General features: G+C 36.3%; 2 protein-coding genes across 7 annotated transcripts in view; both read right to left on the reverse strand.

Moving 5' to 3' along the window:
• The window catches only part of GRIA2 (glutamate ionotropic receptor AMPA type subunit 2), a 161,207-nt gene extending 72,462 nt beyond the window's left edge, over window positions 1-88,745 (reverse strand). For 4 of the 5 annotated variants that reach the window (XR_015250163.1, XM_025921728.2, XM_025921726.2 and 1 more), the window contains exons 1-3: window positions 88,196-88,745; window positions 87,532-87,672; window positions 5,266-5,505 (exon numbers count right to left, since the gene is read on the reverse strand). Coding sequence is in view for 4 of the 5 variants with exons in the window: in XM_025921728.2 (XP_025777513.1) it covers window positions 5,266-5,505; window positions 87,532-87,672; window positions 88,196-88,283 (469 nt within the window). In the remaining variant the exon portion in view is untranslated. The remainder of the gene's footprint in view (window positions 1-5,265; window positions 5,506-87,531; window positions 87,673-88,195) is intronic. The other variant, XM_025921729.2, reaches the window with a different exon arrangement.
• Window positions 88,746-133,462: 44,717 nt separating this feature from the next.
• GLRB (glycine receptor beta) lies at window positions 133,463-229,803 on the reverse strand. Of its 2 annotated transcripts, XM_086704003.1 has the most exons (10): window positions 229,569-229,803; window positions 227,824-227,973; window positions 192,541-192,647; window positions 190,751-190,818; window positions 170,300-170,529; window positions 170,110-170,192; window positions 168,125-168,265; window positions 162,251-162,403; window positions 148,024-148,322; window positions 133,463-135,144 (listed from the first exon to the last, which is right to left on the reverse strand). In XM_086704003.1, the coding sequence occupies exons 2-10, from the start codon at window positions 227,943-227,945 to the stop codon at window positions 134,848-134,850; spliced, it is 1,500 nt and encodes a 499-aa protein (XP_086560129.1). In that variant the 5' UTR covers window positions 227,946-227,973; window positions 229,569-229,803; the 3' UTR covers window positions 133,463-134,847. The 2 variants fall into 2 exon arrangements, with proteins under 2 accessions (XP_086560129.1, XP_086560130.1); XM_086704004.1 differs by lacking the exons at window positions 227,824-227,973; window positions 229,569-229,803 and adding an exon at window positions 194,185-194,284.
• Window positions 229,804-288,358: the final 58,555 nt, after the last annotated feature.

A 288,358-nucleotide genomic window follows, 5' to 3' on the forward strand; every position in this document is an offset into this window, starting at 1 on the left:
AATAGGAGAAGATATCTGCAGATGACATATCTGATAAAAGGTTAGTACCCAAAATATATAAATAACTTATGAAACTCAACACTCAAAATACAAATAATCCAATTATTTGTAACATGAACACCTAAAATACAAATAATCCAATTATTTGTAGCTTGAACAGACAGTTCTCCAAAGAACACATACAGATGGCCAACAAATACATGAAAAGATTCTCACCATCACTCATCACCAGGGAAATGCAAATCAAAACTACAATAAGATATTACCTCACACCTGTCAGAATGGCTAAAATCAACAACACAAGAAACAACGTACATTGGCAACGATGTGGAGAAAAAGGAACCCTCGTGCACTGTTGATGGGAATATAAACTGGTGTAGCCACAGTGGAAAACAGAATGGAGGTTCCTCAAAAATAAAAAAAATAAATAAAAAAATAGAACTACCTTATGATCCAGCAATGGCCATACTGGGTATTTACCCGAATGATACAAAAACACTAATTCAAAGGGATACATGCACCCCTACATTTATAGCCGCATCGTTTATAATAGCCAAGATATGGAAGCAGCCTGAATGTCCGTTGATTGGTGAATGAGTAAAAAAGATGTGATATGTATACACAAAGAATGAAATCTTGCCATTTGCAGCAACGTGGATGGATCTGGAGATTATAATGCTAAGCAAAACAAGTCAGAGAAAGAAAAATACCATATGATTTCACTCACATGTGGAATTTAAGAAAACAACACAAACAAGCTTGAGGGAAAAATGTGTGTGATAGAGAGAGAGATAGCGAGCGCGTGCGAAAGAAACACATTCCTAACTACAGAGAACAAACTGATGGTTAGCAGAGGGGAGGTGAGTGGGGAGATGGGTTAGAGGATGGGGATTAAGGAGGGTACTTGCTATGAGGAGCACCAGGTGTTGTATGGAAGTATTGATTCGCTACACTGTACACCTGAAACTAATATAACACTGTATGCTAACAACCTGGAATTCAAATTAGACTTTAAAAACTTAAGAGAAAAAAACCCTTTATAATCCAGGAAGTAGAGAGACTGCCACATCAAGGACAGACCAAATTATCTGAAATTGGAGCATGTAGAGCTATATTGAGAGATGAAACCATGGAATCTATTTTTAAAGCATGCATAGTACGGATAAAGGGAACAAAGGTGCATTCTCATATCACATAACACTAAAGAATAAGGCATTTCCTTGAAGTATATGAGAAATGGGTTAAGGATCGAAGGAAAGGAACCCAGTCGCACGATGACTGCATGAATGAACTTTTTTAAGATGTAATATGATGGCAAAGCTATGAAAATTAAGACAGTCTAAGAAAAAAAATCAGCAAAATCCCATTTCATTGATCCAAGTAAAACACTGTAAAGGTCGAGTTTTTGCCAGTATTTTGAGTCTTACACATTAATCTCTGAAAATAGTTTCAGATCCAGTGTAATACTCTTCTATTAAAATGGGAGCAGCTATTTGATAACACCTCAAACATATGTCCATACAGCCATTCTGTCCTTAATATTGTATTAAGGACAGTGATATTGTAACCAATATTCTTTTCTCCATGGATGAACTTAAACTCCTATCAAGTTATGTATAGGAATATGTAAATGGTATTACCTCATCACTTCACTTTCATAACTTGATATTATGAATTTCATAACTTGGTATTATTACCTCATCACTTCATTTTCATTGAGTATTTCCAAAGTAAGTACTAATAAAGTCACTCAAAATGTCTTGGGTTCCTTTCACAAGTATATAAACTCAGCCATCTTCACCTGATCATTTCCCAAAGCCTCAGTATCTCTCTTCAAATACTAGAGTTTCTCTTTTTCTATCCGTGGCAGCCGTTGTCTAACATGAGTTTTCTCAAAAGTTCGGTTTCACCTAGAGGGAGTCACAGTGAGGGTGAAATATGGCCCTGAAGTAAAAATGCCACCTTCAACCTTGTCAAACAGTGAAGAGAATTCGTCTTCTGATCCTTCAATTTAGCAGATGAGAATCAGTTTCTAATATCATCTCAAACTTACAATACACAGATGCTTGGGGCGCCTGGGTGCCTCAGTTGGTTCAGCACCCAACTTCAGCTCAGGTCATGATCTCACACTGCGTGAGCTTGAGCCCCACATTGGGCTCTCTGCTGTGAGCACAGGGCCCGCTTCAGATCCTCTGTCCCGCTCTCTCTCTGCCCATTCCCTACTGGCACTCTCTCTCTCTAAAGTAAGTAAGTAAGTAAGCAAGCAAGTAAGTAAATGATTAATTAATTAATTAAAAAAATACACAGATGCTTGACTCATTCACTTATTCATTCTATTTATTGATTGTCAGCTCTGTTCCAGTATTATCTCAAGCCCCGTGTGTACAGTTACAAGCTATACACCCAGTGGAATGGTTACTGCCTGGACCTTGCCTTCCTGGGGTTTACACCCAGAGCCAAATAAATGACAATGCTTGGCCTGTGTGACTAAAACAGTCCCTGGAACATAGTAGGGGCTCAGTAGCAGTTTTTGAGTGAAAGAATGAATACTACTACTAATTATAAATTGTGACATGTATTATGTAGGAAAAGAAGAGACTTCTTGGAGAGAGAATAACTAGGAGATCATGCTATAGAAATGCTACCTCTATAGACTAAGACATCAAGGAGGAGAAAGAACTAGAGCTGTGTGCAGAGATTTGAGGCGAGAGAGTGTGGTTTGGTGCATGTGGAGACAGTGAAAGAAGGTTAGTTAGACAGATTTAACTTGGTGAGTGAGCAGGATAAATTGCCAGGAATCAGACCTTAATTAAAGCCATGTTTAATGTTAAAGTCAACTGTGTCTTCATTTTAATGAGAAGCATTTTAAGCAAAGGAGTGATGAGGTCAGAAAAGCATTGGAAAGCATTTACATGTTCCAGCTACTTTGTGGAAAATGGATTAAAGAGAAACAGGTGTGGAAATGGGGAGGCTGAGAAAATGAACCCATGCTGGTGGCCTGGCCTGGAGTGAAGACAATGAAAAAGAGTGTCCAGAGAGAGAATATATTTGGGTGGCAGAAATTACAGCAACAGGATGCAAGGGTGAAAGAGGTATTCAGAATACTCCCGGATGGCAGGCTAGTTTTATTAACATAACAGAGTGCTTAAGGAGTTGGCAGAGAGCAACAGGGAAGACCATGAATAAGGTCAGTTTTGTAAGACCTTTTATCACATCAATAAGAAGTATGCTTCCGAATCATCCAGCACATTGCAATCCATATTTTCTCTAAATGGTTGTTTTAGTTTTTCATTCCTCAGAGGAATAGCAAAGCTCTCCCTTCTCAAAGCAGGGGGGAAAAGTAGTTGACATAGCAACTCTTTTCAGCTTGTAGAGTGCTGACAGGCTTTTCCACTGAGCGTTCTCATTCCCTGGACCTGGAGGAGGGGCAGAGAATCAGACACCTAGCTTGAGCACTCTAGATGGGACTGCTGCCCCAAATGACTACAAACTGATCAATGGAGAATTGACTGACGGCTGGCTCTCTTCTTGTCTGCCCTTGTGGGTTAACAAGGTGCCCTATCTTGGTCGAAACAGGCTTCTGGTTTTCATTTGAACCTTTCAATATTCCAGGAAGCAAGCTGCCAAAGGAAGCACAGTTTGGTACTTAGGTGCTCTTAAAATTAAAATAGTGGTTCTTAACCTTTTGGGGTTTGGTTATGGATACTGCCTTTAGAAAAATGCATATGCAAACATGGGCACAAAATGTTCATACAGCTTTAGTAAGTACACAGACCCACAGAAGCCAAATCATGGACCCAGGAATAGTTAACATCTGAGATTCCAAAGAAAATGAAAACACTAATTTGAAAAGATATATGCACCCCTGTGTTTCCCGCAGCATTATTTACCATAGCCACGATATAGAAGCAGTGCAAGTCTTTACTAATAGATGACCGGATAAATAAGATGTGCTATGTATACAATGGAATATCACTCAGTCATAAAAAAGAAAAGGATGAGATCTTGCCATCTCTTACAACATGGATGGATCTAGAGGGTAGTATGCTAAGTGAGATAGTCAGAAAGAGAAAGACAAATACCACATGATCCCACTCGGATGTGGAATCGAAAAAACAAAGCAAATGAATAAACAAACAGGATCAGAATCCCTCAAAAAGGAGAACCAGACCTACAAATACAGAGGACAAACTATCAAATACAGAGAACAGAGGATACAGAACAGAAACGGATAGCTGTCAGAGGAGAGGGGGTAGGCAGCTGGGCAAAATGGTGAAGGGGAGTGAGAGACAGAGGCTTCCAGGTCTGGGATGAATGAGTCATGGGGATAAAATGCATAAAGCATAAAGAACGTGTTCAGTGGTATTGTAATAGTGTTGTGTGGTGATGGATGGTAGCTATGCTTGTGGTGACCGTAGCCTAATGTACAGAGATGGTGAATCCCTGTTGTACACCTGAAACTTATGTAACATTGTGCGCCAGCTACACTCAAATAAATAAATAAATTTTTGATAAAGAACATCTGGGATTCTATGACGTACAAGTCAAGCAGGTCTCTTAATACAAAGCTTTGCAACAAGAGATTTGGGAAACACAAAGGAAATAACTCCCCCTGAAAATCCAACTTCAGTATGATAAGCTAAGAGTCTATCCAGCTGGTGTGCTAATAAATAATATCTCATCGTAAACCTAGAATTATGGAAAATTGTGGGTCTGGTGTCGGAAGACTTATGTCAAACTGCACACCAGTTGTTCAAGTGGATCCTGAGCAGTCCTTCAACTTCTCAGAGATTCTGGGGTATCATTTGAAAGCGCCATTAACAACAATCACACCTGCCTGATAAAACTTTTGCATGTGAAAACATTTAATCGCTATTAATTTCCTTAGAAGTTCTTATTTACATATTTATTCACGTGTCACTTACACCCATTTTCAAGGCAGACAATTCACTGACTGGTGATTGTAGTCACCATAGGGTCTCGGCTGCTGATGACAGAAAGTGCTATTAAATGACAACTGAACATCTGCACATCGGGTCGACAGAGTCTATATCTTTAAATTGTACGTTCACAACTTTTTTTTTTTTAACTCTGTTAACTATGTTTCCCGAGTTTCAAATTGCATTATTCATTTACACAGCAAAATTAAATCAAGTGACCCTTGGACTTTAATACATTTGTGTAGCTCCATAACATCACACGTAAATGCCAAGTGTAGGCATTGAATTTGACCCACTGCAAAGACATGGGGATATTGTCACTCACCTCTGTCACTGTCATAGAGATATGCAAACTTGTCCCACTGATAGTATTCAATCAAGCTAAGAAGCGCTCCTTTGAGGTCAGGTCTCATCTGGATGACAAATGGATGTGTACCATCTGTTGGGAAGCTGGGAGTGATGAAGGAGACATGGAGCGTTCCACAAAATGATGTGATGGTATTTACAGACTTCTTATCATAAAATCCGAAAATAGCATAGACTCCTCTTGAAAACTGGGAGCAGACTGAATAGGAAAAAGAGAAAAGATATATCATTGAAATTGGCATACAATCCCACAGATTTGCTTAACACTTAAATGCCCTCTCGGGGTGCCTGGGTGGCTCAGTCGGTTAAGCGTCTGACTTGAGCTCAGGTCATGATCTCCCGGTCGGTGAGTTTGAGCCTCGAGTTGGGCTCTGTTGCTGACCGGAGCCTGGAGCCTGCTTTGGATTCTGTGTCACTCTCTCTCTGCCCCTCCCCTCCTGCTCACTCTCACTCTCTCTCTCTCTTCTCTCATTCTCTCCAAAATAAACATTAAAAAACATAATGCCCTTTATACGAAATATAAAATAATCAAACTGAAAAAATATAGAGTGTATATCAATGATCCAACCAATGTATGGACACTCATTTACTTAGCACTCTCTCTGAGGAATTCAAAGAATTATATGGCATTAAAAAGTAATTTTTGCTGCAAGGAAATATATACATTATTCTTGAACAAATCTTGTAAGTGGCAACTATTTTAGGACAGCCCTATTGAAAAAAAGGATAAGCAACAATCATTATGTATAAAAAGAACAAAGTGCAATTACCTGACATGTATACACATTCATAACATCTCATTGCCTCTAATATCTGATTGTTTAAAAGGATTTATTGTGTTAATGACGCTTTCACACTAGAAGGTCAGAGGGCACATGAAGAGTTCTAAGGCTGAATGAAAGTTCTTTAGGAGAAAACAGATGCAAGACTCACATCATACACAAAGAGACAGGTCTCACCAAAAAGAGACCTCTCACTTAGGCTCTCTCAAGTCAAGTAGCAGTTAAGTGGAGTTCTGAACTCCTAATTTTAATCTTTCTCAGGGACTTAACTTACCTGTATGTTCTACTCCATACAAAACAAACAATATCACCAAAATATTTTGACTTAGGACCATGATTCTTAAAAAAAAAAAATAATGATATTTTAATTGAAAGTCCACATTGTTCCACAGTCCTTTACCTTCTAATGGATATTTTTATTTTGGTAAATGACATATGACAATGCCTTCTCCTACCCCCTCCCCCACAGTTGGACTATCACTAATTATCGTTTATCCTAATACCTATATATACTCAGATGTGGACCACTTATTTGTCTCTCCATTCCAATCATCCTAGTTCACTAATGGCCCCTACTTACACTGTACTTGCCTTGTGCCTGGCATGATCTACGGTACTTTAACTCATGTATTTCTCATTAGAACTCTTGAGGCAGGAGCTATTATTATTCCCAAATAAGAATTTTGATTGAAAAGTTGAAACACAGGAAGATTATATTATTTTCCCAAAGTCACACAGCTAGTAAGTGGAAGATGCTGTATTAAAACGTAGGCAGTCTGGAGCCGAAGTCCATGCTTTTAACTAATGGGTAATACTGCTTTTCTCACTTGGATTACTGGAAAACCTCCCCATCTTTCTTCCTTCCTCCAATATTTCCTTTCCATTCAATTCTCCACAATAGGGCCAGAATGATTTTTTGAAACACAAATTTGAAACTATCTCTAAGAGAAGTAAGGGTTACTTTGTCCAAGACTGATTCCTCTGAAATTCCCTATAGAAACCACCCATGCCACAATGTTTAAAGCCACCAATTCAGGTCAACCACATGACTTTAAATGATTGCATAGCTGATACTGTTTTAATCTCAAGGATCAGTTCAATCCAAGGAATGGAAATAAACTATCCAGTAACATAATCTAACAACCCAGAGCATAATACCAACCATCTTCTCAAATTAATTAATCCCATTTAAGGGATAAGACCAATACAATCGCATTTAATTTTATTCCCTTTCAGAAATAAAATATCTGTAGAAAAAATAGATGTGTTTTCATGAATAACAGCATTGCTAAAATACATACAGATTTTAATAACCAATTCCAGACAATCAGTACATAATAGGCAATAATTTTTAGCAACTATATATGATATGAAAGGAAAGGAAAGCAAGACAGGCTATTTCTTTGAGTGACTTCTATTTATCAAATATACACATTTTCCTTTACATATTTACTAATTTTCAACCCACTCCTGTCTTTCTGACATAAAGTTTCTTGGATTTCTAGGTTATATCTGTATTATATATCAATCAACATCTCCTTCTTTATTACCAATCTTCTGGAGAATAGTTTAATATATCTCAGAAAACAACTGAATATATTTCTTTACATTTCACACTTTAACATAAAATAGAGTGAGACTTCTGCCCTTTATTTATGTTCATAATTTGGCCTCATCTGAGTACAGAAGTTGAAAACAACCTTTAATGTGTTTGACTAGGCTCATTCTTCACATACGTGAAAAAAACCTTTCATTGTTAAGACCTTCTAGGCAAATCCTGTGGTGATTTCTTATTTTATACATAGATATATGTGTACTGACATGTACATCTTAAATCTTAAGTTTGTTCAGAAGTTGATGATTCCATATGACATATAAAGAGGGGAAACTGCTATAAAATTCTCTCTGGATCCATTTTATTTCATTTCCTGTGAAGTGTTGGCATGTCATCTAAATACTATAGGAACATCGGGTGATATGATTTATTAATGAGACTTCTTCTTCTCATCTTAAGTGAAATAGCTTCTGTGATGGGAATAGCAGCCACAGCATCAGCAGAATGCTTGATAAAGGATGCCCCCGTTTGACTGAATAGACAATCTTAATAAGGAGCCATACCTTTCATTTTCCATTTGTTTTAGACTCTGAAGTGAGTTGTCAAGGGGCCTCCTGGTTATAGTGGCCATCTGGAAACACTTGGCTTCGGCCCAATAACAGGCAAAAGCTGTACAACACTTCTCAAGAAATTACAATTCACCTGATTCAAAAGGCACTTTTTTTTCAGGCAAATCAGCTAATTCTCCAATGAGCATAATTTTGTAACATTGGCCTTTCTTTCTTGACTATCCTTGGTCCTTCCAAACCCTCCTCCTTTGTCCTTTACTTCTTCGTGCTACATATTCAATTGTCTTATTTGTAGATATCTTCTTGTTTTTCTAAATATTTCTCTTTTAATGTCTCTTTGCTACACATACAACAGTCATTTGGTCAACATTGCTCATTTCCCTCTCAGTCACTGCCCCCGTTCCCAAGCATGATAAAGATATCACTGAGATTTACAACAGGAATCAATCAGAATGCTGACTTGAGCTGAGGTATTTTGTGTATCATCTCAAGATTAAAACAAACAAACAAACAAAGCAACAACAACAACAACAAAAAAACCTTAGTGTCACGCTTCTAACATCCCAAGCCCAAAGTACTTAAGAGTACTTTTGCATTCTACTGATGCTTTTTCCAACATAACACAGATAGATAATACATGACCCTACCAACACGATACACAAAAACATTACGTGCACGGCCTCAAAATTACTCCTCACTTGATCAGAATAAAATTATTCATTATGATCTCAACTTTATTTCCCAGCAATCGGTCCAAACTTTAAAGCTATCTCCCCAACTTATATCCATTTTCGAAGACAGAGGGTTTACTATTGCTGAGAATATCCAAATAATATGTCACAAGCCATAGAAATAATTCCAAAGATAGCTTTCTAAAATTAGTTAGACAATAACAGCACACTCCATATATTCCTTCTTTCCCTATGTCATCTCTGGAGGCAGAGGAAGGAACAGAAAAGCTCAGTTTCACCTCTAGCTCCATGGACCATACCACTGCCTTCTGAGACACTGTTAAAAATTTCTGCATGATTATGCTGATTAACATTAGAATTGCATCCATGTCTTAAGACTCAAAACTGATTGCAGAGTAGTGGGTAAAGATGCCCGTACTGAGCTCTGCTTGAATGAAATATTTAATATGAACTTTGAGAAACTCAGCAAAGGGAAGTCCTTTTAAAAGACACTTTAGGTCAAACAGCAGAACTGATCATCTCCTGGGTAAAAGTAACTTGCTGATTATTCCACTTTTTATTACAAGCCCAGATGATATGAGCCAATAACAATGCTGATGGTGCAACCACCTCCCCTCTTTCCCTCTTGGGTCATTCCGCTCCTTGGTGCTGCTAATGTAGCGTACTTGGTACAGTCTGGAGAAACTCGCATGGTTATTTAGTGGAAATGGAGAAAAAGAACAAGGCATGTTTTATTTTTGTTTTACATTTTTTATACTAAATTGCCATTAGCTTCAATGAAACGACATAGGCTGCTTTATAAGCCGTAATGGTAACAGCCCCTTTACAACCTGTGCGAAGTCTGGTAAAAGCTACGTCACCAAGCAGTCCTGACTTCAAAACATGGAGGTCACTGAAAATATCTCTTCTTTCATCACTGAACTTCTGACATTAACCCCTTACAAGCTTTGACCCTGACTTTACTATTGAAATTTCCTTATCATTTGTCGATAATGATCTCCTAGTCATCAAATCAAATCATCTTTTTCTCAGATCAAGCCTTCCTAGCTTCTCTAAATTTATTAATAAAAACCTTGCATCTTGAAATTCTCTCTCTTTCTCTCGCTTTCTTGTTATTAGGCTTGTTCTCCTCCAATCTCTTCTCCACATTGCTGCCAGTGTAAAATCATACCATCTTGGTACTTTTCCTCTCCCTCTAATTACCTTTCACTGTCATACCATTTTTTTTCACATCCTAAATTAAAAAGGCATTCTCCAAGGACTTGTCTTCCAATTGTTTGTCCTTCTCTTTTTACATCTTGTCTCTCAGTGGTCTCACTCCTTTTAACAAGGTCAAATTCAACTTGTTATGTATGCTTCCCACAACTTCACTGGCAAGTCTTCTGTCTCCCTTTATCTATTTATTTACTGAACAAATACACACTGTAAACATTTGATGTGATGAGCATGGGGTTGGGTTTAGAAAATGCTACAGCACACAAGATAGATACAGTCTACCTTCGCTGGAATTGATAGCTTAGCTCCCATCCCTCACCCTCCAGTAACACCCACTGGAAAATGCCTAATTCTCTATCATTCAACTATATAAACAAGCAGGAAAAAACCCCAAAAATTGTATCCTAAAAATCATGTGTTTGTGTTGATTTTTTCCTTTCTGCTCATGGCACCGTAAGTCTTGTAATCATCGATGTTCTATATTTCAGAATAATTAATTCATTATTCGTCTTTGTCCTGTTCATGACATTTCTAGTCATCTCCATTTTATTCTACATCATCCATTCCACATTCACCATGTATTTTTGAGAACCGACTATACACTGTTCTAGGAATTGGGGAAACGACATTAAGTGTGACAGGTCAGGTCCCTACTTACAGGAAGCTTGTATTGTATACTTCATTTGTGTTTCTTACACCTTCACCTTCATTTTCCTTCTTCCTGGTTCTGCCAAGCTGAACTGTCCCCACCTCCTCTCTCCCTCCTTCAGTTCATACTCTTGTCATCTTAGTCTTCCTAAAACACATCACAGAAGAGACATTCTCCAATTGTTTTTCTTCGTCCTTTACAGTCTATGTCTTTGTGATCTCACCCCTTTTAATAAGGTCAAATTCAACTTCTTGTACGTGTCTCCCAAATCTGAACCATCATCAAAGTTGTCTCCCTTTATCTGCTTATTTACTGAGAAAATATGAAGAAAATATTTTATTGTATCTTACTAAGCAGCAAATATACTGATTACTCTGTGTATATATGTATATATATACATATATTCACACACAGTATTTAGTGTATATATATATATATATATATATATATATAATAAATATACTGCATATGATTCCTTTTTAAAATTTTTTTTTTCAACGTTTATTTATTTTGGGGACAGAGAGAGACTGAGCATGAACGGGGGAGGGGCAGAGAGAGAGGGAGACACAGAATCGGAAACAGGCTCCAGGCTCTGAGCCATCAGCCCAGAGCCCGACGCGGGGCTCGAACTCACGGAGCGCGAGATCGTGACCTGGCTGAAGTCGGACGCTTAACCGACTGCGCCACCCAGGCGCCCCTTTAAATCATGTATTTTTAAGATTATTTCATATTTATTTCCTTGCCAGTATAATTTTTAATTAAAATGTTTAATTCTTGGGGCACCTGGGTGGGCCAGCCAGTTAAGTGTCTGACCTTGGCTACGATCATGATCTCGCGGTTTGTGAGTTTGAGCCCTGCATCAGGCTCTGTGCTGACAGCTCAGAGCCTGGAGCCTGCTTTGGATTCTGTGTCTCCCTCTCTCTCTGCCCCTCTCCCGCTCACACTCTGTCTCTCTCTCTCTCTTTCAAAAATAAATAAACATTAAAAACCATTTTTTAAAAAAGTGTCTCTTGACCTCGCTACTTAATATATTCCATGCTCTAATCGATGTTGATATTTAACGATTCACTAATCATGTGCCAGGATTTTACTTGCATTCTTCTTTAGCATAAAATTCACCAATTCCATAAGGCAAGTGTTCATGTATTAAAATAAAGCCCATCTTTTCATAATGTGAAGATCACTCTGGAATTCTTTTCCTTAATCCCCAGCATACAAATGGTTACCAACACCGCCCCTTTGACTTCTCAAAGCTGTACTCTTCAGTCGCCCCTGGCATTGACTTAATATGGCCCTCAACCATATATTGACTGGATTGCCGAAATAACTTCCCAAGTAGCCCCCTTTATAATAAATCTCTCTCTTTTTTTAATGTTTATTTTTGAGAAAGAGAGAGAGACAGCATGCGAGCAGGGGAGGGACAGAGAGAGAGCAAGACACAGAATACAAAGCAGGCTCCAGGCTCTGAGCTGTCAGCATAGAGCCAGACGCCGGGCTCGAACTCACAACCGTGAGATCGTGACCTGAGTCGAAGTCAGACACTTAACCAACTGAGCCTGAACCACCCAGGCGCCCCATAATAAATCTCTTTCTTATCATGGCAGACATAACCCTCCTGTGTAAAATCCATCATTGTCTCCCCATTGCTTAGACAATAACTGACATAACATTGCTCAGGTGTTACCTGTTCTGAGTGGAACATGCCCCTCCTACATGTGATTCTAAAGCAATCTGCATTTCTGCATGTTAGCCTGAGTTATAATTGTCTGTCTCTGCCCATGAACGCTGGGCTAACTGAAGGCAGAGAATGCAGTGCTGTTTATCTCACATACTTGGCACACAGCGGGGACTTGAAAAATGTCATGTAATAAAATACCAATTCTTCCATGAAGGGTGTCCTGCTTACCATCAACTGAATATGGTTTTCCTTGATAATGACCCTCATCAACACTCTGCCTTTACCTCCCTCGTGGGAGGTACAGTATGAGGTCCAGTATGTTTGAGTGAGTGTGTGTTTGTGCATGTTATTTGTCTGTGGGGGTGGGGTGGGGTTTTGTGACCTCCTTGAGAGCAGGGTTCAGTGTGAGAACAAAATAAGAATACCTGAATTGGAGTCAAGTTTCAACTTCCCCTGGTCATCTGGTAGAGGGATCACAGAACCTGAGCCGGTTTACTAGCCTTTTCAATGAGGATATTAATTTATTCTGCCTCACTTAGAGGAATGGTTTAAAGTTTAAATGAGATACTATGGAGAGAAGTGCCAGGGAAAACAGAAGTGTTTAAATAAATTGCTAATGACAAAAAACCCAACCATAGGGGTTTTTGTATTCTTTACAACACTCAATTCAGGAATTTTCACAAGCATATCATTAAATATTTGTCAAACAAAGATGGGATCTGAGCCAACTGGATAACAAAAATATAAAAGAGCTTTCTCTGATGGAATCTCACTTCTGTTGGTCCTGGGGTAGTCATGTCAGGAGAGTATTTTCATACTTTACTATCATATTGCAAAATAAGTAGTATTCATTTAAAATTACCTGTGAAATTTAGGCTCTCGGTTCTCATAATAGGGAAACAAACAACAAAAAAACAAAACAGCATGATCATTACTATGAGAAGACGATCCTTGGAGTATCTGTGAAATTTTATTATTCTAAGCTTCAAAATATATTTGATATATGGAGAAGTTGCACCGAGAGAGAAAGTTCCTAACCTTAAAAAATAAATAGCACAGATGCTTCTGGAAAGCTAAATGAAAGAAGTGAACTTCTTTGTCTTGGACATATGTCCAGTAATACATTGTGCACTTGACAATATCCTCAGGTATTCTCACAATCTCAAATGTCTTACTTATATAATCTGATGGACCTGTTCAAGCCTGGGAACTTACCATAAACAGCAAGTATTCCTTCAAAAAATGTAATTCTTGTACCATAATGGCACACATAACATTTGCTTTCCATGTAAAAATGTGGGGAAATATTAAAAATGAAACTACTTCCTTTCTTCTTTCCTCTCTTTTTGGAAAATTCAAGTAAATACAATAGACTGTTTTCAACATGAAATGGACTAAAACTATCTACTTTCCATTAATGGGATTATTTTAAAGCTCACATTATCTATGGGAGAACCTTCTTTTACTGTCACTTGACAAGAGGGATCTCCCACGCGGGAGCTGGAAGTTAGCACCTCTTACCAAACTCTCATCTCTTCAAAAGCCTACCTCTCTCTCCGTCCACTCCTGCTCCTTAGAGGCCAGCACGGTTCCTACCAAAGACACCCAGTATATAGCTATTGCATGAAACACTAAATGATTCAAAGAGAATGTGAAGAATAATACACAGACACCACAATGACATTTTCTATAAATTGCCTCACTGATGATTTTTCCGTTAGCCCTGCCACAAATCTTTGCTATGATAAATTGCTTCTCCTTTGCATATATTTTGAGCCCATTTTTCATATAAATATTAAATGTGATGCAGCATCATCACCCAGGAGTAGAAGACTATGAAGTTGTAATAATATATTTTTTCTTTCCCCTCTCACAAACATTTATTTTTCCTGACCTTCGTGTTATGTTTGCTGAGTGAGGTGAAATGTCGTAAGTTTATTGCTGTAGCCCATATTATATGCAGCTTTAAAAAAATCTATAACATTTATTCTGGCTTCATTCATCATCGGGGATAGCAAGCAATAGTAGAACTGGCAGTAATAGGCAATAACTCTTATGTGAATTTTAATGATGGGTTCTGGACACATAAACGAAAGAGAATTACCTCTGTTTATGTAAGATGCTATTTCACAAAAGATAGTCCCATTCTTCTTCCTCGGACATGTATTTCCTCCTCATAAATACACAGAGCTCTACTCTCTGCTCTATGTAAATTCTGGGCACCGCATGCCCTGATACAATTTGAATATTGTGGATAAAGAGCGCCAGGACGAATTTCTGGAGGCCTGGCATCGAATCCCAGCTGTGACACCAGCCAGCTGTGTGCTTCTGGCAAATTGCAGCTTTCAAATGTCTCAGTGCCCTCAGAGGTCCCATCGAGCTCAAACCTGGGCCTGTACGGCCAAACATCAAAGAGAGAAATTATACAAAATATCAGGCAGTACCTACTTATTATTCATCGCAAACTTAACTCCTGCAAAAATTGAGTGTGAGATAGGATAACTTTTTGTGGATTAAATTCTAGCATTCACTGCAAGTTTATCAGTCTTTCTCTCTTTTACTCTTTCTTCTTTTCATATTTCTTGTACTTTCCGTTTATCCCGTTTGTTCCTTCAATTTTTTGCTTTTCTATTTCATGTCTATCTCGGTTCCACAGCCACTCTTGATCTTGATGTCTAAAGAAATATCAAGTCTCTTAGTGTCTGATTGTAATTAGAAACTACAAAATGGAAGGACTACATTTTTCCAAATAGAGATTTGATGATATTTCAGTACAAATAAACATTTTAGCTTTTGTGATAAAAGTCTTTTAAAAAAATTGAAAACTTTTCAAATAAGTAGAAGGTTTCAACTTAAAAGAATCTTCCTTGAGGTGACGTGCAAAAAAGGAAAAGAGAACTTTATTGCCTTTACCTGTCTGGATGCTCTCAAATTAGATCTGATAACTTTCTTGCTTTTGGATGGTTCAAAGGGTTTCTGAAGCTTTCACAAGACTTTCTTGCTCACCCGTTTTTTGGCAAGTGAGAGGGTTATATGCCTCACTTATATGCCTCAGCGTTTATACGTTAACTCATAAAGGTTTATTAAACGAAGAAAAAGGTTTTGAATATCATATAACAAGCAATTATGTAAATGTACTAAGAAATGCTCTGGGCCATTAGCCTACATTCCTAAATTGCTAAGTAATTGGAGGCCTTAACTTTAGCACAGTGGACTCACTCACACTTGATGCACTGGTCCTGATAAAATGATGACCGAAAGTTTGTTAAGGGAACATGGCGCTTTGCTCTAACATTGTCCAAAGGTCTGCTTCATTGTTAGACTCACGTCAAAAAGAGGAGCAAGAAGAGAACTAATGGTGTGAAGAGTTTCCTCGAGAAAAGATTAGTAAGGTACTTATGTTTGGGCCCTTACATGTCTTAGTAACATAAATAAAATGTTTATTACTCAAAAATAATAGGAATAGACTCTTACACAAATTTAAATGAGTATATTCAATAAAAAGCTATCATTCCCCTTCACTCCTACTTTTCTCAAAAGCAACCCCTATTAACAACCCCTTGGCATGTATACTTCCACACCTTTAGTTCTGGTTAGAGTTGATTTTGTCTGTTTCTGATTTTGTTATGTTTTTAATTAACGAGAGCACAGAACAATTGTCCTGTGACTGGCTTTGACATTTGACAAAGAAATTACCATGTTGATAGAGGCTTAGCTCATTCTTTGAAACTACTCCCTAGCATTCTCTGGTTTGGACATATCACCATTTCATCAATATTACCTAACTAAGATATGTAGACTGTCATTTACAATCTAAATATAGTATTTTTAGCACTGCTAGGAATTTACCCAAGGGATACAGGAGTACTGATGCATAGGGGCACTTGTACCCCAATATTTATAGCAGCACTCTCAACAATAGCCAAATTGTGGAAAAAGCCTAAATGTCCATCAACTGATGAATGGATAAAGAAATTGTGGTTTATATACACAATGGAGTACTACGTGGCAATGAGAAAGAATGAAATATGGCCCTTTGTAGCAACGTGGATGGAACTGGAGAGTGTTATGCTAAGTGAAATAAGCCATACAGAGAAAGACAGATACCATATGGTTTCACTCTTATGTGGATCCTGAGAAACTTAACAGAAACCCATGGGGGAGGGGAAGGAAAAAAACAAAAGAGGTTAGAGTGGAAGAGAGCCAAAGCAAAAGAGACTCTTAAAAACTGAGAACAAACTGAGGGTTGATGGGGGGTGGGAGGGAGGGGAGGGTGGGTGATGGGTATTGAGGAGGGCACCTTTTGGGATGAGCACTGGGTGTTGTATGGAAACCAATTTGACAATAAACTCCATATATTGAAAATAAATAAATAAATAAATAAATAAATAAATAAATAAATCTAGTATTTTTGCTATTATAAATAAGGCTGCAGCAAACATGTCTGTAGGTTCACCCTTGTGCACCTGTGCTAATATTTTTTCAGGACAGATTATTAAAAGTGGAATTACTAATAGTCTTTTTCCCTTAGCTAGAACAAATAATACTAAAATATATATGGAACTATAAAAGACTCTGAATAGCTAAAGCAATTTTGAGAAAGAATAACAAAGCTGGAGGTAACACAATGCCAGATTTCAAGATACACTACAAAGCTGTAGCAATCAAAAAGTATGGTACTAACACAAAAAATAGACACATAGATCAATGGGATAGAATAGAGAGCCCAGAAATAAACCAACATTTGTATGGCCAATTAATCTATGACAAAAGAGGGAAGAATATACAAAGAAAAAAAGGCAGTCTCTTCAAAAAATGGTGCTGAGAAAATTGGTCAGCTACATAAAAAAGAATGAAAATGGACCACTTTCTTACACGATACACAAAAATAAACTCAATGGATTAAAGACCTAAATGTGAGACAAGAAACCATAAATCTCCTAAAAGAAAACACAGGCAGTAATTTCCCTGACATCAAACTCAGCAACATTCTTCTAGATATGTCTCCTCAGGTGAGCAAAACAAAGACAAAAATAAACTTTCGGGACTACACCAGAATAAAGAGTTTTGCACAGTGAAGAAAACCATCAACAGAACAATAATGGCAACCTACTGAGTTGGAACAGATATTTTTGCATATGATATATCCAAGGAGGGGTTAATATCCAAAATATAAAAGGAATTTATATGGCTCCATGCCAAAAAAGCAAATAATCCAATTAAAAATGTACAGAGGGCCTGAATAGGCATTTTTCCAAAGAAGACTTACAGAAATGCAAATCAAAGCCACAATAAGATATCCCCTTACACCTGTCAGAATGGCTAGAAACAAAAAGACAAGAAATAAGTGCTGGCAAGGATGTGAAGAAAATAGAATTCTTGTGCACTGTGGGTGGGAATTGAAATTGGTGCAGCCACTGGGGAAAACAGTATGGAGGTTCCTCAAAAAACTAAAAATAGAAATACCAAATGATCCAGTTATTCCACTGCTGGGTATTTACCCAAAGAAAATGAAAACCCTAATTCAGAAAGGTATATGCAGCCCTATGTTTATTATAACATTATTTATATCATCTATATACACTATTTACAACCATTATTTATTTCCATTATTTATAGCCAAGATATGAAAAAAATCCAAGCGTCCTTTGATAGATGAATGGATAAAGAAGATGTGGTGTATACCCACACACACACATATGTACATAATAATTTATATGTATACACACACACACACACATACACACAAAATGGAGTATTATTCCTTCATAAAAAAATGGTAAGAGGGGGGCGCCTGGGTGGCGCAGTCGGTTAAGCGTCCGACTTCAGCCAGGTCACGATCTCGCGGTCCGTGAGTTCGAGCCCTGCGTCAGGCTCTGGGCTGATGGCTCAGAGCCTGGAGCCTGTTTCCGATTCTGTGTCTTCCTCTCTCTCTGCCCCTCCCCCGTTCATGCTCTGTCTCTCTCTGTCCCCAAAATAAATAAATGTTGAAAAAAAAATTAAAAAAAAAATGGTAAGAGGCACCTGGGTGGCTCAGTTGGTTAATCATCTGATTCTTGATCTTGGCTCAGGTCATGATCTCACAGTCGTGAAATTGGGATTCTCTCTCCCTTTCTCTGCCTCTTTTGCTCTCTCTCTCAAAAATAAATGAATAAACTTTTTGTAAAAAAATTGATGGGATCTTGCCATTTGTGACAACATGCATGGGCCTAGAGGGTAATATACTAAATGAAACAAGTTAGAGAAAAATACCATGTGATTTCACCTACATGCAGACTATAAAAAACAACATGAATAAGCAAATAACAAAAAGCAGAATCAGTCTTATAAATACAGAGAACAAACCAAAGTGGAGAGGGTTAAGGGTTAGGCAAAAGGAGTGAAGGAGAGAGATACTGGCTTCCATCTATGGAAAAAATAAGTCACGGGGACATACGGCACAGCGTAGGGAATTTAGCCAATGGTATTCTATCAGTATTGTATGGTGACTGATGGTAGCTACACTTGTAATGAGCAGAGCAAAACATATAGACTCATCAAATGACTATGTTGTACACCTGAAACTAATGGATTATATGGGTCAACTATTCTTCAATAAAAAAGAAAAAGAAAAAGAAAGTGGGATTGTTTGATTGAATGTTATGCTGGGTAAAATGTGATCAATGCCATCAAATCACGCAAATACAGTGTACTGATTCACATTTCTGTCAACAAAACAAGATAAATTCTAATTTTTTGGTGTTCTTCACCAGCAGCCAATATTTTTTACCCCTTTAGTTTTTTTTTTTTCTAATCTAACATGTGATAATAGCATTTTACTGTTGTTTTAAAAATGACAACTTGGATTTTGTTTAACCTAATTAAACATATGGGACCTAATATACACATTTTACAAATTAAAAAACTTGAAAACAAGGTAAGTAATTTTCTAAGATTAACACCTGTAGAAAATGATACATTGGGGGTTAAATCCAAGCAGCTGGACTCTGATCTTGCCCTTCTAACTACTGTACTACACATTTTCTGGTAAATAAGAAAATGTGGATTTCCATCATTAGTGAGAAAGTGCATTTATTTTTATATAGTCCTCTTTTAATGATCTACTCCTTTATTTTGCATATTTTTTTACTATCAGATTACCACTTAAATTTTGATATGTTTAATTGTCTATATATGTAAAGTCTTATTTTTTTTCTTCCTTTCCCTTTTGTCTTTCACTTTGTATATAATGATATTTGTAACCAAATTCTCAGTGTTTTCCTTGATGATTCCTGGATTTTGTGTCTTGTGTAATAAGGACTTGCCATCCTAAATTTTTCAAAATTTTTAATGTGTGATTTCAAAATTATTTCAGTCATAACTAATTCTTCGAATATTAATATTTGGATTTTATCTAAGGCAGAAATCTAACTTTGTTTCCACATGGACGTTCAATTTTCCAACTCCTTTAATTGAACTTTATTGATTTCCCCTCAATTTTAAAATGGTACCTTTATCATACCCAAGTTCTCTTTTTGCTTAGGTCTATTTCTCAAAAGGGAAACGAGTGTTTTAATTACTCCTTTAAAAATAACTATTTTCAGGGGCGCCTCGGTGGCTCGTTCAGTTACGCGACTGACTTCAGCTCAGGTCATGGTCTCGCGGTTTCTGAGTTCAAGCCCCGCCATCAGGCTCTGTGCTGACAGCCCAGAGCCTGGAACCTGCTTCAGATTCTGTGTCTCCCTCTGTCTCTGCCCCTCCCCTGCTCATGCTGTCTCTCAAAAGTAAATGAATGTTAAAAAAAACTTTTTTTAAATAATAAAATAAAATTACTATTTTAAATAGTTTTCAGTGTAATTTTGCAAAGCTTTCCTACCTATTGATTTACATTTTCTTCTTCCAAATTTCGGTTAGAATTGGATTGAAATACACATTAATTGGCAGAGATTAACATTTACAACCCCATAGCCAATCTCTATCGACTCAGAACTCTTTTATGATTTTCGGTAAAACTTTATACTTTTATTCATATCTTGCACACTTCTTATTAGGTTTATCCCTAGATACCTTGTAGCTTTATTACTGTTGTTTTCAGAAAATTTTTCTTTATAATTCTATTTTCGGTACTGCTAGTAGATAGGAAAGCTATTGGCTTTAAAATGATACTTTTATACCTAGTGATATTATTGAATGCTTTTATCAGTTCAATGAGCTTTTGGGTTGATTCTCTGAGATTTTTCTATGCAGAAAAGTTATTATTTTTTAAGAATTTTACTCAACTCACCTTTGGACCAACCTACTTTGAAATATCATTTCTCCTTATTTTTTTATTTGTTACACTTTTTAAGTTAATAATAAATTAAAAAGTATACACCATTATCTGGTTTCCATGCAATGAAAATAGAGTGAGAATCTGAATAATCATTTGATACCTTTGATCGATGTATATAATTAAACTGTTTTATAGACTTCATAATTCTTTCTTGCCATTAATATACTGGCTTTTAAAAAGCCCACATATTGTATGAATAATTGCCTCAACTTTCCATTTCACTGTGCAGTCCATAGAAAATGAAAAAGATAGGAGAAAACATAATACAAGTCATATAACATCAATATTTAGTCACTGTCAATATGGTTCTAAAATTATTCATAACCTACTCCCAGCATACCATAGATGCAATAAGGCAAAAGAAAGATTAATTAGCTAAGCAATAGTTCTCCATTAGTAAGAGTCAGAAGATAAAGAAAAACTATTCAGAGCCATGAAAGCAAGGGGACAACAAACAAATAGCTGAAAAGAGGCATTCAGGAAAGACAACACAAAAACTCAGTGTAAATGAGTATTGCAATAACTAATTTCTATGAAAAACAAAGCTGGAAAAAAGAAATGAGTAGATGACAGCTAATTGCAAAGAAAAATATTAATATTGTATATATTTTATGCTTACATCATACGTTATTTCAGCTGCACATGATTCCTGAAAATAGGCACATATGAATTCAGTTAAAGCCATCATTTCAAAGATACCTAAATGAATAGATGTCTTGTTCTGGAGAACACATGCGATTTTGTACATAAATCACAAAGTAAATTGAAGATTTGGCAATTTTAAGGTGGCTAAATGAAATACAAATGGAGAAAACATAAAGCAGAAACAAAAATCTATCCTGGAGTCTGAACTACTCCAGTTGGTGGCCTGCCTTTTTCAGAGTCACTAGATTGTTGCCAGGTCCCTAATAGATTATGTTGTGAAAACAAAAAAACATGGGAGGAACCAGAATTTCTAAAATAATTTCTTAAAGAATCAAAGAATATCTGATTTTTTTTAACATTAAGAACAATGCTATAGGTCATACTTCAGTAAGGATAACAATGAACTTTTTATCAATAGGAACAGTGTAAGTAAGTAAGTAATGCAAAGTAAATCTTAGCACCAGTCAGGAAAACTAAGGCATACCTTCTGAACAAATATGTGCACCAAATGGCTGGCCTACTCCTATGAAATAGTTCCTTCCAGGGTAAAAAAATAGAAAGCAGGGATGTAACCAGCCAAGGATGTAGTTTTATGAACACTAATCATGCAGTGTCCAAAAATATTAAAGAAGGGAGAAACCTATATACATGTGTGTGTGAGCATAACTTTCTTTTATGCAACACATTTCATGCTCTCAAAGAATTTTAAGCAGTACTGGACCAAATGCAATCATAATCTAATTTGATAAGACTTTGCCAAATTATTTGTGAAGTTATACAGTATTTTTTCATAAGATAAAATTTCCCTTGGAGTAAATTGGTATATTATGTTGTATATTACTGTTGTACCATTGTATAACCAGAATCCATGCTTTAATGGAATAAAATAAACAAAGAAAAGATGAAGCCTTGAAAATAAGTAAAGTGAGTCTGATCTCTACATGGCCATTGTTCTTTGAAGTAAGAACTAACGTTTAGATAAGATATTATGTCCCAGAAACTCTTCTTAGGGCTCACATATATCAAGTCATTTAATCCTCCCAACAAACTGGCATTCGGAAAGCTTAACTTTCCCAAGTTCACACAGCTAGTGGGAGTAGAGCTAGAATTTAAACCCAGATAGTCTGAAACTAACTAGAAATGTCTCACAAGAAAAGGGGGGAAACATACTATAATAGATGAGAAAATGAATTCCAGAGTGGTGATATCTTAAGTCAAATAGGTATTAAGGAAAATAATCTCTCCAGCTGTTTATTTAAAGTTATTTTCTAATATATATTCTTAAGGTATGGACCTCTACTGTGGGGTGTGTGTGTGTGTGTGTGTGTGTGTGTGTGCACTTAAATGCTACCCTATGGCATGCATCCAAAATAGGTTAAATAATGCAGCTAGAAATTTTATTTATAGATTTTTATAATTTGTAGGTTCTATCTTTACTGTGATTTTTTCTACTAACAAGTCACAAGAAAATAACTCTAGGGTAACAAACTAAATGAAGATAAGTATTTATATATGAATTTAGTTACATAAGCAGGGTTTCTTAAAAATCTTGAATTTCCTTAATAGATATATTATTTTCTTTTCTGTATTTCTACATCCAGAACAAAATTAAATGGAGCATGGCAAGAATCGCCTGAGGTAATCACCATAACCACATCAAATAATTAAGCAAAGTCTTATGAATTTGATCTCTCTAAACAATTGCCACAAGTGGTTTAATTTTTATAAATATAACATACCCCCTGGGGGCACTGACACACTTATATACAACTCCTTTGCTTTCTGTAATGCTCAGGTACTAAAACCTAAGGCATTTTTTAAAATATATGTAAGTCCTTGTTTGTTTATGTCCACATTACTCTGGAAAAGTTTTTAAGAAACATATAATTTATTTTTTTTTAATTTTTTAACGTTTATTTATTTTTGGGACAGAGAGAGACAGAGCATGAATGGGGGAGGGGCAGAGAGAGAGGGAGACGCAGAATCGGAAGCAGGCTCCAGGCTCTGAGCCATCAGCCCAGAGCCCGACGCGGGGCTCGAACTCACAGACCGCGAGATTGTGACCTGAGTTGAAGTCGGACGCTTAACCAACTGAGCCACCCAGGCACCCCAAGAAACATATAATTTAAACATGGAAACAATCTGAGTGCTCATTGATTGGTGAATGGATAAGAAGATGTGATATATTGAGATATATATATATATAGATATAGATATATATAGATATATATATAGAGAGAGAGATATATATAGATATATAGATATATAGATATATAGATATAGATATATCCACCCAATGGAATATTATTCAGCCATAAAAAAAAGAAAGACATCTTTCCATTTGCAATGACAAGAATGGAGATAGATACTGTAATGCTAAGTGAAGGAAGTCAGTCAGAGGAAGACAAGTACCATATCATTTCACTCACATGTGGAACTTAAGAAACAAAACCGAGGAAAGGGAAAAAAAAGAGAAGCAAATCAAGAAACAAACTCTTTTTTTTTTTTTTTTCGGAGTAGGCTCCACACCCAGTGTAGAAGCCAACATGGGGCTTGAACTCAAGATACAGGGATCAAGACATGAGCTGAGACCAAGAGTCAGATGTTTAACTGACTAAGCCACCCAGGTGCCCCAAGAAACAGACTCTTAACTACAGGGAACAAACTTCTGGTTATCAGAGAGGAGGTGGTGAGAGAATGGGGGAAATAGGTGGTGGGGATTAGGGAGGGCACTCCTGATGAGCACAGGGTGATGTATGGAAATGTTAAATCACTATATTGTACACCTGAAACTAATATTACACTGTATGTTAACTAACTGGAATTAAAATAAAAACTTAAAATAAATCAAGGATAAACAAACAAACAAAGAAACAAACTGTATCTTTTTAAAAAGCCCACATTCAGGGAGAGCATTTTTCTTCTTTTAGAAGGTTCATAACCAGACTGATCTGAATCTGAATAAAATCTCTGCTGCCTTCTCAGCATTGGTCAGAGCAGAGTTCCAATTTACTTTTTGCCACCTTACACCTGGGTTAGCCATGAAGCTGCAGAAAAGGTAAAGGTCAATAATAATAAATATTTAAATGGGAGTGTATGACTTTGCAATACTTCATCCTTGAACGAGCAAGGCTCAATTTTACTTGTGCTTCCGTTCTATATTCTAGTTTTCATGGCAACATAGCCCCAATATCTAATCAAAATTAAAAGACATATTTACTCAAAACTCCCAAAAAAGTCATATAGGGCAAAGAAATGTAAGTCTTCATGAGGGAATACTAAATGTAGAAGCCTTTTAAACTATATATTTTTTAAATTTTTTTTAACGTTTATTTATTTTTGAGACAGAGACAGAGCATGAATGGGGGAGGGGCAGAGAGAGAGGGAGACACAGAATCGGAAGCAGGCTCCAGGCTCCGAGCCATCAGCCCAGAGCCCGACGCGGGGCTCGAACTCACGGACCGTGAGATCGTGACCTGAGCTGAAGTTGGACGCTCAACCGACTGAGCCACCCAGGCGCCCCAAATAGAAGCCTTTTTTGATACATCAAAATGTTCCTAATCTCCTCTGTACCATTATTGGTAGAAATAAGCATGTGTTTGAAAACAGACTAGATGGAGAATATCTGCCTTATTTCTAATACTAAGTTAAATTATCTATTAAATGGAGAAAAAAATTAGCCCAAATTCCCTGAATTTTTAAAGAGATCTTATGATATATGTAAGATATAAAAAGATAGTTTTTTTTCCATTCAGGAAACATGTATTATAGTAAAAATACTACTGAATTGGAGCCAGACCACATAACATCCATTATAGTTTTGATAATTCACTTAACGTTTTTAAGGACTTGGTGGCCCTGGCTGTAAAATGCTGGGGCACACTGACACAGAGAGGCCCCAGTGGAAATCAGAGAGGTACTTGTCTGAGATCTTAAAAAAATAAATTAAAGCAAACAGAAGGTTAAAAAGAAAAATTAAGTACTAAATACAGTGTCTGATAAATGGCAAGTACCTAAAAATTGTAAAGTAGTTTTAATTTGGCTGTTGTTTTGTCATTATTGTTGTTTTGTTGCTGAGACCCAGTTGATTTCAACTATTCCTTTCAATTTAGATTCAATAATGGGAGATTCCATGCCACACTTGAGAACATGCAAGTCTATGAGTATAGGACTTAATGACTCTACTTACATTAGAATAAGAAATAACTGGGGCGCCTGGGTGGCGCAGTCGGTTAAGCGTCCGACTTCAGCCAGGTCACGATCTCGCGCTCCGTGAGTTCGAGCCCCGCGTCAGGCTCTGGGCTGATGGCTCAGAGCCTGGAGCCTGTTTCCGATTCTGTGTCTCCCTCTCTCTCTGCCCCTCCCCCGTTCATGCTCTGTCTCTCTCTGTCCCAAAAATAAATAAACGTTGAAAAAAAAAAAAAAAGAATAAGAAATAACTGAAAATTGGGGGCAGCTGCAAATGTTTTGTTTCTTAATATTCCTAAACAAGGATCCCAAAAATGTCTTCTACTATATTAAAACTTTTTTTTCAGTATTTTTATAGCATGCTGTGTTGGTTTTCATTTTCAGCAATCTGAGTAGCTCAATAGTCAAAGAAACCTCTTCTTTTCCCCCTAACGTAATGTTATATATGCAGAGCTAAGTCCACAAGAAAGAAAACTCACAAAAATAATAGGGAGAAGCCGGTGGGACATTGAGCCCTGACTGTCCCTCAGGGTTTCTTAAAACTTTCCATTTAATGGCTCATGAGTGGAATCTAAGACTTTGGAGAGGCACCTGGGTGGGTCAGTCGGTTAAGAGTCCGACTCTTGATTTTGGCTCAATCTCATGGTTCCTGAGGTCCAGCCAGGGCATTGGGTTCTGCACCGACAGCACAGAACCTGTTTGGGATTTTCTCTCTGTCTCTTCCTCTGCCCCTTGCCCTGCTCACTCATGCTCACTCTCTCTCTCTCTCCCTCTCCCTCTCCCTCTCTCTCAAAATAAATAAACATTAAAAAAATAGACTTTGGAAACTCCTCAGGGTGAGAACTTGGTATAAAGTAGTGAAAGAATCGTTGGTTGGCAAAGGGATGGAACAGGGAAACTTCTTTTACCTGGCTTTACTCTCAGGAGAAAAACAAAGTAGGCCTGAGAATTCACAACCACAGGCTACACAACCCAACATTTTTGCAGTTTCAATTTACAGTTGGGAAAACACATCCCTGGATATTAAATTAAAGTGATTCTGGATTGAGCTCCAATCTAAGCAGAAGCAAATAAACACATATTCTCCCTAAAAAAAATGTAACCTCAACCCAGGACCCTTGGAATTCCAACAATATTTGAGTACCATTTGTGGTACTCAAATATGAGCTCAAAATGAAGCAAGCAAGCAAGAAAGAAAGAAAGAAAGAAAGAAAGAAAGAAAGAAAGAAGGAAGGGCAAGGGCAAGGGCAAGGGCAAGGGCAAGGGCAAGGGCAAGGGGAAGGGAAGGCTCAGAGCCTGGGGTCTGCTTCAGATTCTGTCTTCCTCTCTCTCTGCCCCTCCCCTGCCCACACTCTGTCTCTCTCTCTCTCAAAATAAATAAACATTTAAAAAATTTTAAAAAAATAATTAACTATATAAAAGCAAATAAAAGAGGATATTTAAATATGAACAAAAAGACATTACGAGACAGTCATATTTGAAAGAAAAATAATTTCCATCATAGTAAATATGACTATTAAAAATTTAAATACAGTGTAAGAATTAAGCATCATATTAGATCAACCTGAAAGTGAATTAGTAAATGAGAAGTTCTACCAAGGGTCACCCACAATCATCAAAACAAGCAAAGAGATAACATTAAACTGACTGGAGTTGCATCAGGAGAGAATAGAGAGGATTGGACAAAGACAATATAAAGAGGTGGGAAAATTTCTTTTAAAATTTATGAAAATACATATTTAAACCTATTTGATAAATTGACTTCCACAAAAATTACTGATGCTGCAGTATAAAAAAAAAAAAAAAGAACTGAATGAGAGGAAGCAAGCAGAAAAGAAAGATTTGCAATAAAGGGACATAAATTATAATGGTAGCAGATGGCTCAACAGCAACAGGGAAACCCAGAAGACAGTAGAATAATACTTTCAAATAAGGACAGAAAATAAATTTCAAACTAGAATCCTATTCGTTCGTTTGCTAACATAAAAATCCTGTTAAGCTATCAAACACAAACCCCAAAAGAATAAAAATAATTGCACCTAAGAGTAAAATCTAATAAAAGATGTGTGTAAAACTTACGGACTTGATTGAAAGGTAATAAAGAAGGCTTATATAAAGGTTTACCATTTTCACGTATAAGAGGACTCAATATCATAAAGATGTCAAGTCTTCTTCAAAACAATCTATAATAAAAGCTAACTGTTATTAAGCACGCACTATGCAAATGATATTGTTCTGACTTATGTAGCACTCCAGCCTCCCCCCAAAAAAGTAAGGTGCACAATTTTTCACCATTTTGATAGCTAATGCTGAGGAAATCAAAGTGGTTAAATAAACTGATCAAAATTGAAGAAGAATGAGATCCAATAAAAGTTTTGACAGAGATTTCCACGAAATTTGGCAAACTAACTAGAAATTTTATGTTGAAGAGCAATAGGTGAAGAAAAGCAGACATTTTTAGTTATTATTGGACCAATGGGTGAGTACAGCGAGCTTAGAAACAAGCCCATACTTATATATGGAAAATTACTGGAATAGAAGTGACATAGCAGCTAAAGGGAGAAAGAATAGGTTCTTCAGCCAGAAGCTTCTGAGACAGTTGATTAACCATGGGGAAAACATGAAGTTCCATCTCTACTGCACACACACAGAAAAAACTTTATGTGGGCTAAAGAAAGAAATATAAAAATTAAAGCTTTTTAAGAACTGATGACATTATAGGGCCATATCTTTATAGACTGAATGTAGGAAAAAAAATTCTTAAACAAGACATAAGATTCAAAATGAAAAGAAAAAAATATATTAATAAATTCAACAATTTTAAGAGTTTTTATAAAAATGTACATGAAAAATACCACAAAGAAAATAAAAAGGCAAACCATAATACTGGCCAAGGTATTTGCCACCAGTAAAAGTGAAAATTAATTAAAATCCTGTTTATATAGGGGTGTCTGGGTGGCTCAGTTGGTTAAGTGTCCAGCTTCGGCTCAGGTCATGATCTCATGGTTCACAAGTTTGAGCCCCACATCAGGCTCTGTGCTAAGAGCTCAGAGCCTGGAGCCTGCTTTGGATTCTGGTCTCCCTCTCTCTCTTGCTCTCACGCTGTCTCTCTTGCTCTCAAAAATAAATAAAACATTAAAAAAAATTAAACCATAAAAAATGAAATAAAATCCTGTTTATATAAAGAACTGTAAATCACTAAGAAAAAGAAGAGTAATCCATTATAAAATTAAGAATGACATGAACAGATACTTCATTTAAAAAGGGACACAAAAGGCTTACACAAAAATTTAAAAATTATCAGCCACACTGAAAATCAGGTAATACTCATCAAGACCAACTGAGTTAACTTGACATATCTACAAACTGGCAAAAGTGACAAGTCTGATGATACCAAGTATTGATAAAAGATAAAAACCAGAACTCACATAACGGGCGTAGGCATGCGAAGTGATACAGATGTTTTAAACAACTGAGTGAGATCAATTGTTAAAGAAGCATACACCAGTAATAATCTCTCTCTTAGGCATTTTCTCTGGAACAGGCACACCACACCAGGGACATGTAAAATATTTATGACCACTTTGTTTTTATTACCAAAACAATGAAAATTTCCTTCCAAACACCATCACATAATATAGACAATGGAATAGTACATAGCAGTCAAAAGGGCATTTTCATTTTTTTATTTCATTATTTTCATCTGGAACTACAAGTATAAATCTCAAAACATACTACTGAGTAAGAGTAAACCAAGTTACAGAAGATTGATAATTGTCTTACATAAAGTTGAAGCAAACCATGCTCTTTTTATTTTTTTTTTAAATTTTTTTTCAACGTTTATTTATTTTTGGGATAGAAAGAGACAGAGCATGAACGGGGGAGGGGCAGAGAGAGAGGGAGACACAGAATCGGAAACAGGCTCCAGGCTCTGAGCCATCAGCCCAGAGCCCGACGCGGGGCTCGAACTCACGGACCGCGAAATCGTAACCTGGCTGAAATCGGACGCTTAACCGACTGCGCCACCCAGGCGCCCCGAACCATGCTCTTTTTAAAAAATAAAGGTACAAGAGGTAAAATTTAATGAGATTTCTAGAAATGAGAAATATCAATTTGAGATACCTACAGTGAGGGCATACAACCATGGAGGAGACTCAGGCATTTCAACCTTATTAGTAATGCTTTATTTCTTTAGCTGGGTGCGGTGAATAAGGATATTTGCTATCATATGCTGTATAACTTTTCATACATCTGATATATTTAGTAAAACGACGTAAATGAATAGCGGATGCTTTGGAGATCAGGACATATTAAAAAACTTGGTTACAGCCACCAAGGATCAGATGAGGGACAGAAAACACAGCATATCAATGTAAACCCACTAAAGTCTAAGCAGGAGAGTTTAATGTCACTTGCAGAGTCCTAATTAGTGTTTTTTGTTGTTGTTCTCAACAAAGTAACAACAGGCTATGATGAGAAATAAATGCTGACTGGTTAATTAAATGCACTAGCAGGCCCAGTTTTCCTTCTCATGCAACATCAAACTCTCTCAAATTGTGCTTCAGAACAATCATAAATTACGTTGTCAAGTGACTTCTAGGCCACTCCACTTGCAAACAGTTCAACTGATAAATATCAAGGGGCTTTGTGTTAGAGAAATCTGAGGTCCACTGTTCTGCAGAAATCTCCATATTTTCTACTAATTATAAATTTGTTATATCAATGCCTCAATTTTAAAAACTCTCTAGCATCATAAAAGAATGAGTATGTATTATAAGAACTTAGGTTATTAATAATTAATTAATGACAACTCTAAACCTTCTGCTTTGGAAAAGGACTTCCTATGTCCTTGAATTCATATCTCCTTTCAGTATCTCTTTGACCTTACAATAGACTCTCAGGGCAATACAGGGGCTCCTGGGTGACTCAGTCGGTTAAGCATCTGACTTCGGCTCAGGTCATGATCTCACGGAGATCATGCATGGAGCTCTGTGCTGACAGCTCAGAGTCTCGAGCCTGCTTGGGATTCTGTGTCTCCCTCTCTCTCTGCCCCTCCCCCACTTGTGCTCACTCTCTCTTTCTCTCTCTCTTTCTCCCTCTGAAAAATAAATGAACATTAAAAAAATTTAGAATCTCAGGGTAATACAAATCTCATTATCTCTATGTCACAGGTAAAGATTTAGCTGATTTTCTATGAAAATACTGATACAAATGTTTTAATTTACTTCAAAAAGCACCCTAATTTCTAATAACTTTTAAAATAGTAGGTTGAGAGTGAATAATATGAGACCAAATCAGCTAAATCTAAATTAGCTAAATCTGTGAAAAGAAAGTCACAAAATTAGGAAATATTAGAAAACGGTAAATAGCATTAAAGACAGGAGGAACTTTTATTTCCATACACCATCAAACTGGCAAAGTTTGATGTAATAGAAATAGCTCCTGCATGTACAATGCCAGTGATTCAGATGGATTTTTACATCACTGAAATTGTTTTTGCTCATTAAGAGTTAATTTAATTGAATTTAATTGGCATTAATATAGTTCCCATATTATAAATAACTTAAAACTGAGATGATAGCATATTAATTATAATATCCTTTGGGTATTTATTACATTCACTATGAGCCTAACATTTCAGGCCTCAGATTATTCAGGGAGGAGATTTGCCTCTAATCCTGGAAAGACCCTTTTTCCCTCAGCCATGACTTTACACAGGGCTGCAAAGGCCAAACTTTATTTTGCTATTGTCACTATATTGTGCAGAAGCAAAATTAAAGCAAAACAGCATTCCTGGGGCGCCTGGGTGGCTCAGTTGGTTGAGCGTCCTACTCTGGCTGAGGTCATGATGTCACGGCTCGTGAGTTTGAGCCCCGCGTCAGGCTCTGTGCTGACAGCTCGGAGCCTGGAGCCTGCTTTGGATTCTGTGTCTCCCTCTCTCTGCCCCTAAACCACTTGCATTCTGTCTCTGTCTCTCTCAAAAATAAATAAATATTAAAAAAAAATTTTAAACAGCATTCCCTTCGAGTGGCTCTTACAACAATCTGGAGGAGACTCTGGGACCTTAGGAGAGTTTTTTATATGGAAAATAGGAAGTCTAGGTTGTAGATATTTCAATAGTTTAAATCCCCACTCTTCACAATGAAAAAAAAAAAAAAAGGCTAAATGGTGTTTGAAACACTGGTTTTTCTAAATTATGTCCCCAACATATATTTAAAGTTGGAAGAGGACACGTTCAGTGTATAAAGCAAACTATAAGTGAATAAAGTAGCTGACCCAGTTGATTTCACTACCTTTGTGTGAAATGGGTCCATTCTCTTTTTGAGTCTCAGTTCATACAGATTTTCTGGGCCCAGGTCAATGTAGAGACGGAACCTGAGTGTTGCTCTTCACAGGGATATGATGGGATGTTAATTGCGATATCTTGTTTGGGATTTTTGTAAATTTCCAATAACATATTTTGTGGAGGAAGTACCGCCTACTCCAGAAACAAAAGTACTGCCTGCTGAAATGGTGCAGGATAAAGGCACATCCTCCTCCTCATCCCGCCCCCTGAGCCAAAGGACAAGCCTCTGCTACCTAATTTCGTCTTTTCAATTTGTCTTTTTGTAATTAGCTTGGGCTGAAATGTACCAAGGCAGTTCAAAAGGAATTTTCTCTGAAAATAAACAGGCCGAGAAAGCTACTCATCTGCAAATACGTACCATGTCTTGTCGAAAAGACAAGAGAGACCCACATATCCAAAAGACAGAGCCAAGCACAACAGAAAGCAGTGAATTAAGGAAGCTCCTAGGAAGCAGGATGACCCAATAAAGAACATTTCATGTCCCTGACTCATTTGCCAGCTAGATATCAATAAATCTGTGGACCAGCAACTTCTCTGTGCCTTTTGTTTATGCAATTATTGAGTTATTGAGATTATCGTGTCCCTCTCAAAATTTGAAGTCAGGTGTGTATGTACAGGAGGAAGAGGGAGAAAATAGAAGTCATCTTTACAGTTCCCAGTTCTCTGGATAAAGAAAATCTCCACTGGGGCACCTGGGTGTCTCAGTTGGTTAAGTGTCCAACTTCAGCTCAGGTCATGATCTCACTGCTTGTGAGTTCGAGCCCCACGTCAGGCTCTGTGCTGACAGCTCAGAGCCTGGAGCCTGCTTCGGGTTCTGTGTCTCTCTCTTTCTCTCTTCCCTCCCCCAATCATGCTCTGTCTCTCTCTTCTCAAAAATAAATTTAAAAAAAAAGTCAAAAAATTAAAAAAAAAAAGAAAAAGAAAATCTCCACCTAAAGAGCTTGATCTACGTATGCATCTGATGTAGATGATGAGATCTTGGCCTTAGAGCTTGATGCCATGATTGGATAAGGCTGAGGGTTTTGTAAGGGGTGAGTGTGTTTTGCACATGAATCACTGGAGCCAGGGAGCAGACAGGAATACTGTTACACCAATGGATCCGAATAAATCACGCCTCCTGTTACTTGTGCTTGACTTGGGCATGGCATAGGACTTGATTTGATCAATAGGCCAGGAGCAATGGTAATGCATGTACTTGTATACTGAGGTTTGCCCTCTTAGAACACTGCCCCAAGACTCTGTGTGAAGAAGCGTGGCCTCATTGAAATAGTATGTTACGGAGTATTCCCAAAATTAGGTTCACGAAACTGTTGTGGGGTTGATGCTGAGGAGGAATGGAGAGATGGCATAAACACTGGAGCCAGAAGGAACGGTTTCGCTTGTTTGCACAGGACCTAGGTGGCCAAATCCCCAGGTTGTCTTGCTGTTTTTCAGGGTTCCTGTGGCTGATTTGTCAGTTTCCCTTTGATAATTACCAGGAAGAAATCCCAATGACCCCAGCCACTTGCAGCGGCTGCTGGGTCTGCTCTGTGGCCTCCTCATTAGTAGAGGGGATTCCTCCCGCCCCAGGATCTGACCTCAACCCCACTGTCACCTTTCCAAAGCTGATCACGTCCCACTCAGGAGGTGGGGCGGGAGTGAGGAGGAGCAGAGGTCTTCAGGCCAGAAAACTCTGTCAATACTCTGTTTGGTTCATGGCAAAAACTTTTGCCCTCTTTGTAAAGAATTTAAATAAAATGTTTCAAACACACACACACACACACACACACACACATACACACACACACACACACAAGACAGAGATCCAACTACCCCAGGCATCCCAACTGAGCTCACTAACAGAATGCATACTCCTAGGTGAAACCGGGCAAGACAAGTTGAGAAACTCCCAGTCCACCTATATAATCATGAAAACAAAACAGCTGTTGTTTTAAGACATTGATTTTTTAGGGGCATAGTGTATGTAGCAATATGTAATTGATACAAACACTTCTTCCTTATCACTACTATTTACCGTTGAAGATTTTTCAAGAAACTCAAAAATTTTCCTGAAGGTTGTTGCTTTGGGCACTACTTCCTATTTACTTTTTTTTTCTATTCTCATTCTAAGGGATTTCAGTAACCTCTCTTTTTCTCTGACTCTTCAAGTCATACGCTTTATAGTTCCTTGATATCTTATTAATAAAAACATTCATCTTTCAAATACTTTGCTATGTGTAAGCACAGTCATATCCTTAGCCAAACAACAATCCAAATATTGTATTTATGTGTTCAAGGATGTTGAAGATGAAAGGAAATCAGAGGTGTCTGGGGGCTCAGTCAGTTGAGCATCTGATCCTTAATTTCCACTCAGGTCATGATCCCAGGATTGTAGGAGCGAGCCCCACGTCCAGCTCTGTGCCAAGTGTGGAGCCTGCTTAAGATTCTCTCTCTCTCCTTCTGCCCCTCCTCCCCACTTGTTCTCTCTCTCTCAAAAAAAAAAAAAAAAAAAAATGAAAGAAGAGCATGGAGATCATTTCAAAAATAAACAACCTGTCAATGATATAAGTCATCAGATGACTCTGGAGATCTGGAGATCTCTTCTAATCCTAAGTACACTGGTAATTATGATGTAACATAAGAAAATATTTTAGGGAAAACACACTTGGATTTAAAATCCAGGTTTGAAAGGAAAAAAAAAAATTGTAACTATGTATGGCGATGGATGTTAACTAGACTTACTGGGGCAATCATTTTGCAATGTACACAAATATTGAATCATCATGCTATACATCTGAAATTAACATACTGTTATACGTCAATTATACCTCAGTTAAAAAAAAAAGATACCATTAAAAATTTAGGCACAAAAAAAAAAATTATGTGCTTTTTTTTAAGATGTAGAATTTACAGAAAAAGCTTTGAGTCTCACAATTTCTAAATAAATTTAAGTGTAATTAAGCTTTAAGCCAGCTTTGGAATTTATTAACAAAGTAAATTTTAATCATCTCAAATTTAAATAGTGAAAACTATATGCATTCAATAGCAAGATGTTAATACTATTATCCTATGAGTTCATATGATTACTTTAAATCATCTAATCTTATTTTAGAATGTAATTGAATAAAAAAAGAAATGTGCCTGAATGAATAAGAAAATTAACAAATCTGCCCTTTCTCCTTGCAAATAAGTTTATATATAAACATAAGAACAGTCATGTAAGAGTATATAGGTTGAGTTCAAATGTAAAACTCTGACTTGATGAAATGAGCATTTAATTTGATGCTTAAAAACCTCTCCTTTGATGTCTGAATTTATTATTTATCACTATTTGATTTTGATCATTTACCCTCCCTGTACCACTCTGATTTATTTTTTAAAGAGAGAGAGAGGAGAGCACACAAGTCGGGGAGGGGCAGAGGGAGAGAGAGAGAATCTTAAGCAGGTTCCACACTCAGTGCAAAGTCCAATGTGGGGCTCAATCTCACAACCTCGGGATCATGACCTGAGCTGAAATCAAGTTGGGTGCTCACCCGACTGAGCTACCCAGGCACCCCAATGATTTCTTATTTGTAAATGACATTAGCAATATCACAGTATTGCTGTGAAATCTAAGTACCAAAAATAACAAAGAGCTATTGAATATAAAACCTCACAGATGATTGACCTACTATGTTATGAAAGTTTAAATTTTCCTTAATCTATGTTTGTTTAATTTGCAGATAACAAAATTAGTGCCTCCAAACAGCATTCCTTCTAGTACCAAAAAGTGTTTTTTGTAATAACAGAACACAGGAGCCTACTAGTGTTAACCGGTTATAAATCGTCTATGTTCCTATATTCTAGTATGTTTAGGTCTCATTAAAATGAGTCAAATATCTCATTTTCTGAAGCAATAGAGGTTATTAGTGTTTGAAAATAAAAATACATCATGGAAATGAAAAGCTCATTTTTAGAGTGTATAATCCAAAAGAAAAATAAATTGCAACTACTGTAATGTACAACGTTCTTTCAACCCACTGAAAGAATTACCAGTTCTTCCAAATCCCCATGCACCCAACTACCTGTCTTCACTACAGACTAAATCCTATTCAGGTTCCAAGACGAATCTTAGTGTTTCAGTTCCCATCTGAACTTTCTTGACATCCGATCTGAGTCACAATGCCCCGGGCACTGCCACAGCACTTTGTGTTACCCTTGACTGTAAAGGTGTCACACAGTCTAATAATCAATTTACCTGCATGTTTTTCTGGCCAGATTATTATGATTTGGAGTCGAGGAGGATATAATTTACTTTTTTCCATCTCCAATTCCTAGCACAAGAAATGTCCTAGAACAGGTGGTCTGAAAAGGCTTAAGAATCTTGAATTATGGAATGGAAAATGAGGAAATAAATGCTATTTAAGTTATCTTATTTTTTTTTAACGTTTATTTATTTTTGAGACAGAGAGAGACAGAGCATGAACGGGGAGGGTCAGAGAGGGAGACACAGAATCCGAAGCAGGCTCCAGGCTCTGAGCCATCAGCCCAGAGCCCTACGCGGGGCTGGAACTCACGGACCACGAGATCACGAGATCGTAAGATCGCGACCTGAGCCGAAGTCGGACGCTTAACCGACTGAGCCAGCCAGGCGTCCCTATGTAAGTTAGCTTAATAATCAAGGAAAAAATGACCCAATCCGTGACACATTTTAAATCTTCAAAGATTTTTTAACACAGATTGAGCCCTTTGAGTTCCATGCCAAAGAGAAACCTGAAAGCACAGCTGTGGGGGCTACCGGGTCGTGTGTTCTCAGCATGAGCCAGTATCTTGAAGCTAATGGCACGCTGCCTTTTGGAGCACCAAAACTTCCAGGTGTCTCTAAGAGAGTCTTACACGGAACACGTGCCAAATTCCTGAAAATGCACAAGGCAAAAGAGGGATAGAAACACTTGAAACAGTTTACACTCAAATAAGTAAGAACATTTTGTCACAGTGACAAAAAGAATCTTGTGTGTGTGAAACCATCATCATCATCATCATCACCATCGTCATCATCATCGACAGGAGTTAGATCTAAGTCCCACGGCTCACCTAGAAAGTCCCCTCAGCCAGAAAAAGTCCTGACCTTCATTCAGGAAACCAAATATTACACACAAATTTAAAAGTTATACACATTAGGGGTGCCTGGGCGATTCAGTCAGTGAAACACTTGACTTTGGCTTAGGTGATGATCTCACGGTTCATGAGTTCGAGCCCCGTGTTGAGCTCTGTGCTGATAGCTTGGAGTCTGGAGCCTCCTTTGGATTCTGTGTCTCCCTCTCTCTATCTGTCCCTCCCCCGCTCATGCTTTGTCCATCTCTCTCAAAAATAAAGAAACAAAAAATAAAAAAAGTTATACACATTAAAAGAGCATTAGTTGAATTAATTATGGAAAGAGTTTAATCTTACAAGAAGAATTTTATCAAAATTTCAAATGGAGCTTCTTAAGAAGCTACCTTTAATGGGAGAAGTCAGATCTTAATATAAATAAGTTCTCAATTCTAAAAGATAGAAAATATGGATTAAATTATAAAGAATTGATGGGCCCATTTTTCAAGATCCTGTTACATGAATATAAACAAAAGCTCAAAAATATATCATGCATTATCCATCTCAATAGAAAAGGCACCTATTGCAAAAGAGTTGTAGATGCCCAAATAAATTTCTAAATAACTGCAATTTTTAAACATATTTAAATTTATATTTCAAAATGCTTCAGAAATCTATAAATGTATTTTAAAAAAATAGAATGTCAATTCTTGATCTGATATCTGAAGCATAATAAATACTGACATACCTGGACTTGTATAAGTCTACTGCCGAGAAAAAAACACACATACACACATTTGAAACTTCATACCAGGCCTCTGAAGAAAATATAATAGTGATGACATTGAGTAGTTCAGGCCAGTCTTGAGTCCAGGATTCTACTATCACTTTAGCTATTTAATGGACTATGAGATCTTGGCCAGGTTACTTAAACTTTTAGGTCACAAGTTTACTAATTTTTAAAAAGAAGTTGTTACAGATATTTTCATAGTTCTTTCATATTCTGTCAGATTAAATTATTGTGTTTTAGAACTGTCTTTGGAAGCAAGCATAGATGAGACTTGAATGAATGAATAGCCATTGTAACTTTAGTCTACCTTAGACCGTAGTTAGGACATACAGATACCTTTGTGCTTTATCCTTTTCTTTCTTCCAAGTGGGAAACCTAATTTTGGGCTGTCTCCCTCAATTCTAACAATGCTTCCACCTTCTGTACTATTTATTTGTCGTCCACTTTCCCATGTGGCATCAGATGGGATGAGATTATTGACTGAATAAGGAGTGAGGAGAGAATAGAGTCATCCTAATTAAACCATCAATACCCCTCACTATCATCACTAAACCACAGCCTACATTACATGTGTGTATATGTGTGTGTATTTACATACATACATGCATGTGTACATCTATAGTGGAAGGGGGATTACATAGAATCCTTCTATTCTTCTAATTCTCTCCAATCCATACTCATACCTACATTTTCTTAATTGAGAAAGAGAAAAGACCTACTTATGTGGCTGTTACATGATCCTTTTCTTCTTTTTTTTAAATTTTTTTTTAAAGTTTATTTATTTTTGACACAGACAGAGTGCAAGCATGAGCTGGGAAGGGGCAGAGAGAGAGAGGGAGACACAGAATCTGAAGCAGGCTCCAGGCTCTGAGCTGTCAGCACAGAGCCCGATGCGGGGCTGGAACCCACGAACCGCGAGATCATGACCCAGGCAGAAGTCGGGCGCTCAACTGACTGAGCCACTCAGGCACCCCTCTTCTTGGTTTTAAATTCTTTTCTTCTTTTCTAATTTTTTCCACAAATCATTATTAAGAAATGAAAACTTGTACTCTAGAAAAAATTATACCCTGAATTTAAAGCTGAATAATAATGCAAGTAGAGTCTAATTTAATGAATAACTAAATGCTAAATAGGATCTAGTGGGGTAACAAATTTGATTACTCACAAAACAAATTATAATTTTTTTAGAAAAGAAATGTTTTCCCGGAGTATTAGCACTGTCCCCTAGTAATATACATAGAAGTATTGAGTTCAGTTTAAAATTGCTTTGGATTTTACTTAAAATGCCATTTCTTTTTTTTTTATTTAAAAAAAAATTTTTTTTTCAACGTTTATTTATTTTTGGGACAGAGAGAGACAGAGCATGAACGGGGGAGGGGCAGAGAGAGAGGGAGACACAGAATCGGAAACAGGCTCCAGGCTCTGAGCCATCAGCCCAGAGCCCGACGCGGGGCTCGAACTCACGGAGCGCGAGATCGTGACCTGGCTGAAGTCGGACGCTTAACCGACTGCGCCACCCAGGCGCCCCAAAATGCCATTTCAACAAAACCAGTACTACAGTATCTTGGCATAACAACAACAAAGACATCAAGTTCTTTACTTATGTTAATGCATCTATTTTAATATTTCATAAAACTATTATAAGGTAGACCTTTTGCTTTCACTATGAGGTAACTGAGACATAGCTAGGTGAAGTAATCTGCCCAAAGACACACATTTAATAAGCCACAGACAAAAGATTATAGGCAGTGGGCCTGCTTATTTCAATAATATCTTGCACTGTTACATTTTAAGACGCGAAAACATATGAAATACCAATCCCATACCAGAAAGACCACAGTTCTCCTCAGGCCATATGTAATTTGTTATCTGAGAGTCATGTGGAAGAACAATTTTGTGAAATCGTGTGAAGCCATATGCCAAATGTTCACTATAACCTTGAACAATTCAAAAACTACTAAAGACCCATCTCGTTCATAAATCCCCTTTAATCTACTTGTATTTTCACACTGTCTCGCCTCTTGGTTAATATTTCATTAATTTAAAACAGACTGTTTAAAGTACTATTTCTTTTGATTTTCCCTAACCTCTTTCTTTGTGTTTCAAGGGTGTCCTCTAATTGTAATATTATGAAATTTGGTGAATAAGTTCATGTTTATTCTCTTCCAAGTTTTATAAACTTTGATCATTTCTCTTTTCAACACTTTGACTTCCCATACAAAGAGTTCTTTTAAATGCATTAGATAAAAAATTCAAGAGTTGAGACAGTTTCAATTTCAAAGTCCTAAAATTTCAAAGGAATCCAGAAACTTGTTATTCAGCCATGTCAAGAAGAATTTTAAAGAAAGTGTTTCTAAAGTTAAAAAGTTCTGATTTGGAGATGGTTCTCTACTCTCATAAATGGCACCGGAAAAAAAAAAAAAAAACCCAAGGACAAATGAACTGTGTCCATTTCTTAAATCAAAACTCTAAAGAAAGAAAGAAAAACAAAAACAAAAAACCCTGATGACTCATATAGTTTCTAAGTCAGAAGCATCTTCATATCTTAAAATTTTAGTATACGAAATTTAAAATGTTATTCACAGGGGCAGCTGGGTGGCTCAGTCACTTGAGCATCCAACTTTGGCTCAGGTCATGATCTCACAGTTCATGGGTTCGAGCCTCGCATGGGGCTCACTGCTGTCAGCACTGAGCCTGCTTCGGATCTTATGTCCACCCCCGCTTTCTCTGCCCCCTTCCCTGCTTGTGCTCTCTCTCTCTCAAAAATAAATAAAATCTTTAAATACATAAATAATAAATAAATAAATAAATAAATAAATAAATAAAATGCTATTCATGCTCATTAGAATGATATGAATTATGAGTAACAGCAGCAAATGATAGGTCTTTGATGACAAAATGCTTGGAATACCTCTTAGTGTATTAGCAATGTTATTTTTCACGGCATTTCCACACTTAAAATTTAAAAGGTTAAAAAAATACTTTTAGCATAAAACCAGCATCCTCTTTCCTCTAGATTTTCCATTTTTTCTTTATTTTTTTAATCTGGTTCCTTCTGTTCAAGTCTCTCAACTTAAAAAAATAAGGGGCACCTCGGTGGCTCAGTCAGTTAAGTTTCTGACTTCAGCTTGGGTAATGATTTCATGGTTCCTGGGTTTGAGCCCCGCGTCAGGCTCTGTGCTGACAGCTTACAGCCTGGTACCTGCTTCAGATTCTGTGTCTCCCTCTCTCTGCACCTAACCCACTTGCATTCTGTCTCTGTCTCTGTGTCTCTCTCTTTGAAAAATAAACATTAAAAAAATAAAAATATAAAAAGACAAAAACGAAAACAAAACCAACCTTACTCAACATCTCAACCTCCTCCACCCTCACTTCTCTCCTACAGCCAAACATCTTCAAATTCGTAGCCTACGCTCCAGGTGCCCACTTCCAATCCTTCATCAGCACACGGCCATGCGTCCACAAAACCCTACCAAACTCATTGCTAAGGTTTCCAACTGTCCTGTTTTTCCATCTCACAAACTTGTTGATCACCCCTTCCTCGTTAGTCTCCGCAACACTCCAGAGAGATCCTTATAATGTTTGAAACTGCTTTTACTTGTCATAACTTTTTTTTCCCACCTCCCTCTGAGCATTTTTTCCTACCTCCCTAAATGCTTCTTCAGTTACTTCTGACCTTTCACCTTCTCTCTGACCATTTAATGTTGCTGTTCCTTAGAATTCTGTCCTAAGCACACTTTTCCTTTCAAACCACAGTCTTTCTTTAGGTACCTTCATTCATATTCATACCTTCAATTATGCCCAGAGAGAAAACTGCAAAATCTCTATTTCCAACCTAACTCTTACTCCTGAATCCCAGATCATATATCCAACTGGCCTCTGGACGACTTCGGTTTCATGTTTCAAAGGACTGTAAGTACAAGAAATGATTCTAAAACTGAGCTCATCATTCCTCCTTCAGAACCTTCTTTTCCGCCATCATGAGCTAATTCAATAAATAACAATCTTAAGTTGCTCAAGACAGACAACATATCCTTACTTTCTTCTACCCCATCTTCTACCTAGGATCAATCACCATGTCTTGTCAAATTCGTCTTCTACATATCACCCAGATCTGGCTTCCCTTCATGCCTACTTACTTTCCTGCTCCAAATCATCATCATTGTTATCCTGGAATTTCACTTCATTCTTCATGTTGCATCCATGGTGATCTTATTCATTACTTAATTCTGAATTATGCTTAAATGTCCTTGCTTAAAATTTTCAAAGTCTCCCTTTTGCAGGTATTTAGATTCCCAAATCCTTATGATGCCTCATGTGACTTAATCATTGATTTCCTCATAAAACTCTCTCACTTAACTTTCTGTGTTCTAGTCAGTGATGGACCACAGTTGCCCACAACCTCTTGGTCACAGTCCCACAAAAGATATAAGTATATCATCCTTTTAAATATGAACATATTCTGTGGCTGCTTAACCAAAAGAATACAGCAGAAGTGATGTTGTATAAGTGAGTCCCTGACCTAGTTTTAAAGAAGGTTGGCAGCATCTATTTCCTCCCTCTTGAAACATTCATTCTTGGGACATTCCTTGGAATGTAGCCATCATGCAGTTAGAAGCCCGAGTCACATGGTGCTCCCAGCCAACAGCCAACATCAACTGCCGGTCATAAAAATGAGCCATCTTAGATTTTCTAGCCGCGTGAAACCCAGCTGAATTTATATGGGGACAGAATTGCTCAGCTGATACCAGTAAACTTACAAAATCCTCGGGGCGCCTAGGTGGCGCAGTCGGTTAAGCGTCCGACTTCAGCCAGGTCACGATCTCGCGGTCCGTGAGTTCGAGCCCTGTGTCGGGCTCTGGGCTGATGGCTCAGAGCCTGGAGCCTGTTTCCAACTCTGTGTCTCCCTCTCTCTCTGCCCCTCCCCCGTTCATGCTCTGTCTCTCTCTGTCCCAAAAATAAATAAACGTTGAAAAAAAAAAATTCAAAATCCTAAGATATAATGAAGTAATTGTTGTTCGAAGTCACCAAGTTTTGGGCTGGTTTATTATAGAATAGTAACGATGTCTGTATTTCATCTTACCTATATTCTAATTCATAGAGACAGAACCTATGGTTTTCTTATTTACCACCATATTTCCAACGCCTACCAGATTTTCTGATCTGCCAGTGGGTGCCCAATTAATATTTATTGACTGGTTTAACTAATAAATAAATGAAAAGATAAAATATTACTATCCTATTTCAATGAGGGCAATATGCCTAATGGTTAAAACTTATGAGTTAGGTCAGACTTTATGAATGCAGTCATGCCTCTCCACTTACTGCTGACCGACCAAGAGAATGTTGCATGAACTCTGTGTGCCTCAGTTTGATTATCTACCAAGTGGGGTAGTGTTGGTTCAAGAGTTAGATGAGAAAACACATAAGCAAAAGAGTGAATAGTATATTAGAAGTTCCAGGTAGATAGTTTTTATTATTAATTTATTGAAATGATAAACTGTGAAACAGGGAAACTGAATAGCTTTTCTAAGTTTCTTTACTACATGGCTGCAAAGCTAGGACTAGAAAGCTGTTTTCTTGACTGTCTTTTTTTCCTTCACACCTTCTTATTTTTTGTTTCTTTGTTTGTTTGTTCTTATTTTAAAATGTCTCCATCACCTGTGGTAGGCAGAATAATGATCCCTCAGAGATTCCCATTTCCTAATTCCTGCAGTCTATGAATACGTTAAGAGGAATTAAGGTTGCAGATGGATTTAAGGTTGCTTACTAATCATCTGATTTTGAGATGGGGAGATTTTCCTGAATTAATCAGGTGTTTCAATTTAATTAAAGGGGTTTTATAAGCGGATGGGAAATGCAGAAGAAGGAGAGCACCAGCAGGATACAATCTGAAAAATGCAAGAGCAATGCAAGAAAGACTTGACCTGCCATTGCTAGAGTTGAGATGGAAGGATATCTGCAGAGGAATACAGATGGCCTCCAGCAGATGCACAAGGCAAGGAAATAAATTTTCCCCGAGAGCCTTCAAAAAGGAATGCAACCTTGCTAACACCCTTGATTTTAGTTCATTGAGACAAAATTCAAATTCTGACCTCCAGTACTGTAAGATAATAAATTGGGAGAGTCTTAAACCATGAAGTTCACAGTAACTTGTTACAGTAGCACAGCAGTAATAGAAAACAAATACATGACTTGATCTTTTTTTTTTTTTTTTTTTTGAACTCATAGACATGCCTGCAATTCCAAAAACCAATATATGAGGGCTGCCTGGGTGGCTCAGTTGGTTGAGCATCGGAGTCTTGATTTCAGCTCAGGTCATAATCCCCGGGTCGTGGGATCAAGCCCTGCATCAAGCTCTGTGCTGAGTGTGGCGCCTGCTTAAGATTTTCCCTCTCTCTCTTTCTCTCTTGCTGTCTCTCTCTTTCTCTCTCCCTCTCCCCTTTTTGTGTTGTCTCTCTCTCTCTCAAATTAAATAATAATAATAATAAAAATACATGATCTATTTTTTGATGGGGTCCTTGGATTTATGGTATTGAACTCAGGTATTTCCATTAGCAGCCATTAAAATTCTATATTCCTTTGTTAATAAATTTCACCAATGAAAGAGATGATAATATTTCCTTTTCTTGTAACTAACAGTAAATATCAAAAAGGTGAAGAGAAGAAAATATTAGAAAAAATAATAAAGTTAAACTTAATAATTCAAGGATTTTTGAGTGGCAATTCCCACCAGAAGATCAGCATTTATGACCTTGACTTTGCTGGAGAAGGTAATTTCACCACCCTAATCTCTAGTGAGACAACAGAACTACTGAATTTATTGCAATTATAATAAATGCTCACTCAATCCATACCATGTAGATACGTTTTTTTTTTAAACACCTAAGTACCTCTTCCAAGGCAGCTAACCCAACACACTGACTATTAAATTGATTTAGGGCAACAAGATACAGAAGCTGTCAGACCTGTAAATGAAGCTTTAACCATATGTTGTGATGTGTTTATATGCTAATCTCCTCGGAAGTAGCAAAACCCTTGGATGCCACCTGGTTGGCCATATTTTCTGAATTAACTCCAATAAAATGGAATGAAATTATAATGCATGAGGTCTGCATTCTTTAAATAGGAACAAGAATGCGAATGGGTTATTTGGTGTATTAAGCTTTTAAACCACTTATATAAAATCCTTGAACCACTACAGAGACAACTCTCCAAATGGTGATATCCAAAAATTACAAATTATTTCAATTGAAACAGTCTAAATATTTATCATTTCTGTAAAGCAATATGAAACAGTCATCCTCACTGTAAAATATTAGTGTCTGCTTATTGCTTTGGGTATTCACCAGGGAATGAAAAGCAGAAAAGAAAATGCCTTGGAAGATACAAGCGTGTAACATCAACTACTTTGAACTGAAGCACTTAATATGGTATATTATCTGCTTCTCCATTCAAAGGAAATAAGTGTGTAAGATTGTGACCTAGTTTATGGGAATCTTGCTATTCTTAGTTTATCCTGACAAATGGCAACTGGAAAAGTCACATTTTAAGTAAGTATGTGGTAACTACTGTAGGCTAAATAAATAAGAGTTTACACTACCCATCTTGCATACATTAGTGTAATTTGGCTGCTGTTGGGAATTTGGTTTTGTATGTCTTTTTCTCATCCAACACAAATAACTTTGATCAGTGATGAATCATTTTGGAAATATAACATAAATGGAAAATTAAAATGGCAATATTTTCCTAAGAAGTTTTTATGATAGTTTCTGTATCTTTGTACCATGCCTTTCCTGAGACGTTAATGACAGAAGGCTAAAGAGGAAGACTGACCTAAACGAGAGTATATTGTGTCTCTGACAGTCAGGGAAAGACCAATATGTGCCAAGATATTTGTCTGGAGTCAAAACAAAAGGCAGTCAATTGAATGGTGATTAAAATAGATTCTAGTCTAGTGAAATAGGTCAAAATTAGGGGCAAAGTTTAGAAAAAGGCTAGACTATAGGTCAGAAACCACATGGGCACTCAGGGTTCATTCCTGACACCCTTGAAGTATCAGAAATGATTAACAAGAGAACTTTGTTGGAAGTCCACTGATTGGCTTAGCAAAAATAACGATCTTCTTGCTGATAGCTCTGTTAGGATTGGCCTAGAAACTGGTACAGGCTTGGATGTAAAGTCAGAGCCCATTCAGCAGCCAAAGTTACTATTATTTGAGAAGCATAGGGACACAAAAAACTATTAAGGGATGAAAAATAATAGCCCATGGCTTTACTGATTAAAACACAGGGATGTTTTCCCCAAACTTCCATATGAAGATTTAGATAATATGTTCACAAGATCTTATTTGTGAAGATCACAAATGAGTTCCGCCCCCTGCAATGGAAACTTTTGACTCCTACAAGTTTGATATTTATATTGGTCTCTAAGTTAGAACCAAATTATTGACATTTTCTTTGGTCACAAAAAAATTAAAAGTTAATAAAAGATCATTATTTAACATGGATAAATCATGCTGTATTTCCTAACAAGAGGTTTCAAATTACTTCAGCAAGACCTTTGAATGCGTATTCAATGAGGCAGAATGGTACAATGGAAAGAAAAAAATAATTTTTTGAAGTCCTGTAAAAACCCAGGTCTTCCAGAGACTGATGTGAAAACTGATTCAAATGCAAAATCAGGAACATGAGTGACACAGGTGGACAAAACATACAAGATAATACACTGCTTTTACAGAAAGGACACACACACATTCATAAAAATATTAAACACAAGAACAATGTAAAGGCATAAAGATTTTTTTCAATCAAGCTGGACTGGGAAAAATGAAGCAAAAGAAATGCTATGAAACTCTAGAAAACATAAACTTTTTAACAAGAAAAACCTCAATAACTCAACCAATCTAATTTCCACAAATTGTCTTTCAGCAAACTGGCTATGGTTGGCTTATCATTTGGTGAATTAGAATATTTCCCCACAATTTACCAGCTAAAGAATTTTAGTCAACTTACTTAACTTCTGAGTCCTATTGTTATTTTTTAAATCAATTTGTCTATTGATGGGGTGAAATGAAATAAGTAAAATAGCACCTAGAGCATATTAGGTGCCAAAATATTTACTTTTCAAATAGTATCTACAGAGCCATGCCAATAAATATTACAGAACTAAGCTATGAATAAAATTGAGTACATGCCCTCATTCTGAAAACTTAAAGATGAAAAGCAATATGTTAGATATTAAAGTACATAATGTGCAAAAGGAAATAAAGAAGAAAATAGATTGATTTAAAAATTACACAGTCTTCAACAGTATGGTATTGAGTTGGATCTGAACAATGAATAAGATTTTCAGCAATAGAGGTAGAACTAAAGGAAAGGCCATCTTAAGAAAAGTATTAAAAAAAAAAAAAAGCCACAAAGCAGGGTACCTGGGTGGCTCAGTCGGTTAAGTAGCCAACTCTTGATTTCAGCTCAGGTCATGAATTCACAGTTCATGGGTTTGAGCCCCACTTGGGGTTCTGTGCTGACAATACGGAATCTGCTTGGGATTGTCTCTCTCTCTCTCTCTCTCTCTCTCTCTCTCTCTCTCTCTCTTTCTCTCTGCCCCTCCCTGCTCATGTTCCTCTCTCTCAAAGTAAATAAATAAACTTAAAAAAAAAAAAAAAAAGAAAGCAAAGAAAAGCAATGGAGCTCAGGAGAGAAGAACTAGGAGGTGAGAGAGGAGGAGGAGGAAGAGAGAAGTGGAGAAAGAGAAGAGAAGAAGGGGAGAGGGACAAAGAAGATGAAGAAGAGCAGAAGACCACCATCAACAACAACTCATGAAGTATGAGAAAGACTCCTGGCTATCCCTTATCTGGTTTTCCCTTTATTCCACTGTATTAGCAATTTAACTATGCATGTATTTAACGAGTACCAAGCTCACATTTTCTAGCTTTCTATGCAACTAGTGTGATCAAGTTAGTAAGAGCTACTTAGTTCTGGCCAATGACATGTTGTGTGCAAATTCCAGAATGTGTTTCCAAAGCGGAGGGTGTGCTCCTCCTCACTTCTTCTTTCATGCTTCTGGAAATGGAGACATGATACTGTGTTTCCATTGATCACTCTGAAAGGAGCAAAATGCTTCAGGTAGCAGAAAGAGTGTTGGATTCCTAAATGACCACGTGGAATATATCGATCAGATCAGATCAGCTCTTCCATCTGTATCTGAGTTATTCTGTGACAGAGAATTAAGCATTTATATTGGTGAAGTCACAGTTTTACAGCGTCTCTTTTACACAAAGCCAAATCTATATGTAATTAATCGTATGAATTTAAAAATGGTAGGCAGGGGCGCCTGGGTGGCGCAGTCGGTTAAGCGTCCGACTTCAGCCAGGTCACGATCTCGCTGTCCGTGAGTTTGAGCCCCGCGTCGGGCTCTGGGCTGATGGCTCAGAGCCTGGAGCCTGTTTCAGATTCTGTGTCTCCCTCTCTCTCTGCCCCTCCCCCGTTCATGCTCTGTCTCTCTCTGTCCCAAAAATAAATAAACGTTGAAAAAAAAATTAAAAAAAAAAAAATGGTAGGCAGTCTGTCTGATATGACTGAAGCACAAGATGTCCAGGAGAAAGTTAGAATAGAAGAATGAGACCAAAAAGTGAAGACCCTGAAAAGTCTAGACTGATTATATCGTATTTTTTTTATGCAATGAAAGGCCACAGATCACTTCGGAAAGGACCAGAACATGGTCAATATGTACATTAGGAAAATAAAGTGTGCAGAGCAGATTATAAGGCAGAAAGACTCAGCACAAAGACAGTGGACTCTGTTGTAACAAATGTATGACATACGGCTGGGGCCAGACAGTAAGAATAGGAATGAGGAGTAATCTTTCAATTTGGAGACAGAAATGACAGAATTGTGCAAGTATTCAAAAATGTTAGTAAGAGAGGGGTGTTTGTGAGCAAGAAGGAGACATAGAAAAGCATAACTATAAATGAAGACAATCTTAATCAGGTTAAATCACATGAAAGAAAATACAGACTGAAGGGTATCATCTGGCAGTGGGTTATATTTTTAAATGTGTTAAGTTCTCATCAAATTTAAGTGACACCTGGAAATACAAGTGTGGAGCAACACAACTGTTAGAGCCATGTGTCTGTGTCAGGTACACTCACAAATAGAGATGGCAGTGGAAGAACCAGTAGAAACAAAACAGACAAAGACGATCATATAGAATTAAAATAAAGAGAACAGGAAACAGAATCATATCATGACATTCTTCTCGTAAATCATTTTAATGCTTTCTTCTTCCTCTAGCAGATAGGATGAATGGAACATACGGTTCATATCACCTTGGAACACCAAATGGCCTGTGAAATAATCTACCTACAGAATGATAGAGCCATTGGGCATCTGGACCAACACAATTCGTCCAAGTTAAGAAAAGTGACATGTAAAGGGACAGAGTTACTTATCCAGGAAAGCTTCACTAGAACGACAGAGTTCTCCATTCCCAGTGTGCTGGGCCATAAGTTGATGCTCAATAATTTGTAGACCCTAGTGAAAGTAATCTAAAGATGCTTTTCCCCTTCCCTTCATTTCGTTGTCTTCTAAAATTTCTTTGTTTCCTTCTGCTTCAGAACCACTGGGAACTTGATAACTTTTCAAGAATCAGTAATACTGAGGTTCAGTCAGCAAGATGCCGTAACAATTGGGTTCTCATACTCTTCAACTGCCCTGGATAAAATTATTTGCAGTAGAAAATTTAGTCTGCTCCCATAGTTATCCTTTTATTCAAATGCATTATCTTCATAGTTTTTCAGATTAAAAGACTAATGCCAAAAGAAAATTGTATTCTGGTCTCACGAGCAAAGCTGAGGCATTGAGATGAATGATACTTTTTGAAAAGAATCCTGTAGATTTTTACAAATTCATTGCCTTTCACATTGTTATTTCTTGTATTTCTGTCAAGGAGACAATTCAAACATCTACCATAAATAATATTTAGAGAAAGCAGTCAAGGGTTCATTGATCTTGGTAAGCAGTTAGACTTACATTTTTAAGACATATCCACTCTTTCAGGCTCCAAAGCACTAAAGATAAAATCTTCCTTCAGTGATGTGAAAGAGCAAAATAAATTCCGTGAACAAATAACAACCTCAGAGAGCGATTAAACATTGGAAAGAAGGAAACACCAGATATATTTGAAAGCAGCATGGCACAGTAAAAATACCATAGGGCCTGGGGTGAGGGAATGATGGATCCAATCTCAGTTCTTCTACAGCATGCGACATTAACCTTCCTGGGCCTCAGTCTCCTCATTCATAAAACAAAGGTCAAAGGTAACTAGATCCATGGCAGTGCCTCCACAAGGAAAAAAGAAGCTAACAGCTGATAGTAGATGCAAAAAAAAAAAAACAAAATTCTTTTAGTTGACTCACAACAAGCTTTTAAAGAATTGCTGATATGGTAATAAAGAATGCATAAAATGAAGGGGAAAACGTGTCTTTAAATGCTAATTACCTGCCTGGATAATAGTTTAGCTTTTATTCAATCATTTATTCATAAGGCAAAAATATTTAAAAATTCAGAGGGTAACAACATTAGCAGGGACATTATAGCAAACCCTTTTCTTTAATTCATCAAAAATAACAGAAAATGTTTCATAAGTGAATGGGAGAGTTGCTGACAATTTTTTCGGTTATTTCTAGAATCTATTCCAGGACCTCCAAGATCTGTCTCTGAACTAAATTCTAATTATTGTCCCAGACCCAGGTTAATTTCCTCCTCCTCAATGTCCATATTCCAGATTATCCCATATTTTCTTTCTCTGAAGCTGCATACAATGTATTATACACACACAGTATTTTTGTAGAAATAATCAATATTTTATACTCAATATATCATGACATTTCATTGCATAAAACACTATATACATTTCCATGGCTGTACAAAAATCTGTCAGATTGATTTGCTAGCATTTGTTTAATTCATGCATCTCTGAAACTGTAGCTCCTGTCGGCCTATAATTATTTGGTAATTCACATACTGCCTTGTATTATGCTCATAGTCTTTTTTTCTTTCCTTCACATTTTTTCATAAATTTTACAATAAGAATGCATTAGTAGCTACTATAATTAAACACATTGAATAAGGTTCTCCTACTGAAGTTCTAAGAACACAAACAGCTCACAAGATGGAAACAACTTAAATAACTGACTTGAGATAGAAATTCATTCTTTTTATTTATTTATTTTTTTTAATTTAAATTCTAGTTAGTTAACACACAGTGTCATCTTGGCTTCAGGAGTAGAACCCAGTGATTCATCTCTTACATATGACACCCAGTGCCAATTCTTTTTTTTTTTTTTAATTAATTTATTTTATTTTGAGAGAGAGAGAGCGCGCAAGGAAGGGGGACAGAGAGGGAGAGAGAGCGGATCCCAAGCAGGCTCCCCACTGTCAGCACGGAGCCCGACACGGGGCTGAACTCCACGAACCTTGAGATCAGGAACCAAAATCAAGAGTTGGATGCTTAACTGACTGACCCACCCAGGTGTCCCAGAAATTAATCCTTAAACTATGGTCACACCAGGCCTTTTTAGTTTTAAGGAGTAAAAGGTCTGTGAGCTCCTCCCACCTTTTAAGTAATTAATGTCTTAATAATTGAAGAGCTGCCCCTGCAAGCTGGTTGACACGTCCCCACTCTCCTGAATGACAATAATGAAAGAATTTACAACTGAAACTAGGGGAAATCACACTAGGAAAGTTCAACTTAATTAACATTGAACTTGAGATAAATCAAACAGTAAAATAAAGTGAAAATCTCTTATAACTACATCACTGATGTAAGGCAATTTTCAATAGTTTGGTGTGTATCTTCAAAGGACGTTTTATAAATGCATATAGACAAGTACTGTATGCACACACACACACACAATTTTTTATAAAAATAATCACAGTACTCTATATGTGACATATGATGAAATTTCTTCTCATTGTATATAAAAATACATATATTTTCATGACTTACAAAAATTTGTCAAATCGACTTATCATTTTGTAAACTAATTCATGACTGGTAACGATTTAACTTGTTTCCAAATTTTCACCATTGAAGACAATGAACATCCTTTACTTATATCTTTGAGCACAGATGTGAATATCCCAAGGATAAATTACTGGATGTGGAATTTCTAGGTTAGACACACACATTTGACCAAGTTAAAATCATTCCAACTAGGCATGACAGTTTTTGAAACACCCTCAACTCGGAATGGCTCCAATCTTTATAATATTGTCATTTTGACAAATTCCCCATATGTTGACTGAATATATGTATCTCTTCTCATTATTGTATTTCCTGATCTTTAACATTTCTTATATTGAGTTGTTTGCCTTTTACTTGCTGACTTGTAGGAGCTCTTTGCAGACATTATATGCTATGGATATGAACCATTTGTCAATTGCATGTATTAAAAACATTGTCCCAGTCTGTTTTTCTTTTAATTTTTCAAATGAGTAATACAAAGTTTTTTTTTTAAGTTTTATGTCATCAGATCTACTAATCTTTTTCTTGATGCCTCATGTTCTTTATATATATGCTAAAGACTACCTCCATCTCTAGACTTTGAAAAGACTTCCATGTGCAGTTAAACTACATATAGGAAGTAGGGAGCTTACGTTATCTTTTCCAAATAATTATCTAATTGTCCCAAAATCATTAATAGACTATTGTAACTTTTCCCCTCAATAACAAAAACTTTCTGATCAGTAGAGACTAATCACAGATATAGATACATAGATAGATAGATAGATAGATAGATAGATAGATAGATTTATTTGTTTCTGGACAGAAAAAAAAGTGCATAATTCCCCTCACTTTTAATCTAATCCCACAACTATCACTGTAAAAACAAAAGTGTATGTGCACACTTTTACCTTAAAATATTTCTGAAAAGACTACTGTTTAGATAAATAGATTTATTTTTACTTGTATTTGACAAATCTCTTACAAAATACATAAAAGGAATTTTTCTGTTTATCTTCCTTTTTTAAAAAAAAAGAGCCTAAATTTCCACCAACTGATGAATGGATAAAGAAATTGTGGTTTATATACACAATGGAATACTACATGGCAATGAGAAAGAATGAAATATGGCCTTTTGTAGCAACGTGGATGGAACTGGAGAGTGTTACGATAAGTGAAATAAGTCAATCAGAGAAAGACAGACACCATATGTTTTCACTCTTATGTGGATCCTGAGAAACTTAACAGAAGACCATGGTGGAGGGGAAGGAAAAAAAAAAAAAAAGAGGTTAGAGAGGGAGGGAGCCAAACCATAAGAGACTCTTAAAAACTGAGAACAAAATGAGGGTTGATGGGGGGTAGGAGGGAGGGTAGGGTGGGTGATGGGCATTGAGGAGGGCACCTGTTGGGATGAGCACTGGGTGTTGTATGGAAAGCAATTTGACAATAAATTTCATATTAAAATAATTTAATTTAATTTTCAAAAGTTTTTATTGATTTATTTTTGAAAGACAGAGAGGGATGGAGCAGAAAAAAAGGGAGGGAGAGAGAGAGAGAATCCCAAGCAGGTTCTGCACTGTCAGTGTAGAGCCTGATGTGGGGCTCAAACTCATAAACTATGAAATCATGACCTGAGCTGAAGTCTGAGGCTTAACCAATTGAGCCACCCAGGCACCTCTACTTTGTCTTTTTGTGGGTTTTTTTCATGATTAGCATAAGATAGACTTTATTTCCTGCTGAAAGTGAAGGAAAAAAAAACATGATAAACTGCATTGAGCTTCACTTAGCACTGGGTTAAAATTTCCAGTAAAATTCTCTGTTTGGATCAACTGTGTGGGATCTGAAAGAGGATCAGAAACTTCTGACAGTTTTGATTTCTGTCATGTTTTCGATTAAAGTTTTGAAGTCCCACCAGTAGAAAATCTCCACAGACTTGGACAGCACTTCTTGAATATTTTGGGATCCTCATTCTTTCATGCTCTTAGAATTTATCAAGGACCCCAAAAAGCCTCTGTTTATATGTGTAATACTTACTCTGATTTACTGTATTTTAAGTTAGGGGTGCCTAGGTGACTTAGTTGGTTAAGCACCTGACTCTTAATCTTGGCTCAGGTCATGATCTCAGGGTTCATGAGATAGAGCCCCCCCCCCCATGGGGCTCTGTGTTAACAGCATAAAGCCTACTTGGGATTCTCTCTCTCTCTCTCTCTCTCTCTCTCTCTCTGCCCCTTGCCCACTTGTGCTCTTTCTCTCTCTCAAAATAGATAATTTTTTAAGAAAATTTCATTAAGACTGAAATGTTGGTGTACCTGAGTGGCTTAGTCGGTTAAGCATCTGACTTCATCTCAGGTCACGATCTCATGGCCGGTGAGTTCGAGCCCCGCATCGGGCTCTGTCTTGACAGCTCAGAGCCTGGAGTCTACTTTGGATTCTGTGTCTCCCTCTCTCTCTGCCCGGCCCCTGCTTGTGTTCTGTCTCTCTCTCAAAAATAAATAAACATTAACCAAAAAAAGAATAATATAAAATTGAAATCTCTTAAGATATTCACTTATCAATTCATTTTAAAACAATAATATTAAGCCCATCCCATACTATCATTCATAATAACTTTTATGAAAAACCATATTGTACAGAAGAATGGGAAGCGTAGCACCACTTTCCATTTTTACAAATATCGTCAATGTTAAAAAAAGAGACAGAGAGCTGGATTCTTCTATTTCACTTTAATGGGCATATAATAACAAAATCTGTCCTCACATATCTATTAGTTTAAAAGTGGCTAGTATTTTGACAGTCTTTTGGGATAACTGTGGATCAGTTATCCACAGTTGGAATCACGCTAAAAGTCGGTAACTGGTAGTTTCTTTTTTTTATTGTTTTTTTAAATGTTTATTTATTTTTTGAGAGAGAGAGACACACACACATACACAGGGTTGAGTGGGGGAGAGACTCAGTGAGATAGAGACACAGAATTTGAAGCAGGCTCCAGGCTCTGAACTGTCGGCACAGAGCCCGACGTGGGGCTCAAACTCACAAACCGCGAGATCATGACCTGAGCCGAAGTCGGATGCTTAACTGACTGAGCCACCCAGGCGCCCCAGTAACTGGTAGTTTCTTAAAGGTTCGTTGTAATGTGGAATCTAAAACCATATAAATGAACTTTTGGTACTCTGTTCCATTAAAATCAACTGGTCTATACTGTGCTTTGGATCTTTTACCCACGCATAGTTCTGTAATATTATGCATTGGTCATTTGGAAAATACTGAATCAATAAGTTAAGCAAATCTTCCAAATGTTGATACATCTCATTATATAATACGAAAATGTTGCAATCTTTAATATTACCATTAATCTTACCTGAGAAGCCTTTATTGAGAAGGTGACAAACTCACAGTGACAGATAGGAGTTTTCCAAAATTCCGCTTCTTACATAAAAGCTCACATGTTGCAACTGGCATTCAAAACCGTCAGCTGTTTTCCCTTAAAATGACAGACTTACTTTGCTTTTCTCTAGAAACTGCTGCTGAAATTCCCAAATCTAAGTAACCCTAGTTTGTCAGTTGCTGTTGCAAGTAAAGAGGTGGCCCATGAAACAAGTTAAGCACATAACGAGGTGCTTCACATGTTCCTTTCACTTAATTTCACAGAATACAAAAAGAGGTCTACTTATGAACTGTGATTCGGCAGAATTAACAGTGTTTGCCGCTTTATGAGAGACATTCTTGAGCAAACCTTTGTGTGTGTGTGTGAGTGTGATAACGATGAATGCAATGGCTACTCAGTTCAGTGTGGCAACACTGCCTTAGTTCATGCTAATGGAGGTTCTTGCCCCATCAGGACAAAGCATACAAAGCAGAAAGACAGTATCTTGACATTATGATAAAAATACTTTAGCCTTCATGGACCCTCTTATAGGGTCTCAAGAATCCAAGATCCTCAGACAACACTTTGAGAATCAATAGACGAGTATACAAGACTTCTGCCCTAATTGTACAACTGATTGTGCCAATCTTAAGATGAATGAATATCGGGGCGCCTGGGTGGCGCAGTCGGTTAAGCGTCCGACTTCAGCCAGGTCACGATCTCGCAGTCCGTGAGTTCGAGCCCCGCGTCGGGCTCTGGGCTGATGGCTCGGAGCCTGGAGCCTGTTTCCGATTCTGTGTCTCCCTCTCTCTCTGCCCCTCCCCCGTTCATGCTCTGTCTCTCTCTGTCCCAAAAATAAATAAACGTTGAAAAAAAAAAATTAAAAAAAAAAAAAAAAAAGATGAATGAATATCAATTTTCCACTGAATTTTCATGTCTACAGTTACATGAAACAAAAAACAGTTTTAGAAAATGGGCATTTGGGGCTCCTGGGTGGCTCAGTGGGTTGAGCTCCGACTTTAGCTCAGGTCATGATCTCGCCGCCTGTGAGTTCGAGCCCCGCGTCGGGCTCTGTGCTGACGGCTCAGAGCCTGCTTCCGATTCTGTGTCTCCCTCTCTCTCTGCCCCTTCCCTGCTCACGCTCTATCTCTCTCTCTCTCTGTCAAAAGCAAATAAACAATAAAAAAATTTTTTTTAATAAAAAAAAAGAAAATGGGCATTTTATTGTGGTGGTTTCTGCCGTTAGCAGTATTATTGGAAGAGCTTTCAGTTCTACTTATTCTTCTTTATTAGAAAGATATGCATCTACGTTGGCTTTGCAGGCCACTCATAATATCGGTGTTAATAGTGGACATCAGCAGGCTGTCAGTACCAACAAAAATGAAGTAAAATAAAAAGAAAACAGTAATACAGGAATAAAACAACTCATAAGATAGAGTTTTTAACTAAACGGAATCCAATGAAAAGGCTAAGTGAATGAACGGACTGAAAGAAATTTTCTAAAAACACAAAACAAAACAAAAATACTAGCTAGGAATTGGTATTGTTTTTGTTCTGACCCTCCCAGGAGACTAAGACGACATTACTTTTCTTGTGATAAGCCACCCTGTCAGAAAATATTTTTTAAAGGCTTTATATATTTTTCAGACATTTTCCATGGTATGTCTCTTTTCTATGATTCTCCAGATCTCTTGGTACAATGACATGAGTTTAACTTTTTCTCCTAGTTGTTACTGCATTCCTTCATCTAAAATGACATTTCTAAGTATAAAACTGGAAGATATAGGAGGCTTTTTGACAGGTGCCATAATGCATCAATTCCTGGTAATTTGTAAAATTAAGTTCCTGTTTGTTTTTCTAAGATTATACTCCTTCACCCTAATCATCCCCTAAAAAAAAAGGTGAAATAGGGGATGGGACAGAAACCGAGACCAAAAGTAAGAAAAGTAAATATAGCTGCATAATGAGAAGCACTCTCTCTTACTTTCTGGTAACTGTGCTGATGTCCTAATATGTCCTCTGGGATCATGAAGTATGTGAGGGATGAGGAAGATTTTTACTTTGGAGACAAGTTAAAAAGATTGAGTTGTTTTTGTAAAAAGATGTGGAGAAAGCATTTTTATTATGTATCAGTTTTTAGATCTGTTTCCTTATTTATTTTTCCCCCCTGGGGAGCAAGAGGGCCTTCTTGATTTAATAGTGGATTATTTTTAAAAAAATGTTTAATGTTTATTTATTTTTGAGGGGGAAGAAGGACAATGAGAGAAGAAGAAAGAGAATCCAAAGCAGGCTCCATGTTTTCAGCACAGAGCCCGACATGGGGTTTAAACTCCCAAATTGTGAAATCATGACTTGAGCCCTAGTCAGATGCTCAACTGACTGAGCCACCCAGGTGCCTTGGGAATGGAGATGTTTATGTGATTTTTATATTTTTATACCCTTGCCTTCTATATAGATCTGCACCTTGCAAACATTAGAAGGGACTGGGCTCACTGAAATCTTCAAAACTAAATATGATCCTTTACAGAATGTGTAAGAAGGAAGGATCTCTAGATACTAATTTAATATATGCATTGCCCAGGTGAGAAAGAAAGACCCACCATTATAACCACATTTCTTCAGCTGTTGAAACTGACCCTGCTCCAGGTATCACCCCAGGGTGCAATAATTAACCTCCCTGTGTCCCAATGATAGAATATAGCAAAGCTTCGTATTCTCTTTGCTAAGTCCTTAGTATAAGGTATAGTAATTTGCCTTAAATTCAGATGTATACCAACTAAAGAAGATTCTTCAGCAAGTAAAGCATAAATAACATAGGGCTTCAAGCTTCTAATTCTACTTTTCATTGGAACAATATTTCCTTAACTGCGAAGCAGTTAAATTTGTGTGTTGAACTTAAAGCTTGGAGCTTTAAATATCTATTAACAAAAAGGGAGCCATTTTCCTTTGATTTGTGGGATGCAATGATTTTTGGCATTCCCATAACCACTAATTCCAATTTAAGGAGTGGCTGCTTAATGGTAGCTTGAAAAATATTTGCAGATCACAACGGTCAGTTCTTTGCAATATAAACAATCAATATTCAAACTTACTAGAGTAATAGCTCCGGCCCATGTGCATCACTCAACTGCAAGGCTCAGGAACCATAAATATTCTTCACGATAAAGACATTAATGCGGTGGTTCTCTTTCATGATTTCTACTTCCCCCAGATGAAGACAATATGAAAGAGGTTTGTATTAACAATTAATCAGTAAACATATGCTTGGAATCTACAACTGGCTCAGTTCTGTGCTGGTAATCCGGGATACACAATGCAAGTGTAAAGCACACACTATTCTTAAAGAAACTATAATCTAGTGAGAAACAAGACTCATCCCTAGTGAATAACAGCCATCATCCACTGAGTACCTTCTATATCCCAGCACTGTGTCAGGCACCTGACTGATTAAGAGGCAGAAGGTCCAGATACAAATCTTCGCTATCTGTGTAAATATCTGTGTTAACCTTAACTAAATCACCTTGTATTTGGGGGCTTGATTTCTCCATATTTTAAAATAACTAAATAAATGATACTAAATCTCTTCCAGCTCTGAGGAGTCTATAATTTCATGAAATAACTAAAAGAGATTTAAGTGCTGAGGACACTAGGACAGGGAAGACTAAAATATTCCAGAAAAGCTTCACAGTGCATGAGAATTTTGAGTTTTTGTTGAAGGATGTATCTAAGATCTTTTATATATATCATATATAATACAAAATAAAGAATATGATAAAAATATAAAATATTAATAATAAAAGAATAAAAGGATAATAAAATAATACATTTAATTGAGGTATAACTGACAACAATCATATATATCTAAGGGGTACCAAGCTCTTGAATAGTTGGAGGAGTTGAAGGCACTCCATTAGGAAGTGTGCAGGAGCTTTAAAATGTCCTTGGAGGTTCATAAATTGCCCCCCTAGATTGTAGACCTCCTGATAGCAGTTTCTTACTCATTAGCACAGTGTCTGGCACATAGCAGGTACTAAAAATATTTGTGGAAGAAAGGGAATATTGAACAGGGCAGAGAGTTTATTATCAAAAGAGTACATAATGTTAGGGGAGAACTTTCTAAACCAGGCAGGTTAAACCTGATAAACCAGTAACAAGTGATTTCCCAGTGAGAATGATAAAAGCAAAGATCAGGTACCTCCATCCACTCTGTAATCCAGAGTCAAAACTTAACAGCTTCCTCCAGATAAGAGGAGATGCTGTCTTCGCGATGACTGCTTCTGCTGGTGCTTGCTTTGCTAACTCTGCTCTCTGAAATCCAGCTCCTGCACACATATTCCCGTAAAATTTCCTTTTAATCAGAACTGTACTTGTGTCTCCATTCTGGTTAGATAGCTCTGATCTCAGCTTTCTCCCCAGACTCTCAAAGAACTGCGAGTGCCCTACTTCCCCCAAATAATCGTGCAGCTGAGAGTCAAGCGTGCACTCTGCTTCAGTTGAACTGCTTGCCTGCCTGGCCCAAGTTCCCTTTCTAGACTAATGTGACAAATCCTGCTGTGTGATTATGTATGTGCCCACACAGTTGAAAACAGCCATTCTTTGGACCTCATCTCACATTCTTCATTGATTTCCTTCTACATGCTAGGTACGTTTCTGAGCACCTTACTAATTTAAGAGTCACAGCTTATGACCATGACCTCTTTTCTTCTATTTCCACATTAATACAAAATACAAGGGTATTTCCTGGTTTCACCAATCACAGTGATCTCTACATTTTCTATATCCATGTACTACATACACTTACATAAGTATTCCATCTTCAAATCTTTAGTGTGCTTGTCTTTTTTTTTTTTCCTACTCTATTTATAACATGCCAGGATAAGGTGACTCTGGGTTTGTTTCATCCAAGGGCCTGGCACAGAGTCCCAGGAAATATACCTGGAAAGTACTTACTGATTATGGAAAGGCACAATTTTCAGCCATGTAACAGAAACTTGCTGACGAGACCCAAGTATTACAGACTTTCACCTTTATCTGGATGAGATAATATAAAAGGAATAGGCAAGAAACATCTTCCCATTGACTAGTGAAAGGAAATGAAGTAAAGCATAATTAATACAGTTGTAAATTATAATTGTAAAAAGAAGCAGCTTTTAATTTTTATCACTAGTTGTATAATATAAATATAGAAATCCAAAGTGAAAATAAACAGAAATGAAAAATTAAAATTGAAACAATGTATTTTTATGAGAGTATGATGACATGTTTCTGACTACTCAAAAAACAATGACTACTCAATATTTTTGAGAAAAATCAGTCCTATCTCAAAAGTGAAAAATCCCTACCAAACTACAGAGAGCATATCGACTATAGATAACATCATCCTAATTTCAATATTTGGTATTATGGAGGACATAACAAGATATGCAGCTCAAAGCCTTTTTAGAAGAGTATGTCCTGAACAGATTGCAAAGTGAATTTGTAAAAAGCAAACCAAACTCCATAAATCTGATTTCCATTATATAATTTATGTTTGAAGGAAGTACTATCACTACTAAAGTATGAAACTGAAATAAAAGTAGCATGATCACATCATCAGACATTTTCATTAAAACTGAAGTTGAACAAACATCGTATTTCATTATAAGTGTATTCACTTTAAATAATACATATAAAAATTAAATGTACTCAGGAAGAAAATTTGCATTTGTTGAACACTTTCTACATCTCTGGTATGTCATTAAATATTTTTACAGAGACAATATTATTGTGTCATATTTCATAAATAATGTAATTAAAGCCAAGAGAAGTTACTTAGTTTGTCTAATACTAGGTAGCTAACAAGTAGTAGAGTTAGGATTCTTAACCAAACACGAGAATAATACAGTAAAAAATAAAAAATAAAAAAGATCAGGAAGATCCTAACCTATATATTCAATGAGTATCTTCAATATGATGTAGTTATTTCGCGCGGCGCCTGGGTGGCTCAGTCGGTTAAGCGTCCGACTTCAGCTCAGGTCACGATCTCGCAGTCTGTGAGTGCAAGCCCCGCGTGCTCTGGGCTGATGGCTCAGAGCCTGGAGCCTGCTTCTGATTCTGTGTCTCCCTCTCTCTGCCCCTCCCCCATTCATGCTCTGTCTCTCTCTGTCCCAAAAATAAATAAACGTTAAAAAAAAAAAATATGATGTAGATATTTCAAAACTAAATGTAATAATAGAATGTATTCAATATTAAATGATATGTTATCTTGAATATATGCCTCCAATCCTCATCAAAATTACATAGAAATTAATACTATTACACCCTAGTGGGCCGCAATTCCTTTTTTTTTTTTTTTTATAAAACAAAATAGAAATGAGGTCATACGTGATGAGAAAAAATAAGCCAGAGAATGAACTCATGTGCTGTGAGAAGCCTGGGTTGAGTCCCTTACTTAGAAAATAAATGAATGGTTTATTTATTGCCTTTAAGTATATGGAGTCCTATCATGCTGAGAAAGCAGAGAATTTTTTTGCTTTTTTCTCAAGGCTTGAATGAAAGAAATGATATTTAAATTACAGTAGGACAAATTCAGTTAGACATAATGCAAAACTCCTTGACAAGAAGAGTTATTTTTTGATTAAATAGACTATCCAGAGAGATCCTGAAATCTTTCTCCCTAGAAAGCATCCCCCAAAGACTGACAATTTATTGCCTTTACTATTTAGTATGGCATCTATCCTGGGGTTCTGAGGTCCTGATATTTTATCATTACATTTCATTTCACTTATCATGTTTCTAGTAACAAAACAAAGACTCTTCATCTTTCAATTTTACCAAGTGATTGAGTTTTGACCGTTTCCCCCCAAGGAAACCCTGTTCTCAAGCCATTCAGAAAACATAAATATCGTAATGAGGCATATAAGAGAAGATTCAAGGGGACTGTTCTTAGGTTGGATTCTATTCCTTTGAATGGCATATAACTCCAAGTCTATTATCACCCAGATAAGGAGAAAAGAAAAGCAGAGCGATTTTTGTTTGTTTGTTTTGTTTTGTTTTGTTTTGTTTTTCACAAGGAAAGCAGAGTTCACTCCATAGACATATATTGGACCTGGCAGCATAAACAAACACTGAAGTATATGATACCACCTTAATTACCTAGAAATAAAAAACAGTAGTGCACCTTGGGGATTACAGTGAGGATCGCAGCTTCCATAGAAGGCCTAGTGGACCCAAAGCAATAACTTCACTGTTTGCCTGCTACCATTTTATTTTATTTTTTTTTTTTTTTAATTTTTTTTTTTCAACGTTTATTTATTTTTGGGACAGAGAGAGACAGAGCATGAACGGGGGAGGGGCAGAGAGAGAGGGAGACACAGAATCGGAAACAGGCTCCAGGCTCTGAGCCATCAGCCCAGAGCCCGACGCGGGGCTCGAACTCACGGACCGCGAGATCGTGACCTGGCTGAAGTCGGACGCTTAACCGACTGCGCCACCCAGGCGCCCCAACCTGCTACCATTTTAAAGCATATGAAAATACTCAATTTATACTTACGTAGATGACCGTTTTTGTCCGTTAGACAAAAGAACTGGGAAAAAAGAACCCAAATTTTTAGAAAATGGCAATCCTTCTGGTATTATGTGTTTTTTAAGTAGCTCTTTTCTTCAACCAAAGAATTTCATGTTTTGGCAAAGGTAATGAGGACAGATCAGCAGATGGGCAAATTAAATTTCACATTTCTCTCCACACTTGGTTTCAGAGGGGAGAGTATTCATGGAGCCAAGGACATGGCTTCAGGGAGAACCTCATTCATCCTCACAACTAGCAACTAACTCTGACTTAGCCTGTGGAGCTAAAGAGGGAAATGGTGACCCCTCCCTTGCCCCCAAGGCCAGGCCTTGCCCATTCATGATCTCCTGTCTCTCAATACGAAGAATTTTGGAAGCCAAATGTTCAGAAAATAATTTCAGCACCAAATAAGAGACAAACTTGGAAGATCCCGAATTATAATTTAACTGTAATATCAATAGCCTCATTTATATAGGGCAATTCACAACACAACAGACCATAAGTCCCTGTAAACATAGAAATTCTTTGTTGCCTAAGACATGTGTAGGAACTGTTCATACTGAACAGATGTCCCCCTCCAAGACAAAGGCAAATCCAAATCCAATCAAAAGCAAATAATTTTGTCTCCTACAATGATGCTGTGAGTATGGAAACAGTATTGGCTTCTTCTGATTGAATACTTTTGCTGACATTAACTCTGATAAAGGTAAATTGTTAATGGGTAAGATCTTTTTATTGTTTTATTGTTTTACATCCAGTCTGAGATGTATGTGAAAATTGAATATGCAAAAATTAACAAATATGCTGCTTCCCATGGCCTACATGTGCTTTGCCTCCGGTACTGATCTCTCAAGCTTCCTTTGCCCACTTTCTTCTGAACAGTCATCACACCAAGACTTTTCTCTTCCCTGCCCTTTGTACTTCCTGTTCCTTCCACCAAGGATGCTTGCCTACCCTTCTTCATCTGTCAGGCTGATTCTGGTCTGCCTGGCTGCAGCTCAGGTCTCACCTTTCCCAAGAGCGCACTTAACACATGCCTTCATCTAGTTCCTCCACCACATGTGCCTAATGAGTTATTTTAAAGCGTGCAGCCCAGTTTGTAATTGCCTCTTTTCTGTTTGTTGACCGGTTTATTATCACTGAACCCATTCTAATGTCAGTTCCATGAGCATGTACACCTTTCCGTCTTCCTTACCACAACCTCCTCAGGGCTTAGAAAAATCCTTTATAGGAGGCAGAATGGTACGGAGATTCTGTTAAACCCTTGTGAAGCCTATATTCATCCCAATGCACAGATACACACAACAGCCATCTGCTCTTCTCATTTTTCTGTCTTCTTTGCCTCTTGGACCCTCCTACTTGAGCCTTCCCAGTGCAAAGACTGGCAAACCACAAGTGGAAAAAATCTAGGACAATACAACACAAATATTATCGCTCAAACACCTCAAAGGAGCTTCATGCCCTTTGGTGTTTTAGACCTTTCTCATTTAGGGGACATTCATTAAAGAAAAAACAAAATGAAATTCTTTGTCCTTCAGCTGTGCCATCATGAACTTGAACTGGTGGAAATCACCATTTTCTTTTCCCTTCAATTTCCTCCACAGAGTTTAAAGTAGTGTCAGTTTCTTATCCTTTCAAATCCAAGGTGACTTATCAACATGGGTAATTATAAGCATTTCAAAGCAAGGTGGAATTCTTTAAATTCTATCAGACTACTCCTAAAAAAATAATAATAATAGAAAAGCTATGTGAATTGCAAAACTGGCTCAAATCAAATACAGTCAATTTTCACGATGCATGGATTTTGCATTTGCAAATTTAACCACTCGCTAAAATTTATTTTCAACCCCCAAATCAATCCTGGCAGCATTGCTGCAGAAAAGCACCAATGGGCAGGGCACTTGCTCAATACACATACTGGCCGGCTGGAGCCAACAGGGCAACATTCTGCCTTCTTGTTAGCTCTCAGACTATAAAAAGTACCTTGTTTACAGCTTATTTAGTACCAAGTTTTCTCCATTTTTATGTGTTCTGTTGGTGATTTTGCTGTTTGAAATGCCAAGCATAGGGGCGCCTGGGTGGCTTAGTCGGTTAAGCGTCTGGCTTCAGTTCAGGTCATGACTTAGCAGTTCGTGAGTTCAAGCCCCTCGTCACGCTCTGTGCTGGAGCCTGCTTTGGATTCTGTGTCTCCCTCTTTCTCCTTCCTTCCCCTGTGTGTGCTCTGTCTCTCTCTCAAAAGTAAATAAACATTAAAAAAAATTTTTTTAATGCCCAAGCATAATGCTGAACATGGTCCCAGGGCCGGTCCCAACTGTCAAATGTTCCTAAGCATAAGATCTGTAATGTGCCTTACTGAGAAATTGGATGTCTTAGATAAACTGTTCAGACATGTATTCAATGTCAGTGGATCAAAAATATGTATTAAATAAGGTATCTGAAACAGAAATACACATAAAAAGGTTATGTCTCAATCAGGTTGATGGAAACATTGTGACCGAAGAAACTAACTCTGTATTTCCTTAGGAGCAACGGTTCAGTATTCCCTAATTTGGGATTCACAGCAATTTCCTAGGACAGAACTACTGTGAATAATGAGAATCAACCACAGATACTTTTTAAGGAAGAGGTATTAAACTCTTCTGCTGAGTCACATGAGACTAGCAATCTCACTAGAACCTCTATCATCAGTAAGTGTACAAATCAATCTTCTTGATTTTCATCAAGAAAAAAAAAGAAGTTATTTAGTAAACTGTACTTTCAACCTACCAGTAATGTATGACTTCTTCGGTGTATTCTCATTTTCTGAAGCTAGAGATTACCTCCATTATCAACAAGGAAAAGTTGACCGCAAAAAATGAAATCCCTAAATCTCTAAGCTTTCTTCTTCTGTTAGATATATTTAATATTTTTTCTACTGAGTACTCATATCTGATCATTAGTGATGCATCTGTTAAAACACAGGTGAAGTTTTTTAAAATTTATTTTAATGTTTATTTATTTTTGAGAGAGACAGAGACAGAATGACAGTGGGTTAGGGGCAGAAAGAGAGGGAGACACAGAATCTGAAGCAGGCTCCAGGCTCTGAGCTGTCAGCACAGAGCCCAACACAGGGCTCAAACTCATGAACTGCAAGATCACAACCTGAGCCGAAGTCAGACGCTTAACCAACTGAACCACCCAGTTGCCCCCACAGGTGACGTTTTAACGTGACTGATTTTTAGAATTAAGAAGTGAGAAATGAAGCTTATCATGACCGTCGCATTCAAAATTGAAAAGCCACATACCTAAGATGAAATATCAAAAAGACAGAAAACATTCAACTATGTTGCCAACATAAAGAAAGACCCTTTGAAAAGAATGAGATGGCAAAGATAAAAAATACAAATATACAGGTTTTGTAGAACTGTTGCAAAGAGGAAAGAAAAACAACTTATAATTAACTACAAGAAAGGTAATGACCAAGATCAGTAATGTGAAATGGGCAAGCCAAATATCTATGATTTATGTCATTGCTCACGGTGTCCTGCTCATTCGCTTCCTTCATTTTAATGTGTAATCTTTGTATTGTTTCCAGCAGCACTCACAATTATGTGTCTCTTACCCAGGGATTCTCTATGGTTTCCAAAATGGCACAAAAGCTATATTTTAAATAATCATGCAGTGAGTAGAAAGGGAAAAAGTGAAGATCTGGTTTAGCATTATTTAAGTGCATATAATCATTCAAGACAACCTCGGACTTGGTTAGATGTTCTACATAGCAAAATGAATGCTCTGTAGTTTATTTTAATTGTATTATACTAGTAAAAATAATCTTTAAAGGTATCGTACGAATAAATTTGAAGGATGGCTTAATTTAAAATGCTTATTTTACATTAAATAAATTCTAAATGAGTAGGAAAAAAGTCACCTTAAAGAGCTATCTAGAGAGAAATAATTAAATGGAGGAGGGCAAATTATCTGAGTAATAGGGCTAAGTGTTCCTCAAATCTTAGGGAAGAATCTGTTTTCAAATAGAGAAACAGATGTGCTGGGGTGCCTGGGTGGCTGAGGTGGGTGGCTAGGTTGGTTAAGCATCTGACTCTTAATTTTCGGCTCAGGTCATGATCTCATGGTTTGTGGGATCCAGCCCTGAGTTAGTCTCTGCACTGACAGCAGGGAGCCTGCTTGGGATTCTTTCTCTCCCTCTTTCTGCCCCTCCCCTGATTCCACTCTCTCTCTCTCTCTCTCAAAATAAATAAATACACTTTAAAAAAAATAGAGTGCTGAGTAGAATGGAAAAAAAAAATTTCCATACAGGAATATCACTGCGAAGTTTAAGAGACTAAAGATAAAGAAGAGACTGAAAGTTTCCAGAAAGGAAATAATAAGTACACAAAAAAATAAGAATTAGACTTCTCAACAACATCTGATGACAGAAAATAAGTGTGTAATTCCTTCCAAGTTCTAAGGAAATATGATATTCATCCTAGAAATCAATATCCACCCAATACATATATATATACATACATGATAAACCGTTTTATTTTATTATTTATTATTATGTTTATAATATTTTTATTATTTATTATTATTCTCACAAAATTATTTTAAAGGAAATTATAAGTGATAAAGAGAAATAGATTTAATGCATATGAAGAAATAAGCCAAGAAACAGAAAGATAAGTGATCAACCACAAAAAAAGTGCCATCCTAGGAAATCAACTGTACAGGAGGATGAAGAGCAACCAACAAAGATTGCATAAGGAGGATGGAAGGAAGTTTTTGGAAAGACCAGAATCCATGAACTACACACTGGACAGCAAGAGCCTACAAATACACTAAAACCATATAACACAAAAGAAACATTAGGAATTTCAAATACCCAATAAAGAAAACAAGCTGTAAAGGGAAAGCACAAAAAGAGCATGGTACTTGGTTCTGCAGTAAAGAATGGTCATGTGGCTATATATAATTATTAAATAATGCTTATCACTTTTTAGCTTCTAGGATAAGCCTACATATAAAGTATATGGATATAGAGTCATCCAATTATACATACAGAGTACAATGTAAATTTTCTCAATCTTGACTCAAAAACATTATCAACTCATAAGGTAGGCAGTTGAAAGGCACCACCACCTGTAAGTGTTGAAATAACATCTGTGGATTCAAACATATTATTATAATTGGAACAGAAACAATAGAGAAATACACAATTAAGAATATAATTATAATAGTAATTGGAGTTAACCACTAGAAGAAAGACAAAACGGTAAAAGTGGTCATGTCTAGGGAGTGAGACTAGAGATAGGTAAGGAAGGCAGAAACATTGTTTTCATTCTGTCTTTCTATGTTTTCACAAGTTTAAAACATGTACAGATATAAGAGGGGAGGGAGGGGAATTTGAAAACCATCTTCGAAACAATACTTTAGAAAACGAATTGTATACAAATGTGAAAGTGTGAATAATGAAATAGGTTTCCATAGTAGACTTTAGTAATATTCATCAAGTAACAGTTTTCAGATTCCGGACACAAGAATGTTTAGTCTGCACTCCCTTAAGTTGTGTGTGGCCATCTGAATAATTTTTTTTTAATTTTTTTAAATTTTATTTATTTTTGAGAGAGAGAGAGGGAGAGCAGGGGAGGAACAGAGAGAGAGGGAGACGCAGAATTCGAAGCAGGCTCCAGGCTCCCAGCTGTCAGCACAGAGCCTGACACGGGGCTTGAACTCATGAACCGAGATCATGACCCGAGCGGAAGTCAGACGCTCAACCGACTGAGCCACCCCGGCGCCCCCCATCTGAATAATTCTAACCAATGACATGGAAGCTAACATAGCACAGCCCCCATCTGGGCCAAAGCATTTAGTTACTGGGATCTTCAACTCCCTGGCCCCATCTTCTCAAGCCATAGTTATCTTGGAAAAATAACTCCTACAAGTCAATGGGAAAAAATACCAAGATGGCGATGAAGGCTGGGCAAAAGATCTTAATAAACAATTTGTGAAAAAAGAACCATAAATGTGTAAGGAACATGAAAAACTTTTTTTAATAAAGAGGATTTTTCTTGCTATCTAATACATAAGGATTTTTTTTTTTTTAATGATAGCAATGATATTGTGAGACATTTCATTGATTGTTGATAGGATTATAAATTGGTATGGACTTTCCTTAGTGTATATCAGAAATGATTAAATGCTTCAAGGCTTTTGATGCTATAATTATGCTTCAGTCATCAGAAATGAGGAAAAATACATATGCAGAAGGATTTTCAACCGCAGCAATATTTTATAATGGATAAAAGAAGGATTCAAACAAAATCTGCAAAATTAGAAAATGATTAAGTAAATTATGGGGATGAATACTATGAAGCTATGAATTTAGGTTTACAAATGTCTCTACTGCCACCCAAGGACATCAAGTATAAAAGCACTGGAAAAAAAACACACATAACTATTAACAAGTGATCATTTCTTGGTTAAAAATAGTGATGATATTTTTTTCTTTTAGATTTCTTAATCTGTAACTTGTATAATTAGGAAAAGTTTTTGCATTAATTTTGGAGGTTTTTTTTTTATATGAATATAGTTGACACACAATGCTACATTAGCTTCAGGTGCTTGCTCAACATAGTCATTCAGTTTCTCTATACATTATGCTATGTTCACCACAAGTGTAGTTACCCTCCGTCACCATACAAAGCTATTACAATATCACTGACTGTATTCTCTATGCTGTGCTTTTATTTCCATGATTTACCCATTCCATTAACTGGAGCCCTGTATCTCCTACTCCCCTTCACCCATTTTGCCCATCCCTCCCACCCACCTCCCCTTGGCAACTACCACTTTGTTCTCCGTATTTACAGGTCTTATTCTGTTTTTGTTTATTCATTTGTTTTGTTTTATTTAGAGTTAGATAAGCATGTAAATAAACATGTCCTGAAGTAGATTCACTTCAGAGCTTTGAACTTAGAAATAAATAAAAATGAAGAGAAGCAAAGGTAAATATGATTGAGTGCTTTGAAATACAAATTCTCAAAGAAAACTAAAAGTAAATGGAAAGCTAATACAACCTTTGAGGTTTTAAATCAAAACAAAAATTATTATGACATATAATAGCCATTTGGACACAAGTGAAAGTATGGCAAAAGAAAAGCAGAAGTAACTCCTTCAAACACAACAGGGTCTGTGTTCCATGGAACCTTCTTGAAAAATTTCCCTCTTTAGTCTACCTTCATTCTGCTCCATTATGACTCCAGGACTATATTATGTACACCCTTTAGTGGTACATCACCCATTTTTAGTGAGTGGCATCAAATGGATTTTTCTTATCACTTTCCTCTGCCCTTAGGAGGGAGGGGAAGAAATGAGACTAAGCCAATATTTACAAAATATTTAATTTAAATTTTATTTTATTTTTTTTTAATATAATTTTTAACACTGTGGTTCTACTGATTTAAGGTGTTTTTTTTTTTCACCCAGGTATAATTTTTCTATTCACCAAAAGATATATTAAAACACAAACAAATCACTAGTGTCTTTCAGAAATTTAATGAAGTACATTTTATAAAATCTTTATCTTGAAAGTGACAATCTTCCCATTTTAATGACCATGGCAAGAAAATGTATTAGAAAATGCATGACAGGGCCACATGAAATTCAGAGTTCTACAAAAAGTGGTGATTAAAGATGTACAGCTTTCCCTGATATTTAGCCAAAAATATATGTGCACGTCATATACCATGAGACAAATTGAAAGTATTTATTGATGCAAGTAACAGTTTACTGTTTTATTTAGCATTCCAGTTTAATAATATTTATATCATAAATAGCTTGATATTTGGCTTTAGAAAGCCCATAAAACTAGTTCTTATGACAAACTGAGGATGAAACTATATATTAGTTAATAAAACCATGAGGATATGAGTTCCTTTACCTTTCTTCATTGCGTGTCGATTGCAGTCCTTGGTTTTAATATTCTATTTGTGAACACATATGGATTGTTACACTGAATTAACTTCAAAGTGATACTCAAAAGCCAAGTCATAGTCATAACGCATTACTTAAACCTTGATATAGGTAAAGAAATATGTAAAACTAGCAGTCCATTTAAGGGATATTAGAGCTGTGACACAAGCCAAAAAACATAACAAAATCCTTTATTTATCCCTTTGGGCTCAGTTAATGTTCAAAATCTGACATCCTCTTTTATTGATCTGAGACCCAGTGACACAAAAGCACAATTTATAAGAATAGCACTGTTCAGGAAATAAGTGCCTTGCATTACTTTACATTCCTTCGTCTGTAATAGAGTTTTAATCTTGTTTATTTCATTTTCTGGGTAAATTCCCTGTTCATTTTTAACTCCCTAAAGAACTATTTACTCAAGAAGAAAATCTGATAGCATTTCAAAACAAAGAAAAAAATGTATTTTTTTTAGTATATGTTGTGATAATTGGCTAACCTTATAAAGGAAAAACTAAAGCTAGATCATTACTTGAGCATTTATATCAAACAAATCCAGATGAATCAAAGATTTATTCTGAATCACGAAACCAAAATAGGAAGGATACTAATTTTAAAAATGAGCAGTTGTTTTTCTTTAAATAACTTTGAGTGGGAAAAGTCTTGCTGAGCAAGGCATAAAAATCCTGAACAATTTCTAAATTTGACTAAAATATAACAGTAGTGTATTCTTAAAAATCATGAACTGAAATCTTGATTCTGAAAAATCATACACAGGTTAAAAGAAAAACAAAAATAGCCACAAAATCAACAAAGTATATGGATACTTTAATATATATATATATATATATATATATATATATATATATATATCATAAGTAATATATATATATATGTCCATAAGTAATAGAGAACCATAAGTAATAAGTAATAAGTAATAAGTAAGTAATAGAGAACCATAACCCAATAGAAAACTGGGCACCAGGTTATGAATAGGTGCATAAGCACCCACACACACATAGATACACACATGCAGAAATGCAAATAATAATGTTAAGAAACTTTTAGAGTTAGTGAAAAGTTATTATTATAAATTTAAGCAATTAAACACCAGTGGCAAAGCTTTGAAAATTTTAATAACACAGGGGTAGGGAGGGAAAATAAGATAAAAACAGAGAGGGAGGAAAACCATAAAGAGACTCTTCAGTACAGAGAACAAATTGAGGGTTGCTGGATGGAGGGATGGGTTAAATGGGTGGTGGACATTAAGGAGGGCACTCTTCGGGATGAACGCTGGGTGTCACATGTAAGAGATGAATCACTGGGTCCTAGTCCTAAAGCCAAAACTACACTGTATGTTAACTAACTTGAAGAGAAATTAATTTAAAAAAAAATTAATATTGTACACTACTAATAAGATTGGGAAAAAACAGGCATACCATACACTCTAAGTAGGACTGTAAATTGTTATACCTTTTTTGGACATGTAGCATAATTTTAAATGCAAACACCTTTTGACTCAATTAATCCATTCACAGAAATCTATTCTGCAAATTCATTCGCACATGATATTAAAACAGATAGGAAAAAATAGAAAAAAATCACCAACAAAAGACAGAGCTAAATAACAAGGGAATATTATACAGTGACTACAAAGGAAAAGGAAAATGTGCAGATAAAAGAAGCACTTCAATTTTTGTTAAGTTGGAAACAATCAAGATACAGACAGCATAGTGCATATGTCACACTGGAATTTCTGGAAACCATGAAGGTGATAATCTAAAAGAAGTGGAATTGGGGAAGGGGAAAAAAGACTCCATATTTATTATATTCCCTTTTGTAGTGTTCATAAAATTACCATATGGATGGCTCAGTAGGCTGAAGGTCAGACAGCTCAGGTCATGATCTCAGGGTTCATGAGTTCGAGCCCCACATCAGGCTCGCTGCTGTCAGCACAGAGCTTACTTCAGATCTTCTGACTCCCTCTCTCTCTGCCCCTCCCCTGCTCAAGTTCCCTCTCTCAAAAATAAATAAATATTTTCTTTTAAATTAACAAATACAAGAGTTACTTTCATCAGAATTTTTAAACCTCAAAAATAAAGACCATAAGAATCTATATTCTAATTTTCTCCATGTTTTAAGTTCTAAGTCATTCACAGTACCAAAATGTTATTATTCACAAATATTTTAATTATTTGATATTTTTTTCTTTTCATTAAAAACATCTTTTTTTTTTTTTTTTTTGAGAGAGAGAGAGAGACAGTGAGCAGGGATGGGGGGCAAAGTAAGAGAGAGAGACAATCCCAAGCAGGCTCCATGCTCAGTGTGGAGCTCAACATCAGGCTTGATCCCAACACCCTGGGGTCATGACCAAAGCCAAAATCAAGAGTTGGATGCTCAGCCAACTGAGCTACCCAGGTGCCCCAATCCTACATCAGTTTTTTTAGACAATCACAATTTTCCACATGAAATTCTCAAACTACTACAATAATCAAAGTTTAGATTACATAAAATCTGTCTTAACATTACAAGAGAACTACCAATGTGTTAGTTCAAATTACAATAACATTTGTAACTACTTCATAAAACCTACTATTGTAAAAATTGTAACTTATTTCTTCATAATAAGCTAAAATAGTATTTACAACAATTATATAATATAGCCCACATCTAATTAATTTATAAAAAGACTACCCAGCAATTTCCATAGTCTATACCAGTTCAAACTGAACTTAAAAGCTTTTGGCAGAGAGGGGAAAAAAAAAGTCATGCAAAATAAAATAAAAATTATCATTTCCAAATATGATTCGAAAATGAAAACTATTTTTGACAGATCTTCAATTCACATTACAGTTACTATCAATGGTTCTTCATTGGACCACCCAGTTTTCAACAATATTCTAAATCCGATATAAGATAATTATTTTTCAGCTTCCATCAAGACAATTTTATGTTTTCCTCACAATTTCTGGAATTACCATTTCCAGCCTTAAGACACTTTGATTCAAATCTACTCCCAAGGCACAGAATAATATTTATAAATGACCTAGAAACCATTACTACACTACACACACTAACATAATAAGAAAATCACCTAGCTGACCTAGATAAACTACTACGTTTGCCATAAAAAAAGAAGATTTGGGACCCATGAATAATTTCCAATATAGAAACCTTATCTTTCTCTGTCATCTCAGAGATCATCAAGAAATTGGCATAGAACAGGGATCTACTAAAAGTTTGAGGAAAGAGGTAAAGAAAGAAGAAAATCCTGATATAAGTTTTGATGTATACTAACAAGGTAGACATAAGTATTTTGAAGATACACTCTTGACTTTTACCCCAATGCATTCTACCTCAGGTCCAAATCAAAAGTTATCAATGTAACTTTATCCTGTAAATACATGGATTTGCTTAAAAGAATACTTTTGACCCAAGTTCTTACTATACTACATGAAAGAGTTCACATGCTGCTAACTGCAATATGAGGCAGCACTGGATTAATGGAAGTCAACACAATATGAGGTAGTGAATAATTTATGAACTATGAAAAACTTTAGCTCATTCACAGATTTCCTTATTTTTACTTATTGTCAGTGGTTACATCTCCTTAGAAAGTGTCTCTCCATTCTCCAAAGTAAGTATGCTCTAGACAAGTAATTATTTGAGAGGTTTTCAAATCTCTGAGACCTTTACAACAGAATAGGAAAAGGCAAAAAGAGCCTCCCTTATTCATGCTGAGGAAGGAACTTTAAGGAAGATGACACGGGGCCAACCAACCAGCAGCAAGATGCAGACAACTGGTCCACAGGGAAGACGTCACAATGAACATGTCCTGTGTTTAATGTCACACATAGGAAACATCTACCATCATTGTTTACTTGCTCAAATATAGTGATAAAAGTGGTAACTGAATAGAATCAAATATTCACAATTAACAATGCTAACCAGAATATACATTTTTGTTAACTTATTCATAATTTTCAGTTCTTTCTGTTTATCTGTTGAATTCTGCAGAGAGGGTTTGTGGACCAAGAGCACACTAAATTCTTGTAAGACGTGTATATTCACCAGTTTCCTAAAGATGATAAGAAAATAAAACCCTAGCCTCTAATATTAGTTGGAGTGGTCATATTAAAGAAGCTTATTAATTTGAAAATTACCTAGAGAGCTACATTAGCCCTCCTTACCTGCTTTCCCCTCCACGCATCTAAAAGTATAGAGTCAAGTACATGTGACTAATGTACACTAACGGGGATAGAAATTACTAAAATTAGCAACATTAATCACTATATTATATTGGGCAACTCTTATCATTGAAATCTGACAATTATATTATGAGGTAGGTATTACAGTGACTGTCATTTTACAGAGGAAAACACAGGCTTAGAAAGCATAGCTGATACATACAGAGTCACGTAACTGATAAATGTTGGAACCGTAACTTCAAACCATGTCTGCTCATTTTAATAGACTGGTGGCATTGCCATCTAGGATGGGGGAGAAGCTCTGACCTAGGAAGTAGCAGGCTTCTCCAGGCAAGAGCTCCTCCACAAATCTGCAGTAGCTTAATTCACTCAAGTTTCTGTTTTCTCATCTGAAAATCAGTATAATAATTCCATTTAGCCTATAAACTTTACAGAGCTACCTACAGGAAAGGCCAAATGGATGTGAAAGTGTTTTGCAAAGATGAAAGCTATATATAAATGTAAAACTATCAAATATGTAAGCTCTCTGAAGGAAAGAATTTTATTCTCCTCCATTGCTCTGAGCATGCTGTTTAGTTCAAAGTAAAGAGCTAGGATACAGAAAGGAAGAGAAAATTCAGATCATTTGTGACAAACTAATCAAGGCGTTTATTTTCTCATTTAAACCCCCAATAATATTATCAGGCATGATGAGGAAACAGCCTCATGTAACAAAGAGGAAAAAAAAAACTTTGCATCATAAAGCTACTGAGCGTATTCAAACTCATTTTTGCTGAATGCAAACCCTGGTCTCTTGACTGCTTTTCACTTAAATAAATATAATTTAATTAAAGAAGTAAAATAAAACATTAGGAATCTATAATGTGTACAGTTCAAAAAGATATCAAACTACATCTTAATTATGAGCTTGAAGGATCTACCAGGAATAAGATGATTCAAAATTGTTGCCATCCTAAATGTTAGTGATATGTGACAAAGGGAAAGATGTAATACCACTCGAATTTCAGCACCTCAGTCTTTAAAAATCATTTTCATAATTTAGTGCACCAAGCAAAACTTTAAGAGGCTTTATGGCTTATTTTGCTGGTCTTTTCTTTGCCACCGAACAACATATGCCCTGCCCTGGTATACAAACAGTAGAAAAAGATTCCAACAAGAAACTAGAAATGCATTTTTCTTTATCCCATTCCCCCTCTTAAAGCAATGCATATCAAAACTACCTAAAGATCCTAACATAGGAAGTAATAATAAAAGTTTGCCAATTTTCACATACTTAGTGCCAAACACAGTACGCAGTGTTTTAGGTCTATTGTGTATCCTCAAAACGGTCCTCTAATGGATGATTCCCTTTCACAAAGGTGGAAACTGAAACTTACCTAGATTACACTTGTCTAATGCCACACACCTAACAAGCAGACTAGAATTTGATTCCAAGTTCAGACTCCTAACTGATGCTACTCTGTCTCTCATGATATCAAGGCTGTAAGAATCAAAGGTTTTTTGGGTTTTTTTGTTTGTTTGTTTTTATTTTCACAGGCAAAGCATTAAGATGACAATCCCTGACTCTCTGTGTTCTGAGTATAAAGATGAGGATTTATAGTCTTTCCCATCAAAGAACTAAACCTATATAGTTCCTTGATATTCCCTGTGCATTGTTGCCTTTGTTCCTAGAATTTCCTGTCCATATGTCAATTAGTAATAACACCATAAATTTGTAAAGACTAGAAAGCTGTTAAAATAAATAAAGCTATAAGTTGTGAAACTGCTCTGGACTTACAAAGCTCAACGTCTCCCTTTCATACAGAAACTAAGAACAAGATTGAAACTTTTCAATTCCTGACAAATACAAGACACAAATAAAGAAAATCATGACATAAGTTGAAATGTATCTTTTAAGAAAGACTAGCAAAGCACAGACCTTTCCTACCACTCCTAAAGATCGCTTCCAGAACTTTCTTTGCCAAAGGATTGCTCTGAGAGATGCTTTTCTCTCTCTCTCTCTCTCTCTCTCTCTCTCTCTCTCTCTCTCTCTCGTAAGTCCCTCTTCCCACTCTAGAGTTTTAGGAGCTATTTCTGTGGTAGCTGGATCATTGAAAACAGACAGCCCCATTAAATATCTATAACCCACAATAAATACCTTACATGAAGCCTTTGAAGAATAAGTTAAAAATGTCCCAGGGGCGCCTGGGTGGCGCAGTCGGTTAAGCGTCCGACTTCAGCCAGGTCACGATCTCGCGGTCCGTGAGTTCGAGCCCCGAGTCGGGCTCTGGGCTGATGGCTCAGAGCCTGGAGCCTGTTTCCAATTCTGTGTCTCCCTCTCTCTCTGCCCCTCCCCCGTTCATGCTCTGTCTCTCTCTGTCCCCAAAATAAATAAACGTTGAAAAAAAAAAATTAAAAAAAAAAAAAATTGTTCCAAATTACCATCACTAAAATACATATGACAATATTTTAAATATATTTTAAACCAAATATATATATTTAATATATATATATATTTTAAAATAAATATATTTAAAAAAAATTTTAACGTTTTATTTATTTTTGAGACAGAGAGAGACAGAGCATGAACGGGGCAGGGGCAGAGAGAGAGGGAGACACAGAATCAGAAGCAGGCTCCAGGCTCTGAGCCATCAGGCCAGAGCCCGACGCGGGGCCCGAACTCACGGACCGGGAGATCGTGTCCTGAGCTGAAGTCGGACGCCCAAACGACTGGGCCACCCAGGCGCTCCAAAATAAATATATTTTAAACCAAAATGATCATCCTACACCTTATAACCCTTATTCTTCAGATGGAAATTATTCATTGTGTTCTGCATTTCTGTGCCAAAATGTTCTTCAATAATTTTTAAATAATTAACTTCAATGACAAAAATTATATATGGCTTGAGAATTATCATTAACTTCATTGAATTTTCTTCTAAGACATGCTAATATATTTTTAAATATATCTGGGATTGTGACAATATTATTTAGATGTTAAAGAACTAGAATGTAGCATTACCAGATAACTTAAACTAAAAGACAAATTTTTTCTGTGTTCTACTGATAAGCACTGCTACCATTTATCAAGCAGTTTTCAGTTGCCACAATGTCTCAGCTACCACAAGCAGGAGGTAAAGTTCATCATGACTCAGTGCATGCCCTTCCTAAATTCAAAATCTAGTAATATGCTCCACATTACATATTCTTATCTATACTGTTTCCCAAAACTTTTCAGTCAGTATTTTATCTCAGAATTACCAAAGGCAAATCTCTTCACCAGCTCAGAAGGATACAAAGCCTGAAATTGGTGTTGGGCACAAAACGATGCATAACGCCTCCTTTCCTTCTTGACTCCCTCTGGAAGTCTGGAAATAGTTTCTATTTGTCAAAAGTAATATTATGATAAGAATTCACTGTTTTGTAGTAATTCAATGCCATTGTAGATGAAGATTGACAACGGATGTGCAATTCGGGGACTCCATGACAAAGAGAAGCTTAAAAAACAGAATCTCTAGATCCAAATTTCTACTGTCCCGCCTAGTACATCAAGTTACACTGCTTCTTGGAGTTTCTCCTGCTTTTCCATGGCCCTCTTCCCACACTTTGAGAAATCTGGCAATTTCGATCTGCAAAAAAGAAAAGTAAATACTTTCCCCTTGACTGAAGATGCTTATTTTAAAATAGGTATTTCAGGGGCGCCTGGGTGGCTCAGTCGGTTGAGTGTCCGACTTCGGCTCAGGTCACAATCTCGCGGTCCGTGAGTTCGAGCCCCGCGTCGGGCTCTGGGCTGATGGCTCAGAGCCTGGAGCCTGCTTCCGATTCTGTGTCTCCTTCTCTCTCTGCCCCTCCCCCGTTCATGCTCTGTCTCTCTCTGTCTCAAAAATAAATAAATGTTAAAAAAAAAAAATTTTAAATAGGTATTTCATTCTATCCTTTTAGCCTTGCATAAGAAATATATATATATACGTATATATATGTATATATATATACGTATATATATATACATATATATACGTATATATATATGTGTATGTATATATATACATATATATGTGTGTGTGTGTGTGTGTATATATATATGTATATATACATATATATACATATATATATATAAACTCAAATTGCTGACATCCTTAACTGCAATGGAATGACTACCGATGCTAGGGAATTGTATAATGAAAAGTAAATCTGAAAGAGAACAAGATTGTAATGTAAAGGCTTAATATCAGCTGCCAAGTCTTACAAGCTGAGGAAATCTTTTCCTTTTTTTTTTTTTTTTTTAATGTTCATTTACGTATTTTGAGAGAGAGAGAGCACAAACACTCTGGAAAGCATGCTAGCATGGGAGGGGCAGGAGGAGAGAGAGAGAGAGAGAGAGAGAGACAAAGAGAGAATCCCAAGCAGGCTCTGCACTGCCAGCATCGAGCCAGACATGGGGCTCGAGCTCAAGAACGGTGAGACCATGACCTGAGCTGAAACCAAATGTCAGACGCTTAACCGACTGAGCCATGCACACACCCTGAAAATCTTTTTTCTTTTTATCAAGTTATGTAACTTGAGTTTCAATTAATTTATGCTGAAGTTAGAAATGATTGACTAAGGCCATAATCTCTTATAAGGATGAGGAATCGGGTAACACTTCACTATATTTTAATAACAAGCAGAGGGTATAGTCGGATTAGAACAAATAGGTTTGGGAGATAACAGGGTTTCTCCTGTTTCCTTAACCATATTTCTATCATTTCCACCAGTATAATTGGGTATTTATAAAGATAAGACAAAATATATTTGCCTTGAAGGATTATCTTCTGAGGTTAACTGAAATTCAATCACAGTGTAAGTATCAGAGGACCATAAAACAAGTGAATACCACAATATTTATCGATTAAAATTAATTGTACATGAAAGGCTGATAAGTGCCATAGAAATACGATGGCATATTCAAAACATTTTGGATGTACTAAAATGTAGGCACTCAACTCAACCCAGTTTGTGCTCATATCTTAATTACTGAAATAGGAAAAAAAAAACAGAGGAATTAACAAACTCATAAATGAAATACATAAAACTATACAGTAAATTTTTTTCAAAGAATCTAAATAGTAAAACTATGAGGGGTGTATATGTGATTTATTTGAGAAACACGAAAAAATACAAAAATTAAAACAATCTAAGAAACTACCTCCTCATAAATTCCCTTCTTATAATTAACCCTGTTATCTCCCAACCTGTTTGTTCTAATCGCTTGAAGACACTTACAAATGTCAAGGTTCTCAATTTTAAAACTGTCTTTGACCTTAAGCTAAAAATCAGTAGTAAGTATTTTAAATGATTTTTTCAAAATGGTAATTAATGTACAAAAACTAAAAGTCTAGAATGACAAGTTGAGGGACTTTTGCTGAAGCAAATTACCAACAGAATGAAAACAGGACAAAGCTAAATTACTGGAAAATAAATCCTTAAGGTAAAAGGTTAATACAAAAAACAAACAAACACAAACAAAGGCATGCATATAAAAAATTGTACACATTTGTGCAAATATTAGAGCAACTAGTCCACAACAAGACACTGTGTCCATCAACTCCTCTTTCTCAGATATCCTCTAATTAAAAGAAAAAAAAAATTGCAATTTGGTACCTTTTTTTTTAAATTTGCACTAAAAGACTAACATAGAAAATTGTGGTATAAACTATTATGGGGGCAGGGGGAGACTAAGACAATTTTGTGGCCATGCAGGGATTATGTATAGTCACGCTTTGTGGAAAATCCAAAATTAAAATGGAAGCCGGGGACACCCATAAGTGTCAGTACCCTTGTAATGGAGTCTTGCATTCTGACCACCACCAACATGGCCTTGGCATCATCCTAACAGCATTTGTAAATCCTCTTTAAAGTGTGTATTCTACTTATCTTCAGCAAATCATTTTTTTTTAATTTTTTTTTTTTTTTTTTGAAGGAGAGAGACAGAGACACAGAGCAAGTGGAGATGGGGCAGAGAGGGAGACACAGAATCCGAAGCAGGCTCCAGGCTCTGAGCTGTCAGCACAGAGCCTGACGTGGGGCCTGCACAGGAGCCATGAGGTCATGACCTGAGCCAAAGTCAGCCGTTCAACCAACTGAGCCACCCAGGCGTCCCTTCAGCAAATCATTTAATATATAGCAATGTACCTTAAGGAATAAAGATGGTAACACTGAACATATGCAGCCTGTAGGTGGAAATGAAAAATATATTACACCTCTATCTAAATAGGATATGAAGCAGTCACCAAGTAAATTGTTTCTTTTGAAATCAAAATGAAGAGGAAAAGCAAAATTCTGACTTTAGAAAGTATAATTCTATAATAAGAAAATCTCCTATAATATTAAATGTGTTTAATAGATAAACAATCATTAAGTCGCTCAATGTACTAGGAACGGGGACAGGGTTTGTGAAGGATAGAAAGACAAAAAAGGCATGATCCTGCCTCCTTTAAGAAGGCCACATTCTCATTCCCCATGTTAATTTTTAAATGATTTCATTCTATAAATTAAAATTATCAAAAATGATAAAATAAATTGAACAGTACTGAAAATTAATAGGTGTCAAACTCCTAATCAACACCATTGTAAGAACCACATTCATCTCCTTTTTTTCCCCCCCAAATTAGTAAAATCTGCTTTGAAAAACATTTTGATGTATGAAATTTTTTAAATTGGGGGAGATTTTCAAATTTTAATGCTGAATTCAACAACTAATTATCTTATCGTACTGAAAAGACCTAGTCATATAAGAAGTTTGTCAATTAGTTATTCAAATCACTAGAGAAAAATCTCAGAAATTTTTACTGAAAATTACCATAATAAAAAAGCTAACATTTTAATCACATCTAAGGAACCTTCAGTAGGATCCAGTTGGAAAAGGAAAAGAAAAGGAAATATAATTTACCCAGTGGCCATTACCAATCCCAATAAAACATTTAAATCTAAGACAAGATTTTAACTCTGTAATGCATCCTTTGTTCACTTCAAACAAAAATCTCTATTTAAATTTAAATGTTATTTTCTGTAATGGCATTTGCTTTGCAAATTAAGTATTTCCACTGACTTTTTTTAAAAAGAGAGGAGAAAGAGGAAGAGAGGAAGAAGGAAAAAATATACTCTCTGAAAACTCTATACAACAAAACATGCTGGACTAATTAGGAAACAATTGCTCTTTTCAGCCTTCCTTAAAATGCGGGGGGCTCTAGGAAGTTGAAAAGTCTGTACAGTGCTATTGGAAGAGATTATGAGAGGATCCGAGGTCTAAGCATGAATCAGCATTTTATTGTCATAATGTCACAGTGCAATGACCTTATCACTTTAAAGGCTTGATGTGAAACGGACATGCTCCATACTTCTTGAGTCAGCAGGTTGAAGCCTGCAAGACCTCAAAAAGGAAAAAAGCACAGGAATAAGTTTTCTTTAACATCAAGCTTCTAACGTTTCATATAGTATTTTCATTTAAATATTTAACATCTCTAATCCCAAAATAGAATGTTTCAACTGATGCCATTCTTTCTCTGATTGTATAGTGTAGTATAGTGCAGTATAATGTATCATTTTCTTGAAATTCTCTTGTGATAAGTAAAGTATGTAAGTTTAACTACAAAAAAAAAAAAAAAACAACTAATGACAAATTAGTTATTCTTACATATAAAGACCTACGTCTTTCTTTGTAACCTTCAATTGATTATAACAATATTTACAACACCAGGTTGTAAGGTATTGTGTTCTGGTACATGTGTCCCAGTTTTCTTCACACCATGAATTCTAATCTTTGCTTAATAGCATCCAAGTTGATTCTAATTTTGCAAAATGTTTGCATATGTTGATAACTCCAGTTTTAGTAATTCCCTCAGTAAAAATGGCAAGACATGATAACCCAGCCCATCTATAACCACTTATAATCTATAACTATACATAAACACACACACACACACACACACATACATACATACATACATACAATCACATTCCAGCAAATTGTAATAAAGATTTAGCAAACATTAATTAATTTTATGAACACAGATACACAATTTTAATAATTCACAACTAAAATTCAATGATAAGAAATAAACCTCAAAAATGATATCTGCAGAATCAAGGTTTAAAAGCTGAAAAAAATACACGTTTACAATTCTCTCTCTTCTAAGAGCATTTACAGTCAATGTTGTCCATGGATGCCTTTAGTAATCATTTATTATTATTATTATTAGTCAATTTTACAAGGATATTTAAGATAATCTATGCAAACTCAAAGACAATTGTTTTTAAAGGGCATTGTGAATTATTTTTCAAACAGCATTTTAAGTGAAGTTTTTCAAAGTGGATGCATTTATAGATTTTTTTTTCAATTTCTCTAAATAAATCTGTTTACAATGTTTCAAAAGGTATTTAGTGTGCGCAACAGTTTTATAAAAGAACAATATTTTCTCCAACATCCCCATCTGCTGGCTTAGAGAAAAAGTAGATTTTTATCTGTTATTTCTTTACATATTTTTATAATTTATTTTATGGAATTGAAATATAAAATTATTGAATTATTTTAATATAGACTAATAGCAATTTGTCAAAGTCATCCATGAAAAGACATAGAAAGGAAAGATTTTGAAGAGGAAACTTAATCCTTAAAAGTTTTCATTCTAAAGCCCTATGGGATCAAATTCTCATGTTTATAGCTGCTTTAGAGTGTTTTAGTTTAAAGAAATTTTAGGAATGAGCACAGTATTAGGTTATTAAATTTTTGATAGTGTAAGAATATTTAGTATTTTCCTAATATTTGTTTTGTTAAACTATATAAAATAAGTGGTGTGTACACATATGCCCAAATCAGATTTATTATTTTACAAAAATTTTCAGTTACTGTAATACATTGCTTTTGTGTAAGGACTATTAGAATATCTTCATATCCTCACACTAAGGTTCTTAGACAAGACCACAGTGGCCTGTGCACACTAAAGGCATCAAGGTCTACAAGACTTTGAAAACAATTTAAAAGAGCATAGAAGAAAAATGTTAGAAGAAGAAATGAATTTCTATGAGAAAAATATTCATTTATTCCCTGACAACGAGAAGGAACTCAATATATATTGAAAAAAGGAAGGAAGGGATTGGAGAGGGAGGAAAGAAAGAAAGAGGTAAAGAAGGAAAGGAAAGAAAAGGAAGGAAAGGAAAGAAGGAAAGGAAAGGGAGGGAAGGAAGGGAGGAAGGGAGGGAAAAAGGGAGGAATTCTTGAGGTCCCTCACTAGTCTGAACTATTGAACACATCAGATGCTAGTCTTTTTTTTTTTTTTTCCAGTTTTATGGTTTGTATTTTCTGAGAGTAAAGGTTTAGGTTTTAACAGTTTTCAGGAAAAAAAAAAAAAACTCTCAGTACTATTTCTAGCTAAGAAGAAAGAGAAGGAGAAAAGAAAAGGGGGTGGGAGGAGGGGGAGAGACAGAGCAAAAGAAAGAATTGGAAATCTGTCTTTATTTCCTCGGGTACTGATGGCAACAAATGGGAATAAACAGGTACTTTCCTTATCTCACTGTGACTGTGAAAGAGGAAGATGTGGGAGTTCAGTACCCTGCACAGTCCTTTTACCCAGCTCACAAAATAATGACTTCATTTCATTTGCATAACTTTAACCCAGTTGGTGGATCTTGCTGGATCTTTAAATCAATGTCAACCTACACATTCCAAATAAGTACCTTCATCTCAGGAATAAAATTAAATGAGTAAATGAATTTCTTTTATGTTACGAAGTTATAAAACTCCACTTTCTTAATATAGAAATTTAACTCTGAGAATCTTACAATTTAAGTAGGTAAAACAAGAAGCTACTGTATGAACATTGATTGATGACACCTATTTTAATAATGGAGTTAAAAAGTAGAATTCCTTACATTTCTGGAGGAAATGAGAGAAAGTCATTTTGGTTTTAGCTATCAACATATTTGATGTTGCCTTCCACTTCATAGTGAAGGATCGTGGACTCCCCTGACAGAAAAGGCAAGCCAACAAAGGCTAAGCATTGGAGACAAACCTGGAGCAGGATTTATTTATTTATTTTTTTAAAATTTTTTTTTCAACGTTTTTTATTTATTTTTGGGACAGAGAGAGACAGAGCATGAACGGGGGAGGGGCAGAGAGAGAGGGAGACACAGAATCGGAAACAGGCTCCAGGCTCTGAGCCATCAGCCCAGAGCCTGACGCGGGGCTCGAACTCACGGACCGCGAGATCGTGACCTGGCTGAAGTCGGACGCTTAACCGACTGCGCCACCCAGGCGCCCCGTGTATGTGTGTGTTTTCAATGAAAATCATGTGCCATGGATGTATTCATTCTGTGGAAATTCATGGAGTTCTATATGTATTTAATACACATTTTCTGTCTGCATATCTTATTCCAGTACAATTTATATTAAAAATAAATCTATTCAAAAATATTGAGACTGAGGACCTAAACTAGTTATAACCTAAACCAAAAGTAACCTTTAATCTTTACAAAGACCCAACAGTCATTCAATATCTCTTAGAAGCAAGGAATATTCATTTTGTTCAGTGGACATATCTGTCATCTTCTTACTCTGGCCCTCTCACTATTTTCACCAATGAGTGAACTTCTCAAACACTGACCATTTTTCAAAGTGTACCTGTCAATTACTTTCACCCTGTATTAAAAATCTACATACTTCCAATAATCATAGTCCTTAGTTTCATTACTTTTCAAAGCATTTTCACACTAGTATACAATTACATACAGTTAGATACTTAGCACAGGCGCGTGTTAAACTCTTAATTCAGGAAAAGAAAAATAGAAACTTGATATCAAAACAAATAACCTCAATCTGGTAGGTCAATAGGTCAAATATAAAAACCTTCAACAATTAAACTACAACAGTTTCTTTGTATTTGTATATGTACTAAAATTGTTCCAAATATTCCTAATATTCTTCCACTGAGTTTTTTAAAGCTGCAAATCTACTTTAAGACTCTCTCTCTCTCTTCCTCACCCCTCACCCCCACGTTTAGTTTCTTTTCTCACTTGGTTCATATATATATATATTCATATATATATATTCATATATATATTCATATATATATATTCATATATATATTCATATATATATTCATATATATATATATGAATATATATATGGCACTGAAAACTTCTTAAATAGGCTGTTTATAAACAATTGGATTGTAGACACCTAACATAACCACAATAATGCCCCTGTTCTACCAGTAAAGGAAAACTGTTCCATTCCTTCATCCGCATGATGGTAGTTTCAAAATGAGTTGATGATGTTCCTGATATACCATAATCAAGCTAACCCATCGACTCTATGATTAATGATCAGTATGGGGAATTGAGATGGCAACCAGTTTGTCTAATGTGGGAACGCTGCAGTTGGGCTTTTTCTGGGGTAATTTTCCGCTAGCTCCTTTACACTGTCGCCAAAGTGGAAGGTGGGCCATCTGCAACCCACCCCTCCAAACTGTTAACTATGAAATAAAAACCGAGAACATTAAGGCAGGAAAGACTCTCCCAAGCCGGTTGGCAGGAAATGATGGCAGCTGCTGGGAAGGGGGCAGGAAGGTACAGTGGCGCCGGCTGCACTGCCCACGCCGTCGCAGGGGTGGGAGCGCCAGGACAGGAGCCCGCGAACCCTTCCACTGAACCTTTTAGAGACTTAATTGCTTGGGTTCTATCACTCTGTCCGAAGCCTTGGCAGAGCTTCATCGCGTGTCCCGGAGCCCCGCGCGGAGAGCTAGGGCTAATATGGATAATGCAAAGACTAAAATGGCTGATCAGCCACTTCTTCAGATTTCCAAACTCGGCCGGCTCCAACTGCTTTCAGGTCCTTCAGCTCTTGCTGCCTTTGCTGGAGCCCCGCTACCTAAGAACAAAGCGCACCCGGCCGGCGAGCTGACCGCGGCGCCCACGGCAGAATCGCCCCCTTCAACTTAGGCTCAAGCTGAACAGAGCAACGAGAGATTGACAGCGCTCCCCCTCCACCCCTACCCGACCCGGCCGGGCCCTGGGCCTGCGTCAGCCTCCGCTCCTCGCCGAGCCTCGCCGCGCCCCTCGGGTGGGCGTTACGTAACAACCCCGAACCCAACTCCAGAACCATTTTAATAACTTGTCCCGTCGAGGTGGGTAATATGGGGCTCCAGGGGTCCAGACGATGAATCCGTCCTGGGCCTGTGGATTTAAATCCAGGGCCAGGAGAGGAGCGCAGCTGCCGGGGCAGGCGTCGGGGCTCAGCAGTCCCCGTGGGATCTATCCAGCAGCCCGACAGCGCGCCCAGGGAAACAGCGTGTTCTCTGTGGTCAGGGTACCACCAGGCGCGCAAGGTGGGGGGAGGGGGGAGGCGGAGGGACAGGGAGGGCTTCTCTTGAAACACCCAAGACTAGAACCCCCCGAACCTAAGGGAGCTCCCTCCAGCTCCAATCACCACTCCACCTCCCTAGTGCGCACACTTTTCAATGCCTTTCGGTCCCTCTTCAGCCCCCCCCCCAACACACACACCGCCAGCGGGGGTCTCCCAGATTGCAGCCACTTTCTCCCTACGCCGTCACACGCACGCGCGTGTGCAGTCACTCACACCCACACACTGACACACTGAAACACACACGCCACATTCACACTCGCGGGCGCTCCGCGTGCGGCATCCAAAAGACATGAATATTCATTACTTACAAGCATTGGTGACTGCGAAGCTGTTTGCTACCTCCAAATTGTCGATGTGGGGAGTCAGTCTGAACTCCGAAGTAGAAAACTGAACCATCCCTACCCGAAATGCACTGTATTCCTGATCGGCGCCCCTGGGAAATAGCCCCCCTGCAAAGAACAAACACCAAGCAGAAGAACAGTGTCAGTGCCAGAGAAGGAAAGGAGGGGAGCCCGCTAGCGCCCAACAGCCCAGGAGTCTCTTATTCAGCTAATAGGCCGGATAAACACATCAACGGACTCGGGCAGCGGGGAGCTGATCGTCCAAATGGTAGTTAAAGGGTCAAGGCACAGATGAGAGTCTGAGGGCAAGGTAGGTGGCCAGAAACATTAGCCTTTCCTGATAATCACAAGGTTTGCATTCAGACCCTCTAGAGAATCTGAACAAACAGGAAAATGTTGTTTAAGGCAGAATTAATAAAATTTGGAGATCAGAAATGAGAACACCTTTTCCTCTTTTGCACCAAAGCCAATATACATGTTAAGAAAAATATGTATATTCTAGGCAGTTTAAATCTGGAATGCAGTCAAGGTATGACATAAGTCTACATGACATGAATTAATTTGTCCACTGTGAACAACGATTACCACCAAATTATGCACAATTCAAAAGCAGAGCACAAAGGGTACCTACCTATCTGTATGCTGTTAGAAGAGACACCAAAAATCAGTCCCCATAAAACAGGAGAAAGGAGGGCAGATATATGCATAATCTTTTGCATTTCCAAGAAAAGTAGAGCATCCACAAAATACCCCCCTTTTTTTTTCCTTTTCCTCCTCTTCCTTCTTTGGCGGTTTTCCTCAGCAAATTAGATCCTCTGCATTTTGAGACAGCAATTTAGCACCAAGCTGCTAAAAACGTGAAGTGGAGGCAGAAGGATTCCTATTTCCCAGGTCCTGCTGGTGGCTGCTGATGCCCTGCGCCCTGTCCCTGCTTCCGAAGTCCGGAGGACTGGCTGGATGCAGTTTTCAGCGGAGCTGCCGCTGTGGTTCCAGTGCCTTAGAATATTCAGCACCCTCCCATGCACTCACACACACTCACCCTCTCTCGCGCTCTCTTCTCCCTCTCCCCTCTGTCTCACACGCGCGCGCGCGCGCGCACACACACACACACAGACACACATACACACACACACACACACACACACACACACACACACGCAAGTCACAGAGGAGCAGGCAGCCCCGGGCGCGCGTGCGCGACTCGCGGCAGGCGGCTGGCGCGCGCGTCCCACCCCTCCCCCGCACCCCGCACCCCGCACCCCGCACTGCCCTGGCAGCGTCGCGTGCGCGGAGCTGAGAAAGCGCTGCTCAGAGCCGGGCCGCCACGATCCCTGGGCTAGACCTCGGGTCTCGCGAGCTGTCGCGCCCATCGAGCGCTTCCGCCTTTCAGCACCGAGGACAGCGCCCCGCTCCTAGCCTCGTGCTACCTTTGTGCCGCCGCTGCAGCTGCCGCTGAGATGCTCCAGCCTGGACCAAACGCAGCAAAGCTGATTTCCGGCTGCTGTGCAGAAGCCGAATTGCTAATTGTTGCCGGTGAAGCGTCCTCTCACCAGGCCCTGCTGTTTTGCATTTAAAGTCGTTTTTATTTTCATTTTCTGTAGCCTGTGAAAACTCACCTAGCAATATAGAAACGCTCTCGTACACCTTACCTGACCCAGCCAAAAAGCAAACAAGAAGACAGAACACCCGTCGAAGAAGTGTTCAAAAATTGGGAAGTTTTGCCAAATGTGAGATAGCCAGCACCCAGAGGAAAAGAAAAACAAAATTCTATCTTTAAAGGCTAAAGTCTCTTAAGAGGAAATCAAGGTTGAATTTTTGAGATACTTTGCATGGATATCTCATCTTTAGAGTGTATTCCACTTGGTCATCATGCCAACTTGCAGAGCCAAATGAGTGCAGGTCTTGCAGACTTCACTGCAGATTCCCTCCCATAGTAAAGACATGTAGACTTGGCTCTTTAGAAGAAGCCCTTTCTTTATTGAAAGCAAAAGACTCCGTTTCAAGGAATGGCTCATAGGAGAAAGAAATTAGAAGATGAAATAAATCTAAAAAGTCCACTGAGCTGCAGAATCTTCCCCAGGGACATGGTGAGAAACCAGATATTCCACAGTGTTATGGCCCTGAGTTTTGAGAAATCACTGCTCAAAGAAAGTAAGCTAAGCTTTCATCACTTCAAACCCACGGAGCTCAAGATCACTGAGAAAGAAAGATGCGGTTAGGGATTAAAAGTTTGTGAAAAGAGAGCTGATAGAGAGTATGGAAGACTAGACTTCCCCCTGTGGAATTTATGCACTTCACAAGTGCCAAGCAATTGCCTGGGAACCTGCTCTGGCAACTCCTTCTGCTGCCTCAGAAACTCTTAAGTTTTACAGCTTTTTTGTTTTAAACAAAGAAATAAAGGAGGGCTGAGTACAAGGGACTATTTCCAGGAAACAGGTGATTGGAACTCACAATACTAAAGGAATAACTTGGTGATATTTCAGAATGCCAGGAGAGTTGGTCTATCATGCTGCCTTCCTGTGCAATTGCCACATTAATATCATTCCTACAGCCTCCTTTGTTGACTGTTACCTTATCATTCCAGGCCTTGATTTCCCCATTTTAGAAATGAGAAAGATGGTCAAAGTGGCCTCTGCGGCTCTCAAATCCTATAATTCTGTGATACCAAGTTATGGTCTTTCCCTGCTTTTGATTTTAGATATTTATTCCTAAGCCAGGAAGCAAAATATCCATAATCTATTACTAAGCTAATTGTTGCCGGCTAGGCTTATTGCTAGGCTAAAAATACCTCCCTATTTGATCACCAAGAATTTATTTTAGTGTTAATAAACAATTCGCTGTATGTAAAATAGGCCCTGTGAATTAAAATGCATTTAGCTTTTTAAAAATTAAATAAGAATAAAAATAGTAAAACATATAAATAAAAATATATCCAAATTTACAATACAAAGACTAATTAAATTAGTCTTATCTATTCAATCCCTAGTTTTGAGGTAAGGCACAAAAAATGATTTGAAATTATTCCCTATTTGAAATATATGATATATATAAAAGATATATAAATGAATAAATAATATCTCAGAGCAAAATAAAAAATACCTTTCCAGGTATTTTCTTTTTTTTCCTCCATTCCATTTTTTCCTCAAGAAGAACTTCAATTTCATAAAAGTAATTTGGAATGAAAACAGAGAGGGAAAGGAGCTTAAATGTGGAGAAACTGTGATGTTTAAAGTATAGATCAATGTAAATTGTTTATTTCTCTCAAAAATGTTTCAAAAACTATTTTCATCCTAATCTGTTTCAAATTCATAGGCAAAGATGAACTCAAAATTACTGAATTACTGTAAAAGCGAATGATATAAAGAATTTGCTGAATCATAGATAATTTTCCCTAGTAAATAATGTAAGAATTTGGGTTAAATATTACAGTTTAATAACAAATTATAATTCATATATAATATAGAAATACAAAGTTAGTAGGCATTACTTATAATTCAGCTGCTATTCTATTAATGTGTCTTTCACAAAGCTGTTATGTATGTACATTTCACAACATAGCTGAATACATTTCCTGCAATGTTAGCATCATTGTATTAATATTATCATTCATGGAGCTTTTTCTAATTCACTATAATATTTATACAGCTTATATTCTTCAAGCATAGAATACTGTCAATATAAATGTAATAAATTTAAATTGACTGAAGTATATAGTTATAAAAATGCATGAGAAATATTAGAATTTATTTTGAATACTTAGAAACTTCTCCCTTCAAAAATATAACTCAAATTTATCAGTAATAAAATCATTTTTTAAATTTTCAAAACTGCGAGATCTATAGTTGAATACCATACTCAAAGAAACAGAATTTGCTATTTTCTGCCCTCTGCTGTTCAACTTTGGTAATTATCTAGAACATAAGTATTGTTTCTGAAACAAGGGTAAGTTGCATTAAAACATGGAAGAAATAAAAATGCTACCTACCCTATCATTTGTGTGTTTGCTCGGTTGGCTGTTATTGTTGTTCCTTTTGCATATGTTTGAATGTAATTTTAGAATTAAGGGTAGAAATGAGGTGTAAAATTTCAATTTCCATTTCACTTACTCTTTGTTTCAACATGGGAAACAATAGTTTTCCTTTTTAAATCTGCTTTAAAATGCTGAAGGATATTATATATACTACCCATTCTGCACAGTTTTAATTTGCATTCCATAATAAAAGGCTTTGCCTAAAAGAAAGGAAAGTCATTGTGTGTGGAGGAAGGGTGTGATAATTTTTGAATGACTGGTAGAGCAAATTTTAGCTGATTTCACTATCAAAAGTGGATTATAAATGTCAGTCCCATACTTCCTATTGGCAAAGTCTCACCAAAGTGGAGATCATCACCTTTCTTCCTATTGGTTCTCTGGAACTGTCAAAATCTAGGCCATCTGAAAGGCTTGGATGCAACTCAACAATAGAAAGGAAAGAAGGCCCATGCTAGTTTTATCAGAAGGTAGCAAAGTTTGCTTCCTGCATAAGGAACCCAGGTTCCAGACATGAGACATTACTGGCTACAACAAACCAAATAAAGAAATGGAAGAGAAAAGCATAAGGATTTTAATCACTCAGAACTATAAATAAAAGTTTCAGTTCGTGGAGTGCCTGGGTGGCTGAGTTGGATAAGCTTCCGACTCGATTTTTGCTCAGGTAATGATCTCACGATTCATGAGATGGAGCCCAAAGTCAACGCAGAGCCCGCTTGAGATTCTCACTCTCCGTCTCTCTCTTCCCCTACTCCATTCATGCACACTCTGTCTCTCTCTCTCAAAATAAATAAACTTAAAAAAAAAGAAGTTTCAGTTCTCTAATTAAGATAAAGAATAACATTAATATTAATAGTTATACCAGATTAAGACCACATTCTTTTCTTTTATGCACCAAATTATAAATCACTGATTCAATAAGATCAATTACACAATCCAAAACGTATAGTAAAGGTACACAAGTTAGGCTTTTGTACCTTTCAATTTTGATGAATTTAGAATGTCCAAAAATGAAAAGAAGTAGTTTTCATTTTGGGGTGTTTATGAGATTTGATTATATGGATTTTAATGAATTTTACCCTAATAGACAACAATCCTGTACCAAGAATATTTATTGGAAAACAGTATTTCAATTCATTCATTGATTCCACAAACTATAAGGAACTACTATGTTCCAAATAATGTGGTTGACACAGTGGATAAAAAGATGACCCAACAGAAACTTTTTTCAAGAAGTTCCCAGACTTCATTCAAGTAAGCCAATAATTAAGACCCTGTAAGAAGGGCAATCAAAGATGAAATAAGGAGGCATACGTTTAAGATAATATGGTGAGGCAAAGAAAAATCTATTATGCACATTTTTTTTTGGAGCTCAGAGAGAAGACCAGTCCCCAGTGGCTGATGCCCAAATTGAGTCCAGTAGAGGTTAGAGAGTCCAGTAGGTGAATGGTGGGGAAGTAGTGAGGAGAACACTTTTTTTTAAATTTTAATTTCAGCTTTATTGAGTTATAATTGACAAAATAGTAAGGTGTTTAAAGTATACAAATGTGATCACTTGATATATGTATACATAAATTAAAGGATTACCCCATCAGGTTAATATATCAATCACCTCACATATTTTTATTTATTTATTTTGTAATTTTTTATTTATTATTGAGAAACAGAAAGAGACAGCACATGAATATGGGAGGGGCAGAGAGAAGGGTAGACACAGAATCAGAAGCAGGCTCCAAGCTCTGAGCTGTCAGCACAGAGCCCGACATGGGGCTCAAACTCACAAACTGCAAGATCAGGACCTAAGCCAAAGTCCGACGCTTAACCCACTGAGCCACCCATTTTTATTCATTTTTTTTTGTTTATTTGTTTTGAGAACGTTTAAGTTGCACTCTCCTAGCACCTTTCAATTACACAGTACAGTGTTAACAACTATGATCCTCATCTTATACATTAAAACCTCAGACCTTATTTATTTTAAAATTGAAAATTGTATCCCTTTATCAACCTCCCTCTATTTCCCCTACCCTCCAGCCCTGGGCAACCACTTGTCTATTCTGTTTCTATGAGTTCACCTTTTTTTCTTTTTTTTCTTTTCTTTTTTTTAAGATTCCACATATAGGTGATACCACCCAGCATTTGTCTTTCTCTATCTGGCTTATTTCAATTAGCATAATACCTTCCATATCAAGATTTAATAATAGTATATTATATATGTATATATATATATATGAGATATATATATATATATATATATATATATATATATATATATATATCTCACATATACCACCTTTTTTGATCCATTCATGCAACGACACACACTTAGATTGTTTCTATACCTTGGCTAGTGTGAATAATGCTGCAATGAACATGGAAGCACTGATATCTCTTTGAGACAATGGTTGCCTTTCTTTTTAGATATGTACCCAAAGGTGGGGTTGCCAGATAATATGGTAGTTCTATTTTTAATTTCTTGAGGAACCTTCATACTGTTTTCCATAGTGGGCTATACTGGTTTACATTGCCACCAACAGTATGCAATGGTTCTTTTTCTCCACATCCTTGCCAGCATTTGTTGGCTCTTGTCTTTTTAATACTAGTCACAACAAAAGGTGAAAAGAGAAATCTCATCACGGTTTTGATTTGCATTTCCTTGATGATGAGTGATACTGAGCACTCACATACCAGTTGGCCTTTGTAAGTCTTCTTTAGAAAAAATATTTATTCAGGTCCTGTGCTCATTTTTTAATCCTATTTTTGGTTTTTGCTGTTGTGATGGGTGAGTTCCTTATATGCTTTAGGTATTAACCTCTTATCTAATCTATGATTTGCAAATACCTTCTCCCATTCCATAGGTTGCCTTTTCATTTTGTTGATGGTTCCCTTTGCTGTGCAGAAGCTTTTCAGTTTGATGTAGGCCTATTTATTTATTCTTGCATTTGATGTCAAATCCAAAAAAAAAAAAAAATCATCACCGAGACCAATGCCAAGGATCTTATGCTCTATTTTCTTCCAGGAGTTTTATGTTTTCAGGTCTTATGTTCACATCTTTAATCCATTTTGAGTTCATTTTTTGTGTGTGGTGTAATATTGAGATCTACTTTCATTCTTTTGCATGCAGCAATCTGGTTTTCCCAACACCATTTATTGCAGAAACTATTCGTTCCCCATTGTATGTTCTCAAGTACTTTGTCAAAAATTTATTAACCATGTATACGTGGTTTTATTTCTGGCTTCTCTATTCTGTTCTATGTGTCTTTTTTTAATGTCAACTTCATATCCTTTATGTTTATATGATTTTTATTCCTCATTTTGTCAATGCGGTGTATCACATTGATTGATTTGCAGGTGTTGAACCATCCTTGCATCCCTAGAATAAATCATACTTGATTATGATGTATGACTCTTTTAATGTACTTTTGAAGTTACTTTGCTAATATTTTGTTGAGAATGTTTGCATCTATGTTCGACAGGGATATTGGCCTGTTTCTTTCTTGTAGTGTCTTTGTCTGGCTTTGGTGTCAAGATAATTGTACCTTTGTAAAATGAGTTTGAAAGTGTTCTCTTATCTTCTGTTTTTTGGGGTTTTTTTTTTGTTTGTTTGTTTGTTTTGTTTTTGGAAGAATTTGAGGAAGCTTGGTATTAACTGTTCTTTAAATGCTTGGTAGAATTCATTAGAAAAATTCATCTGGTCTTAAACTTTTCATTGTTGGAAGGTTTTTCATTACTGATTCAATCTCTTTAGTGGTCATAGATCTGTCCATATTTTCTATTTCTTCATAATTCAATCTTAATGACCACTATTTTGAATTCCATATCGGGCAAATCCTTTGTTCCCCTTTCACTAACTTCTGTTTCTGGAGATTTATCTTGTCCTTTTATTTGGTAGGCATGTCTCTGTTTATTCTTTTTTTTTTTTTTCTGTCAGTGTTGGTTTCTGCATATTAAATCAAACAGCCACGTTTCTCAGCCTTGAGGGAGTGGTGGCCTTGTGTAGAATATGAACCTTGTCAATCATCTTGGCCCAAGCTTCTGGTCATTTCTCAAATCTTTGTGATTGTCCAAACCACCTTCTTCATTCCTAGTGGTTACAGTAGTTGGGAGTATGTCCAACCAATCATTGCCCCAAAGGGGAGGATCCGGTTTTGCACCCAGATGCAAGCTTATTGGAAGCTGGGCCCCCAGGCAACAGCTGGGAAAGTATGTAGTCAAGCCCCTCCCTGGGAGAAACTGGGTGATGGGCATTTTTACCCACTCTTTCTGTGTTAGACCCAGGCATATAGCCATGGGGGTAGGGAGAGTGCTTCTGCACACATTAAGAACTGCTGCTTCTTTCTTTGCTACAGTTCTGTGGGACTTATAAATTCAAGCCCTGTTGGTTCTCAAAGCCAAGTGATCCACGGTCCTTCCTCTCAGTCAGCAGTCACAAAAGCTTGGGACACCAGATATGTGTGCAAGCTCTTTCTAGGATGATACTGCTGACTTGGAGTGGTCTAGAGCAAGAAGGCAATGGAAGGGTCTGCTAGCTTCCCCAGTCTTCAGGGAGGATCTTAGCCAGACCCTAGACTTGTGCTAAATTAAAATGCTGACCTACAGAAAAAAGCTTTTAAAGTACCTGGATGGACTGATTTTATTTTTGCCTGCTCTTCCATGCAGAACTCTGAGGGGGATAGCTGCAGTCATTGCTCACAGGCCCTTATCACTCCTTATCAACGTTTCCTTTCTTTTTTCTTTTTTCTTTTTTTACTATAGTTTTGAGTCTCCCTGATTGAAGCCTAATTTGCTTTCACAATTAGATGTTTTGGAGGCCCCTCCCTCAAGTGGGAATCTTAACAGTCAGGGCAACTAAGTATGGGTTCTAAATCCTTCATTTTGCAGAGAGAAGTGAGGAGTTGGGAGTTTCCTCTAATCATATGACACTGTTTCCTCTAATCATATGGGGGGATGGGGTTTATGGCAAGAGTGTGTCTCAGCCTCTCTTGTCCTTTTTGATGGGGGTATTTTCCTCATTCACTAAAGGTTTAGGAGTTGCCCAGTTTCTGAACTTCTGTTAAAGATAATTGCTTCATGGGTAGCTGTATGTTCAGTATGTTCATGGATGAAGGGAGTTCAGAGACTTCCTTTTCACCATTTTGGTTGAATTCAAGAATACTTCATTTAAAAGCAATGACATCAGTAAAAGCATGTGCGTGGTCCAGGAATTCCAAGCAATGCAGTGTTTCTAGAGTGGGAAGTATAAGTCAAGAGGTACAGAAATAAGTTAGTTCATGGTAAGAAATAGGTAGTTTATCCTAGGAAATGGAAACCATTTTGAAAATTTTAAGTAGAAAGATGAGTCCTCGAGATGTTCATTTTAGATAAAACATTCTGGAGGCTGTGTGGAGAATGTATTTATGGGGAAACATATTGAATGTAAAGAGACCAAGTAGGAGGCTGTCTTCATGGTGGGGATGATGAGAATCTGGGTTAAAGGAATAGTAGTATGGATAGGAATAAAAGGTTAGTTTCATGAAATGTTTAGGATGGAAACTTAGTAGAAATTGTTAGTGAACTGGAATGTCATGTAGGTAGAGGATATGGAGAAATAAAGCCATCTCCTGTACTGGGCCAAGTGTCCAGGACATTACTGTCTCACCTAAGAATGAAGCATAGAGAACACTAGAAAGAAATATGTAGGCAGGTGGTGTGTTCACTTTTGGGCATATTGGGTTAAGGGGTCTGTGGGACACATCCACTCTGTTGTGTTAGCACTTGCCACTGATTCTGATACTCATGGAAGAGACGTCATCTGAAGTTTAACTTTGAGACGTTAACGTTATCAGCCTGTGGTGTTTTATATGATAGTTACTGTTTCTTGGAAAAGACATTTAAAACAAAAAATTCAAGGAAGACAAGACACATGCATACCTTTAAAATCCTGCTTTCACTTAACGCTGATAAATGTACAATCATTTTCCATCACTTGAAGTGAGACCAGGCCATTACCTTGACCATGGTTCTCCTACATAGTTTCTCATATTAGTCTCTTTTAAATGGCATAAGAATTTAAGAATATTTTTGAAGAAATCTGAATACTAAATCCTTTCATATTTTTATGATTTTTCTCATATTTTATGATAGTTTTATTCACTCTTAGCTAGAATAAAATTTTTTACCTACTTGAATTACTGTTTCCTTACAGAACATCCAATATGGTTTTCAACAATTCTCTTCCCACATGTCATGAATTTACAAAGTATCTTAACCAAATTGCCTAATCACAGTATCAAATTCAACTGTTATAAATTTTTTTATTTTTCAAAAATACACCTGACTCTCACTCAGTGGGTGACAGCAGAAATTAGAAGGGCAAGCTGCTAGCCAAAAGTATTCAGCAGGCCTCCACTTGTGCTTTTACATAATGTAAGAGGGGACAAAAGAGAGAAAAAAAGAAACAAATAGCATAAAACATAGCTACAACCACTTCTAAACCAGTAGTTGGTTATGAGACATAAATAGGTAATCACAGCCACTTTTTCCAAACACTCCTTCCAAATCCCTGGTACTTCAGTCAGCACTTCAGCAAGACAGAATTTTTTACTTGTTGTGTGTGATCCAAATCTTCATTCCTGCAGGGTCTGAATCCTCGATGTTCTTGTCTTTTTGGGGGGGAGGGGTACGGGGGTTCCTACAGTTTTCTTTTTTCTGATTACTGGACAAGAGAATACTAAGAGGAACTATAGTGAGTAGTGACCTCCTCATCTACTCCATTGCATAGCGCCTTTCCCCTCCAGTCCAGTATGTACCATTTCTATTTTGCAATAATGTGCTGCTGTGCACGTATAATTCTGTGATACAATGGTCAGATGATGTATTTTCTCCTGTATGGGGAGATCAAGTTGTAAAATCATGTGGTATCCTCTGGACAGAAGCTTAGTATGTACCAGGGCCTAGTGGCAAGTCAGAAGCTACTTGTAAGATGGAAAAGAAATGCCAGCAGAGGGGAGTAAGGTCTTACTTCAAATGTTAGGCATCTGTGCTGAGATTCCCTTACTGGAACTTGCCATATTCTCTGTATCAACATCTCTGTCCGCCCCAGACACTTCAAATACCACTGTGTCTACTGGGTCTTAAGACTTAAATGTCAACTTGCACTGCAGACTGAAACTGCCATTGTAGTTTATTTCTTTCAGTCCAATTGGCACCCTTATAGCTTAATACTAGTAAATGTGTCAGAGCAGTATGCCCAAATGTGGTACACGTTGCCTGCAAAATCCAGACAAGTCTACCAAGCCTTGTTTCTTTCTTCGTGGTGAGTGATAAAAACATGACTAGCCTCAGATTACTGGATGCTTGAAAACTTCTACCTTCTGAGGAGTTTATCTCCTGCACTCATATATATATATATATATATATATATATATATATATATATATTACTATGGCTCTACATGGCTTACTACTTCTTACTTATCAGGTCCAATTAACATCGTGTCATCAATAAATGCAGCAATGTCAACTTCTGCCACAGAGTCATACCCAGAGCAGTCCCTGTACCTCTCTTGAGGATATAATGGGATAAATATTATTGGGCATATATGTTATTATTGGCCTGGAGACAATGAAAGATGTTGGAGTGAGAGAGAATTGGTTTCATCCTGGGAATCAACTGTTCCATGCACACATGCTAACTTTTGTTTGCTTTTTTTTTCCCCCTCACATAGGAGATGGCTCCCTTGCAGAGTTAAAAGGTTTGCTTCTGCTTCTGTTTACACAGAAATTCTGAGGAATTCAAAATTTATAGGCTCCCAACCTCATGTGGAGTCTGTACAAATGTGTTTATTCAATGCACCAGAGTTCACTCCTTGCCTACCAGCACCATTATATTAGAGACAATATAGTCTCTTACACTGGACTGTAATATATACTTGCATATTTACCACTTAATATAGCATCTATATCTAATTGGGAGAGCACCTAATTGTTTATTAAGTTTCCTCAAGCCATAAATTCCCTGCTACTATAGGACACGAGGGACTCATTTAAAACTTCAAAGAGGCCTTTGGATTCTCTATGCATATTCCTAATTGCATACTCATAGGTTTTAATTTCTCGTGTCTCCTGTGTTTGTTATCAGGGGCCATAGAAAGAAGCCAGATGTCTCCAATATTTCAAGTCATTACTGTTGTCATAACAACAAAATGCCAAAGTTACCTGATTTCCCTCCAGCCCCACTTCATCCTGTGCTACCATCAATGAAAATATTCATAATCATGATGGCACTAGCTTCCATAAATCACCTAAGTTCCATTCCTCCTCCCTGTAAGGAGCACATCCCCTGTTCCTCAAATATGTGGGCAATCTAATACTCGAATCCCACTGTGAAGTTTATTTCCTAGGACCTTTTGTGACGTGAATTACTCTGTATCTGGGTCCCAGCAGAAAACAGATGACATATGCCAAAAGAATGGTCCAGAGATAGTCTACTTACAAAATGTGTGTGAGTAGAGGAAACCACAAAATTCACCACATTAATCCAGGGTAGTAGCATCAGGGCTACTGACATCCTTAGGCTAAAAGGAATGAAGGAGGAATCCCATACCTGAATCCAGAAGGAGAGAGTCAAAAGAAGAAGGCCATTTTGAATGATGCCATAACCTTTGGTTGAAGGACACAGATCAGCTGAGGTGACCTATTAGAAGGAAGACAGAGGAAGAAATATTCCAACCTCACTCTGCTTTCTTCTTCAAATCACCTGACCAGGCTCCCTGTTGGCTAAAGTCAACTGAAAGTCAGAGTGAGGGAAGCCACTGATGCAGCTCATACGGGTCAGCTGCCTGGAGCAGAAAGCAGGACAGAGAAAGAGAGAATAAAGTTTAAAAGGAAATGCAAATATGTGCAATACACATTAGCCATTCTTTCTTACGTTAAATTTTCTTTTTTTAACGTTTATTCATTTTTGAGAGACAGAGAAAGACAGAACGAGAACATAGGAGGGGCAGAGAGAGAGGGAGACACAGAATCCGAATCAGGCTCCATGCTCTGAGCTGTCAGCTCAGATCTCGATGTGGGGCTCGAACCCATGAACCATGAGATCATGACCTGAGCTGAAGTCGGACGCTTAGCCGACTGAGCCACCCAGGCGTCCTTTCTTTCTTAAACTTAATGAAGAATTCACATAAATGTTAGAATATGCAATGAACTGCTAGGCAGAAATACCAAAAATTGTGTTTCATAACAGCTACTGATGGGGAAGACATTGTCTTTCATTACCAATAGTTGGCAAGTTGATTGTGTGGGTGACTTTGCAAGACCACTTAGAGGAAAGACGGCATAATGTCTGACCTGAGTTCAGATATACTGATTATGCCTTTAGAGAGAAAAGAAGATAATGAAGAAGGTGATCTCACAAGAGTCTCTCTGAGACAGTATGGCACAATTAGTGCCATTTTGGATTACTATCACCCACTTCCCCTTTCCAAATCTGCTTGGATCATGATATGACTACATCAGAATGAAGATCCAAGGAAGTCTATGTACTGTGGCAGCTTGAGATTTTGTCATTATGGGAACATCTTACAGAGTACATAGATTTTCTCACAATAGTACCAGCATCAGTGTAGGGTTGAAAGGTACATCACAAAGTGGTTTCATAAGGATCAGATATCAATGAAGGATCAGACCTAAAGGACCTGGGAGGACTATGAACACACATGAGAGTAATCCATAGGTTCCCAGAAGACAGAGGAGGAATTTATTGGGGGCTAAGTTACTATACTCCATAGGAGAAGTCAAGAGCCAGTGAAATTTTGAACATTAGCATTACAAATTACCCATTTTCAGTACACAGCCTGAAGAGACCTGGAAAAACACAATTGTTTTATGCTTGTCTCAGCCTGTCAATAACCATTGTTGTGTTTAGACCAGCCTTTGTGATTCTCACTATGACTGCAAAAGACCCTTCAGCAATAACCAGCAGGAAATGGTTAAAAAATAAAGGTTCATTACTTACAAGACTTGGAAATCACATAACACAGCTGGGGTCACAAAGGGAGGTCAGGGGTAGAGGGAGAGAAAGAGAGAAAGCACACAGGACTTAGGGTTCTGCTTTTATTGGGATCCAGGATAGGGGCCTAGAGTTTCACAGACTCATTCTTTATTGGTGACTCTAACACATTAAGGCAGGAATTTAGCGCACTGAAAGAGAAAAAACAAGTTGCCCAAATGCTCAGTTACCAAAATCAGCCAAGATCTTCGAAACAAAGGAGCCGCAGTAGGGGGAGGTGGCCTGGTCCTTTACCTACCTGTGTGGCTGGCACTGTGTTTATTCAAGATAGGCTTCTTTGAAATGAGATGCCTCTGCAATGAAAGCTTAAGTCAGCCACTTGCATTAAAACACAAAGAAACAGAACCTGTCATGGCTTCCACTACACCAGTTTACACTGGTTCAGATCCATTTTCAGAGGATTGATTAGCTTTCCTATAAGACCAAACCAGACATTAGTCCCATCTTCTGAAATTACTTTCTATGATGTAACTTTATGGATAGGAATATAATCCTAGTTTAATACCTAGGAAGGCCATGAATTTGCTATTGTTTTCAACACAGACTAATAAGCGTAAAAAAAATTACCTTCTGGTAGCTTCTCTCTCTGGAATGTAGCAAACAAAATCCACGTGTCACGTTTTTTATAAGAGCAATTATCCTTAAGGGGTTTTAAAAAAAACAACTCAAATCAAATAATATTAAAGAAAAACCGTCTAAATTTGGAAATATTACATGGAGAATAATAAGTGGATGGAATATTTGGATAATATTGTGCAAATACCTATGATATTTGGTCAATTTAAATTCCTTATATACTTAAATTTTTAATTTTATTGCTCAATTATGTTTTCATCCATTCAACAAGTATTTATTGATCACCAATGCACTGAGTACTAGAGAAATCAAGATTAATATGGCAGATTTTGCCTTTAGGGAGCTCACATTCTAGTGAGAAATACAATTGTATTTAAGTGGTAAAGTGTTATATAAAGTTAATTATTTTCTAAGGAGAAGAGACATGATTCAAAAGATGTATAAAATGCATTTATCTTTCCAGAGTATTGTGGAAATGCAAAATTAGAAGGTCTTCAATTGCAAAGCCTCTACTAGTTTCTACTACAAAAAGTTGAGTCTCAGCTTGGTTAATATTTTATTTAATAGAGCACTGTAGTCCTTGGATATGCAAAAGGGAATCTACAGCTAAGAGGCTGAGAAAGATAAATTCTCCTCCTCCTCCTCCTCCTCCTCCTCTTCCTCCTCCTCCTCCTCATCCTCCTTCTTCTTCTTCTTCTTCTTCTTCTTCTTCTTCTTCTTCTTCTTCCTCTCCTCCTCCTCCTCCTCCTCCTCCTCCTCCTTCTTCTTCTAAAGGAAGAAAGTTGAATTTCCAGACCATACCCAATATAAGTGACCCAGCATGACTTACAGCATGGTAAGAGCCAGCATCTACAGAGAAAGTGGTCTGATATTCCTGGGAAAGAAGACACAAAACACTTATTTAAAAAATTGGGGTCTAAGATTCCATGTTAAGTTGTACTGCTGGGACGTAACCCTCCCTTTACCCTAACCTCCAGTGAAACCTTTCTATGGAGATTGAGTTCCACTTCTGCATCAGCAGAGAGCAGAAAACAAGGATGTTGGATATTCAAAAGAATATCTACAATGCTGTCACACATTTTAGAAAACCTGTTTTTCAAAGGGGAAAAACCATGTAACTATCAGAGACTGAAGACTAAAGAAAAAATTAATCAACTTCAATGTAGCAATGCTTAAGTTTTTATATCTGAATGAGTCAAGAAGAAATAAGAGTTCCCTTTTTTAAAAAGAGTAATTTTGGTTGCTATGTCTGTGAGTTTTATTAGAGATAACAACAAAAATTCCAGCACCAACTGCCTTGAAAATAAGATAAATGTATTAATCTTACATGAAACACATGGGGTGCCTAGGGAGCTCAATGGGTTAAGCATCCAACTCTTGATTTTGGCTCAGGTCGTGATCTTGTGGTTCATGAGATCAAACCCACATCAGGTTCTGCACTGACAGCATGGAACCTGCTCAAGATTCTCTCTCTCCCTCTGCACAAAAGCCAGGTATTAATGGAGTGTGTGGGTACTCTTAACAATAGGAAGGAGGGAGAAAGAAATGGTAAGCAGAGCATTGTATAAGTTGAACGTTGTATAAACTCTGGTAACACTATAAACTCACTTAGAATAACATCATTTGCTACTACATATACTCCTTTAGAGAATTTCATGGTTATGAAATTAGTGTGAGGCCGGAATAAACTCTAAAGTATACTGAATGCCCCTTCTGTTTTCAGCAGTTTTAGAACATCGTAAATATTTTTGTGTCTGACACTGCTAATGAGTTCCATAAAAGAAATTTTAGCCCACAAACATCCTTGTTCAGCACTCTCTTTTTTGGCAACAATAATTAGGTTTTTTACCTGACTGTGCTAAAATACATCATGGTTGGATAGCTATTTTGAAAAATTAAAATAAACAAAATTGTATTCTGTTATAACAAAAAAGATGAGATTTTTGTTTTAGTTGTTCAGTTGTTTTGTTTGCTGGCTTCTCCCCACTCCAGCATTAAAATAGCAGTGCCTGACTGCTACACCACCCATGACACATTTTTGCCACTGTCTCTTTTGTGTAGACAAATGCAAAAATCTGTCACTGGCAGTATACAGTTAGACATTGATATTTTAATGCTGGAGAGGGGCAAGCAGCTAAAACAAAAATCTTGTCCTTTTTGTTATGATATAATAAGTTTTGTGAATTAAGCTACTTGCTTTTCAGTTATAATAAATTCAAGGAACGGGGAGAAGGCTCAGTTAGTTTAGCTAGATTCTAGTTTTTCCATAGATTAGCAAGAGAATTTGGGTCTAAAGAAGCCATATATATCCATGGTATTCTTTAAACGGTGTGTTTGTATTTACTATTTGATGTATTTGGTGTGTAAATTTCACAGCAGCTGTGAAAAATCTAGCAATATCTCAAAATTATTTTATAAGTCACCCCCAAAATATGTGCAACAAATCTTAATTATCGTCTAATGGAATGATAGGCAGAATGATCTCCAGGCTCTTACCTCTCATTTTAGAAACATGTTTTTATCATTCAGATACACAATTTTGTGTTCACATTAGTGTGTATAATTGTATTACATATAGGAGTAATACCTATTTACTCCATTTATCTTCCTAAAAAATAAAAAAAAATACATATATTTTGTCCTGTATGTTTGAAAACAGTTATCTTTATTAAGTACCTGCCATGTACCAGATACTAGAGGTTAAATGTTTTGCCTCACTCTATGTCCCTGTAACTCTATTTGGCACAATGTTGTGTTAAAGAGGAACGAACTTGGCCCTGAAATTTAAGTAACCTTGAACTAGTAAGTGATAGAGCAAGGATATAAGCATAGATTGTGTCTAACTCCAAGAACTATGTGTGATCCACTGTTCCATAAGGCAAAACCGTAAAAAAATCATAGTAACGAGGAATAAGATGTGATTCTCAATTTCTGCATTGTGCGTGCAAGCAATCACGCATACCAGCCCTCACATATACTTCTTCCTACTGTTTCATTCGTTATCAACTTGTCCACCTCATATTAGTTGAATTCCTCATCAGTGCCAGGGAAGAGACTGTGGGAAATACAGTGGTAGACAAGTCAGATGAGGTCCCTTCTTATGAAAATTGATTTAATATTTTCCTATAATTAGAGATAACAACGATAATAGCTTAATATACAAGTTTGCAAAATAGTTATAGATTGTGATAAGCAACAACAACAAAAAACTGAGCAGACATACTATGATAAAGAAAGACCTGTCTTTTTAAAAATGGTCATCAGAGAAGCCAAGTTGAAGCTTTTTTATGAAGGAGTACGAGCAAGAACTGCATCGTTCAACATACTTCCAAATTCACTTAAGGGTTTAAGCATTTGAAGAGAGGCACACTCCAAGTAAATGGTTATTGTTCCAAGATATCCCAGTGATTGTCCATACGGCAAGATAATGTTCTATTTCCCTCTGACCATACAGCTGAAAAATCCCTTTAAAACTCCCTAATGGAAATAGAGAAGAAAATACACCCTCACTTCTAAGTAGACTATGCAGCAGAGAATATAGCATAGATTTAATCTGATTTACAAGTAAGATTCTCTAGACAGTGAGGGTGGGAGATTGAGTGTGAAAAGGACATGTTTGGTATTATTTATTGCTGTTGTTTATATTGAGGTCAACAGGTTAAAACACTTAAAGCTTATCTATGCTTTTCTGAAGCATGTTGTAGAGAATTCTAAGCCTGCATCTGAGTTCAGCAGGAAAGGTGCCATGATATGTGCAATGGAAATAATAAGTGAGAACAATGGAAGTCATAAGAGGGCCTGGTGGCAAAATACAACCCATTTGCCATCCCTTCTCTAAGACATAAATGTTACCCAGAAGTATGACAAGAATTGGATGTTATTAGTTAGGTGTCTTAAGTCAGATTTCCTAGAAGCAGACCCTGGGCCAAGGATTCAAATGCAAGTGACTTATGAAGTATTTCCGGGGGAAACTAGGAAAGGAGCAAGGAGCCAGAGAGGGTAAAGGAATAAGCCAAGGGGAGTGCAACTTCATGTGAAATCCCAGACTCAGTCAGATCTCTTGGGAGCTCAAACACATAAGTTCCACTTCAGAGTGAAGGATCTGGAATCTGTTAGCCCATACAATCTGTCACTGGCATCAGACAGCCCTGATTCAGGAGGAGATGTGAAGTACAGGCACTTGCAGCTCATCAGGCCACCTCAATATTCTAGAGTCATCTTCTAGAGAGCCATCGTCCTTAAGCAATATCTTTGCACAGAAACACATCAAAGCTGAAGGATGGGTCCAAGGAACTGGTACAACGATCTGAGGGGATCTGGCAAATGCACAAGTAGGATCTGCAATGCTACTTAACATATTCTTCAATAAATATGAGTGACAAGGAAGTCACTATAGGAGATGGTGTGGAAAATTGGTTAACAATGAAATAAAAGCTTCTGGACTAAGATGTCAAAGCACATGCCAAAGCCTCCCTGCCCAGGGCTCAAAGCACATATATCCCCATGGGGATGGGGATGCTTCTAAGGGAGAAAAGGATGTGCTCTCAAGGGCTCAAGGTTGAAACTGGGAGGGTACACAAATGATGAGTGAAGAAAATTAAGGTAGAGGTAGAGCTACAAACTGGAAATTGTGGTTGGGTAGATTATTCTGTGGCTTCGTTGCCTATAACTATGCACTTAACTGGGATAGGTGTCTTATGTGAATGAGACATAAGAATGATTTTCACAAGGCATATAAATTTAGACTGACTTTGGCCCAATTTAAATTGTCCCCAAGAAGCAGGAGCTTGGGAATTATCTGAACTCTCCTCAATAGTAAGCATTATTAAGCAAGATAAAAATCCAGAAGGGCAGGAAGTTATCATTGCTTTGATGAAGGAACTGGTTGAAGTAAGATTTTTGCTTCCCACTAACTGCCATTGTAATAGCCCTGTCTAGTATATTAAACAGGAACTAAAGGTGAATAGCAGGTTGTTAAAGACTAAATGTGATTAACCCTCTGATTCATTCAGTTTACCTGATGTGTAAAGGCAAACTCATCTAGGAATCCTATTGCTTCCTAATCACAAAGTCACCACAAAGAAATCTGAATTTTCACTGGGCTCTGAGCAGAAACAATCATTAAAAGAGTTACTGAGAGTGGTGTCACAAGCAATCCCATCAAACCCCTAGAACCTGGCTGCTCACATTACATTAGAAGTATCTGCAACCAGAATATACTCAGACTAGACCTTTGGCAAAACTTAAATAAGGCTACCCTGCTGAAGCCTCATGGGTTTTGGATCTGAGGACTGCCTAAGACTGCTGTTAATTCTAACCTACTTAAAAGGATAGTGTCGGTTTCTTATTGGATGTTAATTAACATTTTACCCACCACAGAAGGGTCAAATAAAGCTAAGGCCAGAAATACTAGTGATGAATTAGGTGATGTCATACAAACAAATAGAATTAAGCTTTCTAATGGCATTCTGATAGGGAGAGAATAACATAGCAAAGTTCCCCCATAAAATGAAAGTTTAAGAATAGCACAAAGGTGGGGGATTTTCGGTGGGGTATACCACACTCTAATGGACTGTCTCATTGTTCATAGATCTTATGACCTCTGAGGAACTCCTTACCACCATTGCTATCTAGTCAGAATCTTGTTCTCTCCCTACTGATGAAAAAATGCTTGCTGGTCACTAGTGGGAATTCCCAAATTTAGGGAATTTTCAATCTTAAGGAGTTCCCAATCTTAGAGCCATAATGCTGTTTGGAAATCAGCCACAATATGCCCAACAGATGGTAAAACTTTGATGGAAGCAAGCAAGGGCAAGTTCACATACATAATGAATAGAACTGAGAAATGTTTAATTAAAAGCAGAAAAGGAATTAGGCTCGGGTCCTCTAAAGAGTGTTTGAATATTTATAGACTTGGATTGTAGCCAAAGACCTTGCTGTATGGTCAGGCAAATGGACTTTAGGTGACTGAACAGTAAAAATCACTGCATATAGAGAATTCACTTATAAAATTATCTGTAGGGATTTAGAGGAGGAATTGAATTGGGTCACGTAGATGCTCACCAAAAAAACACTGTTGCTATCTAAGGAGGAGATCAGAAAATGAGGGTAGATGCCTAACTAGCTCATGACTTTATGAACAAGTAGGCATGTGGGTGTTCAGCCCATGTACTCATGGATTGAGAGATGTCATGTCCTCTGGCACCCGATGAAATGACTAATGTAATAAGAAACTGTGCCTAATGTCAATTGGAAAAGAATCAATACCTGCAAATCTGATGCCACTGGATTTCAGCCAGTAGCCTCAGGGGTCTGCAAATGATTTTGACCGTGATTGACACAGATTCTACTCTAGACTTTTCTTTCTTTCCTTCTTTGGGTTTTTCTTTTCTTTTCTCTTCTTTCTTTCTTTGTAAGTTTATTTATTTTGAGAGAGAGAGAGAGAGAGTGCAAGTGGTGAAAGGGAAGAAAGAGAGAAGGAGAGAGAGAGAGAGAGAGAGAGAATCCCAAGCAGGTTCTGCACCACCAGCGCAGAGCCCGAGCAGGGCTCGAAATGACAAACCATGAGATCAAGACCTGAGCCGAAGTCGGGTGCTAAACCAACTGAGCCTCTTTCTTTCTTTTTTGATTTGTTTGTTTCTTTCTTTCTTCTTTCCTTCCTTCTTTCTTTTCTTCCTTCCTTCCCTTCTCTCTTTCTCTCACTTTATTTCTCTTTCACTTTGTCTTCTTTCTTTCTTTCTTTCTCCCTCCCTCCCTTCCTCCCTTCCTTCCTCTCTTCCTTCCTTCCTTCCTTCCTTCCCTTTTTCCTTCCTTCCCATCTTTCACAAATATCTTTTTTTACATTTGTTTTATTGTAGTAAAACACACACAACAAAATTTACCATCCAAACCATTTTTTAAAGTTTATTTATTTATTTTGAGAGAGACAGAGACAGGGTGAGTGGGGGAGAGGCAGAGAGAGAGGAAGGCAGAGAATCCCACCCAGAGTCCACAGTGTCAACACAGAGCTCAGTGTGGGGCTTGAACTCACAAAACCAGGAAATCATGACCTGATCCAAAAGCAAAAGTCAGACGCTGAACGAACGGAGCCACCCAGGTTCCCCCCATCGTAACCATTTTTAAGTGTTCAGTTCAGTGGTATTTGATACATTCTAGTGTTGTGCTACCGTCAGCACCATATATCCTTATTCTTTATCTTATGAAACTAATCCTTTATACACATTAAACAATAACTCTCCCCCAGCCCCTGGCAACCACCATTTTACTTTCTGTCTCTGATTTTGACTACTCTAAGTATTTCATGTAAGTGGAATCATACAGCTTTGTCCATTGATGACTGGCTCATCCATATTATAGAAAACATCAGATTTCCTTCTTTTTAAAGGTTGAATAATACTCCATAGTATGTATATAACTCCTTTTGCTTATCCATTCATCTGTCAGGGGACACTTGGGCTGCTTCCACATTGTAGCTATTGTGAATAATGCTGCAATGAACATGGGTTTATAAATGTACTTTGTGACCCTGCTTTCAATTCTTTTGGGTATATGCCCAGAAGTGAAATTACTGCATTATGTAGTAATTCTATTTTTAATTTTTTGGAGAACGGCCATACTGTTTTCCATTGTGGCTATATCATTTCACATTCCCACCAACAGTGCACAAGAGTTTCAATTTTCCACATCTTCGCAAACACTTGTTACTTTATTTTTTTAAATAGTAGTCATATTAATTGATGTGAGAGATGTCATGGTGGGTTTTGATTTGAATTTCCTTGGTGATTAGGGATGTTGAGCATCTTTCCACGTACTTATTTCCCTTTATGTATCTTCTTTGGAGAAAAGTTTGTTTAAGTTCTTTGCCTGTTTTGAAAAAGATTGTGTTTTTGTTATTGTTGAGTTTTAGGAGTTTTCTATATATTCTGAATATTAGTCTTTTTTCAAATATATGACCTGTAAATCTTTTCTAACATTCTGTGAGTTGTTTATTTTAGGTTTTTCTACTCCTGAAGCAAAAACAAAAACAAAAACAAAACAAAACAAAAAAAAAAAAAAAAAAACAAAGAAAACACCTGGAAAAAACAATTAAAAGTTTGGAGCAACAAATTTTCTACCATTTTGGCTCTCAGGATAAGTAAGCAGTTGACTGCTACAAATAAGCAAAAATGGAAAAGAATACTTAATGTCATAAGAACTACCATATTTTTAATTTTTAATTCGTATAGACAATGAAAATACTTATTATTCAATACAGATAAAGAGAAACACTTTGAAAGATTGGCTTAGATGTTTAAATAACTTGTTCCTCAGCTCTATAGGTAAATGGATGTTTGAGCTAAAAAAGGCTGATCATGAGGGGTAATAAATAGAAACAAGCAGAAATAATAACAAATGGAATAGGAATTGATAAGCAATTCACGATCCCAGGAAGGAATGCAATCACGATATTTCCACAAGAGTGTCTATTCTTACCAAATGCTCTCATACCTGGCACTGACTGGTGGCTAATGTTGGGGAAAAATCCTGAACTTATTAATTTTTTTTAGAGAAGTAGACTTTGACTCTTGTTAATATATGAGTTCTGACAATGAATTCCACCTGAAAAATTAAGGGGAAAAAGATGACACAGAGTTCCCTGATCACTCAAATTACCTGTGGCTCACTCCAGCTACTATTCAACTTATTGTGTTTAGAATATAAGACCATGAGTAATTGAATAAGAACTCTAAAGGAACTCCACACTTGTCACCAATGATGCCAGAGGCTGGCATTTTTACCTAGGAAGGACTTTTGGATATTCTAATCATATGGAATTTGATGTATTTAAAGTTTAGTTCCAGGAGTCCTGGAGGGTTAGAGTAGTGGGGTATATTTGTAGGAACACTATGGTAAGCCTCAGTTATGGCCAGATACGACAGAACTGGTGGCCTTCATTGTTTTCTTTAATAGTTCAGTACCATGAGTAAAAAGGATATTGTCATTTCTGTGATGCAACTACTTAGAATTGAAAAGATAAAGAAGAAATATAATATTATCCATGGGGAGGGGGGGAGATGAGTAATGTTACACTTGACCCCTGTATTGTCAGGCTCTGTGAAAAGCTGTACTGTACATGAGATAGGGTTATGCCCACAGAGCAGTTGGAATCCACAATTCACTCCACAAAGGCCTCCAGCCTGTATTCTAATTGCTGGTATTATATGCACATTATGAAATGTGGTTACTGTTAGGAAGAAATGAGAATGATACTGCAATTTTACTGATGTAAATATATCATATATTTACAAATTATGTATCAAATATACCCTTTCTTTATCTGCTACAGTTTTATAGGCAACAGAGGATTTTTAGGCTATAAGTAGAATTAAGTAAAAAAACAAATGTAGACGAAGACATCCAGAATGAGAAAGTATTTTGAGAGGCAGGTATGAAAGACCAAGTGATATAATCATCATAGAAGATTTGTCAGAAAAAAATAAATGATTTTTTCCTTAAAAATTAAAAGTGTGTCTGCATGTTTTTTTAATTTGTAATAACTACAGCTGCTGTCACTAAAATTGCTGGTAATAAAATATCAAAGAACTGTGAAACGATACGGTCACAGCATGCTGTGTAGAGAGAATTCCTCTTACACAGTAAATGGTTTTAAAATGGTGGTCAAAGGGGCTTAGGAACATTATTATTTAATATAAGATAGTCCATAAAATGAAACATGAAATTTTATGAGAAGTTTCTGAAAAGATGTCAACAAAGTTTAGAAGCTGGACTGAAAAAGAAAAGGTTAGCAGAAGACCTAGAATAGATTCTCTCCCTTTTTGTTGAATGTCCAAAAAAGAAAGAAACACAATCAAATCTCCTTATAAACATACTTGTGGCAAATCACCTGGAAAATACATTAGTAGCAAGAGTTCTTACCTACGGAATGTTTTTAGGAGGATATACCTGCTCTGTATAGAATTAATCTTGGTTAACAAATCCAAAACATATGGATTACATCACTCTCTGAAAGATGTAATATAAGCTATACAACTATTATAAAAGGAAAATGTTTCATGACCAAATAAGCTTCCTTTTGTGTATATTATGGGAGCATGTACTTTGCTGAGATATCTCTTTATGTAAAAGTTGGTCCAGTGTACATCCTAATGCATGAATAAAGAAATATTGTTTTGACGGCAATCTCGAACTTCTGTTTCTCTGTGTTTGTGACTACTTCTATCATTGAAAACATTAGTAAACTTGATGCTGGGTAATTTTGAAAGTGAACAAATTAAGAAGACTATAGGGGTTTCAGAAAGAGAGAGTGAGGAAAAATGGTGAAGCTTTAACTTAAAAAAGAATAATTTTTTTTTTCCTAAACTGAGAAAGACAAATTCCTCAATTTAGGAATCCACTAGCTGTTGAGTAGAATTAAGGTGGGGAGTGGTGGGAAATATGTAGTCAAAGTTTAGACTGTAAAGGAAAAAAATATCCTAAAATCTATTAGTGAGAAAAGACAGAGTACCTTCCAAAACAAACAAAACAAAACAACAACAGCATACTAAGACCCAGATTGATATCAGATATTTCATCAAAAATATTAGCAGGAGGGGCGCCTGGGTGGCGCAGTCGGTTAAGCGTCCGACTTCAGCCAGGTCACGATCTCGCGGTCCGTGAGTTCGAGCCCCGCATCGGGCTCTGGGCTGATGGCTCAGAGCCTGGAGCCTGTTTCCGATTCTGTGTCTCCCTCTCTCTCTGCCCCTCCCCCGTTCATGCTCTGTCTCTCTCTGTCCCAAAAATAAATAAACGTTGAAAAAAAAAAAAATTTAAAAAAAAAAAAAAATATTAGCAGGAAAATAACTTTAGATTTTAAATACTATACTCAGCTAAATATTCATGTAAGAATAAAGGAGAAACATAGACATTTTCAAGCATACTGAATTCTTAAAATTTACCCCAGAACAACAAAAGAAACTTCTAAATAATGTATTACAATAAGAAGATAGACAATCTTCTAAATATAAACAGGTACTTAATTAAATAATAAACATTTATGCTTTAATAGTATTCTAGAATTAAACTTTCCAATACTTTTAATATAGGAGTTGATAAAAAATATTGAAAGAAGGAACTACTTGTTAATATTTTTATCCTGGTCAGAGAATAAATAGAGATAGTCCATACACTTAGGCATAGGAGGAAAATATTTAGATATGTGATTTAAAAATCCTACATCTAAAGAATGTAATTTACATATTTCTATGTGATGGAGAAAAAAACAGAATTAAGGAAATTTGATCAAAGCAACAGTGAGGGAAAAAAAAAGAGAATGGTAAGACTATGCTTCATAAAATGGTAAAAATATGTCCACATATGTCACTGAAAACAAATATAAATGAATTAAACATAGCTATTAATAGAGAAACCCAAATGATGTTTGTAAATTATTTATTTTGAAACATTTTTATTTACACAAAAGAATTACAAGAAAAATAGAGTTCCATTTCCCCAACTTTCTCTAATGTCGGCATCTTATATAACCATGGTATATGTATCAAAACTAAAATGTTAACATTAGTTCAATATTATCAACAGGATTACAGAATTTCCATTCTATTTCCTCAATTTTTTCATTCATGTTTCTTTTTCAGAATCTCATCCAGGACACCAAACTATATTTGGTTATTAAGACTTAGTTTCCTCCAAACAGTGATAGTTCCCTTGTTTTTCATGACTTTGAGACCATTGTAGATTACTGCTCAAGTCTTTCATAGAATGTCCCTCATTTTTACTTTGCCTAATATTTTATTACAATTAAGACAGTGTTCAAAAGGAGTTAAGATGGCGGAGCAGCATGGAGACCCTGAGTTTGTCTCATCCCTGAAACACAGCCAGATCAGTACCAAACCATTTTGAACACCTAGGAAATTGATTTGAGGATTTACACAGCAATCTGCAAACTCGAGCCACAGAACTCTGCAAGTACCTGGTGCAGAGAGGTGAAAAGGAGTTAGAAAAGCCACTGAGGGAGGGGCTGTTTTTGCAGAGAGAGGACAGAGAAAGGGGAAGAATGCAGCACACCATGATCTTTCAAGAAAATAGCTCTCCTGAAAGTAGCCAGAGAGAAAGAATGAAAACTCTCACAGGGGACTGAACAAGAAATCTGTTCCCCAAAACCATTGATGGGAATAAAGGAGAGGGTTTCAATACCACCAAGATTCTATAAATAGAATCTTCAGACAGTCTGAAGTTTTGGAGCTCAGTGCCTGGCGGTGCTCTGGTAAGGAAGCAGAGCAAATTCCCAGGAACAGGCAGCAGGGTCTGAGGTGTCCATGTGCCACACGGCAGAAGCATTTCCCTTGCTTGGAGTGCGTTTGGCAGAAGCCATATGGCTTCCCCACTGGCAAAGGTCCCAGCAGACCCCAGAGAGCAGCCGCATTTGCTGGTATTGCAACCAAGATGCCGAGTGTGGTGAAACCTGGTGCCTGCCGGCTGTGTGTTTGTGGTTTGTCATAATCTCTGAAGGTCTGCCACAGCACAATTGCACGAATGTTCTCTGGGGCAAGCCAACAACTGGCCATTGCTCAGCGAGACTCTCCCTCAAAGAGTTGGCAAGGGGGTCTCTGAAGCATGGAGTTTTGAAACACAACCCCATCTGAAATAAAACTCTGAAGGGAGGTGCCGTCTGACAGGCAGAGAGCTTGGACACGAACTGGGTAAAGATGGGGAGTGGGTGGAGGCCTGAGACAAAGGAGGGGTGCTTGATCTCAGGTCAGTGAGAGTGCAAAGTTTCTGTGCCAGAGACTAGGGAGCTGGGTGAAGCCATTTCCATCTTTCCCATGAACGTGCATGTGTGCCACACTGATCTACCTTTTTTCTTTCCTTTCTCCTTTTCCTTTATACTATCAAGTTTCTTTCAACAAGCAGACCAAAACACACCTAGGATCTAACTTCGTTTATTTAATTTTTGTTTCGTTTTTAATTTTTAAATTTTTAGTTTAGGGGTGCCTGGGTGACTCAGTCGGTTGAGCGACCGACTTCAGCTCAGGTCATGGTTTCACAGCTCGTGAGTTCAAGCCCCACAGTGGGCTCTGTGCTGACAGCACGGAGCCTGGAGCCTGCTTCAGATTCTGTGTCTCCCTCTCTCTCCCTGACCCACTCTCATTCCGTCTCTCTCTTTCTCAAAAGTGAATAAACATTAAAAAAATTTTTAATTTTAGTTTATTAATTGTTTTCTTCCATCAAAATGACAAAATGAGGGAATTTACTCCAAAAGCAAGAAGAAGAAATGACAGCCAGGGGCTTAATCAACACAGATATAAGCAAGATATCTGAACTAGAATTTAGAAACACAATAATAAGAATACAAGCTGGGTTATAAAAAGCATAGAATCCCTTTCTGTGGAGATAAAAGAAACACAATCTAGTCAGGATGAAATTAAAAATGTTATAACCAACTTGCCACAACAGCAAGTATCTATGAAGCAGAGCAATGAATCAGCAATTTAATAGATAAAATTATGTAGAATAATTAAGAAGAAAAAAACAAAAACAAAAAAACAAAGGCAAGACTTAGAGAACTCAGTGACTTATTAAAAAGGAATAATACCTGAATCATAGGAGTCCCAGAAGACGAAGAGAAAGAAAAGGGGGCAGAAGGTTTATGTGAGCAAATTGTAGCAGAAAACTTTCTTATCTGAGGAAGGACACAGACATCAAAATCCAAGAGGCACAGAGAACTGCCATTAGATTCATCAAAAACCGACCATCACTAAGGCATATCATAGCCAAATTCACAAAATACACAGACTAGGAGAGAATTATGAAAGCACCAAAGGGAACAAGTCTGTAAACTATAAGGGATGACAGGTTTGCAGTAGACCTATCCACAGGAGCTTGGCAGGCCAGAGAGGAGTGGCAGGATATATTCAACATGCTGAATCAGGAAAATATGCAGCCAAGAGTTCTTTATCCAGCAAGGTTGTCATTCAAAATGGAAGGAGAGATAAAGAGTTTCCCAGAAAAACAAGACTAAAGGAGTTTGGGACCACTAAACCAGCCCTGCAAGAAATTTCAAGAGGGATCCTTTGAGTGGAGAAAAGATAAAACAAAACAAAAAAGACCAAAAGCAATGAAGACTAGAAAGGACTAGAGAACATCTCCAGAAACACCAACTCAACAAGCAACACAATGACACTAAATTCCTATTTTTCAGTACTCAGTGTCAATGGACTAAATGCTCCAATCAAAGACACAGGGTATCAAAATGGAGAAGAAAACAAGATCCATGTATATGTTGTCTACAAGAGACTAATGTTAGACCTAAAGATATCTGTAGATTGAATGCAAGGAAATGGAGAACCATGTATCATGCTAATGGTCATCCAAAGAAAGCTGGTGTAGCCATACTTATATCAGACAAATTAGATTTTAAAATAAAGACTATAACAAGAGATGAAAAGGGCATTATATCATAATGCCAGGGTCGATCCACCAAGAAGATCTAATAATTGTAAATATTTATGCCACCAACGTGATAGCATCCAAATATATAAATCAATTAACTGCAAACAAAGAAACTCATTGACAATAGTACCATAATAGTAGAAGGCTTCAACATCCCACTTACAACAATGGACAGATCATCTAAACATGAAATCAACAAGGAAACAATGGCTCTGAATGACACACTGGACCAGATAGATGTAACAGATATATTCATAACATTTGATCCTAAACCAGCAGAATACACATTATTCTCAAGTGTACATGAAACATTTTCCAGAATACATCACATACTAGGTCACAAATGAGCCCTCAACAAGTACAAGATCAAAATCATACCTTGCATATTTTCAGACCACAACGCTATGAAACTCAAAGTCAACCACAAGAAAAAATTTGGAAAGACAATAAATACTTGGAGATAAAAGAACATCCTAGTATGGAATGAATGGGTTAATCAAGAAATTATAGAGGAAGTAAAAAAATACATAAAGGCCAATGAAAATGAAAACACAAGCCAAAACTTCTGGGTTGCAGCAAAGGTGGTCATAAGAGGAAGTATATAGCAATCCAGGCCTTCCTAAAGAAGGAAGAAATGTCTCAAATACACAATCTAACTTTACACCTGAAAGAGTTGGAAAAAGAACAGTACATAAAGCTCCAAACCAGCAGAAGAAGCAGAATAATAAAGATTAGAGAAGTAATAAATGATATCAAAATCTAAAAAAACAGTAGAACAGATTAATGAAACCAGGAGCTGGTTATTTGAAAGAATTAACAAAATTGATAAACCCATAGCCATATTGATCAAAAAGGAAAAGGAAAGGACCCAAATAAATAAAATCATGAATGAAAGAGGAGAGATCACAGCCAATACTGCAGAAATAAAAACAATAATAAAAAAATATTATGATCAATTACATGCCACCAAATTGGGCAATCTGGAAGAAGTGGAAAAATTCCTAGAAACATATAAATTACCAAAACTGAAACAGGAAGAAATAGAAATTGTGAACAGACCCATAAACTGGAAAGAAATTGAATCAGTAATCAGAAAATCTCCAAACAAACAAGAATCCAGGGCAGATGGCTTTCCAGGGGAACTCTACCAAACATTTAAATAAGATTTAGAACCTATTCTTTTGAAGTTGTTCCAAACAATACAAATGGAAGGAAAACTGCAAACTCATTCTACAAGTCCAGCGTTAACATGACTCCAAAACCAGACAAAGATCCCACTAGAAAGAACTACAGACCAATTACCCTGATGAACATGGATGCAAGAATTCTCAACAGGATACTAGCAAACTGGATCCAATAATACATTAAAAGAATTATTCACCATGATCAAGTGGGATTTATTCCTGGGATGCAGGGCTGATACAATATACACAAATCAATCAATGTGATATATCACATTAATAAAAGAAAGGATAAGAACCAGAGGCATCTAGGTGGCTCAGTTGGTTAGACGTCTAACTTTGGCTCAGGTCATGACCTCATGGTTCATGAATTCAAGCCCCCTGTCAGGCTCTGTGCTGACAGCTCAGAGCCTGAGACTGCTTTGGATTCTGTGTCTCCCTCACTGTCTGCCCCTCCCCTGCTTGCTCTCTCTCTCCCTCTCTCTCTCTCTCTCTCTCTTTTTCTTTCTCTCAAAAACAAATATACATTAAAATAAATAAATAAATAAATAAATAAATAAATAAATAAATAAATAAGACAAGAACTATATGATCCTCTCAACAGATGCTGAAACAGCACTTAACAAAATACAGCTTCCATTCTTGATAAAAACCCTCAAGAAAGTAGGGATAGATAGAACATACCTCAAGATCACAAAGGCCATGTACAAAAGATCCATCACTGATATCATTGTCAATGGGGAAAAACTGAGAGCTTTCTCCCTAAGGTCAGGAACATGACGAGGATGTCCACTATTATTACTGTTATTCAACATAGTGTTGGAAGCCCTAGCCTCAGCAATCAGACAACACAAAGGAATAAAAGCATCCAAATCGGCAAAGGGGAAGTCAAACTTTCACTCTTCACAGACAACAAGATACTCCATGTGGAAAACCCAAAAGACTCCACCAAAACATGGCTGGAACTGATACATAAATTCAGTGAAGTCACGTGATATAAAATCAATGTGGAAATCGGTTGCATTTCTATACACCAATAATAAAGCAGCAGAAAGAGAAATCAAGGATTTGATCCCATTTACAATTGCACCAAAACCCATAAAATACCTAGGAATAAACCTAGCCAAAGAGATAAAAAAATTCTATACACTGAAAACTATAGAAAGCTTATAAAAGAAATTGAAGAAGACACCAAAAAAATGTTAAAACATTCCATGCTTGTGGATAGGAAGAACAAATATTGTTAAAATGTCAATATTACCCAAAGCAATCTACAAATTCAATGCAATCCCTATCAAAATAACACCAGCATTCTTCACAGAGCTAGAACAAACAATCCTAAAATTTGTATAGAACCAGAAAAGACCCCAAATTGCCAAAGCAATCCTGAAAAAGAAAACCAAAGCTGGAGGCATCACAATTCCAGACTTCAAGCTGTATTACAAAGCTGTAGTCATCAAGACAGTATGGTACTGGCACAAAAACAGACACATAGATCAATGGGACAGGATAGAGAACCCAGAAATGGACCCACAAGTGTATGGCCAACTAGTCTTTGACAAAGCAGGAAAGAATATCCAACGGAAAAAAAAGACAGTCCCTTCATCAAATGGTGCTGGGAAAACTGGACAGCAACATGCAGAAGAATGAACCTAGACCACTTTCTTACACCATACACAGAAATAAACTCAAAATGAATGAAAGACCTAAACATAAGCATCAAAATCCTAGAGGAGAAAACAGGCAACAATCTCTTTGACCTTGGCTGCAGCAACTTCTTACTTGACATGTCTCCAGAGGCAAGGGAAGCAAAAGTAAAAATGAACTATTGGGACCTCATTAAGATAAAAACTTCTGCACGGTGAAGGAAACAATCAGCAAAACTAAAAGGCAACTGATGGAATGGGAGAAGATATTTGCAAATGACATATCAGATAAAGGGTTAGTATCCAAAATCTATAAAGAACTTATCAAACTCAACACCCAAAACACAAATAATCCAGTGAAGAAATGGGCAAAAGAAATGAATAGACACTTTTCCAAAGAAGACATTCAGATGGCCACCGACACATGAAAAAATGCTGAACATCACTCATCATCAGGGAAATACAAATCAAAACCACAATGAGATACCACCTCACACCTGTGAGAATAACAACAATTCAGGCAACAACAGATGTTGGCAAGGATGCAGAGAAGGAGGAACAGTTTTGCACTGCTGGTGGGTAATCATAGTGGTGCAGCCACTCTGGAAAACAGTGTGGAAGTGCCTCAAAAAATTAAAAATAGAACTACCCTATCACCCAACAATTGCACTACTAGGTATTTATCCAGGGGATACAGGAGTGCTGATTCGAAGGGGCACATGCACCCCAATGTTTATAGCAGCAGTATCGGTGATAGCCTAAGTATGGGAAGATCCCAAACGTCCATTGGCTGATGAATGGATAAGAAAGATGTGGTGTATATATGTATGTATATATATATATATATATATATATATATATATATACACATATATGTATATATGTATATACATATATGTATATGTGTATATACATATATATATATATGTGTATACATACACACACACAATGGAATACTATTCAGCAATGAAAAAGAATGACATCTTGCCATTTGCAATTATGTGGATGGAACTAGACTGCATTATGCTAAGCAAAATAAGTCAGTCAGAAAAAGACAAATATATGATTTCACTCATATGTGGAATTTAAGATACAAAACAGTTGAACATAAGGGAAGGGAAGCAAATATAAATTAAAAACAGAGGAGACAAACCATAGAGACTCTTAAATACAGAGAACAAACTGAGGGCTGCTGGCAGGGTGTTAGGTGAGGGAAGGGCTAAAGGGATGAGTGCCATCAAGGAGGACACGTGTTGGGTTGAGCACTGGGTGTTACATGCAAGTGATGAATCACTAAATTCTACTTTTGAAATTATTACATTGTATGTTAACTAACTTGGATTTACATTGTAATAAATAAATACATGAATGAATGAATGAATGAATGAATAAATAAATAAATAAATATAAGATTTTGTTTATGAGAAAAAAGAAAATATGCATTTTCTAATGGATTATTGATAGTGGATAGAAATAAATGAATTTTATGAACTTAAATAAAAAGACAGTATTCAAGTGAGATTTAAAAAAGCTTATATATAAGAGTGAAAACATATGGTATCTGTCTTTCTCTGTGTGACTTATTTCACTTAGCATAACACTCTCTAGTTCCATGGTGGAGGGGAAGGAAAAAAAAAGTTAGAGAGGGAGCCAAACCATAGGAGACTGTTGAAAACTGAGAACGATCTGAGGGTTAATGGGGGGTAGGAGGGAGGAAAGGGTGGGTGATGGGCACTTAGGAGGGCACCTGTTGGGATGAGCACTGGGTGTTGTATTGAAACCAATTTAACAATAAATTTCATATTAAAAAATAAAAATAAATAAAAATAAATAAAAATAAACAAATAATAATAAAAATAAAAAGCTTACATAGCATAAGTATTTGTAGTTCATAAGTGACAACACTGAAAAAATGAAAAGGTCAGCAAAGAGAAAATTATGTGACAAAATTAAAGTGAGGCAAAATAAAATATGAAATTTAAAGGGAAAGGCATGAAATTGAACTAAATAGCAAAATTTATGCAAAGAAATTAAATAATCCCCCAGAAAATGTCAGTCTTGACCAATTATATAATATATATACTGTATCTACAAACACACACAGACTAATAGAGCCTTAAAATGAAGAAAGCCAAATCAATAGAATTCCCTGGAAAAAAGTGACAATTTTTTAAGAATTTTTCTCACAGATCATGTTCATCAATCACACTTAGTAAAATAAGAAATCAATAATGAATCGACAGTCAAAAAATAGATATTCCTAACGAAATGGTAGAGCTACATCCTGTGAGTTTGGATAGTATAAGCCACACTCGTTGATAATTTCAGGTTACAGAATAAATAAAAATGTAAACTTAAAAGCATTTATAACTGAACCTCAGCCTAAATGTACATAAAAAAAGTGTCTCATGCAAAAGTACTTACAGAGGGATTTGTAGCTTTAAATGCATTTATTGGAAAACAAAAATAATTGAAAAAACATGGACTGAGCATTTGAAACAAGAAGTTTAGGAAAGAAAAACAAGATAGATGCAAACAAAATAGAAGAAAGAAAATAACAAAGATAAAGGAGAAATTAATGAAGTGGTACATACAAAATAAATCAAAGAGTGTTAATCAATAAAGAAATAAATGGATTCTCTGATAAGGCTAACAAAATTGAAAACCTATGTAATTGCAATTAAGAAAGGGACATGAGTAAATACCATTAAGAGAAAAAATGATACAGATTATAATAGATATTTTTACACCACAAGACGTTAATTCAAGCATAATCATCAATAACTTAAACATTTAAATGCAAAAGGAGCACCAGCCTGGCTCAGTAGATTAAGCATCTGACTCTTGGTTTCAGCTCAGGTCATGATCTCACAGTTCATGGGATGGAGCCCCACATTGGGATCCGTGATGACAGTGAGGAGCCTGCTTGGGATTCCCTCTCTCTCTCTCTCTCTCTCTCTCTCTCTGACCCTACTCTGGTCTCTCTCTCTCTCTCTCTCTCTCTCTCTCTATCTGAAAATAAGTAAATAAATATTTTTAAAAAACTGTAGAAAAGCAAAACAAACAAACAAAAAAAAGCTAAATGCAATCGGTAATTTCCCAGAGAAAATATGAATTATCAAAATTTATCTAACCAGGAAAAATCCTGAATAAACCAATCCTTTTTTTGCTCAAATGCACTCAGATTTATAAACGTCCCCCATTGTATCCTCAATAGCATAAGACTGGGTCTGTTTTATGGGAGTTCTAGAAAACTCTGAGACCATTAATTCTGGGCTTATTTAATTTCTTCCAGACTCTAGAAAGAAACAGGAAGATATTCAACTCATTTTATGATACTAGTATAATCTTTATGCATGAACAGAATATGGATGGCATAAGAAAATGATATTATTTTGGCCCATCTCACATATAAATACAGATGTAGCAATTTTTCATGATTTTTTTTTTTTAATTTTTTTTTTCAACGTTTATTTTTGGGACAGAGAGAGACAGAGCATGAACGGGGGAGGAGCAGAGAGAGGGAGACACAGAATCGGAAACAGGATCCAGGCTCTGAGCCATCAGCCCAGAGCCTGATGCGGGGCTCGAACTCACGGAGCGCGAGATCGTGACCTGGCTGAAGTCGGACGCTTAACCGACTGCGCCACCCAGGCGCCCCGATGATTTTTAAAAGACAATATTAAATACAAAAAGGATCATGCTAAAAATAATACATCACAGAAAAAACTGCTTATGTCAGGAATACAGGTATTATTTTGCTTTAGAAAATCTTCTAACACAGTAACTACATAATAGTTTACAGAAGAAAAAACAATGTAATTATGTCAATAGCTTCAAATTGAGACAATGAGTATATTTAGCACTTTAGCTTGGTAAATTTCTAATTGTTAAATTCTGACTGTATCTCTTGCTGAATGAGGGTGAAAATAAGTTCTTTTATACAATGTTAGGTGTGTAAATTGATATAGTTATCCTACAAAAAACTTTGTATTATAAATTATTTTTTTAATGTGCAGGTGTTCTACCTGTAGTTATGTACTACACAAAATCATTTCAGGGCATCTGGGTGGCTCAGTTTAGCCTCCAACTCCTGATTTTGTCTCAAGTCATCTCCTGGTTCTCGGGTTCAAACCCAGCATTGGGCATTGTGCTGATATGTGGAGCCTGCTTCCCATCCTCTGTCTCCCTCTCTCTCTGCCTCTCTCTCTTGCTCGGATACTCTCTCTATATCATAAATAATAAATAAGCATAAATAAATAAGCATTTAAAAAAATCATTCTCACAGGGGCACCTGGGTGGCTTAGTCGGTTAACCATCCGAATTTGGCTCAGGTCAGGATGTCACAGTTCGAGGATTTGGGCCCTGAATCGGGCTCTGTGCTAAAAGCTCAGAGCCTGGAGCCTGCTTGGGATTCTGTGTCGCCCTCTCTTTCTGCCTCTCTCCCACTCACACTTTGTATGTCTCTTTCTCAAAAATAAACATTAGAAAATAAAAAAAATAAATAAAAATCTAATATTGTGTGTGATACATATACTTAGATATCATTTATGTAAATTTTAAAACACTACTATTTGTATATTTTTTCTTTAATATCATAAGATAATATTTGGAAAAGTACAAACCTACTGATAATCATAATTGCCTCTAGGCATAACTGCAGAGACTCTAGATAAATAACAGGTGACAATTTCAAGTTTATACTTTAGGTTCTGTTAACTTTAAAAATAAAACTGTTATTTTAGCAGCAACAGTGAATTTATTCAGAAATAGCAGGAAATTGGCAATTCAGGACAAACAAGCTATGGCAAATCTTAGGCAAGTCTGGAGAACAAAAGAGTTATGTTCCTTATAGAGGATGGGGATTGTTATAGAAGGGCTGTTATAAACAAAACATAGCATGTTGTTTACATTATAAACACAACAGGAGGGCTGTTATAAACAAAAAGTTCATTGGAGTAAACTGGGAGTTTGAAATGCAGTGGCTTTTCATTGGCTGAGTTGTGACAGTCTCTCATTGGCTGAGTTGTTGCTGGGGGAGGAGCAAAACCTTTTCCTCCTGCTGGGTAGTAAAGTAGTAGCTAAAGTATTATCATTTGCAAGTTATGTCTCTTCCTGCCCTGCTGCAATGGATGACAAGTGGTAGGGCCTAGGAGCTTCTGGTCTCCTGGATCCATTTTAGTGAGGTTTCCCTTTATCAGGTTTCATAGTTCTAATTAAAAAACCAAATAAGACAAAGTATTCATATGTCACTTATCAATAAAATGAATTAAAAAATTCAAATCAAATATTTCAGAAAGGTAGAGTGATTTAATTCTCAGTGTTGGAAAATAAGTAATTATTATATTTCCTTTACCATTTTTCTGATTGTTTTCCATTCCCACAGATCTCTCTTTCATAGATACACACACCTGTTTAAAAGCACAATAAAGGAAGATAATTCAAGCATCAAAAAAAAAAAAAAAAAGAAAAGTAGTTTTGTATAGTGCAAATTCATATGTTGAAATCCTAATCCCAATGTAAAGGTGTTTAGAGATTAGGCTTTGGCGAAGTAATTAGGTCATGAGGGTGGAGTTCTCATGAATGGGATTATTTCTCCTAGAAGAGGCCAGAGAGCTAACGAGCTCTCTTTTTGCCCATGTGAGGACACCACAGAAACATGGCCCTCTGTATACCAGGAAGAGTTCCCTAAGAACTGTGCTGGCACCCTAATCACAAACTATCAGACTTGAGGGCTGTGAGAAATAAATGTTTGTTGTTTAGGTCATCCAGTCTATGGTGATTTCTTATACTGGCTCCAATGGTCTAAAATACATTGGTAGAGAAATAATCTGGAAAACTACTGGAGACCAAGCAAGACACTAATTCAGGTCCCTTACCCCATACGTAGTGAGGGAAGGTAAACAGGGCCCATCTGAAACTGATATAGTTGATAACCACTTTTGATTAAGTACAGGCAAGGCAGGGGAATGAATAAAACACATAAAGCTTGGGGCACCTGGGTGGCTCAGTTGGTTAAGCGACCAACTCTCAATTTCGGCTCAGGTCATGATCTCACAGTTCCTGAGTTCCAGTCCTATGTTGGGCTCTATGCTGACAGTGTGGAGTCTGCTTGGGATTCCCTCTCTCTCTCTCTCTCTCTCTCTCTCTCTCTCTCTGCCCCTCCACCACTCATGCTCTCTCTCCCAATAAATAAACATTAAAACACACACACATAAAGCTTAAGGATGATAAGATTTTATTTATACCAGCATGGGCATTCCAGGGGGCACAGAGGACACATGCGGAAACATATGGACCTGAGGGCACGAGAGGAGGTTGAGCCATGGAAGTGGAAGAATGGAAGAAGAGGGCTGCCATCTGGGCTGGGATCAAGGATGATGACTCATGAATAGACACCAAGAGAAGGAATCCTACCAAGACAGGATATTCTGCAGTTGCCAACCTGCGTTGGAGGACAGGACTGACACAGCGTTTGGTGGAAGGAGTTAGATTCAACCTGAATTATGGGCAAACTCAAAAGAACTGGACTAAGAGAAATGGGGAGGCAGCTGGGTGTGTTTCCTTCCTGAGCCCTTTGGAATGTAAAAAACAGGAGTTGTTCTTTTTTTTTTTTTTAATTTTTTTTTCAACGTTTTTATTTATTTTTGGGACAGAGAGAGACAGAGCATGAACGGGGGAGGGGCAGATAGAGAGGGAGACATAGAATCCGAAACAGGCTCCAGGCTCTGAGCCATCAGCCCCCAGAGCCTGATGCGGGGCTCGAACTCACGGACCGCGAGATCGTGACCTGGCTGAAGTCGGACGCTTAACCGACTGCGCCACCCAGGCGCCCCAGGAGTTGTTCTTGATGTATAGAATGATGTGGGGAGAAGCTATAGTTCATTTTATGAGGTGGGGCAGAATTAACCTGGGGCGTATACAAGAATGGGGGTGTTTTCAGTGAATAGCACACAAATAAATAAATGGAACAATCTGTTGAGACTAAGTTTTTCTCTGTGGGCCATCTGGTTCATATCAATTAGCACACACTGATTTTATTTGATCCTTAAATAGGCATTCTCTCAAAGAGCTTCTAATGTAACCTTAATGTGAAACTGTTCCATATATACATAAAATAGGTACCCTTTGGTACTTCATAAAGGGCAAAATATAGTTATGTCTTAGATGCAAATAAAACACCAATTGTTAGTATATTATGTGTGTGTGTGTGTATACATATATATATATATAATATATTATATATATTCACTTACACCTATTCATACACACACACACACACACACACACACACACACACACGTATACTAAGTTTTTACTTTAATATTTTCACAGCATTACACCTGTTAGATGTCAAGTTTTTAACAAAAGTTTCTTCATAAATGGATAAATACTATGGCTATCATATAAATTATGTTGCCTTAAGAAGTTCAATATAATTTTGTTACTTAGGGGTTGGCCTCATATATTTTCAATATAAGTTCAGAATGCAACACATTATCATTTATACGGAATTGGGTTAATTGGATATTTGGGTTAATTGAGAATATGTTCAGTACATAGTTGGGTTACCAATCTTCAAAGAATTAAAGTACAATAAAATATATTAAAATGAAAATTCTACTGAACATAATTTAGTATTCCCTCTATGTTTCAGAAAGAACTTGAGAATCGTGCAGTTCTCCAGGATAATTGTTACGAGCATTAATTATCTTGTATTACTACCATACATTCATGGGTTATTAGAGACTAAGCTCAATTTCAACAAGATGGGTAACATATCTAGAAAATTATTTTCTGTATTATTTTTTAAAAAATCTATAATATTCTCATGTATCTATTTGTATAGGATACATGTAGAATATGACCCTTAAATATGTGGATTCTGAATTTTTGGCATTACTATATTCCGTTACCCACAACCTAATGTTTACATTATGGACTTCCAAGTAAATAGTCCGAAGATTTTTTTTTACACATTCCAAGAATATTTTAATAGGCAATTTATAGTTCCTGATGTTGTTTCTATTCTTAAAGTCCTTTATACTCCAAATTGATCTCAATGATTATGAGTGCTAAAATACCTGAAGGACAGACATAATGTGAATCTATTGTCAAAATGTCGATGTATTTTTTAGCCCAATACTCGTTATTTTAATAAAGAACTTTTGAAAAGTGGAAGCTTCCTTAGAAATAGTGTAGTTATAGTAGTAAGAGGTAAAATGAGATGATAAGAACCATAATTTATTACACATACTATGTGCCGGGGACTCTGCTGAGCATGTTACCTATAACAACAAATTAAAACGCCACAAAAACGTTACGAGGTTGTCATTGCGACCCCTGAGTTAGAAATAGGCAAATTGTGGCCCACAGATGTTGAATAACTTGCCAAGATTTACACTAGCAAATAGGATTCTAGCCTCGATTCTATGTTCCCAAATCCTCGTCTGTAATGGACTATAAAAGGCAGGCTTACATGTTGTAATTGGTCATTCTTGCATTATTTTTATTCCCTCTTTAAAAATAGGGTAACGGAGAAAAAGATTCTTTGAGAAGGTTTGCAGGATTGTATATGGCAAACTCAGAACTATAACCTAGGTCCTATAACTTTTAGTCTTTCTGCTACCCACTCTCGCCTCCCTATATAATACAATAATTGGCTTTCATCTTTGTTTAGACCCTAAGATTATTTTTATATGATGCATGTCCCGCATATATTCATTAGGAAAGTTCACATTTTTCTTTAGACATTTAAATTAATTCATCTAGAAATTTGGAAGCTTCTAAGATGCCAGTGGACTGATTGGAAACTCCAGTGATTTTTGAATGAAAGGGCTTTTGAGTATACAAATGAATGAACCAGACAAGTGCAGCTGTGTTTAGAATGAGGCTTTATAATAGTCTAAGGCAGACTTTATTAGGTATTCCCTCTTAATGAGTTCCATATAATTCTCCCAGTTAATAAGTTAAAGATCATCTTTGTAGCTGACAAGCCTGAAAATTCTGACTTAGATTTATAAAAAACAACCACAAAACAACAACAAAAAACCCTGTTAGCAAAGCAAGCGGATGTGCTTGTGTGCTTGTGTCCTAAGGAGGAGATACCTAAAAGCTATATGGCGTGAGGTCGCAGTCCTCAAAGAGAAGTGGACAGGGTGTTTACTATTGTTAAATGCCATTTCCCTCCTGCTATACTTCCAACTCTAATAAACACTTAAAAGAATATCCCATGGGAACATACAGTGACCTGAGCTGAGCTTTTCAAAAACTGAAATCATTTGCCTCTTCATCTTGTTTACCGTTTCACCAAATGGGGTTTCTGTTATGTGTCATCGATGGCATAGGGTGAGGCAATGCTAATTGACTAATAAAATCCCTGTTTGATGAGGTAATTGGGAAAGGACCTGTAGTTTGACTGCATTCTTGCTGAAGGGGTGGAGGGCTCTGACTCCTTTTGACAGCCTCGCTGTGAATGATATTAATTGAACTGCAGTTGCCTCAGGCTGCAAATTGGGATTTACTGAAAAATGTTTCAAGCTACAGGATTAAGATCAGATGGGAGTTTTAGTTAAGAAACAAACATTAGGTAAAGTGCATTACATCATCAGCTAAGGAAACTTTCCTTTACTGTTCATTATTTCCTCAGCAATGTTAACTAGGAAATAAAATTCAAATAGCATTTCGACATTTTTAATTGCAATGTTTCTGCACTTTACACATCATAATTTTCTTTTTTTAGCTAATGTCTAGCTTCAAAATTCTATGATCAATGGTAAAATGGCCTTTATTAATGGGTACATTAAAGTATTTCTTACTTTTCCTTAAGACAGGTTTTTTTTCCTTTTACACAAATGATCTTGTTCCTCCTAATGCTTTGATAATATGCATTATGCATTCTGATTTGTTTTATAGTGATTTGGGAATTTAACATATATTTCCTTCTCACACTGTTGACTCTCATTTAGGAATGGAATCTCTGTCTTCACAGTTTTTGGTTAACACTTATTAAGATATTAAGTACCGAAGAAGCATTTACTGAGCTACATTTTTTTTTCAGTATTCTAGGCTAAAGAGGGTTTAGAAAGAATTGTCTGGGGTATGATATGTGAGATGTGAGAAATCTTAAAGTACTTGTGGAAATGTAAATGGTATTTATTGTTTAGAATATAGAAATTCCAAAATTTCATTGTTCTTGCTGAGTAAGGACAAAATAAAATAATATATATGCATATATAACAATATATGGGTATATATGTAGAGAAAATATAAAACATATTAAATATAAAATATTAAATGTCTCTATATATGTGTATACACACACTGAGTATAACCAACCTTGAATATAACATTCATATTATCCATTAATATTAATCACAAGAAAGTCTGTTTAGTTAAAAAGTGAGGGTGAGTTAATGCTAAATTATTAATATGTTATATAAACATATGCATTTAATTTGAAAATATAATTGGAATAAATCTGCTATTCTAAAGCAAGGTAATATTCTAACAAGAAAGCATTGAGTAAAAGTTATCAAAAATATTTCTAACCATTTATCACAGGCTTGGTATTGTATTTTTAATATTTATTTATTTTTGAGAGAGAGAGAGAGAGAGAGAGAGAGAGAGAGTGCAAGAAGGGGAGAGGCAGAGAGAGGGAGACACAGAATTGAAGCAGGTTCCAGGCTCTGAGCTGTCAGCACAGAGCCCAATGCGAGGTTTGAAATCACAAACTGTGAGATCTTGACCTGAGTCGAAGTCAGACGCTTAACTGACTGAGCCACCCAGGCACCCCTAGGCTTGGTACTTTAAAATTTTATATTCAACTATTTGCGTAAGCTGAAGTTTTCAGTGTAATAGATGATAAATCGAATTGTTTTTAGAGCAGCTTGAGTTAAACACTGTGTATGTAATGGGAAATATTTTAACTTTATTTTTCAAAAGAGATGTAACCATGTGACTAAAAGACAATGTTGAGTGAAAACACATCAGTTAAAAGGAGCATTTAAAGACATGACATCCAAGGCTGGCACACGTAAAAGAAATAGTGAAACATAAACCACTTTCCTGTAAGGCAAGGTACCTGGCTGAACTTAACACTCCAATCACTACTAAATGAAACATAAAGGTCAAAATCAATTTGGTTGGATTTCAAAATGTGAGCAGAGGAGTAGTATGAGAAACAGCTTCAGGGATAAATTAAACATTTAACAGGAGAGAATCTCATGTCAGAAAGAGGATTTTTTCTACTTAGCTCATTGGGCAACACAAGGCACTTGAGATGTTTGACCAGAATGCCATGATCACAGTTTTATTTTACAGAACTTAACGTCATGATAATTAAGTGAAATATATGAAACTGGATTGGATCTTGAACACCCCCTCCGAAAACAGTGGGGCAATTGGCAAATTGGAATAAAGTCTCTAGAATATAGCATTTTATTAATGTTAATTTCTTGATATGGATACTTGGCATTATGGTGGTACCAAGTTCTTGTTTAGGAAATGTACACTGAAGTTTGTAGAGGTAAAGGGACATCATCATATCTTTATGCAACTTTATTTTAAATGTTTCAGAAGAAAAATGTCTCAAGGACACACACACGCACTCACACACGCACACTTACACACACGCACACATGCATACACACACAGTAGTGGGGAATAAAGCAAATATGATAAAATATTCACATTTGAGGAAACTGGATAAATGGTACACAGGAATTCTTTGGAATATTTTTGCAAGCTTTCTAAAAGTCTGAAACAATTTAAAAAAAGCTATAAAAGTAATATGCCAATGACATAAAACAGGTTAAGAGATGACTAGGTTGTGAGAGTTTATCATGATGAAAAGCTACATTTGTAGCTTTTAGGAGGGAAATCTGGGAGAACTCCCCAAATCTAAAATGTATACATCTTTCAACTCAGTAACTTCACTTCTGGCATTTGTCTCATGGAAGAATACTCATATGTGCACAAATTTCTGTTTAAGAGGAAGCTACGTTCAGGCATATTCATGCTATAAAATAATAGGAGACAGAAGATAGACCTATGAATGTCCAATATGTCCTCACAAAGATCTCCAAGACATATTAAATAAAAAATAAGCTAATTGCAAAACCAAACATATGGTAAAATCCCCTTTATGTTAAATTCCATTACATTAAATTATCTTTCATATTTAAAAATTGGATGGGGGGGGGCACCTGGGTGGCTTAGTCCGTTAAGTGCCCAACATTGGCTCAGGTCATGATCTCACGGTTCATGGGTTTGAACCCCACATCAGGCTCTGGGCTGACAGCTCAGAGTCTGGAGCCTGCTTTGGATTCTGTGTCTCCCTCTCTCTCTGTATCCCTCCTTGACTTGTGCTCTCTCTCTCTCAAAAATAAATAAATGAACATTTGAAAAAACACAACTGGATAAGGGTGCCTGGGTGGCTCAGTCATTTAAGGGTCCAACTTTGGCTCAGGTCATGATCTTGGGGTTTGTGGATTCAAGGCCCACATTAGGTTCTGTGCTGACAGCTCAGGGCCTGGAGCCTGCTTTGGATTCTGTGTCTCCCTCTCTCTCTGCCCCTCACCCACTCATGCTTTGTCTCTGTGTCTCTCTCAAAAATAAATAAATGTTAAAAAAATTTTTAATTAAAAATTTGATTTAAAAAAATGGATAGAGTTGTAAATGCCTAAGGCAGATGCCTAAGGTGGTGACCTCTGGGGAAAAGAGAAAAGAGCTTGGAGAGCAGCTGCCATGACAGCAACTTTGAGTGCTTACTCGAAATACATCTTGGTTTCTAATATTCAAGGTATTCATGTCTTACTTGGGTAATTAAAAAAAAAATGAGTATCACACAGTTCAAAAATAAGCTGATTTGAGGTGACTGGATGGCTCAGTCAGTGGAGCATGTGACTCTTGAGCTCAGGATCGTGAGTTCAAGCCCCACATTGGGAGTGAAGCCTACCTGATGAAAATAATAATAATAATAAGCTGAGTTCTAGTGGAGCGAGTCTGCTGTAACAGTCTGATAAGGAATGGGAAAGGGCAAGTGAATTAGGGTTGTGTCAGCAGAAACAGAGAGGAGGAAGTGGCAGGTGTGAGAGGGAGAATCTATATGCGTCGGTACTTGAACCGGTGTAGAGTGAGAGAAGGAAAGAAGATTTAATATGACTGACTGCAACAGGGACGGCTTTAACAGGAATAGGGAATAAGAGAACCTACTGATTGTGAGGACAAGATAATTTTTATTTTGGAGACACTGGATCTGATATACTGAGATACAGGTAAATACACTGCAAGTCTCCTAGAAAGACATAATATTTAAAGACACAGACCAGAACTACCCTGGGGTTAAGCGACTAAGTCCTTGAGATAATAATTATAGAACAACTGTTAAGTGGACACTAATTGGACTTCATTGTTATGATCACTGTCTAATGTTCCACTTGAAGTTCTATATACACACTTAATCCTTAGATGGCTATGTATTTAGTTTGGTATTAAAATTGATCTTAGGAGGCTAAAATATTACAGAAAGGAATTCATTCACATTATTTTCAATAAATAAATTCTTGTATAATGAAACCTGTCTTCCATTTGGTACATTTCCCACTTAAAACTCTGTATCTAAATCAAACTTCTGAATATGAGTGAAATTTGCAGAAATATAAAAAATGTATTATAAGCAAATGCCATTTTTATAAATAAAAGTTGTAAATGGTTTAAGTCTTACTCAAGGCATTTTCTTCCTAGCATGGTTCCATTAAAATGTTACTGCCTTGGGTCCTTGCAGGATATTGAAGTCCATCAGTAGGGTTACTTGTGGCATTTTAAAACTATTCAGATGGCTGAGCTTTTGCAACTAGGGGGTGCTGAAGTTCTACAGAGGATTAGATTACATCTTATTTTTTTAAAAATTTGGTAATCGGTGAAAATTTTTAAAAGTTAAAGTCTTTAATAAAATAGCATTGAATGACACATAGCAATTTGCATAAACAATATTTAAACACACTTTATTGTCGAATTAACCATATAAACTCTCATCTGCGACAGAACTCTCCAAATAATGTAAATATACTTATTTGGTCTTACGTTTGTGTTATATGAATTACTGATAATTCCAATTTCAACTATGGAGAAATAAAAAGGTACATTGGGTTGATACCACTAGGATATAGGACACTTATAGACCAGAAATTGCCTACTTTCAAACTGAAGATCAAAGTAAATAAATCTAAGTAATCTAGACTTGTAGCAAGAACAAAAATACAACTAGAAGGCCTAACATAGACAAGGACATTATATACTTAATCTTTAAATGTTTTATAACAAATCCGAAATTATTCAAATAAAAAAGAAATGAATTAAAAAAATTTAGTTTTACTTTAAAATATGTAAGCATTTTAATAAAATAAAGAAGCTAAAATCCTTCAAAGATTTTTTTTTTCCAAACTCGTTACTTCTAATAATAGGGTATTTTCCTCTTAGTTTCTTAAAAATTATGTGGAATCATATATCCATTATTATATTCCAATTTAAAATATTTATGACTCTTTAAGGCACAATGATTTTGTATATTCTATATCAACAAAATGAAATCCATGAAAATATATTTAGGCTTTAAGATGGATTAAATAGAATTTCTTTTGTCAGAAACATTTAATCAATGTATCTATCCTTTATTTTTATCAGAAGCCAGAATTCAGTATGAATTTATGTAAATCCAGATGTCCCTTTGTTTCAAAAATGCTTACCGTGTTTTATAACCTGGCATTTTGACAACACAGACACACTTTAAAATGAGCTGATTTTACAAACTAGTAACTTGTTGAACTTTATTTCTCCACAGAGCCCACATAATTATAGTTAATATATTTCTACTTACAAAGTTTAAACAATATGTAATATAATTTTTGCTTAATCTGTGATAGTACCATCTAAAATTATACAAGAATAAGATGGCTTTCTCTGAAAGTTACAAGGAAGGAAATTTGAAATACTACATACATTAGAGTGGTCATCATAACAGGATCCAGCGTGCACATCATTTTATTATCAGAATTATGTGAAATATTTGCAATTTACACTAACCGAAGAGAACGGTTTAGATTTTATTGTATGGAGTATGCTTATCCTTCATTTATTCCTAAAGCAATATGTTTGCTATACATATATACATCATCAGTAGAGCACAGACGTAACAAGATCATGCTGCCATTCGAAAGTTAGGTGCCACATTTTTATTACAATCACATGGCATCCAAAATGCAATATATTGCTATGAAAATGCAAAATTTTTCAGACTGGCATTTATGAATGAGGTTGGTCACAATGACATGGGATTTTATTTTACACAAATGAAAAAGATTTATCATAAATATATAGACCAATATATAACATTGAAGAACAAGAAGCAGAAAGGAAACAATGCTCTTGCATAAAGATCAATTCGCTTAGCTGCTGTTGGAATAACAGGTTTGGCAGGGGGCGGCTTCTTGTTGTTCTTTGCCTGAGATTTCCCAAGCCCATTGTTGACTTCAATAGGTTTTCCATAGCAGTCATAATTGGATAATTCGAAATCTCTTGGTAAGCTTCCAACAATGCTGAAGTCATTAGACCTCAGGTCAGACTTAGAGGTGCAAACCTTTTTGCATCTTGTCTCTCCAACCTGAGAATAAAAATTAAGGACAGGGTATATTTAATTTTTTTCTATTCATAAAACATCTCTTCAAAAGGATATTTAAAAAATCTGATGGTCTAATCAGTTGACTATTATCTCTGTTTGGCAAAACAATTTAATAGCAACTGATTAGACCATCGGGTTACCTGAACATTTAGGGCTTGAAAATGTTGCCCATATAACAAGGCTTATGTCATGGAATAAACTTTTGACAGGTTATTTTATGTCAAAGGATCAAAGCACAAACCAACATTTATCTCAGGCGCTCCCAGGCTTGTGAGAGTTCTCAGCTGAAATACCAATGAATAAAAATCCAATATTTAACCATAACACAGACCACATTACCACAATATGTGGATTACGGAAATCTTCTGGTATTTCTAACCTTTGACTTCCCCATGGATTCTATTTCCAAAGACAGTGGTTTATAAATGACTGAGGCATTTATCTCCTCAATGAGACAGACTCTGTCTCCAAACCACACTCACAAACAAGATCTAAAAGATGGTCACAATTACCATGAACCAAAGATTTACTGGTGAAAGGCATCCATTCCTAATTTGTTGACTAAATTTGAAGAGCCAACCACACTCAGAGAATCTAAAGAAATTGTGTGTATTTCAGCCAGATCATAAGCCATACAGATTATTCAGTTGATGGTCTCTGAATTATTAAATCTGAATTCATTCCCCATAACATACATAACAATTATTTTACACTGAACTCTAGCAATCAGAAATGCTCTTAGAAAAAACAGAGGTGTAGGCTAACCCCAGTGTCTAGGATAGCCCTGATATTACAAAAGGCCACAGAAGGGCCAGCTTTTGACTCTACTGCTTAATTTCCTACTGTTCTTACTCCTGAGTTCTATGCTTCACCTTTGGGATCTCCATTATCGATATTTACTGATTTTACTGAAAAAGGAAACTATGTCATTATATATACTGTCGGTATACTATAGTTTTTGCCTTGTTAGTATAATACATATGGATTCTACTTACCCTAAGTTATGGCTGGGTAAAAGTTATGCTTACTCTAAGAAGTAAAACACATTATTTCCTAGAAGTACTTCAGGTAGCAGGACCTTATCCTTTATCTGAACAAACATTGAGACATATTTTCTGGGCCAGAGCCAGATGGCAGTGTCTAGAGGTGGATAGCACACATAATTAAGATACACTGAGTGGAAAAGCCAAAATGTGTTTATGCATCTCCTGTCATTATATATGTAGGTTATTTCCATTTTTTTTTTCAATTATGAACATGTATTGGTAATGTTATTTTTTCAGCTGGTATGCAAGTGTTAGCTTGATCATTATATACTTTATACCACACAGATATTTGTACAATCCCATTGAGTAAGAATGTTTAAAAAATACGTTTCTATAAACATAATTGTACAAAAATACACAAGAAAGAAAAGATATGGAGTGCCAATATATTAACATATTTAGAGAATGTTTGTTATTAAATAGCCCAAATGGAAACACATTTCCATCCTGCTTTGATGGGACTTTGGTTTACTACCAGCAGCCAACCTTAAGAAAGAGGATCCCACCGCTTTTCTAATGTGCCGTTACAATTTGCCAATTGTGAGATCTCAGCTGAGCTTAGAAGAGTGATTGTGTCTTGATGAGGTATCTGGTTTTGACGGAGCAACCACAGGTCTAGTGTCTAGTCCATACCAATTTATGCACTGTGTCTATGACAATATCTGGCAAAAAAGAGGGGCTGGTGAATGAGAAAGACAGCAAAGGTAGCAACTAAAATCTAAATTATTTAAATAGGACTTTGGGAAATCATATATATATATGTGTGTGTATATATATATATACACACACATATATATAATTCATGAATATCTGTATTTGACTATTATAAATATTTGACTATGTACATGAGTATTATATATGTGAATATTATGAATTATGAATATAATGATTATATATTATAGAAAATAGATTTTATATATATAAAATTTACCTTTAGACCTTCCACTTAAATTTCCCAATTGGAAATTTCAAAAGGCCATTTTCAGCAAGCGGTTTGTCATTTAAGCTCCACCACCATGACAGACTCACGCACATACACAGACTCATCATATTCACATTCACACACCTTCCGTGTAAGTGCCAGAAGGAAGCCCGCACTTAAAGCTCAAATTTTCCAGTGCTATCTGAGGAGTCGGTCTCAGTATGTACCAGTGAACTTTTGTAAAGAGTAAAATGACTACCTTCACTGGAACAGAGGTTGAGAACAGGTTCTACATATCAAATCTGTGCACTATCCTCAGACTCTCAGAGTAATCTACAAAATCTGGGACTCTGTAGATATCCCAGTCTTTCTCCCTTTAGAATTCTCTAAGAAATCTAAAGTTTTAGATTCACTAACTGTGCTTTAGAATCCACTTATCAAAACAAAGGAGTATTCGGGCTTCTGCCAATAGACTTAAGAAGCATGTTTCTTCTCAGTGACTTTACTTTTTCACAAAGAAAGAGATGCATATTTACATGAGAAATACATTTACTTTAAGTCATATTTTATACACACCTACATAGCTCTAAGTATAGTTTTAGTATCTATAAATAACTAAACAAGTAATCAAATTTATATGATATTATAACCTAAGTCACACATAAATGCTTCACATTTTCTAATCTGTTTTATTTACATAAACATATTCTTAGATTCTGCTAGCAATTTTAATAATTTTAAAATTTTACCTACACAGTTTATTCAAAATGTGACACAGGATGTTATATTTATTCAGAGAGTTTGTTTAAATATAGTAAACATGTCAGTAAGAGAAGAATAATTTCTTCAATGTTAAAATAATAAAATAGAAAAGTACTCCAAAGGGCTTCAATTTGGTTACACTAAATCTTCAATCATTTTATTCATTAAAACCTCTTTTAGAAACATAGTTGAAGATTCTTCTATTTGAAAAGAGTAGGGGTGTGTGTGTGTGTGTGTGTGTGTGTGTGTACTGATGGAGAGAACCTCTTCTACAGAAATATTTTTTAATTATGTGACACAACTGAGAAAGAAATAAGAAGTCCTCAGATTCCTTAAATAAGTCATGATTCATTAACAAGTTGGCTGCTCTCCCCTTTTTCCATTGATCAGAGATTTTACACAAACATAACTTTTTATTTAGTTAATACTCTCCACACATAATTATCATATCTAATATGTACATAAAAGTACAAATTTATTAAAATGTTTTAAGCAATTATAATATCACATGAAGAGAGATTCAATAAACTCCTTATAAATGAGATACTAACCCTACATAACACATTATTAAAAGTGATCTTAGTTATATTAATCTCCAATCTAAAATTTCTCAATTTTTCTCAGATAAATATGTGTCGTAATTTCATCATATAAACTTGTCACTTTTGAAAATCGCTGGTAGCAAAAATGATAATGAAACTGTTAGGAATAAAAAAAAATGATGCAGAGAATAACTTCTAATGTTTCAAACTGAAGCCTTAAGATTTTCTTTGTTGTCCTTTTCAGTTTGAGTCACACATTTAAAGGCAAATAACCTTATGCAATATTCCTTGACCAGAAGACTTACGCATGATTTCGTGGTGATAAAGATACCTTCTGCAGTTGATGAAAATACGTTCAGAAGGGAATAATCTCTATATATTTTACTAAATTTAAGTCATTCCTTATTTTTAAAAATTTAACATTACCATAGGAAACAACTATCCCATTGAAGCATGAACAGTAGATTTTATTTTTAATTCAATCAAATCCAAAAGCAAGGATACTATTTTTGTCTTTCATTCACAACTTTCTTGTGAATGGTACACGGCACACACTAGGCATTGAGAATAGGATGTTATTAACAACAGTAGGTCCTCACTGTTTTTGCTGAATTAAAAGAAAGAAATGTGCGAGTGAACAAACAAATTAGTAAACAAAATATTGTAATGGTTGAGGAAGTCCTAAATTTACCTGGAAAATTATGTATGTATGATGACAGATTTATGTATGCAGCTAAAATTATAAAAACACGTTAAAAGCTAGATTCAACTATCATTGCTCTTACATTTTTTTATATCTTCCCTTTTCTTAGCAAGGACAGTATTATTTTAAATATCAGCATCAAAAATTTCCTATAATCCAAATTTCACTGTGCTTCCAATTACTATTCCTATGCTATCTAAAAATAAATGACATATCATTTTGAAACCGTGCCCCACAGTGTTAATGAGACTGAAACCAGCAGAAAGTTTAAAGGTTGTTTTTTAGAGAATTGTTTCTCCCTAATCAGCTATTGTGTCTTTTCAGACCCCACTAACAAATCCACTAGCTGTTTCTACAGAGGCTTGAACTCAAGGTCAACTGATATAGTTCCAGCCTATGAACAAGCAAAGCCCTGCATTCCTTAACAGATAATGAGCCTAAGACCCCATTCCAGTTTATGCCAGCTCTTGGAACATGCCCATAGCCCCTTGTCCTTGGCGTAAAATAACCTCCTGACTGATGCCAGGAGCTGCATTTTTCCTCCTCTGGTGTTAAGTCCCCACCCCAAAGTGAACACGGGATGTATGCTGCATGTATGTTTGCTCAATGTGTGTATTCCACCTTTCCTCATGAATAGTCATAAGTTTCCCTGCCCTTTTCATCAACATATATGTAATCTCCTACCCTGAATTCCCCTTTAAAAACCCTGCTCCTTAACCTGGAACCTCGGAGATGGTCCTTGGACACCAATCCGCTGTCTCCCCAGGTTGCCAGACTCCTAAATAAAGCAATCTTTCCTTTCCGGCCAGCACCTGTCTTTTGAGTATTACCTTTGCAGTGGCAAGCAGCCGAAGTTGGGTTTTGCTAACAATTTCATTGAAATTACTTAGCAAAAGTTTGTGATTTGAAAGCAAAATACACTGGAACAGATGCATTTTGAAACCAAAAACTATATTTTTCACAGGAAAACCATCAATGAAAAAAGAAACAACTTTTTAATTTCTTTTTTTACATACTTTTATGTGTCAATGTGTAACAATCTTACTGAATTTATCAAGCTTACACATTTGCTCTAAGTTTGAGATATATATATATATATATATTAAAGCTAAGCTATTTTCAGATGCATTCATGTTCTGAAATCTTTCTCAGGGTACAAATACTACATAGGTCCAATGTTCATTTTAGAAATTGCATTTGGGGGCGCCTGGGTGGCTCAGTTGGTTAAGCGTCCAACTTAGGCTCAGGTCATGATCTCACGGTTCATGGGTTCAAGCCCTGCATTGGACTCTGTGCTGACAGCTCAGAGCCTGGAGCCTGCTTCAGATCCTGTCTCCCTCTCTCTCTGTCCCTGTCCCCCACTTGCACTCTCTCTCTCTCTCTCTCTCTCTCTCTCTCTCTCTTATATAAATAAACATTAATTTTTTTAAAAAAGAAATTGCATTTGGCCTGTAAGCAATGAGAGTAATTTACATTTATTTCTGGAGATTAAAATTTCTGGTCAACTTTTAAACTCCCTAAGCATCACTCTATGACTTCTGTAGCAGAATGTAGCAGGTTCAGAATTAAGACACGTGTGTTTCTATTGGCAACCCAAACATAGAGAATTGAAATACAGAAGTTCTTAAATATGATGAAGTTTTCTTCATTGGGAAATTATTTTAATGCCTGAAGACGAAAATTTAAATGATATAATTCTGGGGGAGAGTTCAAGATGGCATAGAAGATCCTGAACTCACCCCTCCCATGGACATAACAAATCCATAACTGCATATGGAATAATTCCCTCTGAAGGGGATTGAGAAACTGGATTGAGAAGCTCAGGTGCTGACTCACATGACATGGAAAGCGGTACAATGAAGGGGATTGAGAAGCTGGATGAACAGAGCCTCTGCAACAAGGAACAAGAAAATGGGTAGAAGAGGCAGAGACACTGTCTCGCTAAGGGAAAAAACACACCCGAGGTGCAGCACTCCATGTATCGGAGGGATCTCAAAGATACAGAAGTTTATTTACCCTGAGGAGTGAAAGATTGGAACTCCATGTAAGGCACATTACCCCTTAGATTCTTCACAGGAGAGAGGAACCCCCAAAATACTCAACTCTGAAAACTTACAAGGAACATATCCAGGAAAACTATGAAACTGTAGTGACAGAATAACCCACTTTTAAAAATCTCACGTGCTGGCTCACTTGACATGGAAAGCAATGCAAGAAACACAATCAAAAAGTGCATATCTGTAGGTGAAGGAGGCCTCCTTACTAATGCACCCACTAGAGAGGCAGGAGAAAGCTGGGCCTCTCTCTCCCCAGGAACTGAGACACTGGAGGCAGCCATTTTTACTATCTTGTTCTGCCACACTGATTTTGGCACTGGGGAGCACCATTCTGGATTTTCCCTCTAGACTGTTAATGTCAGAGGGCATGATCCACCAAGAGTGTCCAACAAGCCTGGGCCTTGTCTAGGCCTTACAGCCAACAGCATAATAACCCTACCCACCAGTGCATCTGCAGCAATGACAGCCAGGCATCGCAGCCAGCTGGTCCAGGGCCACTCCCACCTATCATGTACCCACAGCAGGCATTTCCCCACCACAACAGGAGAGTGCACACAGACTACACAGGGGACATTCCTGCAGCAACCTTGTTCTGGAGACCGGGGGAATTGCCCTTCTGGGCCCCACAGGACAACTTCTACGTAAAGCTACTCCTTCAAGACCAGGAAAAGGAGCTGAACTACCCAATACATATAGAGAAAGTCAGGCAAATGAAGAGACAGAGGAAGATGTTCTAAATAAAAGAACAAGACAAAACCTCAGAAAAAGAACTAAATGAATGGAGCAAAGCAATCTACTTGATAAAGAGTTCAGAGTAATGGTCATAAAAATGCCTATCAAACTCAGGAGAGGAAAGGATGAACACAGTGAGAATTTTAACAAAGCTGGAAAATATAAGAAAGTACCAACCAGAGCTGAAGAATGCAATAACAGAAATGATAAATACATCAGAGGGAATAAACAGCACATATCATATGATATATAATAATAGATCAACAATCTAGAGGACAAGATAGTGAAAATAACCCAAACTGAACAATGAAAAGAAAAAAGGATTTTAAAACATAGGGTAATTTAAGAGATCTTTGGGACAATATCAAATGTGCTAACATTCACATTAGAACTCATATAACTCAATATCTAAAACAAAATAAAACAATCCAGTTAAAAACTGGGCAGATGACCTGAATAGATACTTTTCCAAAGAATATATGCAGATAATCAGCAGGCACATGAAAAGATGCTCCACATCACTAACAATCAGGAAAATTCAAATCAAAACCACAATGAGTTATCATACAACATCAGTCAGAATGGCTACTATCAAAAAGATAGTAAGTAACAAGTGTTGGTGAGGATGTACACAGAAGGCAATCTTTGTGCACTATTGGTGGAAATGTAAACTGGAAAGTAGTGTGGAGGTTCCCGAAAAAAATTAAAAAGACAGCCACCATTTCATCCTGCAATTCTGCTCCTGGGTATTTATCTGAAGAAAATGAAAACACTAATTCAAAAAGACATATGTACCCCAATGTTAATTGCAGCATTATTTACAATAGCCAAGGTATAGAAGCACCTAGGTGTCCACTGATAGATGAATGGATAAAGAAGATGTGGTAAATACATACAATGGAGTATTACTCAACCACAAGAAAGAATGAAATCTTGTCATTTGTGACCACATTGGGAGACCTAGAGAGTATTATGCTAAGTGAAATAAGTCAGTAAAAGGTAAACAATGTATGATTTCACTTATATTTGGAGTTAAAAGCAAAACAAACAAGCAAACAAAACGAAACAAACAGACTCATAGATACAGAGAACAAACTGATGGTTGTTGGAGGAGGGGGGCAGGAGGATGGATGAAATAGGTAAAAGGAATTAAAAGATACAATCTTCTATTTATAAAAATAAGTGAGACACAACAGGTAAATTTCAGCATAGGGAATAAAGTCAATAATTTTGTAACAATTTTGTAAGGTGAGAGATGGTGACAAATCTTACTGCACTGAACATTTCCTAGTGTATATAAGTATCAAATCATTATGTTGTACATATGAAACTAATTCAATATTGTATAGCAATTATTCTTTGATAAAAAATAAATAATTCAGTCTAATGTTCTAGATCCTATTTATCCTTTGTATCTATTTTCACAAATAATTTTGATATGTTCTATAGTACTCTGAAAATCTGCTTCCAATGAATCTCTTGTATCAATCCCACTGCATCGAATATATTAAGATTCCAAATTCCTTGCACATTGGTGTTCCCTATTACTAGATAATTTCTGCAATTATCCAGACCCCGTGACATACCATAAAATGGAGCTGATTGTGGCACTACTGAAAATCAAGCACCCATTCCATAGAACGTCTTTGTTTTCTTCTCTAGATCACTTAACCAGACTTCAAGTTAGTGGGTAGGGGGATTAGGAGGTAGGAAAAATGAGAAAGTGGTAAAAGACTAGGAGATATAAATTGGGGGACTGATAGCTAGGGCCACATATTTAAGGAGTCCATATAGTGACATGTCTATATAAAAAAGGGGGCTCAAGTATTCCTCCTTCCATTTCTGGAATGGGGAAATAAGTATGTTTAGAAGGAAAAGCAAACTTCCTCACAAGGAGCTAGCATGCTTCAAATACCAGTTTTTTTGTTTTTTTGTTTTTTTGGGTTTTTTTAATGTTCTGAAGCACCCTTAACCAGCCATGAGCTCTTCCAAGGTACTATTTGGTGGTGTGGGTCATAACAGAAAGTAAAGTAAAATACTGGGGGAAAGAACCAATATTTCTCTGAAAAGGTGTGTTCCTGGTGCAGGAATGCAGTAAGTCTGAAACAGTCCAATAGGTAGAGCAGCTGTCACATAACTGAAGTGTTAAGAGTAGCTCAGTGACATGTCTAATCACTAGGGTGTGGCAGCCAGGCTACAGGTTCAGTGAGGATGCTGGGAGACTTGAAAAGAGTATTGGGGAACTCTGCTCCCGGGAAGATATAGTAGACATATACTGAACGTTATATAAAACAAACCTAAGAAGACTGCGAACAGTGGAGAAACAACCATTCTCCAGTTGTGGACCTTCAGACACATGGAACAACATGGTGGTGACTGTCCTTTTCGCCTCATATATCCCAGATTTGAAGCTGAAGGAGCTGAAATTCAAAATGAAATTGGTACAGATAAAAATAGCTCCAATAAAAGTCTAATTCCTCTAGCCAAAGGACAAAGAAACGAGTAGCTTAGCAAGACAAAAAACTTTATTTTTTAATTTTTATTTATTTTTTTTAATTTTAGAGAGAGAGCATGCCAGGGAGAAGGGCAGAGGTAGAGAGAGAGAATCTCAAGCAGGCTCCACACTCAGGACAGAGTCCAATGTGGGGCTTGATTCCATGACCCTGGGATCATGACCTGAGCTGAAATCAAGAGTCAGACGCTCAACCAACTGAGCCATCCATGCGCCCCAAGACAAAAAACTTGTAGACAATGTTCTCTCTAGTCCAGTCAAACACCCACACAAAAAGGTGACCCCATCCCCACCCATGCCAGCAAAGGTTGAGTGGGGAGCTGAGTCTTCCACCTTTAGAGGCTGTAACAAGGTGCCCAACACTCCCACCGCAGTGGTATCAGAGAAGACCCATTAAGGAGAGAGGACTCCCATCTCCATAGACCACTAACAAGGCCCTGCTTCCCCCATTGCATCAGAGGAGACTGTGCAGGCAGCATGGACTTCCACCCCTACCCAGCAGAAACAGACTGCTTCTCCTCTTCCACACTGGAGGTGATGTCACAGGAGCCCTAGCTGAGGGGCAGGAATTTTATCACCACAAAGTGGTAATGAGGGCACCCCCACACACACACACTGTGTATCAGTGGAGACCACATGGGTAATTAAAAACTAGCAGTCCCACCCTGCAACAATAAAGAGCCCCCAGCTATACTGTGTCAAGCCCTGGACTTCTACTTCCACTGAAGTCCTGAAGCAGCACCCTTCCTTCTCCCAGCAGGACAGGGCCAGAGAAAGCCATCTAACACAGAAAGTTTCAATAAGATTCAGAGTCCATAACAAACTATGAAAATGTCCAGGTTTCAATAGAAAACGATTCATCATACGAAGAACTGGAGAAGATCTCAAACTGAATTTTTTAAAAAACAGAGTCTGTAGATAACAACACCAAAATGAAAAATGTGTTAGAATCATCTGAGAGAGGTTCTAAAACATGGATGATAGAAGAAAAAAATATTTCAATCAGGTATTATGAACATTTGTTTGAAAGCACTGACAAATAGAAAGACTGAGCAAAGAAATACAAAATCTCAGCAAAAAGAAAGTCCAAATGGAAATTTTGTAACTGAAAAATACATTCAGCAAAATATAAATCTCAGTGGATAAGCTCATCAGAAAAAATGGAAGGGGCAGAAAAAAGAATCAGTGAATTAAAAGATATAACCAAAGAAATTATCCAATCTGAACAAAACAGAAAAAATTGACTAGACAAAATGAAGAGAGTCTCAGGGATCTGTGGGACTATAACAAAGGATTTAACAGTTGCGTCATCAGAGGCTCAGAAAGACAGGAGAAAGAAGGTGGGTCTGCAAAGGGTACTCAAAAAGAAAATAACAGTCGAAAACTGCAAATTTGACAAGAAACATAAGCCTACATTTTTAAATAAGCTGAATAAATCCCAAACAGGATAAACCCAAAGAAATCCCCACCAAAACACAGACTTTAAGGATAATAAAGACCAAAAGAAGTCTTGAATGCAGCCAGACAAAAATGAGTTTACCCTCAGGGGAAAACCGATATGAATGAAGAGAAGTTCTCATCAAGGAGCCATGGAAGCCAGATGGAGGGAGGAGGCACAATATTTTTTACATGCTAAAAGAAAAGAATTGTCAAACTAGAATCTTATACCCAGTGAAAATATCCTTCAGAAATAAAGGGGGAATCAAGATTTTCTCAGATGAAGGAAAACTAGCTGAATATGTTACCAGCAGTGCTCCTCAAAAATATTGAATAAAGGAAATTCTCTATAAGTAAACAATGAAAGACATATCAGAGTAAAAGAAAGAACATGGTGAGCAAAAATATGCATAAATGCAATAAGCTTTCCTTCTCCCTTGCAGTTTCCTAAAGTATATTCGATGGTGAAATAAAAAGTAGAATGCTTTCTAATTAGATTATCAGAAATATTTACAAGTCTATCATAAATAGAAAGTTAAAGTGACATTAAAGGATGTAATATTTTTACACATCACACAAACTGGTAAAATAATGACACCAGCAGACTTTGATAAGTTATCTACATATAATTAGTACCTAGGACAATCACTAAACAAGATGGATAAAGAGACACACTTTCAAACACGATATAGAAAACTCACAAAATGTCATTCTCAAAAATGTTTAAGTAACCTTCATGAAAGCAAGAAGCAGAAAAGAGGGAGATAAAAAATGGAATAAGCAGAAAAGAAAACATAAAACAATAGACTGAAGCCCTAACGTATCACTACTTAGATTAAATCATATCATCTAAACATACCAATTAAAACATGAGAGTGGTGGAGCGGTTCAAAGTCATAAATCAACTATATATGTTGTCGACAAGAAACTCACTTCAAACATAATGATTTAGACATGCTGGATGGAAAAGGATGGAAAAAGATATGTCAAATATATGACTTCTCTAAGGTCATGATTGTTCTTTATTAACAAACAGTTTAGCTTTATTTATCATAAAGAGAGTTAGGGTATGAAAGAATCGTAAGGCCTTAAAAACCCTCCCACAAGGTAGCAACTAACACTACAGAGACTTGGCTGTAGATGCAGAAAATGAGTTTAATGACTACAAGAAATTAAAATTTTCTAAAAAATATAGTTTCAGGCAGCACCACAAAAATAGTTTACTTTTCATATCTACAAATATGCACCTGGCATACTTGTCTAACATTCTAGGTAAGGGGTGTGATGGTAGATAACAAACTGAAAGAGTAATATTGGGCCAAAATATAGGCAGAGAAGGCAAGATTTTCAAGGTTGTAAGATGGTGTGAACCTATTAGTCTCCTGTGGAATGTACCAGGCTAATAAGCTCAATGGCAATAGCCTCCTGGTTTACTGGTCATCCCAAACAGAAGGTATCAATCAGGGGAGCTTTGGGGTAAGTAGAAACCTATCCTAAATTCATGAAACAGCCTGTTGATCCAGAATTTATCAGAATCTAAAGGCACTGACCATTACTCTTAGACCAATGATCAAGTGACAAGGCAAGGTCCAATTCTGCTGCAAGTACTCACCACTGGGCTGGACAGATCCCTGACTACAGTATAGTTTTCCCATGGGCCAGGCATCCCGTAAGTAAGTAGCCTGCTGGCCATATTCTGTGTGGAGCTCTCTAACTTGATAGGGAAAGGAAGGGGGTTTTATCAAGAGCATGGGCTCCCCTAAATCTACCAAGTGGGCAAAAGGTCAGTGCTTCCAGCAATCCTCTGGCCTTTGAGGCTTATCAAGTGAGAAAGAACAGGAGGGTCTGTAGCTTTGACAATATCTCCACAGTCAATAATACCCATCAAAGAAGAAACATCTCATTAAACTCCATGGAAAGTCTTCTAGAAAGTTGATAAGGTGTTGATTTCTTTTTATTAATCAGTATTTGACCTTAGTATTTTTTATTTCTTTTACAAAAACATTCGATGTGTTTCAGTTCCTTTTTATCTGTGAGAGAAGAATGAGGGAGCACCAATTCTATCAAAGCTTCACACCCACAGAAAAGTACCTTTCTCCTGAACTGCAGAGCAGATGCGGGAAATACTTTCGCCAGTGTCATTCTTACCTGCAAAGTGCTAATGTGAACAGGAGTCCCTGTACCATTCACAGTATTCTTTTTAGCAGCATTTACATTTCCACCTTTTCCATCTGCCTGCTCAGCCTTTGCAATTCTGGCTTTCTCTGCTTCGACTCGTTTGGGGTTATTCAACATCACCTGCACGACAGCATACTCCACCAGAGAAGCAAACCCAAAGAGAAGACAAGCAATGAGCCACACATCAAGGGCCTTCACGTAGGATACTTTGGGAAGTTCAGCAGCGAGGGTTGTGCACTCGGAGGCCAAGCTGAGTACTGAGAAGATACCTACAGAAATAGAAATAGCAGTTAAAGTTGCTTCTTACCCCTGTGAAATGTTCTGCAAACATTACTTTTTGATGATATCCCTCTGCAGTTAACTCCCAATGCTCATCAGATCTCTTTCAAGCTCAAAGAGTAGAAAAAAATAATATTGACATAGTTTTCATGCAAGTATTATTTAATGTAGTTGGAGATGTTTGTAAATATTTAATATTTAAAAGTAAATAGAAATTTAAGCCAACATGTAAAAACACAATTTAGATCTGGTTTAAATATTAAAGATGTCTGAAATTATTTTGTAGTATCTCGGAGGAAGCCACAAAGCTCTCTAGTTAGAGTTATTTCATTTTTCAGCTTTATTTTAGACAGTCACAGAACTGCATTTTACCCCAAGAACAACTAAGTCTGAACAGGAATAGAACATATAAAGCAATTTTCTGATAAGGCTCACAATTTAAAATATCTAATAGAAAAGACAAAGATAGAGCATACCTGATTATTTCAGGGGAAACAAATGATTTCAGCTTTTCAAGGAAAGAGTAATATTCTGCTATCTGTATTAACCATTTGTGGAAGGTTAACTAGTTACATATCAATTTAAGCAAAATAATTGTAAAATCCAAAAGGAAAATTGCAATAATTTATATCCCTCCTTTTCTTTGCACTTGCCACATTCCCACTGACTACCAGTGACACCCTGTGTCAGAAAAAGTCTTCTATGATGTCAAAGGAGGCTCACATTACGTAATGTAGAAAACAGGTTTGCCTAGGCTATGCACTTATGGGGCCAAATGCACTTTTTATTCTTAGATTTGACCACCACAGAGAATTAACAAATAGCTCAACCTAACAAAGATATACTTGGTGTTCTTGTCTCTCGCCTTGGAAGTATGGTAAGCACTATATTAGTATTAATAATCAGTTAAAACACTGAAAAATATATTCCATCAGTTGCACTGTTTTAAAGTCTCCTGAGAGGTGTCAAGTTTGTTCGGCTCTTTTTTGTGAGTATTGAAGAGCTACGAGATTCTCTACTAGAAAGAAAGGTTTCTAGCAAAATATAGTAACTTCTGCAGATAGAAACAATATTACTTAGAATGTAAAGACTTGACAGTTATATTAATTACCCTTGGTCCTGAGGAAAACTAAGAACTAATTAATAGAGACTACATCTTAAAAGTTAATATAGGTCTTAATGTTTCTAACCTGGAAGTGGAAACTAACATAAAAACCAAGATCTTATCATTTGTTGCCCGAAACTGCAATTAGTTATACCTATGGGCATTAATTTAACAAGTCATATTTCCAAGTCAATTTTTCTATTTTTAATCAAATGCTGTATGTCAATCTAGCAATCAAAAACAACCTTACTTAATTCCTTGGAATAGAATATATTGACACACCATTCTCTGTTTCCATAGCATTTCACTTTCATCAATAAGACAGGATAGATATATCAAAGTGTTGTAAACTCAGTAGTATACCTGGAAATTTCCTGATATATCAGAAACTTCATGAGAAAATGGAGAATAATGGCAGATTTTAAGGGTCCTGAAAGCCCTATAATGAATTTACCATACATGGTAGAAAATATTAAGAAACTTTAAATTTGGGGAAGAGAAATGACATTACCAAAAGAATGCTAAGTAACATTATTCTGGTAGGGATATATACAACAGACTAAGAAAGGAAAAAAATAGTAGCTGCAGAAACAAAGCACAGAACTGATGCAAAAGGATTTTGACAAGACATTTTAAAAGACTTGGTTACTGATTAAAGGAAGAAGGAAAAGATTGAGACAAAGCTCTGAAGAATGGAATAACTGGAAGAATACCCATGAAAGATGGGAAGAGGAGACGTAGGAAAGAAATGACTTTGGTATGAAAACACTGAGGTGGGTTAGAGAAAGGCCAAGAAGCATAAAACCGATGACCATGACAAGAGCATGATACACTTGAGAATGTTGTAAAAGAAAAGATTAGCCAATATTATTCAGATGGAGGTCATTTTGAAAATGCAGAAAACCTTGTGAGGAAAAGATGCTGGAATGTCAAAGAAAGGAGACCAAAGAAACAGAGAAGGGACTGTCCTTTTAAAGGAAGAATATGGCATTAAGGGTTTTCTGGGGAGAGGAGGGAGGCATTTATAATTCCAGATATTAAGTTAGAAACCATGATGGTCAATTCTATTAAGATTTTTATCATTTCAGAGATGAAAGAATAGAAATGGAGAAAAATGTGAACATCACTGTATGCCTTCTCTTCAGGAAATCATATTAAAATTAGAAAATATCCATTTGCTTTTTTAATCCTAAAATAAGAAATCTGAGCAAATAATATTTCTTTGGACAAGTATTATACCATTCACTTAACATAGTCTTCAAATAAAATTACTTCACTGTTAAATAATGCATAGTGAAATTTTGTCTGAATTTTAATAATTTATAAACCAATCAAAGGAAATTTCACTACTGGGCATCTACCCAAAGAAAATGAAAACTCTAATTTGAAAAGATATATGCATCCCTACGTTTATTGCAGCATTATTTACAATAGCCAAGATACGAAAGCCTACCAAGTGTTCAACGATAGATGAATCGTTAAAGATGAAGTGCATATACATACAATGTAACTTTACTCAGCCATAAAACAATGCCAATCTTGCCATTTGCAGCAAGAAGGATGGAGCTAGAGAGTATAATGCTAATATAATAACAAATGTCATGAACCAGTAGAGGTCAAGGAGTAAACTGCAAGTGTTTACATACCTGTCTAAACTACAAATAATTTTTATCTCATACTGCAATAAACTATCAAATTCATACATGGGGAATTGTGATTAATAAGATGAAAATTAATTTAGAAGTACTACTAAATTATATTATCATGTTATCATTTCATAACATTTTACTCTAAGGATACGAAAAGGAAAGCTATTATTAATATCATGTGAGAATCCAAAAAAACCTTTTTGACATTTCTGTAAGAGGTCCTTATAATCCCTGAACACTGTTCTAGATGATCAGAGTATAAGAAAGAATGTGTGCATGCATGGTCTGCTAGAGGTCTGCCTTGTAACCTAAATTATTAATCTTTTTACACTTCAACTTAAAGTTACGTGTTAAAAAAACTCTTTTTTTAAAAAAAAAATTCCCTTTTAGCAACAATTCAAGTACTATATGTACCAGAGAAATGGAATGTTATGCATAATTTACTTAAGAGTATTACAAAAAGTTGCTTCAATAATTACTTCCATACTCAGAGAAAGAGCTACAGACAAAAGTCTGTACCTAAAATTCATACAGGGAGCTTTCACGTTTGTTAACAATGGAAAAGGTAAATTCAAATGAGATTGGGAGAATGTTTAGCATCTTTTCATGTGTTTGTTGACCAATTAGATGTTGCCTATTCAAGTCTGCTGCCCATTTTTTAACTGGACTTTTATTTTTGTTTTTTCTGCTTTTTTTGTTTTCTTTTTGTTTTTGAGCCGTATGAGTCTTTGCATATTTTCAATATTAGCCTGTTATCAGATACATAATTTGCAATTACTTTCTTCAATTCAGTAGATTATTTTTTCATTTTATTGATGGTTTCCTTTGCTGTGCAGAAGTTTTTTAGTTTGGTATAGTCCCACTTGTTTATTTTTGCTTTTGCTAAAATCATCAAGATTGACCAAGATCTATATCAAGGAGCTTATCACCTGTTATTTTCCAGGAGATTTATGGTTTCAAGTCTTATATTCAAGTCTTTAATCCCCTTTGAGTTAATTTTTGTGTAGGGTATAAGATAATGGTTCAGTTTCATTCTTTGGCAGGTGATTGTCCAATTTTCCAAACACTATTGAAGAGACTGCCCTTTTCCAATTATACATTCTTGGCTCACCTGTCATAAATAATATTATATTATATATATATTATATATAATATAATATAATAGTTATATATTTAGAAATTATATAATATATATAATTTATATATAATATAATATATATAAATATATATATAATTTATATATAATATATATATACAATTATAAATTTTATCTATCTATATATAAAATTATAAATTATATTATTTTATATATAAAATTATATATATATAATTTTATATATAAAATTATAAATTATATTATTTTATATATAAAATTATATATATATAATTTTATATATATAATTATATATATAAAATTATATCTATATATAATTATATATATTATATAATATATAAATTATATATAGATATAATTATATATAATTATAAATTATAAATATATAAATAAATTATACATATATTTTATATATATATAAATATATAAATTATATATATATAATTATAAATTATATATATAAATTATATATATAATTATAAATTATATATATATAAATTTTATATATATATATATATATGTATATATATGGGTTTATTTCTGAGGTCCCTATTGTTTCACTGAACTATGTGTCTCTTTTTTACCACACTGTTCTAATTGCTACAGCTTTGTAGTATAGTTTGAAATACTGCCTCCACCTTTGATTTGCTTTCTCAAGATTTGGGATCTTTAGTGTCCACACAAAAATTTTAGGATTATTCTATTTCTGTGAAAAATACTATTGTAATCTTGATAGAGATTCCACTGAGTTTGCATATTGCTTGGAGTAGTATAGACATTTTAACAATATTAATCTTCAAACCCATGGGTATGGAATATATTTTTCTTTATCTGCACTGTCTTCAATTTACTTCATTAATGACTTACAGTTTTCATATAGCTGTTTCACATTCTTGGTTAAATTTATTCCTAAGTATTTTATGCTTTTAATGCAATTGTAAATAGGATTGCTTTCTTAATTTCTCTGATAGTTCATAATTAGTGTAAAGAAACAACAGACTATCTTGAAACTTCACTGAATTTACTTATTAGTTCTAGCAGTATTTTGATAGAGTCTTTACAGTTTTCTGAATATAAATATGTCATCTATAAATAATGACAGTTTTACTTCTTCCTTTCCATTTTGGATGATTTTTATTTTTTTCTTGCCTAATGACTCTGACTAGTATTTCCAATACTATGTTAAATAAAAATAGCAAGAGTGGCCATCCTTGTCTTGTTTCTGATCTTAGAGTACTGTTGGGTATAATGTTGGCTGTGGGCTTGTCACATATGGCTTTTATTATGTTGAGGTACATTCTCTCTATATCCACCTTCTTACAAGATTTTTATTATAAGTGGGTGTTAAATGTATCAAATGCTTTTTCTGCATCTATTGAGATAATCATAGGAGTTTTATCATTCATTTTGTTAATGTGGTATATCACACTGATTGATTTACAGATGTTGAACCATTCTTGCATCCCTGGAATAAATTCCACTTGATCATTGTGTATGATCTTTTTAATGTATTTTTGAAACAGGTCTGCTAATATTTGGTTGAGGATTTCTGCAGGTATATTGATCAGGGATATTGGCCTGTAATTTTATTTTTTTGTGTGTGGTATTCTTGTCTGATTTTGGTATCAGAGTAATGCTGACCTTGTAAAATATGTTTAGAGGAGTTCTTCCTTCTTCTATTGTTTGGAAGAGTTTGAGGGAAAAAAAATGATATTAATTCTTCTTTAATGTTTGGTAGAATTCACCAGTGATGTGTCTGGTCTGGAGCTTTTGTTTGTTGAGAGGTTTCTGATTACTGATTCAATCTCCTTACTGGTAATTTTTGTTATCTGTTCAAATTTGCTATTTCTTCATGATTCAGGCTTGGTAGGTTGTATAGTTCTAGGGATTTATCCATTTTGCCTCAGTTGTCCATTTGTTGGTATATAATTATTCCTAAGAGTCCCTTGGGATCCTTTGTATCCCCTGATATTAGCTGTAATGTCTCCTCTTTCTTTCCTGATTTTATTGATTTGAGTTTTCTCTCTTTTTTTTTCTTGGTGAGTCTAATTAAGGGTGTGTCAATTTTGTTTATGTTTTCAAAGAGTCAGCTCTTAGTTTCATTGATCTTTTCTATTGCCTTTTAGTCTCCATTTTTTCCTACTATAATTTTTATTTCCTGCCTTCAACTTAGTTTGGACTTCATTTGTTCTTCTTTTCCTAGTTCTTTCAGATATAAAGTTAGGTTGTTTATATGAGACTTCTCTTGTTTCCTGAGGTAGGCATTTATTACTATAGACTTCCCTCTTAAAACTGCATTTGCTGCATCTATAAATTTTGGTATGTCACATTTTCATTTTCATTTGTCTCAAGGTATTTTTTAATTTCTCTTTTGATTTCTATTTTTGATCCTCTGGTTGTGTAGGTGTATGTTGTTTAATCTCCAGAAACGTGCAAAATTTCCAGTTTTCTTAGTGTAATTAATTTCTAGTTTCATATTGCTGTGGTTTGGAAAACTGCTTGATGTGATTTCAATCCTCTTAAATTTATTAAAACTTGTTTTGTGGCCTAACATATGATCTATCTTGAAAATTGTTCTATGTACACTTGAGAAGAATATGTATTCTGTTGCTCTTAGATTGAATATTCTGTAAGTAGCTGTTACGTACATATGCTCTAATGTGCCATTTAAGACTGATGTTTATTGATTTTCTGTTGGAGTAATCTAGGCATTGGTGTAAATGGGGGGGATTAAAGTCCCCTACTATTATGGATTGCTGTCTATTTCTTCCTTTAGGTCTGGGAATATTTGCTTTATTAATTTAGGTTCTTCTCGTTGGGTGCATAAATATTTGTAAAAATTATATCATCTTGTTGGATTGACCTCTTTATCATTGTGTAATGCTTTTCTTAGTCTCATTACAGTCTGTATTTAAAGTCTATTTTGTTTATATAAGTATAGCTTCTCTAGCTTTCTTTTTGTTTCCATTTAAATGGAATATCTTTTTATTAAAGTAATATGATATATTAAGTAGTACATTAAAGTAATATTATTTCTCTTTTAGATAAAATTATAAATATGTATAGGTTTAGTAACAGAGCTTCTAAATACCTACAGCATAATTTTATATAGTTGGAGATTTTTAACAACTCTCTCAACAATAGCTGTAAAAATAACTAGACAAAAGGCATAAAAGATTTCAACAGTACTATCAACCAACTTGATATTTACAGAATACTACATCCAACAGTGACAAATATATTTTGCAAGGGAATGTGGTATGGTTACCAGGAGATACATGTTAGGCTAGGCCATAAAAAAAAAAGTCTGAATAAACAAAAAGTTTGAAATCATATTCTCTGACAAAATCAAAAAGCATTTAAATAAAATTAAAATCATTATCAGGTACTTATTAAAAGTAAATATTTGGAAATCAAACAGAATCCATGGGCCAATGAAGAAATCACAAGGTAAATTAGAAAACATTTTTAACTGAAAGAATATATCTATTTATAACTTTAAATGCTCCTGTTTAAAAAGAAAAAAAGATCTAAAATCAATTATCTGAGTTTTCACTTTAAGCATCAAAGAGAGATCGAATTAAATGCAAAGTAATTAAAAAGAAGAAATTAATAAAGAGCTAAAAATCAACCAAAAGGAAAATAGAAAAAAATAAATGAAATAGTTACTGATATTTTAAAACTATCAAAAAAAAATAAGCCTTCAGCTAGAATAATCAGGAAAAAGAGAATTCACAATTTAACAATATCAAGAATTAAATCTGACATACCACTAATAACCAGACATTAAATGGATAAGGGAATATTATGAAAATATTTTGTGCTAATAATTCTTGCAACTCATGTAACATCTAGAAATCAATGAATATAATTCACCAAAATAAAGAAGAAAACCCATCTAAATATTTAAGTATATGCAGAAAAAGAATTTGGCAAAATTCAATCAAATTTAAATTCAATGAAATTTTATCATACGTGATAAAAAAACAACACTCAGCCAACTAGGAAGCAAAGGAAATCTACTCAATTCAGTTAAGACATCTACAAAAAATCTACAGCTACTATCACACTTAATAGTTAATGGCTGTTATTTCTACTAGAATCAGGAAGAACAATTGTCAACAATTCTATTCAACATTACAGTAGAAATACCACAATGAGGTAAGAAAATTAAATGTTGGGGAGTATTTGAAGCAACTGGTAAGAATGCAAAATGGTACCATCTTTTTGAGAAATAGTATCTCAGTATTTTATAAAAGTAAGTGTATCTTGATATCACCTCACACCTGTCAGCATGGCTAAAATCAACAACACAAGAAACAATAAGTGTTAGGGAAAATGTGGGGGAAAACAACCCTTGTACATTGTTGGTGGGAATGCAAACTGGTACAGCTACTGTGGAAAAGAGTATGGAGGTTCCTCAAAAAGTTAAAAATAGAACTACCACTGAGTATTTACCCCAAAATTTAAAAAACACTAATTCAAAGGAATGCATGCACCTCTGTACACACACACACACACACACACACACACACACACACAAACATACTATACATATATATATATATCACATATATACATGCCATGGAATATTATTCAGCCATAAAAAGAATGAAATCATCATTTGCAACAACATGGATGGAGCTAGAGATAGACAGTATAATGCTAAGTGAAATAAGTCAGTCAGAGAAAGACATCACATTATTTCACTCATATGAGGAATTTAAGAAACAAAACAAATGAGCAAAAGGAAAAAAAACAAAAGGAGGGAGAAAGAAAGAGAGAAAAGCAAACCAAGAAACAGACTCTTAACTATAGAGAAAAAACTGATGGTTACCAGAGGGCAGGTGGCGGGGGGGGGGGGGGGGGGTGGTGAAACAGGTGATGGCGATTAAAGAGTACACTCATGATGAGCATTGAGTAATATATAGAATTGTTGAAACACTATACTGTACATATGAAACCAATATAACACTGTACATTAACTATACTGGAATTGAAATTAAAAACTTAGTAAAAATAAAATAAAAGTTTTTCAAAAAGTAAAACATAATTTTACTTTAAAATCCAGAAATCTCATTCCTGGGTATTTACCCAAGAGTAATAAAAACATATGTCCATACAGAGACTTGTACACAATTATTGAAAACAACATTTCGGTTATTTATAATAACCCAAACCTGCAAATGATCTAAATGTCCATCAACTGTGGAGTGGAAAAATAAACTATGAAATACTGCCCAACAATTATACGGAGTCAAATATAAACATGAGCAACAACATGGATACATCTCAAAAACAAATATATTCCTATCCTCTAGTTTTCTTTTAGTGGGTGTGGCTAGAGATAATCATCCCAACATACTGAATGATCTTAGTTGAAATTTATAATCACTAACCTCAGGAAGCCCATAATCACAGCAAGCATTGTATATGTCCCTTGTCCATTCACTACCTTCTCTCTTCAAACTCACAACAGTCTATCCTATCTCACTTGCAACTCACGACCTTTCTTCCTATTTTACTGAGAAAACAAAATCATTCACAAGCCCCCACTACCATGTCTACTTACCTATCTCTGTCTATACCTATATACTCTGCCTTCCCTCCTGATATTGAAGACCAAGGATTAGTAAACTGATGCATAGGACACCCATTCAATTATGTATTGTCTAAGGCTGCCTTTAATGCTACAACAACAGATTTAGGAGTTGCACCAAAAACCAGATGGCCCACAAACATAGAGTATTTACTATCTGGCCCTTCACAGGAAGAGTTTGCTGATCCCTGGGACCAATCCACTTTGTCCTCAAAAAGGCCAATCTGTCTACCTGATCTCATCCCCTCTCACTTCTCAAATTCTGCTCCTGCACTTCTTCCATCTCTCATTTTTTCCTTTGTTATTGGTTGTTTTCCTCTAAATATAAACATGCTAAGATTTTTGTCCGTCTTCAAAACAAAAACCAGAAACCCTCTCAACTCCTATTCCCACCCCAGCTATTTCCCCATTCTCTTTTTCTTTTTACAGCTGACAATCTCCAGCGTGTTGTTTCTACTGGATGCCTCTAGTTCCTCCCCAGATGCCACCATTCTCTCTTGAAGTCACTCCAATCAAGCTTTCCTCTGTTCACTCTACAGAAACTGTTCTTATCATGGACACCAGTGACTTCTCCAGGTTAATGAATCCAATGACAATAGTTAGCCCCAAACTTACTTGATTGGCAAGCAGCTTGACTGAGCACTCCTTTAACCTAGAAATGCTTTCCCCGTTTGGCTCCTAGGAAACTACATCATACTGGTTGTTGCTCATCTTCTCAGTCTCAAGGGTTTAACCTTTATACGTCCACCTGCACTCCAGTCTCCTCACGTTAAAGACCATCTATGTTCTTACAAATCTAAAGTTCTTACCTCCAGGCTTGATCTCTCTTAAAAACTCCATACTTGTATAGCCAACTATCTGATATCTCTACCTAAAAGAGATCTCAAACTTAACATGTCCAAAACCAAGCTCCTCATCTTCCCACCTTCTCAAACCTCTTTTACATGCAGCTTTTCCCATGTCACTAAGTGGTAATTTCATCCCTCTAGTTTCTCAAACAGACAAACAAAAAACAAATACAAAACCAAAAACCCTTTGAAGTCAGCTTCGATTCTACTTTCTTAAATCCTACATACAACACATCTACACATCTCTTTATCTCTACCATATCCATCATTTATTATGAGCATCTCTACCCTCTGGCTCATACCGTGATCATTTCACTTAGATTATTAAAATAGCTTCTTTTTTTTTTTTATTTTTTTTAACGTTTATTTATTTTTGAGACAGAGGGAGACAGAGCATGAATGGGGGAGGGTCAGAGAGAGAGGAAGACACAGAATCCGAAACAGGCCCCAGGCTCTGAGCTGTCAGCACAGAGCCCGACGCGGGGCTCGAACTCACCGACCGTGAGATCATGACCTGAGCTGAAGTCGGACTCCCAACCGACCGAGCCACCCAGGCGCCCCTAAAATAGCTTCTTAACTGATTTCCTTGCCCCCACCCATGCCCCATTTTAGTGGGTTCTAAACAAAGAGGCAAGGAGAATTTGTTAAAATTTATTTATTTTCTTATTTTTATTTATTGATTTGGGGGGAGGCAGAGAGAATTTCAAGCAAGCTCCATGCTCAGTGCAGAGCCCGACATGGGGGAGCTCAATCCCACGACCCTGGTGACCTGAGCTGAAATCAAGTCTGATGCTCAACTGAATGAGCCACCCAGGTGCCCTGAGATCTGTTAAAATTTAAAGCACATCCTGCGGGAAAAGCCCTCAAGGGCTTCCCATTTCACTTTGAATAAAAGCCAAAATAATCAGAACGCCTTAGGACATATTACACATCTCCTCCCTTTTGCTGTCTTTCTGACATCACCCTTTCACTTATTCTGATCCAGCCACACTGGCTTTCTTGGTGTTCCCAAAGTACTCCACACATGCTCCTGCCATAGGAATGCTGGCCTTGATGATCACTAACCCAGCCCATTCTTCCCTAGATATCCACCGTGATTCATTTCTTGACCTCCATCACATCTTTACCCAATATCACTTCTCTTTCAACAGTTCCCTACAAGCAGGCTGCTGTCCCTGAACTCTCTGTCCTTATGTCACTATCTTTCTACATTCCCGGACGTTAGGATTTTTTTTTTTTTTTAATTGAAGTGTAGTTGACATACAATGTTATATTGGTTCCAAGTGTACAACAGAGTGATTCAGCAATTCTATACACTGCTCAGTGCTCACCATAATTACATACAGTCATCATCAGTCACCACACCCTGTTATTACAATATAATTGACTATATCCCCTATTTTGTACTTTCCATTTCCATGACTTGTTTTATAACTGGAAGTTATACGTCACCGTCTTATATATCATATATTGTACTTATTTGATGTCTGTTTCTTTCCAAAAAAATACATACTCATTGAGGCTTAGAGGTTTTCTTTTGTTTAATCTATTTTATTAACTATCTCTTAGCTATTTACTTTGTTAGCTATGTGCCCATCTTCTTGAATATTGCTTAGTACACAGTTGGCACACACTAAATACTTGCTGAATGAATCAAGAGGGTAAACGTGCTTTACAAAGTGTAAAGTAATGTATACATGTAGCATATTATTAACTCCTGAATGTGTAATAAGCACTTTACACTCATATTTTCAGTTCTCCAAGTAACCCCTTGAGTATTTTTTGATACCTGTTGACATTTCAACAGAGTATGTTTAAAGAGGTTAGATCTGTTTGTTATCTAAATTGTCACAATTTAGACAGAGAGCAGGAATTGAAATCCAAGTTGAACTCGAGGGACTGACTTTCAACCATGAAATACTTCTGCTCCATACAACAGGTCTACTGGACGTTAAGTGGACAGCTCAGGGACCTTATGTCAGAACTCCTGCAATAGATGGGGATTTACAGAGAAAAATCCTTCAAGGACATATCAGGGATTTAAGTGTCTCCAGAGTACTCTTGAAAGTCTGACATTTCAATTTATATCGGTGCATAAGAGTAAGATATTTTTAATAAGCAAAAAATTGACTACTTGGGGGAAATGGATGATATTTTTGACAAGTCTAAGAACACAAATCTAGTTTTCCAGTAGTTTTATTCTCAGTACAACATACTACATAGTTAATTCTCATCCCCTAAATGAATTAATCTATGAGTTGCCATTGTCTTCATTATACATACATAACCGCTAGGATGAAATCTCCTACATTTTTGGTCATTAAGATGTAGATTTGGTCTCTGTGGCTTTTATTAAATGTAAATCACCAAATGTCTTATTCAAGTAAAACTGTCATTTTCATTGCTTCTTTCCTGGTTTTCTACTCTTTAAAATCTGTATTTCATTTAATTCCCCTAACAAGTCTGGGGGGAGATTTGCACAAAGCCTTTTTGATGGAAATAAAAAATAAAATGCTGCAAGCAATCAGTCACCAAGAGGTCAGATATACCACAGCCCTATCTATATAAGTTCCAGGTGAAAGTCAGAGAACACACACACACACGCACACACACACACACACACACACACACACACACACACACATACACACACACACACGGAAATGAAACATTTTAAAACATTCCAAACAATCAAAATTTGTTGTAACAAAATCCTTATTTTCAAGATTATTCACTTCACCCACTAGTAGGGCTCTTGATTACTTCACAAAGCAAAGACCTTTTCACCCCTATACAGACACAATTTTAAGACTGGCTAATGATGTTTCTATGTGACAGAGCATTAACAATAACAAATAAGAGAGCATAGATAACTAGCTCTTCTTCTCCCTAGCCACTCCTGATGATACAGCACACAATATCCGATGTTTAAGAAAATGATGCAAAGATGGGGCGCCTGGGTGGCTCAGTTGGTTAAGTGTCCAACGTCAGCTCAGGTCACGATCTCATGTTTCATGGGTTCGAGCCCCACATCAGGCTTTGTGCTGACAGCTCAGAGCCTGGAGCCTGCTTCGGATTCTGTGTCTCCCTCTCTCTCTGCTTCTCTGTCTCTGTCTCTCTGTCTCTCAAAATTAAACCTTAAAAAAAACTTAAAAAAAAAAAAGAAAATGATGCAAAGTCACTTTTAAAAAGATAAATTGTACCACATATTCCCCAGTGAAGAGCATGAGATAGTATAAAATATCACTGAGAAAGATTCCCATCAGTATAGTTTTGTTTTTAAGTCTGGCACTATTGCGGCTTTTAGACTTTAGTTACCTGTGGAAATCACTTCTTAATAATTATTTCACAAGAGTCAAAGTTGGACAGATCAGCTGTTTAAAATACCCAAAGACATGAAAGAAGAAAAAAACTTAGTTTAATTATTGACTGCATAAACACTGAGAAAATACAGTACAATGTCAAGTTTTGAAGGAAGCCTAAAAAAAGAAAAGAAAAAGGTTGCCTTCAATTCTACAGTTCTGTTTGAAAATAGTTGATTACACAGTTAGGCAAGGACATAACCCACGTCAGACATTGAGAGAGAAGCACAGAACGCTTTACCCAGGGGCACTCTGGCAGCGCTTGCGTCCGGGTTGATCCAGAAGGAAAGCCAGGAGAGAACCACTATCAGCAGGGTGGGTGCATAGACACCCATCATGTAAAACCCGACCTGTCTCCTCAGGGTGAAGATGACTTCCACACACGTGTAGTACCCTTTCAGAAACAAACATGTTAGAAATATGAGGTGCTCACCCACGTGCAACTGCAAAAATCAACGATGTACCTATAAATTGTAAGTCACTTCCATTTGAGGCAGTTTCACAAAGTAAACTCAGAAAAAGATTTTTTTTCTATAAATATATAATTCATTTGATGCAAAAGGTTGACATTATGGGACCTGTCTCACCTGACCTTTCACAACTTTATTATGGCATCGAGAAATAGATACCACATGCTGTGCCACTATGTCAACATCTCAGCTTTTAAGTCTTTGTTCAGAGAATTCGCAATGAACTTAAACTTTTCATTACCCATGGGTCCTCTCAGAGCAATTGATCTAAAGGAGTCATATAGGGAGCAGTAAATCAAAGTGGAACAAGTCTAAAAAGAAACACTCCACGACTACGCATTGTCAGTATAATTTTTCAGCTACATGTACCACTTCTTATCTAGAAAGTATGGCAGTCTTCAATAACTCCTATGCGTATTTAAACCTTAAAAGTTAAGAGTATTGGAAGTAAATGTTAGCAGCAATAAGAAATATGTGTTTTCAATCTATGTAGATAAAAAATTATAAAGGGCAAACATCCAACGTTCCTCTCAATTCTCTCCTCCACTCTAGACCCTCAAGCATGCTTTATGAGGCAGAGGACCTCATTTTCACAAGTGGAGACAAATGCAGAAATTGCATTACAGCATAATTCTAGAGATGCCATGACACTACTAGTCCCCCGGATTAATCACAAATTATGGGCAGCCTCATAATAGCCTTAGCTGACTTGAGAAACAAAATAAGTGACAAAATATTCTCCTAGCACTGGAATAGAAGACACACTTCTAGATGTTTGAGATTATTTTTTTAAATGTTTTAGTTCTTTCAGTTAGCAAATTAAATATAATATTTAATGCCTACAGTGCTTAATTTTGATAAAATTGTCGTTAGCCATTCAAACAAAAGCAAGGTTATGTGCAAATGCCAAAAAGTTAAAATATCTCCAGTTGTGTTCAGCTTAAACCTTGTTATTTTAAAATGTGGAAATATATAAATGAATGATAAATGAACACATAAAATAATTGTGGGGAAAGGACAATATTGCTTTTTACTATTTTAAATTTTAAAAGCAATATTTATCTGATTTTCCTAGTTAGGAAGGATATATACACTTCTGGCACTAGAACAGTCTTCATTTTTATTCATTAATGGTACTTATGGCAAGAGTGGCACAACTAAAGAATGTTAAATAAAAGAATGGCTATTCACGTCCTCTTATTAAATAACTTAGATTAGAACCCTATCTTTTCCCCAGTGTGAATTATAATCATCGCCACCTCTGAGAGATTAGAAACATATTAGGGCTAAATATGTAACAATAATAAAGAGTTGATTTGAACTGCAGTAAATTCTACTTATGCCAAATGTTTCCATATTATATCAGAAAACAAAAAAAAAAATGCAGAATGTTTGTCTCTTTTTTTAATTTTAATTTCATTAAAACCAGGCAATTAATTTAAATTGTGCATAGGTTTTAAAAAGATGCAAAAGGTCAAATAATGAAACCTCCCTCCCTTTTCTGTTCCCCACCACTCATCTTAACTTCCTGCCTGGACAAACAAGAACATATGTTTCTAACTAACAATTATGTGCAAAATTTCCAAAATAGAATCTTTTAAAAGTCCCATTTTCTGCAATTAAGAGGCTCCCAGCACTCCTTAAAAGTAGTTCTAAAGTACCTGGCTTTGCAATAGCATCACTTACTCAATTTAATTTTACATTTACCTAGCACATGTGAGATAGGGAATGACATAAATGTGCTTATCACATATTTTTAAATTTATTTTATTGTTTTTTCTTTTCAGATTTTTATTTAAATTCTAATCTGTTAACATACAGTACAATATTCATTTCAGGAGTAGAATTCAGTGATGTATCACTTACATACAATACCCAGTGCTCAACACAAGTGCCCTCCTTAGTACTCATCACCCATCTCGCCCATCCCCCCACCCATTATCGCTCTGTTTGTTCTCTATCTTTAGTAGTCTCTCACTTACTGCATATTTTTAGGTAACCTGAATTGTCAGAAATATTACAACAATTTACTATGGAGTTGCTCACTTTACAATGAACTTTTGCATTCCATCCCATCATATTTAATTGGCAGCCTAAATAACAGAAACCCTGTACTCTGAAGCAAGTTTCCACCCCCTCCTTTTATGAAGGCACCCACTAGGGGAGCTTCCCAAGACTTGGATGAATTTGGCAATAAAATACATGCTTGGATATTATAGTGATTTGCTCCATAAACTTTTATGAGAAACATTTCTTGATCTTTTTTGATCTTTTCCTAGTACTGTTACATTTATGAGAGGCAGGTGGGCAGCTAATTGATATAAATGTTCATTGGCAAATTCAATTTACTTTCTATTTCCTGTGGGGTTTTATTTCATTATTATTCACCTAGGCTTGCAATTTAAGTATTTTTCATACTTGTTTTCCCATATATTTCTCCTTTGTAACATCTACAATTATAAAAAACCTGTAACTTTTAATAAAGTTAAAGCTAAATTATTATTTCTGATTCTTTCTGTACAAGTTAAAGAACATATTGTTCATCATTCTATATATGTTGCTATCTATATCTTTTTCATTATTCTACATTATTAAGCATCCCATATATTTAGAAGTTTCTTTATTTCTTTTATTTAAAAAATTATGTTTATTTATTTTTGAGAGAGAGAGAGAGAAAGATAGAGACAGAGCACGAGTGGAGGAGGGGCAGAGAGAGAGGAAGACACAGAATCTGAAGCAGGCTCTAGGCTCTGAGCTGTCAGCACAGAGCCTGACGAGGGGCTGGAACCCACGAACCACGAGATCATGACCTGAGCCTAAGTTGGACGCTTACCTAAGCCACCCAGGCGCCCCAGAAGGCTCTATATTTCTAAGTACATTTCTAAATATCCAAATATTAAATATATTTTACTAATAGTCATATGATGATTCATGTAAACACTGATGATAAAGCATGCTTACTGAAACATAATAAATGACAATTATTATGATGTTAGAAATAAGTTTTTTTTAGGGGGGAGGGTGCCTGGGTGGCTTGGTCAGTAAAGTGTCCAACTTTGGCTCAGGTCATATCTCATGGCTTGTGAGTTCAAGCCCCACATCAGGCTCTGTGCTGACAGCTCAGAGCCTGGAGCCTGCTTCCAAATCTGTGTCCCTCTCTCACTCTGCCCCTCCCTCACTCATGCTCTCTCTCTCTCTCTCTCTCTCTCTCTCTCTCTCTCTCTCTTTCTCTCTCAAGAATAAATAAACAACATTTAAAAAATTTTTAAATAGAAATAAGGGTTTTTTTGTTATTTTCTGTAGCTAATGAGAGTTCAGTGACTTATTTACAATAATTCAAAAAATACCACAAAATCTTTACTTATTATAATCTGAAGTAATTTCTCAACTACTCTCCAGCACATCTTATTTTCTTCTTAAAACTAAAATAAATTATTTTGCTTATGTGTGTACTATACTAGAATACATATGTACAAAAGGGCAGGGATCTTGCCTTTATTCCTTGCTGCATCCCCAAAGGGAGACTTTTAGATATAGGGCTTAAGATGTAGGGCTTAAAGGTGAAAAAACAAATATCCCAGGATTTTCAATGCTATGTCATCATTTTATGCTATTACATAAAATCAGAAATAAAATTACCAGTTTTATTTTCATCTTTTAGATGAAATTTAAAATTTCACTAGGGTCTATTTCAAACTTCTGAAAACAATTTAGAGACTATTCATTTTGAAATGTTAAGCATATAATCTAGATGTGGGTAACTATTTGCAGTGCATATTTGCAGTGCATAATGGGACTGACTCCACAGGTAGGGTAGCAATACCAGACTCACTATTCCAGTGCTTCACCTAGATAAGTGTCTTTGCTTTATTGTCCTAACATGTAAAATAGGGAGAAGAAAAGTATCAAAGTCATGGCACTGTTGTGAGGATTAAGATACAGAATTCCTGTAGACTACTTAAAATAATGCCTGACATACAGCAAGAAATCAAAGAGCTACGTACTTAATATGTGCTTCTACACAACAATCCCAAAACGCTGCTTCTTGGCTTTCAAGCTTATTTTTTTCATTACTAGGTGAGCTGTAAACGTTTCTAAACACTGTAGCTCATTTCCTTAATTTGAGTGAGTACCAAAAAGAGGAACACTGTGTTTCATGCAGTCGCCGACATCGAATTGCCTGGAACATTCGGTAAATCACTCAGTCACCCTGCTCTTCAGTTATTTTATGTGTTAAATAAAGAAGCTGCCTCAGAATTGTCAGTTATTTTATGTGTTAAATAAAGAAGCTGGCTCAGAATTGTCAATAAGATCACTTCCATATCTAGCAGTCCGTGTATCTATGACTTCTTCACTGAGTACTTTGGTGGTCAAATTTTTAAGAGCTTTCAGGTTTTCCTTTTAAAACCTTCATAAATTCTTTCGCAGTGCACTTCCTTATTATCTCTCCCGTTCTAAAATATATAAGCTTTATAAGAGAAGGAACTCCTTATATATAAATGCTATATAAGCTGTTAACTTATGTGAAAGTAAACAACACATGCTTAAACTAACTCTATCTCCAAGTTGCTTAAATGTTGCGTTTATTGTAGCACTGTAACTATGCAAATGTTCACTCTACCTTTTTTAATATTATATTTTGTCTTTGATGATGTCACGATGACAGCATTTTTGCTCAAACATCCGATCTTTCTGAATTCTACAGAATTATATTATACATGTTTTATTTCTGCAAGCCAACATAAATGTTGCAATAAATTTAAACTTTTATTGTATCTATTTCTGAATATCTTCATCATATCTTTGTTTACTTCCTGAAAATTAGAAATTGTATGGTAATTTACAAGTTGAAATGATAACTTGAAATAATAGTTTGATATAATGATCAAAATTCAATCATCTTTTTACGTATTTTACTAAGAGAAACAATGTTATTATATTTAATATCTAAAACTCTCTGTAACTATCAGTTGTGACTCAAAGGTTGAATATGAATCATATTATTAAAGTATTGATTAGTATTATATTTTTATTTCTGCAAAGTTTGAGGTAATTTAATGAATGAGGTTAATTTGTTGTGCTTTTCGCAATTAGCTGCTCCATAACCTATGCCAAGAATATTATACAGGGAGTGTTCACTGATGTCTAGTTATTTCCTAGACATGCTATTGATTCCTGCACAGCATAAAGATCAGTGCTTTGTAAAACTAACAATATGGCTCAACCAACATCTAAAACCTGCCTAAAAGACAAGAGACAAATGTATATGGATTACATCCATCAAATCCATAATGTTTGGCCCCAAAATGAATCTTGCCAGAAGCAGAGTTTCTTCAATACTTAAGCAAACCATTGCTTGGGAGAGTTCATATTACTAAAATAAAAAATTGAAAACCTCTTGTTATCTAGAATTACATAAAGAAAAGCAAAACTAGAATAAAATTTTTTTAAGAACTTTAGTAAATGTAATTTTATGAAAGATTTAAATATGTAATTTAAGTATATGGATATATGATAAACTACTTATAAATACTGAACTTTCTTTTTAACAAGTTTTTTTCTATCCTGTTCCTAGCATATATTAAAATTAAAATGAATCTTTGAAATATGACTTAGTTTTGTTTAATTCAAAGAATATTACTTACCAGTGCCTTTATAATATTTTGTACAGTTACCATATTCGATATCTTCCTTTTTAATATCAAACTGAGGCAATGCAATTTTTTCTAACTGAACAGGATCCCCTGATTGCCAGATAAACCGTAAATCATCAGTTGTGTAGCCAACTATAAACAAAAGTAAATGAATAAAAATATTAGTTTGGAATATGATTATTAATGCTTTTCAAATATTTTAGTAGTCCAATTATTAAGTTCAGCAACGGTAAGATCATAGGCCCTACTTATATAAAATTTTTGTTAAAAATGTGAAGAGATAAAATCTATGGCCATTAATGAAAATATTAGCACAAATTTACAGATAATTAGTTTGCTTAGCTTAAAAAAAGAATAAGCTAAAATATTTAGCATATTGCAGTTACAGTCCTACGGCATCATATGTAGTAGCACATTTCTCTATATCAAAATTCTGAACTGTCATTGATAAAGAGTAGTGAATAAGTCATTCTAGCTTTTTTGCATATCTACATTCACAACTATACAATATGCTACCTGGAAATTAAAAAACAAAAAACAAAAAACATTTAAGCACGAAATCACCTATACTTTTGAAGACATGACCACAAACTGCCCTGAAGGAGTTGCATAGCCACAGAAAAGCAGTAAAACAACCCCTCAAGTGGACAGTGTTACAGCAGGCTGAAGCACACATTTTGGGCTTAGGTAATATGGCTACAATTCAAGGATCCTATAGGGTTTTACAGCATAGAGTAGCCTACTATTCAACTCTTAAAGTGTATGGGTTTTCCAAAGCAATATTTCAGTGCATCTGGTAATAGATTTGAATGTAAATAGTTAAAATTTCCTACACAAATACATATTGACACACAGGTATACACTGTACAACACATTCACAAAAATGTACGTACACACACTTACATCTACAAAATCCCATTTTATACTTAGAAAGCAACCGATATTGTTCAAATGTAGGATCAAACTTCAGTACACTTAAAACAACAACAAATAACCACAAAGTAACTTTAAAGCACATCATCTAGCAAGTATATATACGACATTTTCCAAGGCTATCACTCTTTATTTTTTGCTGAAATAGCTCATGGTATATAGGTATTCAGGCTAAGGATTCCTTGTGTTAGTGTTCATTTTTCAAGTTTTATGTCCCACTTTTATTTTCAAAAGATAAGCATCATAGTGAATTAATATATTTTAAAGGTAAATACTCATTTCAATAATAATTTCAATTAATATACTTTATACCTTAATATAGTGCACCCTTCATAAACTGAAAAACATATGATCAAAGAAACACAAAAATTCCAATGTTGTCGAAAAAATTTTTACACATCCAAAGAAAATGACTATTTGGCAGGATTTAGAGACAGTTTTTCAATGTTTTCAAATTTTCTGCTCTGAACACGTGATTTTAACAGCAGAACAGTTGTTAAGACATCATTTTTTTTTCATTTATTTTACTTACTTTTTAAAATGTTTATTTATTTTTGGGAGAGAGAGACAGACAGACAGAGTGCAAGCAGGGGAGGGGCAGAGAGAGGAAGACACAGAATCCGAAGTAGGCTTCAGGTTCTGAGCTGTCAGCACCAAGCCCAACATGGGGCTCAAACTCACTAGCAGTGAGATCAGGACCTGATCTGAAGTCAGATGCTTAGCCGACTGAGCCACCTAGGTGCCTCATCATTTACTTTAATTATGATACTAATTTCAAAGGAAGTTGGCAGTTATAAGAAGTTAGAAGTATACACCTACCTAACTGAAAGTAAAACTAGTACCAAAGGGATCTGTCTTAGTAACGATTACAGTAAAAGAATAACTATAATTTTCCTAAATAAATTATTTTACTATTTGTAATCAAAAGCATCAGTTTTATCATTGTTATCCAAGATATTAGTAGAATGTATTGTCTAGAGATTTTAAACATATAGTCACATATAGATTTTATGCTATAGTCACTTTGGGTCTCATTTACATACAGCTCTCCAGCTGCATCTTGCAACGTTGTGTATCCATGGGAAACAAGGTCAAGTCCAAAGGGCAGGAAAGAGTAATAGATAACCTGAAAGTAGAAACAGAGGTCTTAGAAGTTGCTTAACATGTTTCTCTGTGATACACTGACTTAAAATATATATATACATGTATAAATGTACAAATATTAACAAGTACCTCATGCTGACAAGAACATCTCCATCACGAAAAATAAATAGAAGGATATTTTCCTGGGTCACATCATGAAAATTGGCACTTTTTTCATTTGCAAAAAATAAGTCAGGTTTCCACAGACACTTGTACATCGTGGGATCCACTGTCAGTGCATCTGAGCCCCGAAAATCACTAGGGAGCTTCAACCTGGGATCGTTCCATTTTTGTCTCAAGAAGATGTTAACTCTATAGTCCTGGGGGGGAAAAAATGTGTGCGTGGGTGTTTACTGCTATTTGAAAGGCATACTCAGCACCAGAATAAAAAGAGTTTCAGTGATTAGCAGCACTGATATTTTTGGTCTTCTAACGTCAACCAGGAGCAAAACAGTTTGGTCACTAAATAAAAAGAGCAGTCTAACAAGACCCTTGTGTCTCTATAGACATTCCAGCAGCACTTGCTAGCTCCAACATCAGAATACAAGTTTACCAATAATTGCTTTACCTTTATACAAATGCCAGTTATGCCAGTTGGGTAAGTGGTGTTATAAAAACCTGAGACTGCTAAATATTACCATTATTCTTCCCCCCCCCCAACACACCAAAAAAAGAATAAAATTTAATTAAAAATAGATGACAAGTAGGTGAGGGGATGGACTAAATGGGGAAGGGGCGTTATGGAGGACACTGGTTGGGATGAGCACTGGGTGTTACACATAAGTGATGAATTACTGAATTCTATTCCTGAAATCATCATTACACTGCATGTTAACTAACTTTGATTTAAATTAAAATAATAATAATAACAAAACAAAATAAACAACAACAAAAAAGCTTCAGGTTATTAATCAACATATGTGTATATTGTGTCAATATACCTAAAATAATTTTTTTTCTTTTTGCTTATGAAATGTGCCTTTCCAACACTCACTGCTTTATGCTTAATGCCCATCTTTAATTACTCTTACTCCTATACCTCAATAAAGCTAAACAAAAAAAAAAAAAAAAGGAGAGTAAAGAAAAATATTTCTCCTGGCCTTTTACTAGTTAGCAAACTACAAAAATAATATATATGTGTATATAAAACATATACATTATATAATATTATATATCTATGTATATAACACACATATGTACACATGTTTACCTAAGAAGGAAAAAGAAAAACTTTCTTTGAAGATTCATACAATTATTCATACAATTCATACAATTCATACAATTATAGAGAGAATTTAAGATAGTCAAATGAGATTTTCATTGGATGCAAAACAGGTACGTCAAAATTTGTAAATGTTATATTTTATTTAACTATAGTAGAAAAATGTTTTGAAATCTACTAAATAGCTGATTATTTTACTTGAGTTTTTTGTCTATCTCCTAAAATTTTAATCTTAAAACTTTGTAAAAATTGAATTATGTCAAGACACAGATTTTAAGAGTATGTGCACTAGGAACAAGTTTAATACCTTAATACATTTTATTATCTGCCAGTTAAATGGGGTTCTAGCACAAATCAGGTTGTTAGTATATACGAACTTAACATTGAGCGTCATGCTCACATCTTTTGATTTTAATTGTATATACTACACTCAGAACGTGCACAAAAGTGTCCAAAGCATGAATTGCATTGGGCTTCAGCTTCCTTATTTTCAATCATTCAAAATTCACAAAATACTATCTATCCATATAGTCTTTTGATATTATCAAAATGAATGAAATCATAAACTTCAAATCAAAATCCAAAATAATTAACTAGGAAGAGGTTATAGATCATCTTTTACTAAATAATAAGACCTAATAGATTTCTATAAAACATAAATGTAAATGCTTTACATATGTGTAAAATATAAAATAAAGCATAAGCAAGGAGCAATCTGAGACATTTTACTTTCTCATATGATCTTCAGACTGTATAGTAATTGTAGAAGGGTAAAGGCACACAGTAACAATATCCACACACTGAAGTACAGAGAGTAAAATAAGATTTAACCTACCTATATCTCATAGCTACTCTAAACTTAAGGTTTCTAAAGGCTTCAACATATATAACACAAATGGTTTCTTAAAAATCATATGCAGATGGTTTCAGAGTGTCAAAGGCAAATAAACCAAGGATTATATAAGCAGGGTGTCTGGGTAGCTCAGTCAGTTAAACATCCAACTTCAGCTCAGGTCATGATCTCACTGTTCATGGGTTCCAGCCCCACGTTGAGCTCTGTGCTGACAGCTCAGAGCCTGGAGCCTACTTCAGATTCTGTGTCTCCCTCTCTCTCTGCCCCTCCCCCTCCCCTGCTGGCGCACGCGTGCGCACTCTCTCTCTCTCTCCCTTCCCCCACACGCCTCTCTCAAAAGTAAATAATAAACACTAAAAAAAAGGATTATATAGGCTGACACTGAACTTATCTGCACCATTGGGGGTGGGGGGGGGGAAGGTAACATTTATCTTATTAAATGAACATGGAATTAAGGAGGGAATAAAGGAGGCCAAGGACTCTAGAAAACAGAGTTATGTTGCACAGCTACATAAACTGTTTGTTAAAATATATGCATATCTTAAAATTCATAATGGGATTTAACTGCTTTATATCTGACTGTGGTTGTCACGACTACAAGAAATAACTCAAACTCATCTAAGACAAAGGCTTCTCACCATCATGTGGTGACACTTCCATCAGAAGTAATGCTCTTCCTATCCCAAGTTTTTATCCATTCCAGGCAAATATCCATGGCCCTCCCCTTTAAAAGGCATACACATTAGGTTCAATTATTTTCTAATAAAATAACAATTATGCTACCTTCACTAAGTGCATGGTTGACATAGACTTGGCATGACTTTGAGCACTTATGAGTATTCAACTTCATATTATTTGCTAAAAAGCTTCCTTGAAATGATCAGCTAAAATTATTGGTATTCTAAAATTACACACACTAAAACTATTTATTACTTTCTTTATGTTCTATGTCTCGTCAAAAGGTAATTCCTCGAAAACCACATCTTTAAACTTCTATGTTTAAAATGTGCATTCATTCACATGTCATGATAAGATACATGTCCTTAACTTGTTGTTAAGGATCAGTATGAAAAATAACCAGATGAGGTTGCCTATCTATCTTCTGTAAACATGTTGTTAAAGCCATGACCCCTTATTTTGGTCAACGACCATTATATGAAAATACACAAGATAAATTCTTCTTTATTTATTAATTTTTCACTTGTTTATACATATATTACTATATCATTTAATAGATATTTACTGTGTGCTAGGCACACTTACTCTAAGCGCTTTGCAAAAATAAATCTATTCCTTAGAGTTTATTCCTAAAAATGCTCTCCTGATTCTCTTACATGCCTCCTATTACAGGAAAGTGAGACTGAAGTATCTCATCATGTTTTTCTTTTTGTCTGGCAGCTAAGGAGTGAAGGCTAAATTCTACAGCCAATTGAATTAATAATTCATTTCTCATATCCTGGTATGACTATCATTGCATGGTTCTTGCACATTTAGTCCTATTTCAATTATTTGCTTGCATTTTTTTTGTTGTTATTATACACCTCAAATCCTTGCCAGAAATAGAGATGGATGAAAAGTAAAATATCATTTGAGGGATTGTCATATACCTGACAAGAGACTGTCAGCATTATTTGGATGCCACTGTTAATTAAGCAACTCTGCCAATGTGGCTTTTAGAATCTAGATGCTTTATTTTAGTCTAATATTAGGTATTCTTATTTTAATAGAATGTTAGATACATTTATAGAGATACTAATATTAAGATCTATTGGTATTCTGTATCTAGACTAAAAACAACTACATTTTGGGGTGTATGCTGGTTTGCCCCGTAGTAATTCATTTCCAATGATATTATATGAATATTTTTAATAATACTCAAGATATCTGACAGGAATGAAAGCAATGCCAACCTTTAATTTCAGCATACTTTGCATAATTAAAAAGAAGCCACCTTATAATGTTTGGGGTAACCTGAATTCTCCTTAAAATCTCCACACATACACATATCCTATGTTCCACTATTCTGTCTCCAAAATTGTATGGATAGTTCATCTAAAATTATACAGCAAAATTATTTTTCTTTTAAAAATTTTATAGCAATTTTAAGAGTGTTTCTCCATGTGAAGATCATTATTCCAAATCCTTCTTGAACTCTAAACAGTGTTTCCATCAATGCATGAATATCTTTATATCACTTATACCTTTATATCCATGATTAAGTTCAAAGCATTTTAACCAGCTGAAAGCTGATTAAAGCCTTGCATAGCCCTATACAGTACCAGAGGGTTTTGACAAAATAAAACCTATCTGTGGAAAAAATTACAAAATTACAAATGATACAAGAATGTTTTAATGTCACCACCTTTTTATTCTATATATCATCATAAATAGTGTTTTTGAAGTTATATTAGCCAAATTATAAAGCCTAGTATAATGGAGTCAACATGGGCTAGAAAAGATAAAGTACTTGACTCAAATTTCAGCTCTGAATCTTTAGCTTTGACCTTGAGCAAGTTTCTTAACCTCTCTGAGCTCAGTTTCTTCATATAAAAAGCATGAATATTAATACCCTAACGTGATAATTCAACAAAATACTCAATTAAAAGATTAACACAGTGACTGCTATATAAATAAGTTAGTTCTCTTTTCATTAAACACCCTTGAGAATCTAGCTACAGAGTACGTTCTATACTCTCAGAAAATGTTTACTTAAATTCCTCCTAAATCCCTAGGTGATGGGTTCGCTCATTCATTCAATTCAAAAATCATTTATTAACCATATATTCTTTTCCAAACTCTGGGTACTAAGGATACATCTGTGAGTACTCCCAGACTTCAAAGATAATTGTAAGTTACACTGACAATCAGTCAAACATAAAACAATTTGCAAAAGGCTATAAAAATGGAAATAGTTTGCAACAGGGCATCTAATCTAGACTCAGGATTAGATAAAAGTAGCCAAGCGAACTGACATCAAGGCAGGGACCTAAAGACAGGACAGTCAGACAAATATGGGTCTGAATTATATATATTTTATGTGCCCTAAAGCAATTCACTTAATCTCTCTGAGCCTCAAATTCCTCGTCAATAAAATTAATCCTAAATTATTCACAGGAATCAAATGAAATGCTGTACCTAAAGCATGAAACCTGGAACAAAGAAATACTCAAAGTTAGCTAATTTATTATATGTATTATTAACATTATTATCAAGATAGCTATATCACCCCTGTGAAAAGGCTAACAATTACTATTGAAAGCATTTCTTTTCTATTGTTGTAAAGATGCCACCTGTAAGTTTTAATTGGTTACCAAACATCAAAACTAACTTTAATTCTATTAATTCTTCAAAAGCTTTGAAAAATCATTGTTCATGTACCAGATGTAAAGTACTATATTAGTTGCTGATTATACACAGATCAACATAATACAATATTAGAAAACAAAGCAGATTTCTGATTAATATTAATTATTAATATCTGATTAATCTAATATTAAGATTTCACAGACTTTAGGTACATCAATGAGCAATGGCAAGTTTGTTTTATAGACTAACAAAATAAAATATCTACTTGCTATTATGTTCCAGACTATATTCAATGATTACAAAAGAGGCTCGGTTAACAATCAGTTTTACTATGCTAGGTTAAACATTCATTTCTTCCTTCATTTGTTCACTCACTAAACAGTAATTCATTAAGGACTTTCTATGTTTCAAGTTCTGAGCTGCCAGTCTGAGAAGGATAAAAACATGAGGGCCATACTCTCAGGAGGTGATGAGGATACAAGTAAGGAAATAATTGGTAAGGATTCTAAGGGTGACAGTACTTGTTGACAGAATAAATGATCACTTCAGACACCAGTCAGGAAAGGCTGTAGAATGTGAATCTGAGGAGGGTCCCTGAGAGTGGGCAGAATTCTGCCAGGTGCTGCGATCAGAGAAGGTCAGGTAAGTGTTTTATCAGTAACACAAAAGAATCATTAAGGGGTGCCTGGTGGCCAGTTGGTTAAGCATCCGACTTTGACTCAGGTCATGATCTCACAGTTCGTGGGTTCAAGCCCCGTATCAGGCTCTGTGTTGACAGCTCAGAGCCTGGAGCTTGCTTCAGATTCTGTGTCTCCCTCTCTCCTGTGTCTGCTCCTCCCATGCTCCTGATCTGTCTCTCAAAAATAAATGAAAAATTCAAAAAAAAATTGATTAAAAAGAATCACTAAATATCAAGATACATAAATTGACAAACATAATCAATATCGTCACTAAAAAGAGGCCAGAACGAGAGACAGAGGTTTTGTAGTAATCAGTGGAAAGACATTAGTTAAAAATCAAGAGCAAGAAATATACAAAGAACTCTTTTTAATTTTTTTAATGTTTATTTATTTTTGACAGAGAAACAGAACATGAGTGGAGGAGGGCCAGAGAGAGAGTGCGACACACAGAGCTGTCAGCACAGAGCCAGATGCGGGGCTCGAACCCATGAACCATGAGATCATGACTTGAGCCAAAGCTGGATGCTCAAATGACTGAGCCACCCAGGTGCCCCTACAAAGAACTCTTGAAATGCAACAATAAGAAAGCAAACAACCCCATTAAAAATGGGCCAAATATCTTAATAGACACCTCACCAAAGAAGATATACTTATGGCAAATAAGCATATGAAGAGATGTTCCACTTTACATGTCATTAGGGAAATGTAAATTAAAACAATGAGATACCACTACACCACCTATTAGAAAGGGCCAAAATCCAGCACACTGACAACACCAAATGCAAATGAGGATGTGGAACAACAGGATCTCTCATTCATTGATGGTGGGAATGAAAACGGTGCATCCACTTTGGAAGACAGTTGGAAGTTTCTTACAAAATGACACAAACTCTTACCACACTGCACTGCTTGGTATTTTTACCCAAAGGAGCTGAGAACTTACACTCACACAAAACCTGCACATCCATGTTTACCGTAGTTTTATTCATGATTGTCAAAACTCGTCCCTCAGTAAATGAATGGACAAACTGTGGTACATCCACACAACAGATATTACTCACCAGGATAAAGAAATGCACTGTCAAGCCATGAAAAGACATACAGGAATGTTAAACATATACTATTAAGTGAAAGACCCAAATCTGGAAAGGCTATATGCTGCATGATTCCAACTATGTGACATTCTGGAAAAGACAATACTATGGATACAGTAAAAGAAAAAAAAAAAAAAAAGAAAAAAAAAATCAGTGGTTGCCAGGGGGTGATAAACAGGTAGAGTACAAAGGATTTTTAGGGTAGGGAGATTCTATTGTATCAAATTATAATAGTAGATCAAGTGTTCACACCTTTGTCAAAACCCATGAAATGAACAACACCAAGAGCAAACCCTAATGTAATCTACAGACTTTAGGTGATGATGTGTCATTATAGGTTCACTGATTGCAACAAATGTATCTCTTTGGTGCAGATGTCCATAGTAGGGGAGGCTGTAGGCAGGGAGAGGCAGGGGGTGTATCAGAGTTCCCTACACATTCTGCTCAATTTTGCTGTGAAGCTAAAACTGCTCTGAAAGAATCTACTTTTGGGGTGCCTGGGTGGTGCACTAGGTTAGGCGTCTGACTCTTGATCTTAGCTCAGGTAATGACCTTGCGGTTCGTGAGCTCAAGCCCTACGTCAGGCTCTGTGCTGATGGTGCAGAGCCTGCTTGGGATTCTTTTTCTCCCTCTCTGCCCTCCCCCACTTGTGCTCTCTCTCTCTCTCAAAATAAATTTAAAAAATAAAAATAAACTCTACTTTTAAAAGTGAATGCACTTGGGGCACCTAGGTGGCTCAGTCGTTTAGAGTCCGACTTCGGCTCAGGTCACGGATTCTGTGTCTCCCTCTCTCTCTGCCCCTCCTCCGTTCACACTCTCTCTCCCTCTTGATCTGTCTCAAAAAGAAACATTAAAAAATACATACATACATACATACATAAAAGTGAATGCACTTGGCACATAAATATATTTCAAGGATGTTTATTGCACACATCTATGTAATAGCCAAACAAACCAACAAAAAAACCCAGAAACAATATAAAATCTATCATGGAGGAACAGATTAGTAAAATATGTTATTTTCATATGATAGAATGAATTTACCATTAAAAATATGAACATAATTTATATAAAACAATCTGATCATTCTCTCAAAACACTGATACTACGAGTTTCTTTCAAGAAAGTAACATTTCTCATGGAAAACCCAATAGCGAAGTCTGCTAAGAAGAGCCAATGAACATGAAGATATGTTCCGCCTCACTAGAAAAGGAACACAATAAAAAAACAAGATTCAATTGTTTCCCTTTGTTCATGAAATTGGAAATGAGGATGATGAGTAATCATATTTATCATTCACAAGGCATGGAGACCTGGCACATTCCTACACTACAGATAGCAAAATAAACTTAAAAACTTTCTTGGATGGTTATTTGGCAATATATATCAAAATTTAAAGAAAAGTAAACAAATTCCAACAAAGTAATTCATCCTAAGAAAGGTAGGTACGAAGATGAAGCTACAAAAAAAATTGAATGCAACACATAGTATAAACAAAATAAAAGGGAAAAGGAGGTAAAGTAAAATAAAATCTGGAAATAGAGAAAAAATGCTGTTGTTTGCCTTTTTAATATCATGCTGAAACATTGTCTAACAAGCCCACTTAAAGGGTCATAGGATTCTCCAGGAAAATGTAACTTTGTCTGACTGCCATTTTCTACTGGTTACGGGCCCAGATGCCATAAAATCATATAACCTATAGCTGGTTCATAAATTGCAAATGATTTTTGCTTGGTGTAGATGCAAATGTTTTATGTCAGGTAGAAAAGATATCCACCAATAATATGTTTTTATTGCCCTGTGAGACATTAACAATCTGTATCTAATTTAGCAGTCTAATTTCAGCATTCATTCCTTCACTACCAGCTCCTGAAGTCTCCACTGAAGCAGCTTTACTATCCCACTGGATCCCTCACTAATGAGTTTCAATAAATCACTAACATGTCCTCACTCTACATACATATTTAACTTTTCAACAATGATAGTCTGTCCTCACAAAGTTAAACATAGGAATACCATATGCCCAGCAATTCCACTCCTAGGTATAAGCCCAAAAGAACCATAAGGAGAGATTCCAACAGATACTTGCATGCTCAGATTCACCGCGGCATTATTCACAATAGTCAAAAGGTGGAAACAACCCAAGTGTCCACCAAGAGATGAATGGATAACCAAAGTGTGGTATGCAGGCATACCTTGAAGATATCGCGGGTTCAGTTCCAGACCACAGCAATGAAGTAAATACTGCAGTAAAGCAGGTCAAATTAATTGTTTGGTTTTCTAGTGCATATAAAAAGTATATTTACACTATACCGTAGTGTATTCAGTGTGTGACAGCAGTATGTCTGAAAAAAACAATGTACACATCTTAATTAAAAAATATGTTATTGCTAAAAAATACTAACCATCATCTGAGCTTTCAGTGAGTCATAATCTTTTTTTTTTTTTTTGCCGGTGGAGGGTGTCTTGCCTCGGTGTTGATGGCTGTCGACTGACCAGGGTGGTGGCTGGCGAAGGCTGGGGTGGCTGTGGCAACTTCTTAAAATGAGACGACAATGAAGTTGGCCACATCCAGTGACTCTTCCTTTTGTGAATGATTTCTCTGAAACTCAAGATGCTGTCTATAGCATTTGACCCACAGAAGAACTTTCAAAACTGGAGTCAATCCTCTCAAATCATGCTGCTGCTTTACAACTAAGCTTATGTACTAGTCTGAAACCTCTGTTGTCATTTCAACGATCTGCACAGCATCTTCACGGAGGAGACTCCATCTCAAGAAATCACTTTATTTGCTCATCCAAAAGTTTCATCATGGGGTCGCAGCAATTCAGTCACATCCTCAGGCTCCACCTCTAATTCTAGTTCTCTCCCTATTTCCATCACATCTACAGTTATTTCCTCCACTGCAGTCTTAAGCTCCTCAAAGTCATTAATGAGGGTTGGAATCTCTTTCTCCAAAGTCCTATTAACGTTGATATTTTGACCTTTTCCCAGGAATCACCAATGATCTTAATAGCATCTAAAACACTATCTTTTCCAGAAGGGTTTCAATTTACTTTGCCCAGATCCAATGGAGGAATCACTATCTATGACAACTATACCCTTGAGGAAAGTTTTTCTTAAATAATAAGACTTGAAGTTCAAAATTACTTCTTTTTTTAAATTGTTTATTTATTTTTGAGAGAGAGAGAGAGACAGAGCACAAGTGGGGGAGGAGCAGAGAGAGGGGAAGACAAAGAATCCGAAGCAGGCTCTAGGCTCTGAGCTGTCAGCACAGAGCCTGACACAGGGCTCGAACTCACAAACCATGAGACCATGACCCGAGTCGAAGTTGGACGCTAAACGACTGAGCCAGGCACCCCAAAGTTCCAAATTACTTCTTAATCTATGGGCTGCAGAATGAATGTTATGTTAACGGGTATGAAGACAACGTTAATCTCTTTGTCCATCTCTATCGGAACTGTTGGATGACCAGGTGCATTGAGAATGAGCAGTCATATTCTGAAAGGAACCTTTTTTTAGAGCAGCTGGTCTCAACAGTGGGCTTAAAATATTCAGTAAACCAGGTTGTAAACAGAGGTGCTGTCATACAGGCTTTCTTGTGCTACTGATAAGAGCACAGGCAGAGTGGAGTTAGTATAAAGCTTAAGGGCCTTGGGGTTTTCAGAATGGTAAATAAACATTGGTTTCAACTTAAAATCACCAGCTGCATTAGGCCCTAACAAGTGAGTCAGCCTGTTCTTTGAAGTTTTGAAGCCAGACATTGACTTCTCTTCTCTAGCTGCTAAAGTCCTAGATAGTATCTTTTTCCAATAGAAGGCTGTTTTGTGTACATTGAAAATCTGCTGTTTAGTGTAGCCACCTTCATGAATTATCTCAGCTGGATCTTCCGGAGAACTTGCTGCAAATTCTCCATCAGCACTTGCTGCTTCATCTTGCACTTTGATGTCATAGAGATGGCCTCTTTCCTTAAACCTCATGAGCCAACCTCTACTAGCTTCACACTTTTCTTCTGCAGCCTCCTCACCTCTCTCAGCTTTCACAGAGTTAAAGAGAGTTAGAGCCTTGCTCTGGATTAGGCTTTGGCTTAAAGCAATATTGTGCCTGGTGTGATCTATCTGGACCACAAAAACCTTCTTCATATCAGCAATAAGGCTGTTTTGCTCTCTTATCATTCATGTGTTCACTGGAGCAGCAGTTTTAATTTCCTTCAAGAACTTTTCCTCTGCAACCACAATGTGGCTGTTTGGTGCAAGAGGCCCAGCATTTGGCCTATCTTGGCTTTTGATATGCCTTCCTCACTAAGCTTAATCATTTCTAGCTTTTGATTTAAAGTGAAAGACATGCGACTCTTCCTTCACTTGAACACTTAGAAGCCATCGTAGGGTTATTAATTGGCCTAATTTCAACATTGTGTATCTTAGGGAATAGGAGGCCCAAGGACAGACAAGGAGAGAAACAGAAAATGGCTGGTTTGTGGACCAGTCAGAACACACACATTTATCAATTAAGTTTGTCATCTTTTATGAGCATGGTTTCTGATGCCCCAAAACAATTATAAGACTAACATCAAAGATCACAGACCATCAATCATAACAAATAATAGTAACAAAGTCTGAAATACTGTGAGAATTACCAAATGTGACAAAGAGGCAGAAAGTAAGCAAATGCTGTTGGAAAAACGGCACCGATAGACTTGCTCACTGCAGGTTGCCACAAATCTTCCATTTGTAAAAAAGACAAAATCTGCAAAGGACAATAAAACAAGGTATGCCTGCATACACATACACACCGAGGAATATTATTCAGCCATAAAAAGGAATGAAATTCTGGTACACATTATGGCAGAAATAAATCTTGAAAACAGAACAACAACAAAAAGAAGACTAATGAAGAGTTTGTCTAAAAGTATTAATCATAGTAGGAATGCAAGGCAAAAAACAAACAAACAAACAAACAAACTAACTAACAAAGCTCTGGGAAAGGCAAGCATTTAAGGGACAGGCTAGAAGACTGAGGAGAAAAGGAAACCCTGAGAATGTGATTTCATCACCAACCCAAACAGGCACAAACTTTGAGAAGGTCAACAGCAGTAGACGTCACAGAAGTTCAAGTATAATCACACTTTCAGCAAATGAGGAAGCCCCTGAAAATTTTAGCAGAAGCATTTTAATAGAGTGACATGGTAAAAGCAAGATTATGGAGGATTAAGAACTGAACAGAAGACAAAGTTTCCTGTCTATAAGATGTGGATAACAAAAATATACCCACAAAGATAGCATTTTTATAAGGATTAAGTGAGGTAATATATTCTGCACTTGGCTATACTAAGGGCTAAACAAGCACATTGCCTTATTAGGATATATCTTTTATGCTGCTGTTATCCTTTTATAATATCGGTAATACCTATTAATAAAATTTTTGCCTCAAAAAAATTCTGCATATAGTGTCACTCATTCAATTTGTTCTGTACTGTGCTGATCAACCAACAGTTATTCTTAACAATAATTTACTTCAAGGTCACAAATCCTGACACAGTACTAAAATATACTTCTGAGCATCTCCTGTATTATTCTTCTTGCTTTCAACTGTTCTGTTGTAAGCTCAACACACCACATAATCCTCAAGCCTCTACAGTTATCCTTTTCTTAATTTTATTTTTTAGAGTACTCTAGAGTTGTATTACAGTAAGCATCACTGAAAAATTGGAAATTGCTTTTCTTGTTGTATCAGTCTTGGTCATTGTATCTTATTATCTCATTATGAAAGTACTTCAACGATGTTTTTCTGTTAGCTATGTAGCCACATATTATTATGATTCAATCCAAGTTGCAGCAAATTTATATATCTTTTAAGAATGTTTTAAAATTTTACAGTTTAAATTAATAATTTGAGCTTAACATTCATTAAAAGATAAAAGCTCATTAGTTGCTTTGGTGAATGTTTTATGGGCATTTCTAAATAATTGCTAGTTATTGGCATTTCCAATGCTCTATATTAAGATAACTATCTTTGAAACCTACTTATTTTCATTTTCAATTATTCAATCACAATAATTATAGCTTTATCGTTTGTTTTGCAATGAAAAATTCCCATCAGAAACAGACTTCTTTTATCAGTGGAAAATTACTTAATTGTTTTTAAAGAACTTGGTGACAAATACTACTCATTGTTCATTCCAAAGAGCATACGATTATTCATTATCTAGAAAATGGATGTTCTCCAAAATTTTCAGTCCCAATTAACACCCAAATTCAACTATTTCTTCAAGGCAATAAAACACTTCACAACAAGACATTAAAACTGGTTGAATTGCATTATTGATATTTTAACACTTAAAAAGTTTTTATACTTTGTATTATTGTTAGGATAGCTATTCTGGTTAGTCCTGATTTTTACCTAGCCTTCACATATGCAATCTTTAATTTAACTCTTGGGTAGTCTTTACATTACAATACAAATTGAGCATTCAAAGAAATAAAGGAGATCAATTCTCATAGCATCTGGCAGCATAATAACTAAAGTTCTGTCAACAAAGCTGTTATAAAGCTGTTTGAAAAGGGTTAAATTTAGTCATTAGTGAGGTTAGATGTTTCGTGTAGGAATTACAAGTTAACAAAATGCCACTAAAATTTTTTAGGTCATATTTTAGCAATATTTCTCAATATGTAATTTTATTAAAAAGTTTTAGTTAAATGGCGTTCAATAACACCTTATGAATATTTAAAATTTTCTAGTCCTATTCCAATATTCCATGGATATTAGGAGTGCCTGCTAGGTGGTACTGTGGTGCCTCTCTGAACTCAAAACTCCATGAGAGTAGCAGTCTGCTGGGCTGCATATACCAAAAGAACCTAGCGTAATTGGGATGATCCTCCAACAGAATTTGGGAAGAAAAACTGTATTAAAGTATTCATCAGCATGTGTCTTAGTTTCCCATTGCTGCTGTAAGAAAATTACCAAATCTTTAGTGGCCTAACAGATCACAATTATCATCTCACACTTCTGGAGTTCAGAACATCAAAATTAGTTTCACACGACCCAAGTTACAGTGTCTGCAGGGCTGACTCCTTCTGAGGTTCTGAGGACAGATTCCATTTCCTTGCTTTTTTCAAGTTCTAGAGGGCACCTATGTTCCTTGACTGATGATACATCACTTCCTTGTATTACTCCAAGTTCATATAGGTTTCATTGCATCTACTACTGACTCTGATCCTCCTGCCTCCTGTTTTTAAGGACCCTGGTGATTATAGAGGCCTTGCTTGGACAACCAGAATAATCTCCCCAGCTCGAGATCCTTACTTTAATCACACACACAAAGTCTCTTTTGCCATGTGAAACAGCATATCCACAGACTCTGAGATTAGGACATGGACATCTTGGAGGAACATTATTCCTACCACAGGGTACAAACCTAAAGGTAGATCATATGAGGTAAAAAATATATATAAAACCTTTTGAAGGTTTGTGTATCTAAGATGTAAAATAGAAAAAAAAATGGGAACACATATGTCTAATTTTATTCTATAATGAATTAATGTTGGAAAGTTAATAATCAAAGCAACAAAATAAAAGGAATAGTAAACTAAGACTAGTTTCAAGGAAAAAATGTAAATCTCTATATAGAAGGGAAATATACAAAACTGTTTTTAAAACAACAAAGATAAATCATTGCCATAAAACAGAATTAAGCTCTTTTAGCAGATCCCAAATGTGACTTTTTTTTTTTCCTGATAGGCTCAAAAAGAGCTGAAGTCTATTATTAAGACAAATAAAAAGTCATACAGCAGAAAGGCACAGAAAGTCTGACAGGATCATGAGTTATAGTGCAATAATAATTCAATATAATTATGAAGCATGACTAAACCAAAGAAAGAATATGGATTGTATAAACAGGCTTTGATTTCCATGAAAGAGCGCTTACATGTCTCAGATGAGGTGAAGTGTCTGTGTATAGATTATTACAATAAACCATAATACCCAACTTTTCCCCCACAAGTGTAATAGTTCACATTTTCAATTATGAAAATCCCAGTGATTTAAGCCAAAGGTAAGAACTGAATAAAAAAAAACCAATAAATATTATAAACATAACCATAGAACAGACGTCACCTGGCTTCTAAAAACCATTCTTCTCACTGTTCTGAATGCTCCTTTTCCAGTTGCCCCAAGCAGTGGCATCTACACTGATAAAATTAGAACTTCAAATTAGGATGATTACATTTATTTGACAATTTTGGTGATGTTACTATTAATGTCAGGAAATACCACTTGTAGTATTAATTATGATATTTTACAAAAAAAAATGAGGTAGTAGGATGCAAATAAACACATCGAAATGAGAAATAAGAATTTTGAGCTACAAAATGGGATCGTAAAACAAGCTGTAGGGGCATATAACATGGAAAGATCTTAAGGAATATTAATATGACTGTAATTTCTCCTTCACTACACAATTATGGCTTGTGAATCAATGTGAGATTACTTTTAGTTTAGCCAGCAATAGTTAGCATCTGAGTTAAACAAACAAGCACAAAGAAATGGTTGCCAAATGGAATTGGTTAAAATTTCCCAACAACAATGTGAATGCCTGGAACCCCGATTGCTTCTTCGATAATCAACTTTATCTGTTGGAAGAAAGGACTGGGTTGCCTTCTTTCAGAAGCTGCCCTACATCTGTCTGCCACCTGACTTGTAGCTACTGATGTTACACGCACCCCTGAGCTTTGTGTTCTGCATTATGCCTTCTGGAACAAGAAACTGCCAGTTGAGGTAGAAAGCTTTGAACTATAGAGAAAAGCTTTGGGCAATATTGAAGCTTCCTAAATTTTAGGAGCTCCTTTATTTCAGCATATCTTTGTAGGGGAAATTTCTAGGCAGCTATTAATAAACAAAACCACAACTTTACAATGGGGCTACTAACAAACTTATAAAGAGTTCATTTTCTTTAGCATTTCCTTTAAGATGCGATTCTATTGTGAAACAGTACATAATTTGAAAATGCTTGACAACCCGAGTCACCGTCACTGAGAGCTAATATGCCAGGCGAAATACTGTTGCTTTATTTTTGTAACTTATTCACTCTTTTTAGGGTATAGCGCATCAGGTACACAACACAAGTGTATTCAACACAAGTACATTCAGGTATTCAAGCACAAGCCTGTCTGCTATCACGGCTTGCACACTGTGCACCATACTGTTTCCATAAACATACATCCTGTATTTAGACAAATCTAATACTCTTTTTTCCCAACCTCTTGTTTTAGGGCACTTTTTCGTTTGCTTTGTTGCTAAGAAATATGTTCTCTAGTTATTATTTTAAACGAAAAGGTGGGGAGAGAGGTAACAAATACCAACAAGGATGTGGAATAAAGGGGACCATTGTACGCTGCTGATGGGAACATAAACTGGTATATACACCACTATGGAAAACAGTATGGAGGTTCCTCAAGAAATTAAAAATAGAACAACCATAAAATCCAGTAATCCCACTTCTGGGTATATATCTAAAGGAAATAAAATTATAATCTTGCAGACATATCTGTATTCCCATGTTCACTGCAACATTGTTGACAACAGCCAAAGTATGGAAACAACCTAAGTGTCCATCAGTGGATGAATGGATCAAAAAAATGTGGGGTGTGTGTGTGTAATGGAATACAATTCATCCTTCAAGAAAGGAAAGTATGTTATTTGTAACAACATGGATGAGCCTGGAGGGCATACAAACAGAGTAGAAACGTGGTTGTCAGGGGCTTGGGGTGTGGTTGGTAGAAGAGTACAAACTTTTAGTTATAAAGTGAATAAGGTGAATAAGGTCAGGATCTAATGTATAAGATGGTGACTATAGTTGAAAACACTGTTTGTGTAACTGAAATTTGCTAAGAAAGTAGAACTTAAATGTTCTCACCAAAACTTTAAAAAATAAGATAAGTATATGAGGTGATGGATGTATTGATTAATTTGATGAGGGGACTCTTTTCACAGTGGAGACATATATCAAATCATCACATACACTTCAAATCTCTTACAATTTTTGTCAATTATACATTAATAGCTAAAACAATAATAATAATAAAGTAAGCCCACCCTGGCAGATTGGAAGGAAAAAAAAAAGAAATATCCTCTCATCCAAAATACCCTTTAAATTATTCTCCTGAGTCCATCACTATTATTCCTGACCAGTGTTTGCATCTAGTAACAAAGAACAAATTTTGTTTTAGACCTTGTTTTTCCTTAGATGACACCTTAAAGTTATCTATGTACCTATAATACCTTGTGACTTTCCCTACTTGGAAGGAACAAAGTATGAGGGCACTATTTTTGAAAAGACTGACCAAATCTATAAAATATGACAGTCTCAAAAGACATGTTTAGGAAACTGTTTTATGGGGATGTATAAAATAAACATCGCTGAAAGCAAAACATAATAATAATAATAAAGCAGAATATTTAAGTCTATTCAATGAGCAAAACTTTAGCCTGTGTTTACACAACACTAAGTGAAAGGCAGATTGATTTTCATCCAGCAAATATATATAATTTGGCTCCTCTGGATAAAGGTCTCCAAAATTTCCAAAATCAATGCTCTACAATAAAAACCTATTTCAGTCTGTTACTTAATCAAATAAGTGCTTGACATAAGTCTATTAATTACATTTGCCCTGCCAATTGTTTTAACACTACTTTGACTCTGTGCTAGGCAAAGAGCAGAATATTTGTTCATTTATTCAATCAATATTAGCTAATATAAGAAATTATTTATAGGTTTACTATTTATGGAGCACCTTTTGTCTCCCGTATCTTGGAGAAAATGAAGTGGGATACATTATTCCTGCCTTTAAGAAGTTTACAGTCCATTAGAGAATAAAAGAACACACAAAAATAATTTAGTTACAGCAAAGAAGCTATCAGATGATAGAGATGAAAGATGTGGTTTGAAAAGAAAGTACCAAGTGAGTCAGAATAGTCATAAAGGGCTCTGATTAGAAGATAAGAGATGGAAATCAGGGATAAATAGGAGGGACAAAGACTCCCTGATGAAAATTGGATGAATCCGGTTCCAGCAGGAAGTACTCTGGGCTAGCTACCATGATGAATCCCAGCAGGAGGACAACAAGAGGATACATTATAAATATGCAATATTTTATTATAATCCTCAAATATTCTGTAAGAAAGTTCCTCTCCCTTTTCTAGCATCCCTTTTCCCCAGGTGTTTTCAACCCGATACAATCAAGTAACTACTGATGGGACCTGGAGAAGTTTAGGTGTCTGACATTTGGAGGGCATTCGATAATTACTAAAGCATAGATATATTAATGATACCTCCTGGGTTGGGACACATGGTAGCCTTTATACAAATGAGAACAAATTTCCTTGCATTAGCTGTCCCAGAATGCAAGATACAGTAGGAATGTCTCCAACAGGCCAGAATATCTTTCAGGGATGATTTAGGATTAGGGCAACGATGCCACAAAAGACAAAAGAGGGTACAGAGGAGAGCACAGACACTACGTAGATCCTCTTAAAGTTTCACCTTGGGAAAATAACATCTACTCTTGCAGAGTGAAGTGCTTAGACAGACTAACCACATTTTCAGTTAAAGTTAACTACACTTGTCTCCTGAGTGCTGAACAGTAGTCTGTATCTTATTCCACAGCTATCTTCTAGTGATCCATACTGTATGTTTCTGTCATTTAGGTGAACTAAAAGGTCACTGGAAGTAAATGAATTTGATTCCAAAATATCCTTTTGAATAATTCTCCAAAAACATCTATCAGCTAAGAAAATAATAAGTTATTCAGGGGCTAAATACATGCTTCTACAAAAAATAAATAACATTCTCATTGCAATTAGATATAAAAACAGTTGTCATAAATTAAATGCAATACACAGTTGCTTTTATAACATACTGTGCTACCCTGAGGAATAATGGAATACATATTTTAAATCACTCTTTCTCTAGTGTGAGATATTCCCTGAAAAATTATACTGCGCCTTATCTATTACTAGGCTTTCAATCTGGAATATATACTATATTGATAAAAATGTAAGTATTAATAAAAATATAAGTATCTCCAAAAAATACAAAAAAACTTGAGCCTTCTCTCTCCCATTTGAAGCAGCATTTCGGCATGTGTTTTTTCAAAAAGGGCAAAATCCAATATTCTAAAACATCAAAAAGCAAGTAGACTTTATTGAATGTCTTTTAAGAAGCTGAAGAGGAATTACATCACACATCATTCAGGAAATCTGCTAATGTAATCTGCTAATTAGTAACCTACTAATAAAAAAGTACTTCATGGAAGCTGCAATACAACTCATCACGGATAACAGCCACTCCTCCAAACTCTTTTCCGTGCCTTTCAAGACAGGAGCCTGCCTGTCACTACTTTCTGCTCTTCCTTTGCTTTTCCTTGACCTTTCCCCTCGCTACGTCAGTTTTTTAGGGAGCTCTGCTGCCATATCTTAGAAAGATTGATTTTCTTCTTTGCTTTCTACAATTCTCTGATCCCAACATCACAATATTAGCACAACAGAGGAAATGAAGATTCTCCTCAAGAAACCAGAAGAAAAATAAACTGTGAACACTTATTTTTAATGCTCACATAGATAAGCATACTAGGAAATAAATGTTGCTCCAGAATACATTGCAGAAGTGCTTTTCCCAGGTGGTAACCAATTAGTTGCTCAGAGTGAGTATATTAATTCTTTCAAGTCCGTAAGTTTTAACTAACATTAAGGCTACATTTGAACTGCAAAATTATATAGGCACTGAAATCATTGATGTAACAAACCTTGGAACTTGGATATTTTATACTAGAAGGAAGCATGCATTTTGCCTTAGAGTTATTCTTTATTTTTCAGCTTTTTTTTAAATTTTTTTAACATTTACTTATTTTTTGAGAGAGAGCGAGAGAGCACAAGATGGGGAGGAGCAGAGAGAGGAGACACAGAATCCAAAACAGGCTCCAGGCTCTGAGCTGTCAGCACAGAGCCCAACACCAGGCTCGGACTCACGAACCATGAGATCATGACCTGAGCTGAATGAAGTCAGATGCTAAACCAACTGAGCCACCCAGGTGCCCCTTTATTTTTCAGTTTTTTTTCATGTTTTTATGTTATTTTTGAGAGAGACAGACAGAGTGCAAGCAGGGGAGGGGTAGAGAGAGAGGGGGAGACAAAGAATCCGAAACAGGCGCCAGGCTCTGTGCTGATGCCACAGGGCTCAAACTTTCAGACGGTGAGATCATGACCTGAGCTGAAGTCGGATGCTTAATGGACTGAGCCACTCAGGTGCCCTTATTTTTCAGTTTTAATATTAGTTTTGCTATTCTCTAGTTAAAATTTTGATAATTAAAAATATTAAATTAACTGCAGTCTTACCATTGTTGTCTCTTGAATGGATCCAAAACTGTTGATAAAAATGTTGACTACAACATCAACAGGAATGCCTGTGAATAAAAATTAAGAATATATTTAGTAACTATAAAAAACTTGGTCAGAATTTTCAAATTTTAATGGTTTATGCACTTGATTTTTATATTTTTTCCAATCCACATGGGATATAAAAATTTAAATCTATGGTCTCAATATTCCATGTTCACAATTGCTACTAACATATTTTTCTAAATAAGGGATCATAATAAAAATAAAAATGAGTTAAGTTGTATTTTCTCATGTTATTTATTCAGACATACTTATCTCTTAAATTGTAGAGACTCAGAGTAAGTTGTTTACCTTTAAAGAAATTTTAAATTGAGCTAATGCATATACCTTAACAAAATGTAAATTATTCTTTAAAAAGCACCATTTTCAAAATGTTTTAACTTTTTGCATTTTGATAATCACTTCAAATCTTATTTGAATTAGAAAGCAGTATTCAATACATTTTACTTACAATTATTATATTTTTATTTTTAATTCATAAATATGTGAAGTTAAGCAGACATATAACAGAATCATTATAAAGATTTTTGCCTGACCTGTTGGAAAATAATTTGAAAGTTCATGGAGTGAGAATTAAGGTATAATGTTGCAAATTTCTTTCTTGCTTGCTTTTTTTCTTTTTTCTTTTTATTCGTTGTGGGCTGCTGGTTGGGCTAACAAAGGGAAAATGTGAATTTAGCCTTTTAGCCACAGAACCACTGACTGATGAAAAACAGGTGGTGAATCAATATATGGTAGACATGAGACAACCCAGACCATGGCTGTTGTTGAAAGTAACTGAATAGGTTCTGGTAATGAACAAAAAACCCTGTTTTTACAACATAGTTGTATAACTTCAGTTGACTAGAAACAGCTGCAGACATTTTTTTTTTTTCTGTAAAGGAAGAAGAAAAAAATATCAAGCCTTATAATGTTAATCTGATCTACATTAATACCTGTCTTTAGCCGGCAATAAGGATTACAGTTTTTCAGAGGAGAGCTTTTCATATAGCTTTTCCTAACTCATCAAAAGGACAAAAAAAAAAAAAAAAAAAAGAAAGAAAAAAGAAAAGAAGGAAAGAAAGAAAATTTGCACAACTAAACAATATTTCCGTGACTTTTATTGAAAGCATAGTTTGGTTCTTGAAAGGTGTGATAAATAGTAATATTCTGTTGGAGTAGAAGCAATCTATGTGGTAGAAAGCATAGTCACTCTTATTCACAAAGTTAACGTGTTTTTTAAAACCATATGGCCATCTTTTTCCAGTGAAAGAGTAGAGGGAATTTTTAATCAACGTTTAATGCTAACAAAAATTTTGAAATAATCTAAATACATATAGGAACTACTGTCCATCCCTAATGAGTATATAAGCTTTTCTACAAATTATAACATTGGTGTCTGTGAATGAAATCCAGACTGCATCCAGAGCTTGAAGTTTAAATCACTAAGGTTAAGAATACGAAGTACTACTTAGAAAACCCATGACAGAGGTTGATTGTTAATTCACACTATACCTATTTTTGTTTTTTTAACTGGGAACCACATGAAACTATTAGAATTAATGTTCTGCTTATCTTTGAAGAATACCTTTGTCATTAAGTTGCTCTAAGTCTAAGCACATCACAGGACAGTAACATGACAATTTGACATCTTATTGTTCTGAATATCACAACTAAATGATTTTATACAGGTAAAATAATTTTTAAACTGCAGAGGTTGAAGACTTTTGGTGGGGGGAGAAACAAACCTTTAAAATTTGGTCTTATCCTGGGATCATAACTGACCAATAGCCTATTCAAGATATTGCTAGTGGAGTTGGCGGGTACGCGGGCAAGGTCCTCTGCCGACTGCTGGCTATAAAAGAAAACGAAACAAAACTCTGGTAAGTATTTAGAAATGGCCAACAACAGAAATGGGTAATTGTCATTGGGGAAAAGACGCTTTTTGAGACAAATTCACAACGAAAGCATGGTGTTTCCAAATAGAAGTAACTAAAAATAGTAGTAGACATTGTCAGATGCCCAACAAATATTGGTTATAAAAAATAAAAAATGAAAAAAGTATCTTACCACTTAATTTTACCACATTCGTGAAAACACTGTTCTAAACACTCCATGTAACTCTCTTCCAAATAAAATTAAGCAGACGTCTTACTTGCCCCAAAACAACCTGCAATCAAAATCTAGACAAGCGCAAAGGGAGTGCAGACAATGAGATAATAGGAAAAAATAAGAACAGCAAAAAATATTTTTTAATGATGTATATTAACCTAAGCAAGGAGTATGTGAATACTATTAAGAGAATACAGCCAGAGAGATAGTCTAAGAATTCATAAAACTATCATGTTGACATTTATAAAATAGTATTACCCAAGAAATAACCAATGAATGTTCTCATTGAGTTAAATATGCTGGGGGGAGGGGGGTGGAGGGATGGTAAAAGAAGTTTCTCTATTACCAGATCAATTAAACAAGGAAAATACAGAGCTACAAGTTACAACTATCTTTTCTACATATGTTTGCTGTCAACTATCAAAGAAAGGACAAATTGCCATATTTTTCCATTTTAATTAACTTTGAACAATGAAGCTTGACTAAATTGGTATCCTTTGAAAGCATTTAACAGAAACAAAAAATGCACTTCCTTAGATCTAATAAAAAATGTTTTTGTTGTTTACTGTTTGTTTGGGTTCCTTTTATGACCCATAAAGTCTTATATAATTATTGCCCCAATACAAAAAAAAAAAAATCCATTACAATTACAAAGAAGTTTTCATTATACTTGGAATACCTAGCAGCCTACTCTATTCTGTATTGATATGGTGAAACTATTAATTTCACAAATGATATTAATTTATGTGAAACAAACTTAGAAGTAATGGCTTTGTTTTGAAATCCCAGCTCTTACCTACCAGTCAATTCTGTTCTGAGTTAATTATCGTACAATCTGCTGATAAGAACCAGTAGAGGTGTGATGTGACTGATATTAAGAAGCTTATAAAAATCAGAAAATACTACAAATTGATACAGAAAACCTTTCAAGTAGATATCAGAGTCCAAAATATTAAAGAAAAAATTGATAACCAATTAGTTAAGACAGCTAAAGGTGCAAAAGACTATATAGATTTTTTTTTTTTTTAATTTTTTTTTCAACGTTTATTTATTTTTGGGACAGAGAGAGACAGAGCATGAACGGGGGAGGGGCAGAGAGAGAGAGAGACACAGAATCGGAAACAGGCTCCAGGCTCTGAGCCATCAGCCCAGAGCCTGACATGGGGCTCGAACTCACGGACCGCGAGATCGTGACCTGGCTGAAGTCGGAAGCTTAGCCGACTGCGCCACCCAGGCGCCCCGACTATATAGATTTTTAAAATTGCTTCTCATGGTCTTACCAGTTCTAATATCACAGCTGCTGGGACTTGGGGACTGGTAATGGGATTTTCCATTTCACTGCAGGTGAAACTGTAACCTCCCTAGAGCCAGTTGTCATCCCTTATCAAAAGATTGAAAATTCTAAAGAGAATGAGGGTATGTGGGAAAATTGGATATTAGGATGCAAATTAGTGTTCAAACCCATCTACAAGGTTTCTCATTCTGGGGAGGAAAACAGAACTGATTACAAAATACACTTCTATCGGATCAATTAAAGACTGCATTATTGTGTCTCTTGATGTAAATTCCTTTACAGGTACATTCATTCTAGGCAATGAAATGACCAGACACCATAAAAACAATGAATACTAATTTTAGTAGTAGAGAAATTTACCAGCCTGATTTTTCCTTCCAGCTGTGGAAGATGTCTCTTTGGCAGATGGATTATCTGGAGCTAAAGCCACTTGAAAAAGAGCAAATGCAGGGGAGGCTCTCTGAACTCCCATCTGCCTACAGACAGATCCTCCAAACAGAATTTATTGTCCTAAATCCCTTCCCTGGGAGTTTCATCAACTAAAGAAGATTGAATCTTATCACAGAAGAGGACACTCAAAAAACTTGGTCACAAACTGTCATATCTCCCATCTATTCTTCTGGGGGCCAATTCATCTTTCCTAAAATTCCCGTACTTCCCCTTTACGAGGCACGTATTTTCCCCTATCAAGACATAATATCAGCTCTCAAATCTCATCACACTCTGGGTATTCACTTGGGTTTTGGCTCTGGTGACCCTGATGCATGTAAAATTAAAAATTGATAATTTGTATACCTTTACTCCTGTTAATATGCCCATTATTTCATAGACCTAGCTATCGACGATAGAGGGAAAAGTCTTTCTTCCCATTCAGCTGTAAGTTTGTGTCAAACTCACTTCCTAGCCCTTGTAATTCATTACCAAATTTTATCCTTCCCCCCTTCACTGGTTCAGAATAAATCCTCCTTTCTAGAGTACTGTAACTTCCTCTTCTCATTGTCCTCATCTAAATCCAGCCTGTCCTTTAAGGTTGCCTATCTAAAATCTTGCCTTAATCATCCCAGCTTACTCTAATGAACACAAACATAGATATACTGTTTGGCAATCATTTTGTAGCTTTTTTTTCGTGCACGCGCGCGCATGTGTGTGTGTATTACTAACTGGACTGAATGTAGACAGTAAGATTCTTGAGGGAATCATGGCTTCCATATTTTTGTTAATTCCCTATAGTGCTTGCATAGTATGAAATACACACTGTCTCAAGCACTTCCCATCCGCCAGTGCTTCTAAATTGACCTCGGCCTCAAGATGCCTGCATGCGCTATAGGAGTAGCAGGCGGCAGCAGGAGTCGCAGTAGTAGTACACACATCACTTCCAGATGAAGAGCATTTCCTCCTGAGATGTCCTCTTAGGATGAAGGTTAGTTTTTGTGGTTCTGTGGTTTTATGTTTTTGTTTTCCTCAGAAGCTTCCCAGCATTGGCCACTGCTGAACCAATCACTGGCAAGGAGAAAGAAACAATCACTATTGGCTCAGATCAGTAGTCTGGAATGAAATAGACATTGAGGAATCAACTGTCATGTCCACTACATTCTTTCATTTAATAATCACAAATGCTCCTTTGATGAAATAGGAAAGATTCTTAACCACCCAGAGAGCTCTTTTTCAGTGGAAAGAGAAAATCCTGATATATATATATACACACACATACATATATGCCTACGTATATATGCGTATATACGTAGGCATATATGTATGTGTATATATATATATATATATATATATATATATATATATATCAGGTTCTACTCATTAGTCTTACTAATTTTTAAAATCATTAGTCCTGAAAAATCTGTATTTGATCTTTCCATAACTTATCAGCACCACTCTTCCCTCCAGCCATCTCTAAATGTTTTTCTTTCTTTCCACAGCTAAAAAGAAACAACAAAAACAACAAAAACAACAAAAATTCTTATTTATTAACAATAAAAAATCAATGTCGCTAACAAAAATCTCTTGAAATTATAAGAAGGAATATATCAAATATATTACAGCTCTTTTCTTTCATTCTTATTTGTATCAATATATATTTTCAAGACTCTGCTGTAGTTAATCTGATATGAATATTTATTCAATAGTTCAGTAGTTCACCTTTATTTATATTAGAAATTCAAAGATGTTTTAAAACTTAAGTGAAATCCCATGTAGTTTATATTCACATGCATGCATTCAGGGGTTTTCCTACCTAAAAACAGTAGAAATCACTTGTTTAGCTCAATCAATACTAAATAACATTAAAGTCATCTCTACACATTAAAATATACTTTAAGAGTCTAGAAGCTATACCACTTTCTGCCAAAGAGTTGAAATAATTTGCATATTTTCAAATTATGCCTGCACTTTACATAATTTTGCAATTTGGTATAGTGACTAGTATGTACACAAAATAAGCAAGAATAAGAAGAGTTAAATGCATTTAATTAGGGCACATACTTAATTCACGTTTCATTGTTAGTCTTTATATTCTGAATCTCAGTACAATATTTTATCTATTTGACTATGCCATTTTGTTTTATTTCAAGAAATCTATCAACAATTCTGTTATTACTACAAAAGAGGATTTACTGCATAGAAATACGATACTAATTTAAGAAAATAACTTACTTTACTCAGGCAAAGTGATCAAATGACTAGAGAAAATAATGTTTTATATCAAAAGCCTTTTTACAGTCTTCTTTTGTTCACTTGCCTAAACTTGAACCGATGTCATTACTAATATGTGAAGTTATGCAAGGAATGCATCAGGCTGTATAGCTGGATGATGTAATGTTTTCCAGCACCAAGGGAAAAATCCAGAAATTTCTTTCCAAAGGGGAAACTCAGTTTTCCATTAACTGAAGAGCATTCTTATTTTTACATGACCCTTTAGTGACCATACTGCACAGCTCCATTTCAAAACTGGTGTGTTTGAGCATATTATCTGAATATCCTCCCTCCAACCAGGAGGGAGTCCAAACGGATGATTTTGTTTTTATAGAGTTATAAATGCAACAACAATGGTCAAAATTCCTTTCAGACTTTGAAGTAGTATGGCACATGCCAGCATGAGTAATCTGGGTGTGGGAGCCACAAAGCTTTGAGCCTCACATGAACTGAGGCAAGCAAGCACAAAGCAGTAAGCAAAGAGGAAGGTATGTAAAATGTGTAGGTTGTATTATTTCTCCTCTTTACGGCAGCGATTCCCTCTTTTTTAGGTTATGGACAACACTGAGAATCTGGTAAAAGCTATGTTCTTCCCTGAAAAAATGCAAAGTTTACAATGCTGAGGGATCGTGGACCTGAACACCTCAGGTGGTAGAAACCCTCTTTTGTGGAAACAGATGTTGGTATTCTCATCTAAAATGGGAGGAAAAGAGAAGATTAAAAAACAAATTAGATATCATGTAGTGACTGCAAGTAAGCTCAAAAAAAAAAAAAAAAAAAAAAGATGATAAGAGTGTATCAAAGAGACACAAAGCCAACAGAAAGGTCTCCCAAGAGCCAAATGTGAATGATTTGAGCAATAAAATAAAGTCATATTGGATTATATCCCAAAGTATAAAATAAAAATCTGTGAGTCCATAAAGACATGCACAAATGATTAAATAAATAAACAAATGGAAGAGAACAGACAATTCTCCCATGCAAAATTCCAAATAACTGGAATTCCAAATAGACCCTTTATTTTCAGGGTAGAAGAGAGCTCTGCATTTCTCAGTGTGAGCTGTGCATAATGACTTCCTTCCAAAGAGTACATATAGGAAGGGGGAAAAGAATTACTTTACAGCAGAGAAACCTGACAAATACTATCTCAACCAGAGGATCAAGGTTAACCTCTATGGTGAAAAGTCATGTCAACTTTATGTACCCTTAATAAAATGTGATGAGAATGGCAATGAATCCTGTGGTCTTCCCCCACCAAAACACGTAACTCCAATCCAATCATGAGAAAAATATCAGACAAATGGCAGTAAAGTGACATTTTATAAAATACTTGACTAGGACTCCTCAAAACCATCATGGTCATGTGAAAAAAGGAAGGTCTTAGAAACTGTCACAGCCAACAGGAGCCTAAGGACACATAAAGACTACATGTACTATGCTGAATGGGATCCTGGAACAGAAAAAGAACATTGGGTAAAAACCAAGGAAGCCTGAATAAAGCATGGACTTTAGTTAATAGTGTATCAGTATTGGTTCTTTAATTATTAAAAAAAATGTATTATACTAACGTAAAATGTTAATGATAGGAGAAACTTTGGCAAATTTTCTATAAATCTAAAGCTGTTCTAAAATAAAAAGTTTATGGGGGGGGGGGGCAGGGAAGAGCAGAAGGCCAGGGGCCTTAACAGATACCGCACCAAAGATCGACAGATGGCAAATAAGCATATGGAAAGAGGTTCCACATCATACATCATCAGGCAAATGCAAATTGAAATAATGAAATACCATCTATACCAATTAGAATGGCCAAAGTCTCCAACACAGACAGCACCAAATGCAAATGAAGATATGGACAAACAGGAACCGTAGGAACTCTGACACATTTCTGGTGGGAATGCAAAATGGTGCAGCCACTTAGAAAGACAATGAGTGTGGCAGTTTCTTCAAAAATTAAACTTACTCTTACTACACAATCCAGCAATCTCACTCCTTGGTATTTACCCAAAGGATATAAAAACTTAATGTCTACACACACACACACACACACACACACACACACACACACACGCACAGGCACACACACACACACACACACACACACAAATAAAACCATGCACACAAATGTTTATAACAGCTTTATTCATAATTGCCAAACTTGGAAGCAACCAAGATGTCCCTTAGTATATGAGTGGATAAATAAGTTGTGGTACATCCAGATAATGGAATATTATTTAGCATTAAATTATTTGCTCTATCAAACCATGGAAAGATATGGAGGAACCAGAAACGCATATTACTAAATGAAAGATGATACGAAAAGGCACTGTATGATGATTTTAAACCTGTGACATTGTGGAAAAAGGCAAAACTATGGAACAATAAAAAGATAAGTGGGTGATAGAGGCTGCGAGTGAGAGGGAGATTAATAGGCAGAGTACAGAGGACTTGTCCAAGAGCCAAGAGACTAGCATTTTAGACCCAGACAGACTGGAAGATTACCACATAATATTGGGCAAATCCCTCTCTGAGTCTCTTCTAGATAATCAGATAGACAGACATACAAAGACAGAGCAACACTTTATATATTCAGGTAATAAATTAAGTCAATAGTTGTGTACAAATCCAGGGTTATTATATTTTTATTTATTTTGCATTTTCCTAATTACAGTATAACTTATTATTACCTCTCTTGACAGCTTCTATATTTATTTTCCATTCAGTTTTCACAGATTAAACTGTGAACAGAAGGTTTATGAATATAGTGAGTGATACCTTTTACAGGATTAGTTGAGTTTAATTAGTTTATATTTATTTGAAAAGAATGTGTTTATGGGCATATGTGCATGTGTGTGGCAAAGCCTACTGTGTTATTATAGGCCAAGAATCATAATTAAGAACAGTGCTTCACAGCATTCATTTTATTTATCCCTCAATTGGGCTTAAGGAACTGTTGGATCTTGTGGAAACATTTTCAAATCTTGTCTACCTACAATCATGGAATTACATCACCCATGGCCCAAAGAAAAACATTTTTCACAAAGTAGAAACATCTATGTGTAGAGATTCTGGTTTTGGGATACCAGCAATCTCCCAATCTCTATGGTCTTTTTTAACTTCATATCACATGAGATTACTCATCCTATGAACACTACAAAGATCTATTTACGTGTTACGTTTCTCAGTGTAAAACATTATATATTCTTACTACTTCTTATTGGTTTACTAATTTGATACAAACCTAATGACATAAGGAGTCAAACTTACGCCTCAAAACATTCACCGTGCAATTACCTTCCACCCACAGAGTATTACAGCAAATACAAATCCCGAGTAATACCTCTGACTCCAACACCAACTGCAACTGCTACGGTGCTTACCTTTTCTCAGTTCTCCATACAGAACATAAATATAAAATGTTTCCCTTCTGGCCTCACAGAAATGGTGAGAAGATAAGTCCAGCACTCACGCACACATGATCAAGTTACGTGTGGTTATAATTGAAAAGACACTTGTCAAAGAGCCAAGAGACTAGCATTCTAGACGCAGACAGACTGGAAGATTACTACATAATATTGGGCAAATCCCTCTCTGAGCCTCAGTATACTCACCTTTAAATCAAAGGTCAAAATCAGGTGTCTGTAAGATCCCATTCAATTGATAATCTGGTTCCACTTGCAGCGGATGCTGTGGTGCCCCATCCCCCAGATCACCCCTTCAGAATTGAGGCTGCTGCCAGGAATGCTGGCTGCCTAAGGCTCTGAGCCAGGCCACTTCCAGAATAGCCTTCCTTCAGCCTTGCCCTGGAGGCAACCCACACTCAAAGACTTTGATATGGGGACACAAAAGCATTCAAGGTCCCTTCCTATGATAGACATCTCTGCAAGCCATCCAGGCTTCAGAGCTCCCTGGAGCATCCTGATGCCTCAATTGCAAAGGCATTATTCCTGTGCTTGAAACCGCTTCCTCATTCCCTAGAAGTGTTCCAAAAGCAATCTCTTTCTGCATGTAAATCTTCATCTCACAGTCTGTCTTAGAGATAACTCAACCCACACCATCAACTAAATAATAAAACTCCTCAAAGAACAACGAAAACTTAACCATCATTCAACTGTCTGCATGCTGAATTTCTCCTTGCATGCATTTTAGTCATTACTGAATTCATTTAACAAAGTTTTTGAGCATTTGCTATATGCCATGCATGGTGCCATATGCTGGCTATGCACTTAAGAACGAAACACAAATGTTGGTTATTCTGATGCAAAAGTAGTATTTAAAATTGTGGGTTCTTGGGACACTGGGGTGGCTCAGGAGGTTACTGTCCGACTTTTGATTTCAGTTCCCATGATCTCACGGTTCCTGGGATCGAGAGCCCTGCATTTGACTCTTACTGAAAGCATGGAACCCGCTTGGGATTCTCACTCCCTCTCTCTCTGCCCCTCCCCCACTCCAATACACATGCACATGCTCGGTCTCTCTCTCTCTCTCAAAATAAATAAACTTTAATACTGTAGGTCCACATGGATTTGTCTAGTGATTCTCAGCTTTGTTGTGCACGGAATTCACCTGAGAAACTCTGCAAACTACTGATGCCTAGTCTCACCCCAGATTTAATTAGTTTGGGGTGAAGTCCAAGCATCAGGATTTTAAAAGCTCCTCAGATGATTCTAATGGTCAGATGAATCACTTGTTAGAGAGAAGAACATGGAATTAAAACCTGAGGAACCCCACCATTTAATGAGCAGATGGAGGAAGATAAGCCAACAATTTAGACAAAGAATCAACTACCCAAGAAGAAGGAAGAAATCCAAGAAGTGTGTGGTGACAACAGAAATTAAGGAGAAAGGGTAAATTTTATGGAAGGGTTGGATAACGGGACCAAATACCGCTGAGAGGTTAAGGTGAGGACAGAAAATATCCCCATGGCATTTAGCAAAAGGGAGAGCCGTTTTTCAGCTGAGAGAGACAGAAGCCTGACTGGTGTGGGCAGAGTAGTGAGCGGTAAGGTAGGAAATGAAGTAAGGGAGAATACCTATCGAAAACTTTTGACTAGGAGAGACTTCAGCAAGGGACAGGAAGCTCTGGACCCTCCTTCCCCTCTTGAACATACCAAATGAACAGCAAAACCCAAATCAATTCTTTTTGTCAGAAATCCAAAAGCTAGTTGAGAGGCTTCTACACCCAAGCATGTGTAATGAAAGTAGCAGGAAAAGTGGAGACACCCTCTCGCCATAATCTCCACCTTAGCACAATACAGCACAGTGCAATGCCATCCAGAGATGTCCTTAGCTCCTGCTTCTTCCTGAGGAGGGAAAGAGACCTCACATCCAATATACCAGCTTTTCTGAGTCTACCTTAGGAACCAACTCCTATCTCACCATCTGGGGCAACGATGGGATCCAGCACACACGTGGTAGTCCCCCGGGGAATAGAGAGAACAAAGCAGCTGTTTGATCAAGCGGCACTCACCACAGCTCTGCCCCCCACTTTGCTGTGAGTGGGCTGGAAACCCAGCTCTCACTGCATTCACAGTGCCACAATATAGAAGTAACCTGAATGCCCACTGACAGATGAGCACAATGAAAAATGTGGTATATACATACAATCAAGGACTATCAAGCCTTAAAAAAGAAAATCCTGCAACATGCAGCAAGGGTGAACACTGAGGACATTATGCTAAGTGAAATGAGCCAGTCAAAAACATAAGAACTGCCTGATTCCACTTCTATAAGGTCTCTAAGGTAGTCAAACTCAGAGGAGCAAAGAAGAAAATGACGGTTAGCTAGAGTGAGAAGAAATGAGGAGTGGCTAATCAAGAGGTAAAATTTCTGGGGTGCCTGGGTGGCTCAGTCAGCTCAGGTCATGATCTCACGGTTTGTGGGTTTGGGCCCTGCGTCAGGCTCTGTGCTGACAGCTCAGAGCCTGGAGCCTACTTCGGATTCTGTGTGTGTCTCTCTCTCTACCCCTCCCTGGCTCACACTCTGTCTCTCTCTCAAAAACAAATGAACATTAAAAAAAAAAAAAAAAGAGGTAAAATTTCAGTTATGCAAGATGAATGAGTTCTAGAGATCTGCTGTACAATATTGTGCCTATACCTAATAATATTGAATTGTACATGAAAATCTGTTAAGGAGGTTACATGGTATAGTAAGTGTTATTACCACGATAAAATGGAAAAAAAAAATACAATTTCTAGTGACAACCTCCAAAAAAAAAAATCTATACTGTGTGTATACATAAAATAAGTTTTGCATGAGTTACTGCTCAATTTGATGTAGGAAAAAAAGTCAAAAATTAGTCTGCTTTTTTAAAAAACTGAGTCAAATAGCTTATTATTGAACTATCTGCACAGCTATTATTTGGAAATCAGAGAAAGGATGGCCTCTTCAATCAGTGTGCTGCACTGGGGTACCTGGGTAGCTTAGTCGGTTAAGCATCCAACTCTTGATCTCAGCTCAGGTCATGATCTCACAGTTTGTGAAATTGAGCCCTGCATTGGGCTCTGCACTGGCAACATGGAGCCTGCTTGGGATTCTCTTTCTCCCTCACCGTTTCTCTCTCTGCCCCTCCCTGCTCACATATTCTCTCTGCCTCTCAAAATAAATAAATAAGCTTTAAAAATATTAAAAGTAAATAAGTAAATAAATGTGTTTATTAACTGGATATGCCTATTTTAAAAATGAGTCTTTACCCTACCCTACATCATATACAAGAGTTAAACTGAAGTGGATTACACAGTTAAATGTGAAACATAAAACAATAAAGCTCTCAGAAAAAAAAATAGATTATCTTCATGACCTTGGGCTAAAGAAAGACTTAAAAAACCATAAAAGCATTAACAATAACTAATAAATCAGAGCTTATTCAAAATAAGTACTTCAATTCATCAAAAGACACCATTGAGAAAGTGAAAATGCATAACAAAGATTGGAGAAGAGATCTGTAGTACACGTATGTGACAAAGAATCCTATCTAGAATGCATGAAGAACTACATACCAATAAGAAAAAGAAAACAAATTTTTTAAGTGGGAAAATACTTGAAACAACACTTTGCAAAAGAGATAGCTAGAAGTCCAATATATGAAAAGGTGCTCAATGAGATTAATCATCAGGGAAATACAAATTAAAATTACACTGTGGTATCATTATACCTACACAAGATGGCTAAAATTCAAGGGATTGCTAATAATATCAACTTTGGACATGAATGTGGAGTGGCTGGAACCCTCATACATTAATGATGGAGAATAACTGGAAAACTGTCCATATCTCCTAAAGTTCAATATTCATATACCCTATGATACAGAAATTTCATTCTTAGGTGTATGCTTATGTCTACCCAAAGACATGTATAAAAAGGTCCATAACACTTTTAATGAACCAAAATAATAATGACCCTAAACTGGAAGCATTATGAATATTCATTAATAGTAGTGATAGTAATATTCGAACTTTACCTGAACTCCTGGAACACTGAGATGTTAAGAAATACCTCCATCTCTGTGAGTTCGAGCCCCGCGTCAGGCTCTGGGCTGATGGCTCAGAGCCTGGAGCCTGTTTCCGATTCTGTGTCTCCCTCTCTCTCTGCCCCACCCCCGTTCATGCTCTGTCTCTCTCTGTCCCAAAAATAAATAAATGTTGAAAAAAAAATTAAAAAAAAAAAAAAAAAAAAGAAATACCTCCATCATTCCCAGCATTCTGGGAAGCACTTTACCTCAAAGAGTTTGTCCCCAGGTGACCTAAGTAAGACTCACGGTTAACCCCTTGTTTACCTATGACAAGACCAGAAACTCTCTAAACTCCCCTTTTTTGTCTACTAAATGAGTACCTGAACTGTTTGTCACCACTGACCAATCTGAATCAGAGACCTGGCAACTTCACCTGACCAAATGTGGCTTAGGCTTCTCTCCTCCCACGGGTTCCTCAGTTTTCTCTAGCCCCTAAGATTAAAAGCAATCACTTGGAACGCAGAACAAAACCTCCTCAATGGACTCCTCCAAGAACTGGCTCACAGCAAAGAAAAACTGTCCAATTTTGCCACCTGCTCACTGCAGTCTTCAACAACTGGCTCCTTCTGGCCACATTCTCTCCTATAAAAGAGAAGTTCCTTCTGCCTGACCTTTCAGATGCTTATCATTCTTAAAGTCAGAGTGTCCCTCTATTGCAACAGTCCTTTCCAATAAAATCTTGCCTAAGTATGGATTTGTTTTCCATTTGACATAAAGTGGACAAATATACTGCAGTATATTCAAGACAATTAAATACAACACAGCAATGAGGAAGAAAGAGCTATCGCTATACCAACAACATGGGTGAAACCTCACAGATACGATGTTGAGTGAAGTGATTTTCCAGGATTATTATCCCTGCTCACAGATGAGCTAACTGAGGCAGAGAGCCTAATTATTCTAGAAAACCCTTTCTTCGTAAAAGACCTGTTTTCAATATTAGACAATTTAAGAGCTTAGAATAGTACGTTATACATCGTGTTATGTATCAATTCACAGTAACCTATTTTGTATTATAAGCAAAGCAAAAGGAATCTGTTACAAAATAAGACAACCCAGTCAGAAAAAAAAAAAAAAAATGGAGTCCAAAGCAAGTGAAATTTATCAGTATTGTGGTTTGGTTTAAGCGAATATGTAGAATATTCTGATTTCTTGCATATATGCATACTGTAAATTCAGGCATCTTATTTTCCAAAACGATATTCTAATTTTACTGCTCTCTAGAAAATTATGGTACTGGGCTAGTGAAAGGAAGTAGTTTTCTTACTACCACAAACCAAAATTTAAAAACAGGACATTAAGTCAAGAGAAGTCAGAGCAGAAATCAGGAATTGAAATAAAATATTAAGCCTCAACACCATTTAGAGCGCAGAGCTCCAAGAGACACTGCAGAGCCTTTGGAGAAAGGGGCTTTTGCTACTGTCCGGAAACCCAATGAGCTGAATGAACTGCTTGCTGAAAAGCCACCACAGTTGATTCTGTTTCTGCTGTAACTGCTCTTTGCAACTTCTCTTTGCAGCATTTCTAAGGTGTAAGATTACTTGTGATATAGAGACAAGAAAACCATCTCTTTTGAATTATATCTTCATTAAAATATCCGCAGGCACACATGTCTGAACAATGATAAGTGTCCCCAACGAAAGTCCCATGACAAGATACAAAGGCAACAAGTATGAGTGTCATTAGGTGAGATGAACTACTTCCTTGCAGTATGTGGTAGCATCCGGATAATGAAAGATAAGCCTTTTTTTTTTGTCCTTATCAACCACTGTTTGGAAACGAATGTGACTCTTTATTGAATGAGCTAGAATCTGGAGGACTCAATTATAAAAAAAATAAAAAAATAAAATTCTGTTTTCTCCCCAACATCCATCCAAACCTGGATGTGAGCCAGCATTCCACTGCACTTGAAGGAAATCTCCAACAGGTCTCATAATATTTTCAGTCATTCTCTGATAATAAAAAGTCTCCACCGGCACTTTCAGTCCCACTAAAATTGTCACTTTTATATTTCAGATGCCCAGTCCCTGGTAACGATAAAACTTCAGAGCTTGATTCAGAAATGACAACACCTCCCTCTCCTCCTCAAGTCTCCCTCAGAAAGGGGCTGCAGGCATGACTAGGTTTTGTTCTGTCTTCCTGCCTTGTTAGTTTACAGCATTTTTGTGGGTTTCCCAAAATCCTCTCTTCGAGAACCTCAAAGTTCAATCACCATGAAATGGCTATGGCTTTTTTTCAGCTGGCAACTTCACCCCAGGTATTCTGCAGTCCACACCTCACAGGCACACTACTGGGGTTCCATCATCTTCCCAGCCCCTTTTGGGCGAATTTCCTTTCTTTGTTTTGTTATTATTGTTTTTTAGTTTATTTATTTATTTTGAGAGAGAGCGAGCAAGCAAGCACGCAGAGGTGGGGCAGAGAGAAAGAGAGAATCCCAAGCAGGCTCCACACTGCCAGTGCAGAGCCCGATGTGGGGCCTGAACTCACAAACCATGAGATCATGACCTGAGCTGAAATCAAGAGTCAGACACTTAACCAACTGAGCCACCCAGGCTCCCCATATTTCCTTTGTTTTAAACATCAAACCGGCACTTTCTTACTTACTTTGCTCTCACCCTGTCACTGTCTACTCCTATTCTCTCTCATGTGACCAACATCGGAGTCATAGTGAATGCCCAAGTATTCTTTTTCCTGACACACAGAAAGCAAATCTCCATGTCATGGTAGCCCTCTTCTCTCTGTTCTACAGCCTCTAGCCAATACCTGCAGCCATGACTGATGACTTCTCCAGTGTGAGTCAGATACCAGTCTACTATGAATCCCCCAAACTACAGGGGACAGACATGGTTCCGCCTCTCAGTAGCATTGAGAATAAGGAAAAACATTTTCCTCCCAATTCCATGGCAGGGAGTATGGAAAATGTCACTGGGCTCCAAAGAATTTCCTCCAAAGTATTTCTATATGCTCTCTTCAATCTTAACCCTTTAAGGCCATTGAGGTAGATGCTGAGTAAAGGTCACAAAGCCAGTTTTCAGCACCTTTTTTGCATGACTGCATAAGAGGTCTCTTTCCTAACTTTGGTATGTGGGGGTTCGTGGCACCTATTGTTTTGTTCTTGGCCTTTGGAGCCTCAGCCAAAAACTGAGTCAGAAAGAATGCTATTCCAACTTCCTGATATACTAAGCTAACTTTTAACTGCTCTTAGTGGTCCTTTCTAACAGAAAATGTAGGTAATTATAGATTATTTATATAATTAATGAAGTAAATATTAATATTTACTTAACATTAAATAGAAGTACTTAAAATGTTCCTTAATACCAAATAATCAATTATCATTTCTAGATTTTGGATTCTGGCAGGATGTAACATAAGGATAAAAGACTTTCCAATACAGAAGGTGAATTAATACAGATAGGCAGACTTTTTGAAGTAGAAATTTAAGAATTTTCACATGAGCTAAGATTTAAGAATTATGAACATTATCAACTAGAATTTTTATAACTCGGCTTTCTAATTAAATAAAAGTTCTTTGCCCTAATTAATAGTTGAATCAACAACTGGTCATTTCTAAAGGAAGAATTAAAAAAAAAATAAAAACATTTATCGCAAAAATATTCCTGTTCAGGTGGGTTTTTCTCTAAAATCTCACACACTATTGAAAGGTAATTTGTGCACTATGGCTTAGAAATGGAACTTCAAAGGCAAACAAGCAAGTACATATATGGAAAGAAAACAATCTAAAGCTCTGTACGCTAATCTTCTGGAACCCACAGAGAGAGAACAATGAACCATAAGCAGTTATCTACTGCATGACACAGGGGTATCAGTCAATTAAAACCTGCTCAGGTTGTACAGACCCTGTAGGGCAATACAAAGGAGACTTAACAGAAATACAGTTGATGTTCTGCTATCTATCCAAAGATTTTATTTTGGTATCTGTGTCCTAGTGCAGAATAAGTGGCAAGGTTATCAGGTGCAATATGTTGATACCAGATTAAGTCCCTTTTATATTTTCCAATGTAATATGATTTTTTAACCAAAACAACTGCTTATCTAATTTTCCTCTGTCTATCATTGTGAACCTCATACAAAAGCTGGAAAAAGAGATAAAAAAGCTACTGAAGGTTACATTTTCCACTTCTCTGTGTTTCTGCCATTGTGAAATCACTCCAGCAACTGCCCCCTCTCTCCTGCATCATAAACGTTCTCTCTCTACCAGAACCTTTCCACCACCTTACAAATATGCTTTATTATCCCCCATCTGTAAAAACCTTTCTCTTGACCCTGCATCCCCTCTGACTACAGCTCATTACGAATGTGCTTTTTTACATCAAAATTCCTCAGAAGAATTTTAATACTTGCAGCCCCCATATCTTCCCTTAATGTCCTTTAAGTCCAATGTAGCAAGATTTTGTAACCATCGATAGAAACAAGTCTTATCAAGGTCAATGATGTTGTCAAATGCAATGCCCAATTCTCAGTGTTCACCTTCTTGATCTAACCACAATACTTGACATTGTTGATCATTACCACCTCCCTTAAAAGATTTTCTTGGCTTGAGTTCTAAGTAAAAAGACATGACCTTAATTCCAATCTTACTTCACTAGCTGCTCCTTTCCATTCTCCTTTGCCTGTTCTTCCTCATTTCTTCAACTTCATCCCCAGTCATTTCTCAGATGTTTTTACCTTCCTAAATAACTCAGTTTCTAAGTGACCTCATTCATTTCATTAATTTACAACTCACAAATTTATACCTCCAGACTACACCATTTCCCAGAATTTCTGATGCTATATTCAACAGCTTATTGGACATTTCTCCATTGAAGTCTAATGAAAACCTCAAAATTAAGACAACCAAGACCAAATTCTTGATTTCCCCTCACCTCTGATCTACTCCTAATGTAGTCTTTAATAGACCTCTCAGTATATTAAAACAAATAAACAAACAAACAAACAAAAACCTTCATGCTTTCTGTTCTCAGGCCCAAAACATGGGAAAAACCCTTACAATGACCTACAAGTTTTCTGACTCTTCCCATCATTCACTCTGCTCTTGGTCTCCATACCATCATTTAAATACATAAAGCCTGCTTCAGGACTTTGATATTTGGTGTCCTTTTCCTTGAATCATTGTTCCCCTAGAGATCTCCATGGCTTCATCTTTACTTCAGCTCCCTATTAAAATCTTACCATATCAGAAAGATATTTTTGACCAGCATGTATAAAATAGGAACCCCCACCCCTTAATTTTCCTACTCTAATTTTCCCCATAGCCGTGATCACCATCTGCCATATTATTTTTTTTAATGTTTATTTGTTTTTGAGAAAGACAGAGTATGAGTGGGGGAGAGGCAGAGAGAGACAGGGAGACACAGAATTCAAAGCAGACTCCAGGCTCTGAGCTGTCATCACAGAGTCTGACACGGGACTTGAACTCGTGAAGTGCGAGATCATGACCTGAGTGGAAGTCAGACACTCAACCGAGCCACCCAGGTGCCCCTCACCGCCTGCCATATTAAAAATTCATGTCTACGTATCCATGTTGTCTCCCACTAGTACCAAACTTTCTGAGGGCAAGAACTTTGTTTTGGTCACAGCTATAGCCCAAGCACCTAGATCAGGGCCCGGTACATATTAAATGCTCAATAAAGGGTAACTGAATAAACAAAATGATTCATTTTTAAAACATAAAAGAAGTAGACAGTATATCAGTTAAGTGTCAGAAAGAGATTGTTTGCTCTAAGTTGAAAATTTGCATTAAGAATTATGAAATCTCAGAGCACCCAGGTGGCTCAGTTGTTTAGGTGTCTGACTCTTGATTTTGGCTCAGCTCATGATCTCATAACCTGGGATTGAGCCTGGCATCGGGCTCCACGCTGGCAGACAGAGCCTGCGTGCAATTCTCTCTCTCCCTCTCCTGTCCTTCTACCTCTCTCAAGATAATCTTAAAAACAAAAAAAAAGAATTTTGAAATCCCAGAATATAATCATATAATGTACTCAAAATTGTAAAGACTGTGCCTTCTTTTTAAAGCTACCTATAAGGCCACTCTTTTCATTTCCATTGATAAGACAGAATTGACTATACCTACCTAATTTTTATAAGCAAGAAGATGCACATTTCCAGAAGTAACTTACAGGAGTCCATCTTTATTATGGATACTTTAACTGTAGCTCCAAATGTCTATTTTACCTTTTTTCATATAATTCTTATTCTAGACAACCCAATCTGTATTAGTACTATCAAAGTTCTAATTCCTGCTGCATTGCCAAATGCATTAGTCCAAAATTTTGAATATTTTGAATCAAAGAAACACATCTAAACTTTAAAAAATGAATTATATTTTTGGTAATTCATTACAAACAGTGCTTCTATGAACATTCTTGTACATATCTTTTGGTACACATATGTACACATTTCCACTGAGTATATACCTAGGAACAGATTAGCTGGGTGATAGAGAATATGAATTTCAGGTCTTGGATGCTGCTAAATGATTCACCAAGTCTTGTACCAGTCCATACTTTCATCAGCAGTACATGAGAGTTGTAGCTCACATTCTCACTAACACTTGGTATTTTCTTTTTTCTTTTCTTTTCTTTTTTTTTTTTTTTTTTTTTACTTTTAGCCATTCTAGTGGATGTGTAATAGCATGCCATTGTCATTTTAATCTGCACTTCCTTAATGACCATTGAATATGCTTATTGACCTCTTGGCTATAGTCTTTTGGTCATTTTCAATTAGGTTGCCTGCCTTTTCCTTAATGATTTTCAAAAGCATTTTTTTTTTATGTTCTCAATAAAAGTCTTTATTGGTGTGTGTGTCTGTGCATTTGGAAACAACCCAAATGCCTTCACAGGAGAATAAAGTGTAGTGATTCATATGACAGAATACAATGCAGCAATGACAGTAACAACTACCGTGACATTTAACACTGTTGATGACTCTCACAGATAAAACAAAAAAAAAAGCCACTCGTTAAAGATATTTACTGGATTATTCCATTTATATGCAGCTGAAAAATAGGCAAATTTAACATATTGTATGGTAATCTTCAAAAAGGCAGTGAGTAATTGGAAGAAGAATGAACTGGCTTCTCAAGTTTGAGTAACGTTCTATTTCTAGATCTGAGTGCTGGTTCCATGGTTAAATGTGAAAGCTAATTAAGTGGTACACTTATGATTAGTGCATTTCTATATATGCATATTAGACTTCAAAGCGTGTAAAACAATACACACAACAACAACTTTTGTGTTTAAGTATATGTGTATGTATGTGTACACCCACATGGACAGACACACACACGTATATACATACATGCATGCACACACACACACACGTGAAAAGAGAGAGAAACAGAGATTGCATAAAGCAATTAAAAGGTGATTCTGGAATTATTGGTAAGTTAAAACTAAAATTCTCTAATATTCTATATGAAAGGGGATAAATACACGCATCCAAATTTGTTATAGTCACTAAAAGATAATTCCCTTTTGTATCTCTCAAGAACTGGACAATTGCTTTTTATCCCCTGAAAGCAGAGTCGAGGAGAACTGTGTGTTTTACACTTCATTTCCTTTGTAGTTATGCCTTTGTAGATCTTATTGTATGAGTACAGGCAGTATGAAAAAAAGAGTGCACAGATACTGTTTCCCGACAATAGTAGCTTAGAATGACTTCTTATTTACAAAACTCTATTGGTAACTAACATCCAAATTGAACACCATTAATCAAATGAATGACTATTTTTTATATGGTGGAACCCACATCAATGAACAGGAAGATTGTAAGACTGTGTCCTCAGAAACTGACATTCTGTTATTTAGATAAAACATCGATGAGTTTTAAATCTCAGTAAAATCCCACAAGCAAACCTAATGTGTTACTTGAAAGTGGTAAAAACATACAAAGGATAAGTGAATTCAAGGCAAAGAAAAATGAGTTCTCATTGGTGGAAATAACATCTAGATAAATACAAACTGGAAAGAAGGCTCATAAAAAAAAATTGCACTGAGAATCAGGAGACCTAAGTTTTACTTCCAGCTCCTAGCCTGTGGTGTGCCTTAAGAAAGCCATTTCCTCCTGTGACCTCAGCTTTCTTATCTTCCAAATAAACGGAATGGACTATGATGCTGTATGACCAAAAAAAGAAAAAAAAGTCCTAAAATACCCACGTGGATTAGATAACAAGAATACTACTAAATTTATGACCTTAAGAAAGCTATATAAACATGCTCCACAGCACAAACTTTTCACATGTAAAGGGAGAAGGATGCTGCCTCCTATATAGATTCATTGTATTAAAAAGGGTCATAGGTAAGCACATGGCACCTGCCCTCACGTTGAGTGTGCCACATACGTTGTATTCACCCAAATCTTAGCATTCTGAATCTATGAAAAAGCTATGTCTAATAAAGTTACTCAGATATTTTCTCCATGATTATTTTTCCTGCCTATAATAATTAGCTTAAGTAATGATAGAAGAATGAGACCAAGGGGCGCCTGGGTGGCGCAGTCGGTTAAGCATCCGACTTCGGCCAGGTCACGATCTCGCGGTCCGTGAGTTCGAGCCCCGCGTCGGGCTCTGGGCTGATGGCTCAGAGCCTGGAGCCTGTTTCAGATTCTGTGTCTCCCTCTCTCTCTGCCCCTCCCCTGTTCATGCTCTGTCTCTCTCTGTCCCAAAAATAAATAAACGTTGAAAAAAAAAATTTAAAAAAAAAAGAAGAATGAGACCAAGAATAATATGAAATACGTAAAATTCCTTTGAACCTTTAAAAAGGTTTCAACAATACACAAATACAGGTAATCCACTTGGTAGAACTTTTACAGTTCAGAAAATATTTTCATATACAATTTCAAATTATACTATCAGAGAAGCTCTGTGAAATAGGTGGAGGTAATTATTTCCAATTTACAGATAAGAAAATTGAGGACTGGAGAGGCAAAACAATTGCTTATTCAAGGTCACAAATGTATTAATCTGTTCTAGAACAGAACCACAGTCTTCAGACTCAGGACAACATTGTTTCCACATGTTAAAATCCCAAATAATCTTTTCTCCCTAAACTGTGAGAAATTCATAAATCTTACTGCTAATTCTTTCATTTTACAGATCAGGGTTATTAAAATGAAAAGTGACTTATCTGAGAACACACCACGAGTTAGTAACAGAGCAGAGCCCAATTCTTCTCCAGAATTTCAATCTAATTCTTCTTCCTCTTTATTAATTCAACTAATTTCACTTTAAATTTGGCATTAATTTCAATCATTTAATTGCACATAGAATAGGGCTTTCGTAGAGTAGGTAGGTGGCTTTTGAGGTGGGGCTGGAGGAGGAGGAGGCAGGTAACCGGTAAAAAAGGAGAGGACAAAGACAAAGTCAAGGCAGTGGTTGCAGTATGCACAACAGCACACAAAGGGACGTTTGTCAGTGACAAGTTAAGTATGCCAAGAGCATGCTAGAGGTGTGGAATAGAAGTGAAAAGAGAAAGGGTCAGCCATAGTCAGAGAAATAAATGATGGGATATACACTGAGCATCACTGATCTGCTGACACTATAATACAGTAGTTTTCAAGGTGCAGTCCACAAATACCTGAAGGTACCCAAGACCTTTTCTGGTGGCCCATGGAGTCAAAATTACTTTCATAAAAACAATAATTTTAAAAATATTATTTGCTTTGTTTCACTATACTGACATTTACACCGATGCCACAAAAGCATCAGTGGATAAACTGCAGTGCGCAAATCAAGAAAGTAATACTTATACGTATTAACAGTCCTTTACTTTTGCATGTTAGCAGTAAATAAATAAATAGTTTTAAAAACAGTGTTCCTAAGTAATATTCTTAAAGAAGCACTAAAATGCTAATTTTATTGAATTTTGAAATTTAAATCCACATTGTCTTAATATTCTGTGTGAACAAAATGGGAAGTACCCACACAGAACATCGAACTATGTTAACAGGTCCAAAGAAAAGCAATTGGGTCACTGATGTTCTAGCCAAAGCAGACACTTCTTATGGAACACCATTTTCATGGAACAACACAGAAAAACTATGGTAATTTAGTCTTAGTTACTTAGCAAACAATTTTTCAAAAGTGAATCGAGAGAGCTTGTTAACTTTGAGAAAAACTGCAAAGAGCATAGTATTTGCTGCCAATAATAAATTGTAAATTTTCACACAAAAATTGGAATTTTAGACAAGGTAATACTCACCATCACGAGCTTCAATACTTTCTAATACTTAACAGACTTTCCAGTGAGATTGGAAGTGACATTAGAGAGATGTGATTTTTTGATATTGTATAATGAAATGTGTCAACATTTGCAAAACCCAGCAAGCCAATATTTTCCTCATGGCCAATGGAGAATGTTATAAAATTATGTTACAGTCATTCACTGTAACTATAGTTAACAATATTATGCTGTGTATTTGAAAGTTGCTGAAAGAGTAAATCTTAAAAATTCTCATTGCAAGAAAAACAAAATTGTATAACTATGTGCTGGATATTAACTAAACTTACTGTGGTGAGCATTTCACCTTACTTACATATGTCAAATCATTATGTTGTACACCTTGGACTAACACAGTGTTATAGGCCAGTTACATCTCAATGAAAATAGAAAAAAAAACAGAAATCAAATTGTTCCAAAAACAATTTAAGACACTAAAAAAATGTGAACAGTAATAAAACTAAGAAAGTGTAAAAAAAAAGGGGGGGAAACCAATAGATTTTCGTACAACAGAGAACAAAATGTTCACTGATCTGATTTCAGAATTAACACCGCAATTAACTTTTAAGAAATTCTCACTTGTTAACTTTTGGCATGGCATTAAAAAAGAATATTCACAGCTATGAAAAGGCTATTAAAATAATCTTCCCTTTTCTAATTACATGTCTGTGTGAAGTCATACTTTTTTTACCTACTCCAATCAAAACAATATACCACAAAGCCAAAATGAGAATCTGGCTCTCTTCCATTAAGCCAGCAGGAAAGAGATATGCAACAATGTAAAACAACAGCCACTCCTCCCACTATTTTTGTTTGTTTTTGAAAATATAGTTACTTTTCATAAAAATTAAGTTGTTTATGTTAAGATGTAATAAGTATAGTTAAGTGATTTAATTAATATTTTAAAAATTTGTCTCAATTTATAAGACAATATCAGTACATATAACTCACACAAACTAAAGCTCTTTGTGGCCTTCAAAATGCTTCAGATTGCAAAGGGGTGCTAAGACCAACAGTTGGAGAGCCACTGCTGTGCAGTATGAACTAAAGTGGAGAAGGCAGGCTGGAGTTCAGGCAACTAGGTAAGCAATTTCAATAAAAGATTCTAGATGAAATGATGAGAAAATGACCAAGACCATAATAGCAGGGATGGGGAGAAGCAGCCAGATATGAGTCATTTCTAAACAGGAATCAATAGGATAAGTAACTGATGAGATGATCAGGGAGAGAGCTCATGGAAGAAAGATGCTTCTGCCATTTTTCATGAAAGGCTGAGTACAAAGTTGAGAAATGCAGATGGTAGAGCCGGCTTGATACATGAACTCTGAGGTCCAGCAGGAAGTTGAAAATAATTATGGGGAACCCACAGGAGTAGTTACACCTAAAGTTGTGTGGATAACCACAGATACAAGTAGAAATTACTCAGGAAAAAAAACTGATGAGTAAGAAGCTAAAAGGACCAAGAATGAATATCTGGTAAAACCCAGTATTTCAGGATACACTAAAAAGGAATAGCTAGTGAAAGTGGCTAATCAGTTAAATCAGGAAAAAAGTTCCAAGAGTGAGTCAAGTGCTAGTAGCCAAAAGATGGATGCTTAGGGTAGGAGACTGAGTCAGGATGTAGAAGACAATCATTAGTCCTTATCAAGTCATAGAAGGACTCAAAAGTCAATAGACTTGCTTAAAAAGAATAAAATATCTTCACCAAAAAGTACAATGGTAACAGGAGTTAATATTAACAGAGGAGTGAACATTAAGAATATTACGTAGTACACATTGTTTCATTTCTTACCACAATAATGTATGGCTTTCACAATTCCAAGAAATTCAATGAAAGGAAAGGAAAGAAATAATGAATAGCCCAGACAAAGTATAGACCATTGCAGGCTATTAATTTAAGATACATGGTAGTGAACAGAGGGAAAAAACAAAGTTAATGAAATAGGAATATAAAAACTATACTAGGAAGGAAAAAACAAAAACAGAAATAAAAACTATACAGTAGGGGCGCCTGGGTGGCTCAGTCAGTTAAGCATCTGACTCTTGGTTTCAGCCCAGGTCATGATCTCATGGTTTGTGGGCTCAAGACCCAAGTTGGGCTCTGCATTGATAGCATGGAGCCTGTTTGGGATTCTCTCTCTACCTCTCTCTCTGCCGCTCCCTAGCTTGCACTCTCTCTCTCAAAATAAATAAACTTAAAAAAAAAAAAAAACTGCATATATATTTTTTTTTTTCAGTTGAGAGACAATTTAGTATATTTGTAAGCCCTTAGGGGGGAAAAAAAAGCCAAAGAAAGAAAAGCAAATTGAAAACTCGGGAGAGCAGAGGTAAGGCAATAGAGGTAGGTCTCAGAAGAGAGTAGAGGAGATAGGACAAAAGGAAGTCCCTTTTCCTGTTATGTCACATGGAAAGGAGAAAAGAAAGGATAGTATAGGTAGCTTTAGAGTGAAGACAGGCACTGGGAGAGTTTCCACCCAATTACTTCTATTTGTTTGTCTTTGAAATAAACTAAGACTGTATGCTAAGACTCAAAGGGGTAGGCTCAAGAATAAAACAATTATTAGAGAGAGAGAAAAACAGAGACACCAAGGGCCAAGTAAAAGGATCATTGGAAACATTGTGAAGACCCAGCCAAGACTGGATCACCACACAAAATAAATCAGTACAGATTCTGAATAACTGAAAGCATCTACATCTGAAGAATTAAGCCAAAAATATCATAGTCAAATGAATACAAAATTCTGGGCGATATTGAAAAGTGTTGTAGTAAGAATTTGGATCATTTTGTCAGTTATGCCCATGGTGTAATGGAGAGCTAAATATTGATGCAAAAGGGCACTCATTACTCATCTACTCATTAATACATTGGTATTTTCTATGAGGTTATTCCCAGGAATCATGGTATAAACTTCCCTGAACAGTCATGAATCCATACTATTGTTCTCCTAAAAGAGGACCAATAAAGGTCAGCTGTTTCAAGTTAACCAACATATTCTATTAGTGATTTAGTCAGTGTTTTGCTGTTATTCCAATCAGAGCTCTAGAAATATTATTTCATATTTACATCATGTCTCAGAGGAGCTATTTGTATGTACATAAATTTGAATAATTTGCCTCATGAATTCTAAGCATAAATTTCCATAAAATGTCTACGGTAAAAGAAATCCTTTATAAAAAGTTCTCTGCTTTGTGGAACACAGCAGTGTTCTGTCTCTTTCAGGTAGTAACACAATGAGAATAGAGAAGATCTCTGCAAATATACTCTGTGCTTTACCATATTACTGTATCTCCAAAAGAAAAAAAAAGGCACATTTCTGTAAGTCAAATTCCTTAATGTATAAAAATTGGTACGCTAATAACACAAACAATTCACCTTCTACATACATTAATCTACTTTGGAATACAATGAAATGCATACATTTTAATAAGTCAACTCTGAAATTTAGCTCCCTTTGTAATTAACTTAGTCAAGAAACAGAATTTTGTGTATTCTTTTTCTGTTGGTGGGTTTGGCTGGTTTTTAATCTGAAAGCAAAAGAGGAACAAAAACAAAAGGAGTTAACCCTGAATATAAAGGTACCAAAAGAATGATAAAAAAAACTTGATTAAGTCATAAAAGATACAGTTGTCATAAATGAATGATGGATGAGTGAAATTGGGAGACTACTGAAATCAAACTTTTCCCTATACAAATGAGTAGAGACCCCCCAAATTAGTAACTTATTCAGTCATAAAACCAATCAGCAACAGTTTTAACTGAGATACAGGAGTGTTCTTTCTCCCATATTACAATGCTTGACCATCATGATTTAGCAGACATACAAAGGGAACTTTAAAGGTGTTACCTTTAATCCCAGTCCCAGTCAGCCACTGACCCATCAAAAGATTGATCTATATTATTTCTGTATAGTCAGTCACCCATTTTATTCCATTTGACTTGGCAGGCATAGTGGGGCTCTTATGCAAAGAATTTTGAAGTAGACAGAATATAAAATTGTGTATGTGTATGTATACTATGGGTGTGTGTATACACACACACACACACACACACACACACACACACCTTCACATATATACTAAGTATATGTGTGTATATGTATGTATATACATTAAACTTTCACATTCTGCCTACTTTGAGATACTTTGCATAAGATTCTCATTATGCATGCTAAATAAAAGTGTGTCTGTGTATACATTTGTTATATATGGTTAGAGTTAACATATTGTGTTAACCATAAATTGTAAACACTTGAGATATATGTATATATAGATATTAGATGAGGGGTGTGTGTGTGTGTGTGTGTGTATGCATATATTTGTTAGAGTTAATACTATATATGGTTCAACAAGAAAATAAAAGATACCATATAAAGAGTATTATTATTAAATATAATCAAATATCAAAACATGCAGTATGAACAAAAAAAGACTCAAGAAGAGGGAGTTAACATTAATTCTAGTCATAGACTCATGAAATATTGGGGATGAGAACAACTTTTAAATTCTGTAATTTCCCAGTGAGGCTTGATTTGGGTAGTATCTCTACCCAAGCCACATTTTATTAGCAATAAAGAACTACCCAAAGAAATCCATTTTCTCTTTGGACAGTTCTATCATATCCTTTAAAATTGAACTTGTCTTCCTCTATGTTTCTCTTTGATCTCGGTTCTATAAGTCGACATCATGCAAAAGAAGTCTAGTTCATCTTGTGTAATAACTCCTCAAATAGCAGGTAACTACTCTTCTATTCTTCAAGGAAAACAACTCACAGTACAACCAACCAAACAACAGACTTTCATGTTCCTGCAAATCCTGATCATGATTCCTTAACAAATTCCCATGAAATTCTAACGATCACAAATGATGGCAACCAGAATTTATACCCACCATGATATTAATACTTTTTTCTTTCTAAAAATAGTATTTCTATCAATGTCCAAGACTAAGTATTAAATAGCCAGCACATGCTATCAATTTATATTAACCTTATTCTCAACTGAAACTTCTAACTATTTTTAAAAATTTCATAAGGTAAGGTAATACTTGAGGTGAATCATGAAGGACGACTGAGACCTGCACAGATTAACCAAGGTGTTGTCATTCTAAACATAAACATGTCTAAGCATAAACATTGGCAAGAGTAGTTTAGGAGCAAGGGCAGATCAACCTTTCTAAAACTAGAGGGTAGTTTCACATAAAGTTTGGGATGCAAATTAGAGAGGCCCTTGAAAATCAAAGTAAAGAGTTTGCACTAGGATCCATCAGGCAAAAAGAAGACATTGTGGGTCTTGAACATAATATTAACAAGATGAAAATGGAAACAATATATAAGATGAATAATAATGACCAGAGAAAAAATAGGGCAAATAATTAGAAAACTATTGAGGAAAAAAGTTCAAAATGACGGTAAGTGGAGATGCAACGAACAGATAGAGGAAATCATTCTAAGAGAAAGAAAGACAGGTTGCATTTAAGTTTCATGCCTGAGTAGCTAGAGTAATGAGGATGCCAGTTTCAAAACCTAGGAAATTATTTGGAAAGGGAAGATCATTAATTCACCTGATGGCAAAACAACAGCATGCCAGTAAGCTGGGATTGTTTAACAGGTAGTAAAAAAAATGCATAACTAAACATTAGTGACATATTCAAGCTAGATGTGTTATGGTAATAATAATACAGACAATTTTCAATTGTATTCATTACAGAAATTACCCACACCCTTTTGCAATCAGCTTTTCATCTTTTGGCCAACACATTTATCTTGAATGTTTCCATCAGGAAGAAACTAGAACTAAACTAAAATCAATCCACTCTATTATAATCAATAGTAGGTAAGAAAATCAGAATAGGAAGAAAATAGCTAATATTATACTTAGACAACATGTAATAGCTTTGATTATTCAGTACATCTACCCTTCTACCACATATAACTGATATATACAAATGCTATCATTAAATGGTCAAATCTCTAAGAGACAAAAAAAATTCTCATAACATACCAAATGCTTTTACACATATAGTTGTTTTTTTTTGTTTTTTGTTTTTTTTAGTTTGTGAACAAATTGATATAGAGAAGCCACATCGTTTTCCATTATACACACAGAACCAAATTCCTTTGTCATGATTTTAAAAGTAGAGTACCAACAGTTTGGAGGAAAAAAGATGGGACTCCTTTATGCTAACATGACTACACACTAATATAAATAATAGCAGCCCTCATCTAGTATCAATCAAGGGTATATTATTAAGTCTCCCCATATTTCAGATACAAGTATGGGCCAAAAATGGGAGAAAGGAAATTTTAAATTTAAGTTATAAACATATTAGTGCACTTACTGTAAACTATCATATACTTGAAATTCAAACAGTCCTCAACAAATGGTAGAAGATTCCCTAGGCTCAGTGATGGCAAAAATGGCAGCATGTGCCAAAAGGTTACAGCCTGGACAAATTCAGTATTTAAAAGTGACATTATGCCTGCTGATAGCACAAACAGAAGTGACACGTAATGTTTTTTGTTGTGATAATTCTATTTTGTTTTGGTTTATTCAATCAAAAATTCTGAAAGTACACTATATATGTTCTGGTTTCATATATAATGCACATATAAATACAAATATATCAACATACACCACCTTCTTAAAAATTACGGCAGGTATGACTAGATCACTTAAATCTGCCATCCCTCAATCATTATTTGAGAACAGTAGCTTGACATATTTCTTCCTATTGGTTTAGATCAGAAAGGAGAAATATCTTCTGGGCTTGAAAGACATACTTTAAAAGTATGATAGTTCATGAAATTCCAAGAAGAGATTCTACCACTGAAGGTTTTTAAATCCTTATTATTAACACAAGACCAAGATATATTTATTTTATATGGGTGGGCTTTCCAAGCCAATGAACCAAAAATAAAGGCAGATTTGTTTAAATCTGCACTGAAACAAAATTTTCTTTTCTTTTTTTTTTTTTTCCCAACGTTTATTTATTTTTGGGACAGAGAGAGACAGAGCATGAACGGGGGAGGGACAGAGAGAGAGGGAGACACAGAATCGGAAACAGGCTCCAGGCTCTGAGCCATCAGCCAAGAGCCTGACGCGGGGCTCGAACTCACGGATCGCGAGATCGTGACCTGGCTGAAGTCGGACGCTTAACCGACTGCGCCACCCAGGCGCCCTGAAACAAAATTTTCAAATGACTCTATCTCATTCTATTGGATAATAGTAAGGCTGTAATCAAATACAATATATAAAATCAAAGAATCTTAAAAACATGACAAATTAAATTGACCTTAAATATCACTATATGGTCTAACCACCTATCCAATGTTCAAATTTTCTATAAAATATATCTGCCAAATAATTACCCTTCATGCCAAGTGCCTCCAGTTACTACTTATTTTAACTATTGGTGACAAGCAGCAAAATCTACTTTCTCATCCACATCAGAGTTTTTCAATGATTTGAAAACAGCTTTCAAATACCTCAGTTTCTTCAGTTCTTCCTAGTATGACATGATATTAATTATTTCAATTGTTACTGCAATATTGATTAGCACAATGCAGAAATCTCTGTAAATCTTGCTTCAAATAATATCATTCTACTAATACACTTAACATAAAATTGGTAAAATATAAATACTAATTTCTTTAAGTAATGATATATACTCATTTGTATCATATAAATTATATACATGTAATGTATATATATACATATATATATATATAATTAACGTAGTATCTCATTTTTTCTTTCAAATGTTTTCTACCATATTTTCCCCATCCTATCCTTGCACAGGTGATTTCTTGACAAAAGTGCAATTTATACTTCCATATTTTTTAGATTCAGCCCATCACTTTAACCCTTCAACATCACAGTGGATCCTAATTGTCTCAGATATTCACTGTATGTTCCCAAATCACACGATCCTCAGTTTGGGTGTTTCCCCTGTATAGTTTTATTTTAGTCACTGAAAAAAATGTTAAACTTGATAAGGCCAAAATTTCACAAGGAAACATCATCCATTTTGGAGATGTTCCACTAATTACCCAGTTGTTAACTCATCTAGTTGTCCCTATATTGAGACTATATTTCTAAATATGGTCCATAGGGACTTATATAAGTTCCTTTCAAGTATCTTAACAAAACCCAGATATAATGACTTATAAGAGCCAAAGATCTTTAGGTTTTTATTCATTCTTTAAACAAATTTTTATTGTATGTATATATTCTGTGATCTCTGATGATTGAGTCAGTAAGACACTGCTCTCTAGGAGCTTACAATCTAGTGGGGAAAGCAGGCAATTACAACTGATGATTACCAAACAGTATTATAATAAACATGATAGGCAGTTGGGGAACTATGGAGGCACAGAGTGTCATTATCTAGATCAAATGATCAGATTGGGGAAGGTTTCCCAAGGTTTGAGATCGTTATGGAACAGTCAGATTAAAATTTGGTTATATGGGGCGCCTGGGTGGCGCAGTCGGTTAAGCGTCCGACTTCAGCCAGGTCACGATCTCGCGGTCCGTGAGTTCGAGCCCCGCGTCGGGCTCTGGGCTGATGGCTTGGAGCCTGGAGCCTGTTTCCGATTCTGTGTCTCCCTCTCTCTCTGCCCCTCCCCCGTTCATGCTCTGTCTCTCTCTGTCCCAAAAATAAATAAAAAACGTTGAAAAAAAAATTAAAATAAATAAAATAAATAAAATAAAATTTGGTTGTATGGGTGTGATGCTCTTCAGAGAGAGGTCTGGGCCAGACATACAGACTTAGGTGTATTAAAAAGAAAACGACAGGCCCAAAATGGTGTCACTTAAGCCAAGTCACCAAATATAGACCTAATACCTAACCCAACTACATTTCAACGTCCCCTAAAAATGTAGTTTTAACTAGTCAGTCAGGAATGTTCTGATCAGCATCAATGAGGAATCTGTCACATGTGCCCTCTCCATTCCCCAAAAGATGAGATAATGCATCTAGTAAGATCCTTTCCCTCTAAGGGAATGTAGCCTTGCCTGAAATGCATCTAGTAAGATCCTTTCCCTCTAAGGGAATGTAGCCTTGCCTGAAATAATCCTTTTTTTTTTTTTTTTGCTAAATAACTTCTTGCCACACTCTTCTTCCTGTAAAAACCTTCCATGTTGTATAACTCCTCAGAGCATCTCTGTACTTGCTAGATGGAATGCTGCCTGATTCATGATCTGCTACTAAACCAATGAGATGTTCAAATTTACTTGGTTGAATTTTGTTTTCTAAGAAGAGTCAACAGTGAATAAGTGATATTTACAGCCATGGATTTAGACAAGACCACTGAGGCAGGAGTTAACTAAAGACAAAGCATTGGCATTTCAGGTAATGGAAAGAACACTTCTAGAGGTGTGAAAGAGCAAGTGTGTATGAGATCTGACTCATATGTGTTGAGGTGGGAGGGGGACTGGGATAGCAAGATATTGCTGGAGATGCCTGGGTGGCTTAGTCGGTTGAGCATCCAACACTTGATTTCAGCTCAAGTCATGATCCCAGGGTCGTGGGACAGAGCCCTGTGTGGGGCTTCGTGCAGTGTGTGGAGCCTGCTTGAGATTCTCTTCCTTTGTCTCTCTCTCTCTCTCTCCCCCTACCCTCTTCCACATGTACGTGCTCTGTGTAAAAAAATAAAAGTGGTGGCAAATGGCAAAAAAAAAAAGAAGAAGTAAAGAAAGATATTGCTAGAGGTGTCAGAGGCCAGCTTAGCAAGAGCTCTGAGTATGAAGCCAAGAAATGAGAACCTTATATAGAAAGCTATGGAGGCGCTTAAGGGGCTCTAAGCATTGGAACTACTTGAGTAGACTGAAGATTCAGAAAACACACTCCAGTAAAATATGAATTGATGGAGGAAGACAAGAAGCAGAGAGACTAATAAAAAGTTCACCAAAACAGGTGGAGAAGAGTAATTAAAGTAGTGTGTCCACAGGGGAGTGAAAATGAAGGACACTTCCAGAGCTGACAAAGACTCTGAATTGAGAAGTCTTGGAGACTACTCAATTTGAGACGCTAAGGTAGAAAGAGAATGTCTAAGGTGATCCCCAGTACTTCCATTAGCAAAAGAGGTAGTGGTATCATTTGCTGGAAAAATGAACACGGTATTAGGAGTGGTGGGGAGGATTTCTGAACATAGGTTTTATCATGTTGAGTTGAGCCCGAGGTCAAAATAAGTATGGCCACATAAAAATATTGGAGTTATGGGTATGGCATTCTTCAAAGAAGTCTGAAATGGACACAGAGATTTAGGACTACAGTGAATAAATGGTAGTTACAGCCATAGATTTGGACAGAATCTCTCAGGCCGACTGTATAGACAACCAGAAGACAGACCAAGGAATGAAGGTTAATGTCAAATTCAAACTGGAAAATAAAAAGCTCACTATGTCCAAGGACTTAATCAAAATTATCTTCTCATTTACAGTTTATTTCTTATATTTTAAAATATATTAAATTTCTAAAATGTTTGAAAGGAGATTTATCAGATAGCCTGTCAATGTCATATGGCTGTTTCACTTACACATCAAAAAACAACAGCATAAATTTATGTTACAGCATCTCAAAAAAAAATGTGAATTAAAAAAAAAAAAAAATAGTAAAAGAGCCAGGAAAAGCTTATGATATAATTCAAGCTCAACAGCAAAATTGAACCCTAGAATGTTAAGGACCCCAAGTCTTTTATTTCTTCTACATTTTAAAACCTTTTTCTTCTTATATACAGTCTTGGTTGGGGGAAAGATATTATCACAACAGTGAAACAGAAAATTTGTGCTTGTGTTTGCTACACTCATACATTAACTGCCTATGTCTATACAACTCCAATGCCTCAACTCTACTGAAAAAAAAATTAAATAAAAAATCACTAAGGCTTCCCCATATTAAAGAGTATTATGATGTGATCTGAACCTAACTTTCATAATCTCAAATATTCCTCTTAGTCAAAATGTTTTATACTTTTCAACTTATATAAGATGGGCTAACTGGATCATCCTCTAGATACAAATGATTTGCATATTCTTTCACAGCACATTATTAAAGCTGAGGTTGTTAATCTGGATGTTCAAAGAAATTTAATATAATGGATCCAAACATAGCCAGAGAAAACTCTAGTCTTCTGAAGTTCACTGAATTCAGTGATAATAAGTCAAAATTCTTAATAAAATGCTCAAACAAAAAATATGTAAATCTTATTCTCCAAGGCACACTTACTTTTTAATAAGTCAGATTTTTGGCAGCATCACCATGGCAACTGTTAATAATGCTTTAGCTAGTCTCATAACTATAAAAAAAAATAAAATACTAAAAAGTTTAAAATTGTGTTAGAAAATTTCAAAGATAAAATTTCAATTAATTACCAACACGTCTAAAATACTGTGATATGGGCTTACCAAGTGTATGTTGGGCCTTCTGCTTGAAGATATTCATATTCATCAGAACAGAACCTATATGGTTTCACTCTTAATTAACCTACTAGATTTAACTTTAAAAATCTGTCTTAAGTATAGATACTTAAATATATAGCCATTTTATATATAAGACAATTTAACAGCATAATTCTGAAAAGGGATAGAATGTCCTCTAAAGAACTCATGTAAGATACATGGTAGTTCTCAGGGTTGGTGTTGGCATCTTCAGAACTCTCTTAACTCATGACAGTTGATGGGGGAGGCAGAAGGAAGAGGAAAAGAGCCCTGTGAACCTCCACATATAGAGAAACCTGACTGATTGAAGTTGGCTTGATTCCACACACAGGATGACCATGATTATTAAGACATACGCAAGTTTGTACCAATATGCCAACGATCATCAAATAAATGGTTAATACAAAGAATATCTAAAACATGAGAATGTGTCCTTTCACTTGGGAGGAGTAAGGCCTGCCAATGTCCAGTTCCCTAAAATGCTTATCTCCTGGTTGTGACACCAAGGCTCTTGACATTGAAGAACAGTGATAGTTGCAGATGACAATTATTCCTGAACCTGCTCCATCAGATACCTCATACCCAGTTGGGCAAATGGCCAAGAGGGACACCTGAGTAGAATTCAGGGCCATCCTATTATACACCCAGAAATCTGGTCCTGACATCAGACTGTGCAGCACTGAAACAAGCAGCAGGACTATTAAACCTGAAAACCAGCAGATACTTCTAAATAGGGAAATTTATTTAATTCTAGACTTTGATGTGGATCATGATACTGTCTCCAGACTTTTAGTCTCACATACTCATATAAATACCCATTCCAAAAAACAATTTTAATAGCCTTTCTTTATAAAATAACCTTCCTAAAATGTGCCTTAACATCTCTTACAAAGTATCTACAAACTATAATAGTCTACCTTTAAATGATGTTGATCCTGAAATTACCCATGATCAACATGGCATTTAAAAAATCTTAATTCAAAACTGACCTATAACAACAAATTAACTTTTATTTCAGACCACCACATATATTATCACCTAAAAACACATTATATTGGTGTAAGTCGTTTGCTTACACACTGTTCAATTGCTCTAACCATTAGGTACTATTTGCTGTTATTCACCAACAATATTAACCCTTCCTATTTAAAAAAAAAAAAAAAAAAAAAAAAAAAAAAGAGTCCAATCCACAAAAGGAGGAGTGGGTGATTTGGATTTGTTTTCATGTTTTTTTTTGAGAAATAACCTAATCTCCTAATCTAAGTCCTTTGCAGAAAAGTACTGAAATAGAAAACTGATCTACCATGTGAATTTTCTTCTTCCATGTATCAATATAAACTAAATACACCTTAAAATCCTACTTTAGCTATCTAATTTTTAAATTAATATTCATTTTTAGGAATATTTTTTAAAACCATCTTTTTGAACTGGTCTTTGCTCAAAACACAGAATTCCAGTATCTAATTATAGTTGCATATTTAGGGTTGAAAGAAATAGTAATGCTTTTTTCTAATTTTATAAAAGATGTATAGAAATCATATAATCCCAGAACATGAACAAAACTTTATAAAACTTTACTTTAAACACTAGAAAATAGCTATCACGTGCTAAACCTCTCGTGAAACCAATGGGTACATATTCTGATATGAAAAGTTTTGCTGATATGTGTTTTAATAAACCACCTTACTTTGATAAAAAATGCAATAACACTTCTCCATATAAGAATATAAGACAGGAAGAACGTACGATGGGCATAGATACTGCTTCTTTTTCCCCTTCCCTTTCTTTGAAGACTTCTCTTTAGAATAAGCTTCTTCAACCCACAAGGAAATTAAAATAAAAAAGGCAATCGCCAATAAAAACTTCATCTTGAAAGTTAAATTTCAGGAGATCAATCTACAAGAAAGAACAAGAAAATGTTTACATTAAATGATAACAATAGGACTCTACAGAGTAGACCATGACTACCCAATGGCCAAGGGCATTTATACGTGAAAGTTTCATTGCTCAAACCTAAGTGGTAAGCCTTCATTATACATGTGTGATGTTTAGTAGTAAGAGTTAAATAGTGATTCACAGAAATATAATCCCAATGTTTAGAAAGTTACCAGGAAGGATGTTTAACACAGTGTTAAAAGGTTATCGTTGTACATTGGATTCTTTATTTCCTTTTTAAATTTCTATAGTTTGAATTTTGCATGTACATTTTTTTCAAAAATAATAAAACTATTCTAAAGGAAAAGATAATTCTAAATATTAAAGAACTGATAGAGATAAAAAATTAGTACCAAAAGTTTCACACTTTATATTCATTGTTTTTTACTTATATGCATTAAATTTGCAAGTTACATTTTACTCAAAATAGGATCATATTGATTTAAGTTAGCTTGTTGGCTTTCCCACTTTCATGTTACTAACATTTATCATCAAGATGATTTTCGACTCCACAAATTCTGTAACATTATATGAAAAAAATAGCAAGTGTGGTCAGACCCTTCCAAATAATCTTCTCAGTCCTATTTTAATAACATTCTCTATGCTCAAATGAGAATTATATTCTTGCCGGTCCAATGCATTAACAAAAGGGAGAGAAAGACAAAAAGAAAAAAACTTTAAGCATCTAGTGACACTGGAATATTTAAGCCTCTTTTGCAGTCCTTCATTTCCAAACCATAAATTGTTTCCCCATCATTGTTTTCTGCAGACTAAGAGATCTATCATAATCCTCAACACTAACTTAATTCCTATCTCACCTGGATAATTCTCCTTCTCCAATGTCATAATTTGCATCTTCCTTCCTCCCAGGAACTCTCATTTTCTCCCATTTATCCTTTACAGCCCCTGAGGGAAGCCAGAAGGGCTTCTTCCCTGGTTCTCTCTACTGAGGACAACAGAGGGGGCTTATCAGGCCAAGAGCAACAACAGAAGGCTCTCCTCTGTCAACTTCCAGCATTGGGCGCTCCCTTCCCCATCCTACGGTGGCATCTGCTTCCAGACACCTTTGCCCCCAGCAGCAGGTACTTCTCCCACCTTCACATTCTTCCCCGGGAAATCAGGAGGGCCATCCTTAACGGGCTGAAGGGTCGACAGAAATCCAACCCTACGCTCTCTGTCTTCACCTCCAACCTTTCAAGGGGGACAACTGCAATGACTGAAGGAGCTTCACAAACAAAACAACGCAAGGAGCCCTCCCCGCAAATCCTGCGTTCCCCCAACGCCCCCCCAGTTCTCCGCATCCCTCCTTCCGGAGCGTATCCGCGGACGCCACCGCATCCGTGACCCGGCTGCCGGGCGCCCTGTGCCCCTCTCCCCGCGGAGGGCAGCGCTCACCTCCTCCCGCTGCACGCCGCAGTGCTCCCCGCGCCTCCCAGGCTTGACCCGGTCTCTCCGCAGAGCATTTATTCCGGTCCCCAGACCACCGCCGCCGCCCACTCCCCGTCCTCTCTGCCCCCCACCCCTACCCCCAGCCGAGTGGAGCCCCTGACTCTTACCCGAGGCGCCCCCGCCCGCAGCCGCCAGGCGAGGACGCGGCGGCGCGGGGCCCAGACGGCGGTGGCTTCTGGGGGTGCGGCGGGCGCAAAGCGGGGGCAGCTGCGTCCCCGCCGCCCGCGCCACCGCCGAGCTCGGCTGACGCGCCTGCTCGGGCCGCCGAGCCTGCGCCGTGCGTGGCGCGCCGCTGCCGGGGCGTCCGCAGCCGCGCTCGGGGACGCTGCGGGTCGCGGGCCGCGCTGCCGTGAGCCGGGGCGGCTGGCCCGCGGGACAGCCGGCTGGCGCGACGGCGGGCCGGCGGGCCGGGAGGAGGGAGAAGGTGTTCCGACCGAGCGTGGAAGGACGTCACAGCACCTTCCCCTCCAGGCCCTGGAGGGGGTTCTGTGAAATGTAGTCCCCCTGCAGGGGCCTAGAAACGACGGGCGCGGGGAGGGTGGGGGGGAGGAGGGGGTGAGGACCAGTTTGGGGACAGAAGGAGACAGACCTTTCAAGGAGCTGAAATCGTTTAGGGTCAACTTTTGATCACTAGTTACAAAAACAGGAAAACAACAAATGATCTTCTTGGATAAAGCAGATGAACACAGCTTCTGTAATTTCATCATCAGACTCTTGGCATCTAACTTAATCCCTTGAGTTTTACCAACTATTTCTAACAACTTGACCTTTCTAAGCAAGCTTAAATTGGTCGAAATTACTAACACCATATAATCTTTCAGGTAATGCTATTTTAACATTTGTTACATAATTAGCATGTGTCTAGAACTTTACAATTTCAAAACCCTATCCCTGCATTATATCATTCATTCCTCGGCAAGTTTTATGTCGTCATTCCCGGTTTGCGGATGATGAAAGTGAAGCTCAAATGTATTAAGGAATTTGCTTAATGTTGAATGGAGTTTACCAGCAACTCAAAGTCTGATTTTTACATTTGAGTCAAATATGATCTCCGTCTTCTGGTAGCAAAGTGTTGGTTGTCGCTTTTTAGGAAGCAGCCTTTTATTTGACTATGCACCTTCAGGTAACAGACAAAACTTTCCTATTACTGCTTGGCTGTATGCCTAACTGACTTTTTTATGAACAAAGCATTGTCCCAGATGAGCACCATTTAATACTGTATATTGGGGCCTACAGATGTATCCACTAATAAATATTTCAAACCAGATGATATGAGCAGAAGGGGACATTTTCCGTACCTAACCCTGTTTTATAAGCTTCACAAGACGTTCTGCTGCCTAAGGTTAGCATCTGATCATTATTTTACTTAAAGAACTGTTCTATTGGGAGCCTCCAAATTGGATCAGAATAGGACTTTGGGATTTTACAAGTATATAAAGGAGAATTGCATTGACCGTATAAGCTTTATAAGATGCAAGTTTTGGAGAATATGTGATGTAAGGAATTGAAGGGGAACAGAATTTGCTACCCCAAACTATATTTCTTTGGGATAAGGATTACTTTGAGCTGATCATTTTTAAGATACAACAGACATAGGAGAAAGCTCTGAAAACTGAGCAGAAGTTACCCTTTTGTAAAAAACATTTCACTTGTAGAGGGGAAGTCTCCATTTGTAAGGGTGTCTCTCTCTCTCTCTCTCTCTCTCTCTCTCTCTCTGTCTCTCTCTTTCTCTCTCCACCAGGGAGAGGAGGTTGATTAAATCTCTAGAAAGTTTTATCAGTGGAGAAGTCCTTGACTTAAATCTGCATAACAACGATACACTTGTTTACTGTGCTTTTCCTGGAAACCTCCCATAACTGGCCTTCCTGCCTGACAACTGCCCCACCCTCTAACATCTTATTTTGTCTTTAGCAGTAGATGGTATTTAAGATGATGGTTTGATGGGGCGCCTGGGTGGCTCGGTCGGTTAAGCGTCTGACTTCAGCTCAGGTCACGATCTCAGGGTCCGTGAGTTCGAGCCCCACGTTGGGCTCTGTGCTGACGGCTCAGAGCCTGGAGCCTGTTTAGGATTCTGTGTCTCCCTCTGTCTCTGCTCCTCCCCTGTTCATGCTCTGTCTCTCTCTGTCTTAAAAATAAATAAACGTTAAAAAAAAAAAGATGATGGTTTGATGGACTTAAGAGAATTGCTCAGTTTTCCTGGGTGTTTCCCATGTGTACAAAGAGGCATACGTGTTATTAAACTTGTTTGTATTTCTCCTGTTAATCTTTTATTGGGTTGGTGGTGAAATGTAGCAGTTCTTAGCCAAGAATCTAGAAGGATAGAGGGAAAATTTTTTCTCCTCCCCTACAGAAAAGTAAAAGAAAAAGTTTCATGCAACCAAAGGAGTTCAGAAGTTGAAGAAAACCTTGAACTTAGTTTTCTCATAATCAAGGAATCACTAAGAGTTTGGAATAATAGGATATTCAGATTCCAGTAATGAAATAGACTTACCTTTTATTTACAAAATCTTAGGAACACATTTGGAAGAATTTATGTGTTGTAAACACATAAAATTGATGGGTTTACTTTCCTTAGAAGTGTTTTGTAATTATGCCACCTGTAGATATAATATTGGGAGAATTAGTTATTCATAAGAAAAGCATGTCCAACTGTTTGGATAGGTTTGGGTTTGTTTTTGTTTTTTGCCCAGAAGTTAGGAAATACAGTTGGTGACCTAAAATGACCACTTCCAGGCCTATGAAGCTGTAAGTTCAGATTTTTGAATATTATCTATGAAGATAGCCCATTTGCATTTATATAGCTGCTTTGTATATTTCCAAAAAGAAAGCTTCCCAATGATGTCATGAAATAATCTATTTTCTCAATCTTGTCAAGTGTTGGTTCACTTTCTCTATTTTTTTTTTTTTTTTTAATTTCCATTCACTGTCTTAGTAATTTCATCTAGTTACAGGTCTTTCAGTACCATTGTTGATGACTCCCAAATTTATTTCTCCCAACTAGACCTTCCTCCAGAACTCTAGACTCATATATCCAATTGTCTTTTCAATGTCCCAACTCACATATTTAATAAACATTTAGTATTCAACAAGTCCAAAACGGAGCTTATCTTCTTCTCCCCAAAATCTGTTCCACACTCAGTCTTCTTCTCAACTGATGGCAATGCCTGCCTTTCTTCCTTCCTCAGGCCAAAAAATAAATCTTAAAAATTGTTCTTTATTCAATATCACTTTGTGTTACTCTCCACATCCAAACTATGAGAAAACTCTGTTTCTCACTATTTTTACTGTAACATACCTGGACTGAGTCACCATCATCTCTAAATTGGATTATTTGTACAGCTTCATGGCTGCTCTTCTTGCCTCTGCCACTGCCTCCCCTATTCCCTAGTATTCTCAGCACAGCAGCCAGAAACCTTTAAAATATGTCATATGTCAGATGACGTCACTCCTCAGCTAAGAACCCAGCAATGACTCATTTCATTCAGATTCTAATCCAAAGTGTTCACAATAGTCTGCAAGATTCTAGTTGTTATGTACCCTTCTCCCATTTTTCCCCTTGATACCTAGGGTCGATCCACACTGATCTTGATGCTTCTCCAACATGCCAGTGCCACGCAAATGCCACCTTGGGTTGTTGGTTCCCTCTAGTCTGTTCTTCGTCCAGACAGCCATGTCTAACCTCCTAACTTCTTCAATTATATCTGAGATGTAACCTCTCAAGGAGATTTGTCTGATATTATTTAAAAGTGCAAACTGCCCCCCCCAAGGATTTCTGATCCCCCTTTACCTGCTTTTCCTTTTCTTTTTTCATAGTATTTTTTTGCCTTTTAATATATTGCACAACTTATTAATATATGTGTTGCCTCTCTTTCCATACTTAAAAATGTAAGCTCAATGAAGGCAGTGATTTGTGTCTGTTTTTGTCCATTGATATTGCCCAAGCACGTAGAATGGTGTTGAATAAATATGTAAATCTTGCCCTAGTTGCTTAATCTCTTTAATGTTGTGTTTTTCTATCAGTAAAATGAAAAAAAAAGTACATAACTTATAGAATTGTTCTAAAAACTAATCAGGTTCATTTATGTTAAATATCTGGTACAGAGTAGAGAGAACATAAATAATTACTTCCCCTCTTCTTGTGTTTTTTTTTCTATTTGTTTAATGGAATGATAGTGTTTTTTTGTTTTTTGTTTTTTGTTTTTTGTTCTTTTTATTAAATGGGATCCCATTGTACATTTCTTCCTACTTTTCTGTTCTTTTATTTACATCTACCTGGAATGATATTATGAGACCTATCTCAGCATATTCAATAGGAACCCTATTTCTTATGTACCCAGCTTCATGTAGCCTATAATATTTATTTTAATTGATCATCAAAAGTAAATGCTGTTCTATATATCTTGCATTAGACTGAGTAACCAAACATAAGAAGAAGAGAGATTTTTCTCACCACATTATTTGTTCATATAGAATAAGCACTTAGCACTCCTGCTAGTGCCTTAAGTCTGGAAACATTAGTCTGCAATATGTAAATTCATTCCCTTTCTATTTTTTCTCTATACAGATCATGTTGATTTGTTAATGATAGTCTGAATTGTAAACCATTAATGAGGTTTTTCATCAAAACGAGTCCAAATTCAATTTAACCACTATATATTTTCAAGAAAAACATATTCAGCTGTTTTATTTTTTCCAGTTTTGTTGAGATATAATTGACATATAACATTGTATAAGTTTCAGATGTATACCATAATGATTTGATGTATGTATATATTGCAAAATGATTACCACATTCATCACCACATATAGTTAACAAATTTTTTTCCCTTGCGGTGAGAATTTTTAAGATCTACTCTCTTAGCAACGTTCTTCTTTTTAAGTTTATTTATTTTAAGAGAGAGAGCATGCAAGAGAAGTGCAGAGAGAGAGGGAGAGAGACAATCCCAAGCAGAGCCCGATCTGGGCTCCATCTCACAAACTGAGATCATGACCTAAGCTGAGATCAAGAGTCAGACACCCAACCGACTGAGCCACTGTGGCACCATAATAACTTTCAAACAGACAAAGTGTATGTTAACTATAAACATCATGTTGTACATTACATCTCCCGAACTTATTTACCATATAACTGAAATTTTGTACCCTTTGACCACCTTCACTCAATTCTTCCATCATGTCCAGCTATTTTATTTATTTAAAAAAACTTTTTTTAATGTTTACTTATTACTGAGAGACAGAGCATGAGCAGAGGAGGGGCAGAGAGAGGGAGACACAGAATCCAAAGCAGGCCCCAGGCTCCAATTTGCCAGCACAGAGCCTGACGTGGGGCTGGAACTCACAAACCACGAGCTCATGACCTGAGCTGAAGTCAGACGCTTAACCGACTGAGCCACCCAGGCGCCCCTCATGTCCAGCTATTTTAGATGTGTTTTGTCCCCCAATTCATCATCTTTAGAAATTGTTCAAAAAGAGATAATGGGATTATAAGTACAAATAAAGAGAATGTTAAAACAGAGGATGCTTAGAATAATGTGTCAGTTATTCAGCATCTGTTAAGTACTATTCACGAATTTCAGAAGACAGCAAAATTAGTATTAGGAAGTGTCAATGGACAGCCAATTTTAATGTATTAGAATAATGAAAACGGTATTTGATAACCCACGATCACTTCCATGTTTTTCCAAAATACCATATCATCCTTAAAATATTCTCCGATCTCCAATTATTTTTAAACTAACTTTTAATCTATAATAGCCAACTGTTATTGATTAAATTGCCAGAAATGGCACTGATACCATACTTTAAAAACTTCAAGCTACCTTTGCAAGTTACTTTAATACCCATATTTTTTGTCAGAAATCAGAGGCTTCAAAAGGGAAAATAACTCATCTAGAATAATAGTTAGAAAGGGAAGAGATGGGATTGTTCCATCTTTAATGTCCTGTTAGAACATTAAGACTCTGATTCTGGTGAGTTAAAGCAGCTTAGTTTTTAGACGCAGACATGGCTTATACAAAATTCTGGCTGCAGATCAGGAAATTGAAGTCAGAGAGGCCGTTCAAGTATAGATTCAGGCTCTTACTTCCGAGTCCAGGTTGGTCCTAAACATGAACTAATATGTTAATCATTTTTCACTTAATTTTTTTGTTCAACATAATGGTCATAGTAATAATTATCATTATTGATAGAGTGTACTATTTTCCAGACATGGACAAAGTGTGTTAAATTCATTATCTCCTCAATGATTTTATGGGGCCAATACTATTATTACTACAATTTATAGATGAAGATTCAGAGGCATCATATAACTCTTATAAAGTTTGCAAATAACTTTCCTAATAAGTGATAGAGAAGACATACACTTACATATTTCTGAAAAGTAAGCTTTTAAAATATTTTCGTGTGGGGGCACCTGGGCGGCTCAGTTGGTTAAGTGTCCGACTTCGGTTCAGGTCATGATCTCGCGGTTTGTGAGTTCAAGCCCTGCATCGGGCTCTGTGCTGACAGCTCAGAGCCTGGAGCCTGCTTCAGATTCTGTGTCTGCCCCTCTCCTTCTTGTGTTCTCTCTCTGTCTCTCAATAAGAAATAAATGTTAAAAAAAATTAAAAAAATATTTTTGTGTGTATGACTGCAAATTATATATTCAATCATATCCCATGACACCTAGAATAACATTCATATGCAACCAAAACATCAGATTAATAGTAATGTGATTTTGAGAATATAAAATAAGAAATATGAGTGAGACTTTCCTGTTTATGAATTTGAGCATTATGCCATATCATGCAGTTGAGAAAACAGTTCTGCACAAAGACCCACTGTACTGACTGTCAATCCATCATCAGCCCTTATGCCCATGGAGAGGAACAATCTGTGATTGGAGGTGCAGGAACTTAAAATAGATCAAGGTTTTGATGTTTTATCAGAGCATTCAATGCAAAAGCACCTACATAATATGATAGAGCTTTTAGATAGACCAGATATATATCTCAGGTCCTTAGCAAAAAAAGACAAAAAATTACTGACTTCTATAAATAACATGATACTGTTACTATACTTCCAGAATATGCCTTCAGAAAAAAAACAAAACAAAACTATTATTTAAATTTTTTTTTCAACGTTTTTATTTATTTTTGGGACAGAGAGAGACAGAGCATGAACGGGGGAGGGGCAGAGAGAGAGGGAGACACAGAATCTGAAACAGGCTCCAGGCTCCGAGCCATCAGCCCAGAGCCTGATGCAGGGCTCGAACTCACGAACCGCGAGATCGTGACCTGGCTGAAGTCAGACGCTTAACCGACTGCGCCACCCAGGCGCCCCAACAAAACTATTATTTAGTGTCATCAAAGCTAGTCCAATATCAATATCATACCAAAATCGCTGATTTGAGCCAAAACTCTTCACATCCAAGCAGATATGACAAAGCAACAGTCATCCAAAGATCAGTTTATGTATGTTATTTTTTCCCTTATTTTATGGCTGACGTGTGATAGATTGTCTCATTCAGGACTATTCAAAGCCAAACATTCCTCTGGAGTAATAGTAACAATTATTGCAGCAGAAGCAGATGACTAGTATGTCAGGGCACAACTGTTCCAGTCAAAGGCAGTTTCGCCAAGTCTGAGCAAAGTTGTATTTGCCTCTTTTGACAAACGTTGAATCTGCCGATCAACACTGCTGCAGCTCTGAGAAGAGGTCATGCTTTCCTCCAGCAACCAGGATTTTAAGTCCTAAATGTTTACGACAACATGTCCTCTTCCTCTGGTATTCAAAGCAAATATGTTATTTCAATTTGATAAGCAATCCAAAAATCTGGTTTTTAGAAATTTGTAAACAACGTCAGCATTGATTTTTTTTTGTTGTTGTCTCTCTTTTTTAAGACCCAAGGAAACAATCAATATTGGTCAGTATTACAAATGTATTCCTCTAGGTTTTCTAAAGTCAAGCTAGATCCACTGAAAGTTCCAAACATGCAGATGATGAAGTCTAAATCTGTGCCTTTGCAGGAAATGTTTCATTTTTTACCACACTAGTAAATCCCATTTATAATTTATGTATATGGCATAAGAGCTGATGAATAAGGAGGTGCCTGGGTGGCTCAGTTGGTTAAGCATCCGACTTCAGCTCAGGTCATGATCTCACAGTTCATGGGTTCGAGCCCCGCATTGGGCTCTGTGCCAACAGCTAGGAGCCAGGAGTCTGCTTTGGATTCTGTGTCTCCTCTCTCTCTGCCCCTCCCTTGCTCATGCTCTCTCAAAAATAAATAAATCTTAATTTTTTTTTTAAATGAGAGAGATGATGAATAAGAACAAGCATTCTGTTTTAGCAGATTTTTTTTTAGAATAAACACATGAATGGGTAATGGTCCTGCAAATATTGAAAGTAAGTTATACAAAGAAAAACATGGTATTTATCACATTAATATAGTTTAAAATAAGACTTTAAAATCAGGCTCACCAAGGGAATTAAGCTCATCATGTCATCATTAACTACTTAAACTTGCTGTGGATTGTAACAATTATATCTCTCTAACCTAATTTTTAAAACATACTTTATTAATAGAATTTATATATATAGAGAGAGAGAGAGAGAGTAGTGCAGAGATAGAATTTATATATATATATATATATATATATATATATATATATATATATATATAGTACTAGTGCAGGAGAACTTTGGTTCTAGGGCAATAGCATCAGCAGAGAGGGTGAGGGGTGACAGATAAAGGTTCAATTCTGACTCTGGCTTGGTTGTGAAAGAGAAGCCACAAAGAAAGTCAAGAAAGCATTGGATTGGGTTAGGAAAAATGGGATCAGAATAAAACATTTGGACAAAATCTCTCAGTTAGCATTTCCTGAAGGATGTCCTATGGAAGCTTAGCCCTCAGTATGCTTCAGGAGAAAAAAGAAATAGTCAATGACTAAACAAACTCGGCAATTTTTATCTTCTCAAATTTACAAAGTATTTTAGCATACTCAATGTTTTGCTATGTCATAAAGAAACATTTCAACATTATCTAACCCAGTATCTCCATAACATGTTTGCGTAAGATTTATTTTTAGTGCTGCAAGTTTAAAAACATAGACCTAGGGTTCCAAGAAATAGAATTCAGAAAATCTGTAAAAAACAAACAAACAAACAAAACAAAACAGTATAAGAATAGGCTCCTGGTAGATTAAAGGGATTGTGTGAACAATGCTTTTTGTGTTCATTTAGGAGTAGAATATTAGCTAAAATAAGAGACTAGTGGCATAGCACCTGTCTAGAAGGATCTTAACAGTAATCACAGCATAAGATGAAGGGCTAGATGAAATGAAGGCTATGAAAGTAAACACAAATGATCAACCTTATAGACATTCCAGAGAGGCAATCGACAACTCTTAATTCAAGAGTTTATGTAATAGTTCTAGAAAGTCTGAAACATGGTAACCTTCCTTAATAAGCTATCTTTCAGTGGGAGGGATAGCAAACAATAGATGTGAAAAACTGCAAGCAACATAAGAGGTTTCAACATTGAGCATTAAATCTTGAGAGCACTAATGGTAAATCAAGTAGATAATCAACAAGAATAGCGAAAATAAAACTTGTCAGGTGGTAGGTCTTATGCCTTAAATAATTTGCCAAGAACAAGGATAGCAGTGCTAGCAAAGAGAAGAATGAGAACTTGGTGACAGAAGGGAAGAAAAATTCCAGTATTTCCAATGATTCCAAGACTTAAGCCTTAGAAAAAGAAAATTAGAACTTTCGCTAACAATGAGCAAGACGGGGTGCTGGTCCACAGGGGCCACACCAATAAATGTCATATCCATCCGTCAATCCTCAAATGAATCGAACACAATATTACCATCTCTTTTAAGTGCACCACTTCCTAATAGGGTAACAGTAGAGTACAATCATTACAACAACAACAAAAAAACTCATATACAAGGCACTCATGGCCTCCTGAAAGTGAGTTATTAACGGACTCCGAGGTATGGGAAAAGGATTGCCATTTCTCATCGAAATGATGCGTGAGTTGTTTTTCTAAAGTCAATATGCCAGATTGCCCAAAAGGAAAAAAGGAATTCCTAACAAGTAGAAAAATGCGTGTGAGACATAGATGTAGATTGCATGTTATATCCATATTTTTGTGGTTTTGTTTTGCTGGAACATAAAGAGTTGATATGAGGGAAAGAGAACGGAACAGAAAACAAAGCTGGAGAAGTTGGGATGGGTCAGATTATGAAGGGTCTCATATACAGTGAAGTTCATTTTATAAGCTGTAATAAAGCAGCCAAGGGTCTTAAGTAAAGGGAATTATATGATCACATTTTTTTTGTAGAAGGATCACTTGATCAGCCACTTGGAGACAATGATGGGAGACAAAACAAGGAACAAGTAAGAGCACTGAGGAAGTTGTAAAAGTCCACACAAAATAATATGGGTCCAAACATAGGTAGAGTCTTGGAAAATAAGGGGCCAGAGAATATAAGAGATATCTTCGAAGCAAAATTCCCAGGACTGGTGACAATTTAGATGTTAAGGAATGAATAATGGAACATGATAGGATGAGGATGGCAGAACCAAGCATGTGGAGAACCAAAAACATAGGAACAACGGGGTAGTTATTTTGTGTATTTTGTTTAATCTATTTCAGTTCAGTGGCTGAAATGGGAATGTAAATTATGGCTAGGCAGTTTCGAGGAATAACTCTCTTATTAATATCCTGAACTATTCCTTGTTCTTCTGCTTTATCTCCTTGATAACATTCCAACCCTGAGTGAAGCCAACTTCCTGCTTTCTCCAAAACTGAGTGAACAGATTAATTACTTAACAATAGCTTAAGTGACATTTATAATAGATTGGCCCTTTGAAAGCACAACAATCTTACTACCTTGGCTCCTGTTTTCCATGATTGTTTCATACGTTCTCCACTCTTGCAAACCTCCAAACATCTCACTTCCTACTCACTCTCAACCAATGAGAAAATGGAAGCCAAAAAAAAGAAAAGAAAAGAAAAAAAGAAAAGAAAATGGAAGCTATCAGAATGGAAATTCCTCAAGTTTTATTCAACAAACCTACTTCTGATAAGAATTTTTCTTTTCTCCTCCCATTCAGTTAAATAAAACACTTCTTCTACGTTCCTTGTCCTCTCCAAGAGCAATTCCCATACCTGTGCCTTAAATCTTATCACCTGTGTTATATTCAGGAACTATAACACATCAATTCTCCTCTCTCTTTCCTTTACCTTCATCTTCAACTTCTCTACTAACTCCATCATTAAACACGCTAATGCGTTCCAACACTTAAAAACAAAGAGCTTCTTCTGAAAGACTAGTAATCGATAATAAACTTCAATATTAAATGAAATAAAGCAGTGGCTACGAAGCATTCCAACTGTGAAGATCTCCATCTACAGAACTTTGGCTAGAACCTTCTTTCTCTCTCTTTACGTGATCAACTTTACTATGTAGAGGAAGAACATGAGGATCCCTTTTGATTGGAAAGTACTTGACCCAAGTTCAAAACTGTACTGGTTTGTTAGGGCCACCATAACAAAATACCATAGACTGGGGCTTAAACAACAGAAATTAATGTTGTCACAGTTCTGGAGGCTGAAAGTCCAAGATCAAGGTGCTAGCACTGTTGGCTTCCTTGTAAGGTCTCTCTTTTTTGGCTCACTTCCTACCTCTTCATATGGTCATCCCAATGTGTGCACACATGTCCCTGGTGTCCCTTCCTCTTCTCATAAGAACACTAGTCATATTGGGATGGGGCTCCTTCCTAACAATCTCACTGTAATTTTTTCACTTCTTTAAAGACCGTATCACCAAAGATGTTTACATTCTGAGGTACTGGGGGTTGGAACTCAATGTACACATTTTGGGAGGACATAGTTTAGCCTATGACAAGTACTATAAGCAGATATGAAAGAAGAGCACAGGGAAGACTCACAACTTTTTTTGACTACTTAGATATTATTAGTTTATTATTTTTTTCTCTTATTCTGATGGTAGAAGGAAAAGTTTCAGGCCTACTATTTTAGACTTTGGACAAAGCACCTGGAATGGATGGCAGAGACAGATGTGTTAAAGGACTTTGAAGAAACTGCTGAAATAGAAAAAGGAAATATGTGAGAGAGATTTCAAAAGTAGGTCCATATTACTTATAATGTGATTGAATGTGGAGGGCAGTGAGAATCCCTCATATATAACTCATGGTTTTTGAACTTAGATAAGTAGGTCTCTGATGGAATGTTTATAGAAGGGAATAGGAGGAGGAGTGCAATTGGAAGAGGAAATATTCTATTTCAGATGCACCGAAATTGAGGCACCAAATAGTGATGTCCGCCAGGCTGTAAGAATTGAAAAACCTACACTTAGGAAAAAGTCAAGGATGGCAATGTAATATAACGCACAATACCAGCTTACACATTAAAGGAAAATACAGAGAAAGAAGTCTAGCTATACCTTTGGAGATGCTTCCACTTAGAGGAAAAATGGAAGAATTATTAAAATAAATGAGGAAACAAAATTCATGGAAGTTAGGAGAGGAGAGATTTTGAAAACAAACAAATAATAATTACCATAGTGAAAGGCTGCAGTCTGTCATTCTCAATGACTAAGATGTGTTTCACAGGAAAATGGGGTAGGAATGAAATAAAGGACCAAAAATAAGCATAAATCAGTTACCTTATACCAGAAGCTTTAGGTACAGTATTTCTAACTCTGGAAGCATATGTCTTTTGTCATTTTCTATGTATTAAAGCCAAGTTTGAAATCTAGGTCTTTTCATTATCATATCCTACTTTGTGTAAATGGTTTACAGTTAATTATCTATATAGAACTTTAGAGATAATATATTAAAAGTCAAAACACAGAAAGGAAAATGGAATTGGTAAAAATAAATAGATAAATGGACAGGTAGAGATATAAAGATAGTCTCCAAAAATATTAACAGAGAGCAAAGTCCAACATTTTCAACATTATATGTACGTCATCAAATGTCAACAGGAAGAGAATTCCACAAGCATTTATGGACATCTTCGTTGGTCAAAATTGATACTTCAAAAATAAAACTTTTATCCCAAGACAAATTAGTTAATTGGCACTTTTGATATTTATTTCTCATTTTTGTGTTCAATTTCCTTTTTATTAATTAATTTCAATTAATTCAACTCAGTTTCCTATACTGTCTTTGTAAATTAATGAAATCTAGGAAAGATATGATTATTAAAAATGTATAGACATGGAAATGATAGAGAACTAGAGCAACACTAGACATTATATTTTTAAGTAAGAAAATTACCCATTATGACTGAAAGAATACTAGGTAACTCATTTTCATTTTATTTTTATTTGAATGAAAACATGTTTTAGATATCCACTATGGGCCAAACATCATATAGGCAACTGAAATATAAAAACTAGTAAGAAATGATACCTATACAAAAGTGATATAAAGTAGGAGAAACAAACATTTGTAAAACAGTGTGGTTAAGAGTTGTCACACAGAGCATTCTGGGAGCATGTAGCCCAGACTGGGGGAATCATGAAGGTTTCCCAAAAGAGATGAATCTTCCAAAAGAATGAATCTTGTAAAAGATTAGGAGTAAACTGGATGAAAGTCCTTTTGGTGCAGATTTTTTTTTTTTTTCTAAACATACAGACCAGGATGTGGATGGATATTTGAACTGAGTGTGAGCCCAAGAGGTATTCAGAACTTCAGTATGGCTGGAACATTGTAAGAGAATGGAAGAGCATAGAACAAGAGAGGTAAGCCAGATAATGAAGAATGTTGAACACCAGGCTAAAGAGTTAAAATTTTAAGTAGGAGATAAAACATTACTGGATTTACATTTAAGAAGTATGATTATTTTTCCTTACCTTCCCCTATGTTCATCTGTTAAGTTTCTTAAATTCCACATATGAGTGAAATCATATGACATGTCTTTCTCTGACTGACTTATTTTACTTAGCATAATACCCTCCAGTTCCATCCATGTTGTTGCAAATGGCAAGGTTTCATTCTTTTTCATTGCCGTGAAGTATTTCATTGTATATATAAACCACTTCTTCTTAATCCATTTATCAGTTGATGGAAATTTGGGCTCTTTCCATAATTTGGCTATTATTGATATCACTGCTATAAATAAGATAAAAACAGAGACAGAGGCAAACAGTAAGAGACTCTTAAATATAGAGAACAAACTGAGGGTTGATGAGGATGTTGGGGTGGGTTAAATGGGTGATGGGTATTAAGGAGGGAACTCTTCGGGATGAGCACTGGGTGTCATATGTAAGAAATGAATCACTGGGTTCTACTCCTGAAGCCAAGACTACACTGTATGTTAACTAATTTGAGAATAATAAATAAATAAATAAATAAATAAATAAATAAATACATAAAATAAGATAAAAGTTAAAAAAAGAAGTATGATAAGCACAAAAATATGTTGATTTTGAATTATTTCCAAATATTAAGGAATTTCATTAAAACAGATTAAGCAAACAATTTAATGAATTTGCACTAAAGCAAACCTTTCAACATAACATATTGTGATTCCAAGATACCACAACACTGTTGTTTCGATTTTGTGGTATATTAATTCATTTTTGGCATTTTTATTAAATAGCTAAAAAAGTAATTTAGAGGGTTATTTATGGAATTGTTTAAGAATTTAAATGTCTCCATTAATGAATTGTGTATGAAGCTTCAGTGTCAATCAATCTATATCCTCAATTGGTAACTGGCTCAATCCCAATGATATTTGCAAAATAACTTTGTACCTAAAAATTAAAAATAAAAATGGTACTGGCAAGAATTGCTGCTCTAACACAAGTCAATGTCATTCAAGTAACTTCCACCTTGACTGCAGTGCCAGTAACCTGGAATCCCTGAGCTGCAAAAAACTTGAGGCCACAACAGGAGGCAGGTGTACAAAAGGAAGTTTACAGTGGATAGGCTTGTATTCAGAATACTTAAAGAAGAGGAAGAGAGTCATTTATGTCTCTGGCTTGGTATTTGGAACATCCCTAGGAAATCTTTTCCACTAGATTTATGAGCCCAAGATTTCGTCAGCCTTATTTTTGGAGATATCTATAGCATAATAAAGTCAGAATTCCTAGCTATTTAACACAAATATTTGTCCATACATTTTGGAAAATTTCCAGATGAATCCACGTAATTGACTTTCATAAGGATAAAATAGTTATTAACTTTTTCTAATACAGAATAAAATGAAATATTCTTAAGAAAACAAACATAAAAGAGGTAAATAAGATACTTGAGACCTGAGTCAATGCCTCTTAGGAAGTTATAGGGTTTTTGTTGTTGTTGTTCTTGTTTGTATTTTAGTGTGTTGTCAAAGGAAATATAGGAATATCCAAAAATAATTCTTCATCTATTGCCCTTCTATTTTAGTTAGTGTCATTCCTAAAGAAACTGTGTACAATTGACTGAGTTAATTGCTTTCATTTGAAAACCAAGATAGAAGATGTCTCAATCAGATGCCAAATCAGGTTAAGTGTTAATGATGGAATAGCTAAAAGCAATAGAGGTTTTATTAGGTTAGTGAGAGAATATATTTTAAAATTTATAATAGATGGCATTTAGTGCAGTTTCACTGATTTTTATTATGAACACTTAAATGTCGCTTTCAACAAATTTGTAGCTCCAAATGGAATTGATCTGGAAGAAGATGAGAAAAGCCAAGAAGGAGGAAGTATGCCAAAATTTAAGAAGGTCAAAAGAAACTGGAAGGTTAACATGTGAATAAAACTTAGTATATTTAATGTTTTCCATTGTTTTTGAAGCAGTGTACTTTATTATCTCCACATTGACAAGTAGACAAAAATACATTTCAAGAAATAGACCTCTTCATTTTCCCAATTTATAAGGATAATATTATGTCGTGAATAAATAGGGCACTATTGATGTGAGTGCTTTAGCTTGGCCAGATACAAAATAATAATCAGAGTGTTTTTCTAATAGACAGATACAGATATATTTCTTTACTTTAGCTAATGCAAATGCAAGGTTCTCTTTTATTTACAAAGAACAAAATAAAAATAAATTCTTCAGTCTTCTTCAGGCATATATTGCTATACTTAGCTTCCAATATGAAAGCTACTTTGTCTAATATTGTTATTCAAGAAGATGGAAAAAGTTAATGATAACTAACGAGATTCTATAAAGATGGCTTCCTATGTTACTAATGAATTCTGTCTTTTACAAATCACCTCTTTAGTAATTAGTGTGTGTGTGTGTGTGTGTGTGTGTGTGTGTGTGTGTGTGTGTTGAGAAATTGTGTTGGGTGGTTGGGCCAAAGGATACAGCTTAGGGAGAGGCAATCAACCTCATAAAAGGTTTTCTTTTACAAGGGAAGTCTACAAAGAGTGATTTCTGTCATGCAAGACCATGGAGTCCTAATGGAGAACCTACATGAGGAAATTGGGGTGATGCCCTCCCATGCCATGGCTTTCACAGAAGAACTGTTCGTATCTGCACTGTGATCAGAGCACAGGGAAAAGCAAAATGCACTTACCTGTTGTGTCCCCCTAGGGAAGGACTGTGCCAGGGAAATGAGAAGCCAGGAGGAAGATGCATCTTGCTGCTTACTCCATAAGAGCTTACTAACGTGGAGGCTTCCAAAGAGAGCTCTCAACCGAGGTGTCACAGCTTGCCAGTCCATTGGCTCCTAGCCAACTGGTGACAGAATTCATTTTTAGCCTCTTACTACCCGGGTAAGACAATCCCTAAATACGAGTAAGGAAATAAAAATGAATCCATAAAATGATATAAGAAAACATTTCAAAGAAAGTAGAGAAGAATAAAAAAAGAAGTTAAACAGTTTAAAAACAACAATAGCACACTTTTTTATATAAAAAAGGTTAATAAAGGGAATTTAAAAATAGAGTGCTAAAAACAAATCATCAATTTGGAAAATCAAATGTCAGAATCCTCACAATACAGAGCAATGACAGCGTGAGTAAGGGGTTGAATTACCCTATTAAACAATAAATGCCAGGTTAGATTAAGAAACAAAATCCAGCCATGTGCTTTTTATAAGGAACAAAACAAAATAAAATCACATAGGCTAACAATAATGACATGACTAAGAATGTTCTAAACAAATGATAATTTTAAAAATCAGATAAAGTAAGATATAACACTACAAGTATTAAATGAGGCCCCAAACAAGTATATTTATAAGGATAAAGACTAGATTAGAGGCTTCTAGTTTCAGATGTAAAGACGTGGAAGTTGTCACTCCTATCCTTACAAGAGAAAGCTAGACAAACCGGAAACCAATGATTTTTCTTAGACCTATCAGAGAACTAAGTCTATTGTGCTAACGTCGGCCCTGGAGTTTGGAGAGACGGGAAATTCCAGAGTCTCATGGCCAAAATCTGCTCACATGGTACAGAGGCCACTGGAGCTATAAACTGGTAGGAATCTTAACTGGTAATTTTGACAAATTACTGGAGGCTGAGTGTGGACTAGCATGAGAATGAGATACTCCTGGGGGCTGAAGTCCTAGGGAGCTTCATACTTCATGGACTTTACCCTGAGGAAACCAAACAGGTTGTCACAGTGAAGACTGGAGAGAGCAAGGAAGGAAGAGTAATCCTTGTGATGTATGCCCAGAGCCTTCTCTGTAATGATGACCTACTCTCCAGGGGCAAAGACTTCATCAGAGCCTTGTCCTAGAGCTCTGGGGAAAATTGTTCTGCTCCCTCCAAACCCGCCAGCATTCCTCTCCACCTATGGAGGGAACCTGTACAAAAAAACATAAACAAAAACAAAAACAAAACACTTGTGAAAAGTCATAGGCCAGATACACAGGCCCCAGTGAAAGACTGATTGGAAGATTATAGGATAACCTCCCCCATCCATACCGCCACGCCCGAAAGCCTCCTGGGTAAGAATGGTGTGTTACAACTGAAAGAAACAGAATTTTCCTGAAAAGTACTTTAAAATTCTTTTTATTTTTTTTTAAGTTTACTTATTTATCTTGAGAGAGAGAGAAGAATGAGCAGGGGAAGGACACAGAGAGAAAGAATCACAAGCAGGCTGTGTGCTTAGCACAGAGCCCGAGGCGGGGCCCAAACTCACAAACTATGAGATCATGACCTGAGCTGAAATCAAGAGTTGGGCACTTAAACTGACTGAGACACCCAGTTACCCCTCCCTGAAAACTACTTTAAAAAACCCAAGGTTAAGAAACATTGATGGTTTTGGTACCTATAACTAAGCAAACAGTAAGTGAAGCCCAACTGTTAACCAGATTAACATAAAACTTCACACTAAACGCCTATTTACATCAGTTCCTATTACCCAATAAAACACGTATAGCTTTCATCAAAAATAAACGAACAAACAAACAAGACAAAATAAAAAGCAAGAACAAAACAATATAAAGAGATAAAGCAAGCATCAGAAACCAGTCTTAGATACAGGTGCTTGAATTGTCAAACAGGGAATTTAAAACAGCTATGATGAATACGATAAGGACTCTAATGGGAAAAGTAGAAATATGAAATAATAGATGGGTAACAAAAGCAGACATGAAAATTCTGTCCGGGGGGATGGACAAAATGGGTGAAGGAGTATGGGAAGTACAGTCTTCCAGTTATGGAATAAGTCACAAGGATGAAAGGTACAACGCAGGGAATAAGGGAATAAAGTCAGTGGTATTATAATAGCATTTTATGATAACAGATGGTAGCTACACTTGTGAGCACAGCATAACATACCGACTCATCAAATTATTATGTTGTACACCTAAAACTAATGTCATATTGTGTATCAACTATACTTCAGTAAAAAAAAAAAAAAAAAATTGAAACAAAACATAAGATTAACAGAAATGAGGAATGCGTTTGATGACCTCATTAGAAGACTGGCCACAACAAAGGAAGAAATAACTTACCTAAAGAAATTATAACAATCACAAACTTTCATTCTATAGCTAAGACAACAACAAAAACTTCTCCAAAACAAAAATTTCTCCAAAATTTCTCCAAAAAAAAAGAAAAAGAAAAAGAAAAAGAAGAAGAAGAGAGAGAAGACTACTTGATCATATACTTACAGGTTTATTTTTAGGGTTTCTGTTCTGTTCCATAGATCTATGTGTTTATTTTTGTACCAGTGCCATACGGTTTTGATTACTACAGCTTAGTAATATAACATGAGGTCTGGAATTGTGATAAATCCAGTTCTGTTTTCCTTTTTTAAGATTGCTTTCGGTATTTGGGGTCTTTTGTGGTTCCATACAAATTTTAGGATTGTTTGTTCTCGTTCTGTGAAAAATACTGTTGGTATTTTAATAGACATTGCATTACATCTGTAGATTGCTTTGGGTAGTATACACATTTTTAACAATACTTATTCTTCTAATCCATGAGCATAGAATGTCTTTTAATTTCTTTGTGTCACCTCGAATTCCTTTCATCAGTGTTTTATAGTTTTCAGAGACTACTGATCTTCACCTCTTTGGTTAAGTTTATTCCTAAGTATTTTATTTTTAGAGTAATTGTAAATGGGATTGTTTTCTTAATTTCCCTTTTTGCTGCTTCATCATTGGTATATGGAAATGCAACAAATTTCTGTATATTAACTTTGCATGCCATGACCTTACTGAATTCATTTATTTGTTCTAGTAGTTTTTTGGTAGAGTCTTTAGGTGGGCCAAAATCTTTTGAGTAGGGTCAAAGCACAAATAGTCTGGGGGCTCTGCAGGAATACCAGCAACTTGCTACAGTAATGGACTTTTGCTCAGTGATCACCTCAGCAACCAATTCTATTTAGCCAAGGTTAGTTTTCTGCCACCAATATCAGTCACAGTTATTTGTAAACAACATATACAGCATTCCCTTTTGTCTTTAAAAACCCCTAACTTTGTTCCTTAGTAGGACACAGTTTGGGTTGTTACCTGAATCTGTGCTCTCAAATTGCGATACTATGACCCCAAATAAATGCTTTGGTTTAAAAAATAATAATAAAGGGAAGTGGGGGGGGGGAGGCAAATGGATGATGGGTATTAAGGAGGGCACTTGATGGGATGAGCACTGGGGGTTATATGTAAGTGGTAAATCACTGAGTCTACTCCAGAAACCAACACTATACTGTATGTTAACTAACTTGATTTGTTTTTAATTTTTTTAATTAAAAAGTAGTAATTTAAATTTTTTAAATAAAAAGAGAAGTACATGATTCTATAATCATGGGGGAAGATTTTTAACATGACTTTCTCAAAAATTATCGGATCACATGGCAAAAACCCTGAAAGATACGGAATTTGTTTGCATTTTTTGCTTCTTCTGTTTCTTTTATTAATAAATACATGATTCTTTTTTTACCTGAATTGGTCTGAACTGGTGACCAAAATGGAGAGTAACTAAAACCGCCCTTAATTTTGTCTTGCTGTTGTCAGTTTTCCTCTCCTTTCCCTATTCCTATCTCTGTCTGGTTTGGGACCACAAAATGCTGAAGATAAAAATCTGAATGACACAATTAACATGACCGATCTACAGAGAGAATTTTATAACCAGTAAAAAAAAAAAAAAAAAAAAAAAAAAAAAAAAAAAAAAAAAAAGACAAAAACCTTGTAATTTATGCATGATCTTTTCCAAAACCCAACTTCTTTGCCCCTCCAATAGTAGATAATGACTATTTATAAAGCTGCAGTAAATCACTCAACTAATTTCAGGGTGGGAAAATCTATATCAGCTTCATTTTCAAGCTACAATACAATAAACTAAAAATTAAGTATAAATGACTAGAAACACACATACACATAAAGCCTTTCATTTCCAAAATGAAAAAAAAACACATTTCAAAATTCAACTTGAGTTAAAGAGAAAATCAAAACTGAAAATATAATTTTTCAAAATTAATGAAGAAGCTCTGTATTTCAGAAGTAACGGATTTTAGACCAAAGCAGTACCAAGAAGAAAATTTATGAATGTATTTATTAGAACCCAAGAATATTTTAAATAAATCAATTAAGCATTCAATCCGAGAAGTTGCATAAAAAGAACAAAGTTATTTCCTTTTAAATATAAAAGAAAACGTAAAAGCGAAAGCAAAAATTAATGAAAATAAATAACAAATTATATCAATTAAAGTAAAATAACTTCTGACAAAGTCTTATTTTGTATCAAAACAAAAGATATTAGAAACATCTACATATTGGGGCACCTGGATGGCTCAGCTGGTTAAGTGGCTGACTTCGGCTCAGGTCATGATCTCATGGTTTGTGAGTTCGAGCCCCGCTTAGGGCTATGTGCCAACAGCTCAGAGCCTGGAGCCTGCTTCAGATTCTGTTTCCCTCTCTCTCTGCCCCTCCCCCACTCGTGCTCTGTGTCTCTTGAAAATGAATGTTAAAAAAAAAAAGAAACATCTACATACAATTACTAATGAGAAAAGAAACATAAAACAAACAAAAAAAACCAGGATGAATTTAGATGCCATTGATAGTATTCAAGTTATAAATAACCAAAATTGACTCAAGAAGACATAAAAAACACAAAGACCAATGCGCACAGAATATATTGAAAAGCATATTGGATTTTTCTATTGCAAAAGTTGACAAACTTTTTCCTCTAAAAGGCCAGATAGTGAATATTTGAGTCTTTACCAACAATATTGTCTCTGTTGAAAATACTCAACTTTGCCATTGCAGCATGAAAGCAGTCATAGAAAATTCCGGGGAGTGGCTGTGTTTGAAAAAAGCATGTGGCAGGATGGAATTGCCCCTGTGGCCCCTGTCTAAAGTCAACTCAAATCACTGCTACTCTTTTCTTAGGTCTCCTCTATATTTTAGAGGAGAAGCTTGAAATTATCTTTTCCCAAATCCACTTACAGTGTGGTTCCAGGTTAGTCTATACACAACAGAAATTCACATGAGATACAAACAGTGGAAGGGTAGGGGAAAGCCAACAGTGCTCAGCATCAACTTCAGATAGTCCATCAGTGCTTGTAACTAGGTGAGTTACATTTGCCAAATTCTGGGACTTGGTTAGCAAACCTGTTTGACTCTCCCATTAAGAGAGTCTCTTAATTGACTCTCTCTCCATTTCCATTTCGCCCTCCATTTTCCATTCTTTATTTTCTTTATTTATGTAGAACTTGGGGAAAAAAGAATGGTGACATTTGGGGAGAGAGCCTCAAGATACCACCAAGTTTTTTGAAGCTATTGTTACAAATAATACGTATTATAAGAAAAACAAAAAGTTCAGGGGTAAAACTTGAAAAAAATAAAAGGAACATGTACATCAAGGAGACTTTAAAACTCTACTGAAGAATGTAAAGAAAGACCAAAATAAGTGAAGAATGAGGCCATACTCCTAAATAGGAATTTTTCAATACTATAAAGATGATGACACTTTCCAAATTAATTTGTAAAGTCAATGAAATCCTCAAGAAAACCCAAACAAGTCTGGAAGCCCAGAGGTTGTCCTCTTAACAGTTAGGCCCTAACCCATATGGAGTTTACGTAGGTGCTGGCGTGAAAATTAGTCTAACTTAATTTTTTTTACCCCAGTATTTATTTGATTGCTCAAAGCTTATTTGTTGATTAGTCCATCTCTTCCATGCTATTTTGGATTTGTGAAACTATTTCTGGACTCTCTATCCTGTTGCATTAAACTTTTTATCTACAATTCAGTGGTTTTGAACAAGATGCTTCTTTTCAAAAGGCATATAATTATCCACTGAAGAGGACATGGCCTTGCTAGAAACCCTAAGGGTCTATGTTATGATTCTTTCATTGAGACTTTCCATAAGCTTCTCATAGCATCTTTTACCACTGATACATTAAATACCATACAGTCCATCAATTTTAATAACCTAGAGTTTGTCTCGAGGTCAGACTCTAGAACCTTTTTCTGCTCAGTGCCCTACTCAAAGGTGACCAACTCTCGTGTTACTTGATACAAAAGTCAGGGCAATATTCCTAGATATGCCACATGGTACCGCCATAACACAAATGAGCCTACTTAGCAATGTCCTTTCTTCCTAGTGATACAAAACGCAATAATCCATCCTTTACTTTGGAGAATAAAGGACCTCTGGACCCTTAAAAGTTTTACTGATGTAATGGGTCTCTGAATCCTTGCAGGTTTTATTTCCCACCCTTTGGAATATATGGGTCTTATTAAGGCCTCTAATCCAATAGCCACTTCTGGCTCATTCAGTCCGATTAGCATAACGGCATCAATCTAATAGACCAATGATGTCCTGTGGGCTATTCAACGGTACAAATCCCCTTGGACTATTTCATGGCATAGTGTAAGAGAGTTAGCATAGCCCTGGGACAAAACTCCAAATGTCTATAAATGTTTCCTCTATTCCAAATAAATTCTGTTTATGATCCTCTTTTCTGATAACAGTGGAAAAGAACACATTCCTTAAATCAACCACTTGACTTAAGTCAACCACTTGGTTGACTTTGCAGTAGTCCAGCCATCCTCCAGTCAAGCAACAGATGATCCAGCTCTGAAATTGCATATCAGCATTTGCTTTTTAGAACATTCCTGGCACTAACTGCTGCTCTTTGGCTTCTCTATTAAAAAGATAAAGGTTGGCTTGCCAGACATTTGTTAAGGAGTGCTCTTGGGAACGCAGAACTGTAAAAGAGGTAGAAGGGAAAGAAGGTTGGACAGAGAGAGAAGTTAATCTGTAATGCTGCCCCAACAAGAGCCTCTGTGGATTCCATGCAGAGGTCTGGAGCTGGGATGGCCTTTCAGAGTTTCCTGAGTTAAGAAGAGGGTTCTAGCCTTAACACAACGGTGCCAATCAGTCACTGGATGCAAGCTAACCCTGGAAATAAGTGCACACCTTGAATGAGAGTTTTCTTTAGCCAAGGCAGTCCCCATAAAGGGTTGACAGTTGAGACTATCTTACCAGCAGCTGAAATAATAAGTCCTTTATTTATTAAGGAAAATATGGGCAGATCACTCACCACGATCAGATGACAGTGTATGGGGGCTATTTCTGTGCTTTCTATTCTATTCCTTTATTGAACTTCTCCATCCTTACACAAATATAATGTTGTTTTAATCATGGTAGTTTTATAACAGATCTTGATAGTTGGTAATGCCTAGCAACTTTTCTTCAATATTGCTATTGCTAATTTTTTCCATATACATTTTAGAATAAGCTTATCACTTTTGATTTAAAAAAAAATCTATCGGGATTTCAGTTAGGATTGCATTGAATCTAAACATACTTGGGAAAATATTGGTATCTTTACAATACTGAGCCTTCCAATAAACATAAATTATTCCTCCTCTTTCTTCAACCTTAATAAAAATTTCCATTTCTAGTGCAGAAGCCTTGAACATCTTTTGATACATTTATTCCTAGACATTTAATGTTTGTTAATGTGTTGTAATGATACAATTATTTTCTGTTTTATTTTGTTGTTGTTTTATTGCTAGAATGCACACAATTTGTGTAGATTGGACACATATCCAATACCCTTGCTAAATTCAGTTATTAGTAATAATTGTTTTTAAGCTTTTTATATTTCCTAGATACAAATTATTATGTCTATGAATAATGATCACTTTATTTCTTCTTTTTTCATTATTATGTCCTTTGTTCTTGCCTTGTTTCCTGACTGAACTTCTAGTACAACATTGAGTGAAATAGTGATAGTCGACATTCTTGTCTCCTTCCGAATTTCAAAGGAAATTTTTTTGATGTTTCCTCATTGTGTAAGATGTTTGCTCTAGGTTTTTTATAGATATTCTTATAGATTACTTATAGATTAAGATATTTCCCTACTATCCTAGTTTTCTTGGAATTTCTACTATGAGTAAGTGTTAAATTTTGTCAAATGATTTTTATAAACCTATCAAAACAATGATGTGATTTCCCCCCCCCCTTCCTGCCTCTGTGTGTGTGTGTGTGTCTGTGTGTGGTAAATTATGATGATTGATTTTTGTTTAATTTTTTTAATGCTTATTAATTGTTTGAGAGAGAGATTGACAGAGTGTGAGCAGAGGAGGGGCAGAGAGAAAGAGGAAGACAGAATCTGAAGCAGGCTCCAGGTTCTAAGTTGTCAGCACAGAGCCCGACATGGGGCTCAAACCCACAAACTGTGAGATCATGACCTGAGCTGAAGTCGGGTGCTCAAATGACTGAGCCACCCAGGTGCCCCGAAGATTGATTTTTTTTTAATGTGAAACTAAATTTACATATGGAAAACCCCACTTGGTATTGGTGTATGTGTGTATAAATATACATACAGTTGACCCATGAATAATGCAAGGATTAGCAGCACTACCGCCCGTCCCTATGGCAGTCAAAAATCTACATATAACTTTGACTCCCCTAAAACTTAACTACTAATAGCCTACTATTGATGGGAAGCCTTACCAATAACATAAACAGTCAGTGAATACATATTTTGTATGTTATATGTATTATATACTCTATTCTTACAATAAAGATGTACTGTGTTTATTGAAAAACTTCTGCGCATAAGTAGACCCGTGTAGTTCAAACCCTGTGCGGTTTTTCAGGGGTCGACTGTACTAAATCCTAATTGCTAATATTTTGTTAAAGATTTTTGCACCCATGTTTACAGTCGGTCTGTAATGTTTTTGTCTTGTAATTTCTTTGCCAGGTTTGAATCAGAGGGTGGATGCTATTCATATAAGGAGCTATGACTTCCACCTTTTTTTTACAGTTCCTGGAAGAATTTATGTTGGAATGGTATTATTTCTTATTTCTTTTTTATTTTCTTTAAGTTTATTTATTTTGATAGAGAGAGAGAGAGAGAGAGATCACACGAACAAGGGAGGGGCAGAGAGAGAGGGAAAGAGAATCTCAAGCAGGCTCCATGCTGTCAGTGCAGAGCCCAGTGCAAGGCTTGATCTCACCAACCATGAGATAATGACCTGAGCCAATGTCAAGAGTTGGATGCTTAACTGACTAAGCCACCCAGGTGCCCCTCGTTTCTTCTTAAGTTTGTAAAGATACACCAGTGGAACTTTCTGGGCCTGGAGTTTTTACTGTGAGAAGAATTTTTAAAGTTTTTTTTTTAATATTTATTTATTTTTGAGGGGCCCCTGGGTGGTTCAGTCGGTTAAGCATCCAACTTCGGCTCAGATCATGATCTCACGGTTCGTGAGTGCAAGTCCCACGTAGGGCTCTGTGCTGACAGCTCAGAGCCTGGAGCCTGCTTCGGATTCTGTGTCTCCCTCTCTCTCTGCTCCTCCCCTACTCATGCTCTGTCTCTCTCTCTCCTTCAAAAATAAATAAAAACATTTAAAAATTTTTTAATATTTATTTATTTTTGAGAGAGAGAGCACATGAGTGACGTAGGGGCAGAGAGAGAAGGAGATCGAATCCAAAGCAGGCTCCAGGCTCTGAGATGTCAGCACAGATCCCTTACGTGGGGCTCGAACTCACAAACTGCAAGATCATGACCTGAGCTAAAGTCTGTCACTTAACCAACTGAGCCACCCAGGCGCCCCTTGAGAAGATTTTTTTTAAATAATGTATTCAATTTTAACTTTTAGATTATTAAAGAATGATATTCAGTCCCTGTTCATTAAATGTATATTATCTACCAAGTTATGTATAGAATGCATGTTATGCACCATTGTGATAGAGGTTGGCTTTACAATGGTGATCCTGTGAGCCTAGAGTGAGACGTGCTGAAGCTACCAAGGTGAGATGGGTGGCCTGCTCTTGTGAAATATATATTCTAAAGAGGGAGACAGACTTTCGTCAATAAACAGCAATGTATATAGGATTTCAATTTTAATGATTTCTAAGTAGAGGGTTCATGGTGCCATGAGCGTTGATCATGGAAAATCTCATGTAGGCATACTAAAAAGATTTTCATGAGGAAACCAGTATTTGTACATAATTAAATGTTTTCTTCTTATCTTTATAGCTTTTAATTATTTCTGTCATCTTTAAAAACATTCTTTTCATGTAGCTGCTTTGCTATGTAGGTACTTATCCAAGGTGGGCTAGAAACGCAGCCATATCTCTATTACAGGCTGAAATATCCATATCACAAGGAGAATCGAGTTCTCCTTTGTGAGCTTCCACCTCTCCCGAAGTTAAATGGGAACGTGGAGTTTCTCTTCATTCTCCTGCTGCCATTGCTTCTCCCTGCCACATGGTGTCTCTGTTGACAACCCGTCCTCCACAATCAGCTAGGTGAGTCCATAAATCTTTGAGGGATTCTCCTCTATTCTCTGAGAATTATATGGAACAAGGACCTACACTGTTTTGATGGATATAGTCAAGGTGCTTATGCTTATTTCTCTCAGTCGTATTCAGACCTTACCCAGATTCTGGGAGTGCTCTTCCAAAATTTTTTCAAGAAATGTGTGTGCAGTTCTGAACATGCCCAGAGCCTTGCTTTTATACTTCTCAAAACTCAAAGGGCCTCATATGCCCTTTCTTCTCAGTTTATCTATATACCCACTTGAGGATTGTTAGACTAAATGTCCTGGGCCAACACCATCCAAAACACAACAGATGGCTTTATACCCCATTTCCTAGACAAAGGAGGCTGCTCTGTTTGCTTAGAAAGAGGATCTACCTTCAGGTCTGAAAGGAAATTTGTCTTCCTAAGGATTACCAAGGTAACTTTCTAGTATTTCTCTCACTAGATTCAAAGAAATGGAAAAACAAACAAACACAAGCTTAATTGGGGGGATATATACTATATATATACAATATATATACTATAATATATAGTATATAATAAAATATACACTACCATATATATATATGTATATAATAAAATGCTCTTTAATTACATACTTTCTTTTGTTCTAGCTAATATTCATATCAAGAAAAAAATAACAGAATCTTGTGAAAATACCTCATGTATCTAATTACAATAATCAGACTTGCCCTGTGGGCTTTCCTTGTCTATTATGAGCAACACCATTCTTTAAACCTTTCCTTGGGTTACTATTTTCTATCCCTTTATTCATTTTCCTCATTCTTCACTGATCTTTTCCAGTTTGTCCACATCTTTTAAAAAGTGCGGTGACCAAAAAGTAGCCACAATATCCTAATAAAGAGCTCATGAATGCATAATATAGCAGAAAGATTACTTCCAAATGTCCCATGAATTATTCCTTTTAATAAATTCCAGAATCATAATAGCTTGGGTTCAGCATCAAGACTCCAGATTTTTCTTTTATATTTTTGTCTGGTCAATCCTTTATTTTATTTTATTTTTAGTTCTACTGAATTTTATTGTGCTTTAGAAACCAATATTTTTGCTCTTGTCACTTTGATTCTTATTTTAACATTTCAGAAAAATGGCAAGATTTCTGAAAGCTAAGTTATTCCACATCTCAGCCCTTTTATATATGCTAGATTGATTATTTAGCAGTTTCTATTTATTGACTTTTAAAATAACTACTTTGAACTCCTCCCGATATCATAACATTTATGAAGAAAAGTAAAATTTGGACAATAACTAACAAAGTCTTTCTGATTCTGGGCATATCTGATTGTATTTTTTCCAATTTTAGCAATGATGCAACAATTTTATACAAAACAAAGACCCATTCCTATTACACTTCTTTCAACAAAGTGCTATTACTAAACAGAATCTTTTCTTTTAGCTTTGCATACCAAGGCATCTGTATCTGAAAGCAGATAGGTGGATGAAATAATTTCTTCATATTTTTATAGACCCCATTAATTTACATAAGGTCACTTCTATGGCATATCATCACACTGTTCCGAAGAACAACAAAATTTATTGTATTGTTCTCCTATAAGTCACTGAATCAAATAGTCTCTAATATGTGAATCTTGAAATAATATTCAATATCATTAAATAAACCCCATAATGAGGAATATGAGGTTCAGGCAATTTAAGAGATGTGTCCAAAATCAACTACTTGGTGTTCAGAATTGGATTAAAAAACAGCTTTTCTGATGCAAAATCTAAGGTTCTTTCCTCTCCATAGCACCATATTCTTAATTTGCCGTTTCAATAACTTTTAATGACATATAGCATTAAATATGACTAATATGTAGAAGTTGTAAGTCTATGAACTCAGGACGAACTTAAGTATCAAAGAGTTGTAGCTTTATAGCAGAAAACGATTTTATGAGTATCGGTTAGTTTGTTGTAAACATTATTTGTCATTAGAGCTAAACGAACTTTGATACATATATTCAAAAAATGTAATAACTAAACATTGTCAGTTATTGCTTTCAAGTTGTGGGTTTTGATCCACTGTATCTCAGTTCCAAATCTATCCTTCTTTGCTTGCTGTGCCTGTCACCATCATGCCAGCAGTGGCAGATGGCTTTGGCCATCAGCCTCTATGGCTTCCCTCTTCTGCTCAGAGCACTCTAGTCAGAGGTCTGCCCCCAGTTTCTGGTTACCCGGCTCTCTTCCCTTTACTCCCCAGACCTGGATGGTGGCTACCTCCTGCTCTAAGTCTTTCTTCCCTTTTCTCCTAAACTAGCTACACCAGGGTAGCAAAATCCCTTTATTAAATCCTCCTATTTAAAAATTTCTAGGGGAGCCTGGGTGGTTCAGTTTAAGCATCTGCTTCTTGATTTTGTCTCAGGTCATGATCTCATGGTTCATGGGATTCAAGCCCCACATAGGGCTCTGACCTGACAGAGTGGATCCCATTTGGGATTCCTCTCTCTCTGCCCCTCCCCTGTTCTCTCTCTCTCTCTCCTCCACCTCTCTCTCTCTGTCTCTCAAAATAAATAAATAAACTTAAAAAAAAAATTTCTGACCCCTGGCACATAGGGTTACCCACATCCAGAAGACATGATGTTTTTTTCTCAACATTATTAAGAATTTTGTACTTTTAAATTCTGAATTCTCTAACATTGTATCAGAATAAGAAAGAGAGAAAATTGGAAGACTTAATGTTTAAATGGCTACCTTCCTTGGAATAAACCTTGCTACAAATAACTAATCATGAAAAATAACACATCTTATGGCAGAATTAGATTCTAAAGTCAATGTTCAAAAAATGAAATAAGGTCCAATCAAATTATCCTTGACAATCTCTTAATGGTTCATGAGTATATCACATGTAGCTCTATGTAAAGTACTAAATTTAAAATATATATAATATGTGTATAAACTTTTATGAAAATTTATAAAAATTTCATATACATTTTATATAATATAAATTATATTATAAAATATAATGTATAAATATGTAATATTTATATAATATAAATTATATTATAAAATATAATGTATAAATATGTAATATTTATATAATATAAAATTTATGTAATACACATAATTATATATAATTAAATATATACATATTATATATAACAATATATAATGTGTAATATATATATTTTAAATATTATCAATGCAAAATATAATTCAAATGATTGCTTTTGTTTTTAAACATTTATTTTTAAACATTTAAACATTTATGGTTGAAATTTTGAAGTTTATATTTAAACATAATGCAACTAAGTCAGATATTAATGGAATTGTGAGAGAATGTAAAAATTAAAATATTATTATGTGTCCTAAGCTATAGTTTTGGGATCCAAGAAGTATAAGTTAGCTAGCCAACCTTTAGTTGTCTGTAAATATGACACTTTAAAAATACTTATGTACGAATGGAAGTACTTCTGCTAATTAAAAATGATTTAATATACTTCCTACAGCACATGCATTTTGTAAGAGTTCCTAGGAAGGTTAATAACTAGAGTGAATAAATGCTTATAATTTTTCGTTAATTTACAAACAGGATGTAATATTACTCTGGAAATACTCATAAAAATCTTTCTGCTTTTAAAACCATTGTTTTAAATTTTTTGCAGAAGGTAGTTATTGTATTGATGCATTTTATCACAAGGATTCACAGAATGTTGGATATTTTAAATGCAAGTTTTTATAGATAGGAATCTTTTTATATAATCTTAAGTTTGATGATTAATCTTTTTCAATCTAGTTAACTTTTATCCAGGTAGATTTTTGTGATTCATGGAAATGTAATTTTATTGATAATTTTTATATAGACCATTTTATTTTTTCTTAGAATTCATATCACGATCAGTTCTGCTCCCCATGTCTTTATTCAATTAAGTTATTCTCTATGCATTTATTTATGCATGTTATTCTGTACAATTTTAGAAAAACTATTTTTTCAAACTATCAGTGTAAAGAATTATGACAAATGGCTATCTTGTTTCATTGACATATAAAAGTATAAATTTATAATTTTCAATTACTAAAATTGAAAATTTTATTTATATTTATTTATTTATTTATTTATTTATTTATTTATTTATATTTTTATTTATTTATTTTTTATTTATTTTTATTCCAGTATCAGGTCTACCATAATACTTTTCACTGGTAAAACAGCAGTGAGTATTCTATTGTATTCCAGACGCATGTGAACTATAATCGAGCTGCTGTCTTGACAGTAAAGTGTGACAGTACAGTGGGCATTTGCAAGAATTATCAGCAGATTATTCAGACCAAAAATTATTTTCTCCCAAATATCCAACATAGAAAAAATAGAGTGCTTATTCGAATCGTCCGTATTGGTATGTGAAAAGTCTGCTGCTTTGTGTACTTTGCTTGGTACAACCTTTGAGTCAAAACTCCATCTGCTTAACTAATAAGCTTAGTCTTTACAATTTAACAAGCTTCAGACTTTAAATACAGGGTTCCTGATTGAATTAGGAAACTCTAGTGCAACGAACAGTCTCCCTGTTTATAGTCCTGGGCAAAATGAGACATAAAGTTTGAGCCTGTTCCCTCACCTTCCCTTACCAATACCATGCTCTCCATCCAGATCATCCCAGAGTACTGGGCAGCTTATACTGTCCTCTTAGTAACTTGGCTAAGCCTGTGCTCCATAGGTAGTGCTCTAGGCTCTAGTATTACCCTCTGTCCCATATAGTCCCAGTCACATTCCTTAAAACTCATGTAACCTGTCACAGCTGGAGGTAAAACATCTGATAAAAGTATTCATACAGTAGAATGTAAATGAAAACTACCCCCAGGACTTTGCAACATAAAGACTGATGTTTGGAGAAGATATGAATTGGGATAAAGTAATAGATTCCTAATGGAGAAATTTTAGTTAATGCACCATGCCAACTGGGAACCAGTGTAGGGAAGGGGCAGTTGAGTTCTTATCTCATATATATATATATATATATGTTTTTTTAATACCCTGTCTTTCAGCTTTAGAAAGTAGTATCAAATATAGCAAGAGGGAAAAGATCTCGGTGAGAGTGAGAGGAAAGGTCTCCATGAAGCTCTACAAGCTTAGGAGTTTGACATTTTCTATTTCACTCCAAATGATTTCTTTAATAATTCAGGTATACAAATTGGAATCTTGGAACTGAGGAAGGGGAGCCAGAAGAAAAATAAATTTAATCTCACTTCAAAGAAAGACATGGACCATAGTCTTCATCACAAAATAATGTGATTATTTTTTATTTGGCCACCACAAAGTATATTGTATTTTTAAGCAGTTAAAGATGGAATTTTGGCATGATTTTATAAAACTTGAGCCAGATTAGCTTATTTTATTTGGATCCCTGGTTTATCTCAAGAGTTGGAATTCAGGGCCGGCCCATTTGTGAAACTTTCTAATTATCTTCAGAGCCTGAACTAAGCCCTATACATCTTTATGAGAACTGTTTATCTTAGAATCTTGGCTTGTTGTAAAGAAATGAATACTCATCTTCAAGAACAAATATGTAGAACATAATTATATTCAAATGATCTACCTAAAGCTCAGCAATAATTCTTACATTTGACATGTTAATCAATTCCATTGTCATAAAACAATTTACTATTAATGTAAAAGGTGATGAGATATTATGCAATATACGTGAAGTGAGATTTTCTCCATTTTAAAGGAGGCTACACATGAGTGGTTCTGCAACTATGAGAACTGAATTTTTTTTTTTAATTTTATAATAATAGTAAATATCTTTGGGTTGGTATGTATACTGTTGGATAGATTAATCTTTACCTTCATTTTTAAAATTTGTCTAACCCCATTCCAGTTTGCAGTTTCAAGTATGGATTTCTAGTTCCACTCTCAGAGAGCTGCCTTTATTAGGGGCTGGTCCTGTTATGCAGACCAAACTATTTTCATGACTCAAACAAGTGGAACATCATCATTACCATCACTTGGCCTGTGATTTTCTTCTGCTGGCGTTCCTTTTTTTCTGAGGGTCTCAATAAAATAAGGAGGCTTTCTGAATTTAAAAGCTGTGTGGGTTCAAACCATGAGAGCAAATGGTTAACTTGTGAATTAAACCAGACAACTTGGAAAATCAGAAACACATCATAATCACCCTTAGTTATAAAATAATTGTAAAATAGTTTGTTGTTCAGGCATTGAATTAAAAAACAGTGCAGATAAAGTATTGACCTCTACATCTCAAAAATTAGGCACATTTAAAAAAATGTTAATGTTTATTTTTGAGAGAGAGAGAGAGAGAGAGAGAGAGAAACAGGACAAGAGGGGGAATGGAGCAGAGAGAGAGGGAGACACAGAATCTGAAGGAGGCCCCAGGCTCTGAGCTGTCAGCACAAAGCCCAGTGTGGGGCTTGAACTCGTGAACTATGAGATCGTGACCTGAACTGAAGGTGGATGCTTAACCAACTGAGCCACCTAGGTGCCCCAAAAATCAGGCACATTTCAATATGATGTATCTTCCAGGAAGTTAGTATTTAAAGGCAGACAAAAAATGATCTCTTGGCAGCACTGATGTGTCCTCGTATGAAACCCTAGGTAATTTGCAAAAAGTGCAAATTATGATTCGGTAGGTCTGGGATAGAGCCCAGGAACCTGCTTTCCTTTTTTTTAATGTTTATTTATTTTTGAGAGAGAGAGTGAGAGAGTGGGGGAGGGGCAGAGAGAGGGAGAGAGAGAATCCCAAGCAGGCTCTGTGCAGAGCCCAACTCGGAGCTCAGTCTCATGAACGGTGAGATCATGATCTGAGCCGAAAGAGTTGGTTGCTCAACCGACTGAGCCTCCCGGGCGCAAAAATGAATCTGCTTTTCTAACAAACTCTCACACGACAGCAAGGTCAGGTCCATGGAACACACTTTGAGGATGAGGCTGTAGAACACTGTTACCAATAGAACTTTCTGCAATGATGAAAATATTCTATTATCTGCGCTTTCCATCATAAAAGACACAAGCCATTAATGGCAAGTACACACTCAAAATGGGATGAGTGAAATTGAATTGCTAATTTAAATAGAAGTTGCCACATATGTCCAGTGACCATCTTGGTGAATGTTGCTCTAGACTGCCTAACCATTATGAATACAATATTCCTGGGTGTCTAACTTAGTGTCTGAAAGCTGAATAAAGCCAACTTGACAAATACATATGCGATGTCTTGTAAAATCATCTTCTCTAATAAAACTTGAAACAAATGGACATTTAAGTGCACTCGTTCAGAATGAGGTGCATGTGCATTATCAACAGGGATGACATTGCCCCTAACATGATGAAAATTAGTTCTCGTGTGGGGCCTGGGGGTGCAAAGATAGCATTTAGGCATGACGATGGTTGGTGCACCCCAAAGCTCAAATTTACCTGACAGAATCTTATTCCTTAGTATTTAGTTTCTCTTGTTATGAAGAATTTATATTTAATTTATTTTTTTCTCTTTAGAGAGGCGATATAAAAAAAAAAGATTGAGAAACACATCTAAAAGTAAGCATCATTATAAACTGCGCTTTAATTTGAGTCAATGAATATTTTTAACAGGTCCCCAGATCACTCACCAAAGGTTGTAACTTCATTCCCTGTTAGGAACTGCCATAAATGTGGGGCTCCTGGGTGGCTCCGTTGGTTAAGCATCGGCTCTTGGTTTCGGCTCAGGTCATGAGCTCACCATTTGTTCCTGAGTTTGAGCCCCATGCCGGGATCTGTGCTGACAGTGGGGAGCCTGCTACGGAATCTGTCTCTCTCTCTCTCTCTCTCTGCCCCTCCTCTCTCTCTCACACATACATAAATAAACATCTTTTTTTTTTTTTAAAGCGTTATAAACGTGACACAATTAGGGGCCTGCTTTCTCTAAGTCAGACGTGATTTCCTTAAAAAAACTTTCAGAGAATGTCTCACTTTGCCCTTTAAGAAACAAAAAGATGAGAGGGACAGGAAAGACCTACACTTAGCGGGACTTATAAAAAATATCACAAGCTACGTTAAAAATAAAATTGAGAGCCGTTTCTAGCTTTTTGACATTCAGAGGTACTTGGAACGCATTAAGATCAGTACTAAACAGTCCAGAGGCTTGCTTGAGACTTGGATTTGGTTTAGTTGTGATGGGAAATCCACATGCTCTATCAGTGCAAGCTAAAGCACACTTGCTGGTAGGATTCTCAATTGGCAGAAACCTAAACTTGAAATAGCAAGGACCTAGAATTCGAAGCCAGTGCGGTGTCGTGGCAAGGAGCAAGAGCTCTCGTGCCGCATGAATAGGGGTTGTCAGAATCTCCACTCTTTCGCTGTAATTGGATAGCCTGTTGAATGATAATATTTTCCTAACTGTGGCCTGAAGGAATAATTTCTGGGATTGTGAGGATGTGATTTCCTCTCCACAGATCACTGTCATTATGTTCTTATACACACCTGGCAGAAATGGTGACCTAGAGTTAGTGGCATGCTGGTAAATGTTGAACAACTAGCCTCGGAAGGGGGGGTGGGGAGGGAATCCCTGATGTATAACATGTGCCAATTCCCATAAAATATTCCCACTGTATGTCTGACGTGACATCCTTAATTATGGAATTGGAAAGAGATGTACAATATCACCGAATTCTATAGTACCTCCACCATACAGATATAAGAGACATAAATCACCTCAAAAGAATAGATACTTGTGGGGCGCCTGCGTGGCCCAGTCGGTTAAGCGTCCGACTTCGGCTCAGGTCATGATCTCACGGTTCGTGGGTTCGAGCCCCGCGGCTGGCTCTGTGCTGACAGCTCGGAGCCTGGAGCCTGTTACAGATTCTGTGTCTCCCTCTCTCTCTGCCCCTCCCCCACTTGCACTCTGTCTCTCTCTGTCTCAAAAATAAATAAACATTAAAAAAAAAGAATAGATACTTGTGGCAGGTAGTAATATAATTAAAAAGTGATGACTTTCAACTGTTTACTGCCTTTAATTTTAATGTGATTTATTTAATTGCAAGTTTATATGAATTAATATTTGCTAGTGACTCTGTTTAACAACTGACTCACAGAATATCTAAAATATTTAACAATTGGTAGGTAGCAGGTCTCCCACACACCACTGCCTATGGCAACAAGGAGACAATGAGTTGAGGACAGATTACACGGCCGTATCTGTAGGGTCTATTTGACTTTATTTTTCCCATGGGAAAGGCTTTACGTAAGGTTTGGATTAGAGGCTTTGCTGATTAATATGTTTATTAGGTTGGCTTTTATAAACAGCTCCCTTGAAATTAATTTTATTGCAGCAGGGAAAACAATATGCGGTTACACTCTATTTGTGTATCATATACCTTAGCTTATTTGCATTCTATATTTCTTTCTTTTGTTCTCAAAAAAAAAACACTATAGAATAGTGGTGCCAATTGTTCTCTGTATCCTCAAATCTACTATTAGTAATAGTTAGATTCAAAGTAGATTTGGCTTGCAGAGCACAAAGAAATAAGTTATAAAACCATAATAACACATGAGTTTTATATCACATGTTATAACTTAGAAAGTGTATAACTCATTGATTTACCGTAGATATTTCATGCAGAGAAATTTTAATTTAAACACGAATTTTATGCCCAGTCTTATTTTTGTCTCATAGTGTGAAATTCATTTCAGTGCATGCTTATTTGATATTTACCATGTGTAAGGAAGTGCCTATATATTAAATTAATTAATTAAATTAATAGTGCATATTAAATTAAAAAGGAGGAACACTAATTATTTTGTCATTTCAGGAAGGTAGGAAAGCAAGGGACATATTTCTATCCGGTCTATTTTTTAAGAACCTTGAGAACTAGAGATGTTAGGCCAGGGAGTTTTTACTTATATCCTGAGACAAAAAAGAAAGGAGAGTCTGTCTTTCTACTCCCCCATACCAACCACTACTACTTTGATTACCCAATAATGAGGATTTTTAATTATACCCCTGACTGCCAGCAGTCATGGTGGTGATCCAAAGAAAAGAGTCTAGGAAGGATTATCTTGATTTATATAATGTAGATAACTAAGGCGTAAAGAAACAGCAGCATAGCAAGAGAAAAGTTTGGAAGATTGGAAGGGACTGTTGAAGGGGCAGCTGCCACTCTCGAGGGTCTCTGGAGAGATAGAAAGGTAAAGAAGATTTGAATAAACTTGGGAAATTTCCCTAGGTCTTACCTGATTTTTAGTACACTCCTTATTACTCTGTTTGTTGTTGTTGTTGTTGTTGTTGTTGTTGTTGTTTGGCAATCAGATAAAGTTTTCTTTGTATATGTCACCTCCCATTAATGCTTTGATGGATAAAATAGGGAAGGTAGAAACCTACAGTATGAGCATGTTACCTCTATCCTCCCTAATTATCATTACATGCATCAAACTCCAGATGTGACTCTCTATTTGGATATTTGCAACCTGAAAATCTTGACTTAAATAATTAGCATTAAAAAGGATATGAACTTTTTCCCACTGAGTGATGAAATACCTTAGGATCACCGTATTCTTATGAAACTTGTACTCTTAATAGTTGTTAACTCTTCAAATAGCCTAATCTTCTGACCTTTTATTCTCCATAGAGCGATGGATTCCAAGTCAGCTGGGAAAATAGTGGCTGACCTGCTGACCAAACCATACCGCACTTTAAAGCACACTTCAGCAGGTTTGCTTTCTCTTTTGCCTTAGACATCTCTATAACTTCTCTGTTCTGATCATCTATTCCAAATTTCCTGCTTACCTGTGAGATATTTCTGCAACGTGTTTTGCAGCCTTTTCCATTCATTTGTTGAGCTCACAAAATCCCTGCTTAAAATATGACATTGGTGAAAGCTATGAAGAAAACAACTATTGTTCAGACTGGAAATGTCCGTGGCCAAGAATAGCAATGATTTCTCTGGTGCCATTTCTATCATCAGTATCTTTATTCCTGGCAATTCAACATCAGCATTTGGAGATTTTATTGAACAAAGGAAAATTGAATTAATGAGCCAACAAAAATGATCAACATCAAAGGCTGGATGCCATCGGAAAAACTGAGCAAAAGAATGAATGTGTTCAATGATGCTAGTGCATTGCATGACCGTTGTAAAGGATGTCACCTATCAACCTTTTGAATAAACAAAACACAGGTTAAGAGTTGGTACTATAATCGCCGCTTCCTCTTGATGTCACTTATCAACCTTTTGTATAAACAAAACACAGTTTGTACCAACAAAAAACAGTTGGTAATATAGTCGGCTCTTCCAAGAATAGATTTGGACATGATCCCAGTGAATGTATCACCAGGGCAGAGTGGAGGATTTTCTTTAACCTCTAAGACTTTAAACTCAAAGCCATTCCATTGAGCTTCACAGCATTCTTATGCCTACTTAACTAATTAACTTATACTAGCTGTTGCAATTTTGCATGCAAAGGATACAATAGCTCTAACTAGCACTAGCCAAAAGAAAAATGTTGAAAAATGATATTATCATCCTACATTAGTCTACCTGCTTGGACTGTAACTCTAATACTGATTCTGGTCTGTAGTGAGGTAAGGAGTTGAAGACACAGGTATTTCCCAAGTTTCTAGTAAAAAAAAAAAAAAAAAAAAAAAAAAAAAACAGATTCTAGTAATAATTGGACTTAACATCAGGAAACTGGGAATCCCCAGCCAGGACAAATAGTGCTGCATAGACAGACCTATTAGAAAGTTCTGACTGGTATATATATGCATATATTTATATATGTGTGATCTACCAAAAAACAGGCATAATAAAGTGCACTTTTGAGTATTTAGTCCAGCCTATACCTTCGTTGAGACATTCCAAAATATGGTTCTGGGTGACTATTCAACCCTGTTGAAATTTATAGCTGGGTTAGTTGTCATAGTCAAATTAAATCGATTGTTGAGACACTTTGGGGTTATGGCCTAAATTGGTCTATTAACACTTGCCCCAATTCTGTGCCTTACTGTGGAAGCTTGACATAATGGTGTTGCAGGAAAAAAAGAAGCTTAAAGAATCAAAATAGCAAGGAATTAAATGTTGTACACAACTAGAATTATAGGAGCATTGTATTCTAATCCTAATCTTAGGATTTTTCCTATTTGGAAGATTTTGAAAGAATGTACATTTGCCACCGTGTTTTTTCCTGTTGGATGAGGAGAATGTCATTAGCCTAAATTTATTTATTTATTTATTTATTTATTTTTCAAACGTTTATTTATTTTTGGGACAGAGAGAGACAGAGCATGAACGGGGGATGGGCAGAGAGAGAGGGAGACACAGAATCGGAAACAGGCTCCAGGCTCCGAGCCATCAGCCCAGAGCCCGACGCGGGGCTCGAACTCACGGACCGCGAGATGGTGACCTGGCTGAAGTCGGACGCTTAACCGACTGCGCCACCCAGGCGCCCCTAGCCTAAATTTAGTATACAAAATGATGTATTTTAAAAAGGTAACAATTGGGACGCGTGGTTAATAGTCCAACTCTTGATTTCTGCTCAGTCATGATCTCACGGTCCTGAGATCGAGCCCTCATCGTCATGGGATTGAGTCCCGTGTAGGGCTCCATACTGAGCATGGAATCTGCTTCAGATTCTCTACCTCTTCCGTTGCCCTTCCCTCTTTCTTTCTCTCTCTCTCTCAAAAAAAGTAACAATCGCAACCTGAAATTTTGAATGTGCTAAATACGATACAAAGCGTTGAAGGTATTATTAATTCCTCTATTTTCATTTTAAGAGTTAAGTTTTCCTTGAGAAGAAATTTTACACTTCACCCTCAAAATTTCCCCAGTGTGTCTTAGAACCATCCAGAGAATGAATATTCAAAATGAAAATCCCTGGCTCCCCTCCCTGAAGATTCTGTCTTGGTAGATCTAAGATGTGCACCCTGGGTGGTTCGGTTGTAAGTGGTACACAGACCTCTGCAAATACTGCACATCGACCAGCCTGGTTGTACCATGCACGCAACTCGTTTTCAACACAGCTGCTGTTCTCCCTGATGTCAGAATTACTTTGTAATGTGTGTATGTGTTAAAGAGATCACACTGGGTATGTAATTAATCTGGTTTAATATTTGATAAATATATAGATCATTAGGAGAAAATGTTTACAAATTGGCCTCACCATTGATATTCTTTTCATCCTCCTTGTCAAGTTCCAATGCCCAGCACACGAAAAATAAATGAAGTAAGTCTGATGAGCGTTGATATATTTTTCATTTATGTTTTTCTACTCAAGACAGTTTTTCTCGTGTCTTTTGGAAAACACTAGAAAAATATATGTAAAGATTATGTATTTTAATAAATCACCTTCTGATAATAAGGCATTTCCTCTCCTTGTAAGGGGTGTGTGTGTGTGTGTGTGTGTGTGTGTGTGTGTGTGTACATGCTAGAGAAAGGGGGGGCAGTGAAAAAATAGGAGTAATCTTGGTTGAAACAACCCAATACAAAGAGAATCATGCCCCAAAGCAATGCAGCTAGAGAATCATGCTTAAGGCAATGCAGCAAGGAACAGTTCTCACATTCTACCTTGGAACTGCATTCCCAAATAAAAGAAGACCAGCAAGTGCTAGGTGCCTTAAAGTGTCGCAAATAGGTTCTACAAAACAAATCTCCGCAGGTCAGTAAAAATAGGTAGTCATCACTTAAAGTCCTCTCATGAGTAAGGTTTTTAAAAGGGCTGGTATTATGATATAATATTACAAGATTCAGGTTTTGTTTTTTTGTTTTTTGTTTTTGTTTTTTACTGTATATTTTTGAAAGATAGAGAGAGACAGCGAGAGCAAGCAGGGGAGGGGCAGAGAGACAGAGAGACACAGAATCCAAAGCAGGCTCCAGGCTCTGAGCTATCAGCACAGAGCTCCAAGCGGGGCTCAAACCCAGGAACCATGAGATCATGACCTGAGCAGAAGTCGGCGCTTAATGGACTCAGTTACCCAAGAGCCCCCACAAGATTCAGTTTCTAAAGATGGTGCGATGGATATGGAACAGGAGTTGTTAACAAAGTAATGTAAAGGAAGAAGAATGCTGTAATGATTAAAAATGCCTGGCTTTTATACATGATTAACCTTTGGGCTAGATGGACTTGTTTCATTCTATCTATCATTCAACTTTAGCTAACTATATTCAGACTATATTCTACTTAGTTTATTCCATTTCATTCTATTTATCATTCAACTTTAGCTAACTATATTCAGACTTTTATTTCTGAAAAAAAAAAGAAACTGATAATTAGACAATTTCCTTATCAATGGCCAATTCCTAGATCTTGCTTTTAAGACCTAATTGTACAGTATAAATTTCCTAAAACTTCTAAGAAGATAAACCTAAAGAACATACAACATTTTATCTGCTTAATATGTTGGATATTATGTAATTGTCTGAATTAGTGGGTGTTAAATTCATGCTGCTTTTTCAAAGCATCTTAGAAACAGAGTCATTATAGTATTCTTCCCTAGATCATTCCATTGACCATTCTACAAAGTTTATTTCACATATATACAAGAATGTCATCTGCAATAAGCACTTAAAAAATACAAATGTGTTAGACACCAGAAGACTACCCACAGGACTTCAGAAAAATATGAGAAAATTATTCCTGTCGATTTCCCACCCACCACCGTGTTCTTCCACTCACATATGCCCATACACCACAGGGCACATAAGATGCCGTCTGTGGTCTTACATAATCCCCCTTCCCTGTGCTTCTTTTTCATTGCCCTTTCTAGGCATGCTGATAAAAATTGGTCTTATTACTTTCATTATATATTTTATTAGTTGATAAATGCAATTTGCTTTTTTTTTTCAAATTAAAAACATTTGAAGACAATTACCAGCTTTCTATCAGGTCTTTTGAGACACATAAAATATGAGTTATATTTACAGTTTTAGAAATCAATTGGTATTTTGTAAAATCAGGTGTGGTTTATAATTTGATAGTTTCCATAGGAAAATATTTTTAATTCATAAATTATTTAAACTACTGCAGAAAAGTCTTAATTTGTACTAAAAATTCTCTTTCTCTCTCTCTGCTAAGATAGGAATTTCAATGAATATTTTTCTTGATTTTTGGAAGTCTATTTTTAATGAGTAGTTCAAAGAGAATTTTGAGCTTCCTTCAATTCTAAAAAATTTAAATATCTTAAATATTTTAGAAGTAAACAGTTAATCTGCTTATAAATTGAATAGATTTTGATCTATATAATTACAATTTAAATTTAAATGGAATTATTTAAGTAAATTCATGAGATGGGAGAAAACTCTATAATAATAAATAACAATCAGTAAAATAATAGAGAGGGGCACATGAACAGCTCAGTAAGTTGAGTGTCCAACTCTTGATTTCGGTTCACGTCATGATCCCAGGGTCATGGGATCAAGCCCCGATTTAGGCTCTGCATGGAGAATGGAGCCTGCTTAAGTTTCTCTCTCTCCCCCCCCCCCCCGCCCCTCTCCCTCACTTGCACATGCTCTGTCTCTCAAATAAAAAATAAAATAAAAAAATAAAATCATAGAAAAACACTTAATTTTTCAAACAGGTTTAGGGAAAAAAAACTGGTAAAACCAGTGCAATGTGAAGCCAAGGAATTTTTATAAAAAATTCATGAATAACAATGGAAAACATGTTGAAGCATGTGTTGAAAAGATACACTCTAAGCCTCTGGTCTTACAAACAGAATGAATTTTTTTCCCATTATTTTAAGTTTAAAACAATATTTTTCCTATGTTTGGTTATATATGTTCATTTCTAACAGATTTTTCCCTTCTAAATAGAATTCTAAAGACTATTTTGGAATAGTCTTTGTGCTCATGTAGGAGACTACACTTAAAATATAGCATCAAATTAAATGTGTATTGAATACAAAGGGAAAGAATTTCTACACAATTCAAGACTTCAGCTTAGAAGGCTTAAATTCTTTCTGCTCATTCTAGGGCTGCTTCTATCATGGCGGCAGGATCAGCATGGAAAAGCAAGTTCAATTCTCTGTTAGTCCTGTTACAAATTATATGACTCAAGCTTCATTTGGTTTCCATGAATATGTAGACATAATATTGGCAATTTTATTTCACATCTTTTGAATTTTAAACTGATGCAAACTCAGAATAAGCCAATATACTCACAACCAAGTAAAGTTGGGGGAAAAATGTCCTAAACTCTCAATAACACTAATTGTAATACTTTTCTCAAGAATTCTTAAGAGATCTTTTCTTGTTCTTTACTTCTCATTGTGCTATGAAAAAAAATATTAGTAGACTGTCTTTACTTTAGGGCATTTTTCTAAAGTGTTGAAATGTTTGGTTCTTCCTATATTTTGTCAGAAACAATATTTACTCAAGTCAATATATATTTTGGCCAAAAAAATATATTTATTACTTTTATATTTATATGAAAACTGAAAATACCCCCTGAGGCTTCCAACTGTTTTTTTTTTTTTTTTTACTGTGCCCTACTTAAAAGTTTTTACCCACATGAAAAACTATTCTTTATGTATTTACTTTTTACACGTTAATTTGATAAACTTAAGTTTGACATTTTATACAGAATTTATATGTCTCCTTCATTTATTCAAAATGGATTTATTATGCATCTAAAATCTAGGCACTGCAGAAGACCTTGGGAAAGATTCAAAGATATTTCTGTGCCATTCATGAATTTATTCAGCAATTAATGGACAAAACCTCAGAAACAGGTACTAGTACAGATTTTCAATTATGCTAAAGCATGACTGCTCTGCTTGCAAGAATTTTAATGTGTGAATGAATTTTAATGTGGGTATTAATCAATGTGGGTAAGTAGAAATGTGTGTTTTAGAGGAGGAGGTATGATATAGGTTGAAGAAGGCTGCAAACACAAATTCTTTTTCATTCATCCCTTTGATAAGTAAACTCTAATTTAACAGGAGCTACCCTCAGTGATTTATTTGATTAATAGAATGCACTGGAAGAAACATTCTGGGACTTCTAACTCTGGACCATAAAATGACTGGGCTTCATCCTTGGCTCTTTGAAAATGCTTATTCTTAGGGGCTTATTCCATCTGAGAACCCAGCCAACATACAGTGAAACTACATGGAGAGGCCAAGTATTGGTACTCCGGTCAAAAGCCCCATATCAGCTCCCGAGCCAGGCTCAGCTACCAGCCTTGTGAATGAGCCACCTTGGACATCCAAAACAGTAGGACTTACAGGTTAGCAGAGCCCCAGCTGACATTTGTCAGCAACTGCACTAGAGATCCCAAATCGGAAGAAGCATATACTATACTTTCAGGTTTTTCAGCAAATATTTATAAATATAATTCATTCCCTTGATGTTAGCTCACCGTTAGGAACTAGGTGCCTGGTGGTCAGTTACACCCACTCTATGAGTTTAGATTATGGTGTGGAACAGCTGACCTGGGAAATCTTAGTGGTTTACTACACAGCATGTTTATTTCTTGATCATAGTACATCTCCAGCATAAGTTGCTGGTCATTCTACTCCAGCAAGTTGTGAAGGGGTCCAGGTTAATGGAGGCACCACCATGTGCTAGCTACATCTTCTAAGATGTGGTCATCTTCTAAGATACAAGTTCTTTTTGTTTGCGGAGGCAGGGAGAAGACTGGAGAATCCCATAAAAAAGCCCTTTTCACTTTTACTCACATGTAATTGACCCAAACTGGCCATGTGGCTCTCTCCCGAACTGAGAGAACCATGCAAATATAGATGAGCAAATGACGTATGTTTGGTATTACTGACTTTTCCACATTCACAGACTTGGATTGTAGTCACAACTTTGTTGAGACATCCAACTTACATTTGAATGTTAGGTGTGGACATAGAAAAATTTGATGAAAATGTAGAAACGTGAAAACTGAAAGAAACAAGGCAAATATTACCAAAAATCACAATAATAATATTCAGAGGAACAACAAAAAAAAAGAAGAAGAAATATTTATTTAGGGTTTAGAATATGCCAAGCATGTTCTAAGTGCTTTAAGTGTATCATTTTACTTAATCTTCACAACTACATTCTGAAGTAATTATTATTATCCTCATTTTATAGATGAGAAAACTGAAGTACAGAGAGATTAAGTAATTAGCCCAAGCTCACACAACTAGGTGGTGATGGAGACGAGATCTCAGTCCAGGCAGACTGCTTCCAGGGTTTGCTAAAATGGAAAAAATAAATAAATAAATAAAATCCAAGGATAGCACTTGAAGTAAGCCAGACTGTTGTTTTTCAAAAAGCCTAACAGAATTGCATCATTACCATGTTGAAATGCTATGGACCAAAATCTGATTCTCAGCCTTCCAAGCGCAGAAATATCTATCATTCCACCAGCCAGAGAGTTCAGGAGTGACCTCAGACTAATGTATGATCAGGACGCTACTGAATAAATTTATAATGAGAATTTGTAAGGCTTTCATGTCCTTCCCCCTCCTCAAGATGTTCGTTCTCTTTGTTTAGGAAAGCCGTGAGGGAAATATAACTATAACAAAGGTACCTGCTTATTAATTTATAATTAATTGCACAGCTGCTAAGTAGCCTGAGCACCAAAGTTCTTAGACCTGAGCAATATTCTTATTAAGGAAATGGATATTGAACCTGCCTGGGGATGAGAGACTAGAGCTAGAAGTTAATTATGTGAATCCATTGTGTATTGACATTAAAAAGAGTAGAATGAGGGAGTCTGGCTGGCTTAGTCAGTAGAGCGTGTGACTCTTGCTTTCAGGGTCATGAGTTCAAGCCCCACATGGGGCCCCGGGGGCCCCATTGCTCTCAGGGTCAATAGTTCAAGCCCCTTGCTCTCAGGGTCATGAGTTTAAGCCCCATATAGTAAAAATACTATATATATATATATATATATATATATATATATATATATATATATATAACATATATATAACATATATATAGTATATATATAACATATATATAGTATATATATATAACATATATACAGTATATATATATAACATATATATAGTATATATATATAACATATATATAGTATATATATATATATATATAACATATATATATGTTATTATGATCTCATCTCCACAATAAGAATTGTATCTGTCAGGTATAGTCTATATTCAAATGGAACAACCACTCTCCATTCAGTCCAGACCTGAGACTTCCAAATTTTCTCAGTTCACTGTGCCCTTAGTGTCTCACAAATTTTTTCACAGTGCCTATAGGGCAAAGGAAATACCAAACAGTTCCTTTTGTAAAGTAGCCATGGCCCATCAGTTTAATAAGTATTCGTTTACTAATAACATAGAAGCATTTGAAAGAAATAATGCTTATACATTGAAAAAATACATATTTACATATAATTCTTAAATAACCGCAATTACTAACAGGTGTGCCCCTGTCGGACACCACACACCTTTGCAAACCTTGACATCAGATTGGGCAACACCACCCTCATTTCCTGTTCCAGGTTCCTTTCACATGGTGCTTGCTTCTAATCACAGAAACTGCTGAACATCCAGCTTTTCAAGGATACGACTTCACTGGAAGGAATGTAGGAGTGTCTAATATTCGAGCTATGAGGTACCTAGTAGTCTGTGCAGCATCCAACGAATGGATATTGAGCATTGCTGTGCTTCCCTTGAGCATTTGTAATATAGCACAGCACTCCAGTGTGAACTTGACAGTGTTCAGACAGGCACAGTCAACATTCGCTTTTGACAAGTTTTGCTAGCTTATAGGACTAAAACTCCTATGTCTGGACCCATCTTTTCTTTGGTTATGTTAATATATTCTATCTGGGGGAGCCTGGGTGGCTCAGTCGGTTAAGCGTCCGACTTCAGCTCAGGTCACGATCTCGCGGTCCGTGAGTTCGAGCCCCGCGTCCGGCTCTGGGCTGATGGCTCAGAGCCTGGAGCCTGCTTCCGATTCTGTGTCTCCCTCTCTCTCTGCCCCTCCCCCGTTCATGCTCTGTCTCTGTCTCAAAAATAAATAAACATTAAAAAAAATTTAAAAAAATATATATTCTATCTGATACTTTTGCCCTAGGGCTAATTCCTTTTGCCTCAACCACCGGCTACAAATCTCTTTAAACTTTCTTTACCATTTAACTCTAAGGTGGAAACTCTATTTACCTCCATCTCAAGCTCCTAAGCAGAACCTTACTGCAGCTCTTGTGGACAAATGACAGAAACTACCCAAAACTGTTCAAGAAGTTGGTATGAAAGCTGCAAGTAACATGATGGGCAGATGATTGATCTGAAAAGATTTAGGCCTGTCACTCTGCTAGTCTTAGTGTTGTACCAAGCCCAGAAGAAATATGAGTGCCAGAGTGAGACATCCCAGATCTTTACCTCTGTCCCTTGGACTTGTTTCATGAACTCCATTGCAACAAATATGAATAATCCCCCAGACCAGGCTGAGGTTTCAGGGAGAAACAAAACTCCACCCCCCCAATGTTCTTTTCCTTTTTCTTCAGTCTAATGATATGTGTTTCATTTTCTATCACAGAAAAGGAGGGAATGACATTTAAATAAGTACTAGTTAAATAATGCATTTTGGCTATCTCTGAATACATTAATCATGTGCTCAGTCATCATTGCTTTAGAGAATCCAACTTAGAGGCAGATCTCATTAGAATGTCAAAGAAACACAGTTTTTACAAGGAAGCTCTAAAAATTGTCCCTAAATCGACTGATATTTTACACGTTTCAATAATTGAAAAATACTTTTTGTTTTCCTTTTTCAATGTAGTATATATTGCCATCACTCAGAAACAAAAGGCAAGAACATAAAATCAAAGAAAAATACTGGTTCAAGTATCTTTGTCTGTGAAAATGATTCCACTGATCATAAAAATCCTCTAGTGTAAGAGATGAAAGCTTATTGTCATTATCAAGTATCTCTTTTTTCAGTTTTTCTACTCTTAGCCAATTGTTGGAGGGGGACGTGAATATTGCTGAACAATAATACAACCTGCCCTTTAACATGTATAAGGAAACACTGGGAGGTTTTATTTATTAAGATTTCCTTCCAACCCCTCTAGTCAATAGTTTCTAATACTTGGTTTTGCAAGTATATTTCATTTATTCTTTAGGAATATTGAACATGCGGTTTGCCTAAAGTACTGGCCCAAGTGTTAGGCAATTAGGTTCTTTTCCGGCTCTCCCACTAGAAAACAATAATTTTGAAAATTACATATTAGATTTCACCAGGATTACCTGAGCAATAAACCTCCTCCAAATCCCAGTAGTTTCTGGCAACAGGCATTTACTTCTCCTTCACATTACATGTGGGTAGATCTGCTCTGGGACTGTGGATCATGTTCCCTGAATCACTTATTATCCCAGGGCCCAGATATGGAGCACACTCACCCAGGATGTGATGCTCATGTGATGGCAGGCAAGAGTTGGTGAGAATTCAAAGACTCCATGAAGTTTCATCTCAGACCTGTTGCGGTGTGACTTCCACATTACGTTGGCAAAAGGAAGTCACATGGCTAAGCCCAATATCAGTGGGATGAAGAAATACACTATTCTCAAGTGGAGAGTGAATATTTGATGGATGTTAATACATCCTACCTCAGTCTGCCATCTTGGTCACATTCACTTATTTCTTCCCACATAAAATGTGCTCACTTCCACTGCAGGGAAGGGACATGGCAAAAGTGTCCTGTAATCAGGGCACCAGGGTCTAAAGGCAAGATGTCATAATAGTGTCTATATAAGGGCTAATTGTGGCTCCTCTTGATTTTGAGACCTATGGGGAAAAAAAGACAACTCATCTGTACACACACACACACACACACACACACAACACAATTGTAGGACAAAACAGGTTAACCACAATAAACACCACCATCTGAAAAGGCAAAGAGTGGGAGACAGCAGTCACTGGTCCATAGCAATTCAGAAATCTTGGAGGCCAAATGTTGCATGATCCCCCATCCTTGGGGTTAGGTGATGTTTCTTGATTAGGCCCAATTTGGCTCCCTGGGAACAGCTCCCCAATCCACTTCTTCCATAACTACTGGAACCATCATCTGGGAAAACCTTTTAGCTCATTGCTTCTCTGCTCCATTGAGGTTTATGAGATTGAGGGAGCTGAGCTGTTTCCAGCCCACAGAATTTGTGGCCCAAGTATCAGTTTGTGTTTGTTATAGTCAAATGCCTTTTACATCCAGGCTGGCAGTACCATTAGTAATATAACTTTTTGAGAAACTTGGCTGACATAGGTTTTTATTCCAGGGCTGTAGTCATGTCAAAATTCTTTTGAGTCATTTCTCCATCACTAGACTTAGTTACAAGTGCTTTAGGTTGATCAGCCCTCCCTGGGACCGAGTCTCTTGTCACTTTTCCTCAGCCATTTTATCCAAGTGAAAGGAGTTATTGGAGGCCACGTGAATCTAATCAGAAGTCTTAAATCTGTGATCATCGCAACTTTGATTTGTTTTTGCCCTCAGGCTGTGCCATGAGCATCAATTAGCATTTCGGCTCAAGGATTTCTCATCTTCATCTTGACTATCTACGAATGAGAAACCATTTCATTTTCCAGTGCGCCACGCTCCCCTAGACTCTCCATGTCCCCTTGCAAACCACATAGATCCTTTCTCAGCTTATTCTTTCTTACATTACAAGATACAAACATAACAAATGACAACCAACTCCAAACAGTAAATATCTTAAGTACATTCTCAGCCTCCTGGGTATTTTCATTCAAAAGCTTAGCTAAATATTTCCTTATTGCGTAATATGGGTGGCCATTTTTTCCAGGCTCCTATAAATTTCCTTGCCACACACCAATCAGTCCCAAGCCAATACCAGAACTATTCATTTCTCTGTTGTTATTGTGGAAAATGCTTCTCTTCTATCAATACCTCCATTTGTCAGCTTCAAGAATATTTTATGTTGCATGGCAGGAAAAGAAAAAGAAAAATGTCAAAATCTTAATGATTTCATATTACAAATACTCAGATCTTATTTACATACTAACTGTTGGCTATAGGTTGTGTACTGAAGCTGTGTTTCAGCCTGTGAATTGGATTTAGGTGTGCTCCACAAGCTGTGGAAAGTCGTGATGTCTTTTAAAGTCCAGACTTGTCAAAATAGCACTTCTGCCATATTCCATTAGCTAAAGCAAGTTACAGGATCAAGCCCCAAATTCATGGGGTGGAGAAGTACATTTCTCTCAGTGGCAAGAGAAAAGACTGAATATTTGTTGAAGAATAATGCAACTCACCACAGCTACTAAACTCTTACTGGCCTCATTACGATGTGAATCAAGGAAAGGAAAAAATGATGTATAAGCAATCATACTGTATAACTAACAATTAGATGCTAAAATACCCTCTGTGTTTCTGATATTTGCAAAGTAGCTTTAAGCAAGTAGTTTTCAACCAAGCTGAAACATATCTACTTTTTGTTCTTTCCTACTGGATGTCTACTGAAGTCAATGAGCATGTACTAATGATATTTAGATACAGTCCTGCACAGGCTATGGATGGCTTATAATTAGATTATCAGTGAGAAGTGTCAGTAGTTTCTTTATCTATAATGTCAAAACATATAAAAGTGAATTTATCACCCCTCTGGAGAAATTTCAACCTCATTATGTCATCAGAGGGCTGCACTCAAGTTTATTTAGCAAATAAGTTGGCTTCTAGTACCATCGTAACATTGTCACTTGGCCTGTCAGCCCGGGTTACCCTGGCTTCCCATTTGCAAAATAAGAAAAATAAGTTTTTCTATAGCATGACCAGGAATAAAGTAAAACGTTTACTACTCATCCTCCATCTTCTACTCTCGGCGTGAGTACAGGGGTGGTAGGAGGTTGGGATTTTTCTGAATGACATGAAGTTTTTGAAAGAACGACCTTTCAAATAATATTTACATACGGGGTTCAAACTTACAGCAGTCATCCTGAAGCTTATGCCAAAAGGGAAGTGTGAACCATGGCAGAATGTGCTTCTCTGGTGAGGAATTTCACTTATCCATTCTCAGCCCCTTTAAAAATCGCACTCAGAGCCTGACAGTCATTTCAGAATGTTAACAGATCTCTGGTGGTCTTCAATGAGCACCTGTATCAGTGTCGTCTGTTTTGTACATGTGTCCTAATATGTCACCATTCTAAGACAATTATGCATCCATCTGTCAGATCTCATAACTGTAGGGATAAGAGTGAAAGATTCAATGCGTCTAAAAGAATTTTATATATACCAGTTGCCGATGTCAATTTCCCACCTGTTTATTTTATAACAAGCTCAAATTTATAAGAAGGGATATGCATAGCTACTTTCAAGGCAAAGAGTTCCATGGTTGAGACGGTCTTCTCCGTTCTTCAGGAACACCGGTGTCATTTCATCCACTCGTCACAGAAGTGTGACCTGCACTTGAATGGAGCCAGAAAATACTGGAGTGAGTGAAGGATAAAGTAAATTGCATAGAATTTTAATTTGTAGAGGTGTGTTCTCCACCTGAAATCTCCTCTTGTTCATAAATTAAAGTTGAATCTGTGATCCAAAGGTGATCTAATCCCCAGATAAATCAAGCCTGGATTCTCAGATGTTAACCTCAATTCCCTACTATTTTCCACTACTTTTTTTATGTAAAACAAAACTTTTCTTTTGTCTAAAAATAAATGACCGAATTTAAGTACCGCGACGTACAAATTTAAGAAGAACCACTACATACCTATTAGAATGGCTAAAATTTGAAGTACAGACATCACCAAATGTCCACAAGAATGTGCACCAATAGGAACTCTCATTGGTTGCTGGTGGAAAGGCAAAATGGTGCAGCCACATTGGAGGACAGCTTGGCAGTCTTAGAAAACTAAACATACTCTTGACATATGATCCAGCAATCTCGCTCCTTCATATACGTAAATGAGTTGATAACTTATGTCCACACCAAATCTGCACATGAATGCTTAAAGCAGATTTATTCATAATTGTCAAAATAGGGAAGAAATCAAGACAGGCTTTAATGGGTAAATGGGTAACTAAACTGTGGTACATCCATACAATGGACTATCGTTTGATGATAAAAAGAAATGGGCTATCAAGCAATGAAAAGAGACGAAGGAAACGTAAGTGCGTATTGCTAAATGAAATAAACCAATCTGAAAAGACCATCTACTGCCTGATTCCAACTGTATGACATTCTGGAAAAGGCAAACTATGGGGACAGTAAAAAGATCAGTGGTTGCCAAGACTTCCTAAGGAAGGAGGAAGGAAGAGGTGGAGAAATAGAGCTGTGTAATTTTTAGGGGAATGAAAGGATTCCGTATAAGACTATAATGGTGGGTACATGTCATCATACATTTACAACACAGTGTACAAACCAAAACATAAACCCTAAGGTAAACTATAGATTTTAGTTAGTAATAATGTATCAAGTCGGGCTCATCAATTATAACAAATAATTATACCCATCTTGCACAATATAACACTGGGAGAGGAGAGACTGTGGGGAAGAGAGAAGTGTACTCAAACGCTCTGGGCTTCCTACTCGATTTTCCTGTAACCGTAAAACTCCTTGCAGAATTAAAACCACAGAGTAAATCAAAGAGTTCTTTAGGTTACAGGGTATGGCTTCATGAGTTAAAATGAATCAAACTGACTGATTCCGGAACTTACACATGAAACTAATTTCATCACACACTGCTTTTCATTTGTAACAATCTCAGATATATGCAGAAAAAGGTGGTTAAACAGAGATATGAATACTGACACAGTATTTGCTTCGTGTTCAAAAGCTCTATCCTTTTAAAATATAGCTTGTTCTCTAAAGAACCATATATTCTCAAAAGTAAACATTCTCTTTTAAAATAATTCTGAAACTGAAGACGTCTTTGTTTTTTGTTTTTTGTTTTTTTAATTGAAGGATAGTTGACATATAATGTTACATTACCATTTCAGGTACACAACAGTGATTTGACAAGTTTATAAGTTATGCTGTGCTCACCACAAGTGTAACCACCTTCTGTCACCATACAACACTATTACAATACCATTGACTATATTCCCTATGCTGTGCCTGTCATCACTGTGACTTATTCATTCTGTAACTGGAAGCCAGTACTCCCATTCCCCTTCATCCATGAAGATATTTTTAAATAGTTACTCTTACACTGCCTTCTGTCATTGCCTTAAAGGTACGTCTTATTTCTCACCTAGAATACTCATTCAAATATTTGTTCAGCATATACTGAACACCTACTATATGCTAGGCATTGTCTCAGGTATTACAGTAAATATCCCAGATATTTACTGTCCCAAATAAAACAAGACCTCTGAACTCAGGGAGCACACAAACCTAATGAGACACTGTGGGTCTGATTCTATAATAAACAATGCCAAAATCTCAGCAGCTTAGCATAATGAAGGTTAATTTCCAGTTTATATCACAGCTAGTATGGATCGATATGTGTATGGTGGGGGAGGGAAATTGTTGATGGGGAGGGTGCTCTGTGTAGTGAGTCAGAAATTTGGACTCTTCATTATTTAGTGGCTCCATAAACTTCAGTGTGCGATCCTAAAAATTGCCATAAAAGAGGAGAGGAAGATCGAATGTGGAAGGCCGTGTAGGAGGGGTTTATGACCAACTCTACTAGTTATATACATCATATGGTCCCAACCTAACTATAAAGAAGGATGGGAAATAGAAGCTACTTGGCCAGGAAGAAATGAAATGGGCTGATAAAGAACATAGTGTTCTTTCTGTCACACAGATATATACATGAAAATACTTATAATACAGTGTGGTAAGTGATATAACAGATATGTGTAAACAGCCATATTTTATTCAAAAGAGAGTTTCCAAAGACTTTAAACTAAAATTCTCATAATGCAGCTAATTTTCCCATAAAAATGTAAGTTAGAGGAAGTGTCTTAGATATTATAACTCTCTAACTATTTTAGCACCTTTTTGCTTGAAAGTTCCTTTTTATTTTCTCAACCAATACCCAGTATTTTAAAGTTTCCTCTCTTAAATGATTGAGTAAAATAGGTCATGCAGTGTTCGGCCTTCTCAACATTTCCCCACATCCAACTTTCATCCCAAAGCTTGGGGACACATTTCTCAGCAAATGCGGTAATGCGCCAATATAAATGACTGTCGGATGACATGGTTAAAGAATACAAAAAATATCTTACATAATAACATTATATGATAAAGTACAGTCCTATTTCCCCAAATCACCCACACACAGTCAGATGCCTGTAAACAAATTCACATGATACAGACTAAAAATGTGTGAGAAGCATATCTTTTTTATTGGCCAAATTCAGATTCTCAATAACTCAAAGTGTAATTTTTTCAGATTATCAATAACTCAAAGTGTGATGTTATTGTATTTTAACTATTTTAAATCACATAATAAACTTTGCATAAAATGTGACCAAATTTATGAACTCGGTTTTGTTTTGTTTTCCAAGAGCCTCGTAAGCTACAGACCAAACTGTGATAGCTTCTCTATCCTTGGCGCCTTCCAACTCTTTCCCATGATATCCTTGGAAAATTATAAACGAGAAGCACAGATCGCATCGTGTTATTCTCTTCAGAAGAATCCTTTAATAGTTCTACACTCCACTAGCTCGACTACCTGCAAGACAAAGGCCAAACTCTATAGTTTTTAAATGCTGTTTCTTACAACAAACATTTAACGAAAATCTACCAGATGCCAAATATTGCAGAGAAGCAAAACTTTAAAACTCTTTACAATCTTTGCAAAACATACTCTTTCATCTGTAGTTTCTTTTTTTTTTTTTTTTAATTTTTTTTTTTTTCAACATTTATTTATTTTTGGGACAGAGAGAGACAGAGCATGAACGGGGGGAGGGGCAGAGAGAGAGGGAGACACAGAATCAGAAACAGGCTCCAGGCTCTGAGCCATCAGCCCAGAGCCCGACGCGGGGCTCGAACTCACGGACCGCGAGATCGTGACCTGGCTGAAGTCGGACGCTCAACCGACTGCGCCACCCAGGCGCCCCTCATCTGTAGTTTCTAGCACTATCCATCTTTGGCTCCAACATATGTAGCAGCTAGTCACTCCCTGACCACAAGATTTTTTGTTCATTTCTCCTCGCCTTTGAACACGCTATATCAGCCAGAGTTTAGTGTAGTAAATAGATATTTCAAGCAGAAAGGGATTTAATGCAGGAAATTAAATGCTTGCAAAATGATTAGAAGGGCTGGCAGAAGGGGAGCCATGGGTCTGCTACTGGAGTGATGAATTCAAAGACACGTGACCCTGGTAACTAGACCCAGGTATGTGGATTCTGGCTCCTTCAATTATCTAACTGCCTTGAGATCCACCAGACGCTGGAATATTAAGTCTAGCTGGTTTACACTCCAACATGTCTATGGCGTTATTTACCAGTAAAAATAGCAGCAAGAACATGGTTTCTACCACAGTAGCCACATTTCAAATTTCCTATGAATGCATCTAATTAGCATAATCTAAGTTACTTTCAGACCTAGACTATCAGGAGACCTAGGAAACAGGTTTTAGCTCTCTCTCTCTCTCTGTAGTTAGGAATGCACGGAGAAGGATGTAGGAAAGAATGCTGAGTCAAATCCAGAATGAACAGTATCTAATGCCTGGATTGCATTCCATCCCTATTCTCTGCCGACCACCATACCTACTCCAACATCCAACTCTAGTATTCTAGTATTCTAGTATTCTTCTGCATGATGAGATACCTGGCTGTAAGTCAGGACCATAATATTGCTCACTTCCTGAGGGTACCATTTTCAGAGGACGTATTGAAAGCTAAGAGTACACAGGATGTCTTGGGTTCTGAGTCAGTGTTGCCTCCTGAAATTGTTCACCACAGTAGCCCTGCTATAAATCTGACTCTTCTTTGTACAAACATAATTGTGTTGTGATGTTTTACTCTCTGTTGATCCCACTGGACTGTGTATTTTCAGAAAGCAACACCTATATCTTACTTTTATCTGAATATTCTCCTTTTTGTCATGCCTAGATGTATAAAAGGCACCTTAAGAAATGTTTTTTGAGGGTTGCCTGGGTGGCTCAGTCGGTTGAGCCTCCAGCTTCCACTCAGGTAGTGATCTCATGGCTCGTGGGTTTAAACTCCGCATCAGGCTCTGTGCTGACAGCTCAGAGTCTGGAGCCTGCTTTGGATCCTGTGTCTTCCTCTCTCTCTGCCCCTCCCATTCTCACACTCTGTCTCTGTCTCTCTCAGAAATAGACATTAAATTTTGTTTTAAAAAAATACTTAAAGAAATGTTTTTTGAAGGATTTCAAAAGGAAGGATTTTGAAGGATTTCATTTTTAATGTCATCAGGGCAAAAAATGACTTCTAGAGAATTTTCTGTTTGTGGAGGAAATGTTTTGTGACACTTTAAAATAAATAAAAGGCCCTTTTTAATCCCTTCTTTTCAATGAGTTTAAGGTGATTATCTGGACCAAATATGTAGGTAGATACATCATGATTTATATTTAAGAGGAATCAACTCTAAGTTGTGGATGTGATTTTTACTATGTGTGATCTTCCATTAACTCCTCGGGGTTTTTCCTACTAATGGTTCAGAATTCAGCTGGAAACAAAGGGGGTACCTTAGTATCCTTGGTGTAAGATATGCTCTCTTTGGAGTTTTGTTGTTATTGCGAGGAACATAAACTCATGGAAACACTATAACGAGAATTGAGTTTCATTGTGGAAACACATGTGGACAGGAATACAAACTGAAGGTGAGAACAGTCAGGAAGGAGTCCAGGCAGCTCCAGGGATGAGTATCCTCTCTCTCTCTTCTTCTCTTTCCCTCAAGCCACGTGGCTTTATTGGTCCTGTCTTGCACTCTGTGCGTTTAGACTTTTCCTCCTGCCAACTTTTCAATGTCATACACTTCTTTCTTTCTCTTTCTTTTCTTTCTTTTTCTTTCTTCCTTCCTTTCTTTCTTTCTTTCTTTCTTTCTTTCTTTCTTTCTTTCTTTCTTTCTTTCATACAGAGAGAGAGAGAGAGAGTAGGGGTGAGGGACAGAGGCAGAAAGAGAAAGAATCTTAGGCAGACTTCACACCCAGCGCAGAGCTGGGACATGGGGATCGATCGATCCCATGACCCTGGGATCGTGACCTGAGCTGAAATCAAGAATTGGATGCTCAACTGACTGAGCCATGCAAGAGCCCCTAATATAGTTCTCTTTCTACCTATTTACTCACATTTTTGTTCCTCAGAAATTTGGCTTCCCTGTGATTTCACAGCTCTGACCAGACTCTAATGACACCTCTCTTGTACCCTTTCAGGGAGTACCTACTACTGTCAGATTCTCTTTTCCACTCAACATCTTTAAATAAAGTCTTTGGTCCAGCTCACCTTGTCTTGCTAGACGATATCATAGGAAGTTTTTACGTCTGAAAACTTTTCAGCCACCATGAGTTGGCTTTTCTTTTAGTTTCTGCTAAAAACATTCTAAGTGTTCTAGGAGTGTTGGCCTATTCCAAACCAATAGGAAAGTGATTTCTTATAACTCCTTAGGCTGTCATGAGTTATTTCTCACATAATAGTTTACCCCAATTATTTGTTCCTGATTATTTTGGATGTGTATAAGTGTCTTACTTCTATATGGTAGACAGTGTTTATGTCTTCAAATAATTCGTTGTAGCTACCAAGAACTGTGAAGGGCTGGAAATTCTACCTTGTTTGCAAGCTGACAGATTGCCACAGTTTTGTAGATATACAGAAGACACAATACTCCTGAATCAGTGTCCAGGCAACTTTATTACCCACAACAATAGCAATAGCCTGAATGTCATTGTTTTCTTACATCAGTTCTATGGGCCCCAACCACCACAGGGCTGGCTGATGCCAATACACACAGAGGGTGGTGTTACAGAAAAGGATTCTCTGGCTTAGCACACTCTAATCTTGTATAAGATTACGAGAAAATCTGCACACAACCTTTGCTAAGGAGGGAGACATTATCTTTATTGTTATGGTAGACAATAAACAAACCAGCCCTCTGTCCCAGAGGGAGACAGTATCTCTATATTCCAAGGCTGCTTGCTATACAAATATCTGTGAAAAGATAACCCAAAACAAAAGCTGTCGGTGTCTGCTTGTAAGATACTCAAAAACTTGAGAGATGAAGGGAGAATTTTTTTACATTAGTAACATACTCCTTCATACCCAAAGAGGAGTGATTTTTCATCATAATTCATGCAACCAAATGACGAGCTTAATTATACTGTATTATTTCATTGTTCTCAGTAGGCATTGCTCACTTTTTTCTTAAGTTGGGAATGAATTATAATTATAAGCTGATCTCTTTGAGATCAAAAAAATATTATTTTGGTCATCAATAGAAAATATAAATATGCTTTGAAACCTTTCTCTTTTGGGGGGCAATTTTACAATGTCTTTTGATGAATATCTGTTAATCAATGTGTTATATGAATTCAAGTATATATGTATATATATTCTGATATATTCTGGATTTCGCTAGACTTCTTGGAAATATTTTAAATTAAATAAGACTAATGTGTAATACTGATTTACATGGTCCATAAAAATAAAGTGTCATTCCCAAGTTGTTTGTATTTCCAATGCAATAATGTCTTCTTTTGCCTAATGCTAACGATGATTGTCTCTGATTCATACCAGCCTTTCGCTATAGCTCATTGGCCAAAATGTAGTCCCTTGGCCTTAACCAGCTGCAAGGAAGGGAGAATGGCCTTGCTTTTTCCTAAACTGCAGTGTGTCCATTGACCATTAAGGCTGCTATCACTAAGACAGTAAGGGAGAATAGATATTGGGATACTACT

Source organism: Puma concolor, chromosome B1 (assembly GCF_028749965.1).
Source record: "Puma concolor isolate L17-30 chromosome B1, mPumCon1.1.hap2, whole genome shotgun sequence".
In the NCBI taxonomy this organism is placed as follows: Eukaryota; Metazoa; Chordata; class Mammalia; order Carnivora; family Felidae; genus Puma; species Puma concolor.

Bases quoted from the DNA above. Each gene is read 5' to 3' on its own strand.
- GLRB (XM_086704003.1), bottom strand. From the start codon at position 227,945: ATGAAGTTTTTATTGGCGATTGCCTTTTTTATTTTAATTTCCTTGTGG. The intron at 148,323-162,250 runs GTAAAGCGTTCT...CTATTTCTGTAG, and splicing joins CGCTGCCAGAGTGCCCCTGG to GTATCTTCTCAGTACTCAGC. The intron at 135,145-148,023 runs GTAAGAATGACA...TTTTATTCTCAG, and splicing joins TTCACATTAGCACTTTGCAG to GTTGGAGAGACAAGATGCAA.